Here is a 288358-nt window from a genome sequence, read left to right as displayed (position 1 = left end):
CGCGAAGCCCACACGGCCCCTCCTCTGGTCTGTCACGCTTGGCGGCTCCTCGGGAGGCTCCCGGCTCCCTCCTGCAGCCTGACGCCGGGAGCAGGAGGCGGAGGCGGCGGCGGCGGCAGCCCGGAACGCCCCGCAGCCCGGCACGACCGACCGACCGACCGACCGACCGAACGCCCCGCAGCCCGGCCGCGCCGCGGCTCTCGCCTCCGCCTGCCCCGCCGGTAAGTGATGCTCCGGGCAGCCAGGCGGCCGCGGCTGCTCCCGGGCAACTTTTCCCTTATGTATTTATTTATTAAAATTTTATGTTATTTTTTTGCGTGCTTGCGGCGGCGTCGGACTTCAACTTTTCCACGGGACGTACATGGGGGTTTGCTCGCCGGGGAGGGAGGAGAGCTCTCTTCGGGGCGGGTCGAGCGTTACAGGGTTCCCTCGCATCAAGGCGGCGAGCGGGCGCCGTCTTTGCTGGGCGGCTGCTCGCTCCAGCTCCATCCAGAGCTCGCTCGCTCTTTTGCCCAGAGGGAGCAGGTTGCATAGATCCGGGGCGGTGTGAGCGCCTAATCTCTGCTTTTGAAGCTGACTGGCATAATAAGACTGACAGAACTTTTGCACGCTAGGGCAGCAAAAGCCAGGGGTGTTGAGGTTCGTAGACTCCAGACAGATGTTTGAAGAAAACAAGCTTGCAGATGTCCTAGCGGTAAGGATGATGAGGAAAACCAAAGATGCAGGAACAGTGTCGAGATTCCAGCTCCTTAGGGAACTGAGACTAAAATGTGTTTAGGAGGGAACAAGCAGGGTTTCAGACCCTGCAGCAGCAAAAAAAACCAAAAAAAAACAACAACAACAAAAAAAAAAAAAAAAAAAAAAAAAAAACAAACAAAAAACAAAACCCCAAACCAACAACAACAAAAAAACAAACCAAACACCACTCCCCCCCCCCCCCCCCCCAAGCAAACATAAACCAAACAAACAAAAAAAAACCCACAGCAATTTAAGTTGTTTTGAAAACTATGTTGCCTTTTTTCACTGTAAGTTGCCTGCAAGGTTTGTAACTCACATTGACTATGTTGGGAGAATATTTCAGCATTCATGACCCATAAGGTGGAGGGGGGACACCCTTTCTTACAGCTTCAGGAAAGGACTTTTCCAAAACACACTAAGTTACTGCTTTCCTGGTGCTTTGGGGCTTTAGATCCCGAGATGCCTCCAGCAGTGTATGGGGAGGGAAACATGGAGAAGTCCCTGTGGGGAAAATTATAGCCCAAGTCCTGGGGTTAGGAAAAGCTATGAGATGGTGAGGTTTTTTGAGGCGACACCCATCTTATTTAAAGAGGATTGCAGGGCAGAAGAGCCTGAGGGATGCAAAGAGGCAGAGGAGCTGGTCTGGCAGTCCTGAGTGGAGACAGGACACCCCAGGGACCTGAGAGCAGGGTGACACGAGGGTAATTGAGCATGGAGGTCACTGATGAGTCTTGGGAGCCTAATCCTGCAAAGCACTGTGGGCGCTGTGAGAGTGGGGGGCAAGGGTGGGAGCTGAGTCATGCTGGCTGGGGTGGCCACAGCACATCTGTACAGAAAGGGTGGGCCGAGGAGAGAAGAGATGAGGAAGAAGCATAGAAAAATAGGCGGGGAGGAGGGAGATTGTCTCATCGAAAGATGCTGAGATCATCCAGAGGCTCCTCTGTGATTGATAGTATCCTGCTCTCCTTCCCATAAAGGGCTAGGAGGCTGATGAGTGTATCTCTGATGGGGGGGGGGGGGGGGGCGGGCAGATTGCAGAGGTTAGTACAACACAAGGGAAACCTACTCAGACAAACACAATTGGTGCTGCTGGTACTTGGGCTGCATTGCACTGCAGTGCAGGGAGCTCACAGCAACTTCTGCCTTAGGAGAGAGAGGGAGATGCTGAATTGATCTGTAGAGGTGGCACAAACTATGCCAAAAATCACTGTTTTGCAAGGGAATTGCAGATAGAATTGGAAGTAGGGCTGTAACAAGATTTTGGAAGAAACTTCCTGATGAATTTGCAATTAACTACAAAGGATTTTAGGAAAAAAAAACCCAACATCTAAACCAAATTAAGTTCTTTGATTAGAATAGCTGTAATTTGTATACTTCTGTTGGAAGTTGTTTTCTTCTGAGTTCTCTATGGGAGAAAGTCCTGTTTTACATATGTCATATGTCCTCCTGAATTATTAAAGTTTTACAATGGATCTTCATTTCATGTATTGAGGTCCCTGTGGGAATTAAATTGTTTTGTGCTATATCCATAGTTTTCCCTGTAATAAAGCATTTATTCCGCATTTTCATAGAGAACGAGGCATCATCCCATTCTTTCCTCCTCACTTAGCCACTTCCTGAGATTTTATTGAATGGTAACATGCATTAAATCCTACTGATTTGGTGCTTATTTTGTTGTGGGTTGTTTGGTGGGGTTTGTTTGGTTGGTTTGGTTTGGTTTGTGTTTTGTTTTGTTTTGTTTTTTTGGGGGGGGAATTGTTTGGTTTAGTTTTATTTTTGTTTTGTTTTGTTTTAGATCTGTTTCTATAATGTGTGACAGAGAAGCATTGCTTTTCTGTATTCCAAAGAAATGCAGAATTCACTAAAATATAGTCACAGTAAACTCCAAGTGGACTTTTATATTTGGAGGAAAGCTTTGCACAAACCAAATATTGACAAGAAGACAGTCTGTCAATTAAAATTATTGACAGATAGTGAGCTCCCAAACATTTTCAAACGATACTCAAAGAACAAACAATCATTTAATATCTATATTTCTGAAGCTGTATTCCTACTGCTTATTCAATAAAGATGACCCTGAATATCAGTGGTGCAGACTTGACATAGGCTTTCTCTGATGGCAACTTGATGTAAAATCACGTCATTGCATTCCTGAAAAATAGATTTGTATTTAGCCAAATAAGACCAATCCAAGTGTTTTCTGATTATATATTAGAGAAATCTAATTAATTTCTAGTATTAGTAAAGCAAAGGTATTAGGTTTTTTTCTCAGTTCTGAGCAACATGCAAGAAAGATGTTTGCAACAAAGGAAGATCACATGAAACATTCAGTTATGTTTGCAAAACATGGTGTTACCTCAGATGACAATGTGAAACCTATAATCAAGCTTATATGTGCCTGACTGTATAAGCTTGTATAAGTTGCTTGCACTAATGGTGAATTTAAAATTAATTTTTTTAAATGGTGTGTTCCAAAGCACAGAGAACAAATGTTTATCCACAGTGGTCCTGATTGTGCTGTTAAAATCAGTGTGAATTGTGTCGTAGATTTCAGTGGAAATCATAATGAAACCAGCTATATAATTATCTAGAAGTTTTTGTATGAAAATAGTACTAATGAAGATATTTCACTTTCTCAGTTGTATGAAAGTTGTTTCAGTGTTACAGGCAGATCTCCTGGGCTGTATGTTGCTGTGAATCTTTGCAACCCATATGCATCACAGGATGCATATCAATGCTTGTTTAAACAAAAGCTCCTCAATTAGATTAAATGTGTTTGCAGACCTGTGATAGGGAACCCACAGCTGCTGCCACCGCCTTCATATTATGTAGTGCATAACATTTTCCTACTAAAATAGAATGGAGTCCTTTTTTAAAATTATTCACAGGACTGGCTTTAGAGCTTGTCTTCTTTTAAGTGTTTATAAGAAGTAAAATGGAAAAATTAATTGAACGTATGCTCGAAATATTGACACTGGGAAGGAAAAGGTAGTTAATTTTTCTTTTAAATTATCAAACAGTTTCAGTTTTAAATAAATTAAATATATTCTCTGGTAACTATGTTACAAAACATGGTGGGCCTTTTTTTCCATTAAACATTGGTTGATAGCCTCACAGGCTTTTAATTTATCTTTGATTTTGTGCATTGCTACATGGTTCTTCTAGAGACATTCTAAACATGCAGAGTACCTATTCTCCTGTGGATGTTTATGCTGCTGGTCTGTGATATGCTAGTCAGGTTTGATATCAAAGTAACATTTTTATGTCAGTGTGCGATAAATACATGTGTATTAAATATAATCAAATTTGTTTATCATTATTATTGAAGCTGTTGTCCTCTTATTAAAAAAACAAAAACAAACAAACAAAAAAAAACCCAAACCCTCTCAGTCACTTTCCCACCCAGAGAAACTAATAAAAGTTTAAATGTTGCAGACACAACAATGAAATTGCTTAAGATATAATACAGTGTAATGCAATTAAGAAATTGTAATGTCCTTTCATTTTAAAGACTGAATTTTTGCCTCTGTCTGCATTTCTGCTGACTGGCAGCTGACAGTAAACACTTGCCATGCATCAACAAAACATCAGAAGACTTTCATGATTAGGTGGGCATCCCATCCAAATATTTGTAATTCACCTAAAGAAACCACCATATTGAAAAATATGAACAACTACCACGTAATGAAGCTGTTTTAGCACACAAGGCATATAGCTTTATATTGATCTGATTCATGAAAAATATGGTATTGTTGCAGCTTCATGTTTCCTTGCCAGCAGCAAGATTTTTTTAAGGTAAAGCAGCATTCCAGTAGCTGGCTCTCCTTCTCAGCAGGTTATTTTTGTGGTAATGGCTGTGTGGGTCTAGTTATGTGCTTTGTTCTAGGATGGTAGTCTGTGTTTTACAAGCACATCTAGATTTTTGACTGAAAATCCACATTAAAATGAATACACTTGGTAGCAGCATTAAAGCATCCTGCAAGATTTTTTCCCCTTTAATGATCATATAAGTTCTTGTACAAGGAAAAGCTACATGAAATACATAATGAAAACTAATTATTTAGAAATACAAGTAACTATGGAAAGGAGAGGTGACTCTGCTCATAGCATCTCATAAGGCCTCTGGGTCTCTAAGTGGCACCATTTTCATGTTATATAGAGCTGGAGAATAAAATTCTGTTTGAAAACTGGATTCCACCCTTCTCACCCTTCATCCCCTGCCCTGACTGTGGCAGATTTTGCTTTTATCTGGGAATCCCAGCCACTGCTGCAGCCTTACAAATGAAAAGGTCCTATAGACTGCTCCTAATGTGGAAAAGGAGAGATTCCTTGGAGCAGCACTTCCAGCTGGAAGTCACTGCTCTCTAACATGTAGCTTTTCCTTTTTTTCTCTTTTATCTGTGTAGAGTCTTGAAATCCTGCCTCTTGGACAGCTGATGGTATGTCTTACATCCTTGTTGTCTACAAAAATGGGACAAAATACATATTTATTTTTATTAAAAAGGAACACACTTGAAAATTCCATCACAAAACGTATCAAAGCACCAGACAATAAAAATAAGGTCAATAGTGTGTTTTTCCATTTCCTGATCATGTTGAAAGCTCTCTGCATCTCATTTGCAGTATCTTTCTTGTACAGATATGAAGGCACCGGATGTTATTTGGCATTTTCCTTTTTAACTCTCAAGCCAACAAAGTAAATTTCTCGGTACAGACTATGGAATATCCTATAGTGATGGCTTGTTAACACTTTTTGAGGGGATTTATGGATCTGTGAATGATTGGGATGCTTCTTCATAAGTCATAAGAGGCTGGTCCTGAAAGGAAAGACCAAGTGTTACTGTGGTCTTCTATGAGTCTAGAAAATGCATATACTTGATTTTACAGAGCAAAGTACTCCTCAGTTTTTTCTGAGCTTCATTTGAGCTGGTTTTAATCGACAAGTTAAAAGAAGATAATTCTCAATGCAGTAGGTGAAGATACCAAATGCTAACATTTCATGTGTCTTGGTCTCCTACTTTTCATATCAGCATGTAGCCATGCAGCTGAGGGTAGCTTTTGCTTTTGAACAGTATTCTTCTTGATGCCTAGACATCACCTCTTGGGGGCAGGACTCACTGCCTCTCTTCATGTGTACCTGGTACACAGACTGTCACTGACACTGGATTCATTTATCCTTTTAACAATCTTGTGGTATCCTCAGTATGCCATCTCATCACTTGCAGTATACTGTAGACATAATAGAGATGTTTAAAATAACTGGTTTCTGTTCCAGTCTTGTATACTAGTATGATGCTCTGAAGGAACCACAGGTATGCTTGAGGCTATCCTACAGTGTGGACCATGATGCAGTTAGATTGCCTCCCATTCAAAGCTAACTAGTTTAAAACTGGCACAAAGGTTTCTGCAGAACACATCTGCAATGCAAAAGAGTAACAGAATAATGTGCATTTGAAGTTACTCCTTAGAGTCATTTCATACAGTCTTCTTCTAAAAGCATGGCTAACTTTTACAGTTAGATCGGGTTGCTCAGGGCCTTGCCCAGTCAAAGTTTTAGTATCTCCAGGGATGGGGACTCCAAAGCTTCTCCGTGCAACTGTTCCCATGCTTCACTAGCCTCATTGTGAAGAATTTCTTCCTTATGACTAGGTGTGGGTAAGGAAGACAAAATTGGACATACTAATGTAGATATAGCTTCACAAGTGGAGGGGGATAATTACTGCAGATAAAACTCTTACTAATGCATCCCAGAATGTGGATATCCTTCATTACCACTGTGGTATATAGCAATCTAAGTTAAGATGTGGTCCCTTTGCCATAGTACTGGCATTGGTACAGAAGCCTTGGTTTTTCTTGTAGAAAACATTTCCCATTATCTCTGAGAAATATGTTATTGTGAATGATTTTTGAAGTGTGGTAATCCACTAAAAAATATTTTGAGACATGACTGCCTATAAACAGCACAAAGATAAGTCTCCTTCTGAGCTATGAAGAATTATGTAGAGGCTCAAGTGTCAGTTAACAAAGATGACCTCCACAGCTGGCTTCACCTCGGTTGTGAGAGGAGGGACACCACAGATTATTACAGATCTGCATACATACACATATTGACTAGTTTAGGTCCCAGTACAACCCACTGTAATTCAAATGAGGTGAATGGAATTGCATTCAATGGGAATTTGGCTCAGAGTCTGTCAATCTAGAGGTTTTGTTGGAAAAAAAGGGCTATATAAGTCATTGATCTTTTTTCTCTGATAATTATTTTCTCATTGATTTTAAATAGTCTTAACTATTTAATTTGATAAATAAATTACCATTTGACCAGAAAATGTGCATCCTTTTAAGGTTCCATATATCTAGACCTATCTAAAACTTGTATTTAAATAGAATCTACATGGTTAGCCTTGGCAGACACTATCATGATAATTAGCATAGAAAAATTCAGATGGATGTGTTTGTCAGTACCATAAACAAAAAAATCACATCTTATTTGTGGGTGCATACGTACCTTATAAAAACTTATGAAGGTTATAAAGGCATACCTTCAGCTTTAAAAATCAAAAAACTTATATTTTCAGTCTGTAAATTCTAATCCTTTTGTAGTTGTTTATTACATCTAAAAAGAATAAAGTTGAAAATGACCAAAGGAAAAATTACTTTTAAAGGCATGAAAAGCCTTTTCCCATATATTGTATGCATTGCACACTTTCATATATAGTTGCTCTCACAGATTTCCCCCACTTATCTTGTAACTTAGAAGAGTTGTGCACTTGCATAGGTCTGAAGTAAAAACAGGAGAGAGGAGAGCATGAAAAAGCAAAGTGGTAGTAATGTCAGAAAAACTGGTAGGAAAATCAGTGGTATATCTGCAATCACTCTTAAATACTTTTTAAAACAGTGTTGTTCTAGTTGATGGCAGCCCTTTAGTTCCATTTATCGTCATGGTCTCATCTTACCTCATTAGAATTTATGAAGTGTTGCTCCTATCAGTTGCATTATTTGGCTATTTACATGTTAAATTCAGAACAAATTCCTTAGCATAATGTCTATATGGAGTGAGTAGTCAGAAGAATACATGTTTTTTAGTATTCTGTTTTTTAAATGTTATTATACACAATATAAATGAGGATCATTATTTGGTTTTGTAAGTGTATATATGTGCTAACTGTGCAAAGAACATAAGCATATCAAACCAAATCACACTCTGACTTAAAAATATATACATATCCTGTAAGTGTATGATATTTAGATTTCTAAATGAGTTTAGGTCACTACATTTGCCTTTTGAGGGGATAGTACCTATGGGCAACATCAACTGTACACTTAAAGTGCATTCTTTGGTGTTCTAAACGAACAAATAGATTCCTAAGTCTAATATATTTCAGAGGATTTTCCAAGTTGGGTAGGCCAAGACTGATGCAGTAAAAATTCAGACCACTCACACACCGGGAAAGCTAGAAAAGCCTTTTATGTTAGTATTTGATAATATCTTTAGTCCATTTAGCTGGAATATTAATTCCTTTCTAGTCTTCTTGCCTTCAAATGAAGTCCTTAAATGAAAGAAAGAAACAACTTGGACATGCAGAACTGAGAATGCTTTTCCTAGAAAACGCAAAGAGGTGGTATAAGTTTAGATACCATATAGGAACATCTAGCAGTTGTCTGCTAAAATGAATTCAATTTTGTTTAGTGTTTGTTTCTTCAAATAAAACTCCACGTTCAGTTTACATCTGAACTTGGGAGAATCCAAGCACTTATTGATTGTAAAGCTCTTAAAAATTTTGCTTAGTACATGGTGCTAAGGATATGAGCCGTCTTCTACTCCATAGACACACTCCTTAAAATTCAAATATCTAAACAGAATTTTTTAGGCCATGTTTATAATCATAAATGTCATGGCCTGACTTTCAAAGACCCTGGAAATTCTGTCACTAGAAGACATATTCCAGTCGAATGCAGTAGATATCTGTATTAAAATAAAAAATAAAAAATAAAAAAAATTAATATATCAGTCCTTGTACACCTTGAACCAAACAATAGCAACCTCCCAGAAATTAAAAGATAATGCCATCAAGGTGGTTCTGTGTATTTGTTCAGAAAAACTACAAGGCAGGGGGGAAAAAAAATGCCGGCTAATTGTGAAAACACCTTTTAGCAAATGGATGTTTAGAAAATAGAGTTAAATTGGCTAAAATAAGTTCTTGTCAAATACTATTATTTATTAAGTTCTATATGGATCAGAGCAAAATTTGCTCTTACCTTAAGAACCTTAACAGCTAAAATCAAAATGAAAAAAATGTGAACATCTCATATGGTATTTGCTAGAGTATAGCTTGGCTCTCCACTCTCTGTCTGTGCCCATGTCTGTTTGTGGAGAAAGTAGCTGTCCAAGATGTGGCACTACTATGAGTAGCCTAGAAGCCTTTGTCTGGAGTGCTGCTTGTTTAGGACTAGCTTCCTTTGTATAAATAAAGACACTGGTGGAAATTCTCCTTCAGTTCACATTTCTCATTATAAACCTCATGTTAAAACAATGAGGTTTTTTTCTGTTGTGAAATAGCATTATGTTTTTTGATTATAAAACTGGAGCAACCATAATAAAGCATTAAAAAGAAAAATACTGAGAATTTCTCTGAGACATCTTTTGGCTGAAGTGACTAAGGACCGACTCAAGAGTAACCCATTCAGGGTGTTTTCCTCTATTGTATCAAAGCCAGTCTTTGGCTTATCAATCACTGTAGAAAATATTAGTGATTTGTGAAAATTCAGGAAATGTTTCTCAAATACCTGTGCAGGATTGGAATTCATAAAACCATTCAGTAATGGTTCTTTCTCATATCTGGCTCACCCTCTTGCCTAGGAAGATGATTGAATTGACTCTTGTGTGATATTTGCTCTCCCACATAGCATGACAAAATTTCTATGACTTCATAACAACTTAGAAATGCTAAGTATTATCTTCTTTCTTATTTTTTAAGATTCGGTTTCATACCAGCTACAGTTTTATGGCAGAAAACTACCAAAAGTCACAGTTCTTTTTTTTTTCTTTTTCCCCCAGTATTTACTGAATGTTTATCATTTGTGTGGTCTCGGCGCACAATATGGAAGATTGCTTGCTACGACCAGCTGTAGAAAATTATTAAGTAGAACGGCACTCTGTTGCCATTCTACTTAATAATGTAGTAGGTGGGAAAACTTACTTCCTGGCAAATCAGGTCTCTCTGAGAAGAACATATATTCACTGGAGAAATTGCTTACTAATTTCTGTATTATAGTAACAAATTAGTATGGTGACTCCCTGTTCTGTAGCCAAAAGGAAGAAAATCTATTTTCCAGTATTTGGGGAATTATTGAAAACCAACTTATTTCAATTTGTTGGTGGTGTAACAGCTCTAAAGTAAATGTTGCTCATAGAAATCACCAAAGAGTCATTTTATTGTGAGTATTTGATGAAATATTAATAACTCAAGTGTATGACCTGAAATGTAGTCATCCACTTGGTGTTTTAAGGGATGTGTGTTATCCTGGCAGGGATGAGAAGAAAACTATAAATGTTCTAGGTTTCCTTAGTAGTACCTAGTAGCCCATGTACAGTCTTTTGGAATAGAACTAGTCTCCACCTTGTGTAGAAAGATACTAATAGTCTAGCAAGTATTTGGGACACATGATGCATAAGGAGAGGTTGTGGGTTTGCTCAGCTGGAAAGAAAAGGCCAAAGGAAGATGGGGGAGATCTAGTTGCTTTCTTCCATCAAAGTGATTAGAAAGAAGATGCAGTCAAGAAAGGAAATGAATATTTGAACAAGGTAGAAAGAATAAATTCTTCTCTGTGTGGGTGGTAAAGTACTAGAGTGGGTGCACAGAAATGCTGTGCATCTCCGTCCTTAGAGATGCTCAAAACTTGCCTAGACATGGCCCTGGGTAACCTGATCTAATTTGGAGGCTAGTTTGGCCTGCAGCAGGAGGCCAGAGTAGACCTCCAGAAGTCCCTTCACGTCTTCATTATTCTAGAATTCTAGTGATATAAGGGAGTACTGGTATAAAGACCATGTACTAGTGAAAGTTTATAAATCATAGAATTCTTCCTCCCTCTCCTATGAGTCCTTCTACTCACATCAGAATAGTATCTGGTCAAGATCAGGGCCTCTCTTTATGATTGCTTACAAATCCAGATGTACAACTAGGAGTGAAGAATTTATGATCTGAGAGGGAATTTGATTGCTAACAGCAACATACTCTGTCCTGTTAAACTGTATTTTGTAAAATGTCTCTTATTTGGCTAGAAATTCTTCTACTGGTACAGACTGAGAAGCAAAATCAATATAATTACCTTGATCAAGAAATTGGTTTAGCTGATAAATGAGATTACTTGTTCTGTTGTTAAAGGGCCAAACTGTAGAACTGCTGATTCATTTGATTCTCTATTTATTTATGGAGACGCAGTAACTCAGTGTCATCTCATAACTGGCCATGATTTGACTTCCTGGATGCTTTTCTTTTCCTATGGAACTGTACTTTGGAGTACACAGAGAGGATCTGAGTAAAAGTTACTGCACTTCATAGTTAAATATTGTTATTCTAAGGCTGAAGTAATCAAGTATGTTGAATAAGTCTCCATGCATGTGATCAGAAAACACGGAGACTGTAGGGCTTTTTTTACCAATCTAAACTGCTTTGTGCTGATGCTTCCTCATGAGATACAAAGTTTACCTGCAGTATTCAAATTCACGTCTGACAGGCACACTTAATTCTTGACTTTTCTTGGAAACACATAAGGGCTTTTGCATGCTGGGCTGCTGAGTTTCTCCTGACTTGTAGGGGCACAAGAACTTTGGCTTATTTTCCTTGAGATTTCTTCATAAGCTTTATCTTAAAAATAATGCAGTCAAATGCACTATTGTGTTTTCACCAATGTTCACTTTTCCTAGCTATATGGCCAATGTTGTACACAAGAAGATTGTGAGAATTCAAAACACAGAAATGACATTCCTAAGAAACACCTAGTTGGGGTTGGTGCCCCCCACCTCCCCTGCCCCACCCCTGTCTCCCGTCGCCCCTTCTCACCCATTCCCCTCCCCTGAGGCTGGGTGATTTGCAGGAGTGCTTTCTTGTTGTTTGTGCACTTTGCTCATATCCCAGAGGACAGTAGAGGAAAAATACATTGCTGTTCTTACAAATTAATATCTATATCTATATATAATCTCATTTATTGCAATAGGGTTGTTTTTATGAATTATTTTACTCAAGGGCATAGCTTCTTGCAGAATAACACCACTTGGATGATAAAGTGGAAATCTTGTGGCAAGTAAGTGTTGACAGTGTAAATCTCTGTCAGGAGACAGCCAGGAAATAGAACTGAATTATCAATTTAAACTTTTTCAGGCAAATGTTGATGATTCTTTATTACATATGTAATGTGCTTTGGGGTTCATTTTATTTCTGGTTATTGGGTTAGAGTATATTCTTTTCCTAGTTGAGAGAATTTGTTTTATATTGTACCTCTTTTACATGAAATGAATGGTAGCCATTATGTATGTCTGTATTTTGATATCTAGGAAGAGGAGTGAGCTACAGGTTCCAATACATTGAATTCCTCCACTCATGTAACTGGGAAGACTAGTTTCTGTGAGCAGAAGTATCCTTTGATTGGAACTTTATGCCAGCAATTTTCTTTAAACTATGGTTTTTGTTCAAATACTAAATTAAATTTTATTTAATATTCTAAAACAGTAGAAGTAGTAAATCTGTGATGCATTTGGTCTTTAATATTCTAGTAATGTGTATTTTTAATTAGGAATCTATTTTAATTCAATAAAACTGATAAAGTTTATATAAATATACTGAAATAACTGAAATGGGGTTGCTACAAAGGGAACTGTTGCTGTGCTTTGTAAGATCTCTGTAAACATGTAGAGGTTTTTAAAAAGGTCAAAGTAAGTGTTAAAAATACAATTAAGAAAGCCTGTTACCTGATGGTTTAACAGCGCTGTAACAACATAGAATGCAAGAGTTATATATAGTGTATGTGCACTGTATCAGTGAAAGCTGTGGAGGAATCAGAAGAAGAGCTCATGCAGTGGACAGAAAAGATGTACCTGCTCAAATTCTTGTGAAAGTTTGGATTAAATTAGAAACTGCCTTTCCTTAACAGGAACATCCCTTGCTCTTTGGGTGCAAGCACTGAACGTTGCATCAGCTATACAATCTGTAAAACTATTTTCAGTGAAAATTCATGCACATACATTCAAGGAACTAAGCACTTAATCAATGTGATGTGTATCCTGAGGCCACCACAATGTGATGATTTTAAAAAGCTAATTGTAAGTTAGAATTGAGAATTAATTGGCTGATGAAGCAAGAATTTATTTTCTAAAATTGCTTTGCTTATTAAATTTAAGCATTTATGACATCTGATTTATTTTTTTCTTTGTTTTTTTGGTTTGTTTTTTTTTTTTTTTTTTTTTTTTAATTTTATTTTGTCTAGAAAAGGCAAATGACTTTTAGAGCTTGGCTGCTGTGTTTTCCTGGGACTTAATTTGTTGTTTATTTTGCCTACTTTGGACCTATGCCTCTACACACACGAGTCAGCTGTTTGTTCTTATACTCTTCAGACTCCGCCAGACAGGGAGTAGTCAAGAGACCTGCTTGGAGCGTAACACCAGTTTCCTTCATTAGTCAGCTGGCACTGGTGGTATAAAGATAATTTTCTGCCCTTGAACCAAAAATATTATCTGATGTAAGTCACCCAGAGCCCCCTTCAGGGTGGGTAAGGGAAGTCTTACTGCTTTTTTGAACAAGAAATGTGATAATAATATGTCAAATTTGAAGAGAAAATAATTGAAATGCTTTTAAATGTCCATTAGCAATGTGAAACGTGTAAATAGTTTGCTGCCCAAGCATGAAGGTAAATGAGAGCCTGCTGAAGGAGCCGGCCAAGTGTGAATAGTGGTCCTTCAGCAGGCTTTGTGAGCGTGTACAATTGAGGTGACAAAAAGGGGATGGTCCACCTCATCTATGGCATTAAGGGGATGTTATTGATGTGGCATTGCTTTCCTGATTTACTAACTGTAGCAATATCTCTAGTTACACAAAATCCACATGTGAACATGGTACCACTGTGCAAGTTTTTGTACTTGATTACCTGTTGAAGAGCCATGATTGTTTTTGTTCAAGGGCAGTATCAATGAAGAGTCAGGGTGCAAAATAGGGATAATGATCAATCAGGATGAAGAGAGAAATTCAAGGGAAATTACTTTAGAACACAGACAGACCAGAATGGTACCTCATTGACCTTTGTACTGTCAGAGAGCAAGAACATTGTTGTTGTAAGTCTAACAAAGGTAAAACTAAGTTGGTGAAACAATTAAGTTATTCTTATCTCTTGGGGAATATATGTTTCTTAGGAACTGAGCCAGCCTAAAGTTAGACTTCAGGAAATTACCAGATACAGATACTTTTTATTTTGTAACATGTATTCTTGACATGTTACACTTTCCTGACTGTCACACTAAGTGCTCTACATATTGCCAATATTCTATCTTTTAAAACATGGGGATAACATGAAAAATTAAACAAGGTTGCTGTGTACTCTCTCTCTCTTAATGATTTGATTTATCAAATTATATTGAACCTTGGGAGTTACAAGAAAACCATTAAATATGACTGTGTAGCTCCTACATTCTACAGTCCACACTGATACAATAAACAAATACTTCTTTTAGCAGGAACACATATAATAAGAAACAGGGATTTTTTTTCATTATTAAACAACTATTACTCATTTTTCAATCTGTAAAGAATAATTTTGACCTTTTTTTCCCCCTCTTTTTATTCCAGTTCCTTTTCATGAAAGCCCTTTTAAAGTGAATTAAGAAAGAAGAATTCATACATTCAGTGTCAGCAACTGGCAGCCATAGTATGTCATCCTCTCTCCAGAACTGTGATGTTAACAGTTTTTCTCAGTGTGCTCTAAAGCTAAGACTCAACCAACTTAAGACTTTTTACACCACCCCCTCCAGAAAATGTCTAATTGCTCCTCCTCTTATCTTTATATATGGTAGAATAGACCCTGCTTTGATAATATTTCTAACATGATATTTGAGCGGCAGCACAGGAAATCAATGGCCCAGAGTGCAGCAGCATCACAAAGATCCTGTTCTTTCAACCTTCTGTCCTTTCAAGGGTTTCTTTCAATGACATTTTCATCCTGACAGATTCACTCATAATGTAAAAAATTATTAATTGCTATAAATTCTTAGTCCCAGACAATGTTAAAAATTATGCAGATTTTTGAGCTGTTTCTTATGTGTTTTAGCATGCACTTCTAGTAAACCGCTGAAGATAATCGCTCCACAAGAGATGGTATGTGTTCATTACAAATCCCAATGGCTACAGTGTGAGCATTTTAATTAATTCTAATCCAGTCCCAAACGTTCATCCTTAATGTTCCTTGCAAATAGCCTCTTCAGACTTCAAGAATGTGTTGCTGTTTTGTGTGGCAGAACAGAAAAATGAGATCACAGACAGATCAACAGAGGCTTGATGCTAAAACTGGCAGTTCAGCAGCTGAAATGCAGTGTGTGTTCCCCATGTCTCACCAGAAAGGAGAATTCAGCCAACAGCTGTTTGTGGACTAGGCTTACCACATGTGCCAAAAGTGAGCTTTCTACTAGCCATTCTGATAACAGCTATAATCAGTAATTGCTAATGAAAAATATTGCCACATTTTCCAATCTGTGTGTTTCGCTGATAGTGGTGCTCTTCCAGACTGTAGTTTTAGTCACAACAGGCTGCCTAGTTTGGGGTATACTATTCTGTTTGTATAAAGCAGTTTTCAACCCTTTGGAGCTTAGAGTTGCCTTCGGATTTTCCAGTGGAGGTAAGGAGCCATATATAAAGAATTTCAGCCTGCTGGCAGTAGTCTCACTGTATGGTTTTAGTGAGATTTCACAATGCTAGGGTAGGTCTGCAAGTCAGGCACATACCCTCAGCCTCTGTGAGGACACTGAGTGACCCAACAGACCTTGTTCACGTTGACGAGCCTCACCCGGACCCCTCACACAAGCACCTTTTGCCTAATGCTCCAGGAGCTCTCTTTAAGCTCAGACTTCAGCCTTTGTGAGAGTTGCCAGGGAGCAGCAACCATGAGACTGCTCCAGGAGGGAAGAGAATGCAGGAGCTGAGAGGACCTCAGTGCAGGCAGGGCAGGACTTTTGCTGACAAAGCATGGTCCCCAAGCAGTGTGTACAGAGATGGTGAGAGCAACAGCTTTCTGTCAACAGTCTGGTGTTTGTTAGGCAAAGTGAGACAGTATTATGTCCATGAGACAGTACTATGTCCAAGATCAGTCACAGTAATCCAGTCTGGGACTCAGGAACAGCAGGAGACAGGTACTCTATGGTGTAGCCCAGGCAGAGTTGGGGTGCCAAGGTCTGAGCTTAAAGGGAGCTCAGGTCCATGGCAGAGGATGCAAGTACCTGAGAGAAGTCCCAGGTGTGTCTGAGCAGGATGATTAAGACCTATTAAGGCACTTGGGACTCTGACGATCAAATAAAACTCCCCAAGAGAAGAAGGAAAAACAATTTAAAAGCAGGGAACCTGCAGGAAAGCGATCAACTTCAATATTGGGTGTCAAGTGTTTTAAGAACCAGACTAAGAATTAGGGTAAGAATAAGTGAGAAGATGGAGCATCTGAGTGAATTGGAGATTTCTCAATGTCCATAAAGCACACATTAAGAAAAAAAGGTTGTTGTGTCATTCTGCTTTAAATTTAAATTAAAATAAAAATGTTTTCATATGGCAGAATTTATTTCTGAGATGTTTCCGCTCACCACACCTTGCTGCTGTGTGGAGTCAAACACTGGGAACAGAACATTTTTTGGGGTTGGCAAGTAGGTTGTTTTCTAAAGAAGCTGGAGGAAGCTTACTGAAATTGAGAAAAATGCCCACCATCTCTTCAGTCTTCATTTTGCTGAATATTCTGTGCTTTCAATGTGAGAGCACTCTTGTTTGTTTAGTTGTGCTATCCACCTCTACATATACTACCCAAGGGAAGAAAGCCAAACTGAAGTAGTGCTCAGATTGCATAATGCACTCTGAGATATGAATAAACCCCATTTTGTCAGAGGTCTGAATTGCAGAACCTGAAAAACTAGGGACCGCTGCATTTTCAGTGCAGACTGTTAATCAGTGATTTTTGTCTCTTGCTGTGCTCCCTTCTCACCTATGTTATCAAATCTACAAAATACAGGTTTATGAAGTTAGTGAACCAGATAGTCATATAAAAGATAAGCTACTAAAATATTAAATTTGTAATTTTATGGAAGCCATGCACATTCAGTCACTTGGATTTTTTTACTTTAGGGCTGAAATTTTCTTACACTTGCTGAAGTACTGCATGTGTTAAGGCACATGTGCACTGTGCAAGTTGCAATAATAGCATGATTCAAGTTAACAAACTGAACAGACTTAATTAAACATGCTGCCAGCAAATGACACAATTTTAATATGGTTAAAACCTGAGGTTATGGTTAACTTATCTTTAGGAAGTCTATGTTTTCCAGTGTGGAATAAGATTATGTAAGCAGTTTGTACATCTATAAGTCAGTGCAGCTTTAAAAAAAATGCAATTGGATTTTTTGCAGCAGCATTTATATGGGGGGAGGCTAGAGCACTCATGATTTCACTTCTTACCCAGTTAAGGCCTGGAAAACAATGAGTCAGCCTTAATTGTCAAAAAAGTAATTTCCACCTGAAACTGTTAAATTTTCCCCCAGGGAGAGAGGTAAGACTTCATTAGTGTGCAGAATCACTTTTGTAAATGCAGCAGAACTAGTGGCCTATTTGGATATCCTGTTCCATCATCTTTAATAGCTGAGGTATGTGTGATGTAGAGGGATATGTTACTGTGATCACATACTTCCAGTAAAAACAGTATATCTGGCATGGTGAAGAAAACAGTGCTAGGAAAACCCTAAAGGAACAGGATAACATAGAAAAGATTAGTGTACATCATCTGGAATACACACAGTACAGTTTTTTCAGACAAATATTTTAGAAAGTACGCTGCCCTTTAAGAATAACAGAAAATAGTTAAGGTGGATATAAAGCCAAATCACTTTGTTTGCAAGAAGGAACCTAGCAGTCTTGGTTGTACTTGTACAAAAATGTTTGAGAAGAATTCAGTTTTGCAGGGTACGTTTAAAATAAAGTAATCTGGTCATTAACCTCCCTCTTTTATATGAGATGCAAAATTGTTTTAAGACAGATCATCAAGTTCTAATTATTTCAGAATGAAAAAATGAGGTAAAACTATATAAAACTTTTAAATTTAGTTCCTACTTAAATATGCAGAAATTTTTTTTTTTTTTTGCTATTTATAAATCTATTTTGAAAGCACTGAAAATACAGTTTGCAGAGGTACCTGTTATCTGCATATTATCAGGCTGTTTTTATTACAACTCTCTATGAATGTTCTTCCTGTCATTCTTGATTATAGCTGAGTTCACATATTAATAAATTTCCATGTCACAGACTCTGAAAGTCATTGTTACCTCTTATGTGCAAGTACACTTCTTATCAACTCTGTTATTGCCTTATTCTGAGTAATGATCTGTACCTGATGTATACAGCTTTTACTCCTGTAGTTAGGCAGCTTTCTATTTTGAGTTTGGGTTTTTTTGAGCTTTATCCCAGATGCAGCAAGTTTATGGAAAAACACAAGGAAGAAATGATCTACAATTCAAAGAGCAATGTGTTGAAATTACCAAATATTAATCTTAAGACCTATTTGGATACCTGGCCATGTCAAGCTGGACAAATGACCTAACTTTTCTGTGTTTCAATTGCCACTACTTCAAAGCAGGAAAGAAAAAATTATTAAATACCCTGCCTGTGTAGTTTATCTAAGGTACTCATCTAAAAGCAAATTCTTGTGCTTTTTAACGTGTATAGTCTAAAGCAATTGTTATCTAGTTCCTGTATAACCTAATTCATTTGCAATAAGAAACCTAAAGTCTATATGCCATCTAGTTTTGCTTTTCAAAACAGAACAATAATAGCAAGAACATTCACCAAAATGACTTTCTTATGTTTCAAAATCACTGGAGAACAGACTTTTTGAACTGTAGCAAAATCATAAAAATGTTGGCATTTTTATGGCATGTGACAGGGGTTCGACAAATAGTTGATCTATACTTAATTACTGTTCAGATCTGACATATTTGCCAAATGCTTCTCCAAGATTAGATTTGTATGAAAACAGAAGACTCTTTTCCCTTTCTTAAATGGGCAGCAGTTGTTTAACCAGTTTCCCGGAGTGGATTTTGAACTTCTTCTGTTATTCTGTGAAAGATATACTTGTACACTGTCATATTCAGCACTTGACACTTAATATTAATTTACAAAAATGAGCTCTTAATTTAATACAGGGTATTTATTTGTTTGTTTGTTTGTTTGTTTGTTTATTTTAATATGTATTAGAATTATAGAATAATTTAGGTTGGGGAAAGGCCTCTGGAGGCCATAGAGTCAGGACGGTCTTAAGTAGCTCAGAGTCTTGTCCAGTTGAGTTTTGAATACCTCTAAGTCTGGGGACCTGTTGTGGTTTAGGCCTGGTTGGCAGCCAACCACAATGCAGCAACTCTCTCTCCCTTCCCCTCTGGCAATGAGAAGGGACAGAGAGCCAGGCTTGGGGTTCAAGATAGGACTGGAATGGGGAAAAATCCCCCTTTTATGATCACGAGCAAAAGGCAGACTCGTTAGAGGAAGAAAAAAAAAGAACATACATTTATTAGAGACACTAACAACACATAACAGAGTAGGACAGTGAGAAGCATTGCCACATCTTGAGAACACCTTCCCCCCACCCCTCCCTTCTTCCCGGGCTCAGCTCTGCTCCCGATATCTCTACCTCCTCCCCCAGTGGCGCAGGGGCAGGGAATGGGGGGTGCAGTCAGCGCTGACACTTTCTTAATCTTAGGTGAGGGGAGTGTCCAAAACTTGTTCCTCCTGCTCCATCGTGGTCCCCCTCTCACAGGAGACAGTCCTCCACAAACTTTCTCTGACTTGAGTTCCTCCCATGGGCCGCAGCGTTCCCCACACTGCTCCGTCATGGGTCACTAACCTCCTCCGACTGGATTCCCTCCCACGGCTGCAGCCCTTCCCGAGCTGCTCCAGCGTGGGACTCCCCCGCATGCTGCAATCCTCCCAGCACTGAATTACGGCAGTGGGGCTACCTTTTCCCATGAGACCCCGGCCTTCTTCGGGCACAGAACTTTGATTATGCCGAGCAGGAGCCACAGGCCATAAATCAATGTCTGCTCCACCGTAGATCTTCATGGGTGGCAGGGGGGGCCGCCCTGCCGTCTCCCCACAGGATACAGGGGGGTCTCTGCTCCGGCACACCTCCCCCCTCCTTTCTTCCTCCGTTCCTCCACTGACCTTGGTGTTCACGCAGCTGCAGCAACTCCTCCTCACAAGTCCAACTGCCCGTCACCACGTCCCTTCTTAAATACGTTATCGCAGAGACGCAGCCGATTAGCTCAATTTCCCAAACAGAAGTGGAGCTGGCTTGGAGCTGGGGGAGCTTCGAGAAGCTTCTCACAGGGGGCCTCCCCGATAGCCCCCTCCCCTGTCACCAAAAAACTCCACCACTCACTCAACCCAGGACATTACCCTAGAGCTCCTCTGTATAGTCATTCCAGCCTCACTGTGAAGAATTTATTCTTTAGAACTGGCTGGAATATCCATTGCTGGATCTTGCAGCTGTTTCCTCTTTTCTTTTCAATCTTTACCTCTGAAAAAAGCCTGACCCCATTGTCTTTATAATCCCTCATGAGATGATGGAAGATGGTGTTTGGATTCTTCCTTAAGCCTCCTCCTCTGCAGGCTGAGCAAACAGAGTTCTCTCTGCTTGTATGTCATGCATCCCAGGCCTCTAACCACCTCAGTGATCTTCCTCTCCAGTTTGTAACTGTCTTTTTTAGACAGTTGTGGTGGTGAGGGGGCAAAAATAGGAGATGGTAGTCTAGGTGTGGCTACACAGGGAGAGAGGAAAAATTCCCTTCAGCCAGAGGACAAGACTCCTGCTAATATAACCCATGATGTGACCCCTCCGTCATGGTGGAAAGGGCACTCAACAGGTTCGTGTTCAGCCTGTTGTTCACCTAGACTCTCAGGTCCATTTATGCAGACTCAATGCAGTGACTTAAATCTAACCTATGTAAATATTGATTCATCTTAAATTTGCGTTTTGATGTAACCAGCTGAATGAAATATAGCAATAATATGCATCTATATTAAAATATTTATGAAAGAATGCACTGTTGGTTAATTTCTTCATTGCTTTCTAGCACTAGTTGGAGAACAAACTCCAAACCATTCTGTGCCATTGTGGTGTGTTGCCCCTGTCTGGATGCCAGGTGCCCACCAAAGCTTCTCTATCATTCCTCTCCTCAGCTGAACAGGAAGGAGAAAATATAACAAAAGGCTCGTGGGTCAAGATAAGGACAGGGAGAGATCACTTAGCAAATACTGTCATGAGTGAAACAGACTCAACTCTGGAAAATTAATCTAATTTATTACCAATCAAATCAGAGTAGGGTAATGAGAAATAAAAACTGAATCTTAAAACAGCTTCTCCCCACCCCTCTCTTTATCCCAGGCTCAAATTTACTCCTGATTTTTCTCTTCCTCCTCCTTCCTGAGTGGGGCAGGGCCACAGAATCTCCCCCTCCTGCACTGACCTTGGTGTCTGCAGAGTTGTTTCCCTCACATATTCCCACTTCTCTCTTCTGGCTGCTGTTCCACAGCAGTTTTTTTACCCTTTTAAAATATGTTATCCCAGAGGCACTACCACTGTTGCTTATGGGCTCGGCTTTGGCCAGCAGTGGGTTCATCTTGGAGCTGGCTGCAATGGCTCCATTGGATGCAGGGGCAGCTTCTGGCATCTTCCCACAGAAGCCCCACCCTGTAGCCCCCTACTACAAAACCCTTGTCACATAAACCCAATATAGCCACCAATCACAAGTGTTTCTTTTTTGAATGAACTTGTGAATTCTTCCCATCCAACATGAGTTGTTACTAATGGTTTGTTAATAATGAAGAATTTAACTACATATACACACATGTATGCTTAATATATTAATATATATTAATTACATGTATATATTAATAAAGATATACATATCTATACATACCTAAGTACTTTTTTTTTTTTTTTTTGCTAGTGTCACTGATATATTTCATGTTCTCCACCGAGGTTCATTTCATTTTGCTTTACACCTGGAATGATTTATTTTTTCCCCTAGCTATTTAGGTCAAATTGATGAATATTTGTTTTCTTCTCAGATTCCCAGAGTTGAAGGAGTCCCTCACCAGAAAAGATTAGTACATCATTTTGGGGTTTACTATTTATCTAGTTTTACAAAATGTTTTGGCAGGGATGCTGGCTGAATGCCAATGAGGAAATGAGCTTTCAGTCACAGAAAGCGTTATATATAGTTTGTCACTTTTTTGCTCAGGAGAGACAATGCAAACATGTTTCACTGAAGGAGGAACAGGGTACCATGAATGCCTGGGATTCTCAGAAATAGCATCAGTCTGATGTCGGTCTGGTGAAACAGAGAAATACAACTGAAATAACAAGTTCAGCCATTGCCATGATGAAAATGTATGAAAATAAACTATTTAGAAAATGAGAACTATGGAATTCTAAAAAAGGATTTTGTTTTCCAACTTTTCATATCCTGTTAAAAACAATAAGAAGTAGCAGGTGTTAAAGATTAAAAGAAAAAAAAAGAATATGTACTTTGAGTGAATAGCAAAATTCTTGGAATACAGTATTGATCAAAAAACCAGGGTGTTAAAATATCTTTTAACATTATGTCAAGAAACCACTACTCTCTTACCAAGGCTTATTGGCTACAACAGCTGATTCCCCATGAGGAGGCCAATATAAACCAGCAGCAGAGAAGGAGGGAGTTGGCAGACCATATTAGTTCAGAACTAAGAAGAGTCTTGGGACTCTAATTCTGCAGGCGCATGGACAATATGCCCTGGCAGAAAACTGGCAGCACAGAAAGCTCATTCTTTTCTGAAAGTTTTTCCCAGTGGAACCTGAGACTGTGACCCTGTATTTTCTCCTGAAATGTGAAGAAATCTGGCCTGTTTTATCCTAGGAAAAAAAGGAAAGGAGCTTAATTCCAGCTTGTAATACAACTTGCCCTAGAAGATGCCCTTCAAGCTTCCTGTGTTTTCCCTAAGGTCCAGTGTTGCTCTGTGACACCTGTCACTCTAGTATTTGTATGGTTGCTGTTTTGTAGTACCTATGAGTCATAGATTTGTGCAGAGTAATTTCAGAAATGGCTACTTGAGTGGTTGAGGCTCATCCTGTTGCATTTGCAGGCTTTATTCCCTGGAGACTTTGTACAATGCATAATTTTATTATTTTTCTTCCAGGGCAGGGCTCCCTGGCTATTGTTCTTAGAACTTCAGTTTGGCACTTTTAAAATTTTTCTAGATATCTAGCCTCAGTTTTTCTATCTTCTCCTCCATTGTGAAGGGAATTATTTTTTGTCTTCATTTGACCTTGAGCCATCCTTGACAGCTGGTGGGCCCTTACATTCAGAAGAGATTCTTGTCCCCTTTCTGTGCAGCAGCATACATAACCATGGCAGACAGAAGAAAGAAAGTGCCGGTTGGCATGGTTTTGGTGGTGGTTTTTTTTATGATTGGCAGTGTTGATCAATGAAGAGTTGCTTTTCCAGTGCCTTGTGGCATTCTCTCACTATTGAAATGCAGGATGATTGTTTTCACTGTGATTCTTACAACTGAAAAGTACAAAACATATAAGATGCACGTACCTCAAAGAAGAAAAAGAATTTTCAAGAGAAGTATATATGAGAAGGGGGATAGTTCTCAGATTCAGTGGGAAATAAACTTTCTTTTACTGTGACAGTGTGAAAAGTGCAGAAATGTGTTTTAAAATGGTTGGTTAAAATTAAAGTTTTGAAAATAGTTAGATTTCAACTTCCTTGAGATTTAGGTAGTCATTGCAGGTAGTGTGAGTACAGTATGCAGTCTCATTAAATTTCACTGAAGAGACTTAGTTTATGTCATCCAGTCTGGCTGAAATTTCTCCCTGGTTGATTTTTGTCAATATTTATTGAACAAGCTGATGCATTTTTGTAACCACCACTTAACACAGATCCTGGAAATGCTCATTTAAGAGGTCCACAGAAAGCATGGAAGGGTGTTCAAATTGCAAATCAAAACCACAATATTGGAAGAGCATTCCAATGGTACAGCCTTGCCTTTAATGAGAATTAAGTTTTCAGTGTTTGCCATGTAAAAACAACAAGTAGCCAGGTAGTGACCAGACTGATTGAAAAAACAAGAAAAGCAATTGAAACTCCAGTATTTAAGTACAATAAGGCAAAGCAACTAATTAGCATTAGATTTTTAAAAAACCCACCAGCTTACTAGTATTTTCTTTTTCTGCGCTACTCTCTGTTATTAGTTTACTGTGTAAAAGATATCAAGAAATTTCAAAGTACATCATATTTTTTTTTTCAATCACCTTTTCCTAGAAAAGTAAGCTTTTGATTAAAAGAAATACAAAGGAAAGATGCACTCCAGTGTAGAGTCTTTATGGTTTTGCTGCTATAATTCAATTAATAGATAGGACTATTTCAGTTTTACAACTCTGCATAGCCCTACTGTTGAGTGTCAGGCACTCAGCTGAATCTGCTTCTAAGGAATTAGATGGGTTGGTAAGTATTACAAGAGAGTAGACAGCATCTTCCTTTGTCAGTAATAAAGCTACTGTGTAAGTCAAAAGAAAGTGCAAAAAGAGCTTAATAAGAGAGGGTGGACCACAGATGAATCCTCAGTTCAGACTGTGAGTTTACGTGGAACTTTGAATCAGAGCGGTTTAGAAGCCTGACTGTGTTTAATGATGTCCAGCCAAACTAGACCTATCTATGTCACTGTTTAAAGGATGGTGGTGTTCATAAAACTTATCAGCATTATGGCACCCTCCTTCAGGGTATTCCTTGAAAGATATTTAGAGCATAGACATAATGCAGGGAGGAGTAATATAGTGCAAATATAAAGTGAAGAACAGCCCACTTCCTAACTTTGCACTTATCATTTTCTACTCTGGCTCCCTTGGTTAAAGGAGAGTTAATTTTTACATTATTGAATTTTTATCACAAATGATTCAGTAGATTTCCTGATTATGACTGGACAGGGTTTTTAAATGTTTGTCTTACATATGCATTTGGTCTGATTTCATTGTACCATTAGCTTTTGGGGTTTGTACTGTTTTAAGCAGAGCTTTTGCAGATCCTGTTTCTGTACTCATACATCCAAGTGTAAGTGAGGAAGAATTAGGCCTGTGATCAGAAGCACTGTGAGAAAATAAGTAGTAGAATTATTTGTCTTTGGTGATACTTTAAGGCCCTAAGAGGCAGTTACACAATATTTTCTGTTAGTGGCTGATGCACACAGAAATAATGAACACACTTTAAGGCAAAAATATCTTGTTTTTTCTCTGATAAAATTTGTCAAATTTCAAGCAAAAACAAGTTAAAAGCAATTCCTCTGGGTTTATTCTAATTAGGTAAAATAGTTGAATAGTTTAAGATAAGATGGGTAGATAAAGCATGCGGTGCAGAGAGGGTAACAGTTATCTTTGCTGGTTTAATGAGGAAGGAAAGGAATAAATGGGAAGGGAGAAGTACCACATAACTCCCATCTCTGCTGAGCTCAGAATCTTTGATGTGTACTTCATTAATGAGTTCTCAGGTTTATCTTGTGTACACGTTTTGCGGCTACACTGAGGATGAATAGTGGAAAGTGCTGGTACAGGACAAGTAGTGGGAATGTCATCTGAACTGGGAGAGGACTGGGGACTGCCACTGTTCCCACCCTTACAGTGATTTACACAGCTTTGACAACTTCAGCCCAAGATATAAAAGTTGCAACTTTGGTGTGTGACTTTTGATATGAGAGAAAGAAAATTTGTCTAGACCATAGAAGCTTATCTGTTAACGTTACCTAAAAAGAATCCCATTCTCATCAACTTTGGTGCCAGCTCTTATTTATTATAAATAAATACCTCTATAAACAAATTTTTTTTTTTGAGGTATCTACTGTTTATCAGGACATACTGAAAAAAGTACTACCCTAGAATAATAAAAGAACAGCTGTTCTGGAACAATTTTGTTCATGAAGATTGGGGAGGAAGTTTGCAGATATCTCAGTAAACTCAAGGATGGGTTGTACCTCTGCATGTGACTCATGTCTGTGGTGACTTGTAGGATTGCATCCTTTCTGTTATTTGAACTGTTCAATGTAAAAATTGTTGGAGAATTTTAGTAAAATTTGAACACCATCGCTCTTTGTCTTGACACAGCAATGCATATTACTTTTCTATTTTTTTTACCCTTTTTTTTGGTATAACTGAGGGTACATGCAAGAAAAAATCATCTGCTGTTTGTGAATTACATAGTTCAGGTGCCTATATTTCACCTAGAAATGTAATCATTTGACACATCAGAGTAGTATAATTGGAAGTAGTTATGATCTAACAGAAGATTATACCTTCAGGTTAAGACTGACTTGAGGCAGTAGATAAACTCGGAAGAAACAAAACACTTGTATCCATGCAAAGGTCATTGATAATAAAAAGTCAAGGTAGAAAACCAGAAATCAAACCAGAATCAAAATGTTTTGTAAAACATGCATTTAAAAAGACATCAACTTAATTAATAGATGTTTTTTTAGTATTTCATTTTTCTTTGAAAAGGACTTACAGATTCAAAAGAAAAGCAGGAAACACACAATACTAGGTCCTCAAGTGTATCTGAAATGCCATAGCTTCATTTGAGTGTGACTTGAAGGACTATTCTGAAAAATTTATTATGTGAAGATATTCATATAGTTAATATCATGTGTCATTACTCTTCAGTGAGTCTTCTCATGGCTTATATTAAACAAAGATGTCTTTGTGCGAATGGGTTTTCTGATGTCTCATAGATTTACATCTTCATGGGCCCTCACTGATTTGGTATGTAACGTCCAACTTTTAAGATACAGCACAGTATGTACAGAGTGGTAACTATACTGAAATTTATGAATATAATATAATATAATGGAAAAGAATAAATACTAGACCAAACAAATAATTTGATTTCATTGTGCATGTATCTTTTAGTGTTTTGGAAAAAATGTTTGTAGGTGTTTCTTGAAATAGTATTTTTATTTTAGATGAAATCACTATTTTCTTGGGATTTTTTTTTATTTTTAATTGAAGGAATTTAATAGAAATGTGGTGTTCAGATTAGTGAAAGTGAGGATGCTTATTGGATAATATAGTTGGTACAAGCAAAAGTATGTGTCTAGTCTCTCATCTGTGCTTTTGCTGCTTTATGTTACACAGTTAGTCATTAATCCTCACTCTTTCAGGCCTTCCAGTTACTTGCCTGTGGTCAATCAGTCCAACCTAATTAAAAGGGTGGGGAGCTATCATGCATGGGTTGTAAATAGCTCCTTTTTGTCCTTACCACCCTTAAGGCAGGAATTTAGGTTCATTGAGAAAGCAAAGCTGTTTAAAAGAACAGTGTTCAAATTAGGTGTGCAGCTTGGGAACTTAGTCACAGTAAAGAGAAATTTCTGATTTCATATTCAGGACATCTTTCTGCCTGGCCAGAGAGAAATTTGACTTGGTCTGTGTGCAGGTTTTTGCTGTCAGAGTTATGCTGTTAATGAGTTCAAACAGGCGTAATTCCTTATTGACATACCTGGTCTATCATAAACAACAGTGTAAGCTCAGTTGCTTTTGCAAATTTGTGGTTTTAGAGTCTCCTGAACTCATGAGGTAGGTGTACTATAGGAGTGCAAAACGTGGTTTTACTGGTGTTGGCACTTAGACTTTATGTTCATTCAGTATTCCTAAACTCCTGTCTTCCCTCCAGAGAAATACCCTACAGTAAAATGGAATTTGACAACTATAACTCCTTAAAAGAAAACTGTACTTGCTGGGAAAAAAAAAAGAACAAACCAAACCAAACCAAAAAACCCCTCACACAGTAATCTAAGAATTAGAGGAATTTATAGGTTAGGTTAAATAGGGTGCATGCACACTCTAAAATAATCTAAAGGACTCAAAATCTAGGAACACTTTGTAATCATTAACCCTGGGAGGAGTACCTGTTAGAGGTTCATGAAGTTCTTGAAAGTATTTGTAGAAGGGTACAGCAGACCCAGTGAATATTTCTGTGCATTGCATGTTCAATAACAGCTAGTAGATAATGTAGTCAGAGGTAACGGTAAAGATCAGATACCTAATTCAATACACAAAGAATAAATTCTAAGGAGCATCTTGAAAATTGAAAAGTTGTAATTGGAGAAACTGCCTTAGCATGATAGATTCACCAGGATGACCTACTTAGAAGGATCATCATGTACCTAAAATCAGGTTACAGTTTTTGGTCATAAATATTACATCATGGCTTTTTTAGGGCTGCATTTCTCTTTCAGTAAATGCCTTAGTTTGCAGTGAATAGTGGAATAGTGCCATCACATCTGATTTCTTTGAGAAACGTTCATAGTGTATAAAATTAATCTACAGAAAGGACTAAAAATAAAGATGTTTTCCAATGCAGGTGAATTTCTCTAGTCATTATTTTAAAAGCTAGGGAAATATCTTTTAGCGTCTTAAGCTGTATTACCTGCAAGCCTGTGTAATTTTAGTCTTGTTTTTTTTTTTTTTTTTTTTTTTTTTTTTTTTTTTTTATCGGAAGTACATCATGTTCTTAGTTTATCTAATGCAGTCTGTAACTCTTCCCATCCTCAAAACAGTATCAGTCTTAAAATTGATGTCTGGCATATACTTTTGGGAACAGTGTACACAACTGAATGAGTAAAGGACAGCTTCTCAAAGCACCACTCAGGACTTATCTCATGGAGCTTGGGGAGTAGGTCACACTACTTTAGCAAGGGGAGTAGGATTTGCTTAAGAAATTTCCAGTCATTTATTCTTACTCCTGCATTACATCTCATCATCTCCTTAGTTGTACTACTGCAGCTTTTTCTAAGGTTATGCTGGAAAATAGATTGGTAAAATTATCATGGTTTAACGTAACATTTTCCCCAAACTAGAGGCAGGTGGTCTTTTCTTGGAAAGCACTGATACAGAAATTTTAGCCTGCTTTCTCCCAGAGGTGGGGCTTCTGCAATCCTGTTGCACCACCCCTTAACTTTAGACACATGAGAAATGGTGCACTTTTGTAATTCTGCTGTTCTTATGGGGTGCTGCCAAAGAAGGATCCTGCATTTCTTGCCTCCCTCTGCTTGCATGTTGCTGCCGTTTCTTTCTACTACCCCTAGTGATCGTGCAGATGTGTCATGAGCAAATGATACGCCTGAAAACTGCTCAGAAAATAAGGGAATGGTTGGTGTTCAGTCAAATAAGCAAGCTGCTCTTGGCTCATTGTGTCTGCATTTGTGATCCTGGGGCTCCATAAAGAAAGAAATGGAAAGTTATATCAGGGGAGCAGAGCAGGGGACTGGGACACAGTGCCTTTGTGCTTTTACACAGCTAGATTGGCATGAACTCATGTCTCACCAACACACTCTGGGGAGAATTAGCTGATAATATACAGTTGCTCCAGGCTGCGTCTACTGTCACTAGGTTCAAGAGAGAGAGGAATATGTCTCTTTGTGATTTAGGTATTGGAAATGTCCAAAGTGTGAAAGTGACATCACTTCCATCCACCCAGCTCCCCATGATAATTTTTTTAGGGTGGGACGACATATTGTTAAGACTCGGTGTGAATGCGTTGGCCAAGTTCAGTCAGCTTTGAGTGGCTGGTACAGATCTCAGGAATATTAACTCCCTACAATATTTGTGTAAGTGGGAGGCTGGACAGAGGACAGATATTTCATAATAACTCACTGAGAGAAAAGCTAATATTTGTAGCCTTTTATTACATAGCAGTGAATTCAAATGGACACTGCAGAAAGTCAATACGATGTATGGTGCATGAAATTGTTTTCTTTCAGAATAAAAACTGATATCCATTGAAAGACTAGAGCATAATAATTTTCATTCTGAAAACTGGTAGAGATATTAGATTTCTCTTCAGAGTATTTTCCTTGTAACCTGGGATATTTGCATCTCTGAGGAAAATTCAGGTGTGTATATTTGAAGACCTGAACTGTGGTGTCCAGTACTTAAATGAAGATTGGTATGGTACTGTATCAGTGTGAAGAAACAACTAAGAAGGAGAAAAGTATAAATTTTTTTTCTCTTCTGTTTTGCAGGTTGAATATTACAGCTTCACATATACTTGGGCTTTTTCTACTGATGTCCAACATACAACAGATACTCTGAACAGTATTCATCAGATTCCTCTGCAGCATAACGGTACTCCTTCTTTAATACAAGATGGAGGAAACATACAAAGATAGGACTTCACTAATGAAAGGGGCAAAAGATATTGCCAAAGAGGTGAAGAGGCAAGCGGTGAAAAAAGTGAATAAAGCTGTTGACAAAGCTCAGGATGGCTACACACAAAGGTCCTACAACCGATTCCAGGATGAGGAAGATGATGATGATTACTATGTCCAAGGAGGAAATTATGGCATAGAAGTTAATGATGATGAGGGATCAAGTGAAGCAACTGAAGGGCATGATGAAGATGATGAAATTTATGAAGGGGAGTATCAGGGAATCCCCAACATGGGGCAGGGCAAGGATGGCATGGTGGCCTTAGGTCAGCCTATGCATGATGAATATAAGGATCGTCATGAACTGGAAACGGAGAGGAAAGCTGATGAAGAAGAGCTAGCACAGCAGTACGAACTGATAATACAAGAATGTGGCCATGGTCGTTTTCAGTGGGCCCTCTTCTTTGTATTGGGAATGGCCCTGATGGCTGATGGGGTTGAAGTTTTTGTAGTTGGATTTGTGTTACCAAGTGCTGAAACAGATATGTGTATACCTAATTCTGGATCAGGATGGCTTGGTGAGTAAAGTCTCTGATCTGTCTTTTTGCTATTACAAGTGTTGCTTACAGTTCACCTCAGTATGTATTTGTCAACAACAATGCTTATATAAAAATGTTTTTATTGAATATAAATAATCAATCCACAAAGTACATTAACAGTTAATATGGATTTAATGAAGATCATAATTTCATTTTTTAGATAATTGTTTTCTTTTTCAGTCAGTAAGTGTAAATAAATCACTAAAGTGGAAGACTGCAGAGTAAAACTTAAGAGGAGAGGGATACATTTTTTTCTCGTAAACAAGAATACACATCCAGATGAACTAATTAAAAAAAAAAAAAAAAAGAAAGAAAACCACAGTCAGAGCACTGGAATTCTGCTGGATTTGTACAGGCGTAATAAAGAGCAGATGATACAACTGTCCAGCAACATTGTCATACTGTGTGGGGGCCTTCTCAATTACGAGGCGTAAACCAGTCTGGGAAATACAGGAAATCCAGGAAAAAATGCCGTTTAGCCTTTTCCCTCCTTTTCTCTTTTACTCCTTTATCCCAATGACTGTTCCCTAGTCATCCAAAATGTATAATGTTTATTTTGAGCTGGGGGGGAGGGCACGGAAGTCAGAGTCAGGAGGACAAATGGCTGAAGACGAGCATGGATTATTCTTTTTATGCCTACGGAGTTGAGGGAGGTGGGTTGTGTCTCGTTCCGGTGCCTCTCCCTTCCCGTGGTGCAGCAAATAGGCAGGCTGGGCCGGCCTTGTGTGACTCGATGAGAGTCGCAGCGCAGCCATCAGGTCCATGCTTGTCCTTCCTGGGCATGCCCGGGCCCAGCGGGTGAAGCAAGGCTCTCACGAGGCAGGGCTGTGGAGAAAGAGTGTGGAAATGGTTCCCTGAGGAAGAGGGGAGGTAGGACCATGGGGGCTTAGGATGTGGCAGGAGATGGCATGTATGTGTGTAGTGTAGATCAGCAGCTTGGGCCTGAAGGACCCGGCAATTACAGAAAAAGGAGGGCTTCGTATAAAATATTTAGGAACCTTTGTCTTCTAGTAGATGTACTGTTTGTTCCCTGTATATTTACAGCTCATGGTTCTGTTTCAACAGTCTCATTTTAACTTAGCTCAGTTTCCTGATTTTATGCCTCTGTTCACTGTCAATTAGAAGGACCCTGAGATACTAACTGCATCAAAATTAGATTCAGAATTTTAAATAACACTATTTGTGCTATTTAAATAATATAGAAGCTTTCTCAATAAACCGTTGAGCCCATGACTGATTGGATTCCTGGCATAGTAATACTAGCTGTTTGGCTTCATATCGGGTCTATTGGCAGTTTCAATAAAATGAACTGTAGTCACCCTCATCTGTTTGTCTAAGCCTCCCTCTGTGTCAGAGGATCATGAGTGGAAACAGGAACTGAGTTCTCAGATGACTGGGTCCTTTGAGGTATTCCTTGTTGTTTGATCATTTGTTGTTAGAAATTAACTCCTCTGCCTATTTGTACAGTGCAGTGATTAAACTTCTAATAAAAGAAATTAAATTATCTAATTTTTAATAGTTAAAGAGGCTGCATGCAAAATAATCTGTTTGGTACTGCTTGTTTACACAAATTTACAAACTTTGTGTTTGTCATTCTTGGACCTGTGAGTTTTCAGATCTCCTTACAGAAGGAATATGAGTAAACATGTCCATCTATAGCCATTTTGGAGCTCTGTGAGTAATTCAAAGAATAGAGAAAAAGAAGAAAAACCAAAATAACCCCAAAAGATATCTCTAGATAAATGTCACTGTGTCAGCACAGATAATAACACAGAATACATTTTATAAAAACAGTGTATGCCCAACTTCTTTATAATGTGATTTTGTTACCCAGTACTTGGCAGTTGAGGACATCTTTAAACTCTACTAATCATTTTTCAGAAGTCCTCTCTACTGCTGGAACAAAACTGATGGCGCTCAACCCCATTTTTAAATTACTGATAACACTGTTTTACCACATGCACCCTCCTAAAAACTTGTATGGTCAAAGTTGTCTTCATTCCCCAGGATGATATCAATATAAGAGTAGCCACCATACCTCTCTGCAATAAATTCATATGGGGTTAAGGAAAAGAACAAGGTTATGCAACATTAAGAGGGAGTTTCATGATGCTTACACAGTCATTAGCTAACTGATCCACCTAGGCAGTTCCTTCCACATACATTAAACATTAAACTGGGAAAAGGATCTTTTCATAGTTAAGACATTTTGAACACTTTTGTACTCCTGGCTTCTCTGATTGTCAAGTTATGAGTGTGGAGAACATGGCCATAATGCTCTTTCTTTGTTATACCTGCTATATAGAATTTTAATTTGGGGGCAAACACACTATATTTTCTAAAAATAGCATTTCATTTAAACAGTTGCTGTAAGCATTATAGAGTTGTCTGGAACTGGGTGTGGGAAATATTGTTCCTGTGGAAGCAGGTGGCCATGAGGATCCACAGCCACCTCTTAAGGTCTGATGCGTGACGAGAAGATGGTTGAGGATTTCCCTGTCACTAGATTTCTTATGATGTTGTCTTGAGTTATATTGGAATGACTCTGTCAATGTTTAGCTAAAATTCAATACAGAAGCTGTAAAATTCCTCAGATGCACATATATGTGTGTGTGTATGTATACATAAATGACGTTCACTGACAAAATTAAGGAACAAACTCTGGAAAGCTTAGGTGTGCAAGTAATGTATTCTCATGCCTAAAATATGGAAGTTATAATGAATATCCTCATGTCTTCTATTTGTAATAACATAACACTAGTCTCTGACCTGTGGTATTAACAAACAAATAATTCTATACTAAAAGATTAGCATACAAAAGCAGGAAAGAACAGATATAAGCAGTTTCTTTCCAAGTGTGTATTGAAGGCATTCCAACACATGGTGGTTTTATCAATAATTTCACAAAAATTATATTACTTGCCCATTGCTAATAGAAATGTATCATAGTCTGCAATTCATCAGTACACTGATCTACATATTTCTTATAACCAGTGTAGATATACAGCCTTTTCAGACAGCATAACCTTAATTCCAGTCAAACAAAATATTCATCACGGCAGCTAATGCCTAGTGAAAGCATTTTTATATGATCATAACTAGGCCCTCATAGACATGCATTTCAATTATTTTGCTGCTGTGATTTCACATCATAATTACATCCTAACTGGGGTCTTACAGACAGGCACATTTTTTTTTCATTTTTATAATTCCATAATCTGGAGGGCTTTAATATTATTAAAATACTAAAGTTATGGGACCAGGGCTAAGAGTTACAAGTTGGAAACGGTACACATACACAGTATTTCTTTTCCAGGCAATTTTCTAGACTGTTGAGAAACATGCTAATAACATGTTAATCTGTTATTGAAAAGCACTTATTAACTCAGTTGTAAAAATGGATTTCTCATACATCATGCCATGGCAGTTTACTAGGGAACATGAACTAATTAAAAGCATACGACAATATTCATAGGGCCTCCCTATTGCATTTTTATTTAGTTAGTTGCACCAGGTCAATTTCCCAAATTCCATCCCTATTGATCCTTGTATGAGCTTGAGGTCACTGTTGATTGATCACCAGCAGCATTTCAGACACCATAAAGTCATGTGTTGAAAGTGCTGATCATAATCATGAACTGATTTCTTGATGCCTTTTGAGTTAAATAATAAAATACTATGTTTTTTCATCTCCAAGCAGTTGTTTTATTAAAAATAGGGAAATTAACTTGCTTAAACTCTTCCAAGATTATATTGATGTGTCACTGAGTGTGAGAGAAAGGCCTCCCTTCCCTGCTCTATAACCTGCTTGTACTTCTCAACTCCTACATGCCTGTGGATCCATGGTGGCCTCTTGGGTTCTGGCACTGATGAGGCACGGACTGTACCTTCAGGAGGCAGGTTGTAGACTCAGGCCTAAAGACATTGTTTTAAACCTTTTCCTTCCTGCTTGCATCTTATACCTTTGGTTTTACATGCAGCTCAGAACTGGACTGATTTTAGATTAATTCTCTGGTCTCTTATTTGGGTGTACTTTTCTACATAACTTTGTTTCTATGTCTTTGCCTGCAGGTTGTTGTTAAATTTTATAAATTTTTATATCTTTTCTATAAAATTTACATTATGGACTTTTCTTTCCTCAACATCTCTGCATCTGAAATAATGAAATATACTTTTCCCTAAGCCAGGCCAGATGTATCTGTTCAGGATGCCATGCCACTGCTGACCATCTCCTCACTGTTTTTTCCATGGGACCTGTATGTGCTAACCCTCATGTGTAAAACTGTTGACAGTTGCACTGCTGTCACCATTGTTAGCAGAAGATACAGGCTGACTGCTGCTTGGCTGGCCTGTGATGCCAGTCTTCATGGCACCAATTGACATATTTTTCAGACAGTTACCTCCATCCTTCTTTTGTACTTTATCACCTCAGCACTAGAAAAAAAAAAAAATCATATAAAGGTCCCAGCATTAAGTGATTATCTTCTTTAAACCTTTTTTTTGCATTCATGTCAGCAAAACCTGATAACTGGTTAGCCACTCCTATGCTCTGACTGCCATCCTTTCCAGAGTCCAATGGTTTGGCATTTCTTCCTGATAGTCTCCCTGGTCTGTTTTGAATCCGTATATCATCTTCTGCATGAAGGTTAGACTGAATGATCTCTTGAGCATGAACAGTCTTTTTGTTCTGTGTTACTTATCATTATATGTCAGCCAAGTCCTTTATAAGGGTTCGTAGATAGTACAGTAACAAAACCAGAAATAATCTTTTTTATAATAGATATTTTTAGCTGATGAGCCATACAGACAGTTTCTTCCACCTAAAAAACTCAAGTACTGTGGTAAATCACAGGGCTGGTAATGCAGATATTGTGAATATGAATAGCAACAAACAGCTTACTTTGGAAGTCAAAAGATTTTCTAAAACCTCATGTCATTGTCAAATAATGTCTTGATGCAAGAGTTTACCCTGATATTATCAGAATTTAATGATCACATTTTGTATAATATTTGTAGGAAGAATATCAGAAGCAGTAACTAGGTCTTCTGGGTTGAAGTGTTTTTCAGTCTGGGACAACAGGCACATGCCTACCACTTCTGCATTGGTTGTCAGTTTGCACATTAGCTGGTTTAATGCAATGCTTCCTATGTTTACTCTGTCTTAAAACCTACTAAACATAACCCAGCATAATTCTAATCCAGACAGTCCTCCCTCTTACATGGGAGGAAGTGCTCTCCAGAGGCTCAGTAGTTGTGAAGTGCATATAAACTCTGCTAAGAAAACCAGATGACTACTGATTTCTTCCCCCCAGTAGTTTGAATAAGTACTGGCTTGCCAGATCTTTACTACTTAATATTCATTCTGGTTTTGTACTAATCTTTTGCAACAACTTTATATTCAGCGAATACCTTCCAAGAAAATTATTAAAGACACATACAAGTCCTTCACCTCGGACCGAATGACCCAAACTCGGAGTTACGGTCAATGGCTCAATGTCCAAGTGGAGAGCAGTGACGAGTGGCATTCCTCAGGGGTCAGTGTTGGGACTGATGCTGTTAAACATCTTTGTTGGAGACATGGATAGTGGGACTGAGTGCAACCTCAGCAAGTTTGACAATGACACCATGCTGTGTGGTGCGGTCACCACGCTGGAGGGAAGGGATGCCATCCAGACGGATGTTGACAGGCGTGAAAGGTGGGCCTTTGCAAACTTCATGAAGTTCAACAAGGCCAAATGAAAGGTCCTGGACATGGTTTGCAGCAATCCAATGACAAAATACAGGCTGGGTGAAGAGTGAATTGAGAACAGCCTGGTGGAGATGGACTTGAGAGTATTCGTGGATAAAAAAACTGAATATGAGCAAGTAATGTGCACTCACAGCCTAGAAACCAAATGTATCCTGGGCTACATCATGAGAATTGTGGCCAGCAGGTCAAGGGAGGGGATTCTCCTCCTCTACTCCACTCTCATGAGACCCTATCTGGAGTGCTGTGTCCAGCTCTGGGGCCCCCAACATAAGAAGGACATGGACTTGCTCGAGCAGGTCCAGAGGAGGGTCATGAAGATGATCAGGTGGATGGAGCCCCTCCCTTACGAGGACGGGCTGAGAGAGTTGGGATGGTTCAGCCTGGAGAAGAGAAGGCTCCAGGGAAACCTTATAGCAGCATCCCAGTACTTCAAGGGGTCCTATGGAAAAGATGAAGAAGGACTCTTTATCAGAGAGTATAGTAATAGGATGATGGGATTTGGTTTTAAACTGAGAGACGGTAGATTTAGATTAGGTATAAGGAAGAAATTCTTTACAATGAGGGGGTGAGACACTGAAACAGGTTACTCAGAGGGGTTGTGGCTGCCCCCTCCCTGAAAGAGTTCAAGGCCAGGTTGGATTGGGCGTTGAGCAACCTGGTCTAGTGGAAGTTGTCCCTGCCCGTGGCAGGGGGTTTGGAACAAGATGATCTTTAAGGTCCCTTCCACCCCAAACCATTCTATGACTCTATGAAATCACTGGTATGGGCTAGGCACTGACCTCCTAGGTAGCAAACAAATCTGCAGAAGAGCATCTAGGGCTCCTAGCAAGAAACAAGTTGAGCATGGGTCAGCAATGTCTTGTAGTAATGAAGGAAAACTGCATTCTGGACTGCATTGACAAGAGTGGCCAGTAAGTAGAGGGAAATGATTATTTTCCTTTCTCAACACAGTGAGGCCACAGGTGGGATTCTCTGTCCCCTTGTGGAGTGTCGTGGTTTGAGCCTGGTCAGCAGCTAAATGCTACGCAGCCACTCACCAACCCTACCCCCACTTGGGAATGGGGAGGGAATCAGAGGGGCAAAGGGAGACTCGCGGGTTGAAATAAAAGCAGTTTATAAGCAGTAATAGAATAATACAGTGACAGTATGAATGGGTAATGTACAATACAGTTGCTCACTACCCACCGACTGACTCCCGCCTGCTCCCGGCTAGCAATCCTGAACACAAAGGCACCACAGCAACACTCCCTGGAAGTGCGAGCGTGCCTCCCTGCCCACTCCTGCTTTTATATAGTGAGCACAACATCACATGACGTGGAATATCGGCCAATCCGGGCCCAGCACTCCAGCTGTGCTCCCCCTGCCCCCCATGTGCCCGCACATAGGCAAGGGCAAGCAGAGCTGGAGAGCCCCTGGAATCTCAGTGTGCATCATCATTCCTCTAGCTACCAAAATGAACATGAACTCTATTCCAGCCCAAACCAGGACAGGATCCACCTGAAGAGATTAATGAACTGGGGCAGTTCCAGAAAAGGGCCAGTAAGGTTGTTAGAGTGCTGGCATACATGGCATATAAGAAGAAACAAAAGGAACAGAATTGTTTAGCTTAGAGGAAAGAAGTCTAAGAGGAGATATCTCTGTACTTTTTGGTGACATAATTGAGGAGGGCTATAGAGAAGGTGGAGTCAAATTTTTCTCAGGGGAGCACAGGAAGTCAAAAGTTATAACCAGGGAATTTCTAGTATAATGAAGAAAGTTCACAGTGAGGTGATCAACCACTGGGAGACATTGCATAGAGAAGCTGTGGGATCTTTTGGAGATTTTCAAAAGTTGACTGAAGAAGGCCTAGAGCAACATGATCTATCTCTGAAGGTCACCCTGCTTTTAGCAGGAGTTCAGACTAGGTCTCTCCAAATGTCCCTCCCAACCCAAGTATTTCTGATTTCCTACACTAAAAAATAACTGTCTATGAATATACAACACTTCCAGCTTCCTATAACTGAAAGAGATATTGCAGTTGTTACACTAGACTAAACTTTTAAAGGAAAGAGTGTTCTGAACTCATGGATTGTACACAGGTTTACTGGTTTAAACACAGACTAGGGTCTAAATTTGTTTGGGCAAGGTCTTACAACTTGAGTTACTTGTTCTCCTGTTCAGCCTGTATGGATTGTCTCTGGATCTGGCAGATGTCTGGGACTATGTGACAAAATGTCAGTGAATAAAGGACTGCAGGACCTGAGTCTGAGGACGATTTTGCAAATATTCAGGCATCTACAGTAGGATTCTCCAATGTGTCTAGACACCTTGCACACATTCTTAGAGACATAGATTGATGGACAAATCTGGAATCAAATTGTTATGCTCAGGCTGTGGTTTCTCTTTTGCATGTTTGGATCGGTTTCTTTCATGTAACCTGTTGCTGAAGCAACAAATTACCCTTTTAGAGAGATTATTCTTGTTGTAGATGTTTAAACTAAAATGAGTTTAAGCAAAAGTTTATGTTGAGTTTTCTTTGATATTCAGTGTTTGTGAAACTCCTTTGTGTTCCCACATATATATCCTATAAATTCTAAAGATTCTGTATAAATTCTGTAAATTCTTTGTGTAAGCCATATACCTAGAGACATTGTGATTTGGAGGGGTGGAGGATCTTTCTTGGGATTACTAATCTTTTTTTGAGGACTATGATCTAATATATGAGCTAAAGATTTTGTCTTAGCCAATTAAGTAAACATTTTGTCACAAGATTTTTCTTTTACTAATTGTAAATAAATATACTTTTAGAGCTTGAAAAAAGGCCATGAAATCTAAATGTATTGATCTTAATTATCAATTAAGATTACTCCTGCTTGTGAATTCATTAAAACTGTTTATAACCAATCTTGTTTATGTTAGGTTATGTTATGCTTGTGGCTTAACTGAAATTCTATCTTAAGGGCCAAGTCCATAATTAAAAGACGGGGTACGTGTAATACTGAGCAGCTTATTTTATCTTTTGTATTTCTTCTTAAAAATCAGACAATTAAGATTTTATTTCAAAATGAAATCTACTTCAGGCACTATGGTTTTCTCCTATCAATTCCAATGATACTTAGACTTGACATCATGGTTCTCCGTATATTGTCATGCAGAAGACACAGTTACCCGTATATTTGACACTTCTTTACTTATTAAAAGGTCTGAATTTTAATAGATTGTCACAAAACTTTGCACAGCAGTAAGGAAAATTGCTTCTGCTGCTGTAAGTAGGCACTGTTCTATTTTATTGTTAAATATTACTATAGGTCATTAGATACAGGTGAGATACATTGAGTGTTCCTGCATAGAATACAATAGGAGAAAGTGTCTATCTTCTGGTTATATTCCAATTATTAGCAGGATACCAGATTTGTGATGACATAATAGAGTACAGATGATATAAAATAAAGGAAAATCAGGCTCTGCTACTCTATATTTTACTGTTATATGCAGCCACTAGATATGCTCCTGTAGAGTTGAAACTTCCAGGGGAAGATCCATATTTCTATTATGGAAAGCATGTAGAAGTTCTTTTTTAAAGATTATTTTAGACTTCAGAGGTAGAGGAAGATATTCAGAACTGATGTTTTAGTGTAAATTCTTGGCCATGATATAAATTTTATCAACAAGAGCACAGATGTCAAACTGTTAGGTACTTATATATGGGTCTGAGAATTACCGTATTCACAAGAAATACATCTAGGTTAAGAATACTTACTGAAACCATAGCAAACATTTGAGTGTGAGGAATCTCATTGAAATAACAGTGAGAGTCCATTGCACTTACAGTTAATAGTAGTAATAAATTTTTAGCAGTGCTAGAAAGATTTAGAAATAGAGCTAGAGTCATTGAAATGTGTGCTAAATATTCTGGAGTGAGGTGAAAACTGGTCTATAGGATTCTTATTTCTTCAGAAGGCAATGCCAGAAATACAAATTATATCATGCATGCTGTTCACCTTTGGTACAGTTCGGTTCCTTTGCAATGGCATTATTAAAATACTCCTACTGCAGTGTGTTTGTCTTCCAAACAATTATTTGAGGAAGAAAAATTAAGAGACAGATCCTTATTCATTCTAAACAGTTACATTATGTGTGCCAGTGCAGATGGTAGTTATGTTTGTTTTTCTTTTCTGAGGGGGAAAAAAGGGGCAATGGATAGAGTATGCAATGTAATTTTTGTCCGTTATGACTGGACCAAACCCATATCACATGGAATATCATGGGCTTGTCACAAGACAGGAACTAGGAGCACAGATTTGAACCATTAATGAAATTCAGTGTATTCAGTCCTCTGCATTATTGCAGGCTCCCATTAAGCCAGTATTTAAGGTGGGACACACCTGCCCTCCTTTTCTGAGGATGATGTTCCCAAACCACCTTATTGAAGCCAATAAGGAGAGAGAACAATACCACAATGTCAAATGTTTTCCCTCTTTCACAGTGTTCCTGCACGCAGTTTTGCTGAGGAATACAAGCTATTGGACACTGTTAACATACAGGTTCGCTCTTTGCTTTTAAGAGGTATATCATTTAGCCTGGGTTAAATATAATATTTCCCTGGTTCAATAGCCATTTTCAGTCATGCAGCTGTAATGTAACACACTCAATACAAGTCTACATGAAATGACTGTGTTGCAGTTTGTAGCTGAGAACCTTAGTGTTTATATGCATTTTCAACACTGCCAAACACTGCTTTAGCCAACTATTCTTTTGAGAACTATATAAATAATGTAATACTTACTTACTACTTTTTTTTTAGTTAAATTGACCTAACTGCACTTGTATACATTGGAATAATGTCAGAGATCAATCAGTATACATACAGCTAGTAAAGTAGTAGGTCACTATTTAAATACAACTTTTGTTGCCAGAATATAACATTTCTTCAAGGTTTAAGCTATGCTTTCTTCAGCTGAATGCAAAGAGTACAGTGGATATCGGGAAATTTGGTTTTATTTAAATGTTGAAGAACACAGTCTGCAATTGGGGTAATGTATGTACTTGTGAAGATTGTATGAGTAGCCAGTAAGATATTTGTACATTTAACCACTTACAGACATGCATTACAGCCATGTGCAAACATGTCTGTATTATTTATTTGCACACAAAAACACTAAATAAGTATGCATTTGTAGTCATCTTCAAATCTCCATCTTGGGGATTAATTGTGTCTGAAAGAGTTAAAAATCAATGGGCTGCTTTTTTATGCACTGCAGGTTGGTTCCTGGCTCTGCTTATCCCATTGCAGATCAGTGATTTTAACATTTATGTCACACAAATTTATAATCTTACAAAAGTGGCCAAAAGAATGAAATGCCTCCCAAAGGAAAAGCCTGAGGGCCATGGTGATTTCACACATTTAATTTGGCTGTCACCTCCACTTTTCTTCCCTCTCTTAACTGCCAAAGGATCTCTACCTGATGATACATCACTTCTTAAATGGAGGTGTCAAATGGAGATTTTTAACCAAACTTAACATTTTGAATATGATGGTGTACTCTCTTCCAAGTCCCTGTTTGGTTAATTCTGCAATGTACCTAAGTTATGATTTGCAAGCCTGCATTTATAGAAAAGTTGATCTTCATTATTTGTGTATTTGAAGCTCTAAATTTTTCATCTTTCATCAAATGTTGAGCTATGTAATAAAAGAGAGAATGTATGAGCTCCTCAACAAGAAAAAGAAATATTTTCACAAAGTGTTAATGAACTTCACTAAAACATGGAACGAACATAATTTAATGGCTCTTTGTCACAGCTGAGTAAATTTCTTTCTATTCATTTTATCCATGGATTTAATCAATCAAGGATTTTAGAACTTTTTAAACTCTGACTAGTCATTTTATCTTATATTAATGTTTCGAAGAATTAGAGGCAAATTGTGATTTGTATTGTGATTTGTATTGTGATAAGGTTTGAAATAGCTAATTATTCCAGACCTATGGCTTGTTTAAGGGAATGTCAGTGCTGAAAAGTGTGGAAAGCAAATAATTTTTTAACCTACTTTGAATGCATTTTACTGCAGATGCAATTCTTTCCTTGCAATGGGTACATCTATTCTCACTGTGCACACCTGGTTTCCTAGCTTGAAGTACCAGTTTGGTATTGTTTCAAATGTATGGAGTATCACTACTTTCAGAACTGATGTAGAACCAAAGTCATAGAATTATAAATACTTAAATGAAAAAATAACACTGAGTTACTACTCAAATAGATACATGAATATGACATATGTAAATTTTTTAAACTATTAATGCAAAAACTTGTTTAACAGCTATAGTGATAGTTAACAGTTTGTCCAGGACACTGTTATTTACTGATATTTATAATTAAGTTTATTTTTCAACAATTTGTCAGCCCTGTGCAGGATAGGAAGGCTTGATAAGAGGGGATGATATAAATGCGAGGTTTTGCAGTTTCATGTATTACAATAAACTAACAGACCACAGGAGGCCAGGAGGAATTACTTGCAGATTTATTATGTGACTCCAGCTATGGGTAACTTAGGGAAATTCAGCCCTTTTTTTTTTTTTTTTTTTTTTTTTTTTTTTTTTTTTTTTTAATTGAAGAATCTCAGATTTTAAGCCCAGGACAACTCTATTTACCACTCAAACTTCTAGATGGGCACTTCTCTGCTCTTAATGGATAAGCTTTCCACAGGATGAACATGTGATGGACAAAGCATCTTCAAAGACTCACAGAAGCCTGTCTATCAGGCAGACAGATGTTTTTATATGACTTGGGGGAGGACTGTAGAAAGTACGGAGCGTGATGTAAAGTAGGAAAATTAAGAAAATTATGTAGAGTGACATTGACTTTATACCTATAGGTTTAAAAAGGTCTACATTCTCAAGGATAGTCAAAGGTGGCCCATTTGCAAATTTCTTCATGTCATGTTAGCTGGACTGAAATTATCTGCTGTATACTGATTAGCAGTGGAGAGCCTCATATGAAGTTGAGGGAGTATGGATGAATATAACCCATGTCATACGTGACACTCTATTGTGCTGTGTATTGCTTTTGTCTGGTATTTGTCAGACCTGCTTATTTTCAGAGAGCATAAGTATTTTCCTAATGTGCTAGAATTCAGGGCAATTTTCGAGGTTGGTTCTGAAGTTGCTACTAGCAATTCTTGTTAAATGGAGATCATTAATTGATAGATACAGTTATCTAAACAATTTTCCATTTAGACATTATAACAGTGCCTCCTGGCACTATTGTAAATGTGTAATTAAAAAGCCTGTTTAGCATCATCAGCACCTGCAGGTGTATTGGCACCATACAGAGGATTATTCCCATATGTTATTATTCATTCTGACATTGGATTAGTTAATCTATTTCATTGACTTTAAATGGGAAAGCAGAAAGTAGATGTGAGACCATTAGCAACATAAATTTACTTTTTCACTCGTATTCTGTTGTGTGCCAGGCGAGGTGGACCAGGTCTCTTGTGAGGCATTTTGGGACATGTGTGAATTTCAGAACTTTATTAATTTTAGTAAGCTGTTCCTGATGAGGTTAAGCCTAATTCAGTGTCTTCATCTGAAAGCAGTGGAAAGTTTATGGGTTTAGTGGTTTTTTGGGGTTTGATTTTCTGGGGGTTTTTTGTTTGGGTTGTTGTTTTTTTTTTTTGGTATAATTTCTCTTCTCTCACCCTTTCACTTCATTGGAACAAAGGTAGTAACAGCTGCTGTATGGATGAAGCAAAATAAAACCCAGTTATTTCCTCCTATTTACAAGGAAAGAAGTACACAGTATGGGAATATTGTTACAATAAAGAGAGTTAATGGCTTGTTAAACACCGAAGAAATAGTCAACTGTTACCTTTACTATTGTACAGATATCTTCAATAGGAACAGTTCTATTAATTAGCTCTTAGCATCCTGTGCTTTGATTTGCTGAGTTGGATGCATCTGTTATTAATGTAGGTGTATATATAATTTGGGGGTTTTGTTTTAATTCAGCACTAATTAAAAACTAGTGATACTCATGGACTCTGCTTTGTTTTGAGTCAAAAGCAGGACTAGGCAAATAAGAAATTAACATTCAGGCAATAAAAATTGTAGCCAGTTTTTATATGAAATGAGATGATTAGTGTAGATGACTGTGGGCAATTTAAAGTTTTAGTGAAATATATTTTTTTTCTTTTAAATTTAATTAATCCTAGCACATATGTAGCATTTATAATCATTCCAATTCTCAGGATTGCCATGGAAGTGTGTTTTAAATTGCAAAGTCACAGTGATTCCTAGCATGACAGGGTCAATTCAGACGTGGGCACAGTGCATTGAATTTAGCATCTAAATCTCAGAGCAGAAAAATCCAGAGGAACCTCTGCAGTTGCAATGGAAGAAAACAGGAATTAGGGTTATTAGAACGGCTTAACTAGGTGTGTTTTATCTGAAGCTTGACTGTTAGGATTTTCTCACTAATGCCAGAGAGAACTGTTGGATCAAAGAAGATAGTGTGAAAATAATATGTTCAGTGATAGCACCTAGGGAATCTGTCAACAGCTTCACATCATCAACTGGGATTACCTATGTTTCTGATAAAGTCTATCCTTCATAAATTGCATATTGGTAACTACCATCTTGTAAAATATTGTTTATGTGGGAGGAAAAATATCGCATACTGGCTGGTTCTTACTGCCCTGTGTTGCTAAATTTGAATACTGAGTGATTATGTCTGTTGTGAGTATTAAGGAAGCAGTGCTTTGGTCTTTTTCTCTATAATACATTGTCGATTTAGCTAGCCAAGAAATAGCAGTATGAAATAGAAATGTGTAGCTGTTTGCTTCAATAATCACTACTAGCATTCAGTTTGTAAATTATTCTAATGAAGAAAACGGAATAACTCTGATCTATTTTTTATTCTTAGAAATCTGTTATGGAGTAAATAAAAATTATGCTAACATTTGGTAATAGATGGCACTTTTTAAAAAGACTTAGTTATTGTCATGATAATGTTCTTAAAGCAGAAGTGATAATGACAATGTACTGCAAAGGTACTGGTTTACCATATTCTCTATTTTGCTGCCTTATCAGAAAATACAGCTGTAAAGAAAATTCCCCATCCTAGCAAGTAATCTATTACCTGTCACAATCTCTGCAGTTGCTGAGCTCCTTCTATGCATTTATTAATTTATCTAATTTGGATCTGAGGAAAAACAGGAGCAGTTACTCCTGTTGTTATTGCAGTATTTCAATTAAAATAATATCTGAGTACACAGGAAACTCAGCTGTCATAACAGATCGTTATTTTATTAGTAAAAAAACTTCTATTAGCTTACCTGCTTGTGTAAATTTTAGATACATTATAACGTGAATGTCCCTAGAAGTGTAAGGAGAGTTATTAGCATACAGACTCAGAAAATATTATGATTTTCAAAATTAACAGATAATGTAAAGGTCCAGAACTTAAACACCTTATTCTGTACTTATAACCAGTTATTATTGCAGTTGTTACTGCAGTTATTACTGCACTCATAAACCTCAGTTAGTCTCATTAGCCCAATGAGAGAAAACATGGAGGCAAAATGCCAATTTTACTCCTGTTGGAATTAAATTGAGCCTTACACCAGAAACACTTCAGGTTGTAAATCTCACACCTGAGATACAGGAAATAAATCAATAGTAGACATGTTAGGCACATAAATTTAACACAAGCATGCCAGAGGAAACAAAAATTTAACTAATACCTGAATGAAATTTGTGTAAATGATTGTTGTGAGACCCTTTGACTTTCATGTGGATGGTATTTCTTATATAACACTAGAAAAGCTTTGGTCAAGCCTTTCCAGCTATGAGTTTTCATCTAGAGTTTCTCTCAGAGTAGACACACACCAGAGTAGATTCATGATTTGGAAATATATGAAAGTTGTTTTCCTGGAAAAAAACATGGATTTTTTTTTATTTCATGAAGGACAGAACTGTTCTCCCTTCTCCTTTCCTCTGAAGAGAAAAAATTTTCTTCCTGGCTCACCTTTGACCTTTGTAAGAGTACAGCTGGGTGATGAGTTTGGGTAACCATTCTGTGAGACCATTTTTCACTTCGGTCTTAACATTAAATCAAGACAAATATATTGTAGGTATTTGTTGGTCTAAAATTTAGTTGACTTAAAATTTTGTGTTTCAAATTTTGTCTTGAATTAGGTGCTTTCTTCTTTCTGAGTATGCCATAAGTCCCATTCACTTAGTTTCAGTTGTCTTCCAACTATTTTGGAGGTTCCATAGCGGGCTTCTACATCTACTTCCCTTTTTGAATTCAATTCTCTGGAAAATTTGGACTTGCTCCTTCTGAAAGAGAAAAAAAATACAGAAAATAAATTGTGTTGGTTGGTTTTATTATTTTTTTTTTAATTATTTTCCATTTAATATTTTGTACTTTTTCTATGCTCTATCTTTGTTTTGTATTTGTGAAGTTTCTCTTTGGAAGTACAGTACTTGGATACCTACCAGTTTTCCTTTGATTAAATAAAACATCAAATTATACCTGTCATACTATTACAAACCTGTATGATTTGAGTTGTTTGTGTTGCTGATGATGTTTTCCCCCCTATAATCTTGAAGATTGCAAATATGATTGCATTTAGAACTCTTAGGTTACTTGCTCTTTCATTTCCCTATCTACACTGAATATGACCTTACTTCTGCTCAGTTTTGCTTTCAGTTCCATTTTCCTGACTTTCATGGTTGAGTTCCTCTGTTGCAGTTCATGAGTATTGTCTAAGAATGGGATCATTTCATCTGACAAACAGATACAGTTCACATGATTTTTATTTATGTGAAGCTTCTGGATTGGTATCAGATTGATAATCATCATATGTTTTGTAGGTATGTTTGAAAGTGGTATAAGGAGGTGTGTGTTTTCTTTTTTCTGTTGATGGAGCAGAGGGACTATTTATTGTGTGTTTTTTATTTGATTGATTTGAGCCATGAATTGTATGCTATGTAGTTTTGGTAGCCTTTACATCAGATAATTTCCTGGAGTTGTTTTCCTATGTAAATTATAGAGAAACAGATTTTTAGAAATTAATAAACACTTTTCAAAAGTTGCTTCACATTGAAACAATATTTTTGGTTTTCTTCCCTTCATGAAAATATTAATGTTTCTGTGTGGCTCAGCATGTTTCAGAAGAGGACACGAAGTTGTCTTTTTTTTTCACTGATCTCACTGGGATTTAGTATCTTCCTTTGTCACAATGAGTGTGTATTTATATCTTTCTTTAGTTATTATTAGGTTGTCCTTTTTTACTGTCTGTGAAGGATATGCAGAATGTCTTGTGGACTAAGCAATGGTCTGTCGTGCCAAGCTTTGTCACTTTGGAATTATTACTGTTAGAGAAATAGGTATACAAGCTACTCAGTTGCAAGTCATTTTCCAAAATATAAAATATATTTTAATCTTATTTTTAGATTCCTTTTTAAAATGAAAGTACTTTTTTCAGCTGTATGAAATGCATTCCTCACTCTGACAAATGACCTGAATAACACAACAGGAAAGAAATAAAATCTGGCTAGTTTTATATTTACTTTATACTAGGTGTGTTAAAGCAGAAGACCATCATTGAGTCCCATAGTCTGATTCTCTCTGTTGCAAGGAAGTTTCACTTTACTTTCATTGCTTTATTTTATTCCAATTAAGTGTATACTTAGAGACTGATTTCTCAGAAGGATTTGACTATCATTTAGATACCAAGCTATGAATTGCAACAGACAGTAGCAAGTAATTAGATTATGACAGCACAAGGAGTAAAATACTGTTTAACTGAACTTCAGTGACAAACTGTGTATGTATTATTATCCCATTGCTTAAATTACTTATATCTAGCATTCAGATAGTGAGGGAGTTCTTGGTCAGCTGCTTTGTAAGGTTAGGCTGTTGTTAGTAACCTGAAAGATGCTGTGTGCACATCCATTTAAGAAATATCTAGCCTTCTGGTAGCCAAAGTGTGTGCATGGTGTAAACCCGTTCCAGACTCAGGTCCCCCATCTGAAGAGGAGGCAAGCATTTAGTTTGTACATTTGTACAATGGGGAAAATCATTGAAGTATGTAGAATTTCTGCTGTGGAAAGAAAATACAAGTTGTTAAAACTTGGTAAAAGAAAAATAGAAGAGAATATTAATTGTGTGAGTTTCTTTTCAGCTGCCACTTACCTCTTCTCACTGTCTTTCCACCAAATGGCAGAGTTTGAGATTGCATGTTACTTTGTGGGGAAAATTGAAGACTCATATTACAGACATCGTTAGTAGTCTTTGTATTTTAAAATAAACTTTAATTTTAAAAACTATGGTTCTAGGATCATGATGGATATCAAATCTGTGTGTGCCTTGTGCTGTATAAACTAACTTTTTTAGAGGTACAAGTGTGCTGTACCAAAAAGAAGAAAAGCAGCCAGATTTGTCATCAGTAGTAGCTGCTCAAAAAGTGAGTACCACCTCCAGAATGATGTGCTAGGTTAAAATCTATATACATATATGTACATGCATACAATTATTGTTTTGTTGATCAGTGTTCAAAGGTAATACAACAAGAGAGCAAGGTCTGAGCAACAACAGGATCTTTAATGTTACATATATAAATTTATGCAAAATGTGTAATATGTGATTTGTGAGAGGTATACAAAAACTTACAGTGTTTTCCTCATGAGATTTATGTTCTGACCAGTGGCATGACATAAGTGAGAGCTACAAAGTTTGGAAAGGAAGGGATGATGAAGAGTAAAGAGATAATTTGATGTCATTGGTTACTTGCATGTGTTAGGTAGTTGTTCAGCTATTTCAACTGTTCATAGTTAGAGTTCTTTGCCATTTGTCGCTGTTATGCCTTATTGTAACTATTGCTGCAGAGGGGAAAAGTCTTAAGGAATGTTTTGGACGTTGAGAGGAAGAGGACTTCCTTTATGGGCTGCAAGTAGGCTTATGTTCTGTATAGAGACAGAAGATACAAAAAAGAAGAAAGACAAGAAAATACACCAAAACAGGTATCATTGTCATTGCAGTAGTTTCAAGATGGAAAGGATACAGATCTTTGGTGCGGGAGAAGGATTGTAGAGGCTCTGAAAGGCAATTAGGAAAAAATTCAAAGTTACTACAATGGGAAAGAATAAGCTAATGGTGCAGCTCAGACAGCAGTTTATTTATAGCAGCTTATTAATAAGAGAATATTATTTTTAGCAGCATATTTTGAACACTCTTCAGGAGAATTACATGGCTACAAGAGAGGCCAAAGCACATTACAATGAACAAAGAACTTGTCCTTGAAAAGAAAGGTTAATGTTTTTAAACTCTCGGGACTTAGAAACTTTTTTCTTTCATTGTTCATAGTGTTTTGATATTTCTATACAAAACAAGGAAAGTAGTTTGCATAAAATATTTCAAAGTTTTCTATATAAAGAAATAAAAAACTAATTGATTGGCCTTCTAATATTAGTGTTGACTGGGACAGTACAACAACATTTAAATATGAAAGAATATAAGGAATTTAAGAGTAAAAACTAATAATATTCTTTGCCTTTTTGAAATCAGTCTTCTGGCAATATAGCTGTTGAACTATTTTTGCGAAGGTCTTTCAATTAAGATTGACAAGCAAGTGCCAGCTCTGCTGGATGGAGTTTCCAAACTGCTTGTGAGTACTGGTCTACCTGTGGTGTGGTATAGTAACCGTGCTCACAGGAGAGATCTTAAAGCAGTTGGGTGAACATGGTAAGCCACTCACCAAACTTTGTATCTTTAGGACCAGAAAATGTAAGAGCTGTGTGTGTATTCCTAGGAAAATCTCAATTATTGAAATAAAAATTTCTGATCAGAATGAAGGAGCTATGTGATCAATGTCCATTGCTAAACACCTCTAAACCCAAAAATAATATTGTAGTGTCTCTGTACTTCCTGGGCTAAGTAGAAAGAGAACAAAGATATTTTAGTTATTCTGCAAACTCTGGATTTACCTACATTCTCATCAATATCCTTTGATGAAGGACTAAGATCCCAGTAATAGCTAGAAAATGTCCATTGAGAAAAGTTGTTTTGGGAAGACATTTAAACGTTGTTTTTAAGGAGTCTGTTTTTCTTGATTAAGTAGAGATAGTTAATGTTCCAGTGATGAGTAGCAATGGATCTGCAATCCTGTCCTGAGGGACTCATGGAAAAGACAGTCCAGAAATATCCTGTTCTTATTTTATGTTGGCTAAAGAGGCAGCTGAAGAAAAGACTGATTTGCTGGTGTTGGTCACAACCAAAGGCAAAGGGCGTTGATAAATACAGCATACTCCCCTAACCAAAATAAAACTCTCTGTCTTGCTAATATACTTTTAACACAATGTGTGTTCTATCAAATATTTTAAAAGAATGTCTCATAAGAAAGCAGCAGTGGAAACTGCTTGTACAAAACGTGAGGGGTATTAGGAACATTTTGTGGTGCATGAGAACCTGCAGATGTTAGCACTTCAGCTGTTAACATCTGGAATTCCAAACATGGGAATACTGATGAGTGACTCCCACATTAATATGCAGTTAACCAAGCCCAAGAATTGAAGTGAGTTTTTTTCAGCTTTCTTTCCCTTGCAGTTACCTTCTGCAGGGCAGAAGCGATACTTTTGGAGGCCAGAATTTTACACAATAGCAATTAAAGTCCAGCAGAGTTGCTGGGGAATTTGTCTATTCTTGTGGCTGATTAGTAAGAGACACAGGACAAGGATTGCTAGTATTCCAGCTCTCTGTAGTAGATGGTAGCAACTGCTAGGTAGATCAAACCCGGTGTGGGAAGCTCAGTGAGAAAGTAGGTGGAAAAACGATTACATGTAGCAAATAAAATACAAATCTGATTGATTCTGTCCAAAGCTTGGGAACTACTTTTTTATTCTGACAGTCTGTTCAATGTGTTGTGCACCTTTGCCAAAAGTCCCACAGAAGGTTTGGCCTTGGGAAAGAAATAATGTACAATATGCTAAGATATGAATGTCAAGATGTGTTAAATATTTTAACTTATCTTTATGTGAGAAAGTACTCCATGTTGAAAATATTATTACTGTTAAAAAAAAATCACTGCAAAATAATTTTTCCCTATCTCATGTTAATGCATGTAACTAAACTGCAATGTATCCATTCAAAATTCTTTAGGGAAAAAAAAAAATCAAAAACATTCCAATACAGGACAGTGTCTTTTTAAATAAAGCGGTACACTGAAGTAGGAGGGAGAAAAAAAAAATCGAGCTGGACATCTTTGATTATCTAGATCTCAGATGGAATGTGTCTGTTTCATAATCAGCTTCCTTCAGATTTAGCACATCTTAATCCCAGTGATTAATGCCCTACAGGACTTCTTATGCTCTTGAAATATTCAGACAATTTGTTTCTGTAGAGCAAGTTATAATTTTCACAGTATTTAACATGAACGCATTTTATTACTGAGGAGATAGTGGCATTATTCCATTCCGTCTTATTTGCCTGTATTTAAATTGTTTTAGCTGAAGGCACCTTGTTTAATAATTATATTAATCTTCAGTATGTCTGGTAACAGATTACAAGGACAGAGCAGGAAATCTGTTCTCCCTAAATACATTTGCGAATTTAAGCATATAACCTCTATTCACTGAGAAAGGAGAAATTAATCTCTGTACTGTTTGTTTTGTAAATATAGATCAACTATTTTTGGCATGGTCAACTGTGGTCAGTTATGTAGCTCACAAAACAACATCTTTTTTTTTGTGTATTTCAGGTAGCATAGTGTACCTTGGGATGATGGTGGGGGCATTCTTCTGGGGAGGCTTGGCAGACAAGGTGGGAAGGAGACAATCACTCCTGATATGCATGTCTGTCAATGGATTCTTTGCCTTCCTTTCATCATTTGTCCAGGGCTATGGCTTCTTCCTCTTCTGTCGCTTGTTTTCTGGATTTGGGTAAGCGCCTCTGGTTTTGTTCATATCCACAATTCTGTGTGTTAATAAAACTTTACTGTTTGCAAAAGCACATTATTTAATGTAGAAATATAGTCTGTGTCAGGGGCGAGAGAATTAAGCAAGTTGACTACTACACCTCAAAATAACAACCTGAAGGGGAAGAATAATGATTTTAGGGGAAAAACAAACTCCAAATTGTGAGATTGAGTTCTGCTCTCACTCTGCAAGAAATTTGCTTTGTGAACTTGATCAACTTGCTTAACTTTTATGCCTCAGCTTCTCTTTGTTCTGCTTGTTCAGTCAGCAAAATAATGCCCTCCTCACAGGTGTACTGTAAAAATTCAGTAATATCTATACATTTCTAATGTCTTTGTGTGCATAATATTGTTTATAATACCACTGCAGTCAAAACTGTCAAATTTAAAATGGGGCTCTAGAGAGTGCCAAATGTTATTGCTCTCTCCAGAAGAATGGTGTTTGTGGCCCTGCTTTTGCTTTACTTTTCATTTAAATAAGTTTTTAGTTGTTGGAAAAGTTTAGGATATTGTAATGGTCCATTAAATTTATAATTTTAAACTTACTGGAGCACAGATTGAGATACATGAGTAAGTTACCATGAGATAGCTTCCACCTTCACTGCACCCTTGGAAAATCAAGAGCTCTGTTCTGCAGAGTGGTTAGTTTAGCACTTCTGGTAATTGATTTACTCAGATCAAAACTCCCAATTACAATTCCATTTCGGGCCACTATCAGTCTTTAAGATGCTGGACAGACAGGAGCTGGTGAGAGCACAGCATGCTGTGTCATAAAGCCATGCACATGAAGTCCACTGCTTGTATGGTTTCTTGGCTGTAGTTTATGTAACCACAGTGCGCTAAAACTATTGTGTGATGTTTGTGGTTTTAGAAACCCCTTGAAGTAGTCAGAAGTAAGGTAGGACTAAACACCCATACCAAAAAGAAATTGCCACAGCACTAAGTACTATCAAAGTGATTTAGGGAGGAGGATGGAAGGGCAAGGGGAGAGAGGGAGATGTGAGGACTCCTCTTGCTAGAAGAATCTCCTCTACTCTGTCACCAAGTTGTCAGATACAACTTTAACAGAGATCAAGACAAAATGCCAACTGTTCTAATATTTAAAAAAAAAAAAAAAAACTTAGAAAGACAAAATGAAAAAATCCCATCCAGCTTCTTTATATGTTTTTCATATCATAGGTCACTATCAGTTTCAGGTGTTACGTTTTATCTCTCCACAGAGAAACATTGATCGTGTTGCATGATACTTTCACTCTTCCATGATCCTGTCAAAGTTCAGAAGCTTGTTATATTCCTGCTTAGCCTGCCTAATCGATGAGGGCAGTACTTGACCCTTGTGCCACAAAGGTTTTTCTTTTGGCAGAAAGGTTTGTGACAGTGCTGGTTTTCACCCAGATTGTCTCTATTTGGGCGTATGGCAAAATACGTATTTATCATGTCTCGTGCCAAATTTCCCTGCAGTGTCTCCTCCTCACCTGTAGCCATAGCTTTTCCAGTAACGTGCAGTGCCTGTAACTTTACTCATGACAGGTGTATGTCCTGAATTGGGAAGCATGTTCTATCATGTACCCAGCTTATGATTAATGGTCTTTGAAGGACCAACCCCTTCATATCTGTATCTTACACCTCCATGTGGGTGCCTACTGTGTCCAAAGTCCTTGTACCTCCTCTTTGAGAGCTTCATGAATAGATCATAGATATTTTGCTACTAAGTTCTACATTTTAAATGCCCTCCCTCCCCCCCACCCCCCCCCAAAAACAAAAAAGCCCACAACCAACTTACTACAACAACAAAAAAAAAAAAAACAAGACAGCATGAGCTGCAAAGTCATTCCTCATAGCAATTACTGCAGAGAAATATTCATGTCTGGCTCACTTTTACAGTTTTCTTCAAAGACTGGATTTCTCTCCAGAATAACATAGTTCAGAGTTGCATTGTAAAAGCCACAAAGTTTCTAGAACTGAATCTGTTCTTTATACTCTCAAGATGAGGGAAAAGTCTTCCCTTTTCTATTCTCACTGCCTGTGATGATGCAGTATTTCCACCAGACTTCACAAGTTTGGAGCCCTTCTTTTTCATCTTCTCACTCGCTCTCAAAGAAGGCTTACTTTTCACTTAAGAGCCAATTCAAGATGGTATTTGTGTCACATCTGCCTTTCCTCTGTTTTTTGATCTCATTTGGATATCATCTTATATTGAGAGCAGCTTATGTTGAGAACAACAGACACATCATACGCCAAGCACCAAGAAAAAACAGAGAGACTAGAAAGTTTCAGCTACAGAGTCAGCAAAGTAAAAACTTTTCACTTTTAAACAGCTGGACACAAATATACCCACTGTTAGAGCATACATTTGCAGGTCTCTGTTTCTAGATACTTTGCATCAGCTGCTGTAAAAGAAGGCATACTCTTTTTGGTAACACTCACTGAAGAACTCCCAGATGTTTGCACTGGTTTTGAAACCGTATCTTCTTGCAGCATGACAGGATTTGAATTAAATTTTGAATTATATCTTGAATATTTATTGTATTCTTTACCTTAGGCTTTACGTAAATGAAAGAAGTTGTGTCAATTGAATGGGAGTAGAAACTCAATTTCTCTTTATAACCTCTTCTCATTTTAGAGGGCATGATTTTGGACAGTAGATGTTAGTTTCCCTTTCTTAGTGATAGTCACTGAATACTTATCTCTGTTACCTAGGGAGGAGACTTCATTCCAGTAATTTTGTGTGAATCAAAAAGCCAAAATATGAAATAAAAATAATTTTAAGCAAAGACCTGAACAATATTTTCTTAGAGGTAAAATAGTATTGTTACTCAGATTGGAGAAGAACTTTCTGAAGAGACAGAGATTTATCTGGACAATTTCATATAATTAAAAGTCAATAAAAAATTAAGAAATATTTTAAAAATATTAAATAATTTCAGTGTATAGAGTTTAAACTAGTCTGTTATCTTCTAGATGGTATAAAAATAGATTAAGAAGCATGAAATATAAAACCATCATCTGATAGAAGATTTTCTTTATAAAAAATACTATATAATAGATTCTTCTCAAATTCTCTGGCAGTCAAAATGTGTTTATAGAAGTAAAGTGCTGAAGGAAAAACAATCCCTTCAAATAATTTTTTGGATCTGAAAAAACCTAGAAGTAGTAAAAATTTTGCATGTAAAGAAGTGATCTGGAATACAAACCAGCATAAATATTAAGATACTGCTGAATAAAGGACATTGAGGGGTATGAAAGTCTGAAAGGTGAACTCAAGCTAGTGAAAGGAATAAAGAAATGTTAGACAGTCTGCAAAATCATTTCCTTTTACTGAAAATAATATCATAACTCTGATTCTTTCATTGATTAATCCAAAATCAAAACTCGAAAGGAAATTGAATCCAAAAGCCTGATAAAAGTCTAGAAGGGCTTTAAACATGGTTTCCTACAAAGTAAAAAGACTTAGAGAAGAAACTGTGAGCTGTATTTGTCATTAGCCATTGGAGTAATGTACAAAGATATATCATCAAAAAGCACCTTTCTAGATCTGGCTTTGAAATACTCAAAGGAAAGTTTCTCTAATACCAGAACATGACTCATAACATTGTTGTTACTTTGAATGGAACTGAAGTTGCTGCCACTGTGAAGTATTATTCTCAGCTAGAGAATATTTTCTAACCTCTATTACAAAAAACCTGTATTTATTTAATCTAAGATATTAGTTTACTATTTTTGGTACTTTTAGATAATTTTAGATGCAGTGTTTCTATGTACAACAACTCAATTGAGAATAAAGTGCTCAAAGCACTATATATTTGTATTATCCCAGCAAATGTAATATATATTGCTTTGAAATAACCAAATATGATACAATTTGGGAAAATGTCTCATGCTTATCCAGCCTAAATGTTACTTCTAAAAGTAATCAAAGTTTTCATGCAGCAAAAAACTAGCTAAAATTAATATACTGAGATGAACTACTGTTTAGAAATTCTTCAGACAACCGCATACATTTTCTCCCAGATGAAACTGATTCTTTTTCATGAGCAAAGTAAAAAATGTTAAATAAATGTCCTAATTTACCAGCCAGACAGTATGTCCAGACTGCAGAGATTTCTTTTAATTTGCCAAAATTGGCAGTTTGGCCAAACTTCTCCAAATTCACAGAAATATTAGGAAATACATCTTAGATGTGGTTAACTTGGGTGACTAAGAGCTATTAAAAAACCTTTTACCTGCCTGTTGCCCCTTGTGAATAAGCCTCTCTTGAGATGTACTATCACACAGTGTTTCTTTTCCAAAAGACTTTAGACTGTACTTCACCAAACATGGCACTCGCCTTCAGACAGCTTGCTTAAACCTTCCTCAGAAAATATCTCTAAAGCTACCTGCAGTACTCCTTCTACTTACCATTTAGATCTTTTCTGAAATTCTTCGTACTCTTACAAGAAATCAACAGTTAGCAAAAATCCAAAACTGTAGATGAAGTTTGTTGTAACTAATAGTTTTGAGGTAATTGCCTGTGCAAATTCACCCATGCTGACTTCTATCACTACTTTTGTATATTATGTGTAGTAGCAAGAAACTTAGTGTTGCATGAGTTCCCTTCTCTTAATGGCCAAGACAGGAAGGACATGCAAGCAGTTCATATGTATAACAACTGCAAAAATGCTCCATCAGAGATATGGACCATGTGGACTCAGCACAAGGTGGTTGGCCTACATAAGAAGTTGCCTTCTGGACCTTCAGCTCTAGACCAGCTGGCTGCTTTTAGAATTGTGTGTCATCATTATTTAATATCATGTGGTATTTATCTTTTACCTCTTCACACCCACTAGCTCCATTTCTTTCTCATGAAATACCTTGTGTCCTCTTGCGGTCAAAAGGTTGTAATGCTGTCACCTCAAATTCATCTCCAGCTCTCAGCTGTGTCCCATCCATGGCTATCAGTGTTTTTACACTGTGAGCTAATGAATACCTCTGCAGGCAAATGGCTTCAAAGCTGATGGCATATGCCAAAAGGGTAGATACACTTCTCAGTCAAGCCAAGGAACTAGTTGGCAAGGTCTGAAATTTCCAAATAGCTTTCATCCAGCCCTTGCATCTTCATCTGTGGGTAAATGTTGACTAATGTAAACCTGGGATAGCTGGAAGCAACGTGGTCTTTCCTAAGACTGCTGAGTGAAGAAGACAGTATTCTTATGAGGAAAGAAAGATTATACAAAAGGGAGAGAAAGAATAGAAACGGGTAAATATGTAAATAAGGGATAGAACATACATGACAGAAAAAAATCAAAAGTATAGAACCATAGAACCATTTAGGTTCGAAAGCACCTTTAAGATCAAGTCTGTCACGGTTTAGGCCCAGCCAACAACTAAGCACCACGCAACCACCCACTCACTCCTAGTCTGCCCTGGTGGGATGGGAAGTAGAATCAAAAGAAAAAGGTAAAAGCTTGTGGGTTTTACGAAGTGAGTGATATAGAATGCAATTGCTCACTACCCAGAACTTGATGCCCAGTCCATTCCTGAACCATGATACTTCTTCCTGCCTTGGCCAGCTCCTCCAGTTTATATACTGCGCATGACGTCATATGGTATCAAATAACCCCTTGGCTATTTCCAGTCAGCTGTACTAGCTGTATCCTCTCCCAGCCGCTTGTGAAAATTAACCCTACCCCAGCCAAAACGTAGATAGAGTCCAACCGTTAGTCTACCACCGTCAAGTCCACCACTAAACCATGTCTGTAAGTGTCACATGTACATGTCTTTTAAATACCTCCAGAGATGGAGACTCAATCACGTTCCTGGGAAGCCTGTTCCAATGCTTGACAACCCCTTTGGTGAAGAAATTTTTCCTAATATCCAACCTAAACCTCACCTGGCATGACTTGAGGCTGTTTGCTCTCATTCTATCACTTGCTACTTGAGAGAAGAGACAGACACCTACCTCACTACAGCCTCCTTTCAGATAGTTGTCAAGAGTGGTAAGTTCTCCCCTCGGCCTCCTTTTCTCCAGGCTAAACAACCCCGATTTCCTCAGCCACTTCTCATAAGACCTGTGCTCTAGACCCTTCACCAGCTTTGTTGCTCTACTCTGGACACGGTCCAGTACCTCAATGTCCTTTTTGCAGTGAGGGCCCCAAAACTGAACACAGTATTTGAGTGGGACCTCACCAGTGCTGAGTACAGGGGGATGATCACTGCCATAGTCCTGCTGGCCACACGATTTATGACACAAACCAGGATGCTGTTGGCCTTCTTGGTCACCTGGACACACTGCTGGTTCACATTCATCCATCTGTTGACCAACACCCCCAGGTCCTTTTCCACCAGGCATCTTTCCAGCCACTCTTCCCCAAGCCTGTAGTGTTGCATGGGGTTGTTGTGACCCAAGTGCAGGACCCAGAACTCAGCCTTGTTGGACACCATAAAATTAGCCTTGGCCCATCAATCCAGCCTGTCCAGATCTCTCTATAGATCCTTCCTACCCTCCAGCAAATTAACAGTCCCTCCAAATTTGGTGTCTGCAAACTTACTGAGGGTGCACTCGATCCCCTCATCCAAATCATCGGTAAAGATATTAAAATAGAACTAGGCCAGATACTGAGCCCTGGGAAACACCACTTGAGACCAGCCACCAACTGGATTTAACTCCATTCACCACAACTCTTTAGGCCCAGTCATCCAGTCAGTATTTTACAGTGAAGCATACACACATCCAAGCCATGAGCAGCCACTTTCCCCAGGAGAGTGCTGTGGGAAGCAGTGTTACAGAGTTTGCTAAAGTCTGAGTAGACCACATCAACAGCTTTTCCCTCATCCACTAAGCAGGTCATCTTGTCATAGAAGGAGATAGGGTTAGTCAAGCAGGACCTGCCTTTCATAAACCATTTTGACTGAGCCCAAACACTTGGTTGTCCTGCATGTGCCACATGATGGCACTCAGGAGGATCTGCTCCATAACATTCCCCACTACCTAGGTCAGTCTGATAAGCCTGTAGTTTCTCAGATCCTCCTTCTGGCCCTTCTTTAGATGGGTGTCACATTTGCCATCCTCCAGTCAACTGAGACCTACCTGGCTAGCCAGGACTGCTGATAAATGATGGAAAGTGACTTGGTGAGCACTTCTGCCAATTCCCTCGGTACCCTTGGGTGTATCCCATCTGGCCCCATAGACCTGTGTGTGTCTAAGTAGTCTAGTAGGTTGCTAACCATTTTGTCTTGGATTATGGGGCTTCATTCTGCTCCCATTCCTGTCTTCCAGATCAGGGGTCTGGGTGCTCTGAGAACAACTGCTCTTACTATTAAAGATTGAGGCAAAGAAGGCATTGAGTACCTCACAGCCTTTTCCTCATCCTTTGTCACTATGTTTGGCCCTATATTCATTAAAGAATGGAGATATTTCTTAGCCTTCCTTTGTTGTTAATCTATTTATAGAAAAATTTTTTATTGACTTTTACAGCAGTAGCCAGATCAAGTTCTAGTTGGGCTGTGGCTCTTCTAACCTCATGGCATCTTTGTCACCCTCCTGAGTCGCTTGCCCCTTCTTCCTAAAGTTATAAACTCTTTTTTTTCTTAAGTTCAGCTCTCTGTTCATCCTGGCTTGTCTTCTTCCCCACTGGCTTGTCTTTTGGCACATGGGGACAGCCTGCTCCTGTGCCTTTAAGACTTCCTTCTTGAACAATGACCAGCCTTCCTGGGCTACTTTGCCCTTTAGGACTGACTCCCAAGGGACTGTCAACCAGGCTCCTAAACAGGCCAAAGTCTGTCATCCAGAAATCCAAGGTAGCAGTTCTGCTGTGCCCCCTCCTGATTTCTCCAAGAATCAAAAACCCTATCATTTCATGATCTCTGTTCCCAAGATGGCCTTCAACTGTCACATCACCTACAAGTCCTTCTTTGTTCACAAACAATGGGTCCAGCAGAGTGCCTTCTCTAGTTGGCTCCCTCAACAGCTGTGTCAGGAATTTATCTTTCACACACTCCAGAAACCTCCTGGGCTGTTTCCTCTCTGTTGTAGACACCTGGTAAGTTGAAGTCCCCCACGAGAAAAAGGGGTAGTGGTTGTGAGACTTCTCCTAGCTGCTTATAGAATATTTCATCTGCCTCTTCATCCTGGTTGAGTGGTCCATAACAGACTTTCATCGTGTTATCTGCCTTTCCAGTAAAAACTTGAAAAGAACAATGAAAAAGAAGAAGAAGAGGATGAAGAAGAGGAAGAGGAAGAGGAAGAGGAAGAAGAAGAAGAAGAAGAAGAAGAAGAAGAAGAAGAAGAAGAAGAAGAAGAAGAAGAAGAAGAAGAAGAAGAAGAAGAAGAAGAAGGAGAAGGAGAAGGAGAAGGAGAAGGAGAAGGAGAAGGAGAAGGAGAAGGAGAAGGAGAAGGAGAAGGAGAAGGAGAAGGAGAAGGAGAAGGAGAAGGAGAAGGAGAAGGAGAAGAAGAAGAAGAAGAAGAAGAAGAAGAAGAAGAAGAAGAAGAAGAAGAAGAAGAAGAAGAAGAAGAAGAAGAAGAAGAAGAAGAAGAAGAAGAAGAAGAAGAAGAAGAAGAAGAAGAAGAAGAAGAAGAAGAAGAAGAAGAAGAAGAAGAAGAAGAAGAAGAAGAAGAAGAAGAAGAAGAAGAAGAAGAAGAAGAAGAAGAAGAAGAAGAAGAAGAAGAAGAAGAAGAAGTAGTAAAAGAAGAAGAAGGAGGAGGAGGAGGAGGAAGAAGGAGAAGGAGAAAGAAGAAAAATCTTCAAAAGGAAGTGTTCATAAACATGATTTTGTGATTATCAATACTGGAAGATCTGAAAGTAATTTTCTGACATATCTAGCTGAGCAAGTACTGAAGGCAAATTCTTTGCAGTTATAAGCTTGAATTTGATGTTAAATTTTACTTGTTATTAATAGCATACAGACAACTTCTCTAGTATGTGTAGTCCAAAGAAACACTTGTATTTAAACACGGGTAGAATGATCAGCAAAGCTTAGTCTATAGTATGCTGCAGTTTTGTAGGAATTTATCCGGCAGTTCTTGGGGACAACTGGTCAATTTGACTGCTCTCTCTTAGATACTTTGCCAGTCCAATGGCAATTCTGAAAGGAAAACAAGAAAACAACAGAGCTGCTTTTTAATAAGACTTGTAGGTGCAGTTGGACAGAAGGACAAAGAGTGGTGGGCTGTTTCCGTATCTCAGGAGTGTAACGCTGAATCTGTGTTTCGAGCTCTATCACTTTTTAACAAATTTCAAGTAACAAGGTCACAACTTACAAATGCCATCTCAGACAAACACTGTCATTATTTTTAGTTTGAATGTTGTCCAAGTTTGAAAGAGAAGACGAGATATTTCAGCTGAATGCCATCCTGCTTTGTGCACTTAGTATTCTGTAAGGGTCGGGTTTTTTTCCTAATTATCTCTCTTCCTTGTATACTTCTGCATTTCAAGTCCCTTTGGCTAGTGAATCTGCAAATAAACAAAGACTTCTATCCAAAGCCAGAGATTCCTGAATACCTCACGGGAGTGTTGTCATCCCAGCTGTCACACTGTTGCCAAAATCTGTTGTGACAAATCACAGATCTGAAGGTAGATTAAAAGACATTTATGATATTTCTTTGTGACAAAGAAAATGCAAATGTACCTTAGCTTATTGTTTGTTTCACAGAATCCTACTTTCCTAGGGTGCATCACTTAAATCTCATTTTGGTTTCCTCCTCACCATAATTTCACAGAACAAACATGAACAGAGGGTGTACAACAGACATAACCTCACAAAAGCATAACTTTCATTTTGGGTGATTTTCTGGGGCCAGAAAATGAACATTATTTTGCTGAAAAGTGGTATTAGATCAATTGCTTATTTCTGTATTGTCATTTCCCCTTGAATAACTATTGTTGTTTTTTAATCTATTTTTTTTTAAATAGCATCAAAATATTGAATAAGGAGCCACCCTTCCCTGTGAATAAATAGAAGAAACAGTACAACTATTTTTTTTTAAATAATAGAACTGAGAAAATAAATCATACAACCCAAAACACATGCCATATGCATGCTGAATAGAAGTTGAACTACGTAGGAAATGTTTTTCACTAGAGACTAAATGCAGCTGCAGTGGAGGACTTTGTGTGTATGAGTCTGTATATGAGTGAAAGCAGACAGAAAGAAGTAGCCAAAACCTAAAAATGTACCTAGAAAGATATTAAGAACATAATCCTGAAAAAAACAGAGTAAGCAGTAAGAGTAAAATAAGAATCTGGGGGCAGAATGTGTACATTGTCCATAAAAAAGATGTCATCAAATAACATGTTCAGTCGTTAATTTTTTCTCCAAACAGATGTAACTCATAAGGCTCCAAAATTGGCTCCTCTTTTTCATCAGAGGTTAACAATATGCTGAATAATTGGTATTTCATTCCAATTGAATGACATGTTTCTGAGAAAAATGCCAAAAAATCATACATTCTGCTCTTGCCCTGCCTACATCTGATGAGATTTATTACAAAAGATGAAAAATAAGTGAAAAAAATAATGACTGACATTTGTCATTCTTTTGACTGACATTTATGCAATTCTCTCCACATATGGAACAATTTGTGAAGTAAAAATATCTCCTGGTGTTTAAGTGTTGTCCTTGCATATATTCCTACATATTTGTTTAAGAAGACAAGGATGAAGGAATGCCTCCTGTTGTTTTAGGTGCAGAGATTGATCCTTACAGAGTGAGAGTTTATTTTATGGTCTTGAGCTAAACTCAACAAAGTTTTGCCTCCTGCTGGTATTAAACTGTGCCTCATTATAGAATCTGTTATTCTGGAGAAAATTATTACTCATGACCACCAATCCAGAAGTTTTTAATATTTTTTAAAAAAATGTTCAGACTCTACACAATTTTCCAGTGGAGGTATAAAACCCCTGTATAGTTAATTTGTACATACAATATATTTGCACCCCGTAGACAGTCCTTGTGACTCTTCAGAAAATAATGCATTAATTCCCCTCCATGATCCGTGGATAACAAGTTTATGTCCACTGCTTTGGCTATGACAACTGGAGAAATAACATACATGAATAACAGATAAGATGTAAAAACTTAATTTTGCTTGAATCGTTTGTATTTAAGAATGTTAAAATCCTTCCCATCTTTTAGAATAAACATTCTTCTCAAGTCAGCATGGTTTCCACAAGCTTTTCATTTGCACATGCAGACCTGTGAAGAGAAGAATGTAGTTTCATTTATCAAATTATTTTCTACAAATTATGATGAGCCATATAATTTATAAACACAATAAGAGCAAACAGCTCACTGTATCAAACCAATTAATTACCAGAAGCAGACTTAATAGTGTATCCTGTCAGAAAACAGTGTTTACATTTCCATTAAAACAAAAGAGTTATTCTTCCTACTTTAAAATCAGTGGCAACTCTGCTTTTGATTTTATTTGGAATTCCCTCTTGTGCATGCCACCATCCTCACAATGTTGTTGGTGGGATACCAAAGAGGCACTCTGTTTTCAAACTTGTAATACAAAATATGACGATCAAATTCTGTTCCTTCCATGTAAATATAAAAGGACTCAATGGAAGCCACTGAATTCTTAAGGGCTTACATGAGTGTTAGTGAAGATGGGATCTAGCCTAGGATATTTTCGACTATAGAAAGTGCATTCTTCCTTGCAGCTCTTGGATGATATTGGGGGGGGGGGGGGGCGGGGCGCGGGGAGGAGGGTGTATGTGTTTAATATGAATATTTGATTAACTAATTCACAATGTGCAATAGCTGCTATATGAACATTTGTTTAACTAATTCACAATGTGCAATAGCTGCTGAAGTATGTGAAAAATTCTCATGAGAGAATGATGGACGAAGTCAGAGTTATTGTGATCTTCTCTTGCCTAAGTCTTTGAGAAGCAGTTTATGCTTCTCCTAGCAATGTTCAGTATATCAGATACCACAGATAACATATTAGCTTTATAACAGCACATGGCTGTGGTACCAAGCACACATTAAAACTTCTGCAAGTCAGACGGAAATATCTTTGGTCCTTACAAACGTTTTCTAGGTCCATGCACGTTTTAAAGAATTTCCCTATTGTTGTTTGGTGTGATAACAGCTGCAGCTCTTCCTGCTCTCCCTTTCTGCTGTCAATTGTTCTGCATTTGGGAGCAAGTTTTAGGGAGTGGAGGCATGCCTCCTGCCACCCTGAGATTGCCCAGCATAAGAGCAAAAGAACAGTCTACTGCAGCAGAATGCTTCTCTTCCATCTACCTCCACTCTCCTACAATTCAGCTGTCAGTTAACTTCTCTAAGATTTTCATAATGGTTTTTTAGTCATTGTAATAGCTCTGTGACATAGGAAGAGCTTTTTACATATCGGTATCCTAAAAGCTCCTAGCAGTATCACTCCGCACTTAACATGAGGTCAGAAAGAAGATTTTAACCAGCCGAGGAGTAAGTTTTCCATTCACATATTTAAGGTGCAAAGAAGTACACAACACACTTTACTACACAGCTGCTATGAATCAGAGACCTACAACTCTAAATAGCAGCTGTTGTCTGTATGATGAAAATACATCCTTTATTTCCCCTTTAGACAGTAGACAAGTTATTTTCACTGTTTAATCAGTATGAATATAGTATCTGGACTTTCAAGCTTTCTTTAGCCTGTTGGTGTACTCACTGCAAATGTCAATCACATCAGATGAAACAGAAAAACTGTATTTTTTTCAAATCTGATTTTTTTTCCCTTTATTTGCATATCCTAAACAAACATTTTGGTTTGATGGCTCCAAAATTCCTCTTATATGTCCAGAAGGTCTATTTGTTCGAAAAGTTACCCTATTAAATTTTCAGTAGAGACAATGCTTCTTCTGTAGCCTTGGAGGACCTTTAGCACACAGCATATGTGTCAACCCACCTAGATCAGTTTTAAATGCTAAAGCAGCATCAAACTCCCATCCTCCATGGTACAGATGGTTCATGCTGACAAGTAGGAGATGTCTTTTTTGATGCTTATTGTCAGGATCTCTGTACATTTTATGACATTAAGATAGAGTACGTTCTTTCCACTTGAAGCATCCACCCATTTCCTAAACCATCATCCCACAAATATTTGTATAACCTACAGATGCATGACTTATTCCACCAATTGGAAACCCTCCACAAGCCCCACTTGATAGGAATTCCAGCCTAGGAGACTTAAGGGAGATTTCAATAAGGTTATATGTTGAGTCTTAAATTTCATAAACGTAATAACTGCATTTGCCTGAAATGAACCTTTTACAGAGAATGTTCTCAAGCACTTTGCAATATGACTTATTATTAATTGTACTATATAGCACAGACAGTTCCAGGCGATATTTACTACCATAGTAACTGCATTATAAAACAAAGATAAGACTCTGTACTTCATGAAAAAACATATGAAATGAAGAAAATTATAAATTTAGGAGAACAGGTTGGGTAATAGAACAGAAAAAATACCGAATATGTGTTTACTTACCACTCTGTATGCTTTTATTAATGAGCAGAAGCAATCAGAGAAAAATGCACTGGCTTACCAAAAATTATTCTCTTTAGGTAGGGTGTTATTGCGTGAATGACACTGTCCTACATACCATAAGCAATCTACTAATTTACATCATCTTGCAAGTGGGCACCTGTAACTCCTCATCAGCACTTTCCAGTGTTTAAGTAGGAAAGAAGACCTTTGTTTCTAGCTCTGCTAGTGAATTTTCAACACCAGAAAAATAATTCCAATTAGATCCACGAGTACTGTATTTGGGCAATATTGTGGGAGCACAATTCAAAGCTGTGCCTGAGCGCTGGAGGGTAAGAAATCACAGCTGTAATCCTCTTATAGTTTGGGAACTGGAGAGCTCTGAGTTCATAGCACCACTGAGGAAACAGTGCTTCCCTACCACAGCAAAATGAGCTGTGGTCAAACCCTTGGCCTTGCCCCTTTCATCATGCCTCACCCGTGGCTTCCAGGGACCTCCAGGACCTTCCAGGGACCTCCAGGTCCTTCCAGGAACCTCCACGAAACTCTGGGAACCTCTGGGACCTACTAGTAATCTCGAAGGACAATGCCTTCTATTGCTTGGGACAGGGCAGTTCACTAGTGGAGACTTTTAGTGTTTTCACCCATGAGAAGAAATGAGATACAGCCCTTGTTAGCTGTATATCTGACAAGAATTCATGAAGGTATAAACCTTTGCAGAACTGTCAGATTATAAGAGCTAACAGGCTCAACTATGGGAAATATTCATTTTAAAGCTAAGAGCTGACCACCAGTGCTTCATGAAGAGCTGTCTAGAAGGAATTGACAAAACAGCAGATTCCTAAAGAAGTATAACAACTCAATTCAGTATTTCATCACTGTACCTGAAGACATAAACTGTATTACTATGGCACTGAATAATCTTAGGAGTGAAATACAAATTCTGCTTTCATGTTTTCCTTTTTAATATTTGTTTTAATTTGATCCAGCTTCCTTCTTTTTGTTCTCAGTTTGGTAGCTCCCAGAAGACTTCATAAATACGCATTTACATTTAAAATTCAGTTAAAATTTCAAACGATGCAAGATACTACTTTAAAGTATGTAATCTGGTATGTGACAATATCTCTTCAAGCTTCACAGGTATTTTATTCAGCAGGAAAAATAAAATACACGAGGACTTGTCTTTTTGTGGAACATTTGACAGCTTGCATTGGTAGTGAAGAGGTAAAGACATTAAAAACTATCAGGAAGCTGATATTGAAAATGGTACATAATGTCAGTTTCTCTACATGTTATAAATCCAAGTTTAACTCTTTCTTTTGTCCGACTAACCTGCAGACAGTGTTTATTTTTACTGTGTGAAAAACTGAATACTGTATAAGTGCATCAACTTTTCATAAAAACTTTAGTAAAAAACCATCATGGGCTTATCAAATCACATACTGCAACTGAATAGAACATCTTTTCAAATATGCCTGAAATTAAACATATTAGTAACATAGCTGGCATTTAGTCAGTTCTTGATTACCTAAAGCATGGGAGGTAAGACTTAGAGGAGTACCTATTATTCTTTGGGAAAATTACTAATATTTTCGCTTAAAAGTAATATATTTTGATACTTGTCAGTAGACTGCTAAGATTCCAGGATTTCTGTAGTGGTGAAAGTCAATGCTCTGTGCTGGTTTCTGTTCCAGTGGCTGGCACATTGACAATCCTCTTGAAATACTGAATGTAACGAATTGTACACAGAGTTTTCAAGGAAATATTTGACAAAAATTGTGTCCAAACTGGTGAAAATTTCCTCAAGAGTTCCCTGATACATGGGACAACTTCAGAAAAAACTCACTTGCCAGAAAAGATGTTTGTAGTTTGTGTTTTCAATGACTGCAGCTATGCGCTTGTTCAAACTTCAATTAGCTGTTACTTTCTTCCTTAATCCATGATCTATATCTCCTTTTAGGATTGGTGGAGCTGTGCCAACAGTCTTCTCTTATTTTTCGGAAGTGCTTGCTCGTGAGAAACGAGGTGAACACCTGAGTTGGCTTTGTATGTTTTGGATGATTGGCGGCATCTATGCTTCTGCAATGGCTTGGGCAATAATTCCTCATTATGGTAAGAAAAACATCTCCTTGTGATTCGTGGCTCTTCTAATATGAAAATAAACCTTTTGAAATATAGCTTAAAAAGGGGACTTCATGTCTGTTCTCAAGACACTGACCCCACTGTTAAGAAAAATACTTATTCATTTTAGTGTAAATAATGAGAATAGGTTGACATCCTAAATAACAAACAATATTAAAAGCTGTGAAAATTAGCTAATATCCATATTTAGTCAGATTCTTTAAATTACTGAAAATCTGGACATGTGAAAATATAATTGCTTGTTGAATCTGGAGAAAGTAGGTGATGTGAAGAATTGCATAAGAGAAAATAAATTTTAAATTCCTGGATGTCAAATTTGTGCTCATTTTGTTTGTTTGATACAGAGATAAAATGTCAGTTATACATTCTTGGGAAAGAAGAGCAAGGACTATCTTAATGTTTGCAGTGCTAGTTCTGAATATAAAGCTGTGCTGAACGTTTCATTCTTAGTAGATCATTTTAGTAGTGTAGAAATAGAGACATTGAACAGAGTGCACTTAAATTCTGTAGGGGTGAACAAGGGCAAATAAAACAGAAAGCTTGCAGTGGCTGAAGTTATATACACATGGAATATAGGCCACTTTGTGAAAGAGCTCTTTACTTCCCTGAAATGGTTAAACATTATGTGGATGAACAGATTCAGTTCTTAGCCTCTTGGGCTTGCCTTTCAGAGGAGTTAAGTGCTCACGGGTCTCCAGGGTTGCTGACTGCTCAGGGGTTCTTAAAAATCAGCCTCTGCAAGCACTTCTCCCTGGCACTCCCCAAGACAAGTAAAGCAGTATTGTGAGTTATTTGGCATCCAAAGCTGCTTTCTTCAGCCAAGCGATGAGGTTTATCACAGTTGGACTGTGTAAGAGAGGACAATCTCATAAGGTTTGCTCAAAGTGATTGAAACATTTAGCAAGTGGTAATGTCCAGAAATAAATTATAATCATGCAGACTAATCAAATATCTGGACTGATGCATTAAAATTAATTTTATAGTCCAGTACACATAACCTGAATCTGTCTTCAACCTTGCCTTTTGGCTTTGAATTTCTGGAATCAAGGAGAGAAATTTTTGCTTACAAAGCACAATCTGAATAATTTATTTTTTTTTTTTCCAATGAGTAAATTACTCTGGATGCCAAGTGCTTTTTGCTTTCCTGTGGATTTTTATTGTCTTTATTTTTCAGTGGAAAATGCTAATATTATGACAGACTGCTTTACACAGACTGGTTTTCATAGGTTGTCTAATTTCATTGTAGATTTTATAAATAACTCAATAAACTTTACTGAGGTGGTTTTAAAACATCATATGGCAGTATATTTCAATGAAAAATAATGCACTTCCTCATACCAAAGCAGTGGCACCAGAGTAAAAAATTTTCTTCTTTCTTTAACAGTGGGAGGATATCAGCAAAAAAACGCCATGCTGCACTGATTTTTTTTGGTGTGTGTTCTCCTGCAAAAATATTTATTAAATCATCTAAGACAAAAGGATATAAAAAACAATTTTAAAAAAACAATGTTAACCATACAAATCACTTTCCTTACAGTATATTAAGAGAAGCTGTAAAAGCTAAAAAGAGGGCAAAAATCAAGCTACAAACAACAGAAACAATTCTTTCTCACAAGAAAATAAGTGGACACATCATTTTGGCAAAATGAAACAGAATTTATTTATAGATCTTGATGAGACCCTAAACTTGTCTTTTTTTTAAAATCAAACTTTTCCCCTACATTGTGAAGTTTAAAACCTGTGTCTTTATTCTTAGTACAAATGTGGAATTGCCCCGGCTCAGGGCGAGGGCTCAGGGTGAGGGACAAACTCCTTCATTGTCATGATACTGTGCCAAGTTCTCAGGCATTGCCAAGGGCTCCCAGGGCAAACCCTGCTCTGGCACTCAGCAGAGTATATGGTCACACATTGCTGTACCTTCCTGGAAAAACTCCAAGTCAGGTGAATACCAGCATAGATCTCCACAGCATTTATATCACGTGCATCCATGAGGAGGCTTTTGTAGTGGTATTTTCTCTTTTACAATTCCTACATGGTTTCCATGGAATTATTTTTCCAGAATCAAGCAAAGATACAGATTTTTCTCCAAGTTACTTCCAGTCCTTCTCATCATTCACATCTCCACTGACCAGAAAGCAAAACATAATTATAAACAAAGCAGCCCAAGCACTTACAAGCCTTGTTTATACAGTGCATAGGATTTCTGAGCTCTCTGTTTCACACATGAGGAGTAAACAGGATTGATTTTTCTCAGCTGAACTCAGAAGTTACTCAAAGTCAGTGAATGAAGTTGCATTTGTTGAAAAGCAATAAACTACCATTGAGCATAGTGAAATTATTCTTAAACGAATAGAAAAATAACAGGTCAACAGAGTAAAATAATTTCATAGATTATTTTCCCTCTCTCTTTTACAAATGTATTCATTTCATTTGCACTGCCTCTTATATAAGCCACTTTAAAAAGTCCTAGATTCACAACTAATATACATTATCTAGTCCAAGGCAGTCAGTGAAGCTATCTGTACAAGTTTACCAGCTGAACATTTAGCATCTTTCTGTGAGAAAACAAAGATTACATTCTCTACATGTAGCAGTTTATCTCTGTTTCTGCTGAGCACCACAAGAGTGTCTGAAACCTGAGTAATACTCTGAAATACAAAATAAAGAGAAGCTAACAGTCATCTTGACATCAGCATGTTATTAAGAGGGGAATCAGCTCAATGTAATGCTGCAATGACCACATACAGAAAGACTAGTGTCATCCAGAAGACAAGCTTCCTTGTCTCAGGGCTTCTTGAATTCTATAGCTGTTGGCTTTGGTTTAAAATTTGAAAATGCATGTAGACGTGTTCAGTGTCTCCTAAAAGCTATTAGAATAAACATCTGTAGATAAATGCTTCTAATTGCTGACAATTAAGAAAGACCCAGATTACGCTGCTACAAAGACATTGCTTTATATATTACTTTTAGCAGGCTGCATAGGAAGGATAATTGCCATTTTATAAATAATTTTGCAAACTCAACTTTAAACTTAAAATCATGTTTCAAGTTAGGTTATTCAAGGACTGTCAAATGCATCAAATGTGTATTACAATATTCTTGAAAATGTTCATTTTTCAAATTATGAAGAGTGAGAAATTACATTTCAGTTTAAAATCCAAATAGTGATATATTACCATTTTGCTACACCAAGTTTATGTGTTAGTCTGAGGATAAGAATCAAAAAGAATTATATAAGTTGTTCTAGGCATTTTACCTCTTTAATTAAAACAACAGAAGAAAGTTATAAAATTATCAGTTCTACCAAAATAATAAATATTGCCTGCCATACACATGTATTATTTTTAAAATAAGTCTTCATTTCTGTTGTACCATATCTCCAAACTAAAAGTCAGAGGAAGCTGGATAAAGATTTCAATGTATTTAACCTATCAATTTTGGTATTTCATGTAGTTTTATATTTTATATATATGATGTATATAAGTCTTTTCTGGTTTCATAAGCTATATAAAAACCTCCCAAAACTTGAAACGTTCCCGAGAGTATTTTGCTTAATGAAAAACAAATATTGACCTCATTGATTTATAAATGTTATTCCTGAACAAGAAGGGGAATATGTGGCCAAAAAGAAATTAGATTGCAAAGCAGAGAGCAGGATGGGGCAGATTCCAGGCTGCTACAGCATAAGCTGCACTTGAAATATGAAGCTTTCCTCACACTGTAACCCTCCACTTCTGGTATTTACCAGAGTAGAGAGGAGATAACAGTGTCAAATGACTTTACTGAACAATTAGAATTTTACTGGAGAGCCATTTTTTTTTTCTGATTTTTTTTTTTTAAGAGAATAACTTTTTTACAGTAACACAGAAGTTAAAAATGCAGACATAGAAGTGTCCAAACAATGGACTCACGCTTGACTGGCAAAACACTGTATTTAAAAGATTAATGGTAACTTCTCTTTTTAGAATGTTTAATTGTGTCTCTTATTGGAAGTTTTGTATTCTTTTCCTAGTTTGTAAAATATATGTTCCTACTTTCCTCTGAAGGTCTTTGCCTTTTAGTTTTCTTCTGCCAATATTCTTATATGAGTTTAAATGGCAGAAACTGGGATTTAGTTTACGTAGGAAAGAAGTTAAGTTTTAAACACAGATGTAACAAAGTACTAATACAAACTACAAAATGCAGTTACAGAATCTCCATCACTGGAGGGCTCTAAGGGCACATCAAACCACAGCCTGTTCTCAATACCTCAATAAGACCATGTTAATTTCACCAAACCTACTACTGGAAACCTGTTTCCCATTCTTAATTCTATTTTCCGTAAGTAGATAAGTTTTTTCAGAGACACAGAAGCCCATAAATTAATTCTATTTCTAACTGTAATTGTGATTAGAATGGAATAATCTGCTTTACTTTTGAGTAAGCAACTTGCAGAGTGGCCTGAAAAACAATTCTCAGTTTGTGGCAGAAGATCGTTGAGGTGAAGCAGATAAATTCACCTGAGGAAGTAAACTTTACTGGCAGTCAAAAAGATGTTTTTATCACATTTTTTAGGTGGCCCAAGAGTAGTTTCTGTAGTATTTTCTATTGTCATGTTTGCTTTGCTCTTGTATCATCCAGTTGGAGATAAAAACAGTAAAAGTACCTTCAAAACAGCAATAAAATCCCATTTTGTATGAAACCACTATGAACTATTTCACAGTAAAAAAGATGAGGTAAGCAGAGTTGCATGCAGCAACTATGTAGATGAGGAGATTAAGATCGACTGGCTCTCTGTTCAACAAAGAGCATGTACTGAACCAGGTGGTGTTAATGGAGGAGTTAGTCTCTCAGCCTGCAGCAGACTAAACTGAGAACATGATAGACTAAGACTGTTCAGTGGCAGTGAAGTCAGAAAAAAGTTTTAAGTCCCTTATTCTATGTTTCTTTGTTAGTGCCATGAATTTCTCAGTGCCACAGTGCAGCAGCAGTATTGGGCTAAAAAATCCTATGTCATTGATATGAATTATCAGTGGGGTTATAGGGTGTGGTTAGTACTTGATTAGCAATAAAAGCAGAAGAATCTTAGAAGTCATCCATGTTCCAGCAGTTCTGGTGAGCAGAACTGGATCCTTCTGAGTGGTCGGAGTTGCAAGCGTGGAGAAACAGAGATTTCTAGCCTGCTGGTCTCTGCCTATTATGAGGAGACAAGAGTTTATTGCATTAGCAAAGTGGAGTCAAAAGGTTGTACACTTCTGTGGTGATAATCATTCCAAGATAAATTCTGTGAAGCAATTGTTTCCCAGTACATAAATTTTACATGACATATGTTTTAGACAATATAAAGAAAAAGTGGAATTTTTTCTTCTTGTTAACATTTTTTCTTATAGAAATTAAAAGGTTAATGAATGGATTTTCTACTAAGGTGAAGGATTAGAAGCCAAATTTTTTGCTAGCAGCTTGTATATGCTGCAACTTTTTTTTAACAGTGACCCGTGAACGTGTGTATCTTAAGGTCTAGGTCAGGATTGTACCTGGATGAGCATATAAAATTCTTTACTATTTTGAAAATTTAGGATTTTTGCCTTAATTATGCGATTTTCCTTAACCTCCTTATTCCTTCTCAGTAAAAAAAACCCCACTATTAATTACTTTGTTGAGATTTTACAGATTAATATTTGTGAAGTGTCTTTGGACACAATTTGTCTCCTCAAATCTATAAGCTTCAAAGTGTCAGAGTTGATGGTAGTGCTGTAAATAGGTGACTATTACTTTTACAGATAATTCTGCATTTCAAATATTTCTTGTAGCACTTCTGACTTCTGAAATGTATGTTAGAGTTGGGTCTGAGCCTCAGAGGAACAGCTTGATTTCACTCACAGCTATTTCATCAGCTACTTTCAGAATTTCCTCAGGAGTGAGATGACCAGTAGCTTATAAATTTATTAGAGATCATGGTTTCAACTTAGGGAAAAACTCACCAAGATCCTTTTTCCACTTTTCCTTTGCTCTAATTCCCAGAGGAGAGTCTGACTATCTCTGATGCAGTATACTCATGCAATCAAAATACCAGGATGTGCTTACATGATTTATAATAAAAAGAGCCACACTTGACTGATTTCATATTGCTGCATCACTGCAGCGACTGTGTTCAAAACAACCAGGGAAAGAAATTATACTCAGTAGTCATATCTACAGAGATGATTTACTTTAGTTCCTTATACGTCAACACCTTAATGTGAGTTGGAAATAGGAAAAACAATTATGTTATGGCTATTTGGTTACCTTGTTTGAAGTTGGAACATGCTGAAATAGGATGCTACCAATGACTTAGACATGCAAGACGTGCATCAGTGATGTCTTCTTCAATGTTTCAGAAGGTAAATAAAAGTATGATTAGCTGCAAAGGGAAAAGGAATAAACTGCTTACTGATGATAAGACAAAAAGTAAAGAGCTGAAATTTCTGTAAAGTGGAGGTAGTATAGATAATGTAAAAGACTTCATAATGGTGTGTTAGTTAAGCATCTGAATAAAACTGCTTTGGAAGTAATGAAATCTGTCACTGTAAGTCTTTGAGAACATATTTTAAGAACAATGTAGGGGCCATAATTGATTCTGATTGGGAGCATGTGGATGCACTGGATGCCCTTTCAAGATCCCATCCACCCTTGTTCTCAGGGAACTATTAACTACTCATCAATTCTACTTCATTTGAAATAATCCTATGAAATTAGATTATACTATATGTGTACACTTTTAAGAAGTCTTCATCTTTAGGAACAACAAGAATGACAGAGCACAGAAGAGTTTAGAGCAGCTTATGCAAATCCATCTAGGAAAGCAAAACAAATCACTTGGTTTATCAGTTTGCTACTTTCTGTGCCCTAATGCAGGGTTTGATATGGTCATTTAAATGTTTATATTTGCAGCCTTTAGAAGCTTAAGTAGCTTTTAGTACATCTACTTAATGAGCACTAAAGATGCTCATTAATGAGCTTCCAATATAACCTTCTCTTGGGCTCTTTAGGTTGACTGCGAAAGAGAAAAATTGTTTATTGAGAGGTTCAGTAAAAAACTAGCAAATTGTTTTGTGAACAGAGAAGTTATGTGGCCCAGTTTCCTAGGAGTTTTTGTCAATGTCCCCATGATTCTGGCTAACCCTTCTCACTCATCTCTTCCCCTTTATCCTTTACATGGCACCATGGCAGTACTTTCTCCTTGCTTTTTCCAGATTCCTTTCTGCTATACTCTCTACAGTTGTCCTTTCTTGTCCTCAGAACTGTGCAATAAGAAACACAGCTTCCCACGTCCTCACCATGCTCCCTGCTGTGTTACAGCCCTCCTCCAGTCTAGATGCTGTCAGGGAGGAAGCAACACATTTTGGCTTGGGTTGGACCCACACCAGAGCCAATGGATGGTGTGGCCACGGCGTGGTCCCAGCCCCCAGGCTGGCTGCAGCATCCCTGAGGGACCACTGACTTCTGCCTTTTCCCCTGTCCTCTAATGGGTTGTCTCCCCTCTGCTTGGGCAGTGCATTTCACAACATTTTGGGGAATGTGATTATCTCTGAGACTATTTCTTCCTGTCAGATTTGATTGAGGCAGGTTAATGGCTTTAAACAATGCTGGCAGAGGAGCTAACAGACAAGTGAACAGACTGTTGCCATGAACATCACAGTCTAATGCCATAAACATAATTTTCCACAGAAACCATAGTAATAGACAATCATTCCTATGGCAATAAAGCAATGGCAACTCCTCAGTCTTAGTTTTAATTAAAACTCAGTTTCACACAATGAATTGGTCTTGAGTATGAATTAAGGAAAATTACATCCAAGATAATGGAGCTGCCTTAGTTGTCTGGTCAGTGGCCATCAGAAAAGTCCGCAGTGTAAGGCATAACCACTGCTTTTCACTTCCAGAAATAAGTAAGATGCTAACCTGATGAGATTTCTTTTTTGTCTAAATTTTTAATGTTAAAAAGACAAAAATGCTTTTCATTTTGTGATTGGTCTATAATAGATGAAAAATTAAGGTGATTTGTACAGATGGGCAAAAGAATAGGTCACTGGCCTTACTCTATAATTATTCAGATACATAAATGTATTAATTTTGTCTGAAACAATGTACAACAGTACAAATTTGCTGACCATACTTCCATATTGTTTGTATAGGTGTTGTGGTTTAGGCCTGGTTGGCAGCCAACCACAATGCAGCAGCTCTCTCTCCCTTCCCCTCCGGCAATGAGAAGGGACAGAGAGCCAGGCTTGGGGTTCAAGATAGGACTGGGATGGGGGAAAATCCCCCTTTTATGATCACGAGCAAAAGGCAGACTCGTTAGGGGAAGAAAAAAAAGAACATACATTTATTACAGACACTAACAACAACACTTAACAGAGTAGGACAGTGAGAAACATTGCCACATCTTGAGAACACCTTCCCCCCACCCCTCCCTTCTTCCCGGGCTCAGCTCTGCTCCCGATATCTCTCCCTCCTCCCCCAGTGGCGCAGGGGCAGGGAATGGGGGGTGCAGTCAGCGCTGCCACTTCCTTCATCTTCGGTGAGGGGAGTGTCCAAAACTTGTTCCTCCTGCTCCATCGTGGTCCCCCTCTCACAGGAGACAGTCCTCCACAAACTTTCCCTGACTTGAATTCCTCCCATGGGCCGCAGAGTTCTCCACACTGCTCCGTCATGGGTCACTAACTTCCTCCGACTGGATTCCCTCCCACGGCTGCAGCCCTTCCCGAGCTGCTCCGGCGTGGGACTCCCCCACATGCTGCAATCCTCCCAGCACTGAATTACAGCAGCGGGGCTACCTTTTCCCATGAGACCCCGGCCTTCTTCGGGCACAGAACTTTGATTATGCCGAGCAGGAGCCACAGGCCATAAATCAATGTCTGCTCCACCGTAGATCTTCATGGGTGGCAGGGGGGGCCGCCCTGCCGTCTCACCACAGGATACAGGGGGGTCTCTGCTCCGGCACACCTCCCCCCTCCTTTCTTCCTCCGTTCCTCCACTGACCTTGGTGTTCATGCAGCTGCAGCAACTCCTCCTCACAAGTCCAACTGCCCGTCACCACGTCCCTTCTTAAATACGTTATCGCAGAGGCGCAGCTGATTGGCTCAATTTCCCAAACAGAAGTGGAGCTGACGTGGAGGTGGAGGAGCTTCGAGAAGCTTCTCACAGGGGGCCGCCCCGATAGCCCCCTCCCCTGTCACCAAAAAACTCCACCACTCACTCAGCCCAGGACAATAGGAGTTAGTGATTATTCTTTTAGTAACAGTTTCTTTTCACTTCAATAGTATGCTCTGTCTGTGGATTGGATATACAACTGGAATATCATTTTTCACTTTGCAGTGCAGCTACCTTTAAAATAAAATGAACATAATGAATTGAAGAATAGCATTAGATTTATTTTTCAGAAAGTTTATTTACACTTTTCCTCAAAGAAGAATATTAAGAGTTACTTTTGAAAATCATGCCTACTTTAGAGAAAGCAGTTCCATCAAGTTATATTCAATTATCTATATGGATCTGGGTATCTGAATACAGTATCTGATTATATTTTTTCTGCTTATATTTGTAGGGGAGGGACCTGTACAAATATATGGAAAAGAACCTGATGTACCTTCCCTATAGTGTTTGTGTGCTTAATATTCCCAACATGGCTGATTTTTACACTTTCCAAAGACGTCAGCAGAAAACAGTATAAAATGAGCAAAGAGAAACAGCAAGATTTGTTAGTGAGGGCTCTGGGCTGAGGTTTCAAATCCTGGTCTCCTCAGTTTTGATGCTAGCTGAGGTGGGAAGATGCAACTTTCTACTGCTCTCTGTTTCTTTTTTGCTGTTTGAGTCTGTATTATCTTGTTTCTTTTCTAGTACAGGGACTATTTGGGAGGGGGCATTGAAAGTTTTGCCCCCCCTTTTATTTGTTTCCTGAAGGTAGCATTGCCACATAATAAAAAAGTGAGGAATCTAAAGAGAACAAGGTAAGGTTTTTTAATTGTTTTATTTTCCCACAGGAATCTTACTCTTTTCAATCTTACATAAGCATCTGATTCCTTCATTATACCTGGATATTCTAGACTCTGTAAGGAAGTCATGAAGCTTTATAAAAGGAAAAATGTACTATAATGCTCTGCTTATTTAATATATTATATTTTCTTTGTTCCCTTTGATAATTACATTTCATACTCTATGACTGCCTCTCCATAGGCAAAATCCACCTCTTTCCCTGCCACCCCTTGGGTAGCTGTGACAGTTCATAACTGAGGATCGTTAATACTTTGTTTGTGAGTGTAAACAATATTTGTGTTGGAAGTATTTGACCACAGTTTAAATTCAAGACTTCTGACCCATTGTTCAAGGTATGTACAGAAAAGCTCCGTGTATTCAACTGGCCATGTTTGTTTAACTGACTGCTGTTAGATTAGAAGATAATTCTTAGAATGCACATCTACTCTAATTACTAGATCACATAAAATGCCTGCTTAGTTTATCTGTCTCTCTCTTAGTGATAGGATATTGCTTCTTTCTGTTTGAAGTAAATAAAAAGATAATAAAAGGTAAAATAAATATCAAAAAGGGAAATGATACTTAAGTCACAGCACTGAAATGCTCATTAAAAAAAGATTTTTCTTGCAGCAACTTTCTAACAAAAAAAATATAACAAAGTAAAAATTTTGAAAGAGTTTATTGAATTGCATAGGTGTTCTGTTGTTACACTGCAGCAGCATGTGAAAGATAAAACACATATCACTGGTAAAAGACATATCCTCTCTGTATTCTCCAGAAAATGTTAGAGCATTTCCATTATTGTTTTGCATGTAAGTTAGCGAGATAAGAAGGTCTCATTTTCTTTTCATAAACTGCAGTGGTTTATTCTGCCTTTTTCTGATTCTCTTTTTTTGATTAATTGCTCCTCTTTTCATCTTCACCGTGAGCCCATCATTTAATTATTCTTAGCCCAGATGCACATAAATCACTGAAAGTCTGGATCAGGACAGGATCACTTACATTTTCAATTAGCTTCCACTTTTAACAGCTGCTGTTAATAGTGTCTACAACAACTTGTCATGTCAAATATAACGCAGTTTATGATCTCAGAGCTATGGGTAGGCCATGGAGGGCACCACACAAAAATATGTAGCTATCATTGTATTTGTGTTTTTCTTATTTGCAGCACAACAATATAATCAGATTTTTTTGCAGACAAGTGTTTTCTTTCAGACTTGGTTCATAATGACAACTGAACAGGGCATTTGACAATTTTACATTGTCTACTTGTAAAAGTGGATTTTGTCTACTGTTGATGATTTACTCTTATTGTACTCTTTAGCGCTGTCCAAACAGATGTTTTGAACTTTGTACTCAAACTATTTCTCAGTTCTTAATTATGTGCAGTAAAGTAATGTAGTGGAAACCAGTAAGTACATGTAGGAGACCAGAGGTAGAAATCTTTACAGGAAATCAAAAGTAAGGTCATGCAAACAAAATTTGAAGCATGTTATAATGACATTTAATTGCACAGTCTCAATGTCAACACAGACCATGATATTTTTAAGCTCTGACAGCAGCGTCATTTAACATCTGCTGTCCCCTACATTTTTTGACATTAGTTGCATCTGCTTGATCCGTCATCTCTGGAAAGCATGACATGGCCTTTTCTTCATAGACTAACAAGCCAGTAAGTTATGATGTTGACAAAGTGGTGGCCAGCAGATTTTACCTCTGTGTTTTGCAGATAGTGAAGTACCTTCACTGAACAGCTGCACAGAGCCAAGCAAGGACTTTGCAGAACTTCATGGGTACATAAATATCTGGGGCCACTGACTCAGTCAGCCAAATAGGCAGATCAATTATGTGCCACAGTGCTTGTAATGAGATTTTTGATGGTATCAGTTAAACATTAACCCTCAGTGGCCTGTTCCATGTTAGGTTTTTTTATTCAAACATCATCCTTCCAGTTCTTCAGTCTCTGTTCCACTTCAGACTATAATGTAAACTCAGTGTAATTATTGAATAAATCTTGCTCATATTGGAAAAACTACTGCTGTGTTTTTCAATAGCAGGGATTTCATAAAATGCTTCTCGGCTATATGGACATAAAAAGAATTAAGACAAATAAATCATTCATCCATAGGCCTTACTTAGCCAAATAGGACTCTACACATCCATTGGAAAAATGTCTAGTGGTCATCAAATTCAGGAAGGTCACTGACCAGCACTACTTTTTATTTTTTTCTGACTCCATAGTATAACAAGGGCATTGGGAAGACTGCAAATGTATGTATAAAAGCACTTACATGTATGTATATCCAAGCACTTACAGCAAGCATTGGTTTCCACAGGACTGAGGAGGGTGCCATGAGTCTCTATATCTCTACTAACAAGTAGATGTAGATCGATATCAGATCTTTAACTGAAAGGAGAAAAATTTCCAGATCCAATTTAGATGCAGAAATGTGACAAAAGCAGCCATTTAAAAGGAAATTAAACATTTGAGCTTTTGATTACAAGTCACAGCTCTTTTCATGGTTTGCATCTGAACCCTGGACAGTATTTGACCAGTGTCCATCTACATTAATTCCTATTAGTCCTGGGCAGCTTTTTCTGAATAAGGATCATGAGTGCACATAGAGGAAGTGCAGAACATTCTAGCCTTATATATGCATACTTACTTGATAATTTCAAATTCAACATGGTGTTTCTCATTTTAAATTTCAGATATGCACAATTAGTATAAGTTTCAAAAGAGGTTTTGCACTGATTTGTATTTTAAAAGTATGAGGTAGAGAAGAATAAAGCTATTTTGAAGATGCACAAGTAGAATGTTTCAGAAGCACTGATTTAAGATCTGAGCAGATAACTACTGGTTTGACCTGGAAAATTTACAAAATCTATGCTCATTATCTGGGCACTATAAAGAGTCAGGATATACCCCCTTCCCAAGGAGTATAATGATATTTGCATTCAAAATGAAGCCACGTAGAAGTTATTCAGGCTTCATTCTGGGTAATAGGTGTCTGAAGTCTGGCAAAATGACTCAGGATGGAGATGAAACTCTTAATGGTGACTGAAGTCAAGACATTGCAATTCTGTGTTGAAGTGCTTTGACATTTGTTAGTCTTCCAGACCTAGAGGATAGTTGCATTGTGTTTGTATTCAGAATTGTTAAGGTGCAAAATTGGATCCTGCATGGTGGTTGCCAGGTGGAGACATTTACATCAGCATGACATCTTAGTAAAATGCATTTCTATTATTTTTCCCTAGTTTGAGAATGGAGAATTCTAAGTAGTCAAAATTAAAAAAACAGAAGTAGAGGACTGCAGGGTTGTCTCTACTCCTCAGCAGTGGCATCCTTTGTTCCTTTCCTGTAAGTGAGATGCTTTGCTCTTAGCACTTATTTTCATGCATATTCATGGGTGCAACAAACAGTTTAAATCAGGAGATCAATGTAGAAAAGGCTCACAAAGCTCTGTGTGATGATCCCACATCAGCTGAGCATCTCTCCAGGGCCAACCAGGTATGGCAGAACAACTCTTATTCTTAGGAATGAGGTGCAGGTATATCAAGAAACCAGGTAGAGGGTTTTGTACAAATTTGGTGTTTAATCTTGCCCTCTCCCCTTATGGGGTGGTGGCTCTGCCTTTCATGTCAATGTCTTTCTTTATGGATTTGGAGAGTACAGTCTACTTCCAAACTGTATATTTTGAATCTGTTTTTTTCTTATTTTCATGCCTCTTCAGTGTTACTGAGATCTTCCAGCACTGAGTTAAGACTTAACCTGTGTAAGTATTACTGCTTCTGTTTTATAGATAGGGTTGCAGCATATAAATACACCAAAAAGCATAATAAAACACTGCAGACTGCCAATAGCTCATCATGTAATTGGATGATGTTAGGGAGAGTGGTGGCTTGGAGACTAACTAAAGTGAATAAACAAACATATACCTCTGTGTTAGATAGATAAGTGAAGAGGGAGAGTAATCTTCATCTCCTGTCAGCTGGTTTGCTGTCAGCTGACTCTTACAGCTGCTGTTCAAACACAAAAGTTTCCTGCAAAGAACACTTACCCAGGATCTTTTTTCTTCTTCTCTTTTTAACATGCTTTTTGTATATATGGGTAATCACTAAAATGTGTTTCAGTGCTGCTTTACATGAGTAAAAGCTAATTTGTCCAGCTCTGTGAAGTGCACAGCAATCCTCTCATTGTCATACATTTCTGTCATATAATAAGTGAAGACAAGGCAAAATCAATTCTGAAAATGTGATAAGCTACCTCTTGTGAAAGCTCTTCTACTCCTTCGCCACTATTTGTTGTAACTATTGCATCTTTGGAATAGACCACTGAAGAGAATAATATGGGGCAAATATGTAGAAAGTATATGATGGTCAATTCATTTCTCCCTGGTTCTGTATAACTTCTCTTATGCCCTGTAAGACTTCATAAAATGTGAGCTGCTGATGAATGATTTTGCCTTATTCATGTCTTTGTTTTATTTAGTTTGCCCAGCATCCTTCACAGTAAAGAAAATTGAAGCACAAGAATAGCTTGCTTTGTTGAAGTCAAGATACAGACATGCCTTTCCCTTTAGGCTCAGTACAGACAACAGTCCACTTCGAGTCCCTGCATGTCTTCATGTTTATCTAGGTAGGAAGGCAAGTAAGACCCTGATTTCCTAATCATAAGTAGACCAGTACTTAAACATCCCTTGCCACCTCTAGCATCTGCCACGATAAGACAGATGACGTGACCAGCCTGTTGGATACCTGTAATTCTCCTATTAAGAGCTGCTGCTTTAATTGTCTTATATGATTACATCTGTTCTTCTGCCATTTTAAAGGTTAACTGTTTGCCTGTATTGGCTACGGAGTCACAGCATCTTGATATGGCCATACTTTAGGGCCAAATGAAAGTCAGATTTCAGACAGACCATTGCAATCCATGCACACAATGACTTACAAACTTCCCTTGTATTATTTTTTCCCCAGGGATTGATAGGTATTCCGATATGAAACTATTTTTTAATGTTTTTTTCTGTCAGGCCTGTCACAGATACATTAGCATTTCCATAACAAGGAAACAAACCTAACAGCTCTGTTTTCTGCGCAGACTATGTGTAAGTTTAAGTGAAAGGCTGACATATTACTAAACCTTGAATTTTGGGCACGTATCATACCATATAATTTTCTGAAGTATGAACATATACAAACTTCCTCCTCAGTGAAAAGTGAAACTGGAAAACACTACAGCAGGTATTAGAAACATTTAAAAAGTGAATTATTGATGTCACTGTTCGGAGGTACTACAGGTGGAGAACTCGTCCAGACTACAGTGCAGTGCACTGGATAGAGGAGTGGTGTCTGATGGTATTAGAGAACAAATTATTTTCTATGCAAGGTCAGCCCTGCTTGCAGCTGTCCTGGGGTTTCTCTGAATGGCAGTTAATGTTGCCAGAGTGATCAGAGACCTGATAATCTCTGGTCTTCAGGCGAAGATCAATGCCAGCAGAGGGAAGTGATGAGTGTCAGTGGTTGACAACCTCCTCCTCTGTGGGAGATGAAATATGTCTTTAGAAAATGCCTTGTTCCTTTTAATCACAGTTTTAAGTGTCAGCAGACCAAGTCTGAGTTTAATGTATTTGTAAAATATATCTATTTAACACTATTACTTTCTTCTTTCATTGAACAGTTGATGCTCATGGCTCCCAGGGACTAATAGCATCATCTAGAGAACCAGGCACATGCAGATGAGAATTTTCTACATCCACTTTTGTTAAAGTGCCTCCATCATGACCTGCCACACTTCAGCTATTTTATTTGCAGATTCCTTCTGCAGGCAATACCAGCAGCTAACCTGCTGAGCCAGTGGGTTTGTAGAGTATCTAACTATCTATATAGGCTAAAAATATCACTGCCTTTCCTATGTGATATGAATAATCTAATCAAAGGGAAGACAAGCAATCTACTTTGTATTACTGGAATTTCACATCAATACAATTACAGAATAATTCTGCAAATATTGTTTCTGCATTCATTAGAAACCATGTATTTCACTTGGTATTGTAAAAATGTCTAAATAAGCTTCCTTAGCTATACAACTTACCTGAACTCCTGAACTATTTCTTTTTGTTTGGTTGTTTTTGGTTTGGGTTGGGTTGGGTTGGGTTTTGGTTTTGGTTTTTGTTTTTTTTTTTCAGTGTTTTACCACTATTCTAGTCAGTACCACTAAAATATATGGGCTCAAATCCTAGATGTCACTCACAGTTAAACTTGATAATGCCAGGACAGAAGAAATATAAGTGCAGCAATAATGTGTTTCAGTGCTGCCAGCTGCAAAGTATTTCTAGTCCTCCTTGTAATTCTGATATATCTTAGATTTTGGAAATACTCAACAAAACAACATTTAATAGTAGAAGTCTTTCTGCAGAAATTTTTATTTTATTTGCATTACGTGTGGTAATAGTGCCACCATGTGGCAATTTGGAACAATTACACATCTTAGGTACTGGAATTTAAAATACTAAAAATTGAGGTTAGAAAGCTGAGTTCTGACCAAAGATTGTGTGGTAAAACAGAAATAAGAAAAACTATAAAATCATATAAAAAAATTCTGTAGAAGAATCTATCGGCTCTATGAATTTCTAGAAATACGTTGGCTATCTCCTTCACCTCTAATTTTAGGGATACTCTTGCATTTACTCCCTCCTTTGATCTACAAAAAGACATAATTTTATGCAAACCTGGATTTTGACAATTTCTGACACTTCCATGAATTCCTCTGATTCCTACTGAATAAGAAAAACTGTTCTCAAGAATGGTCATTCTTCAACTAACCATGCCATAAAATCCCTGTATTCAGTTAGGGTTTCTTTCCCCACATTAGTCTCTTAGAAAGGTGTTCCACAACTTTATTCCTCTGATATTTAGGAACCTTCCCCTTGCCAGACAGTATTTATACAGAGCCTGTGGGCACACATATTTTTCATTGCCCACCCTGCACTTTAGCATAACACTTAATGATTTATAGAGAGTTATGCTCAGCCCTTTCAGCCCTCATTTTGGAAAGTCAAGCAAATCATCACCACTAGTCTGCTCTCTAGTAACCTAGACACTGTAAGAGATGGTCCTTGTCCTTGAAGATATCCACTGTTTATCAGGTAATATACACTTGCAAAATTCAGCATAATATGGACAGGTTTACCTCTGTGTTTATTCAGAAAGTCTATGACAAATGATCTTCTCTCTCATTAGGAACAAGAACTTGTTTATAATATTATTTTCATTTATTAATATTATGGAGCAGATGAAATGCTGTGTTGGGAGGGAAGATTTTGTTGACATTGAATTAAACAGATAAATTGGTGATTAGATATAAATTAGCATCTTTTACATTTTGGTTTTGCTCTGCTGTGTGCTGCTGTGTTTCTTTAATCAGTAACTTCTATATCTGTGATTCACTTGGCCTTTCCCAGCAGTCAGTAAAGTGGGAGGGTGGTATTTAACAGAAAGGTTGCTGCAGCAGCTTCAGATTCAGTCACTGCAGATTTTACGTTGCTCTACAGCACATCGTTCCCAAGGTGCATTTGGGCCAAGTGTTTTGCGATTCAGGAAACATTGGGACTTGCCACCATTTTCAAGATTAATGACTCTCAAATACAGCACATCCAGGGAGCAAGGGTGAAGTTTAGCTCTAGGCTGCTGTGCAGTGCCCTGAATGCGGCCATGTAGAGCTGCTTTGTCTTTGCTACTGTGTCATAAATCAGGGAAGAGAGAAGCAAATTGAGTTACAGCCAAGAACACACTTCCATTTGGTTTCAAGACTTACATACAATAGGAATGAAAGCCACTTTGTGAGCTATATTCAGAGCTACTTTAATGGCTCCATTTTCCAGATTAGCTCATGACCTAGGAAAATTGGGTATGTTAAACATAAGAATAAATCTAAGCTCACTCTGTATTCAAAATACGTGTTTGTTTTGCTGATCTGGTGCTGGTGCTGGAATAGACAGAAGAGCAGCCTCAAGAAAGCTGTGTTGCAGCTGGCTTTTTCCCTACCAATTGCTTCTTATAATCCTGACATTCATTATTATCATTAATTCAGCAGATATATTAAATCACAAGATAAATTGCAGCACCTAATATAATACATGGAGGAAAAGATGGAATAAGAGCAAAAAACCCCATAAAGAACATTTCACTTGACATGCCCCTCAGATATTTTGAGGAGTAAAATAGATGTTTTGTAGGTTGTCAGGATGACAGCAAGATGAACGGTGCACTCATTGCTTTTAATTAGGTGTAGTATGGTTCACTTACCTTAATAAATGACACCTTAAAATAAATTATCACCAGCATTTTCCAGGACTGTCTAAAGAGCACAAGATGTTGCTGTTGTTTTAAAACAGGTATTAAAAGCCAGGCTGATTTTATTTACCGCAGAAGTGCCCTTTGTGCAGCTCAATCTCATAAAACATAAACCAGAGCAGTGAAAGACAGATTGCCTAAATATACCAGTGGCTTTGTATATTTCTGGGACAGTCTCTAATGACAACAAGAGCCAGTACCTTGACTGTGCCGTCCTGAAAGATGAAAACCCCCATCCTGTGCTGCCTTCCCTGTGGCACTAGCAGTTGCATGGCTGCTCCAAGAGATAGATCAGCTCACTGGACTGACTGAAAATTAACTTTACCAAAATAAAATAATTTTGTGAGTTCTGTATCAGGTGATTTTGTACTCGTTTAAAATACATAGTGAAGAATATGATTCTGATTATTACAATAGAATGTGTACATAATATCCAAAACACAGGTATGGTTTCTAATTGCTTCATTAACTCACTGTAAGCCTTTACTTCTTTATTTCCTTCCATTCCTACTTTAGATGTAAAGTATGCCCATATTATTTAAGATTTGAAATTCTATAGGATCAAAATTTGACATTTTCCACAAATCAATAAAAAGTAAATTTTGATACACTTTTACATCCTTTTCTGTTTATATTTTTTCATCTTAAATTTTCATTCCAAGTTCTATTTTGGAACAAAAGTTAACATTCAGTTTTAGACAGCCTCTTTTTGTTGGTGGGAACTTTGGAGGGGAAAGGTGTGTTTATCTGTAACCTCACTTAAAAAAAAGTAATATGGCATTCCAGGATCATTGCCAACACTGTCATTGATTTTACCTCTGTCTTCCTGGGGTAGAGATGACAGAACTAAATGAGGCTGTAGAGCAAGCTGATATAATTTCAGAAACACAGGAAGTTTGTAAGAGACAGAAAAACAGGTTTCCAAGTCTGCAGGTCAAAATATTTCACCGAGACGTTGATAAAGAGCAAAAATAAATCATGGGTTGACTGTAATTTTCATACAGTAACATGTAAGTATTTTAATATGAGAATGAGATTTTTTTTCCAAGGATGTATTTATGATCCACAGCATGAGATCTTTAAATTCAAAAATACACTATACGTTTTACATATAAATACTTCCTTTCAAGAACTATTTAATAGTCCATTTGGTACCATGTTGCACCAGTTGTTTACCAGCATCCAGACAGATTTAATTAACCATATCTTTTGTCTAGAAAAATCAGTTAGCAAATAAATATATCAGATTATTCCGGTGCCAGCTCCTTCATTAGCTAGGATTCCATTTTCTTCCAGTAACATCTTCTGTCCTGTATCGTTATTCTTATCTTCCACTCATCTTCTAATAAGTTATCCTCAAAAACCTTACTTGAAAATTTCTGCTGTATTAAAGCCAGACTAAAAGACCAGGTAGTTACTCAAATAATGGTTTTCTCTTTCTTAAGAGAAATTATTAGGTTTGCTACAATTTAAGCATTTCAATAGTCCAGTCGCAATGCACCAAGCCATCAGATATTTTATTAAATAGCTGAACTACCAGCCTTGCAGTTTCACAGGCAGGTTTTCCAGTATTTCCTTTTGTGTTCTCAGGATACTTTAACTATGGTTCATACAAAATGTTATTAGTCATCACTCAGATGTATCCCAAGATCAATTTTTCAGATGAGGAGAGCTGTTTTCCTGTTGTTCTTTCTTTGTAATCTCTTTTTAAAATCATAAATTCTCTCTTTACATCAGTGTTAAGGTTGCTCATCCTAGACAGAAGTTTAAATACTGCTTTTTCCTGTACATCTAGTTATGGGGCAGGGGTCATGAGTGTCAGTTTACTTTTAGCAGAATTTAAGGGGTGATGTAGTGCTCTGGAACAATATGGAAACAGAAGTTAGGTGTTGTAAATGCTTTATATGTTGCAGTGTATTACATTAGGAGATTTATTAAGAGTATTGAAATTAATTCTTTGTAGAAACAGTTAATAAGGAACACTGTAAAATTCCATAAAATACACAAACTGAATGTAAATATTTTTTTTTTTATTCTCCCTTCTTCCAGTACTCGTAGGAAACTATTCCTTTATATATGTATTACTATGTATGTTGATGGTGTCCCTGTATGGTTCATGTAACTACCTTCATGCAGATTTTACTAAGAGACTTGAAAGAGTCTTCTTCATGCCTGAGTAAGGAAGTTTCCAACCCTGAATATTATGGCCATTTTTCATCATGGCTAGTCACATGCTGAAATTCATAGTATAAGATTATTTGTGAAATCATCAATATTTGTGGAAATAGAAGAGATCAATTAGGCATCGTTTAAATACAGCTACAGTTTTGCATTTCCAAGAAGCTGAACACTTTATTCATTATTTCTCTGCATTTTGTGAATTTCTGTGTTCACAGGATGGAGTTTCAGCATGGGCTCCGCCTACCAGTTCCACAGCTGGCGAGTATTTGTGATTGTCTGCGCACTGCCCTGTGTCTCTTCCGTGGTAGCCCTCACCTTCATGCCAGAAAGCCCAAGGTTCTTGCTGGAGGTATATTTCCAAATGGTTTTTAGATTCCAGTCAAAATTATTTTTGTGTTTACAACATGACCTGTATACAACAGGCATTAAGATTGGTCAGTGACTATAGTGAATATCTTAATCTGTACGTATGTTTTGTTTAAATGTTTTGATCAAACATTCAGATTGGGAAACATGATGAAGCCTGGATGATACTCAAGCAAATTCATGACACAAACATGCGAGCTCGTGGTCAGCCTGAGAAAGTCTTCACAGTGAGTATTGCTTTTAAAGCTAATCGCTCAGCACATCAGCAAGCTTGCTGACTGGCAAGGTCTGGAGGGCTTAAGCAATCAATATTAATATCCTGCATGACAAAGCCAATCATTTGCACTCCAAATACCTAAATAGAAAAACTGAATTCCTACTGAAATTGTTATACATACAACAGATGTTAAGATATAAGCCTTTGGCCAGCATATTCTTGAATGTATGAACCCACAGTGTGATAATTTTCTCTGGTATACCAAGATACTTAAAAGACTATATCTGTATTTTAGTTACTAAGTTTACTTCACCCTTAATAGTAACAGTAGGCACATGGAAGAACAAATTCATCATCTGTTGTGTCTTTAAAGCTTTTGAAATTATTTTTTTCATTTTTATCAACTAAAATAATAATTTTTTAAAGTTCATTTTCATTTCTGTGAAATAATAATTTCAGACATTTAATTTTTTTGAAATATCTTGGAAACTCAACTGCATCTCATTGACTTGAAGATCTAATGATAAGGCCATACTCAAAGTATTGATGTGTTGTTTCTATTTGGAGGAGAAACTTGCAATTCAGATGTGGGACTTTTTTTATGACATCTTCCCTATTTATGAAGAATCTACACAACAATTTTGTCTTCCTGGAAACAGTAGGACCAAACATCAGAAGTCATTTTCTTGCTCTGAAATCCAGTCTGACTTTCCAGCTTGTGCTGTGCCATGGGAGTTCTGGCACTCTGCTCCCTCTCAGAGCCGTGTGTGGGATGTTTTTCTTCTTCCAGAGGCTTTCTTCTTACTTTAATGCACATATAACTCAATTAAAAAATCCTCTTAAAGGTTCTGCATTTGCAGGCAGTCTTGAGGAATGACCATCTGACTGTATAACTTTATTCCATTGAGACTTGCAGTTTATTGCCTTGGATGTAGTTTCCATTGCCTCCATTTAATTTTTTCCACAAAGCAGCTCAAAACCTCCTATATTTAGCCTGAAAGAAGGCTGGTTACCACATCTACCATGTTAAATCCACATTTCTTGATACACCAGTGACCTACCCCTAATCCCATCTAACCTAATATTTTATTTTCTGATTTCATTTACGAGTAAAGGGATTTGCCTAACGCCATGCAGCTAGAGTGTGATTTCACAGTTGGCTCTTGCTGATCTGAGCTGCTTTCAAAGAGAGTATGCTCGTCCCCAGTCATTCTTTGTTTTTCTTCTACCAGCGTTGATATTCATTGACTGATTGCACAGTCAGCCATAGCACAGACCCTGTCTCCCTACAGAGTTGGTTTAGGCGCAAGGAAGAAGACAGAAACGTGCTGGGACAAAAGGTGGGAGGAATGATTAGCCATAGTCTCACATCTGTTTGACGTAATTATAATCACATCCTAAAGCAGCCATGGAGAAGAAAATAAAGCACATATTTGTTTCCAGTTCTTGTGATCTAACAAGTCTTTCTCTCTACGGTTCTTAGAACGTGACACTGAACCATGTTGAACTCAGCACTTTATTTATAGCTATTTTTGTTAGTTAGCCACAAATAAGGTATTAAGAATGACAAACCACCACTTTCCTGGGATTTTCACCAGTTTCTACCATAAACATTAGGAAAACTCAATTCCAGATATCAAGGAGTTGAAGGATTAGAAATACTGTACTGTATGTTAAGGCTACACATGTACAGAAGTCCCTATTTTTATCTTGTGTTAATATTATTAGAAAATGCATCATTGTCTCCTCATTGGACAATATCAGCACTTCATCTTATAAAACCCAAAAAACAAAGAACTTATGCATAATTTGTTTGGGACGTACTTTTAGTATCTCTCTCTTTTTTTTTTTTTTTTTTTTTTTTTTTTTTTAATATAAGTTAGTCCTGGATATCAGGACATTCTCTCTCAGTAATTTATTCACATTGCTCTCCTAAACCCCATTGCTTTATCTAGTACCATTCTATGACTTATGCATTACTATTTACCTCCACTTCACATTACTATTTACATCAGATACACTGTGATATTATGTTTTCTAAATCCACAGCTGATGTAACTTTTTCTCCATTACTGCTATGATTTTAGTGTTCTTTCCTTTTATATGTTTTCTTAATTATATTGATGTCATCTTTTCCTATAAGCTTTTTTCAAAAGTCATCTTTACTGTTGTTATTCATATTATTGAGGATTTTTTCTTCAAACCTTTAGAACAGAGAAGGTATCAACTGATGAATGGTCAGTTTTAGAGTCAAAAACTCTAAAATGGATGTGTTCTAGTTACTGACTGTGGAGGCAGTGGCTCTTACTACTTTTGAAAGTCTCTCCTGAAAGCAGTGACACTAACAGAGATGGTAGTAAGTTGATAGTGTCTTCTATTATGGGACCACCCAAGTTAAAATTTTGTGTACAAGCTTAATTACTTTCCTGGATCCTTACAATATACATTCATTAGATCTATTTATTTAAATGTTCAAGGAAAAAAAAATATATATTGTAACCTTAAAACCAAAATTCTCTCTACACTTTCGTTACTTGTCATGTATTAATTTTTTTTTTTCTGTAAACACTTTTCTTTGCAGCCTGTCTTGATTTTGTAAAATTTAAAACATTGCATATTTCTATCCATTGGTTTTAAACAGAAGTTCCATTTTCATTAAAGTAGGTATTCTTCACTGTTTCTTCTTTCATTCTTCATATACTGACAGCTGAATTTGCATGGTCCAGATGGACAATTGTCCTGATTCAATAGGACTTTTCTTATGTTAAAGAAGCATCAAGGCCAGGGGCTTTTTGTCTGCAGTCACATAGAACAGTCCTAGGATATATACGTTTCTCCCAGCCTCCAGAGTTCCAAACAAGTCAGGTGGCCAGGATGGTGAAAAGGCTGCCCCTGAGCCTACAAGGGTGGAATTGGTTTATACAGCATGATTCATAAGGCATGCCCTTTCTGCCCGGAGATGTGGCATGTGAGGATGTCTGTATGTACAAGGTCTTAAATAATCTTGGAGAATTCAGCTAAGTCTTTTGTATAACATGTTTCATAAAAGCAGTTTAATAAAAGCTTGACATCAGTGCAATGATGCAGGCAGGATTATTGCTGTTAGAAGAGGCATGACAAGAGGTGTGCAGGTTTTTGCTACAGTCATGGTTTGATAAGACAGTGACTGCAGTATTTCACAAACGAGGGTAGTTATAGCTAAAACTGCTTCATGGGCTTTTGTTTGTTCTTGTTCACAGGATGAGGCTGCTAGTGCATCTTAAACAGTGTACATCTGTAGAAGCAGTGGGCTGAAAACCAGAGCTTTATTATCAATACTGGTATTCCCTGATGTCCAATAATCCACTATGATATATCTGTGGGTGGTAGTGTCCTCATTCTGTTAAGAAGAAACACAAGCTATTGCTACCTTCAGAAACTGCAGCCAAACATTGAACACACAGTCTCTTGCTCTCTTCCTCCTTATATGTCAGTCCCTTTCCTCATTTTATTTATTTTCCTTCCATTCTCTATTTGTCTTCTTTTAAAATAAACTTTGGATGAATGTAATGCCTTTTGTGATATCATTGTGAACATGGGACCAGAGCATAAACCAAGACCAAGACCATACAATGGTATAAGTTTTTCAGGTCCTGTTTCTGGAAAGACCATGTAACACAGTCTTCTTCTGCTACACAGGAGAGTGCAAGTGAAAATTAGCATTGCAGGCAACATCACATTCTCTGTCACTGTTAATTCTGTATTTTTCTCTGATGTCTGTTTATCACATTTCACTTCAGATGAAGTATATAATTGCTCATAACAGCAATAACATGCATGATTCCAGATCATTTCACCTAACTTTTTCTCTCTTCATTAAAAAGGATAGTTAAAGTCAGCATCTAAAAGACAAAGAGAATTCCCTCTCTAACACTACAGGATATAAGAACAAAAGGAAAAAATATTATTCAATTATTAATTTTTGACACTCTAAATACTTCTGTTGTCATTACTGTATCTTTAATCAATAAACTTGCAACAGTGTTGTGATAAGTCAAAAACCACTTGATGGGAAACTCTGGACATGGTTAACTGAGGATTTAAATAATATTTTATCCTTTGTGGCATTAGAGGTATGTACAACAACATTCTAGCAGAACCTGGCAGTAAGAGTTTGTTTCAGTCGGAGCAAATGGATTTTCTACATGCTTTGAAAGGAGAGCTTTTCCAATACAGTTACACCCATAATGAACTTTGACAGTATAGTGTGCTAGTATTCCTTCATATTTCTTAGGCATTTCTACTGTAGACACAGGTTTAATATCTGCTCATTTTTAGTTTATGGGATTTTTTAAAACCTTTCAATATGCCTTGACAGACAGTTAATAATTCATGAAAATGCAAATATTTGCTGCTCTGTTTTTATTTCTAGGTTAACAGAATCAAAACTCCGAAGCAGATAGACGAGCTTATAGAAATAGAAAGCGATACAGGCACTTGGTACAGGAGGTGTTTTGTTAGAATTCGCACAGAGCTATACAGTGTAAGTAACAACAACTCTGTTCATTCCATAATTACCTTACTTCTTTTTAATTAGCCTTCAGAAACGGGATGGATTGATTGAGCTCATGATGGTGATAGCTGCAATGCTACATTTTCCATTCAACTGGGAAACTGAGGAACCATTATAAGGTTCTGGTTTCCTGACCCAAAGAGGCGCAGGTGAATCACAGAGGTTGGTGCCAACTTCTGAGGAGGAAAATTTTGCACTGGTCTTCACACGTGTGATGGCTAATAGTTACATAGCCATATTCCCAAGCTCAATAATATAATATGTACTGGGAATGTGTATCAATATATACCTATGGAGAGAGGTGACACATGATGAGATAAAAAATTATCAGCAGGAACTTGAGGTGGCTGCATTACTTAGAAATGATAAAGTGGTGAATAAACTGTGTAAATGAATGTCAATAAAACCTTTATAAGGCATCATATCTGCTCATATTTTTAGGCATGTCAAATATTTTACCAGAAAACTACATTAGAGCTATTTCAGAGAGTTTAGAACAAGCTTACTGGGACTGTGCTCTGTATCCCTTTTTAATTTTTTTTGTAAAACAAAAATTATGGAGTATCTTTGAACATTGTAATGAGAATTGAGAACAGTCTCATGAATTTAAAAAAAAAAAAAAAAAAAAGACAAAAATAACTTTCTACAGCTGTTAAATGGCTAGCATCTTAAAGCCATCCAGAGATAAAATAAAGCGTTGTAAACCAAGGTTTGTCACAAAAATGTTTTGCTTGGAAAAATGACATTTTCCCTATTTAAAAAAAAAAAAAAAATCCAGACAGTATCTACTTGCCTAGTTACTTGTCCAAAAATGAAGTAGTTGAAGATTAAAATATTATGATTTGGCCTTTTTACTAACCCAGATTTGAAGGAGTTGCATCTCGGTTGTCTCACATACTTGTTATCTCACTGGACTACCCCCTGGGACAGAGCACCTTCTTTGTTGCATGATATGTGCTGAAACCTCCTGGGAGAGACTGTCTCTTCTCTTCAAAAGGAGGAGATCATTTTGAGATGAATGAGAGACAGAGGAGAACACCATTTTCAGTCAGCTCTGTTGCAGTGTCTCTGACCTGAAGGTAGTCCCAGCTTTTCTTCATATAGTTAAAGTACTAATTTCTGGTTGTGGTAGGTTATGACAGATCAAACTCTCAGTGTGTCCCTGTTGAATTGTGGAATATAGTTTGTCTAAACTTAAAGCAGTGTAATACTGTGAAGTGAGAAGGCATTTCTGAGAGATGTCTGGTTTATTTGAGATAGTGAAATAAAGCTGCCCATAGATTATGTAAATTTGAGGTGATCCAAGCAAGGGTGAATTAACAGACACAGTCCACACTGGTGTATAAAAACTGAGCCAACAATGTACGCTTGCAGCTGAGAAAGCCAATTGTATCCTGGGCTGCATCAAAAGAAGGATGGCCAGCAGGTCAAGGGAGGTGATTTTGCCCCTTTACTCTATGCTGGTGACACCCCACCTGGAGGACTGTGTCCAGCTCTGGGGTCCCCAGTACAAGACAGACATGGACCTCTTGGAGGCGGGCCAATGGAGGGCCACAAAAATGATCAGAGGGCTAGAACACCTCCTTTATGAGGACAGGCTGAGACAGGGGGTTGTTCAGCCTGGAGAAGAGAAGGCTCTGGGGAGACCTTATAGCATCCTTCCAGTGCTTAAAGGGGGCTGAGAAGAAACACGTGGACAGACTTTTTAATAGGGTCTGCAGGGATAGAACAAGGGGTAATGGTTTTAAACTAAAAGAGGGTAGATTCAGACTAGATAGAAGGAAAAAAATATTATGATGAGGGTAGTGAAACATTTGAACAGTTTGTCCAGAGAGATGGTAGATGACACATCCCTGGAAACATTCAAGGCCAGGTTGGACAGGGCTTTAAGAAAACTGTTTTAGTGGAAGATGTCCCTGCTCGTCACAAGGGAATTGGACTAGATGATGTTTAAAAGTCTTTTCCAATCCAAACCATTCAATTAGTTTTCCATGAAAAGGAGCTGGAGAGTCACAGAACATATTAAATCTGGCTATAGCTGGAGGCTGGTATCCCTGTATGAGAAGTACAGCTATGACCAGTACCAAAGAGCTGATCTGCTCTCTCTGATGCCCTGAGGAAGCAACCAAATCAGAATCAAAAATATTCCATCATTTAAGAAAATTGTTCAAAGTACAATTTAAAATACATGTATTTCCTAATGATTTACAGATTTGGTTGACATTTATGAGATGCTTCAACTACCCAGTGAAGGATAACACAATCAAACTTACAGCTGTATGGTTCACCCTGTCTTTTGGGTAAGAGTATTTGAGATCTTAAATTGTTGATAGATGTGACAGGCAGAAGTGTCACCTGCATGTGTCTTTCTGTCACTGTGATTATTGTTTTTATTCGGGAAAGTTTTATTCCATATCTTCCTACAAAATGCTGTATTTATTGGTTAGTCTATTCTTGATTGCATGCCTGACTCATCAAGAATATCTGCTTCAGAAAACTGGCATCTTCTTGTGTCAACGTCTTTCAATATTTTTATTTTATGGAGGATTTTATTATGATGGAGCAACTGCTCCATCACGTAAGCACCCATGGGACATTTTGGAACAAGTGAGACTGACGACTGAGTTTTTTCTATTTTTCACAGCTACTACGGCTTATCTGTCTGGTTTCCTGATGTCATTAAACATCTGCAGTCAGACGAGTACGCGTCCCGAGTGAAACATTTCCGCAATGAGGAGGTTTCACATTTTGTCTTCAACTTCACACTGGAAAATCAGATTCACAGTAATGGAGAATACATCAATGACAGGTTTAGAGATTTCCTAATATCCTGACTTGGCTGGAATAAAAAAATGCATGCTTCAAAGCATGTCATAATAATCTAATATTTTTCTCCATTAGATAATGATACATGGGCTTGTTGCTTTTTAATGGGAATTTATTGCTGTTCTTGTTTTCTTATGACTTGTGGAGCATGGGGATAAGCGGACCTGTACATGCCCTAGCAGTTCCTATGTGAGGATCTCCTGTGTAAACCTGGCTTCCTTGTTATCCTCAAAAACAGGCTGAAAAGCCTAAATTAACGATACTTCCTTTCACAGTGGGATTCAAAGGTTTTCAGACCCAACACATGCGGCATATTGTCGGGGTCTGGGGAAGAATGTACTTTCATCTCTGTTTCTGGTTCTTTTCTTATATTGATGAAAGACGCTTCTGTGAAAACACTGAACATTGAGAGGTTAGGATCTTATCACAGAAAAATAAAAGCTAAACATTACTGTAAATCAATAAAAAGTATGAACAGCGCTGAAAAGGGAGACAACACATTGGCAATGCCTTTGGTGTTTTTTAACTGAATCCAAACATATTAAGGCTCTATCCGGACTTTACAGATAACTAGATAACTTAGGGGAAAATTAAACACAGCTGGTTTAGATATCTGGTTTCTCTTAAGAAATATACAAAACAACCATGTGAATGGTCTCCTGGAAGTTGTGATGCTAAGTAATTATTATTTCCATAGGAAAATATATATCTAAGTGAATAAAATTAATGATTTTAGTACTATGGTGTTTTCAAAATTATTTTTATGAGAACTCGAGTTTTGACACAGTTAAAGGATTGTGCATTGTAGACAAAAATAGTGGTTATCTAATTTTTCAGCTAGCTATAGCTTCCCAGTTCCACTCCTGACCAGGAGGTAAATGCTTTCCTAAAACCAAAGAACCATGTACTGTCAATAGCTGACAGCACTCTGTCAGCCAGGGTTTTACCAATTTGAACTGAAAATTCTTGTAAAACATTAAATCTAACAACAACCTACTCTAAAAAACTAAGTGATTCTTTTAAATGTGCAAATTTAATAGGCCTCTGACAGTGAGATTTGCAAAACATTTTCAACAGAAGTATGAATTAATTTTGTATTCTTCCTCCACAAATGTTTCAATACTCCATAAACCCTCAAACTCAATATTTACTTCATGTTCTTTCTTAACTAGAAGATCCATCAATACTTGACTTTTTACTTCACTGCATTTCTGTTGGGTTTTAATTCAAATCATCATACCACCAATTTTAATGTAGACACAACATATTTCCTGTCCAAAGGTAAAAAGTACATCAGAAAAATGTAGGACACGTAGTCTGTCATTTTTGTTCCAACTGACTAATCTAATTGCTAAATTTTCTTCGATCTCCTCTGGAATTAGGCTACATTTTAAAATGAAAAGTGCTATATGAAAAATGATAATGAGATGACATGGAATGCCAGCCTGATGTTAATCAGATTCTGTCACAAATGAGAAATGATATAGTAACTAAAACTAATGGGCTGAAAACACCATTCTTCTGACCAATACTCAAAGAGAATTCATTAGCTAGTAAGTCTTTCCCTGTGATAAAGACAATTAGCTTTTGCTCTCCTTTCTCATAAAGATGTGATTCCAACAACGTTATTGGCAAGAGATTTTAATTCCTACTATTAGTCTTGTAATAAAAAACATACTTAGCTAGTCACACCAGGTTTAATTAAAGCAGAGGCAGGTCTGCGTTTGGAAGGCTCTGCCATTTTAACAGTTCTTATTGCCATATAACAATTAAAGCACTGATTTTCGAACATTACCACTTTGAGTGAGGTCTGCCAGCAAAACCGACCTTTTTTAGTTGTAGCTTTTTCCATACCTCCATGTAAAATAAAAGACATCATAAAAATAATGATGTATTTCTACATCTGTCTTTTCTTTTGCTAGCATAATGATGTAATTTGGTAGAATTATACTAAAATAGGCTTACAGCATTGTTTTAGTCTAGTAACATTGAGGTAAAATGTTACTGCTAGTAACTTAAAAGTCATTGGCTTTTTCTGTGAATGTCTTGATTGTCAGAAATTATCAAAGACCTAGGAGTCAAATGGAAGTTGATAGGAACGAGGATGTTCAGAAATAAGAAAAGTTACTGACAATTTGTTTATACCTGTTTTATGTACACAGTAATTGCAATTGCATTCACAGACACAAGAATAACAAACACATACTTCCAGTTAGATATCTAGTTGTATAACTAGCAATGTAATTGTTGTGTTCATGTCAAACCATATCACAAAACAATCTTTTAACACTTGGACCAGTATGTTTTGCGTTTGAATCTGACATGGTGCCCAGTGTGTTCATCTGGAGAAATAAAGATTCTTTAAAAAGTCTTTCTTTCCAGTTTGTTGATATTAGCAGGTACTTGTTTGTTCCAAGCCACTAAGTTTCTGGAGCATGATCTCCCAATTTCCAACTGTAATGTCAAATTACAAGTAATAGTGTTTTTACAAAGCTATTTGTATTTTACAAGGCACTTTTACAATGTCATGACATTGTTTTTGGTTGGTGATTAAGGACAAGTAATAACAGAAATATTATCAAAGAAATTGTATTACCAGTCATGGCTATAGCTATGTGAATCTATTAATTTAAAAACATCTTATTAATGATTTTTCTGAATGATAGTATTCTAGAATCAGCTAATCATTAATGTCTGGAGACATCCAGAATGCCTTTAAGGATTCATTGTTATCAGGGTTGAGATTTCTTAGACGTGTAGCTGCATCAGCTTGACTTGTTGCTCTTTCTAAGGTATGAAGGGAGACTGACAGAAATTATTTATATTGGGCAGGTTTATTATGATGAAGTTTAAATCAGTAACCTTTGAAGATTCACTTTTTAAGAACTGTGTGTTTGAAGACATTACTTCTCTGAACACATACTTCAGGAACTGTACCTTTGTGAATACCACCTTCTACAACACAGGTATTATGAGGAAAAGCCCTGATCACCCCTTGTTCAGCTGCGTGTTTAGAATTTCTGTATTTCTAATAAAGCAAGAATTTCTCTTGTAGGGAATAAAAATCTATAAAAAGCAACAGGCCAGCATAATGTTATAAGAGAAAAGTTAAAGGATTACACCCACACTAGAGATACCACAGACCTAATATTGACTCAGATAATAAATATCTCTTTGATTTTAATCATCTCTAAAGAGATTCAGACTCTAGAGGAGAAAATCTATTTACTGCTTTACTGGCAGCTTTAACTGGTGTATTTTTATTTAGTCTAAATAGGACTGGTGAAATATTTTGTTCATTGCGCTTGCTGTGGCATGGGAATCTGAGTTAAGGATTCAAACTACCTAATCTATAATCATTCCCACTCTCCTAAGTATTGTACCAAAAATAGGATTGTGTATTTTCATATGTTTAAACAGAGGACTCTTTTTCTTTTTTTTTTTTTTTTTTTTTTCAGTTTAGTAAAACATAACTGAAAGTAAAACATGGCCAACTAAGCTTGTTGGAAAGGGGGCACTGCTTACCCCTTTCCCATAACTCCAGCAATCAAAATAGTAATAGAATTAGGTTTCAGAGAAAGCAATGACCAGCTCTCTTTGCATGGAAGGAAGGTATTCTTGATTCTGGGTTATAAAGCTGAAAGGAGGAACAGAAATAAAGTAGTATAGGGAAAGATCTCTGAAATGGTATTGGAAGAAGAATGGCCTGAGTGGTTGCAAGCAGTAACTCATACGTGTTTGAGCTGAAGACCACAAGACCTTCTCAGAACTTAAACTTAGTTTAATTTGAATTCTGTAGGAATGGTTCACTTTAAAGGGACTCAAACCAAACTGAGCACGATCAGCAGCCTTATCTGAAAGGCTGTCTGGTGTGGAACTAAAAGGTCTGACACCAAACAAGACCAAGTGATAGAAACTTGCAGATACCCAGTGTTTTTATTGCAAGACCAGCTGGTGTTGAAAGGCTTTAACAAAATACAGTCCAAGCAGAGCTGAAATGCAGTGATATATATAACGTGCCTGATTCCAGGCCATAGTTGCTCTTTTTCATGAGCCTTGAATATTTTTCTATTAAGATAAAAAGGTATCAAAATTAATAGCAATAACTAGTCCCATTTTATGAAGCAGTGAAAACTCCAAGTTGTCATTAAATTTGCCTAAACTTGAAATGTTTTTAATCAAAAGCTGCACATGGAGTCGGCTGTTAGCTGAAATGTTTCTTTTTCTTCTTTCCACAGATCTTGAGCAATATAAATTTGTTGACAGCGAATTGATAAATTGCACATTTTTCCACATCAGGACAGGATGCCAGATTTCTTTTGATGATGACTACAGTGCCTACTGGATTTACTTTGTTAATTTCCTGGGAACTTTGGCAGTGTTACCAGGGAATATTGTGTCCGCTCTCCTGATGGATAGAATTGGACGGTTAACGATGTTAGGTAGGGGCTTCACTTTAAAACAGGGAACACCACCAAAACCTAAAGGTCTCCTGAAAAAATAACATGCTCTCTTTTTAAAGAATTTGGTTCAGAAAGATGCAAAACATTCCTTCTGCAGATACATTGTTTATGCAGCATCGTAAGTTTCGTTTGAAAAGCCACCAATTTAGAAATTCTAGGAACAAAGTGTTCTATAACCTGTTTTGCTATGCTAGATTATCAGCCATTGCTTTTCCACACTGATATTACAAGACCATTATTTAGGCATTTGGGATGAGGTTTTGGAGAGTGCTGACCATCAGCTTTGCTCCAGCTGAAAGGAAAGAAAGATGTGAGCAGGTGACCCTCATCTAGTGGAGTAGCTCCTCGAAAAGGTCAGCAGTCTTTTGACTGTTATCTGTTTTGCAAAGTAACACAGTTGAAAGATTTCTCTTGTGGATTATGTGCAATGGCAAATCTGTTTTCAATTTACTTAAATAACAATGTGGTAGTTCATTTTGTTCATTTACTAGGAGAATGTCTCTATAAATTCAATTCCCACTCTGTTTTTATTGCTACAATATATGAATGAGTTTCATGTAATTGAAGAAGATGATGACCAAGGAAGAATGGGGGGAAGTTTTCCCCAGGCAGCTTGCTTTGGTAGTTCAGTTGGAGTTCCAGCTTAATATTTTATGATGACATAACTTCATATTTGAAGAGTTACGTTTTTTTTTCCTATGAGCCGCTTTCAATGCTTGTCTTCCTGACTGGTCTTAGCAGAGGAAGTCTCTTTAGTTTTTAACTCAAATACATGGGTCAGTTGTTTATGTACACTGTTTGTATAGAAACATTAGACAAGACAAACAAAAATCATTCTTAAAATACATCTCTATATCATGTTCATTTCAACTGTCTTATACCTAGGTGGTTCCATGGTTCTCTCTGGCATCAGTTGTTTTTTCCTGTGGTTTGGGACCAGTGAATCCATGATGATAGGTATGCTGTGCCTCTACAACGGTCTCACCATCTCAGCGTGGAACTCTCTAGATGTCATTACTGTGGAGCTGTATCCTACAGACAGAAGGTATGTGATGATACAGCTCCCCTAACCTGACTGACACTATCTATATGTACCAGCAGAAGTGGTAAATAGAAATAGTTAGGTATGAGTTTTACAAAGGTAGTAATGTTCTGAGTGGGCTGAATGAATAGTTTGTTTTATGAACAGCAAGGGGAAAAAAGATTTTTTGAGTTGTTTGATTTGTATTTCATATCAAATATCACCTAATCAGGAAAATGCCACAAATTTAGTTTCATATGAAAAAAAAAAAAAAAAGGTCTAACTGCTACTGTCATTTAAAGCAAAGTTAATGATTAGTATTTCTGAAAACAGTGATGGGGTATTTCTAGGTTTCTCCTGGTGCAACTGGCTATGAGGGCAATAGATGGTCCAAAACAGCAATATAGCTACATTTTTCAGTTGGCTATGAAATGGTGGGGATGATAATAAAAATCACTATCTGAAGTTGAACAGCATCTTCTGGAAGAGATTGTGGGCTTGAACCATGCTGAGCTGTTAATCAGTCTGCTACGAATTTGTATGAAGATTCACTAGGAGTATACATACTCAGCACTAAGTGGATACGAAAATGTCTTTGGCACTGCTCCTGACTCTTCCGGGTTCTTTCAGAAAAGCTCAGGATAATCTTCATGTCCTGCAAGCATTGATGCTAGATGACATGAGTTGTATGTTGAGTGTAAAAATGTAAAAGCTGCATTTTCTTGAATGCACTGTGATATTCCTCCCCAGGGACACTGTGTCCTTTCTCCTGTCACAGTGTCATTCATTATGTCATTCACTAGAAGTTTCAAATGTGGTGAAAAATATTTGCAGTTTATAAATGCATGATGCCTTCCAGGGAAATCTCTTTTTGGACAGAGGGCCAACTGGCTTTAGTATTTTCCATCAGGAGAGAAGAACCATACACTGGCTTCTCTGTTTTCTTTTCACTGGCATTTTAAAAATATATGCTTTTCCACACAAGAAATTGATGTCCACTGTTGTGGTTGTATCGAATAACTGTACTAGGCTACTTAGGAATCCAAACCATTAAGCTCTATGTCCTGGGTTGAGTGAGTGGTGGAGTTTTTTGGTGCCAGGGGAGGGGGCTATCGGGGCGGCCCCCTGTGAGAAGCTTCTCGAAGCTCCCCCAGCTCCAAGTCAGCTCCACTTCTGTTTGGGAAATTGAGCCAATCGGCTGCTCCTCTGCGATAACGTATTTAAGAAGGGACGTGGTGACGGGCAGTTGGACTTGTGAGGAGGAGTTGCTGCAGCTGCATGAACACCAAGGTCAGTGGAGGAACGGAGGAAGAAAGGAGGGGTGAAGTGTGCCGGAGCAGAGACCCCCCTGTATCCTGTGGTGAGACGGCAGGGCGGCCCCCCCCTGCCACCCATGAAGATCTACGGTGGAGCAGACATTGATTTACAGCCTGTTGTTCCTGCTCGGATGATCAAGGTTCTGTGCCCGAAGAAGGCCGGGGTCTCATGGGAAAAGGTAGCCCCGCTGCTGTAATTCAGTGCTGGGAGGATTGCAGCATGTGGGGGAGTCCCACGCCGGAGCAGCTCGGGAAGGGCTGCAGCCGTGGGAGAGAATCCAGTCGGAGGAAGTTAGTGACCCATGACGGAGCAGTGTGGGGAATGCTGCGGCCCATGGGAGGAATTCAAGTCAGGGAAAGTTTGTGGAGGACTGTCTCCTGTGAGAGGGGGACCACGATGGAGCATGGGGTAACAAGTTTTGGACACTCCCCTCACCGAAGATGAAGGAAGTGGCAGCACTGACTGCACCCCCCATTCCCTGCCCCTGCGCCACTGGGGGAGGAGGTAGAGATATCGAGAGCAGAGCTGAGCCCGGGAAGAAGGGAGGGGTGGGGGGAAGGTGTTCTCAAGATGTGGCAATGCTTCTCACTGTCCTACTCTGTTATGTGTTGTTAGTGTCTGTAATAAATGTATGTTCTTTTTTTCTTCCCCTAACGAGTCTGCCTTTTGCTCATGATCATAAAAGGGGGATTTTCCCCCATCCCAGTCCTATCTTGAACCCCAAGCCTGGCTCTCTGTCCCTTCTCATTGCCGGAGGGGAAGGGAGAGAGAGGTGCTGCATTGTGGTTGGCTGTCAATCAGGCCTAAACCACGACACTCTAATATTAAATGCTAGTATTTTTATTGCACCTCAGTTTCCTGAGGTGCAATAATCTTCTGGCAAGAATTATTCCATCATCCAAACCCTATGATATAATTCTAATAAATCTCCTTTAGAAATAGCTATCTTTTTGGTATTCCTGAATGTAGCAGCCACAAATATTTTCTTAAAATGAAGTAAATAAAAATAACTGAAAAGCCGTTAATGGAATGGAATGGGAATTAAATGGAAACAAAAAATATTATCAGCACTAGGAACGATGAAAAGAATGTAACTGATATCTATTCTAGGGCATCTGTATCTGTAGCTAATAGTTGTTTTTAATTGTTTCTGTTAGCTTTGGGATTGTAGCAAATTATTCCATATTTTTCTTTTTTAAAAACTTATGTGTGCAGTAATAGCTGTCTGGAATTCCACCTCAGAAGTTTACTAGCAGTTGAGTTTTTGGAGTTTTTTGCAACAACCTGGATAGAAAACTTGTCACTTTGTATTATCTATATAAAAAAGAGTCATAGGCCAAATCTACCTGTGCCAGGAGAGACATTGCTGATATATACTGTAGATGAGACTTTTTTCTAAAAGTTCAGAAAGTGATGGAACCATCACTGCCAGATTTTGTCAGCTGGATTATAAGGAAATGACTAATTCTAGAAGTCACTTCCAAGACATGTTTGTTTAGACTGGGACAAAACTGCCTCATGTTTCATAGAACTATTTGAAAAGTAATACCTGCAGGGGCTCAAATAAGCTTCTTCCCAGAATTGTCTCTCTGATATTGTTTATCCAGACCAGCTACAGTTTAACAGCCACCTTTGCCCACCTCTATTGGTCCTGTCTTTCCTTCGACTCTTCTGATCTCCATAGCCTGACACAACTTGCCACAGTTTGCTTTGAACTTCCAGTTTCTGCAAGTACCTGTAGAGATAAACAGCCTTTCCAGGCATATATGGTACATGAAGCTGCCTGATCAGTTTTTGCATATGAGGTACTTCATACTTAAGACGATGCCCTCTTTCACTACAAAGGTGCATCCAGAGTGAATCTGGTCCTAAAACTGACTTCAAATCTCCCCTCAAAAGGCAATCTAGGCCGAAATTTGCCTCTATTGGCTAGGTACAACTTTGCCTAACTGTCACTATTGTGTTATTCCGATCTATACTTTTTTCTTACTTCCTATCAATGAAATGACCACAAACCAGCAGCAAAATGCAGCTGGAGGTTGGACTGAAAGCAAAGTGTGTGGAAAGAAGCCAGTTCATGCTACCATACACAAGAGACTAGACTGTGCAGCCTCTCCTTTACCTCCTGCACAACTCTTCTTGGAGACCAGCCAGTTGCCAAACCACTGGGGCCTTGCCAGTGTTGTGCAGCATAATAGAAAAGGTGTTTCATAAATCGTGCTCCAGGTTATTTGGGGATCATACTGGCTTTTTGCCAGGTAGGGGTGTGGTAAGCAATTTGGAAATGTGCAGTGTATATGATGCACGGCACACATTTCAGTTTCCTCTTCATCAGCTGCCCTCAGGGCAGAGTTAAGGTTGCTTCAAAGTCTTAACAGATTTGGATTCTGTACGCATTCACACTCATCTACATATTTATATTTTCATTTACTAATGCCTGGGTTTGAGATCATTAAGTAGTGTGTCCTATATTCTTGATGAATACTTTCAAATCTGATGCCATTTTAGCATGGCTTTTGTCTGTATGGTCTTTATAAAATCTCAGCTGATTTGCACAACTGCTAGAATAAGAGATGTTAGAAGCTATATAGATTTCAAATGGTTCTCAGGTAGATTACAAAGTTGTGTGAAAAGGTGAAGATATGTTACTCATGCTAGTCATAGATAGGTTTCTATCTTTCAGATTACACACGTGATGGTAATGAATAATCATTTTATAATTTTTTTTTTTACTTTAATTTTAAATACACAACTTTTAAAGGACGCTCATGATGATTAGCTCTAAACTAGCTGATTTCTAATAAGCAAATAAATTAACCCAGCTCCACATTGTAAAGAACTTGTATTGACACATCTTTTGCCTTATCTTTTCACTTGTCTTTTGCCTTATCTTCTTAAAGGCCTGTGCCATTCTGGACTAGTCAGCAGGTTCTGAAAAGCCTTTGGTCAGTCACGACCCTCTTGAAGGCCAAACCAAACTATTCCATAGCCTTTGAAGCTCTGCTCTGAAAGGCAGTCATTATATGTCATGTGAATATTTTTGGGCACTCCTAAAGTGCTTTCGTACTTTTTCATAAACTTCCTATATTTTCCAAACAGTCCTTTGAAAGAAGGTGGTGTAGATATTGAGGGGAAAAAAAAAAGAAAAATATTGTTAAAATTGACTTCAGTGTTGTCCATCAGGAGAGGAAAACTATATACCAGCATGTGTGGCACAAACAATCCCTGTCACTGAGCATTTTAAAAGAGAGAATGGGCTGAAAATGTAACTTTCACTGCAGCTGTAAGTGCTCAGCACTTCAGCAACACAAACCTGAAGGTGCTAAGGTGACCACCCATGTGAAATGTGAAATGCATACTTAATGACCACTTAGTTAGCTTTAACTGACTTGTTCACATTATATATGAATTTTGTGGCAGGAGTAGGAATTCTATCCTTTCTTCTGACAGCACTCAACTACTTTAACCATTACACTGCTTTCTTAATTTACATTCCCCATCCATATTCACAGTGTACCTTCCAACTTCTGCAGCAGATGAGGGAAACCAAGTTTTCTTCACTACATTTATGTTTTACCCTCAAGATCTCTTTGTTCTGTGCACTGGCAGACTGAGGTGAAAAAAAAAATATTGTGGGATGAGGTAATTATGGCCTGTGTTGTAATGTGTGTGCCCAAGGGGCTTGCAATAACATTGCACAGTTTCCTAGCTCTGCATGTAATATATATATGAATGGAAGACAGTTAAAATTCTCTGAAGAATTAACATTTTGGAGACTTTTATGACTTTAAAATGCAATTGTTACTTTCACATAAGTAAGAAATATGTTCTTGTGAATTAACTTGGGAAGCCACCGACTTTATAAACTGAGACTCTTGTCAAGGAGTGGATTCAACAGATAACCCAAACCTAAACAGAAAGTGGAATAGAAATAGGTCATCTCCTGCAGAGTAAATCAAGGTCAGATTGCATCAGATAACCAACAATTCATCAGTTTTAGTACAGCTGCCAGACCTCTGGGTTTGAATCATCGCCAGGAATATTTAGAATTCAAGGTGTGATATGGAATGAAGTCATCCTGTTTTACCCTTTTTTAATACCTCTGAAGTAAGTGCATAAAGGTGTGGTCATAATTAAGAAATAAGTTGCCTATCTTCAGTTCTTTATCTTTTTCTCTTCTTCCTGAGCCCTCAGAATCTATCCCCACAGTAATAAACATTATTCACAGTGTATCTTAAATCCAAGTTTGTATTGTTGTGGCTGTCAGAAGATAAATTTTCTATTCTTTTGAGTCATAACACCAGTCACTGACTTACAGTAGAGTTCCTGACAGCTATTTTCTACTGCCATCCTGTGGATGTGGTTCAACTGCATTTTGCTGAAATGTCATGTTAATGTTTTTAAGGCATAGCATACTGAGCCTCTGCAATGCCTTGGTCAGTAGTCCAAGGCAGGAAGGCAAATGTCACAGCTTTGTTTGCACACCGAGTGCTATAATTGGCCAGGCCATGATATGCATCTTTGTACTCATTTTTTAAAACATCTTAAAATGTCTGGACATCAGAAAATTGTCCACAGCACATTCAGAAACTCTGTTTTCATAAACTTTGCATGTCATCAACACCCACAAAAGTGATATTCAGAGTTTTTTGTAACTTGCTGGATACAGTCAGCACTAGGTCTGTCAAGAAAGTTATCAAATATCTGTGTTACACATTCAGTAGCACATCACTGCAGGACAATGAAGTTTTCAGGTACTCTGACTATCAGCAATGGAAAAGTGGGCCTGAAGTAATTTTTGTGGAAATATAAGCACCTGATCTAAGAAGGAGCATATGTGGCAACCAGGAAACAAGATCTTTTAATCTAAAGTCTTGGATAATCCCTCTATTTTTAACTCTTTGGACTTTTGCCATTTTTATGTGGGGCTTGGGTGAAAGGAAGTTAAGTGCTTTTCTTTGTCACAGCTTTCCCAGGAATAGAAGTAAATTACATTGGGGGAAAATTCCTTTTCCTTAACATTCAGCTTTCTCTCAGACCTGAGAATTTTATAAGACTTCTGCATTTTTCTCCTAACAATACTAAAATCTGTAATTTGTTTATATATATATATTTTTTTTTTTTTTTTTTTTTTTAAGTCAATCCCTAATTGATTCACCAGCATTACCTTACTGATGTGACTGAAAGATTTAATGTCATTCTCTAGCTGGACAAGGGATTCTTGTTACCAAAATCCCTTGACAAGTAATAAGGATTGTTCATGGGATCACAAAGACATTTTTGTGCCCGTGCTTCATCCAGTAAATGATGAACATAAGGGAAATTGGTATATATAGTAATGGACTTTGACTTTGGATTTTTTCACTTAATTCGTTCATTACATTGAGATGACACACCACATATCTTTGATCATTTGCAGACTTTTCATACACTCTAACATCTTCCTGAAACACTGTAGCACAGACTGTACTAGTGCTGCAAGTCTAGGTTATGCTCATATATGTATGTGAATTACCGCATTTTTATTGCCTGGTTATTTTTACTCCCCTGGATTCAGTAGAATTAATTATAAAGGCATAAATTAGTACAGATTTTAGCTGATTTGAATTACAAACGCTGTTCTAAGAACGACGTTTAAAAACAAAGAAGTCTGAATTTTTTATTCCTAGAACTCAACAGTTTGCTTAATGACTTTATTCTGACTATTAGTACACAACAAATTCACATTCAAACACAATATTAAAATTGAAGGATTTGAAGGCAGAACATTGAACGGTGACAGTTCTTTTCAGGTACCGGTCACTACAACATATTACTTAAACCTGTAAAAATTTTACTGTTCCTGCCAATGATGTGCATATTTTAGGCAAACGGACATGCCTGAAAAATGCTTAAAGATTAAAAGATTGAAAAAATAGGCTTATTTTGTCTTATTCTTCTTTGTTTATAATTTGATAACATTAATGAGATGAGACTAATAATGTCCCCTTGCAATTGGAAAAACTGAATAAGTTCATTTCAAGAAGCAGAACTGGTTTTTCAGTGACAACAAATTACCTTCATTTTGCTCAGATATAAGAGATACTGTATTATAAAATTACTTTGAACCTTATTAAGGTAATCTTGAGTATGTAACCTATAATAGATCTAAAGCACAATGGGAGCCCTGAATGTGCTATCTGTAGAGTCCAGCACATGAAAATAAATGGCCCAAATTGCTCAGAAAATTATATTCAGACTCCTGTTATAGCTAGTTGATATGAGCAAATAGCATCTGTGAAACATCTTACCTTTATAAGGCAGTATAAACCAACACAATATAAAACATCCCCATATGTTTTGTGCTATTGCCTTTCCAAAGACTTCCTGCTTCTATCTATTCAAATTTGCTTTAGCTAAATCTGTGTATTCTTTGGGGACTTCTGCTATCTCTCTGAATATATTTAGGCTGTGGATGACTAAGTGTCTATTTTCCCTATGTGAACGCTGGTTTTCTCCTGTTACTGTTATTTGAGGGCAAATTTGGTTTTACATTAGCACTGGCAGCTGAAGAAATAATATTTACATGTGCAGACACTGATCACAAGCAGTCACCGCCATAACTTTAGAAATACTTTCTGTGCGTATATAAAGCTGAAATTAGAGCAGTTCTGACTCTTTTCTCTCCTTTCCTCAACTTGTTCGGAATAGCTGTAACCTGTTATCCTACCACATAAACTCTGCTTTCCAGGTTGGCTGTGTTGTCTTTAACTTCTTGCTACCTCTTTGCAATAAAGTCTATTTTACCACATGCTGCTTCTTCTTCTTCTTCATACTTCTTCATGCTTCTCCTTCCTACTTGCACTCTTGTTGACCCTAGAAGATGTGTCAATCTTGAACTCCTTCCCTCTCAGGAGCCTCTGCCTATTTTGGGTCAGCTTCCTCCAGATATTCTGGGGTTTATCTGCCCTTATAGTACAGATGTTTCTGTGGTAGAGATTTGATCTTCTTCCCGTAGCCTTTGAAATATTACCCCATTAGGGTGACTCTTTGCTGCTTCCTTCAGTGCCTCTCCCACTCCTCCTTTGGACCAGTTCCTCCAGAAGTCATCCTTAAAATGGTCAAGTTTTAACTTGCTTATTCCGCCTCTGAGGAAGGCATTTACAAGGAGCTGATGCAAATGTTTTTCTATCAGAAATCTTCACAAGCAACACCTCCAAAGTTTCCTCATTTACTGCTCTCAGCAGTGAGCTCTCTGGCAGCCCTCACTAGTCTGCACCATCAGAAAACAGAGCATGTCTCTTTCAAGATGGTTATCTCCAGGATGTGCATGTTTATATTTTCTTGGCACTAAGTATTATGTAAAAGTACTGCAGATTTAATCAAAATTATTAAAAACAAGCAAATAAAGGCTTTAAAGTAAAGGCATTGAGGAGGCATATCTGAGGCTCTTTTGCTTACTTTTTTTTTTTTTTTTTAGTTTTTCTGGGTAGTTTCTTCTCTGCCATCAGAAGGACCTGTCTCTCCTTCCTTAGATATCACTGATACTTATTGTCATGAAATATCTGGATGGGTGTAATGTTTTACACAAAGAAGAATTATGATTACTTCAGACAAAATAATAATGACTTTGCTAAATCTTGGGTATTTTAGAGAGACAAAACTACTGCTGTTGATTGAAAAACACATACCACCAAACTAATAATAAGTATATTATGATTATAATCACCCAGCAAAAGAGACTAACTTGTCTCTTTTCCTGGGATTAGAAAAGGCATATAATACACAGAGCAGGTGCTGGACCAGTAAGTATCAGCTCTTCTGATTTTACTTCTATAGTGTTTTAAGCAAGAGGGTTGACTTTAGTCTGCAGCTACAGACAAATGAATACTATGAATACCAAGCACCATTTCTTCAAATAAACATATTTCTGAATCTTGATCAGATTCTGGAGATGACTCTGTGAGTTAAATAGAGTTGTTCTTCTTAGACCAAAGTAGAGCAATTTAGAAATACACCAGAAGCTTCTAGACCTACCTTCATCATTCTTTTGGTGTGGATTCCTCAGATATGCCAGGAGTGGTATAATTCTGAAGTACAGCATATCAGATACAGTCAGGGCATGGACAGTGCTGAAAACCCCTATATCCTGGTCAACTATACTAGACAGAAGATTTTACCTCTCCGCCCATACAAGACTTGGATGTAGGACACCAAAGGGCCTGACTGATGAACACTATTGACTGATGAACACTATTGAGATCCAGATTTTCAGATTTGCAGAAGAGATGAATGAGTGACACTCTGGGCTGTGGCCATGTCTATTAGTTACCTGAGACAGAGGATGTCTTCTCCCTTGTTACCATGGTTTGATGTTTTCAGAATCAAAAAATAGTCTGTGGAGCACGCTGAGAGTTTATATCTGTGCTCCCATTTGGGATCAAGTTTACTTCAGGTTGATTCTCTGGGCTGCTCTATAAGAGCTCCAGTAGAAGTTTCTCAAACCTACTTCCTAGGAATTCAGGTTACATCTGAACAGAGGACTTGTCCTTTCCCTCACATGTACCTTAATGCAATAATTAGGGCTCTTTTTAGTCACTCACCATTAGCATTTCTGCTAATCCCTGCTGTTTAGACTGGGGGCTTTTTCCTTCTAATGACAGTGCTCATTATTAACAAGAAAGAAATATTTTGTTCCGAAAAGGAGAACATCTATCCTTCTGATTCTGATTATTTTATTCCAGCAAACAGAGTGTGAGGTCCTCATAGACCTTCTCTCTTTCACTTCTAAGAGATTTGAGAAATGTTAGGCATTCTACTATCATAGAGATATTTTTGTTATGACACTATTGGTAGGACAAGCTTATTCCTGCAGCTATGAATCATAATGTTATGTCAAAATATAATTAAAATTATGGCAGTTTGCATAATACATCTCTATTTTATATATATATATATATATATATATTGTTGTGGTTTGAGCCTGGTCGGCAGTCAACCACCCCACAGCCACTCACTCACCCTCCCTCCCAACCTGGGAATGGGGGAGGGAATTGGAGGGGTAAAGGGAGACTTGCAGGTTGAGATAGAAACAGTTTAATAATGGTAGTAAAATGAAAACAATGACAGCAATAGAAAATATAAACGGGCAATGCACAGTGCGATTGCTCACCACCCGCTGACCAATACCCAGCCCATTCCTGGATAGCGATCCCAAAATATCAAGATCCTCCAATCGCAACCCTGGAAGCGAGCGAGAGAGAGCCCCTTCCCAACCACCCCTCCTTTATATAGTGAGCGTGACGTTACATGATATGGAATATTTCATTGGCCAGTTTGGGTCTGGTGCTCTGGTCATGCTCCCTCCCTGCTTCTTGTGCACTTGCACACGGGCAGGACATGGGGAGTTGGAGAGACCTTGAAATCTCAGTAGCAGCTGAAAACATCAGTGTTCTATCAGCATTCTTCTCATACCAAAACCAGTGCTGAATCTAAAACAGCACTATTCTAGTTACCAAAAATCTATTCCAGCCCAAGGCATGGGCTACCAAACATCTAAAATATTTAATTCAGACTACCAGGATCACACCACTGCAATGCAAGAGTGCCTCAGTTGTCTGTGTTATACTTTCTGTTGGCAATATATTTGCTTTCCCTCTTCTGTAAAGTTTCTCAGATATCTCCTCTGCACCAAGCAGGTTTTTTTATGACTTATTGTCTTTACCTCTAAGTGACAAACATTCATTACTACTGTAGGTCTCATTAGCCTTTTGAAAAAGCACTGATTGAACATGTATTCCACATGTAATAAATTCATTTCTGTTCAGTGCTCCAAGATGATCATTCTTTTATTCGGATGACCTGTTTCCCAAATCACCAATCACACCTCCTGCTTCCCAATTCAGGATTTTAAGCGTTACTGAATTTCCATTTTCAAGTCCTTTGACCTACTGCAGAGTTGCAAACTTACCTATTCATTCATTTCACATTTTGTCCCTGAGGCAGCAGAATGAATTTGCCTCAATAAAATTCTGTTGCAGCTGAGCTTTGATTTTGTATTATAAAGACAAGCACTGAATCCTTGTTGGCATAAATTCCATTTAAGATATCAGAGCTATAGTGATTTATTCCCACTGATGATTTGTCTCAAAGGCATTATTCTTTCACCTATTTTTTAACTTTCTTGTGTTTTCTCTTCTAGGGCAACAGGCTTTGGCTTTTTGAATGCACTATGCAAAGCAGCAGCTGTACTTGGAAACTTAATATTTGGTTCTCTTGTTGGTATCACCAAAGCAATCCCTATTCTACTTGCTTCTACTGTTCTAGTATGTGGAGGTCTGGTAGGACTTCGGCTTCCTGACACAAGAACCCAGGTGTTGATGTAACTGGAAAAAGCCATTTACTATTTATTTCTTCCTTTGTACAAATGTCAACTCTCCTGACTGGTGGTGCAAAGGCTTCAGATTCTCAACTCTTAGTAGAGTGCTCAGATGTCAGAAATCAAACTCAAAAGATAATTTGGAGTGGCAGAGATTTAGAAACCTCTGTATGAAAGTTTGAAATTCCACTTTTGTTTGCTTGCATACATTGCTATTCAAACCACTTAACTTCAAACTGCAAAGCTACCTCTTAAAACACTTTCGGTGACATGCCCAGGAAGGTAAAAACCGTACTGATAATTAGATATTTAAAATGCAAGCAGTCATATTATATAAAAAATATGTGCTAAATTTGGCCATGACATTGTGAGCTTCTGTAACAGTATAGGCATACAAGTCTTAGTCTTACTTGGCAGTATCGGTTCAGAGAATATTAATGTATCAGTGCATGTAGCATTAATTAAGAAAATCCACAGATCACTTCGGAACTGAGAACACAGTTCTGCAGCTGTACTTAGATAGCAAAAACTTGTGGCAATGCCTCTTTCTTGGGAAACCTTTTTAGGCAGATTCAGTCTAAAGTGAAGATTACCAACTGCATCTCATATTTGCTGAGGAGAAGGCAACAGCTACTTCAGGGAGATGAAAAGACCATATAGGTAAGCGGCAAATAGAATAATATAATAAACAGTTTCATAATTTGCTGCTGATCCTCCAGAAAAATTTTGTTTTCTTCTCACTTGTGGCATCTGGAATATTTTTACCATTTTAAAAAAGTGAATTTGTCTTAATCCAGGAATGAATCAAAGCAAATATTTATGTTGTTGTAAGTATGAATAATGGAAGAATCAGATCACTGAACTATATGAAAAGTAAGATGCTTTCAGAAGCTTGTTTGGTATTTACACTTCTAATACATTTTTCTGTATCAGTGAATGGTTCTAAAAATATATGACCATAGAATGCACCTAGTAAATTGAGTCAGGTCATAACTTCAATATAGAGTATAATGTAATTAAAACATCTCAAAAGATTTTTTTTATATATATATAATAACAAGAAGAAAACAAATCTAGAAAATACCTTCATTTTTTTCAGAGTTTATACACTTCTTTATATAACCATTTTCTCAGCTGATATTTAATAGTTCTAGAAATATCTCACCATTTAACACTTTCCAATATCTCTCTGAAAGTCCATTAAGAAGGAAGCTATCACAAGGTGGCAGGGAGAGGTAATGCTTTTATTAGACTAAGTGCAAGGATGGAGAGTAAATGATAGTAAATATATTTCTTCTAAGCGATATGCTGTGGACTGTTCTGAATTACAGTAAAGAGTTCCTCACCAGTCCTACTGCTATGCAAAATGCTATGGGATCTCTTTAAAATATTAGCATTCAAAATTTAATACAAATAAATTTATAAAATTAACAGATCCTATGATGACAGAAACTGTCATTGATTTCAGTGGAGCTAAAACAACTTATATCAGCTGATGAACTGTCTGCAGTTTCAAGTTTCGAAGAACAAATTTATTATAAAACATAAAGAAATATTTATCAGGTTTTTAAAATTATTTCTGACAACATTTATTAGGTGGTTGAATCATTGCCAAAGAAATCAGGCTCTCAGAAGAGGTCATTGTGTAGTAAGATAGATTTTTTTTTCATTAGTTTTGGGTAGTAATATCTATCACTGTATTCTGTGTCAGTCATCATCTTAGTGGTATTGAAAGTGTCAGTAGAAGTCCCCATAAGAAGATCATTAATTACATTTAAAGCTTACTGTAATAATTTACTGATTCTAGAAGTTACATTTTTTGCTTACTAATAAATGCTTGTGCTACACATTGTAGCACCAAAATGTTAGCCCAAGATGTGGTTTTCTGCTATTAAGAAATTAAGAAAGTAGCTGAGTTAAAAAAGCATGAGTATGGAAAACTTGTGGGCATTTTTTTGATGTTGATAATTTAAATATAATATAGTAAGAAACAAAGTTTAGGAAGTGTGTTTATTTTGCAGTATAAACATTTAAGATATTATAAATGAAATATTTTATATTTAAATTTGATTTAAACATGTCTTTTAAATTTCTAACCTATGTTAAAAAGAAAGAAAAAAAAAAAGGAGGAAGAATTCTTTTTCACCAAGTTCCAGGTGAAGAACAAAATGCTGGTTTTAGTTTTGCATCTGTTACTTTTGTTCACTAGTCATAGTCTTAGTATTATGCCAAGGCTGTTTTCTCCAATGAGAATTATATTTGAGCCCTATTGCTCTGTGTCATTCATTAGTAGCATGTGCCCTCCTCCTTGTACTTACTGCACAATTTATTTTGAAATCTGAAGCCTCTGTACATATTTGGAGTGAACATCAACAGCAATGGTAAAATATTACATTGTCTTGTTATGCACTATGCACTGTCTGCTTGAAGTAGTATATTCTGTCCATCTCTGTATGTAATTTTGAAAAGCATCCAGATCCATCACTTCATGCCACCTGACCAGTGTGGAGAAATTGGGCCACAGAAAAATAAGGTTCAACTTTTGAGAGCTACAGTTCAAGGCTAACGCATTAAAATCTCATTACATGTAAAATTACGTTGATTTCAATGATGGTTCTTATCATAAATCCTGAATATGTCATAGGTATGTAACTAAGTCTGGATGAAGTGGAATATAGCAACAACAGGAATTAGTAAAGAACAAAATTCACAACTACATCGACCTTACATGGTCCAGAATTAGAGTGTTCTGAGGTAGGTAAAGGAAAAAAGAATAGTGGGTAGAAAAGGGGAGAAAAAGTAAATGGAAGAGATGAACAAATTAAAAAAATCCATGAACATTTCCAACATATTAAACAGTACTTAAAGCTAGAATTTCCCTAGCTGGTGAGCCAGTTGGCTCAACAGATTTGAACTAGTGCACAAGCCAGCGTCAAGCTGTTTGAATAACCTATTGTTTGGGCTTGAGCACAGTAAAGATTTATTTCACAAAGACAAAAGAAGTTAATGCAATTTCAAGTTACAAATTCTTGGTTAGATAGGTACAGTCCACAGGCTGGAACAGAAATACTTAATCTATGGAGATCTGGACACAAATAATACATTATAAACAAAAGTCATTTGGCTGGTCTTTAGCGAATTTGTCTTTTTTTGCAGCTTCCGGAGCAATCTTAGGTAATAAATAATGGACAGTAGGAATTACGCTTCCTTTCTATGTCTATTCACTTATATTTCTCACAAAGAATATCCTAGTGACCTGGTTAGAACCCTGATACACACAGAGAACCAAACTTGGTAACATTTGTGTATCAGAGCTATCAAACATATATAATCAAAACTGCTTATTTGTCTGTTTTGGTCACTGAATTGACTAACCACTAATTGGAAACTTCTTTCAGTCTAAATTGAAGTAGGATATAAGGTCTAGGGCACTTCTCCTGCAAAGCTGAAAGACTCATCCCAACCACAGCAATGACAAAAAGTACAGTGGCCCCTAAAGACCAAGGAAGACCGACAGTATTTAGAATGGTATTAACCATGACAGTCAACTACTTTCAAATTTTAAAAATGTCCACAAGAGAGACCACATGTTTTCATTTTTGGCAAAGAAATTTTATTTTAATTAGTTTTACACATTAAAGGTTTTCTGATAGTAGAGCTTGACTTAGCAAACTCTTATTTCTTGAAAGCATCTTATTCACTGTGTTTGTACATTTTAACCAGGTTGGCTATATTCATGCTAGCACCTTGTTGGTTGGAAGCATGTACTATAACATTTGGTATGCGTTGCGTTGATTGCTGATTACGGACTCCTAGCAATGGAATCAGGACTAGGTGTTCATTTTTTCTGGAGTGCTGAAAGGAATTTCAAATGAATTATATGTTGGAAAGCCTTCCTCCCCTATGCAAGTGCCCTTCCAGAGGTGTGTACTACAAAACTTCCACACAGGTGAAAAAGTGTTAGCCCTCCTTCCTCATGGCTCTTCTGGTCTACTCTTTGTTCATTATCTTAGAAAAGTGGCTCAAAGTAAGACTGGTAACTCAAGCTCTGCTCTTTTTCTCTTCATGTCCTTCCATTCATTCCATCCCACATTGCTTTTTTCACTACAGGACCAGTCTTAAATAAAGTCAAAACTTGCTGCTCATGGTCTCCCTTGCTTCTGGCTTCATAGTAACATTCCATAAGAAGGTTTGCCACATGTCTTTTTCAATTTGGCCATCATTTTTTAAACCAAGATGGAAAGTGAGCTCAGAAGTCCTTCAGACAATTTTACCCATTTGAGGCAGCCAGACTCCACATTTCCCTGTGTATCCAGAAGGCTGAACTAATACAAGGAGGGGTCTCCTCTCAGAATGGCCCTTGCTGGACTACTTTTGTTGTAGGTGCAGATATGGGTGAATCTTGTCTGTGTGCCCAGCTCAGCTCCATTTGTAAGAAATTCTGTTCTTGTTTTCTTTTTCTGCTACTATAGTGTGGTATCTTTGTGTAACTGCTCCTGAGGCACAACTGCTGATTGGAATTCTTAGCAATATAATCTAGTCCTTGGCCCCTCTATGGAAAGCCTCTGTGTGCTGGGCTTTAGCTCTCTTCTCTGTGAGTTTTAAAATGATCTTCATCAGTCAGAGAAAGATGTTTACATCGAGTCACACCTCTTTACCTAAACAAGATGATATCATGCTAATACAACTTACAAGCCATGTTTCCTGTTTAATAACCTGGAAATGCAATTGAAATTTCAATCACAATGTTAAAAAATGAATCCTTGCACTCAGGGGGTCAAATACACAAAAAGTGAAAACAGAAATGCTTCACTTCCTCTGGAGTCTTGAAAGAAAACACATGTTCAGTTATATTCCAGAAGAAAGCATGTGGGAGAGACTGCTTTTCCTCTGTATTTCCTGTCTTCTTGTTCATTAAACTTACTGTTAAATATTAGGTATTTGCCTGAATTAGTACTTTCCAATGCTATTAGTTCAGGAAACACAACATGAAAAGACAGACTTTTGCCTGTGGTTTGAAGGAAAAACAGGGGTCAGACAGTGATGTGGAATTAGCAGAGACATGTTAGCCAGAAAATCTGGAACTCAGTTCAGAACCTGAATTAGAGAGCACTAATTTATAATGCTATTTGCAGATCTCCCTCACTTTCACTTACCCTCACTCAATCTACAACCAGTCTATATGCTGAAATCAGCTTCATTTGCTTTCTTTTAACATTAGTTATTTCAAACAAGTGATGCAAAGTATTTTTGGATCCATTATTGTTATCGGCATCCTTTATTTTTTTTACAATGGTGAATACCCTACTTCTTCCTGCAAAGGAACGTTCCTTCAATATTTACTCCTACTCTAGATGTGTAAGAGTAATATATAGAACTTCATCCACATTCAGGTCCTTTCTTTGATGCAGTGGCTTAGCATTTCAAAAACAAGAAAAAGACAAAATGGGCCTGATTTATTCACTTTTATTATTTGATAATAGGTCGAATTATCTCCAAAGATGATGACCTGCAATATGTAACCATGTTTCATAGCCCTTGGAGTACATTCTGTCCAACTAAAAATTAATAAACCAGTAACTTTTGGCAGTGTCCTCCCATGACATACACAGAAGATACACTTACTAGGATCAAAATACTTAGGAAAAAAATGGGGGAAAATACAGGTGTAATTGGTTTCTGGGGTAAACAATCTTCCCTGATTGACAAAGGTCTAGAAGATATTGCTTGCTTCTGACCAGTACACAGTCCAATAACCAAAGATTGGAGATTACTTAACAATGAAGGTATTGTATGAGTATGACCTGACACAAAAGTATTGTCCTTTCCACTCAGGGTATTCATGAATATACATTTTAATGACACATACCTGAGAAGATTTGTAGAGATCTTTCCCCTACTCTGTCCATCAACACTTCTGAGCTGTAGCCAGACACATCCATCTGCAAGTGAAAGAGAGAAATTGCTGGCAGTCTGGCTTTCATCACTCTCTCCACAGCTAACCACCTAAGATCATTATGCTTGGATCCTAAGGATCTGATTTTTTGCTCATCTTCCTACTTTCTAATTTTGGACATCTACCACCTGCCACTCAGTTTTCACCAGTAGTCCTGACCAAGCAAGTTGAAGTTACTTGCTGCTAATGGACAGTGCTCATAACTCATCACAAGCACAGTACTCGAGTCCAATGTCCTATGTGTTCTTCCAGTTTCATCCATTGTTTAGAGCTAGAGTTGTCACCTAATATTTACCTCTGATAATACTGCATGTTTTCTAAGCTATAAGACATGTCTTCTATCCTCTTACTGTCTGCCTTGGAAATACATGTTTGTCTCCCACTGGCCATATGGTAAATGTAATTTTTGAATCCCATGTAAACCTGACTTACCCAGTTAAAAGGTGATCTTTCAAAAGAAGGGGTTCAGGAAATACTAATGAATTGGAATCAAATTAAATACAAACTATGAAGAGGAAGATTTCGAGGCCTAGGGTTCTATTACCTTTATTTTTGTCATCTGTTTTCCTTAAATCCTAGCCTGCATCTATATAATACTGTCTATTGTAAAGAAGAGGTATTACACAGTTAGAGGTGAATACACATACAGACACACGTGTGGGTGAGTATACACACACTCCCCTCCCTATAACACAGGTGGATGTAACACTTACAAACTATATTCTCATATCAGTCTTGATGACACTAAGTATTATTTTCTGCATTGTGCATTATGCTTTGAACACAAATAACACCCTGTTCCGCTCCTTAGGCAGAACCCTTTACTTATTCATGTGCAAAATTGTTGGGATGCTAAGATTCATCATCTTAGCTGGCCATTAGCTTCCAATTATTGGAAGGGAACTTCTGAAATGATCTGAGAAATGAGCTCTGACTTGGACGTAGCCTTCCCCCCAACCTCGCCACCATAGTGTGCCAAACAGCAAACCAGCACATTGTGCAAAGGCACTGGTCATGTTCCAGTGACTAGGAGACCAGCACTCCCAGACACATAAAATTCTAAAATCTATTAATTTTGTCTTATTCAGCCAGAATTCCTTCAAATTATTCCATGTGGATCTTAACATGTTCACTTCTGTGTAATGTGTGAGAAAATGTCTGTGTCTTCCTGTATTGTATGTTTTTTATTGTTTCTGCATACATAGATGCTGTATGTTCTAGTAATGTGGTTAAACAATTGTTTGCTGCTGTTCTTATCAGCAATCTTTGACCAGCCTGAAACAGAACCATTGCCAGGGTGTCTTTCAATTAATGATTAACACCCACAAAGATCTTCTACAGTAATTACTGCTGTATAAAGTAATTGCAGCTATAATTTGAGCAAATCTAGGGTGAAAATAACAGCATATGCACACAGAAGAGTGAGGCTGAGAGAGCTCTTTCAAAAGCTCTGGCAACTGCTACATTTCTCCTTCCCTCTTCACAGGATATTCACTCTTTGCAGTGTGTTTTCTCTTGTGGGGGACATGCACACATGCTGAAGAACTAAGAAAACAGCAGAAGAAAGAGAGTATTCTTTCCACAGGACCTAACAGTGTATATTTGCTATAGGAAAGCCAACTCTCTACTAAGATTAAAACAAACTAAACAAACAAACTCAAGCAGCTTGCAATTCTTTTTTCTTTTGTTTGTTTTTTTTTTTTTTTTCATGTGTTCTATGACTTGATAAACTGCATATCAGTCTATACCAAACCTTTGGGAGGAAACTATGAAAGGGTAACAATGCCCGCATCATAGTACTTTTGGAAAGCAGTGGGTTTTTCCAAAAGGAAGATGTACTCACTGAGTGGGACTATGGCATATAGTTTCTAACTGTTATCATGGATAGACAGTTTTAAGTAGAAAATTGCCATTCAGATTCAAAGTAGTAGTAGATAATAGTACCTTCTATTTGGAAACTTGTAAACATAGGTTAAAACCAATAGTTTAGAAGGAAAAGGAGAATGGTAAAATTTGGAGAGCGGCTTACAAAACACAACCTCCCCACAACTCTGACAAGCCTTACAGCTCTTTCCTGTTTCTTCGTGCCACAAATCCATTCTGATACACTGACTGATTTCATTAGTGCTTCACTAGTGAAGGTTTTTACTGACATTTGCAACAAAAATGAGAGCAAGCATGAAATGAGCACTGTAGAAAAGATAGCTCATTTATAAAGAGTTTTAAAAAAATGCACCAGGTTGCTACCGACTGCATTTATTGTCTTCCTGGTGGTTTAGGATCCTACAAGGTGTTACATGAAACTGGTATTGTGTGTGTAAACTGATCCCTGCTTAAATCAGTGAAGGAATTTACAGGATCAGGATCTTAGCTTTCTCTTTCAAAACTATTAAATACATTATTGTCTATACTGTCATGCTGGAATTGTTGTGAGAGCAATGTATTATTTTAGCCCTTATTTTTAACATGAATAATTTTAGCCTGTTTTTTTTCCCTATGAACGTAATGTTTCCCAAACAGTAAAAGGATTTTTAATAGCATCCCATGCTGCAAGCCTAATAAATCAACTGACAGCTTATTTTAACCATTTTCTATAGAGTATTGTATTAAAAATCACAATTAAAACATTCCAAAAAAATGCTACATTACCCTCAGCTGCATAACATCATGACAACTAAATTGTATCTCATACTTGGCTTCAAATATATGCAATAATGTACTATACATAATCAGATTTTTTTTTTAAGTGGGCAGTCTCCTTTACAGTGTAATGACATGCAGAAGCCAGGCATCAAGGACAAGGTACTGAAAGTAGAACTCTTTGACTTCATTGTAATTTATTGTCATTGTCAGATTACTGATTTTCTTAAAAACTTGTTAGCATTTTCTAAGGCTGAGCAAGAGAAGGAAAACATGTATTCTTTCCTAGTTTCTCGTGAGATGTACTCTGTTCCCAGTTTCTCCTACTAAACTTCCACTCAAATTGCCAATTGCTCTGAGCCAACTGGGAGTACAATATTTCAAACTGTCTTTAGAGTACAAAAGTGCAGGTGTGTTAGCGTGCATATGTTGTCAAGGAAATCATAACCATTTCTGACAGTCTCCATTTCTTAATGCAAGGAAACATGTACATATTGTATATACAGTAATGAGCTACTTTGAAGTCAAATTCCCATTTATACATGTTTACTTACAGATCCGCTAATCTCCAACAAGATCTTGGCAATGGTCCTGACCCTTCTGTTTCTTTCTTTCTTTGTTTTCCTTACTGCTGTGTGTGATCTCCTGTAAAGCAGGTTGCAGTCATCACTATTGTATATACGTGTTTGCATGTGTGTGCCTTGATAAATTCTCTCTTTTGGAGTTCTGAATTTTTCATTTTAAGTCCAGCTGGCACAATTGTGAACTCATCTTTCCAGTATGCTCCTCTGTATCAGATTGCCAACTTCCAAAATGTTTGACCAAGTGTTTTGATTAAGTACCCTGAGGAAAGCTGTCTGTATACTTGTGAAAGGGCATGCTCTGTGTAGGATGACTGTGTACAGTATAAATATATAAAGCGTGGAAGTGTTTATAAATTTATCTGCCAAATATTTATCATCCATGTAACAAATGCGAAGTTATTTAGTGTACAACAGATTAATACAGGGGCATTTTTTTGCTCCACTATATTCAAATAAAGATTTGTTCTCTGCAATGAATATATATCAGGTGTGATGATAGCCAGAACATCATTTTTCACTACCCACAAAATACTGAAAACAGATGTTTTACCTTAATTAGTTCTTTTACAAAGGCTCTCTATCTACCTCATCTTTAGTGCCTGTAACAGAGGTTGAACATGTATTAAAAGAAAGCATGGAACAAGTTAATAAAGTTAAAGCAATGTAAATGACCGTAAAAAAAGACAGAATAAAAGTTGCTATGGTTGCAAGAGACAAAGTTCTTTAGTCAACCATCTGGGATTCATATTTTTATGGTACATAATTGCACAAAATAGACATCTGGCCTTTCACTGCATAACTGCACTGCAGGGGTATGTTATCACCAAAAGGGTCTAACTCTATGTGAAAAGCACACTGCTGCAAGGTATGATGATCCATGCATCCAAAAGGCCAATGGAAATTTATACAATAAACTATGGTTCCATAAGAACTTGGTATTCACCAAAAAAAACCCCAACCAAACCCTAAAAACTGAAGCAGCATTGCAACATTAATTCCTCATTGCGTTTGTACACTAAAGGCCTCCGAAAAGCTTCAACAGATCAAATGTGGTAACTTTAAAATAACAAAAAACTGCTGAGTTATTTATATTCTGCCATATCCATGACTGGATCAGAAATACATTTCCAAATATAGGTTATTCCAAACAGATGATGGACTAAACAAAACACATGAGCCTCTTCAGCTGTGTCACTAGTAGGGAAAACTTCAGCTACATGTGGATTGAAGCATTTTTCAGATCATGCAAGAGCACTGTCTGCAGAACACTACAACCAAGGACATGTACGATTTTGTGACTGTCCTTTGTCAACTGGAGTATTTTGTGGTACTGCACAGAAGAAGCTTTCTGCATTTATTAAGTACAACCAACAGAGGTACTATTCTGTATTTTAGGTCTCCTTACATGTAAATCCTCATCTAGCTGTATTTGAAGGGGATTAGTAGCATAATTTCACTGTGGTCACCCTCTAGTGGAGATTAAACTTTTATGCATGTGTCTCCTACTCTCCTGGGATTTTGTCCAGAAGATAAGATAGCAATCCAAAAGGGAGTGTAGGAGAAGATTTGCACACATTCTTCATAGCTAACTTTCAGAAACTTCACCTAATGTCTAGAAGATATCTAGTAGCAGGGAATCTTGAAGTGGAGCACATCATCCTGCAAACAGGACACTTCATTTTGTAGGACTACATTTCTCTGTAGAATTTTGCAAGCATATGCATATATGTGACACGGTTATGCTAGCAAAAATGTGATGCTGAATTCAGAGCACCATGTATGTGTGTGTGTCTGTATGTTACATGAGACAAGACAAGTACGTAGGGACTGTGAATGCAAATGTAAGCAGAGGAGACATTTTGTGGTATCTGGCACTGCGTTTACCTAAGACCAAATGTTAAAATAGATCATGTGCATCCTCCATATGCTTTGGTTTCCACTAGGATGTGAACTAGGCTATGATTATTATTTAATCCGTTGCAACTGTAAAGTTACGCATGTAATATATTAGGCTGATGTAAGATCAGTATCTAACCTGAGCTGCTTCCCATCCTGTTTAGTCATATCTGGAACTTTTTTAGCACTTTATATTGACAGCAGAGAAAAGAAACATTGGCTTAAAGTTCCTTATAGACTTTCCTAAAAATATTAAGCTGAGCTGAAAATCAGACCACTCCATATGTTTTCTGGTGCCACCATATGTAAACTTTCATTGTATACATGTGAATCCACTCTTTCTGCAGTTATATGTCACATCTGACTCTCAGTGGACCTAACTAGAGCAGACTAAAGTTGTATGTGCAAAACAGCCTGGGAAGACACCAGAAGCCATTTTACAGAGAGACTTTCAGGGAGAGAAGGATAGAGCTTGAGGTAAGGACTTGACCACATCAGTTGCTGTATTAGTGAAACACAAAGGTCTGCCAGCTGTGATCCGGGTACCACTATTAACTGCACTAGGGTACACTGTCATCTTCAAAGTGCTGTATGACTTTTGTTCAGGAAGCCAAATGCTGTCCTTATGTTTAGACCTAGAGGCAGAAGCTGCAGATGTTGCCATCAGTGGTAATGTATGAACAAAATACATCTGGAAATGCCTACACTAATGTTTCCAGCTTTGAAAATGAGAAGACAAAGCACTGTCAGCCTTATCAATCCTTGAGTAACTTCTGCCATCCTTCAGAAAAGTCACACTGTGGCAATTCTAGTCACAGGACATGAAATTGTCAAAGTATTCCTCAAACACACTGTCCAATGATGAAAAAAAGTAGGTACGTAAGAATTGTTAGCTACAAGAATGAAGTGTGAAATGCCTGCTGTAACCACTTAAAACGTTGGTTGAATATCCAGAGAGTTTGGCTGAATTCTGATCGGATACAGCCTGGGCTACAGATCTAATCTCATTTGTCCCACAGGCAAATGGCACTTTAACTAAAAAAGTTTCATGATAATGCACAGGGTTGTATTATTGCAGAACAACTCTGCATTTTTTTTTCACTGTTACAGACACGGTTTTGTCATTGATTACAATAGCTCTGAATTGTGCATTTTACAACGCGTTGTATCATAACATATTTAATTGTGTTTTGTGACCATACAGACTGCAAACCACTTAGCCCCGGGACTCTCTGGGTGTTCCTGTCTTTAAATAAAAGCACCTTTCTCTCTGCAGTCACACTGGACTTTACAGAGACTAGGAATCAGAAATCAGATAAAACTAAGAGTAATCCACCTTCTCCAGTGTCCTGGAAGTGAAGTCATTACAGGAGTCTTATATTTACTACATCATTTACCTTTGAGCAGCTGTCCTTGCACACACTCCCCCAAGGACTCCCTTGCAAACTCCAGATTCTGCCTATAAACAGCATTGCAGTGTTCGTGGTAGAGCTAGACTATCCGAAAGACAATCCTCCTGGTACATAGGATTACATATCAGTTAGGATTTTTTCCCAGGATTATTTCTCACCCAGCAGGTATAGTTCCTTGATGAACTGCTGTCTATGAATATGTTCCCCCCGCCCTCCCATTCTGTCCATAAAGAGTTACATAAATTATTGTTTTGTTACTGTCCAGTAAAATAACATGGAAAATAAGCTCAGGATCCTTGAGAACAATTACTCAGCAGCCCAATTCTCAGTACGCAGGAGGAGTTCTACTTTGTCCTCTCAGTTGTTAGCTAAAATCAGAGTTTTTGAAATTTGAATGAAATGGTGAATCTGTTCAGAAAAAAAAAAAAAAAAAAAGAAGGTCACTATCTATTAGTAAAGATGTTGGAGTAGGCCCAAGGAACTGTAAGATATTGCTATACTTTTGAGTTACAGCAGTATCAGTATTACACTGTTAGTGTGAACTCCAAGCAGTCTTTGCAGTCTTTGGCAGGGCTGTCATAATGTGTTTTGCGAGCTAAAATATATTTCAAGTATGTAATTGTTGAAGACCTCAATACATGAACATATGGAGCCCAATTACCAGGGAAAAACTCCAGACTTGGCCTGGCAAAAGCATACCAGAACTATTGACTGATCAAAAACTGAAAGCAAAAAAGGTGTTGAAGAAGTCATCTGTAATTAAATGTTATTTTTAATTGTTATTGTTACATGAATGATGAAACCAAGTAAAAATATCTGTTCACAATGACACAGGACCCTCCCTATGTGGAAACATTAACTCTGGCCATGTCAAGGGAGCTATTTTATTGCCAGTACACTGGTTATAGAAAATAAAGAGCCACGTTGAAACAGTGCAATTGCCAATCTAACCTACAGGTGGAGTAGGAAAATGGACTCATGAAGAGGATCAGGAAAGACCTTATTAATATAAAGCTCACACAGAGTTTCAGTTATCATTGCCCAGCAGCAGGTTGAGATCCTTCCCTTGGTAAACCCAGGTACCATGAGCCTTGTGCGATGGGTGAGCAAAGCGTCCTGAACCAGAGACTGGCTCACCTGTGCCATGTGTTTTGGTGGGACAAGTCTCGAGCAGAGGGCAGCTCCAAGGCCTCTCTGCAAGCAGTTCTGCTGTAACCCAATGAACCAGCATCAGAATCCCAGCTCTCTCCAGCCTGCACAGGCTTCTGGTTTGTTTTTGCCTGGAATTCCATATCCTGATTTTAAGGCTACAGCCACAACTGATTTGGGATCTGGTTATCTGAAGAATACCCTTTTTCTCTTAGAAAAACAACAATGCAGCTTCCAGGAGTGTAATTCAAACTGAAGCCATTTTGATTTAAATAAGAGGAGGCTGCTGACACTGCGTTCCCTGTGAAGGGTCCTGGATGCTGGGATTAGCTCTCCTTGCTGAGCCTCCCAGAGCCTGAATTTGTCAGTCTTTTAGACACGTTCTTCATTTTTTCACACTAATGTGAATAATGAGGAGCTTTTCAAAAGGCTGGAGCCATGCCAGTGGAAAAGTAGTGGAAATAAGACGACCAGAATCAGTCTAGTGGAAATCCATGGGAGTTCAGCCTGTGCTTTATCTGTGGGGCAACTGTTGGCAGGCAAGAAATAGTTGTAGGGTTTCCTTAGCTGTCACTTGGTACACTGTAAATGCAAAGCTCCAAGTGCTCTGCCTCAAGAGTAATAAATAAATAATACATTAATGAGTGAATAATGCATAGACTTTTAGCGGAGTGGAAACAGTGCTAAGAACATGCAATCACAAAGAAGCACACAGATGCTGTATTACAAAACCAAAAAAACCCCCACTGCAAAACCCCAAAAAATCCCCTCCCCAAAAGAAACACTGCCACAAGCAGACCAATTATAGGTTATGAATAACATGTGAGGAAACAATAAAGATTTTACTTTTGCTACATCCATACTGATAAAAAATTCTTTTATTGCTGAATCTGTGAGCTGCAGTCAGGCACAGATGTTCCCTGATTTCAAACAGTTCTGAATTAATTTTTATGCTCATTCATTATGTCTAGACAAGGAGGGTCACTCTTCTCCAAAGTACTCTGTTAAATGAATAAATATTTATTTCAACAGGCAAATGGAAAAAGCTCTTTCCTGGCAGAGTTCTTGCAGAAAGATTTCCACCTCTGTCTTGCTAAACTCTTGCCACTTTTGCAGGAACTGGGGCATTTGTCCAAGACATTTTGAACAAATACTTTTCTTTTTATAAACCTGTTCAAGCAGAGAAACTGGTTTCTTAGGTACCTTGGCAGGCAGGATTTAACTAAGTCTTACCAGGATGGGAAAAGTGGAGGGACCCATGATCTGATAGAAAAGGACATATAAAAGTACACCTTAGAAATGTGTCTTAGGTAAGGCTAGGATGTATAACATGAGGCAATTAGAGGTAGACATAGCAAGCTATGGTATAACCTGATATTCCCACCCCACCATTGCTTCTCACTTTTAGCACAAGACACATCACTCCCCTCTCTTTTATACTTAAGCAGTTCTTTGGGAGCTGAGCTGGCTTCTGGAAAACAAAACAAAACAAAACAAAACAAAACCCACAACAACAACAAAAACAAACAAACAAGCAAAAACCCCAAAACAAAACCCCACAACTTTTGGTCGGGTAAAAGGGACATAGTGTCAGCTCAGTCCTATGACTGAGATACTGATGTCACCCGACAGACAGCTCCACAAGCACAGCAGCATCAGTGTGAGTGGTGCTTCTATGGTTTGCAAGGTGCACTTTGGGACCGGGGGAGAGTCACCTCAGAGTCACAGTATTGCTGTTCCCAGGGGGTCAGTGGTTTATTTCAAAATCTTTGAAATCATGGCACTAACTTGGAAATCATGAGATTTTACTGACAGAAGTGTTAGAGCATATATGGCTTTTGATATTTTCAGGACTGCATTTGCAGGTTTTCCCTCAAAACACAAGGTCTAAAAAGATTCTTTTCCTCAGAACAACTTAAGCACCTTATTACTCTGACAGCTGCAGCTTTAAGGCAAACAACATGAGATCTGCAAGTGGTAGAAAGATGACAGATTTCTGACGCTGAAGTAATTTCTCTAATCATGTTCTTTTTCAGATGTCAGTTCTATACAAAAATACTTCTTTGCACACATTTTAATACACATCTTCTTGTTTCATTCTTAAAAAGTTTGGCTCAAAGTTACCTGCATGTTTGTTTCCCTCCATCCCACAAACTATTTATTTTGTTTTTAAAAAACATGTTTTCAATTTCAAGATAAATAACAACATAATTATTATCTTTTTATTTAGGTTGATGTCCAACAGAGCTCAGGTATATTTCCAACTACCTTGGTTCACCCTAGCAGCCATTATAAAATCTGAGGAACTTGTTCCTCTAGACACTGAGTTTCGGTATTTAGTGTTGCCTCCGACTGTATGCCAGGACCGTTCAGAATTTACAATCACTTCCTCAATGGGAAGGACTGTTGTTGCTGAGAGACAAAAGCACTTCAGCACTTCTGTTCCAAGTCTCCATTTTACCCACCCATTCAGCCTGCCATGGTATCTTGTATTTGTGAAATCTCGCATTTATTTAGGATGCTTTAACTGACACAGATTTGGTCTAGCTTGAGCTTTTTATACTCCTTTTAACTCGGGTTTCTGCTATGACCACAGGCCCTTACACATTGGAAGGGAAGAGCTGAGAGGAGAATTGAGGAAGGGGAGCGCTGGCCTGTGCAGTTGCCTCTCTCCTCTGGGCACACAAGGCAGAGGGAGCAGAGGCGAGTGGTGTTCCTTGCTTGCTTTTCCCGAGCAGGGCAGCTATAGCCTCCCCACTGACATTAGCTGTGTGCTTTCAGAGATCTCTGTGGCCAGTTATGTGATGACTTATTTGTTTACTTACCTCACAACAATAAATAATGCATAACACAAATACCATGCTGAGGGGGAGGCTGTAACCCAGCCCAGTTCCCAGTGCTGATCCGAGCAGCTGACCCCCTTCCCTGTGGAGGCGGTCGTTTGCGAGACCCATGGCAGACTGCAGAGGCAGCCGCACTAGGGGGGGCACTTCCCAATTTTACGTGTCCTAACATTGTCTTGAAGACCTCTTGACCTTTGGGTTGGATTCATAAACGCAGAGTCATGTCCTTTTCACTGCAACGTACGTAAAACTGCTAATCTGGGTTCACCTGATGTTCCCACTGAAATCCTCATCAGCATACAGGGGGACCAGCTCTGCCACCGCAGCCCCCATGAGTCACCATCTCTTTGGCCATTTCTGATGTCCAGCAGGGCTGAAGGGACCCTCCCACCATGTGGAGGCACCCAGGGTCCATCCCATCAGTCAGGGAAAAATCTGCTGGCTGCATGGGGAGCATAAAGGATAGCTGGACGTTTTTGGTTACAACTCACTGCTATTGGGTCTGCCCAAGAATCAGTGTGGCAAGTCCAACTTGAGCTTGTCAGCATTTAATTTGCTGCATGAAGGAAACAATCAAAAAGGTCCTTGTGGTAACTGGGAGCCTGCCTGGAGCTAATCTCCTCCTGTATTGTGCTGCACAGATTCAAGCTGACCCACCCAAGGATCAACTCCCTGCTCCTGATTACCAGGGTGATCTCTCCAGCCCAGGCTTTCTCTCCTGCAAAAATAAAAAGGATATGGTCTTTTTCTGCAACACATAATAGAAGCAAACAAACAAATAGACAAACCAAAACCAACAAACAAACAAACAACTCAAACTCTTTTAAATTCGTAAATGCAGTTTTCCCTTCCGTAGGACAAATGCAACCAGCCAAAGCATGCAATCTGCGAATAAAATAAAGGTATTGTCACAGAAAAAGTAACATTAAAGCTGCAGTTTCCAACAAAAAGCCTAGTGTCCCTAATTACCTGCATGTACTTGCGTCACTGCTACATAAGCCACCCAAGAATTTCAAATATCAATATCCTTCACCATATAAAATCCTTTTGTGCACAACAGGACTGTCAGGAAACATGAGGTATCAGAGGTCTCTGCATTTTTTTTTGATCCAAGTGCAGGCAATGAGGTGTAGGAAGGCTACATTTTCATTGCTCCCTCCTGTCAGTTTTCTGTCATCTTATTTCCCTGTTAGATCTGGAGCAGTCCATAGCTGCCTCTGAAAATAAAGTCAGCGTATTTAAATACAGACCATTCACCCTGAGCTTGCTCCCACATTCTCTCCCTATGGCGGCACGTTGCTTTGCTCACGGGCAGGTGCGGAGGCTGGAGCTGGACTGTTAGCAAGAATGCAGTGGGAAACACGTTATCCACTGCATGATGTCCTTGATAATACAGTGAGGACATTGATCTTAACCACCATTAAAGGATCCAGAACGCGAACAGGAAACGTTCACATTCAAACATTTACTCTAGATAACTGACTACACTGATTTCTTAAGTGCGTGATTCTTAGTAACTACAAAAGTCGAGTGCTTGGGTTCTTAAAAGAGAACACGGTCCATAACCTTAGGTCTGATGTAGGCTGACTAAAAGTCTGTGGTTGATTTTACACCATTTACTGCAATCAGATTCCCATAAGACAGCGGGAGAACATAGTCTGCTGCCTTTCTTGCAGAGAGACTTTCTGGCCAGCCGAGCAGGCGCTGAGTGCAGCTGCAATGGTGTTTTGGGAGGAGAAGAAGGAGGAAGGAGAGGAGGGAGGTGCAGAGGGGCTGGTCCCCACTGGACATGAAGCACCTGACAGCTTTGAGGGGCAAGCTACAACCCCTCTGCCCAGTTCCTGGCAGAGGGGTCTGTTTAAATCTTCATGCCATGAACAGCTGATGGAGTTTGCCTTTCAAGTTGGAAAACCAGGGATTAACAAATTTAATGGAACAGGTCGTGAACAGACCTACATGGATGCTGCTTGTTACTCCAATACTCTTTTACCTGTCTCATCTCCTGCTCAGACCATTTGGTTCCTGTTGTGCCTGTTGTTCTACAAGCATTTTAGAGGTTAATGCTGCCAAAAAAATGTTTTTACTTTTCCCTGCCCGGGCCTTTCATTTCCCCCCACAGGCTGCCTCCCACTCTGCGCTCGCATTCAAGAGGTGACTGGGTGATAGTGATGGAGGACCTGCTGGCCTAAGAAATAATCCCACCAAAAGAAAAACATTAGTTTTTCATCTGGGTCAATTAGCTTAGTTCCCACGCAGTGACAAAAATGCTGGTGCTAGCCCATGGGCTAGCAAGGGGAGCCATGGGACAGAGAATGGAGAGGATATGTTGCAGGTACAGAGGCTGAGAGACAAGGGTGAACATTTTCTCGGCAGCAATGTCAGTGTACACGCATGTGACATCATGGCTGCACACACCCTTGTCTTTTCAGCCACAGCAAGTGAGTGAGCAACGAGACACACCAGAGACTGGCACCGTCTCACAGAGACCTTCAAGGGCTTTGCCACATGGTTCCTCCAGGAGAAAGACCCCTCTGCCACTGTGTCACATCACATCTATGCACCCTGCAGACCAGGCTGGGATCTTTTCAGAAGAGAAACATTGTAATTTAAAATGTGATGCAGCTCAGTCAAAAATAAACTTCAGGGGGACAAGGCCACTTGACTTTAGTCAGAGAAAATATTTTAAAGAAAACTTTGAAGTGTCTGATTTTAACTAAAGAATAAAAGAAATGGAGAGAGAAAGTGGTCTTCAACATTTTATTGACTTAGGCTAAGTATAATAGTATAAAAGGCAGTGAAAATGGTCATTGAAAGCAAATATATTTTCAACCAACTCGAATGCACTTTAAACTGTGGAAGCCAATTTCTTCATTTCCATGTTGGGTTTGGTCACCCACTTTCTTTCTTTTATAAGAGGAGAAGCCAGTAAGTGGGTGATTGTCTAAAATTCTAGAAAGCATTCAGAAAGCCAAGTGAGGACTGTGGTTCTACCAGCGCCTGCATCACACACTTCTACAGTAAACCATCATCCCTAGGCTCTAAGGATGAAGGAAAAAGAAACGAAGAAAATCAAAATAACCACAAGAAAAGTAACAGTGTTTCCTGCTGGGTGTCATTTTTCTCCCATAACCTTTCAGTCCTTTCCTCCTGAATAATCCATGTTTTAATTACTACCAGGAGCGTTTTTCTCCCCCACAGCATATTTTCAACCTGTGAGCCATACCCAGCACAGCCAGGAACAGGGAATGAGCAAAACAAAGGCCTTGCAAACAACCTACAGACATCCTCAAACCTGAGGAAAAACACAGAGGAGACTCTATAGGTCCAGCACTGGTTTATTTCGAAACAGAAATGATTGAAATCTTCCAGGCAATCTGCAAACGCCCATCAAGAGTCAGCTGGCACCTGGCTATGCATGAAACCACAGGCATGCTCAGGTGCATCGTGTCCCACGGGCTCTGTGAGGCAGGTTGTGGCTGTGCACAGACACTGTTTCCTGCTCCGTCTCCCAACAAATTTCATGACTGGGGTTTGGACATTGTTGGGAAGATACAGTTCTGCCCTATAATAAAACTCCATTTGAGAAACCCCTGCCCATCTCCAGGTGTATTTCAAATGTCACCTGGTAGCCTGTGGCCACGAAAAAATGGTCCCTTGACCATGGATTTGTTGCTCTGCTGTCTGAAATCAAGCCCTCTCTGGGGATACCAGGAGCACCCTGAAGGGAAGCCATGAAGGCAGGCACATGCCTACTCCCTCTCAAAACCCCTCAGAAAGGGGCACCAACATGGTGCAGGCCCATGTAGGCACACCCCACTCCAGAGGTGCCCTGTGGATTGCAACAATGGTTTTCTGGCCAGGCAAAAACACTGCTTGTGGAGGATGAGAGTTTTTCAAAAGGGTAAAATTGCAGGAGAGGGTCCTGGGCTTGGTTTCTCACCCCTCTTCACCACCCATTCTGTCAAAATAGCAGAGGAGAGCCTTCTGGCTTTTCACATTGTGGGACTGGGGTTTTTAAATTGTTTTAGCTTCGTTTTTCTTTTTAAATTGCCCTTTTTCTTTCTTTTTTTTTTTTTTTTTTTAATGAGGTTTTGGGTGTTTTTGTTTGTTTGTTTATTTATTTGTTTGTTTTCTTTTCCTTCTCTTTGCTTTTTGGCTTTGGATCATTTTGGTTTGGGGGGGGGGGGAATTGCCTTTTCCCCCCCCTTTTTTTTTTTTTTTTTCTTTTTGCTCTTTGATTTTACTTTTCTTTGCTTTTTGGGTTGGGGATTTCCCCACACACACACCCCCCCCCCCCCGCTATTTGATCTGGGGGTGTTCTTTTTCTTTTTTTTTTTTTTTTTTGCTTGTTTGTTTCCGATTCCTTTTCCCTGTCTTTTTTCTCCCTTCCTTTCCACCGCCCCCCAGCCCCGCGCCCGCGCCTCGCCCGCCACACGCGCGCGCCCCGCGGCCCCCGCGCGGAGCCGCCCCGGGTGGCCCCGTCCCCGCGCGGGGCGGTGGCGGCGGCGGGCGGCAGCAAATCAGCGGGGCCCAGGCCGCACATAAGAAGGGCGGGCGGCAGCCGGCGCCGTCCCTCCCGGCGGCGGCAGGATGCACCATGAGGAGCTGGCGCCCCTGCAGCGGCCCCGCTACGGCTGTGAGTGGGGTCGGGGGGGAGCGGGGCGCGCCTCGGGCGGATTTTTTTGGTTCCCCTTCCCTCGCCGGCTTTCTCCGTTTAAACTTGCAAGCGGGGTTTGAGGGAAAGTCAAACCCGCCCAGCGGACTCTGTTGCAGCGCTCTGTCTTGTGTTAAATTAGCTCGCAGCGAGCTCCGGCCGGGTTTTGAACAGGTTTTCACGAGGCTGGGTTTTGTTCTTGAAACTTTCTGAACGGATTCTAGCCGTAATTCCGCGTTGCAGCTTGGGAAGTTTAGGTTTAGAGCTGGAGCTTTGGGTTTTAACGTTGTAACGCGGTGTTAGAGGTAACGCTTTGGGTTGGAATTTTATAACTTGAGTTGTGGCTATAGCTTCGGGTGGTAACTTTGTAACCTTTGGATTATGACTCCGGAATTTCGGATTACAAAATTAGCACCTGGCTTTCTATTTTCATAACTTTGTTTTAGAACTTTGTAACTTTAAGTGATCGCTGGGGCGAAGCGAGAAGTAGTGCGAGAACCAAGCATCTCTGATTTTCAGAGGAGGTGTATTTACTTTCCAAACCCGTATTTAAGAAAGCCCCTGAAGCACCTTCCCTCCCCCAGCTGCGCGGCTTTCTCAGCACTGCTGTGCCGTGCCGGGATCCTGCACTGGGCTGTGCTTTCTCCTGGCTCCTGCGGGCAGAGCAGTGCAAGCCCTTGGCTTTTCCATCCCTGTAAGAAATGCCTCTGATATTTCAGGCATTGCAAAATGTGAACGTGCAAATTATTCCCAAAGGTTACAACCCTGGCGTCCTGTGGTCTGATGAGCAGCTTCCCAGGTCTTAGTATAGCAGCTTTATTTAAAATCGATTCTGAAACCTCTTTTTTTTTGAAAGAAACACAGAACACCTTTGACAATGTTAGGGGTCACCTCACTTCCACCCGGGGTGGATACGAAAGGTGGTGCTTGGCAGCAAGACCTTCAGGTTGGAGGATGCTGTGCCCTCCTGAGCATTTTCCTCAGTTGATGACTGCCCATTGGGGCAGTTCATGGAATCCGCCTGTCGGTCTAATTTTTCATTTGCACTCCCTAGTAGGTGGATGAGAGACTTTTGAAGGTGTGTTCACAGTTGTCAGTGCTGATAACACTTTTTTGGAGTGGTTACTAGAGACATAGGCAGAGTGTCCATGCAAGCATGTTAGTAAAGGTGAATATTTTGCTTGTGAAGCGAATCTCTCTGTCATCTCAGCTTGCTGTGCCGTTGCCCACATAGTAGGGCAGTGTCCAGACAGTGTGCCACATGGTGCTCCCACCACAGGTTGCTGTTTTGTCCACTTGCCTGACATGCAGGAACTCGTCAAATGTAGGTGGTGTCCCATCAGGCCTCTAGCATCAGAGGCTTTCATATGCAGATCTAATCTGGCTGGTGTCAAAACACATGAGTCCAGACATGTGGCACTTGCTAGTCTGCCATAAAGTCCAATAAGGTCAAAGATGAGGCTTTGACTTAAAGGGCTTGTCCTTTCTGTGTTGGTTCCTACCTAGGTGTTGAGGATGATTTACCTTATTGCCAGAGCTACTCAGAGTGTGTTAAGAACCTCAGGCCTTATTTATTGTGGGAAAAGAATGACCATGTTAAGGATGCTGAATATAGTTTTGAAGATATACTTTTGAAGATATGGTCTGTCCTCTTCATATTTGTGCTTTGATACGATAGTTCAGAAGTTTTTGTTATGGTGACTAGAGAGAAGTTGATGTTTTGAGTTGTAGCCACTCTTCTGATGTTTGGCCTTCATTCCCAGGGACAGGAGTGGATGAGAACACCTTTCTTGGCTTTTCTGATGCCACCTCCCCTCTGAATGATGCTGCCTGCTTGCTCAGGCTCCAGTGGCTATTCTGTCCTTCCCTGAATGACAGGTTGTGACTGAGCTTCCATACTACATCCTCTTCTTTTTTTTTTTTAAAAAAAGGATTTTTTTTTGCTTTGGGAACCTTGCAGATAACATTCCTTTCAAGGGACTGGGTGAAGGCTCCTCAAATATGCCAGGCTGATACCTATATTAAAAAAAAAAAAAAAAAATTACACCAAAGTACTTGGTTTTATTTTGTGTATGGATTTCTCTACAACAAAAAACAAACCAATCAACCAAATAAACAAACAAAAAAAATCCATAACCATGTCTATAGTGGGTGAGTGTTTGGTCTTTTAGCTTGTGTCTAGAACACCAGATATGCTTTATCTACGATGTATTTGCCTGCCATTTTGGGATGAGGAGAGAAGCAGCATCTTAAAAAGCCAAAAAAGAGAAGGCTCCCTAACTAGAAAACTTACACTAACATTGTCTTAATCTTTTATGAAGCCCGTTGTAGGTTCTCCATATAACTAAAATTGCACTTTGGATCACTGGCAAACAGTTCTCTGTTGAACGCCACCTCTCCGCTTCATTTCCTAGAAGAGTTAATAAATTGTCCAAGTTAGGCTATCAAATTGCTAAGACTACTTGCTTCGGTGACCTAGTACTGTTTTAAACGTTTAACTTAACCTGGACTTTTGACTTTGGCTTCTGGTTCCTGGCAGAGTTTGTGTGTTGCTCTGAGGAAGGTTAGCATTTTACTATGATTATTCTCTGCTAGGAAATATATAAAGCAGTGCATGGTTATCAGTAGCTTTTCATTTTGATAACCAGAGAGGAAGACATATGCAAACCTTGGCAACATTTTGTAGTCTGATGGATACCACTGGGGAAAAATGTGTCCCTGGACATACAACCTGGTAGCACAAAGTGAGTAGCTGGGAAGACATGTCCCTAACTTAACTTGTAATGCAAAGCTAGTTTTTTTGCTGATGTAGTAACTTAAAGATATGCATCTAGAAAAAATTCTTAAAGCTGATCATTTTCATCTTTAAAGTCAGGAAATAGCTGAATGAAACCAAACAAGAGGAACCCTTTCTGGGTGTGTACTAGTTGAGGATGAACATGGTTCATGGGAGAAACAAGGTCTCAGAACAAAGCCTTTGAGCCTTCTTTAAGCCTGTTAGGGCCAAAGGCTTGTGGCTTTCTGGACCACTTATTGAAATGTGCCTCCAACTCTGCATGCTGTTGATAGCTTAAAAAAGATGAGGAAGAGATTTCTGTTGGTGCTCCATTGAGTCTTTCAAATACTCGTGTCCAGCACCATCTCAAGTGAGATCATATAAGTACAAGGAAGCTGCTTATACAGCAGAAACCATGTTAACAGGCACACTACAACTGAATTTACATAGCTAGTTTCCAGTCTGGTTACAGCTGTTGCCTGGTTTATTTCTCAATTCCAGCACAATCGGATGCAGTGGTTCACAGAACTGCAGAGAATTGGGACTTGCATTACAACTTGCTACATGAGCCATTTTTACAACAAACATGCTTGGTGCTGCTGATTATGAAGAGAAACGGTATAAGCCTTGGATGTGTCTCACTGATTAAATATGAAGCTTTGAACACAGGAAGAAAGTAATGTAGGCAGAAGTGTATCTTTGAGAATGTCTTTTTTTCTAACACAGTCAAGTCCTGTATAGCTAGTTCTCCCTGAAACCTGTTATCAGAAACAAATACTTAAGTTTTAAAGAAATGTCTGAATAGCTTCACTGCACCTCCAGGAATGTAATAAAACTACAGTAAGTGAGGCCATGAGCGTCTGGATTTGCAGAGGATTTCAGGCATTTCCACACTCAGAGAAGCTGAATTAACATATGTCCCAGGTCCCTGTATACTGAGTAGGAGAGAAACTGGATGTTTCAGTGTCATCAAACACATCTAATGGAGAAAAGCAACTAAAGAGGTCTTCACCTCTCCTGCTGAAGCTGGAAAGCCAGCTTCACTGTGCATAGATAGGTAAACACGGGGGAAACTTGACTTTGGTAACCAGCGATGAGGGCGTTGTTTGTACTTATGGCACTGGCTCCCAGGACTGCTTCTGTTTGGCACTAGGAGTTAGATGAGACAAATAAAACAGCACAAAGCTTTGTGAGGGAGAACTGCCCTGCTTGTGGAGACAGGCAGAGCAAACCTAATACGAAACATAGCCTACGCCTCTTTATGAAACTTCACCTATCTTCTTTCTTCCGCAGGATGTGAAAGCTTTCAAACTGGTGGCTTTTTGAAAAGTATTTAACTTCAGAAACTATAAATTTGTCTGCATGTCTATTAAGCATGGGGAAACAAATGGCTGTTTTTCAATTTAAGAGAGGAAAAATATTTTAGTAAAAGTTCCATATGATTCTTCTAAGTGAAAACAGATGGGTTTTTTAAACCTATTTAAAAAAAAAAAAAAAGCTTAACTGTATCCTATGCATATATATTCTTTTGGGTGTATACGTTCTTGTAGTACTTGTGGCTTATGAACACTTTTTTTTCTTCTTTTTTTATTGATGGGCGTAATTTGGCAACCAAATACACTGTTTATCTCTTCTACTCTTTTGTAGGTTGCTAATAATTAAACTGCTGAATGAGAACTTGAAAAGTTTAACTGCTTTGTTTAACCAAGTACACATAATTCATTTGGTAGGAGTGGTTCTCTGTGTGTTTTTTGTACAAAGCAGACTCATCTCCCCTGATGTCTCTTGGTAAAGAAAGGAGAGAGCTATGTTACAGCATGCTTAAAGCTACTTGAACACTGTTGAAACAAGACATTTTAATATTGTGCTGGAAACAGGATTTATAGCATATGCGAGTGTGCTAGATCAAGTCCAATACTTGAGGCAGGGAATAGGAAGTATGCAGATTTGCAGATAGTCTCTTCTGTTAAGTGCTGTTTCTGTTACCTGGTTGTTCTAGAGCAAGATTTGCTTGATACTGTTGTTGGGTCAAGCTAACTATGATTTACTAGGAATAATATTACATGTGAGGTGGAAAAAAAAAAAATATCTGGCAGTGATAGGCAGGACCAGTGGGTCATATTTCAGTGGGATGATAAGCAAATGTGCTCTCCTGTGCTCCGCTCCTTGCAGGAAATGATTAACCTGCTGTGTTTCTTCACTTGTTCAGGCTGTTTCACTGTTTTTTTGGAACGGGTATCCTTGAACTACCACATGTTGTGGAATGAAAGCACAGGTGCTGGACAGGGGAGAAGCAGTGCCCACCCTGGCCTGAGGAGCACAGGCAGGGAGGGCAGGGGCCGGGTCCCCCCACCTTGGAGAGAAGGCAAGCAGGGAGGAGCGCCTGCCATGGGCACCTCATCTGCTGATCCGTATTGAGATGAGCTGGCACAGCTCATCCAGGGGTCAGCACTTCCTGGACCTCAGTGCTTGTGGTCACCTTCAGAAAACAGCTATGTCCTCTTCAGACTGGTGCCAGCTGTGCTTTGGAGAGGGTTGTCTGCAGGTTGCGTACTCCCTTATCTTCACAACTGGGGCGGCTGGGGGAAGGAAGGGGGCTGCTGAGCATCTGGCGCAGGGGCAGATTTGTGCTGGTGATCAACACCTTGACCTGGCACTGTTCCCGCTTGTGTTTTGCCAGCTGCTGTGTCACCAGACAAGGGTACCCTGCTCCATGGTGGTGATGTGCTGGTGGCACATACAGTGCCTGCAGGGTCCTCTGTGGTGGTCAGGAGCCTTGGTAGGATGTCAGGGTGGGCCATGTGGCAGGAGAAGGAGGATATGGGGCCATGGTCCTCTCATGGAGGTCTTTGGAGTGAAGAAAAGGGGTGCTTTGGTTTGGAGATCAACTTCCCTGCTACACGTCAAGGGAGATACTGAATCAGATGGTATTCATACAAACTCTGCATGGTTCCTAAATACCTTTTGAAATGTGTAAGCAAATAAACAGCCATTAAGAACCTGTGCTGGTGGCCAATTTCAGTGTTAAATTGCTGTTTTGTTCAAATGAATATACATTAGCAAGAAACACTTACCTGGAGGAATTATGTCAGTTTTTTGTTATCACTTATTGTCCAAATTAAGAGGTTGGCTAGGTATAAATTCCTCATAAATCAGATTCAAGGAGCACCTTAGAGCTCTGACTCACAGCTGCTGGCAAACCACTGCCAGCCCCCAAGGACCTGTGGCGTCAAGATGTGGTGTCTGCCCTGCCTGCCAGCCAGGCTCCAAAGCTGGCAGAAACTACTGTCCTCATCCCAGATGCTTCTCTTGGCTTGGGTGTACCAGGCTAAGCAGTCTGTGGCTTTAGCTGAAGTGGGTGATGAAGGACGTGGTCTCTGCCAGTCCTCCCCTGTGGACTCTGACCCACTTCTTTCAAAGCGCAATAAAAGTTCTTGTGGCATCTAGCAAGGTATTTAAACTGATTCTTACCAGACTCCAAAGTCTGAAGGGAAATACGTAGTCATCCATCCTCTACTGGCTGCTCCTCCTGAAAATTGAGTAACCTCCTGCATTTGTGCTTGATTTGTAAAGCTGCTCAGTACACTGGTGATATTTGCATGATCAGAGCCTCACAGTTTCTAGGAGCACAGAACAGATTAATCCAGGGGCAGCTGAAATGGGAAATGCCCAAACTCTGTCCAGCAATGTGCTTCATTAAGGCAGCCACTCTTTCACAGGGCTGTAATGTCAAACTATCTCCAGTAAATATTTTACTTGTGTTTTTAAAGAGATGTTTCAAAGGTGTGTGGGAGAATCATAGATAAGTACAGGGGATATCTATGTCTAATAGTCTAGCTGAAGTGATTAGAAACAAGGTAAAAAGTTGAAAACTAAACAAGGACACAGGTTTGCTTTGCCAAAAACATGATCCTGTATCTAGGGTCATCTTTCATGAGAGAAGTAGCTGTTTTTAACTGGTGTTAATGACATTGTGATCCCATCTCCTGACTTGCTGCAGACTGTCACAACTGGTGAGGTTTCAAGGGCCTGAAATTGCTGAGGTGCCTTCAGCTCCTGTCAGGCTGCTGTGGTCTTCACCTCTTGTCAATGATCATACGATGGCAAGGAGACCTAATCTGTCAGGAAGCTAATCTCTCTGCAGAGCTGATTTGCACTGCTGGATTTGCAGCCACTTCAGGCCTCTGCAGGGGCTGGCTGCAGATCTCAGTTGTGCCTGACAGCCCAAGGCAGAGGGGAACTTTCTGGCCAGGTGGGACTGTGACAGCCAGAATGTAAATGTGTTCAAATTGCTCTGGAACTGCACCCTGAAGCTGTGGTTTCATGTGTGCTTGCAGTCAGCTTCGTTGGTGGAAGAAGCAACCTCAGCTCCTTCTACGAGATTACTTTGGGCTAGATTGAAGTCCTCAGTCTGGCTCACAGCATGAACCCACAAGCAGGTCTGCCAACATGAGGTAGTAGCTGGAGCAGGGATGAGCACAAGCAGTGGGGGAGCAGCAGGTTGAGTTGATTTAAGTTGTGTTACTGCTGCAAATAGAGATCTGGAAAGTATGTGTGCAGCGGGGCAGCACAAAGTGCAGGCAGCCCACAACTGTGGACTGGGGGACACAGGAAGGAGCAGCACGAATCGCCGTGGTCTCCACTTGGGTGACTCTGCTGTGGTGCCGCTGCTACCCTGGTGCCCTGCCTGCCAAGGGCTGGGGCTGATCTCAGCTCTCCTGCTGCCCAGGGAGTTTTCAGTTACAGAAATGTTTTTGAGGGAATTTTGTCTGTAGTGCTGTAGTTTCATAAATCTGTAAGTGTCAGTAAAGGCATGGCAGTGTCTGCCAGGCAATGTTGCAGTGGTAAGGAAATAGCAAGAAGCTGTTTAAAAACTAGACTACTTCAAGAAATAAAAATAAATGTTTTTTCTACATAAAGTATGATTCAAAATGCTTTTCCAACACTCTTCCACTAGTAAAATTACTCTTGACTTGCAGGGCCTCGAGACGCGAGGGATGAGATGTGACTTGTTGTATGTGCAGCTTATTTCTGGGATTTCTAGTTTTCTGAGCCCAACTGATTTACCCAATCAATAGCTGGCTGGCCCCTGTTCAGTGGTAAACAAGTCTTAAATTCCATATGTTCTCAATACAGCACAGCAGAATAAATTATGTATTGAAATATCAGCATGGATATGTGGTAGTGTAACTGAAAAAGAACACAAAGGAGTCCTGGGGAGACCAGGGATTATGTTTAGATGAATATGGGACAGAATTTTTACCAAGGAAAAATGATCAGCTGTTTTTACAAAACCAGGCACACTGTAAACATGATTTCACTACATCTGAGCTCAGAAGTTGTTTTGAACACTGCTTTTCAGATCACAGCAGAGCACAGATCTCTTCACTGTGATTTAGTGGAGGCTGGGAGATGAGCCAGCCTTGGTTTGGCATTTCAAGTTGCGTGGCAGCTGATTACTGAAGGTGGGTAGACAGCTTACCTGCAAGGATTGGATGTGACTGCCTGCTGCTTTGAATTTATATCACCTCTGACTATGGTAATAATGTTTAACAAATGGGTTAGGATGCTTCTGAAAATACACAGCTTTTATCACATGTAAAGTAAACTCCTTGCTTGTGCTCTGACTATCTTCGTACAGATCACGAGAAGTAAGTTCACATGGTTTTGCTGACAATTTCACTGATGTGAGTTATTTTAGAACAAAATGAATCAAATTTCTTAGTACTGTGGGTAGTAACAGGCAAAACAAGGGCTGGTATTTCCTATAACACTGAACCATGGCAATAGCACTCAGCAGTTTCCCCTTTTTTTTGCCACACTTAAACAAAATAAAGTAGCTCCATAAATGTTTACAGAGACTTCTGATAAAAGTAGAGGTGGATTTTTGTAACACTCATCTGTATCCTTTTCTCTAAAACTATGGCAGGAGGGTTCTGGCTGGTAGGCTGCTTCTGTGCAGGCTGCAGGTGCTGCCCATTGATAGGCCTATCTGGGCTCCCCAAAAGGATGAAGAAGTGAGCAGCTGAGACTTTTAGGCTCCTAAAGCAGTAGCAGAATTGGTCTCCACTAGCTTCTTGGGCACATTTAAGATGCAAATTTTCATCTGATCACCTTATTTCAATATAATTTCCTGAAGTTATAAAGTATATATTTTCTTGGAAGTGGACCATTTGTGTGAAAACTGTTACCAATTAGATTGAAATATTTTACTTATACTCACTCTTGATAGCCTTTAGTGTGTAGGCCAGGAGAAGCAGAAATACTGCTGCTAAACAAGGCTTGCTGTGACACTTGGTCTCTACAGAAGTAGTTACCATAAAGAATAGGAATGGCAAACTCACCTGGGCAAAATACTGCTGATGGAATAGCTATTTTTTCAGACTGAATTTCTTCCTGCAGCAGTTGTAAATCCTTTATTATAAGGAGGCTGAATGTAAAGTGCAATCTGGAAACCAAGGCAAAGCTTGAAGGAAGAACCATGGCAAGTCCTAACAAAAGTCTTGATTTTTGAAGCAGTGCTTCAACAAATGAAACATACTGCCACTACACAAAAAATTATAAGCCAGTGCTCATCCCTTAAGCATGTGAATTTCCTTGTTGGGTAGAGACTTCAAAACTTGCAAACACATAGCTTATCTTGATGCTAAGTTTATGCAAGTTGCTTGTACTATGGTTGCCATAACAGTGAAAGCTAGTTATGCTTCCTTTATTTTAATGGTCTTGGTATTGGTATTTCAAGCAGAATGCTTGTTTTGAGGACTCTGTACAATGTTTCTGATATGCCTCTGGTATTTTATTCATGACTGATATTTAGTGTGATCACTGCAGTTCTTTCATTATTGGAAATGCGTTCAAGGTGGCAAGAAGGCTGTCCTGTGATCAGTACTTGCTGCATTAATCCAAACTACTTTTTGGAGTGGGCTATGGAATAGACACACACAAGTAACTTGAAGAATTAAGTTATCCAATATGAGATTGGCAGAGTTTTGTGTCAGTTTAGAGGAAATATGAAATTAGGAGAACTAATACTGTTAGAATACTTGTGAGTGTATGATTTGGGTGAAAACTTATCTTGTGAGTGCAGCTGTCAGTGACTTGTTCTGGAAATGGAAGTACTCAGTGTATTGATAAGTTAGGAGGAACATCTGGCTCATTTCTTATCGGATGATTTTGCAGTGATATGCACAATGGTAGATGTGTCACTGTCACTCAGAGCAGTTTTTAGCCTCAATATTTAGGTACTGGATGTACTGAGTGAAAGGGCGGGGTTTTGTCTGCTCTTTTCAAACCTTGTTCAAAGGTGATTACAGACTTAAATCTTTTGTCCTTTTGTTGTCTCCTATGGTTCTAACTCCTGATGATGAAGGAAAAATTAATTCTTATTACTGGGTGTGTATGTAAATGAGAAATAAGGGCAAGAGTTGTCCAGAAGCAGTGTGGACAATTGCCCTGCAAGCAATGTCCACCTGACTGTGCGGTGTGCTCCCAAAGTGACATAGCAGGGGGGGCTGAGAGGAGGTTATCTGGTTATCCTAAAGCCGGCAGTGCCAGCTCCAGTTACTCTGCAAGCACTTGCTTGCCTACTGTGGAGTGGAGGGAGCCAAGTAGGCTTCACGTGACTACTGAGGTCATTGCTGACATGGGACTGTCTTGGAACTGGTGACCTGCATGGATACACCAAGTTTGCCTTCTTCCTGCAAGAGTGTATCATCTCACCCATAAAACAGGAACAAAGAAGGTGCATCTCCATCCTCTGTGGTTTTCTGCACCTGTGTGGACCAGCACAGTCATCAAGACCAAGAGGTTTTGGGGTGAGATCCTAGCTTGTGAGCCTGATGCTGCACCTGATGTGGTTCCTGCTTGTGCTGGGCCGTCTTAGCTGTAGAAACAGCTGCTGAGTGCACAGTGGTTTGGGGAGTTGTTTCATAAGCAGTTCAGCTGCCTTACAGGGGAGCCAGAAATGTTGGAGGGAGGGTAGGAACCACCATGGCTCATTTCAACTTCTGTCTCTGGGTGCCCAGAGGTCCTGCTCATCACCTAAACTTATTATACCCATATGTTGTTCTGCATCACACAGCATTTCTTGATGTTCTTTTGAATTTTAAGACATTTTTTTGTACTAAAATTGTTCAAATTTATTCTATGGGTCTGTAGATATAAACTAAATTTTCAGATGTGTTATCTGTAATACTTAAGTTTTTTCTTCCACACTAAGACTAAAAAAAGCCATTGTGCCTGTAAATCAAAGAATTTACATCACAAACTTCAAAGCTATTGTGACTGTAATAATTATTTAGGAATGAAAAGCAAATCAATCAGAGGAAAATGTGTTCTCCAAGTTTAAGGTTGCAAACCTCATGGCATGCATACTTTTCTTTTATTCACGTCCTTGTATTTGTATCTCGAAGGAAAAATGTATTGCAAAATTTCAGGTGTTTTCTGGAGCTCCCCCCTGAGTATGGAGAGAGTGAAGCAGATTATTTGTTCAGACCTTGGTAGAAGGGCTCTGCAACAGACTGGCTGGGGAAGGAGCAGGAGATGAATCGTCAAAGGAAGAATTAAGACCACATGTCAGGCCTGAGGGTTTCTACACTGCAGTCTTTCTCATGGTGATTTCAAATTTTTACTCAGTGCTTAAGTGATGGTCTTGCTTATGGCTTTTCCTAGACAGGTGTTTCAGTCCTCCTGAGTGTTATGGTTCAGACCCTGAGACTATTGTAGCTCTTATCTGAGTTACTCAGTGACACTCAGACACAGCTTTCTCCTCAGGTTCTCTTTGTCTTTCACTCCAGCATTCCTACTTGTCACCCTCATCTGTTCTTTAAGTTACACCTTACCACATTTCTTCCAGCTAGTTATTGTACTGTGAGTTTGCTGGTAAGTGGCTTTTTGATGTCAGCCTCCCAGTAATCTGAATATTTAATGCATTTGGCAACCGTTCCCTACCAAACAGAATGTCGTACTGGGCTTTTTTCAGGAGGTGTAAGGGGCTTTTCCCTTACTCTGTCTTTCATTCCCCTTGTCCCTGCTTTTTATGCCTTCTTCCTTTCTCATAGCCAAGAGCTGGCCCTCCCTTACCAGCCTCCAGATAGTAGGGGTTTACTACAAGTGTATCTATAATTCACTGTTCTGGTCTCCAGACTGTAAGGCAGATGAGCTTTTTTTTACACTTTCAAGTTTGAAAAAGAAATGGGGCAAGGTTCCAATTTAGCCAAAAATCCTGTGCAGCATTTGCAGGTCATTATCTTAATTGGTTATTGTTTAAATGGCCATCAGTCTTTTTAATTTCTACCAAAGAATAATGACAGGGACTGAAAACCTTAGTGTTATGCTCTTCCTTGTGGACTTCAACTAGTTTGCCTTTTGAAGCATCAGTAGCTCTTGTCAAACATGTTTAACTTCTTCAGTCCCTAGGATCCCCCTTTGCCACAGTAAGCCTTGTACTTTATTCTGGTCCTGCATGTTGGCTAAGATGTCTCAAAACAACTTAATTAGGGTGATCTTAGCTGCTGTTTGCACAGCAGTGTCTAAACTGGCAGCAGTAGGAGTTCGATAGAGCTATGAGTCAACATCAAGGTGTGAGAACAGATGAGGGGTGGACAAACCTGAATTTGGGTTTCCTGCTGCCATTGTGGTGAATTCAGTCTGCGCCCTGCCCTTCCTCCCCAATGGTTTCCAGCCCCTCTTTCCTGTTCTTCCACTCCACTTCTGCAGTGGTTTTCTTCACTGTACTTGGTTCACAAAACATTTATGGGTGGGGTTATGGCCACAGGCAGCAGTGGTAGTGTGACTATAAGTAATGAAAGTTATCTTTGGGGTTCAGCAGGAGGCTGCAGGCACATCTCCTTTTGCTGTTAACTTGGGTCTCTGCTGCCAGCTCCTTATGGAGGGATGAATGCCTTTCAGATGAGCTTTTCTCCATTTTGGGGCAGTATTTGAAGCATTTTACTCTCAAAGTCACTCTTCCTTTTATGTAGCTGTGTCTATACGTTTGATTTATTGATATACCTGCAATTATTTTCAGAGAAAAATTAAATATAAATTTCCTAATAATATAAATAAATTTGATGGCATTGGTAGACCAGAGAACATTTTTCTTCTGACTAAACCCAATTACAGGGTTGATACTGACATGTGCTGAGGATGTTAAAATTTTTCTGACTTTCATAGGTGAGTAGTGTATTTTACTAGCCTGGCAATATTAAACTGCCCTTTTTATTATTTCATTTACATTCTGCTTGTGTAAAGTTGAACTGAGGTCATAGTAGGTAAAATGTAAGGAAATGAGATCCATCTGGTAAAATTTTGGCTCTTTTATTGAGGCTTGTTAATGTATACTGCTAATAAAAAGCAAACCGGTCAAAGTAATTCCAATGAAATGAACAGAGCAAATGGTAAATGTGTAAAATACAAGGAATTCAAATCGCAAGTTCTTTCTTAAAGCAGTGAATGTATAAAGCTGATGGAGAAACACTTTACTATTTGTTTCCTCATGAATAAACCTCTGGATAAGGAAAGCCTGTTGGAAATTCCTGGTGGAATGTGCAATATTATTTTGAAAGCTTCGTGCCTTCAGTGATGTGCTGATCTGACCAACCAGCCTTTTCAAAAAATAGCTTTTTGTTAAAGCCTGCATGAAAAATGTCATTCTTGCTGTAAGTGTGTGGAAACTAAGCAAACCTTCCAACCAGACTGACTACTTACCAATGTAGCCTTTTTCAAGCTGTCTTCAAGCTTGGCTGTGTTAATGGTTTTTGGACTAGGCAAGTGGAGATAGGGTGGCCTGTAAGGGAAGGAAATAACTGGTGAAAGGAATAATTGGTGTTCACTGCCTCTTCAGGATCCAGTAGTCTGAGTACTTCCTTAAGCTTGTAATTTTTCAGGAACATAAACTGTGGGTTTATTAACAAAGAGTTTTAACATCAGCTGGGTAGTTCATAGAAATGGGTTAGAGTTTTAAGGATGTTCTTTGAGCACCTGAATCTTGGGGAAACCTGCTGTGCCCTTAGGTGCACATTTTGCTAGCTGGTCAAAGATAAACAGTTGCAATTTTATTAAAGAGTTATGTGAAGTATTGCTACAGACAATAAGACTGGCAGTTAAATGTAGGTGGAAGTTGTTGGGCAATAGGCTGATAAATTGCATTTCATGTTTGTAATTGTAGATGGCAACACTTGAAACTAACTGAAACTGGAGTTAGATTTTCATATACTTCCTTTGACTCCATTATTCTTATCTCCTTGTTCTTCCAAACAGACAGAACAATTATACTGAATTTAAGATGAAATGAACTGTTATTTTTCTGCACAAGGTTAAAGAACCCCTCTAGAAAGGAGATGGCCATGCTCTGGTGTCATTACACCATGTGATAATGTTAGAACTACTTAATGTCTTTTAAAGTATTGTTTCTACTAAAGTTTCACTTCATGGTACTATAGAAAGCTTAAGGTTTAAAAGTAAAGAATGCGTATACCTATAAGCAGGAAAATGAATGTCAAACATTCTGGCAGTACATGTGGCTACTTGCTGAATGCTAAATCTATCATGTGTCTGTTAAATGAGACTTTTTTCTAAACTTTGTGGGAATTCAAGTATATTGAGAGATGTCTAAGGAGTCTTGCAGCCTTGTGCCAACATTGACACTTGAAAGACTGAAATCAAACAGTTTTGACACTTGGCAGGAGCATGGGCTGTGGTTGCCGTTGCATCACTGTCTCCTTGGTATAATAGTCCTAAAGGCCATGCATTGTAATAGTGCTCAGTCTCTGCAAATGGATGTGGTTGGACATGTGGTAGCAGATAGGTAAGGCTGAAATAAGACCCTTTTCAGAGAAATGGTGCAGAGGAGGACTCCGGAAAGTGAATGCACAGGAATGAGGTTCTATGAGAAAGCTCAAGGGAAAGAGTGGTTTAGCAAACACTTTCAATTTTAAATCAGGATGTTTGTTTACTAGATTTCTGTTGTCAACACTCCCATGCTAATGGTGTGTGTTTGTTTTTGTTATTTGTGCAGTGTCTGGCGGTGAGATCTGGTCCAGAACAGTGACCCTGTAGTTCCTGTGTGACATATAATTTTTGAGAGTGGGTAATGTCTGCATGCTGGCCAGAAGATACGTGTTTCTGTACAAAAATCTAAGCCTGCATCCTTTGGACTATTTAATAACTAGATTAGGAGAGATACAACTATTTTTAAGGGAGGAGAAGAATAGTTCAATCGGAAAGATTTGAAAAATGCCATATAGAATAGCCTCATAATATAATGAAGTGTATTAGTCTACTCTCTCAAGTGAATCTGCCTTGCAAATTCACAGCTGTGGTAGATTTTTGAGTGCTTGCAGTGTCTGCCTGTGTCCACAGCCCTTTCTTGGAGCAAATGCTTAGGGAATGGACTGAATTCCATTAACTAGAGTCATAGAAAGACTCGGGCCATCTGGTTTTATTGTTGTGGGACATACACTAGCTTCTTGTGACTGTGCTCTTTGACAGAGGAAGTCTATAGAAAGCTGTTTTGATAAGACCTTAAAGTTTTCATCTGAAGATACATGTCTTCCACCATAACAGCCCAGTAGATACTAAATACCTCAATAACAGAACACCTGTAATAGGTGTTTGGTTCTGTGAAGCCATTTTTTTAATAGCTTATTGAATGATCTCTGTTCACATAGTTAAAGTTGGCATATTTCCTTCTGTGTATATAATAAATTGTTGCATTATATACCTGTGAGTTGATACTGGGAGTGGAGGCTCAGGAAGGAACTCCTCCTGTTTCTGTAGTTTTGAGCAGTGTTTTTTCTCCTATCTGTACATGTAATCCTGTCCATGTATTTTCTAGCTGCCTGGCAGTGCCGTAAGCTCCTGCCCCACTGCCATGAGGGCAGCTCAGATAGCAGCAAGCCTGGCTCAGTGTTGCCAGCTCAGGTCTGCTCTGGTTACTGGGTTTGGCTAGTGTTGCATTGGTGAAGTAGGAGCACCTGAATCGCCAACCTAGGAGTCACCACAAAACTGAACTGCCCTAGGCAGACACTCCTGGGGTGCTGGGTACCTGAAAGTACAAGTTTTACTAGGAATAAAAAGATGACACTGAATTTATTGACCTCTTTCACACTAGGACCAAATACTTAGATGCTCTCATATAACCTAAGGTTTTTAGTCACTTTGACCATCTAAAATGCAGCTAGCTTTTTTTGAAACTACAGCACTGAAGTGTGATGGCAAATGCTTCACTTTGGCAGCTTGTCCTCAAGGTACAGGCAGACACAAATGGGCTGCTGCCTAGAGCTTGTTGTACCAGACTCAGCTTTCACTGGGCTATGGCTAGTAAAGTGTCAGTCAGGAGTTCTTGTGCAAGAGGGGCCCAGCTTTTGTTTTTGTATTTTCAACTGTCATAGCATGGCTCAGTTAAATGCTTTTCAGTGTGCTAATACTGGGGATGCAGGGATGGGCTTGGGTGGACAAGGTGGGAAGGTGTGAGGGGGAGATATGCAGAATTTTCAGAATTTCTCACCAGTGGACCACAGCACTGCTTTGCCTTGTCTCCTGCATGGCCAGGACAACACACAGCTGGGACTGCCAAATGTGGTTTAGCTAATGCTTAATTCAAATACTATGAAAATCTTTTATTCCAGCATTTAACAGTATTTGCTCATGTATCTCTTCTCCTTTGATCCTGACTTTGCAAATTCTTTTCTGTCACAATAAGAGGATTTTGTTCTCTCCATGCTCTCTTATGTCATATGTATTGAGCTTCCCTGTTGTGACGCCAAAAGAGCCTCCCTCCTCCTTGCTCACATCTTGCTTTCTGTGGGAAAAAGTACCTGGTGGCAGGAAACTGAGGGAGACTGGTGCTGGGAAATAAAAGCCTCTGTTCCTTTCTTCGCCTTCCTCAGTATAAGAAGTCTTTTGGTATGTATGTGGAAAATGCCTTATTAAAGGATCTGCTTGCTAGAAGCAGCCACGTGCTGTTCTTGAACTATTACAGGTAGTCATATGTCTGAGTGCAAATGAATAACTAGGAAGCCTTAAATTCTGCTGTAGGTTTTGCAGAGTTTTTTTCCAGCCTAGGTTTAAGATAAAAAACCCTGTCTGTTGTAGAATTGTTATCTCTAAATAACTTAGAATTATGCCTTGTGTTGCATAGATTTGCATTCAGAAATTAAAACAAACATTACTTTTCCCTGTATGCTCTTTGGCTACGTATTATAGGAGTTTCAAGTTTAGCTTCTTTTAAAAATACAATCCCTGGGATCATTTGAAAACTGTTGCAAATTAGACCTGTAAAACACCTCTTATTTAATGTCATCTCAAGTATAAACATTAATGGGAGAGATCCGGTAAACTCAGTATTGATGTGGATTATCTCTGTGACCCTGGGACCTCCAAAATCCTTGTCGTGGCTGCGATAAGAAGGTTAACACTGAACTTGGGCAATATTTACACACCAAGTACTTGTTCTTAAAATTCTTGTGTAAACTGAGCATATCTTATATGAACCTGAAGTTTTGAGTCTTTCCAGACGCTGTTAGTAAGGTCATGGCTCCAATGGCTCTTGTGTACGTGGGTTGATTACTAGTTTCAGTAATTATATTGCAGCTTCAGAAATGGTGGCCCTATTTCTAAAAACTTACTCAAATCCAGAATATTGAAATACTTTTATGGTGTCTGCTGATGCTGAGTCAGACTCGGTAAATGCTGCCTGGGCCGTGTTGACTGTAGATGCACAGAGTGCCTTGGGTTGCGCTTGCAGCCCTGTGGTCAGCAGTTGACAGAGCTCCAAGTATTTGCCAACAACTGCAGTTACTGTCTTGGATCAGGGCACATCAGGAAGTTTTTGGAATCCATAACCAATACGCAAACATCCACTAGTCGTAGCTACTGCCTTGTCTGTTCTTCTGTTTCTGCCACGATGGTGGTACATGGGACAAATATTTCAAAGATGAGAGTGGAGCCAAGTTGTATCTAAGTGTAATATGTCAGCTGATGAAAGGTGATTAATTCTCTCACTTCATCAACACTCCCTGGTAAACAGACTTATTTTTGTGAGAAAAATGTGGAATGAGAATATGTAGGAAGTTGCTAGTAAAATGTGACTTTATTTCCATTGAGTCAGTTATGGGGAGAATTTATTCAGATGATTGTCGCATCATACTGAGTGCCAGAATAAGTCTGTTCTTGTATTTGTTCAAAATCAGGTGTGGTAATTTAGGTTTTAATACTACTCACTTCTCCATGCAGTGTTTCATATACACTCTTAGTGTTTCTACATGAAGTAATATCTATAATGAGGGAACTTGGTGTCTTTACACACATGCTCTGTAATTATTGATTGTTGGCTAACAGGGTAGCAACAGAAATTGACAGCTTTTAGGCTAGATACACTGGCATTTTTATTAGTTCTTGTCAGTAGTCCAGACATACTCTTAACAGTCCCTCTTTGAGGGAATATTTGATATTTCTCCTCTTAATTCCAAGTCAAAACCACAAAACTGATGAATTGAATTATGTTATTTTTAGATGGCTTTTTTTCCTGTATGCCTTCTATGTATTGTGCATGTGCCTTGTCCCATGGTATTTGGATCTTTTCAGCTGAAAGATATTTTGTGTCTGCCTGGATCCTGCTTGGCCTTATCAGTGAGCTGGAGGTCTTCAGGTGAAGCCCAGCCCTGCTCACTAGGCCCTATAACTTCCTTTATTGCAGTATTCTTTTCCTTTGAGCTGAACACTATCAAGAAGTTACTGATACAGCAGAACTGTGTTCATTCTTTCATCAATATTCCTAGCCTTCTTACTAATACTTGCCCTGTGAGATAGAAAGACTGAGCTTTCCATCTTCAAACCAAGTTCATTTGTGTGTTGAACTTGGTGTGGCTAGATTGATGGATGCACTCATAGGGTGTTTGTCTGAAGTTGTGGAAAGCTATGTTCAGGGCTCCTGTCAAAGACTGAAGCCTTTGCCAAAATACATTATTGTAGACTAGACTTTAAGGACCCAAGTCTTCAAAGTAGTTTTCTCTGCAGCTTAGTCCTGGGGTCACCTTTATCCTCCAGGTTGTCATTGCTGTTTCTAAGTGTCTGTAACTGCTTATTTGATGTGATAGTGGCTTCAAAGCAACAGTGCTACGTGCTGGAGGGGGAAGGTGTGTAATTAGTCTCATCAGAAGCTGGTGTTGCAAGACACTCCTCCCAACAGAAGCACTGTAGGTGTTGGCACTCCCTGTGCTCTGCCTTTTTGGTGCTCAGATATTCAGTCCAGAAACAGACACTTTGGCCCTGGCAGGAAAGAAACGTGATTTCCTACCTGTGAACTGCTTATGCAGTATCTTTTCTAGAGAGGATCTGGGTTTTCCACTTTTCAGTGTCTACAAATTACTTGTTCTCACCTCTTGGTGTATTTATCTCCCTTTATTGGAGGTTTTCCTAAGCAGAACAACTATTATAATCCCATTATATCTGTCAGTACCTTCATCTACCCTCTGATCAATCTTTGCAAATAATTTTAATGAGGGATTTGAGGCTGGCTGGGGCTACTCGATCTGGGATGTCCTTGTTGAGGATGGGAGGGACCTGTGGATATGTAGATCCAGGACTAGATTGTAAAGCATTGGTGTTCAGGCCAATTCCTAGACTGATACTTATCAAATGGGTTGTATGTTTCTCTGACTCCTACTTTCAGACAAGCTGCCTTTTTTGCTGCTTTGCTTGCAACTGGCGAGTTGTGTTTGGAGGGCAGGAGTAAATGATTGCTTAATGAGTTAAGATAAGCAGGGCATGGGAGCTGTGTCACTGGGGACGAAGGTTCAGTCTGGTATTGGCTGTCACATCCTGACTGACAGGACCATAACCTACCAGGATGGTCAGCTGGGCTCCTCTGATGGCACTTGTCTTCATCTGTGGGGCCCTCCTAGCTGAGGGAGAGCGGTGATGTTTGAAAAGTGGCCCTAGAGCTATGTCACAAGTAATAAAGTGATATATTAAGTTTCAGTGTGGTAACTCATCAATATTTCTTTCTAGGTCTGGCAAGCCAGGACCCCTCTGCAGCAGAGAAACTGTGTCAGGTAGTGGGGGCAGCCTGTCCTGGGTGAGCTGATGGTGATATGTAGGCAACAGCAGCAGTAGAGCAGCCTCCATGGCCAGTTTGCCAGGCTCTGTTTTACCACCTGCATCTCATGCTTGCCTCCAAAATAATGTTTTGGTTCACAGCAAGTGATGACCTGATTACTGTATCTGAGAGCTCATTTTAGAGTGAGTCATGCTTATTCAAGCCACCAGACTTAAAAGGGACTTGGAGCAAGACGCATTTGTTTTATCAGTGTATGAAATTTCTGGGTAATTAGGAAGAGCCACCTTAAAAGCAAAGGAAGATGAGAGATATCAATGCTTGTGGTGATTAAAACTGAACTTACAAAGCTTAAAGCAGCTATATTTGTTAACAAATGTGTGGTAACATCAGCCCAAAATGTGGGTGAGTAGTGTAATTTTTTTTGTGTCCTCAATAAATGCATGTGGGATAATTTCTGTGTTGGTTTGGGGTTTTTTCTGAGGTATAGGCTTCAACGTGTGCATATAATTGTAAAGCCCAGTTTCTTGCTTTACTGTAGTGCCCTTTACTCAAGTTGCTTGTATCAGCTACCAGAAGATGCTTACTCACTTCATGAGGCAGCTGCATCAGGAAGCTTATGAAAACTTGCTCATGGCATGTGCAATCTGTGTGACAGTCAAACTAACAAAGCATCAGACAGTGTGTTTGAGGAGGAGATGGGCCCATGCTTTTTCACCGAGGATGTGCCTTGATGTTTTCAGCTAACTGGCTCGTGGGCTGCTGCAGAAAGTGGCTGGCCCAGCCCTGCATTTCCGTTCCCTCCATTGTGCCCGCACCAGCTTGCCTGCAGGTGCACAGCAGCTCAGAACAGGGACTTGATCTTCATAGAAGCGTGTGTCTTTGTAGCTGTCGCTCTTCAGCAAGGGCTGCCCCTTGTTCTCGATCACTGATGTAGGCACAGGATTGCCACCTCTGACAGGAGAAGTGATGGCAGTACATGAGTGAGAATCATGAGGGAGAGCAGGACCAGCTCTTCTGGCGGCCACTAGCACAAATAAGGTGTCATTTTGGTAAGTGGCTTATGGTGAAGGCTGTTTCCAAAAGCATCACGTGCCATGATTGGAATTCAGCCAGAAGTCACCATTACTGCATGGTCCTTCAGATTCATTGCTAGAAACATTTGGAAGACTTACTGTTTTGCAACCAGGCCCTCTGTACCCTACAAAGAGAGGGAGACCAGTCATGGGGTAGTAGCTGCTAATAATCACGATCGTGTGCAGTTGCTGTACACAGAGCCATCCTTAATAGGCTGGAAGAGTGCTTTTATGGGAGGTGATGTGGTTGCAGCAGTAAGTAGGGGTATGAATACCACAGCTTATTGATTTCATTACAGCCCTCATCACTCCCGTCAGCGGGAGGCAGTTCTGTCTGTTGCAGTCTCATGGGTTCTTGAAGCTGCATCTGGTTCCCAAGATGCATGTGAGATGTTTGCAGTGTGTTGTTGTCTTCGATCTCTACTGCCAAGGCTCTGCTTAACATGGGGCTACATCCACTGCTTCCTCTGAGCTTCTGCATGAGGGTCTTCAAACCCCTCTGAGGATGCCTAAGCTGAAACTCTGGTGGCTCCCAGCCTTATCCCCAGGATGTTTGAGTGCTCCATCCCTCACTCAATCCAGGTGATGGAGAAAGAGCAACACACACTTGCTTTTGAACAAGTGAAACTTGAGGAATTCACCATATGGAGAACAGCATCTTGTTGGTGATCTAATTATCTTTGTACACCATTCTATAAAAGGCCTCTTTTGAGGAGGAGGGATGACTATTCTAATTTCTCTTCCCCCAGTACTTTGCCTGGGTTGTCAGGGGTGATTCTTAGAGCAATTTTACCAAAGTGTGTAACTTGATACGGGTTTCTGTTTGCAGCTATTGTGGATGATGAAAGGCTTTCAGCTGAGGAAATGGATGAGAGGAGGCGTCAGAACATTGCTTATGAGTATCTGTGCCACTTAGAAGAAGCAAAAAGGTAAGTAAATGAAAGCACACTTATACCTGGCCTTTAAGTACAGAGTTCAGGCCTGTTGTGTTTTTGAGCATTGCAATTTTTAATTCAACTTCTTGAATTACTTGGATTAAATTAATGTTGGAATATTATAGCATTCGGTATTAGAAACTAATGCCCAATGTTAAAAGTTTAATTCAAATAAGGATTTAGAAATGATTAAGACAATCTCCTCAGTTATTGTAATGACCAGCTTCAATGAAAGTAGGGACTGGGTACTAATACCTAAGGCCATGGTTTTGCAAGAAGCTGAGTCAGAGGTTTATGTGACTAACGGGAAAGTCTTGTTCCTGGCTCTGTGGTTGTGTTCCCTTTTGGATGCCAGCACTTGTGGAGTGACTCAGATTGTTAATATGGCAGAAAATCACCTGGTCTCTTACTGGGTTAACAATCCATATCACCTCAGTGTTTCGGTGATAAGTGCAGGCAGAACTGTAAGATAAACTGGACTCCGTCCTTCTCCTAGTTCCTCAGACCTACTGGTCAGGAATACTTATCTCTTGAAGTGACAACCTGTGATGAAGCACTGATCTGCAAGTGCACAGGGTTTTTATCACCTTTGTGCAAAAGTACTGTGCTATGCTATGTATACTTCATTCTCGAAACAAATATTCAACAATATTTTCTTAATTACTGAGCAAGGAAGCATGGTGCACCCTTGTGCTTTTAGAGTAGTTTGAAGTGCTGCTATTATCTTATGTAAAAGCATATTTTACATTCAGTCTGTTTAGAATTTTTCAAACATGCCTGTTGTACTCAATTTATTGCCCTGGGCACCACTGGTAAGTGTCTTGCATCTGCTCTGCACTTGATGATGGTGCTTTTAGTCCTAAACTTTAGTTGGATGATTTTTCTAGGAATCTCTGTGGAGAAAATGAAATTTGAACTCTGATTAGTAGTGCAAGCTGGGAAATCTCAGTGCCTTGACAAACCATAGGATCTTTAGAATGGAGTAATCCAGAGTGCTTCAGTCAGGAATCAACTGGAAAACAGTGCCCTGGGCTTTGTTTCCACACCATTCCCCTTACCATCACTGCATAGTACAAATGGTTACCTATTTAGCAGTCTTGGGCAGCTGGCTGGCATGATTTTGTCCTAAGGGCGTTGTTATAAAAATCAGCCATTCTTACTTCCTATTCACTATGTTGTCCCATCTGCTGTATCAAACATCGCCTCCTTTGCTCTTTCTTCCTCTTTCCACTGCAGGATTGTTCCCCATCCACATATTTATGATGGCAAGTGTCTTGTGCTGCCAGAGGGGACTGTCCTGCTCTGCACACCCCTGTTGCCTCCATTGTGCAGTTGCAAGAGATTGCCCGCGGTCAGCTGAGCTCGCTGTGCTGGCAGGAAATTCATAGCTCTTGCTGAGTTAGCTTTCTAGTGAGCTGACTGGTCTGATCAAGGGGTCAGAGGAGGACCAGTGCTGGCAAGAGGAAAGCGATGGGGTGAAGAGAGGAGGGAACATGTCTCTATCTCAGTCATTGAGACCTAGATCAACTCCACCATCTCAGGAAACTTCAGTGAGCAAGGCTTTGATTTTTTAGTTAAGGTTTCTCCTTGGTTTGTTGCAACTTGCCTATCTGCTGGCCTCTGGTGAAATAAGAATAACAATTAGTCTTCAAATCCAGACTTTTTTATTACTATTATTATTTATTTATGTTCCTGGCTTCTTTTCATCCTCCCTCCTTCCCAGGACCACTGTTACCTTGAACCTAGTTCTCTAGTTCATTTGAAACTTCTCCCTTTATTTCACAAGAAAATGTAAAGTTATTTTCACAATTAATGACTTAAATTAACCTCTGTTATGAGTAACCCCCTCTTCTCCCCCATATTTATTTTCATACGGGTTCAAGCCATTAGTAGTTTTCTAGAAGAAACACTCCTTTAGTTCTGCCAGTCTGTGATGGGACTTTGCAGCCAGAGCAGTAACTCCCAGGGCTGTTATACCTGGAAGAATTTCTAGATCTCACTTTGGAAAATTGTATTTATTGGTAATGTTTACAACCAATGCTTGCTACTGCATGAAGTAGAGATGAGTGCTGTGGTTTAAGGAGCCTTGTGCTTCTCCTGCCAAGGAGCTGGTTGTGATGGGTGGAGCTGATGTGGCAGCCTGATGGTGCTGGAAGCCCTTCTGTGCCTCAGCACGCTGGCCCCAGTGCTTGTTAGGGAGGAGACGGTGGTGATGGTGGAGGTGATGAAGGCTCTGGAGGTGCTCTCAGGTGGACAGAGCTGCTATGAGGGAAAAAAAGGTGAGGGAAATTTCTCCCTTCACAGAGAACTGTTGGAATAGTTCCTTTGCACCATGAGACTTTGCCCAAGACTGACTCTTGCTAATATGAGAACAACCTGGCAATGAACATGTATAAAATAACGTGCAGAAACAAACAGAAATGCTTATGTCTCATGGCTGCGTTGTCCCTAGCTCTGTTTCCTCAGGCGGTGAGTTGTGCCATCTTGGGGGATCTGGGCTGGCAGCAGGGACTGATTGGGGTGGCAAAGGTGCATGGCTGCATTTCCCCAGCCCCAACCTGGTGAAACAGCAGCATGAGCAAATGTATCTCTTCTCACTACACAGCTAATGCCCTCTCTTTGTACTTGATTAGGGATGTAACAGGGTGACATGCAGCCTCTGTTCAGTACTTGCACGGTTATAGCATTTTCTTTGTCACGGCAGAACCTGAACAAAACTGGGGAGTCTGGAAAGTGACATAGCAGCCCTGGAGAGAGCAACAAGGTCGTAATTCAAGCTGTGACAAAACAAGACCAGCGCAGGCTTGGGAGACTTGGGTGTAGGGCACAGGCTACTTTGGCAGCACATGGTGGATCCTGCCCTTCAGCAGTGCTGGGGGTGCAGTTTTGCAGGAGGCACCCACTGATGCTGCTGCTGAATGGAGGGGACCCAGCTGGGCACTTTTGCTCCTGCTCCCCAGTCCTGGAGCAGCCCCCATGGGATGCACAGGGTCCTCTCCCTGGATGTGTGCTTGTGGCAGTGGGGCTGGGCTGGCGGAGGCAGGACGGTGCCTTTGACACCAGTTGCAGAAGTCAGTTGTGAAACTGCTGGGAGCTGTGACTGCTGTGTGCTTACACCTAGCAGTGCCTTTCTGGGCAAAACCCAGAGGTGGGAACTGTCTCTGTAATGTGTTCTGTTCCTGTTCACAGTTGCAAGCTTTTTTGCTTCTATAAAACCTGAATGCACGGAGAGAACTTTTTAGTATTCAGGACACTATGGATAACAATGGCAATAGACTGAAATGGGTAAAGCAGGGTGAGTTTTTCCATTCAATTGCTAGCTGCTGAAATGACAGCAAATACTATTTCATCTAATCAGCAGTGTGCAAACACTAAGTGTTTTGGCCCATACTGAAGAGTAATAAATACTAAAATAAACAATAAATAGCAAAAGATCAGGGCAGAGCATGGCTGGGACAGTACTATGTCAGGAGTTATGTTTTTTTTTTCCTCACCATATTTGTAATCAAAACATTATTTTATAGCAGCTCTGTATTTTGAAATGCCTAAGTTAATTAAATGGGTGAAGAATGTGTATTTTCAGCTGCTTTTCAGACCACTGTTTGCACACTTACTTCCTGTAGTTCAGCTTTAATAAAAATTTTCCAAGTTTAACATGAAGGAACCCTGTCACTGTTAGCTGATGCTTTTGCAAATGCCTTCTGTGCTAGGCGCAGTATCTTTAATGTATATACAGCATAGGAAATTGTTTTTTAAACAAAATGAGCAGGCTTGTAATATCTGCAGGGGTCAGTAATGTTTGAATAGTGTTATCTTTGATATTGGAGAAAAAAACATTTTGTATTTTGTCTTATAAGGTTGCTGACCCCTTTCTCTCCAGAACTACACATCTGATGAATCAAGATTTTGGTTGCCATGTGTCATTTATTACTTTTGTCTTTAAGGAAAGTTTATGGCATATTTAAAAAGAAAAAAAAAAAGTAGATAAAAATGGGTAGTATCCAGTATCCTTGAACTCCTGAGAAGAATAAAATCAAGAATAACCAATTATGAGTAGGAATTTTCTCACTTAAAGCAATGTAGCTATGTACACCTCTAACAGAAGCTCTCCAGACATTACAGCAAAACATTTCCAGTATTGTTTGGGAAATTCTTCTGTTAACAAAGGCTCAAGATGGGCATGAGCAGCTGTGTCACAAGCCCTAATATCTTATTGGATTAGGTTAATTTTAATAGGTAAAATTTACCACAATATCCTCCTTTCCAAAGGTTATCTTTGTAATACCCAGAACATCAGATTCTGCCTTGAGTTTGGCTTTTGCTGTTTCTTGTCTCTTTGCAGATGTGCAATTACTGCGTGGTACATGATAATAAAGATTTGAGGGATTTTAAACCATGATTGAAGCTTTGGAATATAATGCAAATCAAGTTTACAGTAAATCTGTTGTGGCTGGCTAGGGTTATAATCATTTGTAATTAAGCAGACACTATTTCTCTTGGCTTCTTGGAAATGATACCTTCTTATGCTAAGCTTGAATCTGAATCATGGGATAACTCATTTTATTAACCTTGACTCTCTGCATGAAATAAAATATACTTTGTTTCACAAAGTATATACTGCACTTTCGTAACCAGAATGGTCAATTTGTCTTATTTCTTTTTACTTTTCTTACTCAGCCATTCAATACGACAGGAACTTGTCTGAAACACTGAAGTTTTAGGTTCACTGTTAGGACAATGAAGGCACAGTGAAGGAAAACTATCCAGGAAATTTATTTTGAGAAGTCATTTTTTATTTTTTAAAATGTAAATCCTCATTTTTCAATTTATTTACAATAGAAAATCAAATCATCCCTTTCAAATTCCAAACCCTGCATCCTTCATTGTATTGGTTTTCATTAAATTGGTTTGCAATGGCTAGTTGCAGTATTGGTCACTGAAGAAATGGCAGTTGGAAGCTGCTGTGTAAAAATGTACATGCAGTTTAATGTACTTAAAAGGTTAAACTCTGAAGTGTTTAATTGGCTTCAGTTAAAGCTAACAGTTTTGCAGTACCATAGAACTACTGAAAGCTCAAGTTGTTCCAGTTGTAGGACTCTGGGACCACGGAGGGTTGTTCTGGAGCCCAACCCATTCCTGGTGAGATACAGGAGTCCAGGCTTGCTATTACAAGTGAATTCAGCCAGGTTTCACACTGCTGTTTCACCATGAGCAAAGCTGTGGCAACTGTGCAGACCTGGCAGCTCATGAGTGAGTTAATGTTACTCAAATGCTCTATTTTAAGTCCACTTCTTTCAGACTACAGGAAATCTTTAAAGCTTCGTGCTTAGAGGTAAATGCATAAAATTGTAATACAGCCGTACTAGCTGACTATATCCAGAAAATGTCAAGATACTTCTTAGTAACTTGTTTGGTATAGGTTTGTTAAAAAAAATATATATCTTCTGGGATCTACTGACACATTGTAGGTTATGAATTTTGGCTCATCTCCTCACTCTATATTAAACCTAATAAAGCACCAGTGAACATGTCTGGCAGCAGCTCTGTAGAGGCCAAATGTTTGAAATTAGGGTGGTTCATGTGGTGAAATTCTTGGAAGAATCTTACTTAGTTAGGATATGCCCATCCCTGAAATAGCTGAGTCCACACAGAAGAATTGATCAGCAAGTATATTTGCTGTTTCATGTCTTGATCCTCAAGAGTACTTACCTAGCAGACGGACTGCCAGCTATTGAGTTGAACAGTTTTTTGTTCCAGATAGTTATACAATTGTGCAGATATACCAGAGTTTTCATATGCAGGTGTCAGCAATATCAATCAAGCCAATAATTGCTTGGATAAGTGATATTTGCATATGAAAAGTCTTAATAGTAAGATCTAAAGCAGAGAGAAACCTTTGTGCTAGTTTCTGTACAGGATGCATTGACCTGCTCACTGGGATGTTGAGGTAATTTGTGCACATGTTATGGGTCATTGCTCAGTGTGTATAGTTGCAGAATAATGCTGCTGAGTAATGATGGATGTGACCTTTGTTTTTTGGAGACTAAACCATATGGCACTTATCCCATAGCATACACTGAAACTAACAGTACGGTCACTTCAGAGCTGGTTCTCTTTCCCAGAGTTTTCCACCTTTCTTTAAGGCACAACTCTCTTGGAAAAGGAATTGTGATACTATGTGTTTTTTTTTTTTTTTTTTTAGTACAAGTGCGACAAATTTGAAGCTAATTCATGCTCTGATATATAGCATTCAAAAAGCTTTGTTATGTGGTCATGTGTCTATTTGCTTTGGACTGGAGGAGGAAATTACCAGGGCTGATGGAATCTGCTTTTTAACAGCTCCCTTTCAGGAGTGTACTTTTCACATGCTGAGATCCTCCTTTCCCAACTGCCATGTCCTGGAGAGCTGTTGATCTTTGGAAGAAGTGTTTATTCAGGCTCTTGCAAAAAGTGCTGTAGGGAGATGTGAATGGCTCTTCATAGATCAGAAGAGGTGAGGCAGCAACTTTACATGGCCGGCTTTATTGCACCACTTTGCATAGATTGCTGCTGGTGAGGAGTCCAGAGGTATGTGCTGGTTGGATCTCACTGTATTGGAAATAAAGAAATTGCATGTTCACAAGAAATGTGCTTCTAGAGCAGGAGGTTTTTGCTATAGCCTTGTGGATGCTAGAAACCCAGGTTCCTGCAACTAGCTTAGGATCTCCAGTCACAAAGTGGTAGCTAAAACTGGTCCAGTAACTGTTCAGATTTGCAAAAAAAAACCATGTGGCACCATACCTCTAGTTCTGGATTGGAAAAACAACCCAGGGAGCAGAGAAGTCAGGGCTCATTGAATGTGTTGGTGTAACCTCGTACTTGGCTTTTGCCTTCTAGCTACTACAGACAAGCACTTCATAGGATAAGGCAGCTGCTGAGCAGTGTAAGCCTGGGTTCCCCTAAAAATCACTTTTGTTGCAAATATTTCAACAATTCACTGACTGGACAAGGAGCACTGAGAGTTTGTACCTCTCAGGTGTGCATTAATGCTCGGAAGTGGTTTGGCTGTTGATGTTGCTCACTATAGACCATGTGAATCTTGTGTTAGTAGATACAGCTATTGCAAAAACCACAGTGTCCCCCACCATGAGATGAGTGGCAGCCCTCTGTGAGGGACTTGGTTGCTGACAGTTAGGACTCGAGAAGATGCCTTTTAAAACAACACATGGTCAGACTTATAACCAAGCTGATCAAGTGTGGTTTTGTGCATGCAGTGTGTAGTGCTTTTGATTGCTGTTGGTCTCAGTGCTTTAAGAAAGATGGCTTTCTACTCACCTGGATTTAAATTCAATGATCTAAGAGGTGGGGTATAGTAGTGTCCCAGAGTTACTAAGAGCATGTATGCACCCTGCAGGATCTCAGATATTTGTAAGACCACATCTTCTTGATGTTCTAGAAACACTGTCATTTGAAGTTGATAGTGTGATAGCCTCCCATAATTGCTTCTGTTATCCTTTGTTGACAGCCGTAGAGACAGGCATGTGCAGGCCTCTTTGTGGGGCAAAGTAAAACCCTCAAATTCTCTCCACCTCACTTGAGGTAGAGAGGGCCATGGAAATGGCTCTCAGTATTCCACTGTTTGCTTGTTTTCCAGATGCTCATGTTTCGGTCATCTCTTCATTCCCAGATTTAACACTGACAGGGGAAAGGTGTTTTTTAAGCCAAGTAATTGTTTGGAAAATTTAAGTGATGCATCTTTTTTCAACAGAGTTCAGGAGCTGACGTGCATTCTTGAATTAGTACAACTTAAACTAATTCAGTCGCATGTGCAAAGGAATGTTTTCTTTAAAACTCAAAAAATATTCTTTGCCAAGACTTTTATTTAGCACTCTCAAATCACGTGAGGTGGTCAGAGGACCTCTTAGATACCAGTGCATGTATAGATGAGTAAATCCATGGAATTATCAGTTTTTCTTTTGTAAAAAGAGAAATAGTAGCTCAAAATATCCTTGCTGTAATTGCCTCACACTGTATGCATTCAGAATTAACTTTGTGTTAGCTGCAAAATAGAAGTGAGATAGTGGTTCTCTGTTTCTGCAGTGGCAGCAGGGCGTAGTCTTGACCACTTGAATGTATTCCACTGTTTCTACTGCATGCTAGCATCATTCTTGACAACTGAGGCCTGAGATTGGTTTCAGAATTAGAGACTGAGAGCTGTGAATGGGTTTTGAGTCTGGGGGAAGGGCTGTGAATGAATGGAGCTGCTCTCGAGCTTGAAGCGCTAGGGAGGATTTCACATGGCTTCCAGTGACTATAAATGCAAGGCAGGTACTGGCTTGGAAGCAGAGACCTCCACTAGATGTAAGTGTAACAGCTTAAAGGGGAAAGAATCTCACAGGCTGGGGTTTATTTTTTCAATTCGAGTTGAACAGAGAAGTGTTAACAAGTGGGTTGTTACTGTGACATTGAGTATGGATTTACTCTGGCAGGATGATGGTTAACTGCATGTGTAGTTTTCCGGCTACCCAGAGGATAAACAGCTAGCCTGCGCTGGGATGACAGGTCATAGATTTGCAATTGTAAAGATGTGCTATAAGTGTCTTTGGTGCAGAGGTAGTTTACTTGCTTTGTGAGGCAGCAGAAATGAGAGCCAGGATTGTAATCCTGACTCTTATTGCTCCCACCTGGGTTGTTAAAGATTTTGGATTATTGGTGGTACATTCACCCAACAAGGGAAGTGATAAAGCTAGTCTGACAACTCGAGATGTTCTGCCACCTATAGCACATTAACTATTTCTGAAGCTTGGATACTATCAAAGTGAATGGGAGCATTAAAATATCTGGGGTGGTAAGTAAGAGTGTAAAAGAAACTCTTATGTATGAAATTGCCTTAACTCATACTTTTCATTACCCTTATCATTCTGCTCCCTAATATTTTGCCTATTGTAGGGCCAAAGGCAGAATTTGTGCATGAAGGTAATAAAAGCTACAGTGACTCTTGCAGCCAAGCACCCCTCACTGCACAGAAATTTTCCTGCTATGATACAGTTACACTCAAGGCACTGGTGTGTTTGTTTCCCAATGGAGGGAATAGGGAGAAGCAGTGGGAGTAAGGAGAGAAAGGGACATGATTCACTGGAGTTTTACAGGAAGTACCCTAGACTGGAAGCTTAAAAGTGGGAGGAATTTGTAGAGAGCCATTGAATGCAGGGTATGGGCCCTGGCTGCTGCTCCTGGGCTGCAAGGCTGTGTGTGTGGATGGAGGATGCTGCTGCATGCCAGCCACCCTTGCCCACAAGGCACCCTGTCCCTGGTGTTACTGAAAGTATCAGAGCATGAAATGCATCGTAAGCCACACTCTGTGTCAGGAGTGTCTTTAAAGCTTGGCTGTCAAACAGGCTGCTCTAAGGTGGGTAGATAGCATGATTTACATCAAATATCTACCTACGTGTTGTGCCACACCTCTTTTTCTCTGTTAAAGAAACATAGGAATGAAATAATGCAGCATCAGTGGACATTTAAAGTGGGAACATCTTCATTTCCTGACAGTTTTCAAGCTTCAGATTGCATCACCTCCCTTGCTGTGGTCCAGGCAAAGCACACTACACTTTACCCCAGCATGTCTGCGTTTACGTGATGTACAGACTTGGTCATGTGGGATTTGCTTTGCAGCATGCTTGGGGGAGTGCCAGCCCTTGGTCTCAGCTGCACTCTCTTTGCTGGAACAGAGTTCAGTGGGATTCGTGACTGAAGTCAGGTTTTAGGGCTTCCCGTTTTTCTGATGCACATCTACAGAATAAGGAAGCGTCAACCTGTTACACCCAGTAACTCTTCTTGAAGCACACTTTCTTCAACTGCTTTCAGAAACAGAAATCAAAGCTCTTTATGTTGAACATGAGCTGTTAATAAAGGGGGGGAAAAGTGGATTTTCTGCTTTATAAATTATTGGCAGCACTGAAAGAGCTACCTGTTTGCAGGTTCGGGGATTTTTAATAGCATGCTTTTACAGTTTTTTCATATCTCATGTTTATATCACCTTCCCCTTGTTTTCTTCCCTGAGAGTGTTGAACTAACCCTGTGATTAGCATAATACTTAATACTGGGATGACGACTATCTTTTTGGGGGGAGAGCTTATACTTTAATTGAAGTCTTGGTAAATGCAAGAATAAAATATTGAATGATATCAACGTATTTCTATGTTCAGTTTATAAAGCTGATGGATACTCTTAATATTCTTGCTGTTTTCTGTCCCCACAGAGAGACCTTCATCTGTCTCTGCTACATAAATTTTCTCCACTTCCTCAGGTCAACGTGGTATCACATATTGTATTTCTTGCTGAGAAGTAACAGGAGAAAATATACTTTAAAACAGGAATTTATTCCAGAAGGTGTTATTTACTTGTGGGTTTATGCACCCTTATTACATTAAGGAGAAACTAGGAGTACAGCAAGTCTTCTCAATATTCTTCTAGCATTTTGTGTTCCTTTTAAAAAGCTGTTTATTGTCAGAGGAAACTGTAAGAAAGAAAGATGGTGTCTACTTGAGTTTTCAATGCCTGAAACTGGCAGGGACTAACCCATTTGCTGTGGTGGTTACTGGCTGAGATTGCAATGGTATTTTCAATGCCATTAGTAATTATTTTGCTTCTTAAGAAAACATGCTAAATAGCATTTTCAAACCTTTGTAAAAATGTCTAACAAAAGATTGAACTTGTACATTGCAGTGCACAAAAAAAACTAGGAAAGCAGGGGTAACTGGAGGATTTAACAAGATTGACCTTTAATAACCTGAGATGCCAAGGAAGAGGCAGTAGACTATGGGTGCTGAACTGAGACCTCCTCTGAAATCTGTAAAGGGCTCCTGACATACTGAGCATTCACTGGGATCAGCAAAGGAGTTATTTGTATTTGCTCTACTTTTTGAAAGTGAGGCCAAAATCTGTATGTTGACAAAAGATTGCATCTGATGCAGTTTTTGTTTGGATTTTGTTTAGTGAAGAAAGAATTGGATCTGTCCATTTCTAAAGACTTTTCCTTTCTTGTGGTTTGGCATTAGATTTCAAAATACAGGGTTGAACTCTGCTCCTGTTTCAGAGGCTTCCTAAAAACATTGATACCTACATTGTAGTGCAAAATTTTTATCAGTCTCTTAGTTTCCAGCAAGTTCAAAAATGCAACATGCATGCAGTGCTTCTGACTTATACTGATGTCAAGATCCATGTGTTGCAAAAGAAATCACTTCCCAGGGCAGAGTTCACAGGGGTCTCTGGTTATTCTATGTTGTGAACTGGGTGACACTGGAGGAATCGTATCTTCTGTGAAGACCCTGCATAGCTGGTGCGTTAACAGGATTAGATTAATAATTAATGCTGAATGTATTGTGTGGCCTTTCATGTAATCCAGGATGTGAGTAAAGTGACGGTTACTAAAAGCTGTCTCTGCCTGTACGTACCAAAGGCTTACGGTTCATCATCAGCAAAAAAGAATAAGAATTTTGTAGAATGTTTTGTTTTTATCTGAGTCTTTAACCTTCATTTTCTTACAGGAATGACAGAGAGTAAGGCTGAGAGAAATTGTGAGGACCATTTGGGAGTTTTCAAGGATGAGCAAATTCCTTCTGTCACCTTTCTCTCCCCCCCCTTTGCCCTGCAATTGATGAAGATAAAACTGGTATGAAAATGGGTTTCTGCCTTTCCAGAAGGCTTTAAGAACACTACACCAAAATAACCCTTTTTTTTTTTTTTTTTTTTAAGCAAGAGAGTGACAGAATAAGATGAAACAAACAATTTTTGTAAACTAAATGCTATGACAGCTTCCTGTCCTTTTAGCAGGCATGAAAACCAGTCCAGTCTCTTGAAAAGAATATTGATCTGTTGGGTGATGTGTGTGCTAAGAAGGTACCTAGGAATGACTTCCTCTTCCTGGCTTCAGGTCTCCCACTTCTCAGTTTCATTTAAGAGATGGGTGGACAAGGTTCCTGACCTTTCTTCACTGGTCACTTTCTTTTTTTTAGCCATTTGTTTAGCTGGGATGTGCAGCAGTAAGACAGAGCAGGCATCTTGCAAGGGTTGCATGGGTTTGCTTGAGGATCTGTAACAGAGCAGTGGAAGCAGAAGCTGCAGCTGGGATTTTCCTCATGCTGCTACAGAAGAGGAATGCCTGCTCTTTTCAAGACTGGCTGAGCAAGGATTTGGGGAAAGGATGTGCAAATTTCTTAGCTGAACTGAGTGTCCAAATATTTAACATAAGGTATTTAGATTTGAGTGCTGCTATTAAAATGTGTCTAGTGTAAAATGTCTATCACCTTGAAGTGAATCATTTCACATGGCTGCCTACTAGTAAAACTTCTGTCTGGGGAGCGTTAGAGCATGCAAGTGAAACAAGAAAACATCTTTGTTTAGAAGCACAGCTTTGATAATGTCTGATAAAGCACTTTCTAAAATAACAGTTGTTAGAGGTTTTGCACAATACTGCTTTCATCCAATTCTGACATTTGAACATTGAAATACTATTGAGTCAGTGTTGCAGAATGTTTTCATGATGACCATATTACTCAGAGGAGTCTGATCAAGGAGCCAAAAAACTGAATAACCCCAGGCATTTTTTTCTCCTGCTGTATCATCTATTGGAAAGTTTCTCTCAAGGCACGCATTCAGAAATTGTGATGAAGTACCCTGACATAGTATGTCCTAGAAAGTGGCTTAATAAGTTTAAAGTGCAGTTCTGACTCGAATAGAGGTCATGTTTTAAAGGTCAAAAGCGCTTGAGCCTGGTGATAAAAATGAACTTTTTGATGTAATTAGCTTCTGTTAGCTACACCAGCTTACGGTGCTACAAGTGAACTATACTAGGTTTTCTGAGAGGTAAGACTTCTAACTATAATCCATTAATTGAAGTAAACCTATCAAGACAGATTAAAGATTTGATCTGCAGAAGTATTTTTTTAACAGCTGCAAATAATAGGTGAAATAGTTTGAGTCCCATGGTGGATTTTCAAAGTTGGAGACTGGAAGAAGTGTTTTGAATTATAAACTTGGCATACCTGCATGGGAGGCAAAGATGGACTCCTGCCACTTTCCTGAGCAAAATTGTGAGAAACTAACTCTGTAGGTACTTTGTAGTGAACCCAACCTGTTCTTCTTCTTGTCCTGGAAAAGCACTGAGGTACGTGAGAAGGATCTTATAGCTTTGTTCTGTTTGACTTGGTGTATTCAGAGGGTTTGACAGTTTTCCATTATGTGAATGATAAAGAAACATGCACACAAGTCACAAAGGAGCCCATTTCTAAAACTTAAAAAAATGCAGTCTCTTAGGCTTAACTGTTTACATGTTCATCTCTGTGCCTCCCCTGTTAAAGTCAACAGCAGCTCTGTTGTTCTGGTGTGGAAGAACGACAGCTGGCACATCTTTGCCCTGATCGTGTGTTGGAGGGTCTACAATATTTTTAATACAGACCCGATGTTAGCTGCTGAAATATTTTGCAGTCTCTTTTTCTACCACTTCTTTCCTTCTGTTCTCGTTAGTTCTCACATTAGAAGTGTTTTGCCAACGTGATATTAAAACTGAAGATGTAAATCTGCACATCAAGAGGGCAAAATATTCAGACTTTGACATAGTTGCTGCATTGATTAAATCTGCTTTTTTTTATAGGTAGTCTCATTGATTGAGGTCTGCCTTTGTCATGCTTTTTCAGAGTACTCGAGAAAACACTGTATTCCAGATACTGTCTGGCAGTGATGTGTTCAACACTGAACTTAAAGTGACCTATTTAAATAGATTATGGATGAATACAGTGAATATCCTGTCTCATTATCTATAAAAGACATTGCACAGTAAGTATGGCACTGCTGTAATGCACATGGCTTTCTGCTAGGCAAACTTTTGAACACAGTGCAGTGCAGATGGTTTACTGCTGTCATTGTGTGTGTCAAAGCATGAGATGTGGAGAAGGAAATAGAAGTACTTAGACTGGATGTACATAGGTAAAAGAAACAAGTGAAAGATACTCAGATGTCCCCTCTGATATTGCAACCAAATGGTTTTGTCAACAGTGAAGGAAGAAAGATGAAGAGCTGTTCTGAGTGTAAGGCTTTATCAGATGCTTCTGTCCCAGCAGTTGGGTCTGAGGGCTGGGGACAGTCAGGGGTCACAGCTCCCCAGCCACTGCTGATAAAGCCTGTTTCTGAGTTTGAATAAAGTTTGTGTGTCTGTTCATCTGCTTTAGCTTCAGAGTATGTCCTGGGAAAATCAGCAGGCAAAGTTACGAACGGTCTTTTTGGCAGAAATTAGACCAGGATGATGTCAGACAAACTGAAGTGCAAACTTAAAGGAGAGGAAACAGATGAAGAGCAGAGGCAAACGTGGGCTAGAGGAGTGTAGAGGTAGGAGTGGCCCACACAGGGAGCAGAGGAGCAGCTCCAGGAAACTCTGCAAGCCTCTCCCAAGAGCCTATCCCTACAGGATCACAGTCAAGCAGTCCCAGGAGCTGGAAAAGCAGTGAAAAGGGTATGGTGGCCTGAGGATGGCTTTTTGGATGAGGCCAGAAGCTTCCTCAGAGGATGAAAATAGATTCTTTGTTCCCTGACTTAAAAAGACAAATGGGAAGTGAATAGACAGGAGTGTTGTTGAGGAGTGGTTAGAAAGGATTTGTGTTTTAGTGTGGTGAGATTTGTCATCTTTCTCCACCTGGTCTGGCTGGAGCTGACATGGAAGGGATGGATAAAGACTTAGAGGGTAACATGATGTGCAGGGAGGTGGTAGCCTGAAGGACCATCAGGTGAAGAAGGCTTGTCTCACAGTGGGCTTCTGGTGGCTGCCAGCGTATAGTTTTACTGGAATCCTCTCTGTTCACCAGTTGGGGTGGAAATATTTTATGTAATGATATGAAGAGTTATACTAATTTTGATTTTTTTTGAATTCTTTGACTTAAGTTCTGAACTGGTAGAATTCAAACATTGCTCCTCCCTTAAGTGGTAATGAGTGCTCACTTCTGTAGGGTTAAGAGCTTTGTTCTGCTCCATCCAAATGTTGAGTTATAAACTTTGTCTACTCATGCTGTAAACAATGATTTGCATCTAATAATGAATTGCTAAAGCACACTTGCTCTTTTAAAGTAGTTTAGATGTGATTTAACTATCAGCACATTTATGCTAGCTACATGGTTTTTAGGGAGTAATAGCTATGTACTTGTTAGGGGATTTAGCTACAGAGAGGGGAATGAGGTCTGCCTATCCTTGGCAGTGGGTGTCTAGTTTGCATTTCTTGGGGTGCATAAGACCTGGTAGTCACTGATCTCTAGATCAAACAGTTTCTATAACCAAGATAGCTGACAATCAAATGGCAATTTGCTATAGAAATTTTAACAGTTAAAAACAGTGTTAATATACTTAATGTAAATCTGCCTTTGGGCAGTGTTTTTTGTTTTGAAGAATTATGTTATAGTCAAGGGGTTGAATAGCCAATAACACTTAAATTGAACAAAATATGACATTTACCAAAATAGCTCTTGAAAGATGGAGACTTGTGCTGTTTATAGAATCACAGTTGAAAAAATAATCAAACCAATGAAATAGTCTGGGAATGGGGAGAGATGACAAAACCTGAGGAGTCATCAAAACTTGGGATGAGGATCATTCTTGGGATGAATGGAGTCTGCTTGGTCAGTATTTTGTACTGTCCTGGTAAAATCTGTGACCTGTGAATTGTCTAAAGAAAATGCAGCCAAACAAAATCTCATGTGATGCATTCCCTGGGTCAGCTGTTCAGGATCACTCATTGCCTCCTGCTTAACTTTGAATCTGCTTCTGACTTGCTATTTTTTCATCTCTGAGAAGTGAATGTGAAACTCATGTTCTAACTCTTGTCCTGTGGTTTATTCTTTTCCTCTTATTTTGACTTTGCATTACTGCAGATGTATCTTGTGCAAACTCAAGCAATGCTTCCTGTGTAAAACATAGGATTATACTAGTTACTCTGATTACACCAGTTATTCTTAACACTGAGAAGCAGAAATATAAACTGTGCAAGAATATTGACCATTTCTTTATGCTGTTTCTATTTTTCTACGTCTTCATTTCTCAAGGGATCCTAAAATCCAAGAGCTTAGTTTCTCACTTGCCATTTACTGACATGTTTTACCCTCATGTTAACACAGCATTGCCTGCTGTATCCCTACTTCAAAGGCTTTCCCTTGTTGCTGTCCTTTCTATCTGCCTCAAATTGGTGTGTCTGATCTAAAGAAAACTGAAAATCCTTGGTTGTTCAGGTAGGCTAACCAATATTTAATAAGCTGCTTGCCAGCCAGTGGCAAGCAGGAAAACTGAAGTGTGCTCAGGGAAGCATCTTTTTAAGAAGCTCACCTCAACATTGGGAAGGAAGGTCACTGTGGAGGTTAGATCCTGTATTTATCAACAGGTCTTGTTCCCAATCCTAGATGAAGTCTAGCTAGTGTTTTTCCATTTTTTTGGGAGGGGGAAAAATACGAACCAAAAAAAAAGAACAAAAAAAAAAAAACAAAAACAAAAAAAAAACACAAAAAAAAACCAAACCAAAAACACAACAAAACAAACAAACAAAAAAAACAGCCAGAACCCCAAACCTCCTGAAGCTTTCTAACTCTTCCGCTTCTTTATTTTTGGTTTAAGAAAGAGTAGATTTTCTTCTGGCTCGCTTCCTATTATTCTCTTGTAACCAAACCCAGTTCTTCCCACTATTATATCTTCCTCAGCCTTTGCTTTTGGGATGATTAAGAGACTTGCTGCCTGTTTATAACTGAAAATTACTCTCACACCCTTTGCTGGTGTTACCCACTTTGTCTCAAACAGGTATGGGCTTTTTTTATCATGAACATCAGGAGCAAAAGCATACAGAATCAGTACCATGTCCCCAGATTTGTGAAGACAATAAATGATTACTAAAGCACTGTGGCAGTCTGTTTGCACGCTCAGAAACTTGGTGATACTTTTAAGTTATGTTGCCTTCAAGTTTTAAGCTTTTTGCTGTAATGAGAAACAGTAACTATATATTTTAATGAGATCTTAAATTCTAGGAAAGTTCATTCCCCCAGGTCAAACTTCTTGTTTGCAAGGGATGGAGGCTTGCCAATATGCTGTGCTTGAAAGGAATCATTGTGCAATATTTGTCCTTTTAAGCCATCCTACTCCATAACTGCATGCTATCAACTCAAGAATGCTGCTTTTTACATGAGAACAAGCATAATGACACAGAAAACAGATCTGCATCTGTGATTCTCACTTGATGTTCAGACTGGGGTGTAATAGGTACAAAATTTGTCCAAATAGGTAATCCAGACATTTGGTTTATTTATTAATAAGCATTTGTCTACACCTTGGTGTAATCTGTTTGCATGAGGTTTCTTTTTCATGTAAATCACGCCTGCTGCAGTCTAAGCTTCCCTTGTCTGTATAGCTTTCCTCTTTTATGAACCCTAGCAGCTGTGATGCAACCTGGGAGAGGTTCTTTCCTCCCAGCTTCAGCCAGTGTCCTGGGGAAGCAAGTGGCTGCCATGGCACGGCTGTGGCTCCTGTGTCATGCTCCTTGCTGGCTGACACTATCCCTGGAACAAGAGATGACATTTGGCTTCAGTACAGTTGTTTGTTATTTTGTGTGGGACACACTATTGCTGTGGTGGTAACAATATATTCTAGCAAGGGAAATCATTGTTAAAATTAAGGTGTAAGCCATATCTAGTCCTCCTTACAATAGAAATATATATTAGGTTCACTTCTGTTTGTGCAGTTGCTGTTTCTCTCATTCCTGCTGCAGGCAGCCTTGTTGAGGAAGAGTAAGAGATCTGTTACTATTACCTGGAATTTATTTTTAGCTAGGAAGCCATCCTGAAATGGAAATCCAGAGTCAAATTACATCTGCTCTTTGCTCTTTCTCCAATGTTCCTTTGTATCTATCCTGTGGATTATTAATCCCTGTGACACCTTTTGGTTCAACTGTGAAGAGCAGAAGGGATTACCGATTTTTCCAATCGCTATGCTTGAAGGTAGAAACAGCAGACACTTTTGATTCAGATAATGCTCTCCTCTGATCCTCAAAAAGTGATTTGATGGTAGTCAGATGTTAGTCATTGTTAATCTTCATCCCACAAAATCCAGGCATTAAAACAATGCTTGCCTTTTATCCTTGAATTTGGAAACTATTGCAATGCACTTGGTATTTCCTATTTGATGTAGGAATGGTCAGTGGCACAATACAGTCAGTGTGCTGGGTGGTGAAGAAAAATAGTGCTGGCTGTGGCTCTCATTGCATCGAGAAATTAAATTAACATGCAATATTTCTAGGTTGTGGTCCCATCTAATTCTCCCAATGAGTGCACATATGCTTCGGTCCACAGACCTGTCACTGACTTGCTGATAAAACATTGTCACAATTAGGTAAGAAGTTTGGAAATAAATCCCAGTATTCATGGCCTAACTAACCTTACTCATATGTGTTATCTCAAATAGTGGAAGGAGATGTTTGGCTTTCCTTTTACTGGGGATCTCTCTGGTACAGTGGAGATCAGTACTAGAAATGACAGTAGTGAGTCAAATTGGTTATAATATGTGGAAAAACAATAATGAAGCCCTGTGAAAATAGCTTTCTGCTGGATGCCAAGGTTGTTCCCTAGGTACTAATCACTTATTTGACATTATTCCTGCTTCTGTCAGGGTACCTGCAGAGATTTGGAGGAATCTCAGTGGTTGTAGTAGCTTGTTGTGGTTAAGAACGGATTAGGCATAGTTGCTTTAGTTTGGTCCAGTAACTACACTTGGTTAGCACTGCCAAGCTCTTTACTGTCCAAGATTCATTTCCTCTGATGAAATGGATATATTAGAGAAGACTTTTGTGCAGTCATTATTGAACAGATGAAAATGTATCATAAAGGGGTTGTGTCAGGGCTTTGAAAGGAAGCAAAAAAGCCCACCCTTATTCTCCTTTTCAATCTTAAATGTTTCTAAAGCATCAGCTTTAGGTTCTTAAGAAAATAATTCTTGTTTTAAAATGATTCCCATCCAGGATGCAATTAAATACCACTTAGTTTCCCCAAAAAGGTTTAGATATAGGTTAAGCATAAAAAGAGCAATATATCCAGTGTGTTCAGTGACAATGCCGAGCTATTTTACTGGAAAGCAGCCTTTACAGGTCTATGCTTGTCACTTGAAAGCGTAATGACAGGGACACACAGCCTTTCTGTACCTTTTCTTACTGCTAAAGGTGAATGGTTTACACAGCTGTATCGTCAAACTTGCCATGTCCAGATGGTTAACTTCAGATGATGTGAATGTGTTGCCACTTCTTTGTTAATAATCCAGATATGGCCCATAAATCCCAGGCTAAGAACTCAGGCCAGAATGTAAATTTACCTTGAGCTGCACAACTTAGCTATCTCTGGCCATTTGTGACTTGAAAGCAAAGTAAAGCATTTTCATAAGATTACCAGTACCACTGTCTTCGGACTCATGGCAATGCCTAGGTTTGTAAAGGAGATGCTAATAGAAAGCAAACATAGAATAAATATTCATACCAGGTAAAACAGCTCACTTGTGAATATATTTCCTAATGAAACATACTGACATCTTCAGGCATGTAAATTTTCTTTATGTTGGGCTAATGACCTACAATTTAGTGACAGCCTTTGTTTTTCAGAGCTCAGTTTTCACCTGTTTCACTAGCCAAAAAAAAAGAGCATCAGCTCAACTCTAATTAGTCTAGTCCCTCTTGGTCATTCTTACATTCCATGTAAATACATAGAAAAATGTCTAGAGACATCTATAAAAAAAAAAAAGTATTCATTGAATTTCAGCTTGACATGGCTCTAAGTGCTGCGTTTCAATGCCTTTGGAATCAAACAAATAACTTTGAGCCTTCAGTCCTTGGGAATACTGCTTTTCTGCACCATCTGCACACACCTGTGCATTCTTGCAGTGCAACTGCTGGAATAAATGACTGTGCTGTATAACAGCTGTTCGAATAGTGTCCAATACTGTTTGTGTGCAAAGAAGCCTGAATTGTTGTACTTTAATTTTAGTTCTAATGGTACTCAGAACTGAAGCTAATTACAAACCTGCTGCATTTCTTCAAGCTCTGGTTATGCCCGTATTCACAAGTTGTCAGTGGGTCTTATGAGTCAATCCTCCAAAGTAGGTAGTTAAAAAAAACAACCAAACAACCAAACACAAAACCACCAAAAAAAAAAAAAAAAAAAAAAAACAAAAAAACAAACAACAACAAAAAAGATCTGTTAAGGTCTCAGAAATTGAGACTCAAAGGTTTTTGAGACTAATTACTAAACATATTTGCAGATGCGTGTGGAATGTGCTGGGGATCAAAGACTAGAACTATGGGATCTGTTGTCCAGTCTGTGCAACTGTCATTCCAATTTATATTATCTAGTGTGTTTCTGATATTCAGGCAGTTTTTCATAATTAAGTTGGACAGTAACACAAACATACTGTCCTGGTAGGGGCTGGCCTAGAGTTCCCGTTGGTCTGGCAGCGGGAGGAGCTGCAGCCCCCTGAGACCCCAGGGGCTCCCCAGGTCCCAGTGCCCTCACCTGTGTGCGGGGGCGGGGGGAGCACAGCTGGAGGGCTGGGCCCCGATTGGCCGATAGTCCATGTCATGTGACCTTGTGCTCACTATATAAAGGCAGGAGAGGGTCAGGAGGGGCTGCCACTTCTGGGAGTGTGGCTGCTGTGAATTTGTGTTGGGGATTGCCAGCTGGGAGCAGGTGAGTGTCCGTTGGCAGGTGGTGAGCAGCTGTATTGTACATTACCCGCTGATACTGCTGTCAGCGTATTGTTCTGTCACTGTTATTAAACTCTTTTTATCTCAACCCACAAGTCTCCCTTTGCCTCTCCAATTCCCTCCCTGTTCCCAAGTGGGGGGAGGGTGGGTGAGTGACTGTGTGGTGTTTAGCTGCTGAGTAAGCTCAAATGATGACACATACCCTCTTCAGAAGGCAACCTCTTAGATACAGGACTGGAACTGTCTTAAATTATTTGCTTTGAGTCTTCTGATGGTGTCCCTTCCTTGTCCTGGTGGCAGGAAGAAACAGCATTACATTGGACTTGCTCTGTAAAGTGTGCAATTAACTTTCACTGTTGGATACCAAGAACACAATACAATACAAGCCCTTCTCTAAGAGTGGTTTAAAAGGAATATGAAATTGCTTGTGTAAGTAGATAAGAACCTGGTCCTAAAAGCAACAATTTCATATGTAGTTAGACAAAAAGTGCTTTTGTAGTTATTTAGAGAAGATTTAGAAAAGCAAGCAACAGATCTGGCTAGTCCAGTGGTTTAATTTGTGTACTGGCCTTTGAGTGGAAGGATAAGCAGTACATACAAAACTGTGCAACATTTTATTCTGCTTGACAAAACCAAAATGGTACTGCTGACTAGCTTTTCTAGATGTCCAGATTTTCATCCAGAAATAGAGTGGTTTCCTTATGTGGTTTTAACTTGCATGTAGGTATCATAGAAATGATTTTTAGACTTGACTCAGCCAGGTAGCCATTGGTTACTGTTCTTTTTCCAGCCAGCAAGAAACCTATGGGGAAAGTAGGTTTTGATTAAAGACCTGATCTGCCTAGCAAGATCAGGAATGGTTGCTGCAACCAGATTCAGGGAGCACAGGAATTAGACAAAGCCTTTCCTCCACTCTTTGGAAAGCCATGCTCTCCTCTAATAATCTACCACCTTCACAGGTTCAGAGAAGATCTGATTTTCCACCTTTTTGAGAAGTTAAGGTCTGTCTGACTGCTTTTAGCTCACCATGCAATTTTAGTGTTGGGGTATAGCCACAAACAGTGGTCTTCTATTTTAGAAAAGCAGATAGAAAATAAACCCTGAATTTGTCTGTCTTGAAGCATTTTGTTTTTAATAATTTGATATAAAATACAGAAACTAGTAGGGTTTCCTGGCATTAAAATGATTATAGTTCAGAAATCCTCGTTTACGTTTTTGTTAAAAGGAAAACTACTTTGATAAGCCTATTTCACTCCAGCATGAAAACATGCCATCATGGCTTGATGGAGTAACTTTTTCTAACATTCAAAAACAGAGCTTTAAATGCATTTATTTGTAGAATAGATTAGCTCAGGGAGCCTTCCTTGAGACTGTCTTTTAAAAGAAATATACTGCTAATATAGCATTCCACAAGTAGCAAAAACGAAGTGTGAGGGTTTTTTTTGTAGTTGAACACGATTGAAAAAATCAAAACATGATGAAGGCCTCTGATTTCAGCAACTAAATGTGAAATGGTATTAGTAGCCAGTGTGGGACATAGGGCTGCTGGTCCTCATGCAACCTGGCAGCTTTGCAGTTCTGCACAGTGGTGCTGCGGTTGATGTGACAGTTTAGTACACATGAGTTCTCTTGTGTGGGGGTCTAAAGACAAAAATAATGAAACCCCTCCACTAATCTTCTGCTGTCAGAAGCATAGCTACAGCAGAGGATAGAGATTTGAGGCAGTCTGAATGATGTCTCAGACTGGTGTGGACTGTCTCAAGGTAAGGTGTAGATGGGACAGGGCAAAGCTGACAGCACCAGCTTTGCTTTGCCCCTTGTGCTGAGGACTTTTTGGTCGATGGAAGAGGTGTGCTACATGTGTCTGAATACTGATCTAGCACTGTCTGAGAGAAATTAGTGTGCTCTGTGACTGGAGCCCAGAATATTTCAGGATGGTGTGCTCTCTGCTTGAGTCAAAAGAATAGAGTGTAGCTTTGGCCTCTTTCTGACTAGAGGTCAGAAGGATGAAGTAGCAGATGACTTAAAAGAAAGTAGAGTACACTATATGATACTGTAACGTGGAGGTGGCTTTTTCTAATGGCAGTTGTGTTGGTTTGTTAACATCAAGAAGAGCAGAACGACATGCAAAGTACATGTTGGATATAAATCATCAAAAGTGTGGTTAATTTTAAACTGTAATCATTATTTCAGTGGAAACTATGCTAGGGCACATGGAAAATAAGGAGGTGATTGATGACAGCCAGCGTGGCTTCAAGTGCAAATTGTGTCTGACAAATTTGATGGCCTTTGGTGGGCAGGGATACAGTGGTGGTGGATAAAGAAAGTATGACTGATGTCATCTACCTGGACTCATGCAAATCTTTTGATACTATCCTGCACAACATCCTTGTCTCTAAATTGGAGAGACATGGACTTGATGGATGGATGAGTGGTGTTCCTCAGTGGTTGGTGTTGGGGCCACTGTTTAACATCTTTGGAGACATAGACAGTGGTATAAGTGCTCCCCCAGAGACTTCACCAATGACACCAAGCTGTGTGGTGCAGTTGACATGCTGGAGGGAAGGGATGCCATTCAGAGGGATCTTGGCAGGCCGGAGAGGTGGGCCTGTGCAAACCTCAAAGTTCAACAAGGCCAAGTACAAGGTCCTGCACATGGGTGGGGCAATCCCATGCACAAATCAGGCTGGGTTATGAGTGGATTGAGAGCAGCCCTGTGGAGAAGGACTTGTGGGTACTGCTGGATGGAAAACTGAATATGAGTCAGCAATGTGCGCTCACAGCCCAAAAAGCTAACCGTGTCCTGGGCTGCATCAAGAGAAGTGTGGCCAGCAGATTTAAGGGGGGGATTCTCCCCATCTGCTCTGCTGTCATGAGACCCCACCTGGAGTACTGTGTTCAGCTGTAGACCCTCCAGCATAAGAAGGACATGGACCTGCTCAAGTGGGCCCAGAGGAGGCCATGAAGATGATCGAGGGGCTGGAGCACCTCCCTTATGAGGACAAGCTGAAAGAGTTGGGCTTGCTTAGCCTAGAGAAGAGAAGTTTCCAGGGAGACCTTATAGCAGCCTTCCAGTACTTCAAGGGGACCTGCAGGAAAGATGGGGAGGAACTCTTTGTCAGGGAGTGTAGTGATAGGATGAGGAGTAATGGTTTTAAACCAAAAGGGGGTAGATTCAGATTATATATAAGGAAGAAATTCTTTCCTGTGAGGGTGGTGAGGCACTGGCACAGGATGCCCAGAGAGGTTGTGGCTGCCCCCTCCCTGGAAGGGTTCAAGGCCAGGTTGGATGGGGCTTTGAGCAGCCTGGTCTAGTGGAAGGTGTCCATGCATGTGTCAGGAGGCTTGGAACTAGGTGATCTTTAAGGTCCCTTCCAATCCAAACCATTCTGTGATTCTGTGAGATGATTCAATGACCGGAAGTAGAAACTTCTGGAAAAAGTCTGGGGTTCTTTGTGTCACATGAAGGAGATGTACACATGTAGCAAATTCAGTTACAGCATTTCTGGTGTGTTCAGGTATCCCCATTATTTGGGAGGGGAGAAATGGCGGTTTGAGTCTGAAGTGTGGAGACATCAGTACAGCAAAACTATCTCTTTCTTGTATGAATCACTGCCTTAAATAAGCAGTGCTCATTCTTTCTTGGAGTAGCCATCTCTTAACTTTCCAAACTTAAGCAATAAATAAAACCATCATTTGCATAGCTTAGTATTTGTAGTCACTGATTCAGCATGCACTTAACCTTCCTGGTTAATACTTTAAATGACACTCTGCAGCTTTGTAAGACCAGGTGCTTCTTATACCTCAAAAAGTGTTAGTATCAGATCTTACATAAGCTACAAATAAAAGCAAAAAGGAAAATAATGTATGTTAATGTGCACCATCTTTTTACGTATGGACAATGTTTCTAGTGTCTGTCAGCTGTGGAGAGGCATTTTAATCTTCTGTCCCTATTGTACCCTGATTCCCAAACTGTGTCAGACTTTGAAACAAAGATTGGCTTTACAAACAAGATCCAATTAGTGACTAAAGAGGAAACATTCTTCTCAGGGTGGATAAGTGTCTGGATTCAGTGAAGAACTGGAAACACTTCTGTGATAATTAGCATTATTCCTCAAGACAGTCTGTAATGAGAAATTGTTTCCATAGTCTTTTGGCTCTCTTTCCATCTATTTCTCTGATTAATTGAAGGGTTGGACAGGGTTGAGTAGAGAAGCTTTGTTATAGTTCTGTAGCCCTGCCTTGTGCACAGGGTTAGTGAAACTTCTGCTTACAGCTGTGGAAACTCTCAGCTGGCAAATGCAGGTAAATAACCCGCAGCACAATGTGTGTTCACATACCTGCAATGCACTGACCATTAATAAACCAATACATACAAGCATGTGATTACATAGCTTCAGTTTTTGGGACCGTACAATTGTATCTGCTTGTTTGCTTCACTAAGATGTTCCTTTTCTCTTAAGTCAATAGTGAGATTTTTAGCTGCTCTTCAGTACTTAGATGTGACTGAACTTGTGTGGACCCCATGTTCCACTAGAACAATAGAAACCTTTGAATTGATCATTCTTCCCTAGTGTGGCTCTCCCCTCGTTTTGGAAAGTGACTCAGAGGCTAGGCCTGCCATAGTTGCCAGAAAATTATGTAATTTGGATAATGTAATATCACACGTACAAACCAAAGGCTATTTGGAAATTGGACTGACAAGAACGAAAAGGAAATAGTTGCGTATCAGATGCATATCTCAATTTTTAAATCAGTATAATTGTATGTGCATTTGTTAAATACAGAGGTGGTGCAAAAGGTATAAAGAAAAACCGTGGTGTTCCTTGAACCATGTTTTCAGATGACCACAGAGTGGGTAATTGTGTTCTCCTGATATCTGCATTGTGCCAGCAGTAGTTCACGCAGCCAAGCTGTGTCAGATGAGGGAACTGATCTGGTCAAGCACTAACATTTGTATATTGTGGTGTTGCAGTAGTTCTCAGCAGAATTAGTTCCATGGTCCCACTCTTCCCACAGCCCCTGGGGTACTGGTGTGGCCAAAAAGTAGAGGGGAAAATGTAGGCAAGAATAAGCAGTGGAGAATGGGAAGGAAAGGGAAGGGGACAGGGAAGCATGCTAACTTGTCCAGTGGCCATCTATCTGTACCTTTAAAGGAACCCTGAAATGATGACCTTAGCCTCACTAGAGTGGCTTGACATAATTTCAGATGTAAATGTCTGATGTGTTGACATGAGATGTTTCTTTGTGTCACCTTCCCCACCCTACCACACAGTCCAAAAAGCCGATGTTTGCTGATGGCCCTTCTGCTGTTGGTGGGGCCTGGGGAAGGGCTGTTTTAGGAATTAACTTGCCATCCCCATGGCTCCTTTGCTGCAGCAGCTCTGGGTGGTCTAGCCCTGACACACAGTGGAAGGTGCTCCTGGCCAGCACCTGGCATGGGTGGGTGAAATGCTATGAAACTGCATCAAGAAAGAGTGGGGCAAAAGTCTTTTCCCTTGTAAAATGGCAAAGGCAAAAGATGCCCACAGGTAAGACTTGGTGGGAAAATAAACAGTCTTGAAAGCTCTGCTTTTTCCTTCCCCTTTTGTTACTTTTCTGTCACTGGCACACATATCAACTTGAAATCTGCTGCTTTGGGAATGTAGGTGAAATTTCATTTGCTACTAGGCATTACGCTTCCAGATATCTGACCCTGACCTGGAAATATAGTATACAGTATATCCCCAAGATAAATGATCTGAGCAGCGTGTTTCTTATTACTTCATCTCTGTCTCCGTGTTCTGTATTAAAAACTAAACAGTGAATAGAAACTGTCATGTAAACTGACCCACCTGTAAGTACAGCACTAAGCAAGATAAGTCTACATGTTCAGCCTGTGCACTTCATTTCCCTGTGTGATCTAGTGCTGGCTCTGCCTCTTAGAGTAGCGTGCTTTGCTGCTCCTGCTGCTCCTGCTGCTCCTGATCACTGCAATCAGAATACAAACAGATGTTCCTGGTAAGACCGTTAAATGTAGCATTGAACTCAAATTCATCATAATTTAAAACTCTTTCTGAAAGAGGTCTTTGCCCTTTGACTGTCCTAACCCAGATCACATCTTGGACCTGTAACTTAGAAGAAGTTAGAAGGGGTCATTATTTGACTGTCTTCCACTTCTGGAGTAGGTTTTCCTGTTTATGCACTGATGTGACAAGTAAGATCAGAAAAGATTGCTCTTCTACCAGTCTATAACTAAAGAGCATTGAACATCAGATATTGTTCATCCAGATGCAGATAATTGTTCATCAGAGGTCAGAAATGTGTTGCTCAAGAGATGTGTGCAGTGCATAGTTTTAAATAGGTGTAAAAAGCCCAATAAATCCATAAATCAAATGTGTCAAGCATTAGGAGAGCAAAGTACTGAACCGCTTGATACAATTTCTGCAAAACTAAAATGGGTTGCAATGCATTCCTCTTAGTCATTTATTTCAAGCCCTAACCCTGACTTGAATCCACATTACTTCAATATTTCTAGATGATTTTGAGTGTCAGTAAATATTCTGCTTTCCCTTGACATGTATAGCCTCCTCTCTGACAACTGGCAATGCAAACCCACATGTGTTGAACAGAGCTGCAATGATTCCAACACTTAGACTAGAGCTTCACTGTGACAAGATTTGTGAATCCTAAACTGGGTAACTGCAAGCATGTTGGGCAGCCTTATGCATGTGCTTGTAAGCATACATACTAATAATGGAGGTTACTACAATAATACAAATATACTTCTAGTCTTGGTAAAAATGCAATAGATTGAGTCAAAAATTCTGTAGAAATAAAAAACCAAAACAAACAAAAAACCCCAACCCAACAACGTTTCTAGCTTTTTGAGAAGATGGAAGATGAAGGCAGTAGCAATTGCTGAAAACTAAGAAAACAAAGAAGCATTAAGATTTGTAGTGCAGATATTTTGTCACAAGATTAAGTCACTTTGACAGAGGTCCAAGGAGAGACTGGAAAACATGTTCTTAAACCAAAGAACTAAAATTCTTTACAGGTTAGTTCTTTTTTTCCTTATATACAGCACTGCTATTTCATCTAAATAACATAAATGGACACAATACAAAGGCAACTTTTGAGTTCTGGCCACTGTTGAATGGTAGTAATTGGCAATATAAAGACAGTATTTCAGTTGTGCTCACCATCATTTACTAATAAAACTTCTCAAAGTAAAGGCAGATGTGTGGTTATCGCTACATAGCAATTACTCCAATGTATGGTACTGCCCCTTAAGTAAGCAAATATATTCATATTAATTTAAAAAAAGAGTGCATGCAAAGTTTGTTTGATTAGGAGGCCCATAAAAATGTTGCAAAAATTTGAATATAAGAAGGTCTAGCCATAAGACCCAACATGAGAGAGAGTGGGGGTTGATCATCTGCTAGTAAGTACTGTCAGTAGTAGAATATGTATCTACTGAAATCAGTTTAAAAATTTAATGCATTGAAACGAAACTGAAAACTTTCTGAAAAATCTAGGTTTAATTTCTCTCCAAATCTAGATTTTCCTTGAGTTTTTCTTGCTCCACACGGTTGGTGTTTCTGTGCCCAGTTGTAAATACTTCCACCTGAGATGTGGTGTGTTTGTGCAGCACTGCAATGGCAGGACAGTGTTGGGTTTTTCTTCAGAGCAAGTCAGAATGGGCCAGAGAGGTAGTGTTTATGTAAAATAAGATGTGTGAAAGGAGTGTGCTGTCATTCAAGAATAACATATATATTTATTAATGTAGAATTAAGTTAATCAGGATTTTACTAACAAGCTGTTCATATCTTAAGACTGTATCTTCCGCCAGAGTGGTATTGAAAATAATAGCTTATTTTTCATTTGACATCTTTGTAAAAGAATCAATTGGCAAAGCAACACACACACCCCCCACACCCCCCCTTATTTCTGAAAGATAAATGTTTATGCTCTTTCCCTGGCCAGCCATACTGGACAGAAAGCATTTTTGTACATGTATTTAGAAAAGAATAATATCTACATCTTTGAGCAAGGGGAATATCTTTGAGTGAGGACATTATGCTGTGTATATGCTGGACACATTCTACTATCTTTCAGTAGAGCTAAGAGAATTAAAGCCTATGTACTTGCAGCAATCTGATGGACAAAAGAATTAGTCTGGGATTTCTCTCAATGCCAGGTTCACTGTTACTGTGCATAAACATAATTTACACTTGTTGAATAACAAGCTATTAGAGTACTAGTGGAAAAACAGTTGCTGTTAAATACTTTGGTTTCCAGTAGTGAGTTCACCAAACTTGATGCTCAGATAGCTGTGCACATATCATTCAGCCTACTTATTTCCCATCCCCGTTTGACTCATTAGGTTGGATGTATGTTTTGGTTTACTTCCATACATTTCCCCAGCCCCCCACCTTAAACTGTTACCTTAATTTGTTTGCAGACTGTCTGCTCCACACAGTAGTACCCAGCAGAGGTATAGTATGAGTGGTATATGTTGGCCAGGTGTTGAGTCACTGGGTGGACAACACATGGGGTTTGCTCAGCTCTTGAATGCCTAGCTACTTGTGTTGCTTGACTGACGTGCCTCAGTTACTTTTCTTGTATGTTGGCATCAAAATTCCTCAAAAGTCTCTATATGTATATCTATAAGCACCCTTCTTACCTAGATACTGTTTTTTTAGGTTACCTTAAAGAATTTGGTAGTGCTGTTTTTGATTATTGTCTGTGTATGTTTATTAGTTCCCTTCACAAGAAGCCTACTTCTGACAGATTCATCACAGCTAAAATGTGGTTTTGATTATTTTTTTTTTTAATGAAGCACTTACTGTGCTACTGCACAGTTTCAGTAGGACTTAGTCTATGTGTAGTGTTGGAGTGGGGAGGGTACAAGCCAGGACACATGCAGGTATCTTCTGAACACAGTTTTTGAAGTATAAGGAACTGGACATTTGACACTAGGATAAACCCACACCCAGAAGGCTGTAGGTTTATCCTAGTATCCTCTGACAGCAAATATGGTGAAAGTAAACCTACAGTCCTCTAACAGCAAGTATGGTGAAAGTAAGTAACTTAAAATTAAGTTTGGATTCTGTTGCAAAGGTTTGATTTGTTTGAGAACTTGATGCCATGGAAGGTGGTGTCACTTTGTCTTTGGGTGAGATATGACTTGTCAACCAGATGGAGATGTGCTTTTTCACTTTGGACAAACTTCCTTTACTGTAGTGTGAGTGATGAAAACATGCCATTGATCTAGGCAACTTAGAAATGGCAGTCTCCAGAAATGTCTCTTGCTTGTAAGCTAGTACTAGATGCAGCTGAAGAAGTGGATATTAGAAGTGACTGACTCTGTTATGAGGGAGCAAGAATGGCAAGAGGACTATGCTCATTCCCTTTCTTCCATTTGAAGTAGAGGAAAATGGTTGGGAGAGTCTCTGGGTGTTTTTGTAGTCTAGTGAGAAAAAATGACCTGCATCTCTGCACAGGAGAAATCTGCATCTGTGGACATGGGACTTCAGCTGGGCTTTTCATTTTGTTGCAAGAACATTTGCACTCCTGAAGTGCAGTCTTGGAGTGTAAAGTTCATGTTCAAAATTAAGAGCAACTGAACTCTTAAGTTTCTTTGAATATACATATTAACTTTCCTGAGGAGGAAGAGAAGAGTATGGAGACATTTTGATTATGTTGCATCTTCATATGGAAAACTGAAGCAAAATATGCTGTTTAAGGATTTGGCTGGGTATCAAAGGAAGTGTGCAGAAGTTCTGCAAGACATACTTTTAAAATCTTAGATGAAGGCAAATGCCTAAGGATGTAGGCTTGCTGTGTCAGTCGCTGTATATTCCTTAGTTTCAAGTTGTATCTGTTACTGTAATTGTGCACATATTCCAACGCTCTGTTTTGGTCTCTTCCCTCTTTTTTTTTGGCAAGAATTTCTTGAGCCAGTCTAGATTCAATATTTCAGCAAAATCTACTGTGGCCACAAGCAACTCCCTTCCTTTGGTCAAGTACCTCTTCCAGCGCTTGTGTCCGGACTTCTGATAATACAAGTTGAGTTGGTCTTTCTGTATGGGTCTTGTGCATTCCTTACAGTTGGTCAAATCTTCCTTTTGCTGGGGTACTGCTGTATCTTGTTCTTGACCTGGGTTAAGGGACACCACCCCTCCACACCCTCTTTCAAAAGTCTGTCAACAATGCTTACTGGGCTTTCTCTTTCCCACTGTAAATCTTGCTATCCTGGCATATATCCTGCTGGTCCCCCTTATCTGGCTGCTGCTGTTGTCACTACTTCCTGCCCATTTCTCTTGTTGACAGGAACTATGTGGCACAGTGACAGTTGTACTCCTCTTCCTCTCCCCCATGGTAGTTGCTTTCCCAAAACTGGTGGATGACTAGTGTCTCCACGTTCTCCATCACCACCTTACCTGCCACTGCACAGGGTGGTTAGTTGGTTATTTGTGTTGGGTTTTTAATACTTTCAGCAAAGCTTTCAGTATGCTGCAGGAAAGATCATGAAAGCTAGTAGTACCACTGTGGCTCTCTTTTACAGGAAGACTTGTCCTTGCCCGTGATGGTCAGACTTTGCAAGCTGCAACTACTGGTGGCTCAAAATAGAGGAGCCCTTCTAAAACCATATGAAAACTTGCCCTACAAATGATAGGGGGAAGTGGGAAGCTAGTTTTAGGGTTGTATGGCTTCTGACTGTAACTGCAGCAGTATCTTCTGAGCCTCCGTGACCAGTGCTGTGTGGGTGTTGTACTTGCTTGGGATAAAGTGCAGAGAAATGGGAAGAGAAAAAGGAAGAGCAAATTCAGTCAAAATAGCAACCTAAGTCGCTTGTATCTCAGTAGGGCTGAGAGTTAACAAGCTGTGATGGTTTACTGATTAACTTGATTGAAGTGTCTAGGTCTCTAATAGGATTGGCAGCTAGGTAAACTGACTTAAAATATTTCTTGATTCAAGTTCATAGTTGTAAGGAATTTTTTTATGCTATGTTAAATTGTTGGCTGACTGTGTATCGGAGATCCTGAGTTAGCTGTTTAAGAAAATAGAGTGCTCCTGTAAAACATTTTAATGTTTGTTCTCTCTTGTCCTATTAATTTCCACTACAGTTAACATGGTTGTACTAAGTATCTTTGGACGAGTTTCAGCATAATAGTAATGTGCCATCTTTTTAATGTGAAATTGCATGGCAGCCCCTTTTGCGTTTTTAAGATGGAGTGATCTTTTTGTGGCAACAGTAAAGTGAGATTTACCAGCCTAAAAATTAGTTTCCTAATGAAAAGGGACTGATCAGAATGCTTGGGTGACTGTCTTGTGTTTCACTTTGGTGATTTCAAAATAAAAATGACTGGTGCTACTTCCGTCTTTTAATATGGAGGCTTTTACATTAATTCCTGTGCATAGAAGCACTCGGAGATCTTGGAAGAGTTGGAACAGAAGTATTTCCAAATAGGGCACTATATTGGTTGAAGGAGTTTGCACCAGCGCTGTTTCCATTGAGCTTCTCAGTTTTTGTTTTTAAGAGAAACAACTTCCATAGAAATCAATGAGCAAACCGTTCTCTAGGGGTTGTGCACTTAAAGGTTTGCTAGAGGGTTAGAGCAAGCTGAAATCTCTTTGGAAACGCAATTGTTGCAGCACATAAGCTCCACAACTAGTTTGAAATAGTCTCTAAAACTTGTCAAGTTTTTCCTTCTAATCTTAAATCTCTTCCACTTTTATTTCCCCTTCTTACGTGAACAAGGAAACAAAGGAGCACTTTGTTTTACATTTGCCATTTTGCATAAATCACTGAGCTTTCCCATAAGTAGTCTTAAACATCCAAAAGTGGGTTTAATAAGACTTTCTGTGCATATGGCACCTTGTGTTTAAATGGGGTGACCAGTAATGGCTATAGCACTCTGGCTGGGATTGTGCAGCTGCTGTGTGGAACCCTGTTAGCTTGGATTACCACAGGCAGGGAGTCATCTGCCTCTGGTTTTCTGCTGGTGGTTGACAGGTAGACACTGAATATCCAGAGACCTTCACAACTTGCCCTGAGCGGCAGCCATTATGAGAGTGGTGTTACAGGGTAGCAGAGCCTGGGTCAGCCGTGGACATGCAGTGGTTGTGTTACAGGGCAAGCTAGCCAGAGCACATGGGCTGGCTGGGGAGAATTTATTGAAAACCACTTTTTCTTTGGCGGCATAGACAAAAATATTCTTATGCACTTGTCTTGTGGCAGTGGGGTTCTTGGTTGGTGTTAGATGCCATAAGCCAGACTTGTTATACCATTGATCTCTTTGTTGCCTTTGAATCAAATGGTGTACCAGGAGTTCACTTTTGCCAGTGCCTAATATCTTGTCTGGTGACTGGCAGGTTCTTAACTGAGCAAGTTTTTCTTGAACTTTTCTTACTGTCTTGAGTAACCTGAATACTGGGATGCAGATGGTAGAATTTTATCGCTTAGTGATTACTCAGATTGAAGATATTTCACTGTTTGATCTTGGAGACAGGATTGTCTTCTGTGTATAGATGCTGGGAATGGTGATCTCAAAATCCTTATACTGAAAGGCTCTCACCAGACACTGGGTATTTGTTGCATGAAATACTATTAATTACACAGTTAAATTTCTACCATATTGATTTAAATCAGTTTTTCATTCCTAGCCTAGTCTTTGAACTACATCTTTGCTTTCACTCTGTCTTATTGCTACCTAAGTGCATTAATATAAGTTGTTCCAAGGAAAGATTTTAGTTTTGCAGCTAAACCAGCTTGTTCTAACACTTAGCTTCTCAGGTCCATTTCCTTAAAGAAATGGTTTTATTTCTGACTTTTAAAATACTGTCTAGAGAGATGTTTGAGATGCTCATGATTATTTTATGCTGCTTTTATCCATATATCCTTAATAAAAATTCCAACTTGCACTGACAAAATTCTAGCCAGGTCTTCACCAAGAGCTTGTAAGCACATATCACATGGAAACTTTGGATATCATCCTTAGTGTAAATCAGTGTTAACTGGCTGCCTCAGCTCTATAGAAAACACTATGTAGTTTTGAAACTGGGGTAATGATATGGTCGTGGAGGATTCAAAGCTTTGTTCAGCAATTCTTAGTTTATGTTCTGATGATAAAGGTCAGGTTGCAGAGCATTTATGATTTTTTTTGCTGCTTTCTGCTATAGAAAGGCTGCTTATCTTCACCTCTATAAAACAATAACATTAATTTCTTGGGTTTTCATTTCTTTGTGACTTATTAAATGCTGTTATACAGCTGCCTACATTTTTCTCATCTACTGCAGGCCTGATCTATATGCATACACTTCTCAAAAGTTTATAGATTGTTACTGAGTATCTAGGGGAGTACTGTCTTTCCAGCCCCTGAAAGTGAAAATGGAGAACATTGCTTGCATAACCATGGGAAGAAAACAGAAAAATATAACTGTAGGTGCTGCACATGAAGTTTTACCTAAATGCCTTGGTTTTAACTTTGTTCCTCTGTCCTGTGGGGTGGTATTTTCAACATGGGACAAAGTCTAAACTTTGTAAACATAGTCTTGCTGTTTTGCAGTGTTTACATAACACTAACTGCTTTCAACAACAGTATAGCCTTTCACAGGCTGGCTCTTTCAGTCTTTTGACTCCTTTAGCATCTTATTCTCTCATCTGTATCTTTTAATTCTTACCTGGCTGCTATCCTGCACCTTTCTTTAAGAGTACCAGCTACCTGTCTAGTGGATGTACTTCTTGGGTCCTTTTTGTGGCGGCTTTACCTGTATGCTTGCTGATAGTTGCTTTCACAAAAGTAATCTTTGTCAGATTTTAGAAAGTAAAATATAAATAGCCTGATCTGATCCAGTGGACTTGAACTGGTCAAGGGGTCAGAACAGTATACTGCAACCTGTCATTCTTGAGTTTGGTGTCTTGATCTTCCATAAGTCTTTTGCGTGGTGTTGACACACTCTTTGGTCTGCACATCCTTTGGAGGTTTCTGCTGACCCAGCTGCATCAGTTGCCAAGTAAATGCTCAGGTCTGCAGGTAGAGCTGTGTCCTTCTGTTGCTGGTCTTGAATCAGGGACATGGCTTTAACACCTGCACAATGTACAAGCTTTTATGCTGATTTAAGGTTAGGAGGGCTATTGCTTGATGAAAGTGTGAAGGTTATCTTAAGGACCCATTATTGGTTATTTTACTGTAACAGTTTTGTGACTTGCCAAGGGCCCATATCTTCCGACACTCTTCTGCTTCAGTGGGTTACTTGCACGAAAGATTCTGCCAGGCCAGAACCCTTTGAATTGGTAAATCTGAAATACAACATGCTTGGTCTTTTGGGGGTGCCTTAAACTGTATTACCACACTTCAGCTGTACAGAAGGCATAATAGAGCAAAGAAAACTGCAGTACAATGTAGTAAGACAATATAATGGGCAAGTCTAAGCTATGGCCTAGGAGTCTGCAAACACAGCATTTTTCTAAAGCAACAATCATGTGTTTGGGGGAATAATATGTCTTGCAACATTTCCACACCAATAAATGTTGTACTGTACTGATGTACAGACTGACAAAATACTAAGTTTAGATAAATTCATGTGCCAACTTTAGCTTCCCTCCTTTTCAGATTAAAGCATCATTTGATTTGTAGGATTGGAGGGAGATCCTTTGTGCTTGCATTTGAGACTTGCTAAGGAGCTCCTATCTGAACTACTTAAAATTTCATTAGTGGTTTGAGTCTGTCATCTGTCTGAAATTATGCTTTCCAGTGGCCACTGAGCCACCACTGCCAGACTAACACAGGAAAGACTTGTGTTTCAGCGTTTGTGGTTTCTGCTGCCTGTTGGAGAGAGGGCTGTTAAAACAGGTTGAACCCCTGCAGCTGAGTGATGCAAGTCAAACTGAGTTGTGTTAACTTACTCATACAGAGTTTGCAACGTTTTTAGGAGAGGACTGATATGTTTCATCCTTTCTTCCCTTTTCACCCAAATGAAAAACCGATTCCTCCTGTAAAAAGAAATACTTCAGACCACACCTTCCCCAGATACTTTCCCCCCCTGAGGCATTTTAACACTGACAATACTTCCACCCCATTTGCACAGGTAACCTGTTGGGTACTGTTCTTTCTGCAGAGAAGAATTAAGTGAGGTTTCTTAGGTAGAAATACTTGTAGTGCAGCCTCCACCAGCATGGCAAGCCCCATTCCTGGCACCACTTTCTCTCCTGCCTCTTCAGCGTTTGTCCCCAGCCTCTGGCAGCTTGGAGCCAGGCCAAGAGCAGGGTGATAAAAGGAGGCATCCCTGTGACCATCAGCCTGGGGTTTGTTAGCATTGGCCCCTGCTCAGCACGTTATCTCGCAGAGCAGTCTTGTTTGTGGTTTGCGTTTGTGGTTGATACTCGGTGCTAAATCTTAATGTCTCTGCAAACAGAGAAAGACCGCAAAACACAGCCTTTCTGATTGCAAAGGCTGGGGGCTGTCATGAAATGCAGGCTCGTGTGCTGCTGTTCCCTGTTGAGGTGTTGCTGGAGAGTCTCTAACTATTTTTTTTTCCTCACCACCACCGTAGAAGTGCTGAGTAAACAGGACTCGGCTGCTGCTGGGTGCCCAGCAGCCTGAGACGGCTGCGGGGCCGTGCCCGGGCTCCAGAGCAGGTTTCCTGAGCAGCACCCCTTGCCTTGTGCTCTAATCACTGATTAACCCACATACGGGATGGCTGGAATAAAACCGATTAAAACAACAAACAGTATCTGTGCTGCCATCTTGTGAACCAGAATTTTATAACACCTTTAAGGCTATTTTGTAAATATGGCAGTGTTGCCATGGCAGCAGAAATCTGGTGTGGAAATATGTTGCTGAAATGATTTATTGCTGGTTTAGTGCACTGTGCAGGGCAGGCAAGTCATCACTGCTGCTCACTTTTGCTCATTCAAATCGAATATGAAGTGTACCAGGAGGGCTTTGATCAGGGAAATTAATGTTGCACCAAACTTTATGCACAATTTTGCACAATTCAACAGGTTTGCACAATTCAACAAAATGCAGTAAGGTGCAGTGAGATCCTTATTTTAATACTTATGCCCAAAGAATCCATACATGAATGTTACATAATTTTCAGTGCAGCTCTTACAGTATGCTCCCTGGTGAAACCATAATCACAAAAATAAGTTGAGATGCTGCTAAGTCTAACACTGTCTGGAGACCCAGAGGTATGCAACTTTGAATTTGGACTGGCTTATGGAAAGGTAAAAAATTAGAGCACTACAAATTATTACAAAATATATTGCAAAAGGATTTGATGCTTATTTCACATGCTGAAGTTCTGAGATCTTGTGTAGCCAAGTGATTCATGGTGTCCTCCACGATGCCATCTTCATGTTACTTCTTGCATGCGACATAAGTGGTAACTGGAATGACCTGTATTATGCCTTCCTTCCCTGCACTGCTCTGGTGACCCACAATCACAAAATGTTGACTTCTTTCAGACAAAATATGTTTTTAGGGTGGATAAAACTTGAGATTCAGTAGAGACTGTCAATGGAGTATAAATCTAGAGCTCCAAATGTAGAAGACGATGTTTCCAGGGTGTCTGGCTCCAGGAGTAAGTTAGCAGCAGCGGGCTATAGTTCTTACTTGAGCCAAGGCTCACAACTGTAAGGAAGATTTTGGGGCTGAATGCACTGGAATGTGAGGGGAAAAAAAAGGTCCAAAGAATGTAGTTTTCTCAGATGCCTTCTCAGTCACTGCTCTCCACAGCCTCCAAGGGGAACATCCAAGTTTGTGCAGTTCTTTTATACAAGTTACACTTTTTGCTGTGATGGTATCAAAATTATCAGTATCTATTTTGCCAGAATGACTGGAAGATTAGTATGCATTTGCTCTGGAAATAGCCTGTGGCTTTTTGTGAAACAATTTATTTTTAAGGTTTCTGATTTAAGAGATGTATCATGAGAAAGCTTGCAGTCTAATGAGAACAAATTCCAAAGTTAACACAGTCTTTCCTTATAAACAAATTAATGCCACCACCACCACTTCTGCTCAGCCAAGCAACACACTGAGCTTGCTTCTGCTGCTCTCACCCACTTTTTTAAAGCAATATTTAAATATTTTAAAAATATTGAAAGCAATATTTTAAAGCAATAAAAATATTTTAAAGCAATATTTTTTAAAGCAATATTTAAAGCAATAAAGCAAATTATGGGACTGTTAGTGGGAAAACATATCTCTTCTGCATTTAAAAAAAAAAAAGGTAAATGAAGAGTTAAGAGCAGAGATTTCTTAACAAATCTTTAGATTGAGAAACTAGAGACATAATAATGTGGAACTCTAAATGGTGAGTTCTCATGCTTCAGACTACTGTATATTTCTAAGTACTTTCAAATAAAAGTTCTGACTTAAGTATATAATCCCATTGCTTCACAGACAATTAGTTAGAATCTAACGTTTTGCTTTGGGACTGACTGTTGTTACTCTTATTTTCTAGCAACAAGATTTTTTCACCCTTTGTTTGGAATGTGATGGCTGTATTGTAATCTCTAGGTCAACAGTCTGTTTCACTTCCCCACAGTATGCGTGTGCAGAACCAGACTGAAAGGCTGTGGTTATGACCTAGGGAGGTAATAAATGAGTAGTAACTTATCTTCAACTTCTATTCACTATACCTTTTTCATACCAGCACCCAGTGTTCTAAGATTTGGCTCTGGAGTCCTGTCTTTGCTTACCCAAGGGTCTGCTTCCCAGGAGGTAAAAGCCTGGTGCCTTTGGATCCACATCTTGCAGCATAAATCTGAAAGGGTAGGGCGATGCAAATATAAATTTTGCTGCAATATCCACTGTGTGCCACATGTGATGGCTTTTGGGTGTGTTATACGATGTATTCTCTCTTCTCTGCTGAACTCTGGCTCCAGCATTTCCAGTCCCTCATCCAGCTGTGCATGCTTTGACCACACAGACTGTCAGTGACAAATTCATAACTGGTTAAGTTCATAGTGCAGCACGCTGGTGTTTCCAGTTCCTTTGACCCTTGACTTAAATGAGATTCAGATTTGGGGTTTTTTTGCTTTTAAAGTACAAGCTTGAGCTCATTATACTGCTGCTGTTTTGCATGGTTAAATGTGGAAACTGGAATCTCTTGGTGAGCAGTGTGCTGTTTACTGGTTGCGGGTCTGACACAGAAGTCATCATTGTTATCTTGCCAGAAATTCACTGCTGAACTGCTCTGCCTTGGATTGCCAAGAGTCAAAACAGAATTGACAAAGCAAAAGGAAACCGTACCTCAGTACTTTTTCCTGGCAGGTTTTCCAGTACTATGTATTGGAATTAAAGTTTTGGAGATTTATTTTCATTGATCAGGTCTGGGTTTGGGTTTTTGTGTGAGGTAAATCCCTTGTTTCTGTGCTGGCAAGTACTGCAGTATGATGAAAATAAAAGCAGGCTGTATTTATGCATACTGGTGTATGATCCCAAGTATCTCTCTTCAGGAAACCATCTATTTACACGTTTGAACCCAATGATAAGACTAAAACTGGCGTGGGTAGTTCTTCAGAACTGTTCTATTGATAGCTCATTTTTGATGGTGCTACCCAGGACTTCAGGGATGTTGCATCTTTTGGTCTGCTTCCTGAGATTGCCTTTTGTCCCTCCACCCTGGAGTGGGGTTTGGGTTAGCTGTAATGAGTGATCAAGTCAATCATCATGTTCACCACTGGAAGTTTTTCATGGCATACATCTGCCAGTAAGTTAAGCTTGTTAAAAACACAATATTAGTTATGGGATTGCATTGTAGAAAAATAAATGGCAGAAATGCACATGCACACTTGATAGCTCTAATAGTCTTATTCCACAGGCTTCATACTGAAGAAAAACATACTATCTAACATTGAGTTATAAGCCCTTCCTCTTGTATAACCATGGTATAAACTAGTTTTCATGGGGAACAGTTTCTGTAACAGACTTAAATCTGATGCTGATGCTGCAGTACTGCTTGCTCAGGAAAACAGTGGATAAACCAAAAACAATGCTGTTTTTTTAGCTCTGAAGAAAAATAAACTGCCCCAAAGGTACCTATAAATCCTAATTTTCAGGTGGATATTCTCTATTTCACTTAAACAGAAGTAGAAACAGTTCTGGGACTTTTTTCAGTCCAGTCTATTCCTGCTGCTGGCACCATGTCATATAATAACTTTCATAAACTCACTGAAGTGTGTCTTAAAAAGCAGAACCTCACAGCCTTAAAGTAATGCTTCTTTCTGTTTGAAACCACAACTCCTTTTTAACTGAATTAGTGTAAAGGGAACAAAACTAGTGTAACTGCAAGCATTGGGGAGACAAGTGCTATAGATGTCTCAATAAATATGAGGAGAGAGAGTAACAGAGTTGGGCAGCTGTTTGTATAACTAAAACTTACAAGATTGTTTGTATATTTGCAGGATTTCATGCGAATCCTGAGGTTTTTCCTTCCTCTGATTAAACATGTGCAAAAAGGAGTAAGTCATTTCACAGATTTTGTTGTAGTGAAGTTCTGCAGCTTCCAGACATTGGTAAAACCTGTCTTATATGTAATACAGATGTAGCTATATTCTCAATCTTGGAGACTGATTTCAAAAGCTTTAAGTTACAGTTGCCCTACTGCAGACCAGTGAGTTTTTCTAGAATGGGTATCACTCACAGATTTTTAGCTATAAATTGAAAGAAACTGTTTGCATCTTTCAGACCTACTCCATTTACTTCTCTACTTGTTTCCTTCTTTCCAATGAATTACTAACATTCTCCTAAAAAGGACACTTGTTTGCTTGTATGTTTATCTGAACTTGTTGGATTGACAACTGTACTCTTCATTACCCTTTTTAATTTTTTTTTTTTTTAATTTCCCCCTGGTTTCTTGGTTTCTTTGCTTCCTCATACCATTTCCTGTTTGTTCCTCCGTGTGTTGCATTATGGCCCTAGACAGGGTAGCCTCCCTATCTGGAACAGGATGGTTCCAGATTAATCTTATAAGGCTCATCACCACACTGGAAACAAATGCGAAAGAGTTTTGCTGTTGTTGAATAACAGAGATTTGAAAAGCTTTCACCTTGGATCAGTATGTCATTTAGATCTTGGAATTACTCAATTTTATATGGACTTTTTTATAAAACCAGACCCAAACCGCTCAAATGCATTCCTTCCTCTGCCTCCCCAAACCAGCAGCAGATTATGAATAGTAAACACTTTGTCACAAGATCATGAATTTGGAGGGATATAAATTATAACTTAGGCCTGCTTTGAACCTGCTGTTCTCTCCTAGTGTCATACTCAGGCAGCTGTTAGTGCTTCCTTCTTAACACTAAGCAATGCCTTGTTAATGGACTATAAAGTATATGGACTAACAGCTATAAGACTCTTAAATGTAATACCTGGGCCAGTGGAGCTTTTTCTGATGGTGAACCTCAGTTGTCTGGTGAAGGAAAGCCCATGGAAGGACTGCTTGTGTTGGAAGAGCAAATATCAGGGCTTTTAGATGGCGGGTCCTATACCAGCAGGTTCGGGGCCAGGGAAAAATTGCCTCTATGCAGAAAACTTTTGTACCAGAATGGAGAAAAACAGGTGGGGCGGGGGGGGGGGGGGGGCATATATAGCTCTTAAGACAATTCCAATGTAATCTTTTTTTGGTGCTCTGGACTGAAGATGTCAGAAAAATGTTTTCGTAAGAAAACTGAGAATTAAAATCTTAAAGGATCTAGTGCAAGGTACCGAATGCTGCTCTGGGGCCATAGAGTTCATCTCACTGGAGATGGGCCACTGAGCAACAGGGTCAGCTTCAGCTCATGGTGGATACCTTCTGTGGCTCAGCTAGCTGCTCCTGCTATCTGTACAACTCTGGTTTTAGAAGACATGTTTTAGGAGATAAAGTCTATAGAAAGACCTAACTGGCTCAGGTGAAACCCACATTTGCTGGGAGTACACATGCTTTGTCTTTTCTTCTTTGTCCTCTGTTTTGGAGAAAACAAATGTTGTGACATTTTGCCTTAGTGTGTTTATCTATTTAGGCTATAAATTGTCATTAATAACTTTTGGGATCCCTGGCACAGACCTGTAACACATGAACATGCAATGCAGGATGAAGCAGGGAAACTTGTCAGCAATACGATTTTCCTCACCAAATAAGCTTTTATACTGCAAACTAGTTTTCCTAATGGCACACACTCTGTGCAGTTTTGTGTGATATTGTCCCAGATTTATGGCTGGTGGTTTCCTGAAGAGCTATTTGGGTAGTCTGTGCTTCAGTGAAATAACTTTCATATGTTCTGTAACAAATCCAGAAGTAATGGAGTAGGTCATTTGTCTTGAGTTTTAATGTGAAATAAAATTATGCAGTGAGCTTTTGTTCTTCTCTGTGGTGGGGGGAAATACTGGCTCATTTTCAGCTTGGATCCCAGCTTTCTACTTTCTGAAGTCACCCCTGTGGAGGTGATGTTAGATGTGTAATGCTGTCTCACACAACATACAGAAAGGCTGTTATGGCCTTAGTGACAGTAAGCAAAGAGAACTAATGGCTTCAGCTTTGTTCTGTCCATTTGTAATGGTATTAATGTCCTGCAAAGAACAGCAGAGATTGCCTAAGAAAAAATTATACTGGGACAGAACTAACCAGAGTTTATAGCTTTTCAAATGTGATTTGGATGCTAGAAATAAGAATAATATCACAGGGCCAGAACACCTAGGCCACCAATGTAAGGAACTTCTGGCCCAGTTATTAGGACACTAACCTTTTTCAGGAGTGCTTTGGTAGTAGTTTCTCTTGACTACTCAATATAACCGTACTGGATACTACAGTTTAATGTCTGTTACTGGCCTTTTGAACTGGTTATGTATTCAATAATAGTTTTCTATCTAGTACCATGTTTATCACATCTGAGTCTCAAAAACATAACTAGTTTATCACCTTGAAGGATTTAGTCACTGTTTGATGAGAAGTCATCCCACCTGATGGGTGGCAGAAATGTTCTGGCCAACTCACTGCCAGGCAGGCCTCAAGTATATTAAGTACCTTGGGCTGTTTCAACAAAAAGTTTCACTCCTTCCTCCAGCACTGACACCATGTGTTTCACAGTGAGTGTGGAGAGCTGCCGCGTGTTGCGGGAGGAGGATGAGCTACAGGATTGATCTGTAATGAGATGAGTATTGCTGCAAGCATAGTTTGCAGAGCATGTTGACTGCAGGAGCGAGTCTGTCCCAGCACATTGCTGGCCTTGACATTCTTGAGTTTCAGCCCTGGCAAAGCTACCAGAGTTTTTAAAATGCAAACATCTGTAATACACAGCACTCCATGTTTTCTTCTGGTTTCAACTTAGATTACTGTCTGTTTAAAAGCCTAGTGATGTTCAAAAGGTCTGAGTTAGAAATTGTATACTTAGGGGATGCATACTTGAAAGTATGTTGTTTGGTTATTGATGGGTCACAACCATACAATGCAGATATGATTCTCTAGTCATTTTGATCTGCCATGTGAATGAATATGAGAATTTTCTCCTTAGATTATGCCCTTTTCTCTTATGATTACATTGTGGTACCGGTATTAAAAGTATGATGATTGTGGGTGAAAGATGTCACTTCTATTAAAATCACAAGTAACAATGTTTCTCAAATGATGTCTCTGTAGGTGGATGGAGGTCTGCTTAGAAGAAGAGCTGCCCCCAACTACAGAGCTGGAAGAAGGCTTAAGAAATGGTGTTTACCTTGCCAAGCTTGCAAAATTCTTTGCCCCTAATGTGGTGTCAGACAAAAAGATCTATGATGTGGAGCAGGCACGCTATAAGGTAATAACTTTTTCAGTTCCTTCACCGACAAGATAAAAAAAATGCAATGTCTGTCTTCCAGGTCTTAAAGATACCCAAGCATGGTTGGTTAACTTTCTACATCTTTCATAAGACTTTGGGGACTAGATGGAAGACACACAGCACTAAGAAGCCAGCATGATCATTTAGAAATGTTTTAACCTTAGAAAAACTGTGTTACTGTCATTAGTGTTTTTAAAGCTGAGAAAATTACAGTTCTGGTTCCAGGGAAAACATGAACCTTACAACTTATACAATTATTTCTTACCAGGAATAGGAGCCAAAAACAATTCAGTAATTAAACTTGATAACTATTCCAAATTTTCCTCATCTTATATGGGAATACATTTACTTAATTGCATCTGTGTGTTTATTTTATCAGATTTAACACTGAGAAGCTAAAAAACAAGCTACCAATAATTAAGCTTAGCTTGCCATTTGTTAACTCCCAAATCTCCAATAATATAGAAAGATATACATGCATGTGCAGTAGTCCCACCATGGAATGCATTATCTCAACATATAGAGGGGGCAGAAAAAAATTGAAATGGACATTATTAAGGCGTTATCACTGGTGGCTGTTTGAGATTTGAGAAATTAAACTGTTCTAGGTCCTATATGGTTAACAGAACCGTTGTTAAGAATCCTGGTTACATTTAAATGCTTCTCTTAAAAAAATCTCTGAAGTTTGCATTCAGGCTTCTTTTCCCCCTTTGCCATGACTCTTTAAAAAAAAAAAAAAAAAATCCAAACCAAAAAACTTTCCCACTTTGCTTTTTTAACTGTTTGTGTAGGCTGTACGGTGGGTTGGGTATTCATGTAGATCTGAAGGGTTACAAAGAGGTCCTTATCTGTTCTCCTTCACAGTAGTGCTGAGCAGTGTTACAACTTCTGTATTTTGGATGTAGTGGTTCCTGGTATTTGACAGCCAGCCTTTACTCCTAAAGACTACCGAAAGGCTGTACAAATGGCCACCTCTGTCACAATTCTGGTTTATTGGTCACCTCGGTCACAAATCTGGTTTATGTTACATAAAAGAGTGAGCTGGACAGCACTGATACACTGTTGATAGGTTAGCATGCTTCATTAGCAGGATTGCAGCTGTGACACTTTGTTCTCCAGGCTCAAACAAGGGAAAATTTCCTGAGCAAAACTTCAGGATATAAAAATAGGAAGCAACAGGGAGATCAATCATTAAATAATATGTTTCATTTGATCTTTATCATCTTTTTCCTCTGTTTCCAACAGAGATCTGGCCTTCACTTTCGGCACACTGACAACACTGTGCAGTGGTTAAGAGCAATGGAGTCCATTGGTCTGCCTAAGGTAAAACCTTTAAATTTTAGCAAAGAAATTGGCTCAAAGCACTGACTCACTGATATCCCCTTTCATGTGCTTGAGGATAAATGGTTGCTTATAGTAAGTCTACAGCAAAGGACTAATTTGGGAAACAAATCCAAAGAGAAGGTGATGCTGGAAGCAGTAGGAGTGTCAGTTAAGTTCTACTGCTGCTGGTGTGCGTGGGCTGAGGCTGCTGTGGATGAGTGCTGTGGGTGGAAAAGCTCAGGGTGCTTCTCCCATGGGAAGACAAATGGGGATACTGTCAGTGTTTTAGCGATATCTTGTTAATACAGTCTTTGTGGGGGCCTGAAAGGAATGTGGTTTAAAACAGAAAATTTAAATATTTACTTCCTTTAGGTTACTACCCCTCATCGTGTCTCTTGCTGCTTCTTCCTCTTAATGTACATCCCAGTTTCTCTGTCCCTACCCTGTTTCCAGACTGTTTTTGCATGCTTCAGTGCATTTGTGTGGCTATGCTGCTGCTCCTCTTCCGTCAGCTGCTTTCTTGGGTCACCTCTCATATTTATCTTCCTCCTTGTGGGTCTTAACTTGTTATCTTCCCCCTCAGCTGCTGTTTCTGGGAACCAGTGAGTCTTTTTGAGATGAAAGTCCCTTAAGAAAGGGCTGTATGGAAATGGCTACTCTGCTTGTTTGGACATTTCAGCACCTGCATGCAACCTGGGGCAAGTATTCCTTTGCCCAGGCTGCCCCGAAGCTTCCTTGGTTGCCTGGGTGGGGAAAGCCCCAGCACTGCCTCGAGTGGTGTGGTCAGGCACAATGAGCACTCAGGAGACTGTCCAAAGGGCTGCAGGAGCTAGTGGCTAGTCGCTCTGAGCAAATGTGCTGCAGGTGCCCATAAGCAGAAAAGGACACCCATGATTGTCATCAGAAATGCCACAGAGAAGGGAAGGGTCCTGCCCTTCCCAGGTCGGGCCTTTTTTTTTTGCCTAACTTGAGTCCTTCATTCAGCTGGCTGATTTCCACCCTCCTATCCCTCTGAAAGATTTTGCCTCTGTTGTGGAGGATGGTCACAAGTCTCCCTCCTGAAGCTGTTTTAAGCAAATGTTGAAGGCAGCACTGTGTTCCTGACTTAGTCTTGTCCTATTAACTGTGTGACAGCGCAACCCTAAGTGCCAGCCTGGGCTGGAAGCATGCTGCCAACTCGCACAGTTAGCTAAGTCTTTTATTTTTGTAGAGAAGCAGAGTTAGTGACTGGGACAACAGCCAGGAACAAATTAGTGATAGAATGAGAATTGGAACTTATGATGTGACTTTTTGGCTAAATTGCTTAATATTCTTCTCTCTGAATATCTTTCGCTAAACGATATATTCACAAAGTTAGGGGTACTGGCAATTGGAATTCTGCTTTTTTAAACCATATTTGTGTCATGGTTTGAGCCTGGTCAGCAGCCAAGCACCACACAGCCACTCTCTCCCTTCTCTTCCAGCAATGAGAAGGGACAGAGAGCCAGGCTTGGGGTTTGAGACAGGACTGGGATGGGGAAAAAAATCACCCTTCATGGTCATAAACAAAAGGCAGACTCGTTAGGGGAAGAAAAAAAGAACATACATTTATTACAGACACTAACAACACGTAACAGAGTAGAACAGTGAGAAACATTGCCACATCCTGAGAACACCTTCCCCCCACCCCTCCCTTCTTCCCAGGCTCAGCTCTGCTCCCGATATCTCTACCTCCTCCCCCAGTGGCGCAGGGGCAGGGAATGGGGGGTGCAGTCAGTGCTGCCACTTTCTCCATCTTCAGTGGGAGGAGCTTCTGGAACTTCTTCCCCCCTCTTGATCATGGTCCCCCTCTCACAGGAGATAGTCCTCCACAAACTTTCTCTGACATGAGTCCCTCCCACGGGCTGCAGCGTTTCCCACACTGCTCCATCGTGGGTCACCAATTTTCTTCAACTGGATTCCCTCCCATGGGCTGCAGCCCTTCCCGAGCTGCTCCGGCGTGGGACACCCCCACATGCTGCAATCCTCCCAGCACTGAACTGCAACAGCAGGGCCACCTTTTCCCACAAGACCCCACTCTTCTTTGGGCACAGCACCTTGATCATCCAGGTGAAAAACACAGGCCATAAATCAGTGTTTGCTCCACCGTAGACCTCCATGGGTGGCAGGGGGGGCCGCCCTGCCGTCTTACCACAGGATACAGGGGGGTCTCTACTCCAGCACACCTCCCCCCTCCTTTCTTCCTCCGTTCCTCCACTGACCTTGGTGTTCACACAGCTGCAGCAACTCCTCCTCACAAGTCCTACTGCTCATCACCACATCCCTTCTTAAATATGTTATCGGAGAGGTGCAGCTGATTGGCTCAGTTTTCGAGCAGAGGTGGAGCTGACTTGGAGCTGGAGGAGCTTTGAGAAGCTTCTCACAGGGAGCTGCCCTTATAGCCCCCTCCCCTACTACCAAAAAACCCCAACACTCACTCAAACCCAGGACAATTTGATAGGTTTGATTTGCAATGAGACTTTGCAAATTGTAACTCCGTCCCAGGTTTTGGGTGTCTGTAGGAGGACAAGACCTAGTGGCTGAGTTTGTGCCGAAGGACTTTTTCTAAAAATCTTGCTGACATGTTGTCTACTTACCTCCCTTTTTTCCTCTCTTAAGTAGCTTTTATACTTTCTTAAATTCTTCCTTATGAAAACTACTGATAAAATTTAAATAACATCAGAGGAGACTTCAGTCATAACTGTATAGAAGTAACAGCTGAAATTCTACAAGTTTAAGGTGTGGTTCTGCAGAGAGCTCATTTTAGCTACTCTTCTGCTCAGTAATATTTCTCCTCCTTTAACTGTGTGTTCTTTGTTTTCTAGATCTTTTATCCAGAGACTACAGATGTCTACGACAGGAAAAACATCCCTAGGATGATATATTGCATTCATGCTCTAAGGTAATTGTTGTTGGGAGTAAAAGTTAAAGTAACTGCCAGATCTAGGAGTGTAAGTCTTCAAAAGGCTTTAGGGTAACCAGTATATCAAAATCTGTCAGAATTTACAAGTTAATTTAAAGTTAGAGACAAAAGTCCAACTTTGTTAGGACTGTTGGCCAAATTATTTTCAAAATAGAAATGAAGGGCTGTTGAATTTCACACAGATGTCCCTCTCTCAGTGAGTATACCACCTCACAAAGTGCACATATAATTTCAAAACACATACTGCAACAGAAATGAAATAAGTGAACAAAAACTTACCAAAATATTAGTATAACCATAGGGCAGACTTGCTGATCAGAGTGAAAATTATGATAAACTGACATCTTTCTGTCCCAAAAGAGAAGTAAATAATTACTGTATTTTGAGGTCATTTATGTAAAAATTAATGTTTTGCAAAGTTCTGAGCAACTTGATTTTGAATACAAAGTCAGGAAAGCTTTGACCACACCACTGATGGTAGACCTTACATGTTTTTATGTCCTGCCTTAAGGATTTTCTTGACGTTTAGCACTAAAAGCAGCAAACAGCTGCCTCGTGTTGTCCCTGGTGTGAGGGGCAGTGGTGGTGGCAGACAGCTCCTCCTTCTTGCGCCTCTCCTAGCTCATTTCCTCTATATGGATACCTTTTCCTTTCATTACTTTCTTGCAACTAGGCTTGCAGAGAGCATAATTAACTTACACCCCAAATTCTCTTCTACATTCCTAATGATGTTCAAAGGCACATCTGTTGCTCCAGGGCTGTAAGTCAGAAACTATTCAATACATGCTGTAATTGGTATTTTTTTTAAGGTCTAATCCTTGAAATGGAGTGCCCACTCTTGCACTCTATGTGCACTGACTGCCAATAAGCAGAGCATACCACCAAAGTTCATATTTCTTTCAAATGCTAGGTGTTTGAAGTTGACAGCCCTGGTATTATTTTTGTCATCTTTGACAAGTGTTGTCACTTGAAATTATTATGCCTTGTATAATACTAGCTGGACAGGACTGTTTGAGGGTAGTTCTCACTTAAAACTAGGTGGCATGGTCTGTTCTGTCAGCGGGTGTCTTGTGTAAGCTAGAAGTGATTTCCTGACATGGGTGCATGGGACTTGGGTGTTAACCAGTTCAGGCTGACACAGTGGGCTGCATGCCTCTCCAGCCAGGTTATGGGCCAGCTCAGATGTTTTCCAGGAAGTGGAAGAACACAACAATGTTTTCCAATATTTGCTTCTTCATGTATGGAGGAGGACTTTATCAACTGTGGATTTGAATGCTACATGAACAATAAGCCCATCAGTGAGATAACTTCTTAAGACCTGCCTAATTGTTACAACAGCAATAAATCTTTTAATTTTGAACTGAATTTTGCAATGAGTTGACCTTTGGTAGAAGTTTTCCTTTCTCCATCTTGACATGCCCCAATATTTATGCCAGTATCAGAATTAGACTGTGTTGTTTCAGCTTTCACTTCCAAGTTTGTCTTGTTTAAATTATTTTTCCTTGTTGCACATCAACACAAAGCTGCTATTCTATACTTACAAGGCATTATTTTAGGAATGCATTTTATATCAGAACTGTCATGCCACATTGAAGGGGAATAGGCCTGCAATGCTTTTGTTTATGATGTTTTCCCATGGAAGTGTAGAGCCTTGTGCCTGGATCCTGTGCAGGATGTAAGAAGTAATTGTTGAGCTTCATTTCTTTGCATGCCTTTTCCCAAAATGCATGTTGTAAGACCTTCACTGGAGTCTTTCAAATCAAAATCCAGTGTCATTATTGAATGGCACATAGCTTACATGGAAAGCAGTCTGGGAAACAATGGAATTAAGGACAGGGCACTTGCTTGGCCAGCAGCATTCCCAGTTGGATTGGTGTCAGGAACACAGAGCTGCAGGAATCCAGTTCTGTTCCCCTTCTACTGTTGTAACTACTGATCTGCTTGCATCTGTGACCCTGGCTCCACATCATGCACCCCACCAGCTCTACTCTGGGTTTGTCAGAGCATCCTCTCTAGGGAATCATTATAAGGCTCATCAGCTCTGGAAAAGTCTATGTCCCTGTTGTTCTCAGGGTGCAGCACCACAGCGTTTAGAAACAGCAGTTGCAAGCAGGCTCTTCACCTTTGCAGCTGTAACATATGTACGTGACCACCATATGAAGAATCACCATTGGGTTTAAATGTTAAATTCTAATGCATCTTGGAGCACAAGCTCAAAGTTCAAAGGCTTAGGATTTGGGAAAATTGAGCACTTCCTCAGAGAGGTAAGGGGTTGACCTACTTCCCATAATTTATTAGTTGCTACCAAGTCATTACTCTGAAGCAACATGGGTTTTGAGCTTTCCAACAAGACTCTGTAAAGTTAAGACAGGTAGGATTTTTTCTTGTTCTCATTCTTGGAAATCCTGAAGCTGTCTTTAGTTGAGATCTTTTCTACATTAATTCATTTATGCACAAACTGTGTGCATAATTTAAGTGTTTTAAATTGATAAGATTATTTTTAATTACCCCTTTAAGAAGCATGAAATACCCTTAACTGCAGGCAATAGGAGCAAAAAGCTCCGTCTATCCAAATGGTCTATCTGATATCTGAAATGTTAATTTCACAGGACACTGGTTATTTGGGAGTTTGCTGATCTTTGAACTTCTAGAAGGCCTGAAGATGGACACTAATTCTAAGCAAGATGACTTAGATATATTTTTAGCATATGTCCTGGTTCAAGTTTAAAATGAAGACCATTGCACTTACAGACTGTGGAACAACTTGCACTGTCAAATACAGCACTGGTCTAGTGGTTTAGCAAACAATTTCTAGACTCTTACTGAATATAATTACCCCCTTGCTTTTCTCCTATTGAACATCAATACTTAAAGCCTGACCTGAAAAATACAAAGGCATAGGTCTCATCTCTTGTACTATTTTTCTTGTGAAAGCCGATTTGGATTTGTTCCTGGATTAAATGAGGTTAAGAACTACTTCATTTAAATTAAGATGCTAACAGTGATTCTTGTTCATAAATAACAGTGCTTATGAGATTTGATTTTTTTGCCTGAAAAATTTAGTTTTCAGATGATCTTTGCAAGCAGATCACTGCTACCTCTGGGACAAGCTATCCCTCTGAAGCTGGACAGCTTTAAAACATAGTTTTCCTAAGAAGCAGTAGAATAACAAGCCCATGACTTAAAGCACAGTTTTCAGATCTGTTTTTTTACCACATGTTATTTATGAGCTAAAACAAGACCCAGGAACCTTTGCCTGATATGAACTACATTTCTGCATGGGTAATGCAATAGGAACTTTACCTGGGAACTGCCCTTTCTCCTTTGTTTCTCCTTTGCTCCTGATACTTCGTATTTAGTTTTCTTAACTCTAAGATCCCCTGCTTTTGATTTATGTGGATTCCCCGAGGTTCAAGTTACACTATAAAAGCATTAAGCAAGCTGTTTCAAGTGAAATTATACCTTAATACAGAGTAGAAGTGTCTTTATGTTCCCTGCAAGACTCGAAGCACATTTTCAACACCACCTGGTGGTTAATAAATTTATCCAAACAAAGGAGCATAGGAAGTAATGAACATGGTTCAGTATACCTCCTAGAAGTGCTGAACTGCAAAAACATGAGTCTCTAATGTTCATACCACTTTTTCATCCTCTGTCTCTTTACTGTGGTGACCCCCAAAAAGCTGGTGTAGCCCTGTGATGTCGCTACTCTCCATAATGGTATGATACTCAGTGCTTCAGCTAGGACTATGTGTGTCCCTGTCTCAAACTTAGAGTAAATCTCTTTAAAGGCCCACAAGGAAAGACTGGCAGGCAGATCAGGGTAATGGATGAACCTGGTTCATAACTACAGTGATGTGGGTGTTTTCCTGCTATAACTAACTTTCATTTAAAACTGCTTTGAAAGATGAGAATGGCAGCAACAATGATTTTGAGAGGCTGCAGCAGTCAGTATCTTCCTATGTGAGACATGCTGTTGTGTCCACCCAGGTTGTGACTGGGCAGAGACATATCTGTGGTAGAATGGAAGGTGAAAAGCTGATTCTGTGTGCTTTGAAATAAAAGTGACAACTACAGATACTTGCTTTGAAGTCTCATTCTGTAATTTGCTAAAAGCAAAAAAACCTCAACAACAACAACAAAAAAAAAAGAAAAAAAAAAATGCTCCTCTATAAACAAAAACCCCAAGCCACAATGCACATTTGCAATGTATGAGATTGGGGTGAAGTAATTTTAAAAAGAGGTGCAAAATAATCCTTTTGGAGGAATGTCTTTTATTTATGTCTTGTTTATGTCTTGTTTTAAAAATCTGCCTTTCTGATCACTGCAAAAACTCACTTGTTTATTGAATTTCACTGATAAATTAGAAACACCAGTCTTTTCCAGATGTATACATGCCTTGTGTTTGGAAGATATTGAGAAAGTATTCATTTACTTAGCTGTTTCTTCAGATAGCACCCCAGAGTTCTAGGGATAATGAGTATAGATGTATTTGATGTTATATTGAAACAAAAATATTAGTTCCTGTATAACACTTTAAATTGAGCTCTTTTCATTTTACAAAAGCTAAATAGCTAATGACACAAATATATTTGAGATGGGCTTGAATGGACTTACAGGTCCTTGTTCCTCTACACTTAAGAAGGGTGTCAGTGATTTATGTGTCTTCAGCTATTACTTACAGGGATGTAATGATGCAAGTCAAAATAGTACAGAGATCCAAAGCTATAGGCTGTACTAAAGTACATTCACATCTTATTTTTTTTTCCCGTCCCCAATACTATCTTTTGAATTTCTTTAACTGTCTTCCACTAAGATTTTCTACTTGTTAACACATTCCCTGTGATCTGAGATATGCTGACAGTGCCTCTTAGAGATGATCCTTTGAAACGTCAAGTCAAAGACTTTTCTTTCTGTAAGACTTAAAAATATAACATTAAGAAAACTGTAGGGTTAATTTATTTTGTATCTGTCCATGAAAGCCAGGGGTTAAAGGACAAGCTTCATAAAAGCACTTTTGTACAGAAAGGGAACATTTCAACCATGTGCAGGACTTTAAATTCTGATTTTCTTATTTGCAGTTTATATCTGTTCAAACTAGGATTAGCGCCACAGATCCAGGACCTACTGGGAAAAGTAGACTTCACAGGTAATAAACTGCTTATCTAATCATATGTTAGATGGTTTCTTCACGCAGTAAATCTGCTAGCATTGTACATATTTTCTATTATGGTTTTTCTACTCCTCCGAGGTTGTTCTGAACACATCCTAATTAAATAGGTGGGGAGGCTGCTACTTTTAATGAATGTCAGTCTCTGAAGGACAGAAGGGAATGAATTTGCATGGAATATTTGTCATATCATAGATTTCTTTGAAATGGGGAGGAGAAACTGCTAAAAAGCTCTAGCCACAAGTGCTTTCAAAAATATAGCCTGTGTATTTGTAGGTAATAGTGATTCATAATAAAATTTTTATGCTTTTGTTCTGATGATAATTCTTTTTTCATGTGAACAGAGGAAGAAATCAGCAATATGAGAAAAGAGCTAGAGAAGTATGGTATACAGATGCCATCTTTTAGTAAAATTGGTGGCATTCTGGCCAGTGAATTATCAGTGGATGAAGCTGCATGTAAGTGTGTCTCTTGTTCTGTTTTCTACTGCATAATTTAACAAAAAAGCTAACAAAATTTTCTGTTTAATTCACTTAATTTGCCACCTCTTAATACACAACAAGAAAAGCAAGCAAGTTTTCACTATCACACTGCATTGTTGTTACAAGACTTCTTGCAATTTTTCAGTCTGCGTTTTTAGCATCTCCATTGAACCATAGGAAGTGCTACCCAAAACAAAGATTCCTTACAAACTTCTGTATAGGTTTAATATTTTGATAGCTAGTTCTCTAAAATGATGAATTGAGTTCTGTCTGCCTCTACACTGTAGGGGGTACAGTGGAGACAGCTATGGGAATGCCTTGATTTGCTGTGCCTCCTTCCTGTGTTGAGCTATGAGGACAAGGCACTGCTCCAGGTAAACAACTCTCACGTATGGTGGAGCATACATAGAAGAACCACTTGCCTCCACGAGCAGCTTTCAGTCTGTTTGACCACTGGCATATGACCCACAGCATGATAGAATCCAGCTGGAAGGCACATCCTGATGGTCCATCCAAAATAATCTTTTCCTTTCTGGGGGGACTGATGCATAGTTATGGTCCTTTTGAGTCTGTCTTGAACAGTCTTTATTCAAAGCCAAAATTAAGTGGGTTTTTTGTTTTGTGTTGGTTTGGGTTTGTTTGGGGTTTTTTTGCTGCCCAAACCTATCAATCTGTAAATCTGTTTTTTCTCCATTTCAGTTTTTTTGTGGCATTAAGTGATATATTTAAAAATAACAAAAAAAAAAATCAAACCCAAAAACCAACAAAACAAAACTGCTTGAATTTAAATGATATGAGATGAAGTGTGTCCACTTAAACCCACACTTGAGGTCTATGTATTTTGTTCAAAATCTGGCCTTTTTCAGAGGGGCAAACTGACGAACAGAAGGGCTGGCTTGAGTATGTTCAACGGCATGGTAGGTCATTGGTACAAACCAGTGACAGTACCACAGACTGTACACAACAAAGTGGGGGGAATAAGTGTTGCATTATAATTAAGTTCCATTACAACTTTGTTAAACCTTGCAAAGTACTGTAATTGAAACAAGCTGACTCAGGATGTTACTTGGTGTGCAGAAATTTCCAGAACTTAATTTAAAACATACTTCCTCATGTTGATTTGTGTTGTCCAGGTTGTGTATTTTGGAGCCTGCTATAGCTTAATATGTGCATGCTTTTACAAAGCCAGTTTTCAAAATACCACATTTGAAAGTGGGGGTAGTTTGTCTCCTTTTTTAGCAAATTTTCAGAGATTTAGTGACTACCAAGCACTTTTCCAGGGAGCTTCCTTCCTTCCCTGAAGATGAAAGGGCTGCAACTTCCTTCTCTGAAAGCTTATTATAGTATGAGTAGGGTTTCCTTTAGCTTCTGAAATGTTTTCAGTCTTCCATAGAAAAGCAGGGTTTCCTGATGCTGGTTCTGTCCCTTTGGGCAACGAGTGTGCTGTAGATAACATGCCCTGCCCCAGAACAGGAAACATCTGCTATGGGAACCCTCACGCACTAGTGAGGTCAGACATGGAGATCCTGATAGAGGAAAGAGTCTCTACCACCATGCTCCCAAAATGGAGTAAGCAAAAGGAGATACGAAGTGAAACAACTGATGACTCTTACTGTGCTGTCATCAATAGTAGAAATCAGCAGGCAAAGAATAAGCTTAAGTGCTCTCAAAGCAAGCTTATTCTACAAGTAACCCTCTCTGTTATTCCATGCTTCATGACTACTCATTCAAATTCAATCAGGCTTCTCACAGTTTTCTTTTGGTAGATGGGCTCACAACATCCACCAATACCTGTTCACATCTATTCTAACCTTGAACCTATCTTTTGACTACTTTTTGCTAGCTTCATTTAGGTCAATGAGACTTCTTACACAACTGTGGAAGAGATTACATCTTTCCTATGTGTTTTGTTATATGAGAATGCCAGGGGTGATACGTGTGTCTAAGAGCAGCAATCTTTGCTTAGCTCCTTGAAAGCTGATCTGGATGTTCATAGAATCATAGAATATCTCATGTTGGAAGGGACCCATAAGGATTGTTGAGTCCTTGCTCTTTGCGAGACTACCTAAAACAACAATATGACTAAGAGCATTGTCCAGATGCTCCTTGAACTCTGACAGGCTTGGTGCCATGACCACTTCCCTGGGGAGCCTGTCCCAGTGACGGACCACCTTCTCAGTAAAGAAACTTTTCCTAATGTCTAATTGTCCTGTTTGTAAAGTTCAATGTTATCCTGGTTTCAGCTAAGATAGAGATTTTTTTCTTAGTAGTTAGAATGGTCCTGTATTTTGGATTCAGTCTGGGATTTGACATGAGGTGAATATTGATAATACACTAATATTTATAGCTGTTGCTAAGAAATCAAGGACTTTCCGAGTTCCATGTCCTATTAGCGTGCACAAGATGATGAGTGGGAACATAGCTAGAACAACAGACCCAAACTGGCCATATTCCATATCATACAACATCATGCTCAGTATATAGATGAGAGTTGGTTGTGAAACTTGCTCTTTTGATTCCAGGACTTGCTCTTTTGATTTCAGCATCTTCTCTTCTCTGGGGTAGCTAGCCAGGTACAGGCTGGGCATCAGTCAGCAAGTGGCAAATGATCTCATTGTGCATTACCCATTTGTATTTTCTATTGTTGTTATTAATATTATTATTGTTTTTGTTATATTCCAATTATTGAACTATTTTTATCTCAACCTATGAGTTTCTTGCCTTTACCGGTCCAATTCTCTCCCCCATCCCCTGGGTGGGGGAGGGATAGTCATTGGCTGCATTGTGTTTAGCTGCTAGCTGAGTTTAAAACACGAGAGTCCTTTCTGGTGCCCAAAGAGGAACACGAGGATTGAGGTAACAGATCTGACCAGATCACGTTACAACGAATTTGTTGTGACAGTTCATTATGTTGTATTTGTTCAGTAGTTGCTGGTCATAATGTTGGTTTATTGGCTCTAAGAGTTGTGATGTTCATTCTTAGAGTTGTGTTATATATCACTTCACCTGCCATATATAGTCACTATGCTACTGCTTATCACCCATGGGAGGTGGATTAAGATTTTTGCTTTGATGTACTATGTGTCACTGATTTATGGCATGATAAAGCTATTGGTCCTGGGACTAGTCCAGTATCTGTACTCAGCACTGTCGTCACCTCTGTGCTTCGGGAACCATCTAGTGGGAAGTGTTAACAACTACATGCTTCACCTTTTCTCCTTGGAGAGCCAATCCAGGGGTGAGACACCTCCCTTCACTTTCCCCTTCTCCTCCAGGCTAATAACAATAGTGTCTGAGAATTTCAAAAATTTTGAATATCCTTGAAATGCTGAAGCTAACATGGTTTTATTGCTAGGAGCCAGTGTGTCCCTCAATGTGGTTCAGGTTTTGTTCAGGGTTAAGCAGCTATTTAGGAGTATCACCCTGAGATCTACCCCAAAGCTGGAGAGCCAAGTGGCACAGCCAGTGGGACAGCATGGGCAAATGCCTAGAATGGTGAGCACCTCCAGTGTTTTGGAACTTCACCCCTGAACAAGTGCAGAATCCCAAAAAATAGTAGAATATTTGGACAAATTATGCTGTTATACTGGCAATTGCAGAGAGACACAGATCACTGCAATGTGCTGAGGGCTGGCCCAGACCTGCTGAGCCCTGTTCAACACTATTCAGTACCCTCAAGGGGAAGAGAAGGTCTCTGGATCTGACAATCAAGTAGCAGGCTCTGTAGCCACCCCAGCCCCCATGACAGGAGCAGCAGTTGAACCAAAGGACCAACCTGTACCAGTATTAGTTGTCCCCATACAGAAGAAGAAATTGACACGAAGGTTATGATATTTCTAAATGGATGAAGACAATCCTCCTAGGGAGGAGGAGACAAGACAGTAGGCAACTCCACTCAATCTCTGTCCCCAAGTGAGCTGCGAGGTTATACAAAAAGTTTTCAGCCATCATCAAGGCAAGGACATTGTCACTTGGCTGCCCAAATGCTGGGAAAATGGGGCGAGTAGCTTGGTTTCAGAAGGAAAAGAAGCCAGGCAGATGGACTCCCTAGCTAAAGAATGGGCCATTGATAAAGCAATTGGGAAAGGGGCATAAACCCACAGCCTCTCGAGGCAGCTCTTGTCAGATGTGAGGGAAAAGCATACCTCCAATTAAGAGATTCTATGTAATCCAGGTACATGGGTCAATACAGAAAGAGGTATCCAGTACCTGAGGAACTGTGCAGAAGCTGATGTACTGCAACCCAATGAACATGCAGTTACCTGAAGACCCAGATGCTGTCCAGTGTGGATGACTCATGGGGCAGAAGGTTATATGGAGAGCACCGTCATCATATGCCAGGTCACTGGCGGTAGTAGATTTATGAGGAGACAATGAGACTCCAACTGTGAATGAAGTGACTTACCCGACTTTCGCAATTCAGGAAGAGTATCCATACCTTTACCCATCCAATTCCCTCTTCCATCCTTTGGGTGGGTTTAAACCATGATAAATGTCAAAGAACCAGTGTGTGTGTCTGCTTCTCCACCACCATGCCAGCTGCTTATGTTTCTCATCTGATGTGCTGGACTGAGCTAGAGTGAAATCATGTTAGAACAACTTACTAGCATGAATGTAATGTTAAGCAATGGATTATCAATCAACAGCTAGACAAGTTGTTCCAGTAGCTGCCCTTTCTGAGAATGTAGAGATTCACTTCATGCTTCATTTGTCCATGTTGTTTCCAATGGTCTGTTTTTCTTTTCTATCCTGAATTTGTACACACCTTTGTTTTTCTGAAAGCTCAAATTTTCTAACTGTTGACAAACATCTTTCCTTTCATATGCTGAAAGAAACTGAAGGCTCTAAACTCAGATATGTAGACCTTCAGTTAAACTTAATCTGGAAGTGCTTTTTACTGAATGCTTTTCTTCAGTTTAGCAAAAGCATGCGATGCCATGTAGCAAGTAAATACTGATAGAATAAGGAAAGATAGCATTCATGTTTTCCCTTGCACATCTCATTGATTGCATGAAAGTAAATCCTAGACAAGCTGCTATAGTGATAAATGGGGAGATGCTCTGTTCCTCCTCTGGGGTAATATCCAGATAAGCGTTTATCAGGAATTACATTTTATATATTAATGTCTGTGAAATCTTCACTATGAATATGCCACCAGACAGTTTTTGTGGTCTCTTTGTAGCACGAAGGTCCACATAAACAGTAGCTCTTTTAGAAGTCCTTCAACTAGAGTGATCTCAGAGCCAAATGTGGGCAGGGAACACATGGGAAAGGTGTGTTAGTCATTAGTCTACATCTAATTCAACTGCAAGTAGTTTTGATTTTGTACATTCATGTAAATTTCCTGTGTGGAAAACCAGGATCATTTCTGACTCAAAATCTTGGAGTCAAGCAATTGTTTAGTTTTCTTGTTTTCTCAAATAAAAGGTTTAACAGCTGGTCAGTGGCTCTAGTGAGTCCTGTGGTACTTTTTCCCCATTTCCTGTGCAGTAACATTTTGGGGATGCTGCAAAGCCCTTTGGGTGTTCTTTCTCCCTGTTTGAAGTTTGCTGTCCTGTGGCTTTGCAGGTGACAGAAGTAGGGACTATTACATCACTGTCTCTCTGGTTCTCCAGCTGCTCATGGAGATCCCCAGCTAGAAAAGGAGCCAGTTCATCCCAGGCAAGCTTAGTTGTCATGTGAAGGGATGTCTTAACTATGATTTTCTGGAGGACAAGTTTCATGGAGTTTGAATTTTCTTATTCTGTGTAGAATCTTTCAGATATAATTAGTTTAGACAATATTTTCATATGTCTTGTACCTTTATGGATATGAAAGCAGCTTCAAGAGAAACTGCCCAAAATGCTTTCAATTCCTTCATGTAATTGCCTTCTAAATGACATAGGACTTAAACAATAAAATGTAACTCATGTTTTATTATCTGTCCATAAAATAGTAAATCCTGCTTGGGAGAAGGGTAAACATAGTACAGACAGCAATGTGCCACCTTTGAGCAAACATAGAGTGATTTTGTTGTTGCAGTCTAGGGGAAACATTAGGAGTGGGGTGTTTGAAGGGGAAAATGTATATTGTTGAACATATATTAAACACTCACTTCAAATAAATCAGAAGAAGCTGTGATAATTTTGAATGTGTTTTGCTTTCTGAAATTTAGGATTGTGCTTTTAATTTTAGTGCATGCAGCAGTAATAGCAATTAATGAAGCTATTGAGAAAGGAATAGCTGAGCAAACCATTACAACTCTGAGGAACCCAAATGCAATGTTGCTAAATGTGGATGAGGAACTTTCACAGGACTATCAGAATGAACTCTTTGAAGCTAAAAGGAGAAAAGAATCAAATGCAAGACTTAAGGTAATGGTATTTTATCAGCAGTCCTAGTATATATTTTCTTTCATGTTGCTTCTTATGGTGCAGTATTACTGTTTTAAAAATTAACTTTAATTTTAAAAATGAGTGTAATTAAGGAAAAAAAAAAAACAAACAAGAATTTTAAGCTAATAAGATAAATAATAGTAATGCAACAATCTGACAGCCACTTTTATAAGAATGATTGCTATGAATATGACATAGCTTCACTTTGACCAAAAGATAGAATACCAAAAGACTTAAACCAAAGACTCATTTTCCTCTATCAACTGCTCTAGAAAAAGCACATTTTCTGTTCAAAAAAGTTGCAAAAATAATACCTTTTTGCAGAATAAAGTATAAACTTTGTCACAGATCTTTAATGTGAAATTGTTTCCTTTGTTTTTTACTTGATAGTGACTTCTGTAGTTGAAAAATTATACACTAGATTTACATGGCTTTTTTACAGAAAACAGGAAATGCTTTAAATATTGCTCAGTCAGTTACCATGGGGTGCTAATTTCTTTAGTTCATGTGATCAGCAAATCCTATTACAAACACATCCAGCAAATATGTCAGCTGATGCAGTTTTAATAACTCCTGTTAATAGCTTTTCTCTATGAAAAGTTTTTGTATGTACTAGCAACAATTTTGTTTTCTTAGAATGGCACAATCTCTGAAGAAGAGAGAGATGTCTACGAGGAGCTGCTAACACAAGCTGAGATTCAAGGCAACATCAATAAGATAAACAGTAAGCCATTCTGGCTCCTTATGGAAGTGTGCGCATAACATGTGATCTCCCAGATTCCAGATGAACACAACTTGAATCCACACAAACAAACAAAATATTTCTGTGGAAACTTAAAATATGTAGAAGAATGTCTGTCTACAACAGTGTGGTTTTTTCTTGCTGCTCCTTCTCTACTAATCTTTGGGGGGGCTAAAGTCTGTGTCTGTGGTTTTTGCTGTAAGAATTCTGCAGTTCAGAATGGAATCATTTATTGCCTGCTCTGTTTCCTTATGTTTGAGTCCTTTTTGTGTGCAGAATCCTGTAAATTTTGACCCCCCTCTTCTATATAGAACTGAGATTTATGTATAAGCTTCTAGTTAGCTGTGGTCAGAGACCTCCCTTCATAGGATTGGTCTTGAAATAGTTAATCCTCTGCTGGATAAAGATTGCCACCCTAGATGGATTTTACAAAAAGTGAGATGCTGGTAGCAATGGACTTCCCTTACCTTCCCCCTACCCCCTCCTCGCCCCCCTGAGAAGAGTATTTGCTGTTTGTAAGCATTGTTTTCATTTCAGTTCACATAGCTTTAGTCCAAGTGAATGAGGCTATTGACCGGCAAGATGAAGTGGCACTGATGGCAGGTTTGAACCGTCCTGCTCTGAGCCTAGTTGAAGTTCTGCCGCAAAATTCCTCATGGTACCTATTGCAATTGTGTGATTCTAAAGAACAGAAAATGCAGGTAATTGAATGAAACAGGTACTACGCATCAGTTTGCACTTTTTAAGCTGATTTTAATCAAGGGAGAAATTGCCTTTACTCTGCCTTCAGCATCACTTACGAAACAGTTTTATAAAGATTTTAGAATAATTGATATACTAATTGACACCGAAGTAGTTGCATTTGCTTTAAAGAGCATAATGCCATGATAAGTAGCTACTAAGATGTAAGAAGAAAATCTGAGATATAGCATGTAGCCCCTAATATTATGTTTACTTTGAAAATTAGTTATAACTTGAGAACAGCAAACTGTAAGATTGAATCATTGACAGCAAATTAAATAGTGATTTGAGTTTTAAGGAGAAAATCCATCATTTGAGTAAGTTGAAAATCACAGGGAAATATTAATGTTGTGCTTACTGTGACATTGTATTTGATGCACAGGGGACAGTGCAGTCAAATCCTAATGTCCCATTACAGGGTTTTATCCCTTATTTCCCATCAAACTTGAAAGCATAATGAAATCTTTTTTTCTGATCTATTAGATAGCAGGGGTTCCAAATATGCTCGACAAAAGTGAAATACAGAAAGAAGTTAGTGTTGCCAATGCGGGAGCTGAGGCTCACAAGCTTAGTGAGTAACTGTTTTAATCCTCATTTTTAACCACCACTGTTTAATTATGTTAAGCTAATTAATTGAATCCACCACTTCTTGCATATAAACAAGGTTTCACAAACTGAAACCATACACATTGCCTTTTATTTTTGTAACTGTTTTTCTCAGTGTCACAACTGCCAAGTCACCAATCTGTGCTGCATTGGATATACTCTTATCTGAGGTAGCTAATGTTTTTTTCTTTGAATAACTTGAGCTCACCAGTAAACATGTTGGTTAAAACTGAAGACAATGCATGGTTTGATGACTTGAACAGATACTTACCACTGCAGTATTAATCCTCACTCGGGAGTGATGACCATCCTTATAGAATTAAAATAGAATGATCACATGGAATAATAATTTGAAATCACATTGCAGAGGAAAATTATTCTCACTTTGAGGCATATATTTAACTAGCCTATTCTTAACCTCGTAACAGTGTCACAAGACACAAGTTATAGTTTGTAAAAAAATATAGTTAAGGGGGATCTAAATTTGCAGTGTGTGTGTATTGCTGCTTTTGACTGAAAACTTCTTTGTTAGGAAGTTCAGCTTTGGTTGCACTGCTGTCATTTCATGCTACATCTGGGCATGGCTTAGTGGCTGTTTTGTCTCTGGTACTATTTCCAATGCTTTGAATCCAGGCTGCTTGCTTTTGTAATGTGACTTAAAGGCTGTACTGTGACATCAGATTAAGCCAGAAGATATGTTTGACTTGCTACCTCAAATGTTAACCTATTTTAGATTTGTTAGATATGGTGAGCAGTACTTCCCCTAAAGGAGTTGCGCCTTGGTAGAGGAAATGAGGGGGAAAAATGTGATGTATGAAAAGCAGTAACAGTTATCTGGAGAGCAACTTATTTCTTATGTTTGGTTAGAAAGGAAAAAAAATAGTGGGTTTTGTTATTGGAATGTGAACAATTTAAAGTGTGTTTTGCAAGTTGCATGCTCTGTTCCTGAATTAGAAATCAGTAGCTTAGTTACTGACTACAGAGCTAGTCTAGTTCATTTGTGGACTCTGACTCTCTTCCTCAATGCTCTTTTCTCTAAAAAAGCATGTACGCTGTAGCTTTGAGAGCCTTTCCTTTTTCTAACCTCAGGAATAGCCAATAGAGAGAACCTTCAAGAACAACATGGCCCCATATGACCATGCTTCAGAGCAGTTGAAATGCAAAGTGAGGGGTTTGTTTAGGTGGGCCTGGTTACTTAAAAAGGTTTTCAAAGTCTTTGTGTTGTATGGTAAGATCTAGAGTGTTGCTCCATACATGAACTGTGGACAGTGTCTGCTGTACAAGCAGTCTTGTACAGACTTGAGCAGTCCGTGATGACTAAAAACATTCCCTGGATATGTATACAGAAAAGCCATAAGATAAGGTGGAGGAGACAGGGGTTATTTTGCTGATGGAAATGGCATTTACATAATTGTCAATCTTTACTCTGCCATATACGCTCTAACCCTCAAGGTTGTTTGTGCAAGACTAGAGCGGTCCCTTGTACAAGGTGTTCCTGGGTGAGTCCTGCCTGGATTTCTTCAGAGTTGGCTCCTCTAGGTGTGCAATTATGATGGCTGTGACTAAGCTAAGGGGTGTTGTAATGTTTCTGCAGCTGCCCATCTGGGAAGTGTTTTTCAGCATGCTTCTGCCAGTGTTCAAACCTCTGCTGAATTTGATTCAGTAAAAAGCAAAACAGGTGAGCTTTTCAGATACCAAAAAAGGCTACACTCGTATTCCTCTAAGGTGGCCTGTTTAACTTGAAATTTGAGCAGTAGAGAAGGGGATAATTTCTATATGACAATGCTTGTGAGGACTGATCATCCACACTGTTAGACAAATGAACAGGTGATGGCAGGTAGACAAAGTATTGGAAGCCATAGCATACGGGTTTTCAACAGTTTATCTACTGAAAGTCCCAGCCTCCCAAAATATTTGCCTGATTTCTACTAGGCCTGCTGAAATGGGCAATAGAAATGGTGTTGGTGTTGCAGGACAGGCTTGTTCTAATTAGCCAAGCTAGGTCCTGCCGAAAGGAGGAGACGAGTGAGGAAACACAGTGCAGAAGGAAAGAAGCATTCGAGGTGAAGCAAGACTGGAGTGCTGGAGCTGGCATACCCAGCAGTACCTGTTGCAAGCACACCCTGGATGGATGTTAGGTCTTTCTCTGTGCTAGGATGGGGTCAGCTCCTTGTTTTGGGTTAAAGGTACAATAAGCAGTCTCTCAAATCTGAAAGTCCAGAAACTTTCAATTCTTCCAGTCAATTATTTGTTGCACACATTTGAATACACACTGGTTTTGCAACATTCAGCAGTTGTCTTGAATAATTTCACACAAATATGGGTTTTCTCTAATGACAGCAAATTATATTATTTGGAATAACCTAATTATCACATTCATGGCATAAAGAACAAGCAGCATGTGAAATTTAATAGACTTTTCTTTCCCTGCTGTTCTCCAGAACTTATAGCAGTTGACAATATCAATACTGCAATTCGTAACTGTGATCCTAGTAAAACACTGGTTGCACTGATGAAACCGGAGGCTCAGCTGCCTGTTGTGCACTCATTTGCTGCTGCTGTCTATCAGACTGAGCTGTTCAACCTCCAACAACAGAATGCTGTGGTAAGAGTGAAAAGTTTATGACCTGCTCGCTGATGATACGTAGTCAAACCATGAAAGAGCACAAACATAACATGTTGTTGTGTAAAATCAAACTTAATTCTCTTGCCATGGGGTTATATGTTGCATGAAGGGTTTTGGTTGAATAGGTAATACTGAATCACAGAATTTGTTTCTTGATACACTTTACTCTGGCTGAGCTCTTGTCATATGTTTTGTTGCAATACATTTTTTTCTTAATTGTTGCATGCTCTGATTGAGGACTAACTCTGTTTTATATATTAGGTAGAAAAATTATCCCCTACTATGAGGGTAAAGCCAGAATAGATAGGATTGTGGGACAAAAGAAGGAAAAGATGAAGGGATGTGTAACAAACCCAGTAAGATCTACCAGCAGTGTTGTCTTGATCTGATGTGCCTGTGACTAGGGAATTTGCTAGGCTTTTTAAATCAAGTTCATCTCCTTGATGGTATCTAGACTGTGTAACTTACATGCGTTACACTGCTTATTTAGCTTCCTGACTGTGGTACATTATTGTTCTACAGAACTACCTGGCACATGATGAACTGTCTATTGCAGTAGAAATGTTGTCAGCTGTTGTGTTGCTAAACCAGGCTTTGGAAAATAAGGACATCTTAAAGATAAAGAATCATCTCAAAAATCCATGCATTGGCTTCAGTAATCTGGAAGAGGAAAACTTTCAACGGTAAAGGTTCATTTTGTCTTGTCTGGATGAGACTTGGCAACTTCTGCAAAAGGATAAGTAGGCATTTTACTAGGTGAGCTGTCCTGTGTTGTGGCTATGAGGTTGAAAGAGCTGCAAGATAAACATCTGTGTTATAAGTTAATAAGGGATAACGTGACAATTGCTGAACTAGTTGTGTATCTGTAAGTATAAGCAATTGCACAACCTCAGATGTTTGAGGGCAGAGGATGTGTGAGGTGCAGGGAAAATAGCCCTGAAAAGCAAACATTAAAATCTGACAAGAATCCTTGCAGACACTGAAACATAAACCAACTGTAGCTGGAAACTGTTAATCAGTAACTTCTTTATAATACTGAAAGAAGATCTTTGGAATGAGGTAGTGTTTAATGCTATAAGGTCCAGGAGGCCCCTTAAACCATGACTGACCCCTTTTTTGCTTGAGAATTGCAAAGATCTGAAAAAATGTAGCACAGTCTTGTGTCCTAAAAAGCTGAGTACCCTGCTCTGGCACATGTACATGTTCAACATTAAATTATAGCCTTCACTCAGCTGCTAGCTGCTTGCACTGCCACGTACCTGACTGGTCACAGCCACGTGTTGCTACCTCTTTGCTCTTTTACATAACTGAAAAACATCAGCCAACACTATGACTTCTGTGAGACTTGGACCCTGAGCTTGTCAATGAGAGCATGGGGGCACAGGCTGGTTCTAGCCTCTCAATCACAGGTGGTGGAATCTTCCATGTGCTGCTGGAAGACATTACCAGGCAAAGGGTCAGCGGTGGCTGAAGATTTTCACCAGGCTGCCAGGGGACACGAATCTGAGAGCAGCCCTTCCTAGGATTCTCAAAGCTGGAAGGAGGGCAGTCAGGATAGCAGTAAGAGACCAGTGTTTTGGCTAGAGAGAGCAGAATGCAATGAGGTGGAGCAAAATTTATCTGCCACTTGGCCTCTGCTAATGTGAGGTGGTGCTTATTGGCAAGAGAAGCAATGTTATAAATATACAGAAATGGCCCCAAAGTGTCCAAGTGCAGCATTTTTGGCTGGTGTTACTGTGACCTTACCTTTAGATTAAGCTACAAGTCAATACAAATGAAATACTAGGAATTAGTTGAGCAATGGAATAAAATAAAATTTTATTATAGCATTATGTAAATTTCTGCTGCCAACCATATGTTCAATATTGCAGGAAGCTTTCATTGCACAATACCAGAAGGAATACAGTACAGCTAGAAAAAGTTCATTGGGGGACGTGGTGCTCGATGGCTTTCTACCAGAAGAGATTAACTTAGCAATGTGTTTCATAGAAGAGAGAATTCAGGGGAAATATAACATAGGTCTGCAAAAGTGTACGTGTTGTGAGAAAGGTTAATAAGTTATTAAATTCTCTTAACTTCAAGTTTTTTTATGAGAATTAGAGTGAGAAAATATTGGACACTATCAAATATCAAGTTTATAATTTACATAAGGAACTGCCATCTCACAAAACACTTAAATATTGGGACTAATTCCTCAAGAATATGTAAGATTAATTTATATACTTTAATTTGAAATGGAGCACAGCACTGTTTTTGCAACTATTAAAGTGATACATAGCCTCCAGCTCGAGAAGCCCTTAAACGTGGTCTACTGAGGGCTAGAAGGGCAAATCAAAGCAGGAAATTATCGTTGTCACCTGTATTTTTTCTGGAAACTATTCAGTTCTTAAGCTTTGCTGGAAATACAAGACAAGTATTTGGTCTGACATATTGTAGCAGTTGTATGCTTGCTTCAAGAATATGAAAATTATTTATCTTATGTACACATGAGTTTACTGGGAAGGTTTCCAGCTCATCTTGATCTGTGATCATTCTAAGAGAAGATACAGGCTACAGAGCTTGTGCTTGGACAACCTTGAGCTGTGGGGAGAGAAGCATCATTTTTTATTCCCTTCCTCTGTCCATGGCCCATCATCCTCCACATGGAAGGAGCATGGAAATAGCAGGAGGTGCTGCTACCTGGTGCTAGGGCATAAATTCTGATCTTTGACTTAGTGTAGCAAGAAGCCGACCGTAGTTTCTCCTAAATTTATCTGTAACACCATACAGTGATGTGTATGTCTAGTGCATGTATTACTGTCATCCCAGGTTGCCAAGAAAAGTTCTCTGAATTAGTGTACAGTGCCATATTTTCAGATCCTGAAATGCATATGTAGAACTAGAAAGGCAGCTTGTGCGTCTGTATAATTTATGGGAAGACATAAGCTTGTCTGAAATTCATTAACTGAACAAATACTAGGCACTACATGATGGATGATACATCTGACTAATTCTTTATGGCAGTTTATATATTGTATATGAAATACACTTATGTATTTTATATCTTCTTATAGTTATGCTGATACACTATTGTCTATTAAGTCAGAGGCTTCATCCCAAGGCCAAGATTATTTAAGCTGGAATGATATCCAGAACTGCATTGATATGGTTAATATGCAAATTCAAGAAGAAAATGAAAGTAAGTAATAGTAATTCTTCCTCTACCTTGCCCACAGAGATGATAGTCTGGTCCTTGGTATGTGAATTTTAGTGCTCAGTGGCCTTGTGCACTTTTGAAGAAAGAAGAGCGTTAAATAATTTTGAATGCCCATTGGTCTTTAAATGTCCCTGCAGTATTCCTGGTTATGTTTTGGCAGGCTGGAAGATATCATAGGGTGACTGACTTCTGCAGTGTTATAAATGCCATGGTTCTGCCCACTTATCAGTATTTTACAGTATTCGTACAGGATGGTCTCACTTTGGGAGTTTTGCAGAAATTGTAAGCAAAGAGAGTAGTGGGGGATAGGGGAAGAAATTACAGGTAGTATCTTGTGCAAAAGAGCTTTTTTTTAATGATTTCCAAGCCCTTGTTTTTCACAAGGGAGTTGGTGAGAAATTATGCGGTGCAATTCTGTCCTGCTTTCCTTTTATGTAACTTGATTTCCTACCTGAGAGTTGCTTCCTATGCCCATCTTTTTTTTTAATATAAATGGATTTAGAGTTTATTTTTGAGACTGAATGTAACTGTTGACCTGAAATGGACAGTGTTATATTAAGTGTGATGACTGGTCATTTGGTCTTCAAAAATGCTAAAGGGACAAGTTTCTCCACTGGATATAGATGTACGATTTTTTAAATATTTTTAATGAAAATTTGAGGATATAAAGTTATGCCCAATTTGCTGGAGCAAGAGAAGGATAGGGCAGCTTTCAGACTGCAGTCTGGAGTATAGTTTGAGAGCTTTCATAGGTCTAGGGTGTTTCCAGGATGGCACTGACATATTGTGCATGTGCCCTTCCCACACTGACATTGGTGTCATTTGTGCGACTGTTTCATACTGGCAAGAGAAGCTTCATATTATACAAATACTAAAACTGACTGGATTGTTGCTTCCTAAATCTAGTCAAGTGGTTGCCACAGACCCTCACAGCTTACTTGCAACGTGTACCCTCTGGCAGGGTGGGATGCTGAGCAGTTCATTTAACTGACATCATTTTTTTTTTTTTTTTGTCTGAGTCTCTGCAATCATTAGGAGTTGAAACAGGCCTTAAGAAGGCTTTGCATTAGGAGAGTTGGTCTTTAGTACTCTAAAATAGTTGCACTTGGTTTCGGTGACACTAATCTCTACCCTCAGTTGGTTATTTGGCATAGAAAGGGGAGGAAGAAGAGTGGTCTCTGTTTCCATGAGCAAGCCCGCATGTCTTTGGTAGCACCCCAAAAAATTGCTCATCACCAAAGCCTTGTGAAGACTTGGATCTTTGACCACAGTAACTAGGCTGTGGTGAGTCTGGGAGAGACTTAGTGAGAGACAATCTGATGCTGGCAGGGAGTTGGGGGGAAGCCATTGACTGGTGCCCTTCTGGAGTGGCTTGAGAAAGTACCCTGAGCAGGGCATTTCAGCACTGTTTGGGAGTAGGAGGTAATTGATTTTAAGATGTTGAGACTAGTCTGAAGAAAAGGAGTTAGGAGTTTTATTAAATACACTGGGCCATGTTACTTGCTGACTGAAGTCCTGAGTACCACTGGTCTGAAAAATCAAGTATTTTCTCATAAGGTCAACTTTATCAGATTGGATATTTGAGGTGAAATTTAAAGAAATTAGGTTAAATTACTATGTAATGCTGTAGCTGGGAGGTCAGTACATATGTATTCATTTAAATCAGGTTTTCAAGTAATCTGGTCTGAAATCAACTGAAAATAAGTCTTTCAGCACTGTAAGCAAATATGTGAACGTATTTAGATATGACACTCAATCTTTACTTAATCTTCATGTAGACACTCCTGCCCTGAAAGTAGGGAAGACTATTTTGCTTTTTTCAGCAAGGATACATTTGACTTTTTTATGAAGAGGTATATTCAGATGGATCAATACTGGGGCAGAAGTGAAAACCGTACAACTTAATAGTTTCATGCAAATATTTGAGCAAAAATAAATCAGCTGCTGTTGCTGCCTCTGCTTCTTGTTACTTGATTTTTCTCTTCTTCATGTTACTGCTTTGTTTGTACCTGTTATCGGATAAGTTGCATCTTTCTTTGATAACTACGTCTTTAATAATTTTTCCATTCCATAGGAATCATTGCAATTGGCAACATTAATGAAGCAATTGACCAAGGAAATCCTGAGAAAACTCTAGAGACCCTACTGTTGCCCACAGCCAAGCTGCAAGATGTGAGACCAGTAAATGCAAGGCATTATCAGGATGTTCTGCACCACGCCAAAGCACAGAAATGCAAGGTTAGAGTTTTGACTATTAATGTTTGTCAGAACTGAAATGCCAAATATTTTTACTTATACGCATGTCCCTGTCCTGTTCTCCCAATGTTTGGATTAGCTGTGTCAGTGGAGTTGTATATAAGCCAGTGACAACAAACTGGCACTAAGTAATTTTCTGCTGCAAATTATTCTGACTGGCAAAAGAGATAATTCTCAATGGATTAACACTAAGACATATGCTGCATATGTGTCACTACTGATTTGACATAATCTTGCTTATTTTTAATTCTGCTAGGTTGAGGCAGCTATTACAGAACGTGGGCAGCAGCGTCCCTGATGTAATTATGAATTCATGCAAGGATCTAGTTACTAGACTGTGTCAGGCAGATATTTTGAGTATGGATGAGAATTGAGATATTTATCAGAAAGGAGTCATAGTCATGCTGAAGGAGTCATGATGTTCCTTAACAAACCTCTGAGAAGTACTTTGAGGAGTCTCAGTTGCTTAAATCTGGTGTTTTATAATTGGGGAGTTTTGTACATATTTCTATTCTGTCTTTATCACGTAACAACAAGCTGGCTATCTTGTATGTGCCTTCAGTTTAAACCTATCTCAGCAGGATATTGCTATCTGCTTCCCCAAAAGCAGTGCCCTGGTTAGTATCACAGCTCAGGGAAGCATAAACAAAGATCAGCCTAGCAGCCTGTAGGATGTGACTGAACACAAGATTAGCTAAAGCTACTAGCACAGCACTTAATGTCTGGTGTCTGGAAAAGAGACTTCAAATTCACATAATGAATTCCTAAAGTAATATGGTCAGCTAGAAAAAGTCCCTGAACTTAGGCTTGTAGAAATATCTTCCAGCTATCTTGCCACCTCACCTGTGAGACCTGCTGTGAAACAGTGTGTTTCTGCAGTCTGCTGTCAGAGCTTTCAAAAGACATTTGCACATCTAGATTTCTTGCTTGGTTTCCCAAGTAAGGGCTGGTTTCACTGCGCCCTGGATCCTGAAAATCCTCCTTCCCCACCAAGTGTGCTGGGAGGGTTTAGTGCAGGCTGACTTCATTAGCTGTCCTGGAAAGGCCAGGGTTGGTATTTGCATGCAAAGGGGGTCTGTGCAGGTGGTGGCTGCACTGTGCTGGCCCGGGGACAGGCCAGACCCTTTGTGCATGTGTAGTGAGCCAGGATGTCCCTGAGGCAGAGATCTACAGCCCACCGGGTCCTACAGGTGTGCATGCAGCAGCCCTGCCCTGGCTCACTCCTGCCGGCTGCTGCTGTGCTCCCCGGGTGCAAACCTGGTGCCTACCCCTGTCACTGTGTGAATGTGCTGATAGGAAACAAATGGGCATCTTCAAGTTTTGGAACAAAAATTGTGCAATTACTCTTGAAGTCTTCTCATTCAAAAATTTGTGATGTCCCTAGAGACTTTCACTTAGGTTTCTCTCCTGAGGTATTTTGGTTTTGCAGTCCTTTGACAACTACTTAAAACACGAAGGCATTGCTCCTGTTTAGGAGGAGAGCAAGACACTGTACTATATGTGCTCCCAACAAAATGCTCAGATGCGTTAATCTGACTTCCTATGCTAGACAGTCACATGGACATCACCATTCTTTAGGTAAAGATATGATTTAGATTGAACTATCCTTAAAAAAAAAAAAAAATCTAAACAGAATTGAAAAGAAAGTGTGATGCATGAAGTCTGTCTATTCCCCACTTTCTCTGAGCCCTGTTTATAAAGCAGATCTGCATTTAATTGTATTTAGCATGTTTTGAGAGTGAGCTGTGGTAAAAGGAAGTGTTTGATTTACAAGGATCAGATAGGTCTCCCTGTGAACTTCCTGTGTTCACCAGCATCTGGAAAAACAGATGGATCGAACATACTCGCTTGTCCTAACCAGCCTGCTGTCATGTCCCTGTAGCTGTGGTGGCTTTGGGGAAGTACAGTCTGCACCCAAATCTCTCAGTACCTGTTACTGGTCTTAATCTCAGATCACACCTTCTTGTTTCTTGCTTGAAACTGAAAATTCAAACCTGGAATTTATTTATTCCTATAATCTTAAACCACAACTTCTAACAGTTTTCAAGCCCATTTCAAACAAAGTGCGTTTATGTCCCAGTGAAGAGAAACCCTGTGTTTAAGGAGTGTATTATGGATAACTAAAAAATTAAACAGATGTGCTAAACTCTGAAATGGTTCCTGTGTTATTTTACTTTGATAGACACACAGGTTTTACAGTTAGGTTCATGGTTTTTATATTTACAGTAGTTTTATAACATCTGGATTATTTTAAAGTTTTCTTTAAAATCTGTTCTTGTGCATGTTGAGGGAATGGCATTATTAAAACTAACTTAAATTAGGAACCAGAGGAAATTGAAGGGGTGAAGACTTACCAGGCTGCAAATCCCTTAAAGACATTTTCCAGTGCAAATGATTTTATTTAAGCAAAGTTTTTTACAATACTATTATCAAACTTATGTAAAACTTTTTTTCTCATCACTGTCTTATGTGCTGCAGTTACAAATACAAACACCAACTACTGAGCTCATTTTGTAGGAATTTATACTCAGAATATATGTTGCTTTTGAGTTTCTGTAAATGTAAAAGCTGACCCTTTGTTTTATTAACATGGACAATCAATCATAACCAGCTTCAGTATTTGTAACACTGTAGGTATTTCCTGTGAGGATGTGGAAATAGACACTACTACAAAACAGCTTCCCTGTTTTGCTTACCAAGCAAGAATAATACATGCCCGGATTCACACTGATAAGGGTTAGCCTCCAGCAATCCTCCTGTGCTAGAGGAGTTCAGGTGCTGACGAAGTGGAAGAACAAGTCTTCAGTGCAAAGCTGGTTAAGCAGCCTCACAGGAGAAGCTGCCCTGGAAGTGTCAGGCTCTGCATCTATTGCTGTAGATTTACTGCTCCTTGAACCTACTGGGACTCTGGCTCTTTATTTCTAACATTCATGGCAGTATTTGCTCTTGGCTATGTGACAAGGAGCTTCTGCAAAGCTCAACAGATCCTGAGCATGTAGAAAGTGCTTTTACTTGATCCTATGTCCACTGGGCCAAAAACTTGTTTTCACATCACTGTTCCTGCAGTGATTGTGAGCTGAGAGCTAATTTGAAGCATTTGGAAATAATGAATGGGCATAAAAGTGCTGTTTGGATATTGATTACTTTTCTGGTGTTCAGAGGCTGTAGTGACTGATATTCTGGTTTCTTCTCCATGGCCATAAAAGTGACCTTCTCAGAAGGAAATGGAGGTGAGGAGCCACATCCCTGAATCTAGGTACACCAGAGGTTGCAATGCACGTGATAAAATTAGAGCTGGGGAAGTGTATTTCTGAAGATATTCCTTCTGTGGTGTATGGAAGGAAGTAAATTTTACTGAGATTGTTTTTATCACTTTTTAATTTAAGTTTGTTTGCACCTGAGGTTTGTCACTGCCTGGGTTAATACTATACAAAATCATAGTTCCAATAATATAAATATAAAACTAAATTCATTTTTCCCTGGATATTTTAACCATTGTTAGATAGATATTGGATTGACTTCTAAGTTTCGACATCAGAAAATAAAGGAAAGGATCAAGACAACTGTTTAAGCTGCTAAGGCATAAAGCAATGAGATAAAAAGAATATAACCCATCTGTATTGTAATAGTAATAGTTGATGTGATGGATAATGAGGATAATATTGCTTGGCACAAAGCAAATAGCAAAGATGGTAAGGATCAAAAGACTGACTTTAACGTACCAGAACCATTCATGAGTCTTGAGTGTTCGTATAATTGAGATATAACAGAAAACAATAGTTGCAAGAGGTATTAAAAACCCAAAGATAGCTAAAGAAACATAGTAGTAGAACTGGAAGGAAGATATTGTTTCACAGGCATTGTGCACATCATGACAGGTATAAATGTCCAGTTGTTTCACATAATAGCTTTGCCGCATTATGCAGAGTGGGAGCATGTACAAGAACACGATGGTCCACACAGTAGCACAGACTGCGATGGCATAGGCACGTTTCGGTAGACTCTTGTAGGTGAAGGGGTGAACTATGGCCACGTAGCGGCTGACGCTGATGCATGTGAGCAGCAGAATGGAGCAGTACATGTTGCCATAAAACACCGCAGTGGTAGTTCGACACATCATTTCCCCAAATACCCAGTTGTTCCCGTTGATGTGGTACGCTATTTTGAAGGGCAACATGATACAGAAGAGCAGATCTGAAACAGCCAAGTTTGTGTAGAGAATGGCAGTGCACACAGACCGGATCCTGAAGAGCAGCATCCACAAAATAACAGCATTAGACGGTATACCCAGCAAAACAGCACTGAGGTAGACAGTGGGTATTAGCTTGGTGCTCAGAGAACTGGTCAGGTACTTCAATGTGGTATTGTTCACTTCTGTTAAAGTGGAGTCATTGGACTTTTTTGAAGAACATTTGTGTTCTCTGATATGGATGGTAGTTGTCTCCCCTTCTATGGCATAAGGGGGAATATAATCGTAGTCTCTTGCTGAAATTCCACGGAAAGTCTTGATAAGAGACACGGTTTTAATTGCAGAGCCATTCAATGAAAATTCTGAAGCTTAAAAAAAATAATTAAAATTGTTAAAAAAGGCAGACTACTGGATTAGCATATAATTCACCTTCAGGTATGGAGAAATGTAAACATCTCCATGTGAAAAGCAGTATGTGTTTAAAAGATTTGATGTCATTCTCCTTTGTTTTGGGTGTTCATATAAAATGTACTCAAGGACAATCTTTGTCATCTTACACCCAACCTTGAAAATTTAGCATGAATTTAATGTTAGCCTGACCTTTCTGCACTTTGCATGTTTTCAGTAATCTTTGGCAAAAAAAATATCAGACGTGTAATGTTTATCACCTGTAGAGAGTTCTTCCCAGTAGTAGCAGTGCTGGTAATTCATCATATAAGCAGCAGTATTGGCCTAGGCTTCATCAGAATTTCCAGAGCAATAGTGCTACTATCCTTATCACTTCATGGATGAAATGCATGACTGCAGAAGATGCAAAAAGCACTGTCTTTCCTAACAGAGGCTGAAAATTTCAAATTAGAAAATTGAAATCTTAAGTTTTTGGTCTCACATATCAAATTAATGTTATTCTTCAGCTTCTGACTAAAGCAAATCAGATCTTTTCAGCTTCTTATAAGTGAGGGAGGACAGTTAGTCTTGAGAACTAAAACCAAACACTTGGGTTGATATTAGATCAGATTTTTTGACAAATGAATAAAACTTTTGATGCAGTAGAAAATTTTTCAGTACATAAATATTGTCAGCATGTGGACAAAGCCAATGATGCCACTTTTATTAATGTCTGTTCCTCAATCTTTAACAGAGAGCTTTGTAGAGACATTGAGACTTCCAGATGAAGCATAAATGTATTCAAAATACTTTCTAAAACCATGTGTTGCAAAATAGATTTTGCAGAATAAACAGCTATGTAATTAATTTTGTCATTTGAAAATTTTCTTTAAAGTGTTTAATGCAAAAAGACAGTGCAAAGCTTAGAACATGCATTCTGAAACTGGAGTTCAGATGTGAAATGAAATTTGGATGAAAACCTGTGGGTTTTTCTTTTACTCTTCTATATTGGAATAAAATTTGGAGAACAGTTTTTTCAATGCTCAATGGCATATTTATAGTAGAATGTTTTGAAATTATAATAAGTAGACTTCATCTCTTTTAGTAATTTTCTGGGTAGACGCTCTTTAAAATACATATGTGCATGCATGAGCATATATATATTGTATAGATATATATAAAATAGCTTTTAAAAATAAGCTAGGTTTGAAAACAGCTTTAATTCTAGTGAGAAAAAAAATGGGCTTATTATTTGATCATTTCCTCTGTTTATTTTTGTCACAATAGTTATCTGAGCATTTCCTTCTAATAGCACCATCTGTGAAGTCGTAATCCTGTTGAACATTTTAAAGCAGGAAGAACAAGACTCTACAGGTTTAAGATTATCATAGCACTACAGAAATAATAGAGAGAGGATGCATCTTCAGTAAGCGCAAAAAGAGCCTTTAAATAAAATCCCTTCTAGACTGGAGGGAGAGGGAGGTAAGGTGTCACTAAAATGGAAGAAAAAAGATCTACTTTAAGTGAGACATCCTAGAGTGTAGTTTTCCGTAATGACATATGTACAAGCTATTTAAGCTGGCAAAGCACCAACATTGTAAAAAAGCCCATGTTACTGACTAAAATATGGAATAGATACAGAAAGGAGGACTCACCTGTTGTGAAAAGACTGAAGGTAAGAGAGATCAATCCAGTGAAAAACAGTATCTTCATTGTAGTACGTGAATTCCAGCTAGCCAAACAACAATGCTGCTCTAGTTCATCTCAAGAGGCATTGTGTGGGGGATTTTTTCTCCCCCGGTAAGGAACTAAAGAATGATTGATCTGTCCTCCAGAAGCATCCTGTAGGCATGAGGTTTACGGTAAGGAGCTAGTTTGTTCTTTGTCTACTACAGCAAGAGGGTGTGACGTATCCAAATATGCACACATGACTCAGTTTCAGCCTCTGCCCAACACAGAGATAAAATTGCTTTACAGCAGCAATTTAACTCCTAATTTACCACGAGCCTGAAGCCTATGTGGAGGTTTCTACTGGAATTTGTACATACAGGTATTTTGGGTAAAAAGATGTTTTCTGGAAATATCAAAAGGCATGTTCAGTAAGTCCTCAAAGGTCTCCTCCACAGACCGAAATGCCATGTTGCTTAACTCTGTACCCTTCTCAAGGAAGAAACCAGGCTTGGAGAAGAGTGTGGTGATCTTGGTTTAGCAAATGTAGAGGTGAAAGCAAACCTCACATACAAATATGCCTTCAGAAAACTGTGCTCTGCATTTCCTCCTACTTCCCTACCCACTGTTAGCTGTCTCTGCTCCTTCGATCTGTCTGCTGGCTTCGATCAGACAGTTCCCACCCCTCCACAGCTTGCAGCCTCTAAAACCTTTCCCCTGTTTTAATCTGCTGTTTTGTTGATCCCTTCCTTTTTCTCTGCTTAGCGCTTTTTTTTTATTATTATTGAATGCCAAATAACAATGGCTTGCTTCAGCAGACAAAATTAGCCAAAGTCTTGATCTGGCTTCCAAGCTAGTGGCGAGGCTCGGCATAAGCTGTACTTGGCTCCAGAGCAGTATTTGTGTCTGTTCTTGTATTTAGTGTATAAAAGCTGGACACCAGATAAGGAATGCTTTTCAGTTTCTCAATCCGTTTCTCAAAATTGTCAGCTGTAGTTTGGGAATTTGATATACACTCTCTCAAATGTTAACTCTAACTTCATTTTTAGTAAAACTTGTGGTGTGTGTCTACTGTCATGCAATTGCCTGACACTACTTGATTTTATTTAGGTATTCTATCTTGTTTACATACATGATGCAAACTGAAGAGCCTGTCTTTAGGGTTTTTCACTCCATTTTCTCTTTGTAATTTGTGCGGATAACAGATGTATTGGATTTTTGGCCTGGAGTTGGGCATAAAACCAAGGATGTTCATTGTGAAGCTGGCTCATTGTCCACATTGCTTTAGTTTAAGAGATTATGTTGGGGTTTTTTCCCTGAAATATTTGTGTGTGTATATTCTTAGATCTTTATCAGATCAGTACATTCCAGTTTCTTTCATCGTTATGGCACTCCTATTTACTCTTCAGAATGAATTTTGTTCCCTCCCCTACTGGATTAGATTTTAAATGTCACTTTTGCTCCAAAACCCTGTTTTCTCAGCTGAAGTGTTGGCTCACCTGTGAACTTGGGTAGCCAGAGCAGGGATGGTTAATGGGCATGCTGAGCACACATTCCTGCACCTTCCATTTTAGCTTGTGTTACATGCAATACACTGTTAGCCTGTAGGAAGAGTGAACCTGCTCTACTGATTAATTCCTGAAACGTTTGCCACCCGAGCTAAGTCATCATTACTAAACCTGAGTTGTCCTTCTATGTCAGTTTTCGCTGTTATTTTCTAATGTAATGTGTACGGACGTATGCATGCTGATCCTTTCCAAATAAGGGATTCTGAAAGAAAGGTAACTTCCTGAAATCTTCTGCTTTGTGCTCTTTATGCTACTATCACAGTACTGCTTGATAATATGTGATTTTATTTGACATTCAGATTACTTTGCCTACGTATCATGGAAATGTAAATGTTTCTAATTTCACTCAAAATTTTTATTGATTTTTAGCAGGATGGTGTCTTCTATACAAGAAAGCTTCCAGAACTTTGTGTTTGAGCAGTTTATTCAAGTTCATAAATAGAATATGAACAGGTTTTATTGCTGATTTTAAGCAGTCAAATTCTTTTCAGTGTCCAAGGGCTTCACAAAACAGTAATTGTACATTGGAGATCTATCAGTTTGTTCAGACAACTTGTGTTGTTGTTCAGTTTTTTCAAGGCTTTTCTCCATCCTTTTTCCAGGAATCCCAGGATGAATCAGCGCTTCTGTGGCTGGATGAAATACAAAAAGGAATCAGTGATGCCAATAACAATATAAAAGAAGCAGCAATCTGTAAGCATTAACCTGCAACTGCATTGCTTTTGTTTTTCTTAGTCTTGAAAAACTGAAATTGATAATTTATTTTTTCCACCTCAGGGAAGTGTGGCAGCCCTTTAAATACATCAAAAGAAATTAATGCATGTCCTTTTTCATGCTGAAATCAGGGTGACTTAGATCTCCAGGGGTGGTGTTTTATCTAAAGTGGTAATTCTTAAGGCTTGGCTAATTATTTAGGGGATTTGGTTATATAGGTTGACATCATGACCAAGATTCCTAGTGTCTGTGTATCTTCACATAGCTGGTGAAACAGAAGGTTATGTGAATGAGAAGGGATATACTGTCCGGGATCTTATTTTTTTTATATACTGTCCAGGATCTTATTTTGTTTATATAAGACTAAAATATTGATGGGTGTTGTAAGAGCAAATTATTATATGTTTACAACTTTGTTTATTCCTATTTCATTTATTAAGTGCTAGCAAACAAAAAATAGGAACATAATAACTTAAAAGTGCTATAAAAAGACCACTCAGGCTTTTTAAAGAAGTGCATGCTCTTCCAATCCGTAAAGAGGAGGAAATCTGTAGGAAAAATGCCGACGCTTATCCTGTCAGAGCATTGTGTAGTGGATGCACTCAATACCTTTTGTTAAAGTTTGAACTGAATATAATAATTTTAGAAAAATATTCATCATATGTAATGACCTTTGGCAAGTAAGGTACAAGTAAGTGTAGCTGGGTGTAGGCAGCACACTGGAGAGCATGGTGGCGTCCCTACCTGTCCCTGCCTGGGGCCAGCACAGGCCAGTTGAGGTTGCTGGTTTGGCATTGGGTATTGATTCACCTTCTGCTTGACTTGGCTCTGGGTGAGTCAGTGTCACCTTCTTTTGCACCCTGAGAGCTTGTGAATACAACTGCTGAAGTCTGTGCATTCCTGCAGCGCTGCATTCAGCCTTCGTTAGTGCAGTGCGACAGCCTGTTTACTTACAGGCAGGCTATGTCAGTAGCTAGTGCTTGGGAAGTTGTGGGTGGAGTTAAACACACAGTTAGCTATTACAAAATATTCTATCCCTGTTACAGAAACATTGCATTCAGCATTACTGTTAATTTAGAATTTATTTACTCAATGAATACATTCTTAATATAACCGGTCAGGTACGCTAAAGACACTTGAGGTGTTTTCAAAGGTGACGTATCTGTAGTGAAAAGCACCTGGCTTGTATTTTCTGAGACAGGGTTAGATGAAAACACATTGTCCCAACCCGAGCTTTTGCGCTCAGGAGTGTTGATATCTTTCGTGTTCAAAAACTTCTTCCCATAAATACCTCCCAGAGGCATGAGGAAACATCTGAGCACAGAAGGGAATTAAATGTATAGCTTATAAACAGATGTAAGTTAAAGCTAAAGAACAACTAAAAACATTCTAATTTGTGTCCACTGGTATAAAAGCATTAAGAATGTCTCATAAATGACCTGTAGAAATTAACACAGCATACCATACAATGTTGCTAATTATAGGCCACTGCTCCATCTACTAGCTAGTTGCTGTAGTAAAATCTTTTCGTATAATCTCTGTTTGTAATAAATGCACAGCTTCCCACAATCAAGTATGATCAGTAGAACTGTTTTAACAAGTCATTTGTGGAAATTAATATTTATCTCCTGTAGTCTGCACTCTGGAGTTGAAAGGGCAGCAGTGTCAGCACAGCACATTCTTCAGAAGAGCTCTAAGGTTTTGCAGCTAAAAACTGAGACTTAACATTTCCCCATGGCACAGAACCTGATACTTCCTATAACAAACATCCTGTCTCAGGAAGTTAGCATGTTGTGTTCCCATAGTTTAAACTTAAAGCTCAGCTTGATCACAACTTGGAAATGAACTTTTATTTTGATCTATCTCAGAAGTGCTGTTTTTGAAAAGCAAACAACTACCTACATCCCACTCCAAAAATATTTTAAGGTAGTCAAATACTTATTTTTTAGTCAGAACAACATGTATTCTTGAGATTGCAGCAGTGATGACAATAAAATAAGAGAAAGGTACTGACAACTGTACTTAAACAGTCTTGATCCTTTCCAAACTAATTTTTAAGCCTTATATAAATATTAAATACCACAGTATTAAATTTTTAAAACACTTTTGCAAACTGTCTTCCCTGTCAGCAAAGGACTCTGTATCTTGTATCTTCATTTAGGAAGACATGCAAATGCGCTTCCTAATTCTTTATGGTGTTTGATGTGCAGTTCGCTTCATTTGTTGAATCAGTTCAACCATTGTACTCCTTATCTAAGTGGAGGACAAAATGAGATTGGACAAATATAAGCTGTGCAGCCTTTGGGAATAGACATCAATGCTGACATTAGTCCTGCACAGGAAGAGTTCATCTGTCAAAGCAGGACCTGTCATGAGAGAGTCCATGTTATAGGAAAAAGCTGATCTTTGGCCCTGTTAAGCGTTCAGGCTTATCACACCAGACAGCTGCATCTTTCTATGTCATAGCTGTTTGAAGAGAGGATGGGTGTGGAAAAGAGCCCTTCACAGTGCTGATCTGGTACAGGCATCCCAACTGATGCAAGAGCAGGCAGGAGACCACAGTTTTCCTGCAGCTGGGGATGGCTAAGCTCTGTTTAGCTTATAATTTTACAGGGTTCACATGTCCCTTCTTTAGATCAACAGCTGCAGTATTAATTGCTAGCACTTCAATGGAAAGGAATAATTTCTGTTGAATTGGGCTTTTTTTCCCTACTAAACATTTTTCTTACATTTACCTTCAAAAGTAAAAGCATAATTTAATGATGAGAAAAAGCCAGCCAGCAGGGGACCTACAGAAACAACTCTTAGCTAGGTTGTGTGCTCTTTTGTCTTTATAACAACAGCTTCCAGCACCTGTAACTATAGGATGAAAAGGAGGAAGAAAAAATTCAAATACTGGTGACCAGAGTTGACAAGTCACAAGGGACTGTGTATGAGTACGGCTGAGCCACCTGGGCCAGCAGCAGCAAGCTGGTAATGTGTGGCTTCCCAGTTTTTCCTGCTTCTTTGCTGCTGAGGCCGGATGCCTGGGCATCACAATACCACAGCTGGTACAGAGTCATCTCCAGTCTTGTGGGGAGTACATGCGTGCTTGGCAGGGGTCTGTTTCAAAGTACAGAAAAAAAGCAGAATGCTATCTGGTAAAAATCCAGACGGTGGTGATGTGGTGGTGCACATTTATTTTGTTTTTCAGCTGGCTGACAATGCATTTGGAGATTGATCTGTTACTGTCTAGCCAAAGCTACTCACTCCACCTTAGTCAAACTAACCACAAAGAAATACTGTTTCTCTTGCTGAAATGCTCTCCTGCTAGCTCAGTCTCATGCAGAGCCTCCTGTATGTAGGGCCCTGATACTGAGCACCTTTTGGGTCAGCTCTGTGTAGGCAGAGCACTGAGTGTGTGGAGGGACCTTTTTTGTATTAATCGGGATACACACAAGATTAAGTGTTTGGTGTTGCAGTGTGAAGCACAGCTGTGGGATGCAAAGGTAGCCAGGTTCACTTAAGCCAGTATATAATGTATATGTCCTAGCTATATGTCTATTGACTTGTTCTTCTGTGCAAGGATCTTGAATTTAGATGTGAAGAACACCATTAAAGACCAGAGCAGCATTTTCCAAAGCAGCATATACCTCCAGTGTAAAAGGTATTTTGAAGGGACGTGTGCTGCTACTTGCTGTTAGGTGTCATGGTATCAACTCTTTTGGTGATAGTGGGACCTGCATGAAGCGAAGGATGCTTAGAAAGTCTGAATCAGAGTATGGGTAATGCCATGTATCCTCAAAGTTTGAACGTGCTTCACAGCATCACTTCTCAGGACACTTTTATGTGACCTGGAAAAAAAAGCTGCCATCTCTGGCAAACTCAAGGGTATGAATTTGATGCATCAGCTTTAAACAAGCTCTCAGGGCTGAGGACAAGAAAGGATCACTTCAGGATCCTGCCTAAGATGCTGCTAGTGTTACAAGACTTTGCTCAATGCAATCAGTTTTTATTCCCATTTTGTACAGTGAAAGTGAATGTTAAGGTTCACAGCTTGTAACATAATGACTTCATGCACCTCTAGAAGGCTCCCAAGTCGTCAGCAGATGATGGGCTGTCTGCTAGGCCAGGCTGTGTGGGGGGTGGTGCCTGCCATCCTCAATGCCTGCTCTGGTGTGTCACTTGATGGAGGAGCATCTATGCCCTCAGACTGCTCTCAGTTGTGCTGTGGCTGCATCCCAGCCTGGGCAGAGTGCATGCGTTCTAGCTAACAAGCCTGCTGTTCTTTGAAATACTTGTCCTTACAAGCATGAAGGAGGCTGCAAAGGGGTGAAGCACTGAATTGCTGTGTGTGTCATAATGTCTGTGTGTGTCAGCCTTCAAAGTCCTTTATCAAAGTCGCTGGAGGCTAGAGTTGTGGGTACACAGAGTATAAAACACTTAATTTTCTGTGTTATTACTTTATCCTAGTGGCTGTTGGAACATCAATGATTAACAAGAGCTTGGAGAACGGTGATTCACAGCCAGTCCTGATGATATTGCAGTCCAAGTTTGGATTGCGAGTCATTCCTGAGTGTGCTGAAACCTACTTCAGGAACCTATCTGAAGCTAAGAACCTGAAAACCAGACAAGGTAAAAACCTTCCTGTATAGGATGGTTCCATGTGTCCATGTCACCAGGGCAACTACAAACCTAGCACCAAAGGCATACCTAAAATCACTGTAAACTGAGGAAGCCAGTTGCTCGTTTTTAAATCTTTCGAGAAAATATTGTACTTGTCCAATTGCTTTTTGTAGTTCAGCTTTTTGCTGAACTGTTGCATACATCATCCAGACCACAGTACCTGCTGAGAAATGAGTCTAGCTACTTCTGGAATCTAGCTAAGAGTTTCCAGAGTCTCAAACTAGCTTCTTGGTAAATTTAGGGCAACTTCTCTGTGTGTGTCAATAGACTAGTCCATCCTCTCAGAAAACCATATCACTCTAGTTTTTTTTTTTCCTGCTGGCAGATGCAGAGAAGTGTTAGGCTGTACACTTCAGCCTTACGTGTTGCTAACAAAGATCAAGCCAGGCTCTTCCAGAGTGTCTGTGGCCCATTTATGGTCCCTGTGCATTGGCCAAACTTAAGGTATCAGCAAAAACTGGGGCAAGAGTCTGCCTATAGCAAGATGATGGTATGTTTTGTCATGTTAGAGTTCCAAGCTGGTCGTAGCTAATGCAGCCAAGATTAGCTAAGAATTTAAAAAAAAAAAAAAAAAAAAAAGTTACCATCAACGTAGTACACTTCCTTACAGTAGATGGGCATGCTTCGTCCTGCAACATGGGTTTTGAGAGGGCATTTTGCACAAATGACCTTATCGGCTTTATCCTGGGGCCTTTTGTCCATGAGGAAATGAGGCTTTTCCTGTCTGTTAAGATACAGACTTGTTTACCAAAACACTAAACAAGACAATGATGTGGATATAGGAAACGTCCTGTGTGAGCTAAGTGTCAATAAGACCAATTTTTGTACAGAAGACAAGAACAACATTTTCTTTAATAAACAGAGTCTCAGTTCCACTTATGTGAGTGATGTCAGAAGATGTAGCACACAGTTTCAGGAGCACTAAGTTGACACATTGGGGTTTGGAGAATCTGACAGTGGATCTGTACAAACCTCATAGTTATTTTGTCCTAGAAGAATGACCCTGATCCACTTAATAGGGAATTTTGAAAACATCATTACTACAAGCTGGCCCAAGATATATTGAGACTTTGCATGTAAAATGGCTTCACAGTAAATGTAGAAATGAGAAATGGGTGTGGAGAGCTGTAATTTATCAGTTTAACAGGACACAAATGTGTACTAATTGTGTGTATTGGTTTTAGATTCTAATGAAAGTCCATGGATTAAACTTGTGATGAAAACCAGGTATAATTATTATTACAATGTGGAAACTGAGGAAGGTACCTGTGTTGTCCCTGAAGGAGTTGTACCAAAAACTTCATGGCTAACTGGTGAAGAAATCCAGGTAGGTGGTTGAAACCTTTGGTTTTATTGTAAATGCAGCATAAACATTTGAGAGAGACAGCAAGATATGGCGATATCAAGGGAAGAAGCTATGTTAGGTAAGACTGAATATCGCTTTAGTTCATTATCTGTTTCTGACAATATCAGTGTTTTAAGCCTAAGCAGACAGTAATAGCATAGTCTCCTGCCTGACATCTGACAATGATTCAGGGACTTCCTAACTGGAAGCTACAGCATTCCTTTTAATGGACACCAGCGGACACTGATGGAGGAAAGTCTGATTATTTTCATATCCTTTTATATCTTTTAGTCTTCGCATTGTTATATGACAAGGAATTTCATTATGTATTTGGGGGCAGGTAGAAGCACTGTTTTACATTTAAATCTAAACTGTCAACATTCTTGTATCTCCAAGTTCAACAGGACAAGTGTGATACTTAAACTCCCTTACTGTAGAGTTTTTGTGTTAGCATGAAATATAATTTAGAACAAAGTAGCAATATTGGAGTATGTTTCTCTTGAGAGCTTCCTGATTCAGTTAGTATTTCTAAACAACTGACTTCTACAAAAATTTTTAAGTATTAGGAAAGCCAAATTCTCCCAAAGTTTAAAAAAAACCCCCTCTCTTAAAATAGCATATCCAGTTGAATAATTGAGGCTTGAAAGGACTTCAGTTACCCTTCATATAAAATTAAGTGGTAACAAAGTACCTCTTCTTCATACTGATTAAAATCTAGGGATAAATCAGAGGAGTCTGGGCATGATGAATGTGAGCTCTACAGATGGAGAGAATACAGACCAAATTCCAGGATGGCGTTGGCTTGAAGTTTTTTGCTTTTAAATTCCCTTTTTCCATGATCTCTTAACAGAGCGTTGTTGGGCAAGTTACAGCAGATTACAATCGAGAGCAGCTGTGGCTTGCTAATGAAAATCTGATTGTTCAGCTGCAAGCCCGAGCAAGGGGATTCTTAGGCAGAAAAAGTTATCAAGAGAGAAAAGCATACCTTCAAAACCAGGAACCATCTGCCATCAAAATACAGGTATTGTTCTAGAACAGGAAGGTAACATGGCTTGAGCAACTTTCTGCATGTGACAAATGTGGCTGATTACTACCACTGATAAAATTCTCAAATAGGTCTGTCTCACCGTTTTCATTAGCAGTAGTTCAAGCTTCTATATCACCAAATATGTTCTTGTCCTTATTGAAGTAATTGTGCTTTTAAATAGCAGATATCCAGTTTTAAAAGAAAGGATCATATCCATCTGCAGTCTAAGTTACTTCAGTGGAAGAAGCTCAGAAATACATAGCCCTGGCTTTATTCTGAGGTGCTTAGGTTTTGCATGGTACACCTAACTATGCACAGTACAAGATCAGAAGGTATTTGCTGAGTATCAAGACAAAAATTCCTTGGCAAAACATGACTTAAGAAATACATTCCTTTCTAGACTATCCCCACCTGGAAGTGGTTTGCCTCTGCTCCATGAAGTCATAGCTGGGTAGGGAGTGGCAGCTGCCCTGGCATTCCCAGGCTCTGGCAGTATTTCTTGGATGTCTTCAGTTTGCCGAACTCTAACAGGAGTATAAAGGAAATTTTCTGTTGAGGGTGTGAATGCTGACAAATGCATGCACACTGCTTTTAAATAGTGAAATAGCCATCTCCTGTTAGAAGCAATTTATTCCAGTCTTGAAAAACAATCCATCAACACACATACACATAAAACAGAAAAATGTACAACTGATTTTTTTAATCTATATTAGTTTAATTTAACAGTTCATGGTGATAAATATCTTTATCACTAGCAGCCATCACTGGGATTGCTTTTCTGTTTTCTGGCATAGTGTTTGAGCCCAGTAAAGGACCATTCTGTTCTTTAAGGAATTTGGGGTTTGTGAACAGTTTCAAAAGTATGGAACAATGTAGGTAAATAAAGTTGTTCTCTGATTATTTTCTATGGACATTAAAATATAAATGACATGTGAAAAGACAAGTAGAGGACAAGGCTGGTGTGACTGGCTGGATAGAGATGAAAGGCAAAATATGGTAAAGACAGTGTTCCTATCATTGGGTTCCTTGCCAAGAGTTTGCTTCTGAGCTAGCAAAGGGAGAGCCAAGTGAGGAAATTGGGAGGTTGTTATCTGTGATACAAGATGGTCCTGAGTGACTCTGGAAGGACAGAGACTTGGGAAAGATGTTAGGCTAAGAACACTGTGTGTCTAGTTAGGTAGGGAAGAGTGTTTAGATGCAATAGGCAAGAGCTGGCAGAGTCTTCCCTGTTTGGGATGAAGCCAGTGACTAGGATCCTAAAAGCTGTGGGTGTACCAGTGATAATAGTAAGGATAGCTTCAGGGAAGGGAAGGAAATTACATTGGACAACAAACTATTTGCACCAAGATTGGCCAAAATTAACACAAAATGTATCACAGCATCTTAAAAATAGAGACAAATTTACTTACAGTTTAATTGTCTTTTTATTCCACTGGCAGTTTTTTTCTACAAGATAAATACTGTTAATGATTTTAATGTATATATGTAGATTTTAATTAATATTAGTTTCTTATTAATAATAGTGGTCTCCTGCCTTTTATAAATAGGCTTTCTGGAAAGGATTCAAACAAAGGAAAAGCTATGTTGACAGATTAAAGGTGCTTCAAAGCAATGTTGCTGCAATTGTTAAGGTAAGATCTCCACTGTGTTTTGGGGCCTGAGTATGCTTTATCCCTTGTCCTGGTCCTCCACCCTGTGGGAATCAAAGAGTAGGAACACAAACTGCAGAAACCTGTAGTCCAGAACTTTGCATTGTATTGAAAATTTTTTGACAGCTTAACTAAATTGCTCCTTGAAAGCTCTGTGTTTGACTTCTATCAGGCTTTGTTGAACTTGAATGGCTCATAATAGAGATTTCCCTAAGTTTCCCTCTCCATAATACTAAATTAGAAAATATTTGAGTTTACGATGTGTTATAATTTTAATAAAAGCTGTCAAATCTATCTGTCTGAAAAACGTTCACTTTTCTGAGATGCTAATGGGATGCTATGTCATGAGTAGATCATAGATCGTAGATGTGATGTTGATCTTCTGTCTCTGAAGGAGACTGGTTTACAACTGAGAGCTGAGACTTGAAGGTAGGAATTACTTCCAAAGATAATGCTACACATGGGTAGTAGACCCTTGAACTCAACGTGCTATTTCAGTAGAAGTCCATTAATCTGGTCACTGGGCTATAGGAGCCCAGTGGTGCAGTCATATACAGCACCAAGCGTAAGAGGACAGCATGCCTGCAGAAGAGGAGCACACACAGACATGCACAAATCAATTTGTGCAATGTCTGCTAAGTTTCCAGTTAATTTTACTTAATTTTCAGATTCAGTCATGGGTCAAAATGTGGCTAGCAAAGAGATCTTATAGGAAACGGCTGCAATACTTCAAGGATCATGTAAGTCCTTTTCCTCTATTTTGAACATGAAGCACTGAAATAAGGTAATGTGACTGCATGGGCAGTTTGGGGAATCTCGGGAAAGAGGGTGCAGGTTACGCAGTGTGTTTCTAAGCAGAAATGTGTCATAACTAGATTCTTTTGCCTAATCCAGAATGATGAAATTGTGAAGATACAAGCATTTCTCAGAGCAAACAAAGCCAGAGAGGACTACAGAACACTAAGTAAGTGGTAACAGTTGAATGTTGTATATTTGGGGAGAAGCATGTTACTGTGTTCAGTCTTTTTTTTTTTTTTTTTTTTAAGTTTCACACAAGATTTCTGCCTCCTGTTCCCCTTCAAAAGCAAAAGGTGCAAGTGTTTGTAAACCAATTGTTTTACAGCTGAAACTATTTTGGATAGCTGTACTTAGACAGTATGACAAGAATATTGTTCTAACTGGCATAAACTTCTCTCTGCAGTTCCAAAATTTTCTGCGCAGTGATCAGTTTTCTGAGGGTTTTAGGGGTGTTCAGTATTATGTCAACTAACAAGCCTGTTTACTTCAACTATAGTTGGTGCTGAAAATCCACCTTTGACAGTCCTGCGCAAATTTGCCTACCTCTTGGACCAAAGTGACTTAGACTTTCAAGAAGAACTAGAAGTAACAAGGTTAAGGGAAGAAGTGGTTACAAAAATTCGATCCAATCAACAGCTGGAGAAGGACTTGAACTTAATGGATATAAAGATTGGATTGCTGGTGAAAAACAGAATCACTCTTCAGGTCAGCAGGCTCTGTTCAGGCTTCCTTGGTAGCATGCACTGGGCAATTTCCTGTGTTGGAGGAGCTCAGGATTACACAATCACAACATGGTTGAGGCTGGAGGGGGGACCTCTGGGAGGGTATCTGGTCAAGGCCCTCCCTGCTCAAACAGGGTCACGCAGAGCAGGTTGCCCAGGACCATGCCCAGACAGTTTTTGAATATCTCCAAGGGTGGAGACTCCACAGCCTCTCTGAGCAGCCTGTGCCAGTGCTTGGTCACCCTCAGTTGAAATATACCTGGTAAATTAAGCACTTTTTTTTTTTTAATATCTTAAGTGATCTTGTTGAAATACCTTGTGGTAGAAGTTGTTCTGTTGTCCTGAGTGGTATATCAGTTTCCTACTGAATGTTGTTCTTTGTTATGCTACTTGTGGACAATAGTAATTGCTTGGCAGATTTTAAGAATCTTTTCTGTGGTAGAATGGAGTAGATTTCTGATCATATTTGCGAGCTTGTTCATTGTAAACTAAATGATGAATGAGTCTGTGCATGAGATCAAATTTCCCAGATGGTCATTCTTGGCAAGCCGTACAGTTGACAAAATAAAGATGTTCGAAAGACTGGTTAGTGAATAGAGCAGCAAAATATACAAAGTTACTAATAAATGTGATATTCCTCCAACGGCCTTTAACATTGTTGGGAAAATGGTAATTTTTCCAATTTGCCTTTTTTTTTGTGTATATATAATCCAGACTTTTGATCATCTGTCTGCAGGATGTGGTGTTGCACAGTAAGAAACTTAACAAAAAGAGCAAAAGTCAGCTGGAAGAGATGGTTATGGTTGACAAACAGGGTATCAAAGGTTTGAGTAAAGAGAGAAGAAAAAAACTGGAGGCTTATCAACATTTATTCTACCTTCTACAGGTAAATCAATGTAAACATTAACATGCCAGCAAATTGCTGAATAAAAATTAGAAATATATTGCTTGTGTTGTTTTAGTGATTGTAGTAGTGCTTATGGAAAGTTTTCCAAAGTAATGTGCAGACAGCAGTAAATACTACTATCAACTTCTAGTATTTTCTGTGATTGAGAAAATCCTTGCTGTCTTTAAACTGTGCAAAAAAATATACCTGTTTGTTTGTGGTTTTTTTTTTCCAATAATAAATTCAGTCCATACTGAAGCCAAAGAGAAATGTTTTCCTCCATGTATTTTTTAGTCTTTGTAAGTTACTGTCACTATTACTGTGCATTATATATGGTGGAAGTTGTCTGCTGTACAGCTGACAGCCTATAACGCATCTGTTCTTGTGCTCTTTTTATCTCATCTCACTGATGTTTTTTAGAAGAATTTTAGATCTTCCTAGAGCAGATTCCCTCTAATACTTAAGTGGACATCTAGTATGCAATGTCTTCTTGGTAGATAGCCATTGTTACTTGGTAAATTGTCATTGTCATCGGATACATAAACCTGATGCACAGAGGTACAGTTCGGAGACTACAGTTAAAATCCTTACTGTTCCTGCTCACAGATATCTAATTGTGCATTATTCAGTGTTTCTTATGCGTTAGGATTCAGGGGAAAAAAAAAAAAAAGTAAAGCCATGGTGGAAAAGTGACATATATGGGAATCGACATAAATACTTTTGGTGTTTATGGAAATGCAGAGATAGCTTCCCCCCAAGTTGGAGGTAGTTGGTCCTGCACAATAGTATTTAAGTCATTTGTTTGTTTCGTAGACTAATCCCATGTATCTGGCGAAGCTGATTTTCCAGATGCCACAAAACAAATCAACAAAGTTTATGGATACGGTCATCTTCACTCTATACAACTATGCTTCCAACCAGCGAGAAGAATATCTGCTTCTCAAGCTCTTCAAAACTGCTCTAGAAGAGGAGATAAAGTATGTGCACTCAGAAGAAGACTGATTAATTTGTGTTACAGACAGTTCAATGAATACTTCATATCTAAAAAATTTTTATGGTTAACCTTTAAACTGCTGTAAAATTGTATACATATTTTTATTACTAGATAAACTTATTTTCAGGGTAATTTATTCATTAATTCAGGCTATTTCCACTTCAGAAAAAAAAAAAAAATCTTTCTCTGTTGGACAATATTTTTGTACAAAAAAACACTTGAAAAAAATCAGACACTCAGGTTTCTTTTGTACTTGAGTATATAAGGGTGGAGAAAGCCTTTTCTTTCCCTATATAAATGTATGTTCTGTAAGTGGAGAATGGTGGCTTATCCTGAAACAATAAAATCTTATTTTATGCCTTTAACAGGTGTTTGCTGAATGGGTATCTGGGTGTGAATTAGGTTTATATTAGCTGCCGCTAACTATGCTATGTTCCGGGGACATTATTATAACAACTATCGAGTTCGGGTAGTAGTTTCTATAATCTTGTTTTATATGAAAGCCTAAGAAATAAACTGTATAAACATGTTTGAACATAGAAATTGGATAATTTTAAAGGTGTGGGTTTTGAAAACATGGATAAGTGCATATGTAAGTCAGAACTGAGAACTCTTCTGTTCTTTACACAGCTCTAAGGTAGACCAGATACAGGATATTGTTACTGGAAACCCCACCGTCATCAAGATGGTAGTCAGCTTCAATCGAGGTGCTCGTGGACAAAACACTCTACGCCAGCTCCTGGCACCGGTGGTAAAGGAGATCATGGAAGACAAGTCCCTCATAATCAACACTAGTCCTGTGGATGTGTACAAGTCATGGGTAAATCAGCTAGAAATGCAGACTGGTGAGGCCAGGTGAGTGAGCAAGCTGGACATATCGTACCATTTAAATAGTTGAGTGATCCTTCAGTCCTGTTCTCACTTTCCTTGTCAGACAAATTGCACTTGTGCCTTCTCATCTCTTCCCCATCTTCCTGCAGCACAATGAGAGTTTTTGGGGACAGGTGCTTGAAAAACAGGTACTCTGACCTGTTCTTAACAGTAAAGAGACCACTTTCCTGATCATGAAGTTCAAAAGTCAATTACTTAGTTTACTACGCTTATAAAGATTGTCATGGAAGAATTTATAGCCTTTTTCCCATGTTTTATAACAGCCTGTTAGTAGTGTCCCAGACTTTTGAGGAGCTATGCTGGGACTGAGATGTGGAGATGCATGTCTTTAAATTAGGATTTCCCTGTTGTAATTAAGGGAAGGTAAATGATGGCATGTGCACCCCCACCTAAACACACAGCCCCCGTCCAAATAAATGGAGTTAATGTTTCTTGAGGCTTTTGTTACTTAGCCAACTTCAGGTATACTTTTCTGATTTTTTTTTTTCCTGTTCACTAATGGCCCTTATGAAGAAAAAAAATAAATGTATTTTATTCTCAAATACATTTAGCCTAGTTCAATAACTTTTGTTTTGCAGCAAATTGCCATATGATGTAACCACAGAACAAGCATTAACACACACAGAGGTGGTCAGTAGACTGGAATCATCGATTCAGAGTTTGAGAGCAGTAACTGACAAGGTTCTCGCATCCATATTCTCTTCTCTCAATATGATGCCGTAAGTGCTCAGTTAAGACTCTCCAAGCTGCAGTTCATGTGCACAATGAAGCTTCACTTGAAATACAGTGGTGGGGATCCTTGCAAGTTACACGGCTTGTGATACTTGCCTCTCAAATTACTTCTCCAGTAGAGGGAGTGGTTTCTCCACTTTATCAACCTCCTGAATATCTCGCTGTACTTGAAACTATTTGTATTTTCCATTACCATCTTATTTTGTGTTTTAAGGGGCTGAGGAAAAAGGCAGTAATTTGGATTACTAGAATGATTGTTTTATGTTTTATTTAAGTCTTTCTAAAATTTCTCCTTTTTATCTCTTCTACATGTAGTTATGGTATGAGATATATAGCCAAGGTTCTGAAGAGCTCACTCCATGAGAAGTTCCCAGATGCAACAGAAGATGAACTATTAAAGGTATATTTCTGAGGGCAAATTGCCAACAGCTTATTCTTTTAATGCCAAAGGGTTTTGTCATTAACACTTGGCATTCTAAGGAACCGAGAACATCAGCATTTACTGAAGATATTTGGCATTTGGATTGCAAAGAGGTGGTGGTAGGGGAGGAGAAGGGAATTCTGTTGCCACAAACTAGCTATCTTAATCTGGGTGCTCAGCAATTCTCATGGAAGACAGTGTTCAACCTCATTTGGATAGAGTTAACTGTTCTTAGAAAGTTGGAGGTTTTCATTCTACTCCACCCTCCCGCCCCGAAGTTGTTAACATATTCAAACATAATGACTTTTTTTAAATTGTGTTAATGTTGTAATTTAAATACAGTGAGGAAATGTTCTAAAAATTAATTGCAAGTAGATCATTGCATTATACTTAAGATGCTTGTAAAAGTTGTAGGAATTACATTTGTACAGGCTGAAAAGTAAAGTGTGAGTGATAGGCATGGTACCAGCATACTGGCCATTCTAACCTACCACAGCCATGGTGCATCTTCAGAGGGCTTAGGGGAATTGCTCCATAAGCCTTCCAGCCAGCTGAGATACTGACAACTCTCTCGAATTAGAACTATTTTTACTAAAATAAAGATGCTTTCATTAGTGTTTAATGAAATAGTTCTAAAATTTCAAGGTATTCATTTCAATAAATCTTCCCTATTATTCTTCAAAAAGATACCATTCAGTAGTTTGGATTTTTGTTGGGGGTTTTTTGTGTTTTTTATATATATACATATATATATATATATATGCTGGTGACTAGAGGATGTCAAACTCAACTGAAAAATTAATTCTGTTTTTGTGTGTTTTAACAATGCATTGAAGTCCTTGCAAGTAACATTTATGGAGCACTTCTGTCCATCAGTCCAGTTATGCAGATTAAAGCGTTGCTCAATTTACAGGAAAAAAAAAAAGGTAACAAATGGAGTATAAGGCACCCAATTGAAAGCCTTTAAATGAGTAAATTTGAAGTTCTGCAGGTGACTACACATAAGCTAAGGCAAAGTTGAGAAAGAGAAGTCCTACCTGTTTCTGAGATCAGGAATGGTTTGAAGGTACCATCTGCAAAATACAAGTTACTCTAATATCATTATAGAAGTTGCAGTTTGGCAAATCTGTTCTCTAGTCTTTTGGGGCTGCATGGAGTCCTCATGAGAAACAGTGAGTCCCTTGTCAATGAATGCATTTAATGCTGGCAGATATCTGTAGCACTCGAGACAATGAGCCTCTGTGGCTGAACCTTGCAAAATTTGGAAGAAACAAGAGTTATATTTGTCTTTGTCTTTGTGTTAAACTCAGTGCCTTGCATTAGCTGATCTAAAGCCAGCACCAAACTGAAATGTGGTTGTAAATGTCCATAACTGATGTTCACTGAGGTGTTGTGAGAGGCACATCTTAAAAGATCACAGGCTCTTTCAGTTGGCCACATAGGTAACACATATGTCTTAGAGGTGGTTCTAGCACCAGTTCCTGTCATCTAATTCAGAAGTACAAATGATTGATCATGTTTTGTAAAATGTAATTACTGCATGCAAGGGGAAAAATCTCTTAAACTTTTCTTTTAGATTGTTGGAAATCTCCTGTACTATCGCTACATGAACCCTGCCATCGTTGCTCCTGATGGTTTTGATATAATTGATATGACAGCTGGGGGCCAGATACACCCTGACCAGAGGAGGAACCTGGGCTGTGTGGCAAAAGTCCTTCAGCACGCTGCTTCTAACAAACTCTTTGAAGGAGAGAGTGAACATCTATCATCTATGAACACTTACCTCTCACTGACGTACCAGAAGTTCAGGTATGCAGAGCTCTTAAAAATACTTACACAGTAAGATCTCTCCTCTAGGATGAGCAAGGCAGGTGGACTTCTCATTTATAGGAATTCCCTGCTTAGAGTTAAAAATGTTGAGTGATTAGCCGCAGAGAAATTCTCACTGCTGAGGAAGTTGAAGCAGGAGTAACACATTGTATTTCTGCTTGGGCATTACTCTGAGAACCAATCATGTCTGCTGTCTTGGTTGCAGTAAGGCTTCCTTACTACAAACACAGATTGTGAGCAGTGTGGGGTGATTCATTATCCAGCAGAAATAATGTTTTCTTTGGTCAGGAGGACAGCTGAATGTTTTGTCTAAAGAAAAAAGTTATTGCTCAAGAAAAGGTTGCAGTTTGGTTTTACTCTTTCATTTTTGCTAAGATATTCCCTGCAGATTTTATTCTTTCATCTTTCATTGTCACAGGAAATTGCATGTTTTGCTACACTCTGGGACACTAGTTCTTTGGGATTACTGCCCATCTTTTGGGGTGATTGCTATTATTTTGAAGTGCTGTTGAGTCTTGTGACAACTCACTTTCAGAACGTCTATCTTTAGTATCTGCCCTTTAAGAAAACAAATGCACTGTTCATATAATGGGTTTCATTGAGAGATCCTCCATGAATACAAAGATACTTAAACTTAGTCATTCTGTTTATTGAAGTATTTAAGGGCATGACATAAACATGAAACAACTGGGTAGAAAGTGTTATAACAAGAATAACAGATGTTAATGAAAGAGAGAGCCTACTCCTAGCTGGCCCTTTGGTAACTACAAAAATAAGAATCTCTCTCCTAATTAAGCTAACTTTATATAAAAATTAGTCTCTGAGTGACTGAGCTCTGTATTTTAACTGAAGCCTCCTTAGACATCAACAGTGACTCCTCTCATCTGCCCATTCCCCTTGTACTCACCAAGCAACTGCAATATTAGCTATGTTAAAAACTACCAACCTAGATCTTTTACTGTGCATTTATGAATTTGTGCAGGAATTTGTCCAAACCCTTCTTAAAACTTTGAGATAATCTGTCCACGACTCCCTCCTGTAGCAACATTCAGAAATTTGCTACCTGTTGGTTAAAACAGTTCTTCCTTTCATTTATTTGAAATTAATATTTTCCTGGTAGTTTTCATTGCATACCCCCTTGCACCAGTAATGTGGGATTTGATTAATTAATTTTGCACCCATTTCATGCAACACCACTGTGATTATGTACAACTTGATTATATCCCTCAGCTTTTCAAACTGAGGAATCCCAGCCCTTCCTCCCCCTACCAATACCAACTTTAAATGTCCTCTGAGTCTGAAATGTTCATCCTCCCCAACAGTTCAGGGCTGGCCCAGTGAGGGCAGGACAGCTCCTGCAACCACCTAAAACCCTGTTTCTCCCAGCTGCTTCAATTCAGGTCCTCTCACTTTGGAAAACAAAGTGGTCCTCTGACAGGAGGATCTTGCTCTTTCTTAGTTGTCTGTGCACATCCCTGAAGCTATCGGCAGCTTGGAGAGACACCCGCTGCCACCTTAGAATCAGGTCTCAGCTCTCCATGTATGTGCCAATCATGTCCAAGTAACACTTTGACATTCCATTGTTTCCTCTCAAGATTCTTTCATTTAAAAACAATAGCACATTTTCTGTCAGTTCGAGCAGCTTAGTTTCTGAGTAACAATGATTTAAATGTTTGTAGGACACATGGTAATTCTATACAGCTATTTCAAATAATTTCTTCTCATCACACTTCATACTATGAAGTGCCTTCATAAAATTGAAGGGTCTTTCTGTGAAAATCCTTTCACAACTTCTAGATTATCAAATAGACTTCTATAAGTGTTTAAAATTTACCAAGCTTTGTAACTCCTTGTTAAATAAGGAGAAAAAAAATTTACCTTTAAAACAATCTTCCAGCTGTCCAGGAAGGATAGAATGCATTGTCATTTGTATTGATGTTTTAAATGCATTACCTTCAAAAGATTACTTCAAACACCAAGTGTAGATTGCAGATTATAAGAGAATTACATATGTCAAAGACTTGATTGTGGGGGTTTTTTATACAGGCTAGCTGAAGTGAGTTTATAGGGAACAGTTATTGAAGTCTTTCTCATTTTCTTTTAGGAATTTTTTTCAAGCTGCATGTGATGTTCCTGAACCAGAGGAGAAATTCAATATCGATGAATACTCTGATATGGTGACCCTTAGCAAACCTGTCATATATATCTCCATTGAAGAAATTATCAATACCCATTCAGTAAGTCAACAGACTATAGTGTATAGATTATTAAATACTTGAAACAGTCTCTAGGGAGGCTTAATGTTTGTTCTTCCTTTTGAAACATTTTCTTCAGTTCATCTCTGACATGATCTAGAATTGAGTATTTTTCCTAGAAGACTGCTTCCATATAAAATCATCATGTTGAATAACAATTAGAATATAACATTTTCTAGTGGGATGGAGGAATATTTTGTTTTTTCTAATATGTTGTGACATTTCTAACCTATTTATATTTACAAATACTTTGCTGTATTGACTAAGAAAGTGACACCAATTTGAAGAAGATCCTTTGACTCTGGGAATAGAGGAAAATTCAGTGTATTTCATGACTGGCATTCTGTCATATGTTTTGTTGGAAGCAGATGCAAGTGTCTGACTTAGGACTGATGATGTGGCATCGTGCCAGCTCTTTATCATGGCTAAAGAACAGATTAACTGCAGTCTGCAGTATGATTCATTAGGGTGTAAGTTCAGTGTCACCATATGGTCCCCCTAAAACTGTGATATTATTATCTGTTTCCTGGCTTGCAAACTGTCCCTTGCCCCCTCCCCCCCACCCCAAAATAAAAGTCCCCAAAAAACCCAACACCCCCCAGGCCCCACAAAGAAATTCTCATAAATATTGTCAGACACTATGGAAATGGTAGAGTATACAACTCCTAGTACACCTCATTACCAGACAGCTTTGTTCAGGTGAAAACTAGCAGCCTAGTCTGCTAAAAACATATTTGATGGATTGCCTTTGTGCCTATTCTTTCTTTTAATTTTTTAAGGCATAGACCTATGCTTGCACATTTATGATCCAGTGGTTACATTTAAACTCTAGTCTTGGTCAAATATTCCTTTTAGTAGGTCTGTTGCATGTCTAATATATTATTTGAGCCTAATGTGACAAAGTATTACTGTGCAATTTTAGATTAGCCAATAAAATACTCTATAAAATGTGAAATAATCTAATGAAAGTAAATTGCTAAACAAAGGATGTCAAGGAGATAGTCTTTTTTTGCTAACATGACTAGACACACTTAACTGCTTAGAGGAAGCAAGCAATTAGGACTGAAGACCATACATTTTCTGCATGTGGTATATTTACCAGGTGAATCCTCCAATCCTCCTTGTCATGTGCCACCTCTTCCACTAAAGTTCCTCTGAGATCCTGAACCTTCATCTGAATTGTTTTCTCGCACTGCACCTTCCTTGCAAGTGTAAATTAAACTTTCTGTTCTGGTCATAAAGCTTCAAAAATACATTAGTTTGAATAACCAGAGATGCATAAACATTTTGTCTATTGTCAAGTGCAACTCACCTTCAGAAAAACTTCTTAAATCTGCCCTCTGTCATCATCTCCCATGGCACTTGTCTAACCTTAATTTTCATTGCATACTTCTGTAGGATGTGGCTGGAATATGAGGGATCTGTTGCATTCATCACCTTTGTTTTTTGGTGCTTCCCCATGTATTTCTTGCCTTTGACCCAAGGAACTTGTCCTGTGAACATACTTTTCATTCTGTGGCAGTTCTCACAATATCATAGTCACCATTACATACGGTGTGGGGTAGCTGCTGCATGTAAGAGAGAAAATTTTTTTAACCAAGTTTATAATTATGGGCTTATAATTTTCATTTCTGTTTTGTAAGAATGTTAGAAATGCCTTTCTTTTATGGATGAAGGATTTTTTGTTGTCAGTAAGTTTCTAGTAACCAGTAACTTTTGACTGACTATAACTTGGAGTGGTTAGAATAGTTAATTCTGGAGGTTTTGCCTACTGTGCATGCTTTGCTGTTGCTAAATTTCAACGAAGCTTGATGACACTGACTTCCCATCAGTCCTCTGGGTAAGGAATATTGCCTCTGTGGGGAATGGACTGTTGAATCTAGTGCTTGCTAATGCTGCTAGCTTTATCTGCCTCAGCGTGAAGTTACTTTTCTCAAAGGTAGAGAGAGCCTGTTTTCAATAAAATGTTAACTGCCCTGTTCATGCTCATTAACTTGGCTTACAAGTATTTTTGTGGCTCAAAGCTTTGAGAATGTGCCCAGATGCAATAGGAATTGTTGTGAATATGTTCACAAATCTACTGCAACTTCTAAGGCTGTCAGAAATTGTGCATCAGGAACTACATAGCTGGTTTCTCACTTAAAAAATATAGTAATTTCTGAAAGTTATCGCTGATGCTACTGTAAGCTACTGGAATGCATATACAGAAAACAGATAATCTTTCTATGGACTACCAACCCTGTTTTCATTTCTTCATGTTCTAAGTTCAGGATGCAGCACTGAAATGCTCTGCTTGGGATTATCACCCTTTACTCTGATTTCTTAGTCTTAAAGGCAAGTCTTAAACTTCTGCTCAGTTGTGATGTTCAGCACTCCAGAGATGATTGCTGGAGGAGCACAGCAAGAGCAATTCTAAATGCACAGTTCAGAACTGAGCATGCTTCCCCACCTTGGGTCCTCCATAATCCTGATCACACTAGGTCTGTGGTTTTCAGCATTTAATCTCCATATCTATTTACAAGTATAAAGACACTGAGAATGTTGGGGTGGTTTTTTTGGATTATGGCTTCATTTACATTTGTTTATAGCTACTATTAGAGCACCAGGACGCCATTGCCACTGAACCGAATGACCTGCTGAATGAATTGCTGGAAGGGCTGGGACCTGTTCCTGATGTAGAGTCTTTCCTTGGTATGCTGTTCTTTGTCTTTATGGTTAACTTCACTCTAGGGGCAGAATTAAATTGGAGCTTGATTCAAACACTCTCATCTCTCTCACAGTGACAGCTTTTTCATTTGCTATAGAATTATTTTCTGAACATTTTTTGTGACATTGCTCCTTATAGTTGAATGTTCTTCTAACTGCAGTATTCATTCTAAAGATCAATGATGTGATTCAAAACCCAAACATTAATAATGTTTCCAGCAGAATGATCCAGTTGTTCTCAAATGGCAGATAGAAAACTAATTATTTTTAATAACCTGATCTTAAGATTTTTTAGCATTGGCTAGAAAATTACAAAAAAATACACTGAGAATTCTTCAAACAGCCATTTTTTATTTTGACACTTATGAAATGTGTTTTTAAAAATGAATGTTTTTTAAAACTATGCAAATTTATTAGAAAGTGATAAGGAATAAATGTGACCAATATTTAATTTGCCTTAATTGTAGTTACATGTGAACTGTTTAGAAAGTAGCTAGGATGTCATGGATAATACCATTTTCCAAGTGAATAGCCTGTTAACACAGCTGCTACTCTTTCATTTTTCACTATCACTGCACGTTAGGTCAAAGGAAGTTAAAATGTTTGTACTCTTTGAGAAGATGATGTGTGAGTCTCTTGCACATCAGCAGTTTGAAAAGCAAGAATTGGTGGTGTTTCCAAATATTCTAACTGGTCTTATAAGTAGTTAGCTTATGGTTTTGATTGTTTGATGTCCAAAAAATGACTGCTTCTAAATGGTAGGAATTGGTGGGATATTTAATAAACTTAATATTTCTGATGATTTACAGTGGTTTATCTGGGCTCTTGCTCACTTAACACATGGAATCATGGGAAAGTTGGCAAACTTGAAGTAAAAGATATTTCCTTACAGGGGATGGAGCTGTTGATCCCAATGACCCCAACAGGGAAAGCACGCTGAATCAACTTGCAAAAACAGAGATCTCACTGTCTCTAACAAGCAAATATGAGTTACGAGAAGGTGAAGATCAGGATCTCAAAAGCCTAATGATTAAGTAAGTTTTGTTCAAAAAGCCTATATTCTGGGGATGCTTTTTGTCTGTGTTTTCTTTGGGTTTGTTTTTGTTTGTTGTTTTTTTTTTTTTTTAAGTAAGTTGCTTCTACCCTGCTGCCCTGCCCACGTGCATTGTTGAGGTGCTGAGTGCACTCAGTTTTCAAAAGCCCATTAGTGTTCAATCCTACTCAAAGTTTTGCAAAAGTCAGAGAAACTGTCAATTCTTCAAGAAAGCTTACAGAAAGATACACCTACTGCCACTTGTGTTTTAGAGCATGACTAGATCATTATCTAACCTAGTAAGTTCTTTTCCATGAAGTTGTAAAAGCATTATGCTTTAAAACACCATAACCTTGGGAAAGCAAAGATAAAAAGCTGTCTAACCTTAAGGGACTGACACTATCACACTGTACTCTGCTCCCCCTTAAAAGAAAACACTTCCCTGATGTACTGCCGTCAGGAGTTTGGACAGGATACAACTGTCACTTCAGCAGGAATAGTGCATGCTTTTATCCAGAGAAAGAAAACTATGTTTATTCTATTTGGTGACCAAATTAAGAAATGGCCACTGGGATACCCCGGGATGTAGGCTACTTTACAGTCAAAAATATTTTTATAAAAACACTTAATACCAAATTATTATCTTTTGAAGTAATATCAAGCTGTCCAGAATAAGGATTAGTTTATTTAATATCCTGGTGCTTCCTGAACAAGAGGGAGAATGGGATGCTGTTCTCCTCTGTTACTATGCTCTATTACAATCCTACATTGTGTGGAAATATGTTGAAAAGATAGCATGAGAATTAATGAAAGAATTTAACTTCTCTATTGTGTAAATGCTTTAAAGAAATATCACTTTGAGGAAATTCAGTAAATAATCTGGCAGAAGAATAATTAGTAAATTGCGTTAAACTGCAGTAATATCAAAAGTTAAAATACTTATCGCTACCTTTTATACAAAAGATGTGTAAATACAGATGCTTAGCCTTCCTACCTTAGCTACAGAGAAATGTTTTACTGCAACTGTGGAATGTTAGGCATGTGGCTAAAATTCAAGTCACAGCTGATTCACTGAATATTCATTGTTTTTCTTCAAGTGACATGCTTCTTCCATAGAAATAGCGATATATTTTCTTTTTAAATGGCTCTGTAAAAGCTTCTGTGAAGAACCCTAAAATATGCTGGTACCCTTGTCTAGAGGACTCTACGTTAGGTGACCAGTCTTGTGGTTTGAGAGTGCAGTCACCACATGCCAAGAGGCGGGGGAGGGGGAAGTCATCCAGCCCCAAGTTGGGTGTTTCTGGAAACCAGAGCCAAGCAGGCTCAGTATGTGGGGAGAGGAAGCTGAAGGGAGAGAAGGTGGAAATAAGCCTCGTGTCTTAGTGGCCACATCAGCACCTGTTTCTAAGGCAGTGCATAAAACGATAACGCTGCCCCACGTATGTTATGTCCCACTGTGGTGGTGGCCACCAAAGACTGACTAATGTTTTATCAGACAGAGAAGCCAGCAATCTGTTGATGTAGACTGAGTGAACCAACTTTAGGCAACCTTTCTGGGTTTTGGTTTGGTTTGTTTTTTCTGTCAAACTGAGGGGTTTCCAAGGGAGTTTGTAAAGGAAAAATACATTTAACAGCAGTCCTTCAGAAACTGTTGAATGTACTAGAACCACCCAGTGCAATTAACAGCAGCTCTGGATCAGCAAATTAGTTTCCAAGAGGTTTATCAGGTTGCCTTCTAAGCTGGAAGGAGCGGTGCTTCAGGTCTGCCTGTGCTGTCAGTCATTCCTATCTTGCTGTCCCTTCCATGAAAGCTTGGATCATACCCAAATACTCAATAGTTTTGGCTAATGTTGCCTGTATATGAGTAAATCTTTTGTTCTATTTAATTGAATTTTTATGAGAACTTCTAATCCTGAAAACACCAACAAAATCCCCAACTTTAACTAGGCAAACTATCATCTTAAACCAAGCCATGAGCTTTTATCACAGGACATTTGATCATATTTAGACATTTTCATGGGAAACCTAAGATGCATCTTCAAGTTCCTGTACATGTTTAAGAATAATTAGTTACATCTAATTCATAAGTGTGTCCTCTAAATTAGCAGAATTCGGTAGGAGGATGTTCTTGGAAGTATTATGGATGAAAAGACAGCAGGAATTAGATAAATTCTTACCAAAAAAAGAACTGGCTTACATATCAGGGTGTAGCAGCTTCCCTTTTTTAGCAAGGAAATGCTCCTTGACTGTTTTCAGTAGAGAAGTATCTGCCCTTAAGTAGTGTGCACAAATGCACTGCTGTGGATGAAAAATTTCTTCAGAAGTTTAGCAATTTTGAGTGCATTTCTACTTTGTTCTTTAAGTTTGACTCTTAATGACACCATGCATACCTTAGGCTTTGCAAAGATTACATTCTTGTCTGTTTTGTCATGATCATACAAAAATCCACATGTGAATTGTTGCTTGAATTTTTGTTATGTTAACAGTAACTGTTTCACTGTGCTAGCTGGTTTACTGTTTTCTAAAACAAAAGGGGAAAAAATATGCATGCATTTCTCTAATCAGACCTGTGTAGGAGTCAGATGTTCAACATTATTAATGGAAGTTCCAACATTATTAATGGAAGCTCCAGAACATAAAAAGCTACGAAATATAAACATTACCAAGTATCCATTATAAAGGGGGAACTTGCTGCTTTTACTGTTGAAGAAATGAAATGCACAAGTGATCCAGTGACAACTGTTTCGTAATATAAATATATCCTTTTTTAAAGGACCAAAAGACTTATTGTGGATGTGATACGAACACAGCCAGGGGATACACTCTTAGAAATATTAGAAACACCAGCCACTGCCCAACAGGTAAGTGCTATACTGTGCCTCGATAGGGAAGAAAGTATATATTTTAAGATAGCTATTTGAAAGCCTTAGGAGATCTCTGACAGCTTTCTCCACTGCTTTGTAACAATGAAATATTTGTTGCTGGTTTTAGACTCTTCATAACGTGAGACTTTTCTTTTTACTGTATAATTGGTAACAGATTCAGAGGAAATGAAAAATTAAGTCTTTCTGTCAGCTAGCACAACTAAAATAGAATAATATATTTTCTTTACATTTTTTGTAAACCAGGTCTTTTCTTTCTGATGTTATAATACAATCAAATAGCCTGAAGTGAATCCTTCAACTGGATTGGGTTTTTTTCTCATGAACTCCAGTATCTTAACTCAAGTTCCCTGACACTCAGTTTATTTTCTTAAGCAATACAAGCAAACATCTGCCTGGGGAACTATGGCTATTCTTGGTATGGGAATCGAGTGGGAAGAATTCCTAGTTGCAGACTTCCCTGTAAATACTGACACACAAAGCTGCATCTCAATAATGCACACATTTTAGCTTACTTCAGTGTGTGCATATGCAGAGAACACCTGTGAAATCTGGGCAGTCTTCCCACAACTAAGTGAAGTTATTGAGTTGTTTGGCTGACTTTAGGCATGTTTTGATTAGCTGAAATGCCTGTCTAGGTGTTGTGATCAGTTACTTAACGTATATAAGATGACACAGTAAATGGAGCACTTCTAGACCATATGGTAAGAGGATATAAACAAAGCCTGCACCTAGATTTTTCCTCTGAGAATTCAATGTACTTGAATGTTGTTATGATCTGGTAAATAACTGTTCTGGATTATTTTTTTTTTTTTTTTTTTTTACCCAGGAATCTGAGCACTTGAAAGTTGTAGAAAAACGTGCCATCTTAGATTCCAAAACTCCAGAGAAAATGAAACACAGTCAATCCATTTTTGAAGATGGGCAGCTACCAATAGAACAAAAGAAAAGGAAAATTCAGAGAAATCTCCGCACATTGGAACAAGCAGGACTAGTGTCTTCAGCAACTAAGTACCAAGAAATTATAAATGAGATTGCTAAGGTAAATGGAACATGCTTCCCTGTAGATTGATGGGTTTTAGTCATCTCACCTATTAGAGACATACAGTATATGTTTTCCAGAAAATGCTGCGATAAATCACTGAAGTACCCACATAAGAAACAAATCATCTTTGTCTGCTGGCAAAATAAATGAAAAACAGTATTCTCATGCATAACTACCTGAACTGAATAACATACAACTTCATTATCCAGATTTGGTATTGATGTTTTAACTTCTCCAGTACAATGTGTTTCAATAGCTTTTTATATTTTAAAAGGAATCAGAATTTCCCATCAGTGTTTCAATTAATAATTAATGTAGTCCTGGTAAGGTTTAATAAGACTTTAAAAAAAATCCCGAACATTCTCTGATTGGTATTGACACTGATCTGCACTGGCAGGCCAAGACACAGGGAGAATACTGGGCCAATGTGGTGCCCATCCTGGGACTGATAAAGCACCAGGCCTGTTGTGTACAAATTGACATATCCTGTTCAAAGTCCACACCCAGTACTGGCTGTAAGACTCTTAGTGTATTGGATTGTCATGAATTACTCATGAGTAATATTGGATTGTCTTTAATTACTCATGAGTAAAATACTCATAGCTCACATGAGTGATTTACATACTGTAAATATGTATTTTTTTAAGTTGCAAATACATGTGAATATATAAATGAATAAATTACTCATGTGAGCGAAGTCTCTAATATCATTAATTATGTCATGTTGCACCTACTCTGAAGTGTCAGTTTAAAGCCCTACTTGGGTCAGGTCTCTGCATATGCTTCTACTTGAGACAGAAACATTCCACAAATGTAGAATGTACCCTATTCTTATTTATTTCTTACCCATAAGACCAGATGTTTTGTTTTGAGCTATTAAGGCAATCTGAAGACTGGGTTGAGCTATAGGACTGGAATTTGCTTTTATTTTACTTTTCATTACCTCAACTCAGCCATCAAACCAAGCTCTAGCTTAGCAGTAGCTAGCTCTTAGTAGAATCTCAAGCTCTCTTTTCTTAGGCCTCTCACCAGAAACTATCTGTGAGAAAGCTTCCATTTATGGCATAAAGATAACATCTTCCTTATGACTTCTGTGTCTGTCATGCCCTGGAGACCATAGCAGAGTTCAAGATACCACCACTTTTATACATGAGTAACAGTGTTATTGTTGTCTTCTGCAGAGTCATGTAAAATGTAGTACTCACTGCTGGTACCATGTTTGTGACAATTCATGCTTTCTCCCAGTAATTAAGCCAGGTTGTGTAATTACAGATTTGAATGGTAGTAAGCTGAGACTTTTTAAAATATCAAATTAATAAATCAATTACATTAACAAATTTATTTAGGATATCCGGAATCAAAGAAGATACAGACATCATCGAAAAGCTGAATTGGTGAAACTCCAGCAGACTTTGAATGCACTTAACTCCAAGACAGCATTTTATGAAGAACAAATTAATTATTACAACACTTACATAAAAACTTGTTTAGACAACTTAACAAGAAAGTGAGTTGAGTCTTCTTTTCTTTTAATATTTCAGGGTGTTTTATCAGGAGGGAGAGCAGATATTAATCTGTAGTTGAAAGTTTTAATTCCAGCAGATTGAAAATGCACAGATTAAAAAGTCCATGGGAGTTGTCACTGAGACCTGAGTCAAAACCTGGAAAGTAAAGTCTTGTACTTATTTAAAGCTGCCTTACAGAAAGAGGTCTGAGATTTATGTGTTTTCAGTACATTTAATTGGTGCTACCTTGCAGATCCATTAGCATGCTTTGAAGTCATGCATCTTTGGGAAGTAATTACTGATTTTCTTCCTTCATTAAAGGGATTGGGTCTTGTCTTTAGAATGGAGAAGGGGGAAATAAATGTCTAAAGAATTTCATGTTTCGGGTATGATGCAGCTACTTGACAGCAAGCCCTGCTGTCAAAGCCACTGAAGTATCAAAATGAAAACATTTTACTGACATGAACAGGAGCTTTCCCAGTGCATACCTCATTGATCCAGAAATTGACTCTAATGGCTAATCTTATTTAACACCTATGTCACTGTATGGTTACAAATCACTATTTTAAAACTATGATTGTGGACTCTTGGATCAGAGCTGCATTTCACAGAGTTTAAACAAGGTGCTAAAAAACTTTGATTCAAAATCTTTGCCGAAATGTTTAGACTATTCACTGTGTGTTAAAAATCCCGCCAATTCTTAGATTTGTTTTGAATGTTAATTTTGTTCATTAATAGTAGTTCAAGAGTCAGAGTGAAGGAAAGCTAAATACGGCTATAGGAGTAGCTGAAATATAAAAGACCTGGTAGATAAATAAAAAGCCATTTTTCTTGCTCTCTTCCCAGAAATTCACGGAGGTCAATTAAACTAGATGGAAAAGAGGAGGTGAAGGGAAGCAAAAAACTGAAGCAGACCTCATTAAAGTACACTGCTGCAAGACTGCATGAAAAAGGTGTCATCCTAGACATTGAAGATCTTCAAACCAGCCAGTAAGTGTGGTATAAAACAATTCAGAGCATTTTCTAATCAACAGCTGCTTAAGGGGCCTGGCTTTTGTTAAATTAAATCTTCACAATTTCCTGCACCACACCTAAAATGACCTCAGATTTTTACATTCAGAAGAATGATAAGGCCAACTTGTCACACTTTTTTCCCTTGTACCTTGCTATATGTTTACCTTGGGAAAATATTTGAACAAGCCTATTTTGGCATTAGCTTAGAAACAGTACAAGCAGCACTCACTGCTAATGGCTCACTTGTTCTGAGTTGTAGCAGTTATTTTCTTCCATTTACTGACCAATCACTTTCATATAACTGAGTAAACACCTTGTTTTCCATACTTCCTCACTATGGCAAGGTGAATGGATGTGGTGGTTTAACATTAATTTTGTATCTGGCCATTTTGAGGTTAGTGTAGTGAAAATCTTGTATCTTCTGCACACTTTTATCCATCTGCACAGCATACATAACCAATTACTCTCTTTTTTGTTTTGAGGTTTAAGAATGTCATGTTTGATATCACACCTGGAGAAGAAGTGGGCGACTTTGAAATCAAAGCAAAATTTTTGGGGGTTGAGATGGAAAAAGTGCAGCTCCATTTCCAGGTAGAGTTTGAATTTTGTTACTTTGCTATATGGTCACAGTTGCATTTTCTCTAAAGAGAAACTATTTCAGATCCTTTTTTTATTTGTATTCACGAACTATTCAATCAGCACAGAGCAGCAGATCATGTGAGTAATAACTCACATAATGTAACTTCTGTAGGATGCTGGGCACGGACTTGGGTTAATGTTTATATTAAGACAACTGCATGAAACCAAATGCCACATTAGTTCAGTAACAAGCAGCAAATACCAAGAGAAAATGAAAATACACAGAAAACAGTGTTTCTTCTGGCTTGCTATTACTGACAGTCTACAATTTGAGATCTAGAGGACATGTAATATTTTCTACAGCTGTCCAAAAGCTGCTTGTAATTGTTCAAATTGTGAAGGACCTGGAATTTGAGGTGGTTATCACATGATGAAAATGATCCCATCTTGTTACTGTAAGGTATGGATTCAAACAGAGACTAATTATTTTATTTCTGATTACAGGATTTGCTTCAGATGCAGTATGAAGGTGTGGCTGTAATGAAAATGTTCGATAAAGCTAAAGTGAACGTGAATTTGCTCATATTCTTGTTGAATAAGAAGTTCTATGGGAAATAAATGTCTTCAGATGTCATAGACTGCATCCATCAGTGGGAAGTCTATTCAGTATTTTATTTGCTTTTAAACATTTGTTTGAAGTTTGTCATTCAACTCTTCATAGTTTAAAAAACAAACAAAAACTAAAACACCAAATGTTCAGAGGAATATACACAGTGCCTTTTCAGCATTGATAATGAAGCAGAAAAACAGAAAATATATTAATTTAAACAATTCCAGATTTCATTAGTGTTGGTACTTTCAAATCAAAATATTTAGGATACTCAGTTATTGTGGTTGTATGGATTCTAAGGTAGGCAGAAATTGAGTTTAGTTGAAAATATAAACTTCTTCCTATGAAAACATTTTAAAATTACCTCAGATATGTAATACAATTCTTATTAGATTTTAAATATTTACCAAAAGAAATCCTAATTTGTTTCAAAGTGAAAGTTTGGGCAAATATTTAGTTACATACTGAGCCTACTTTCTGGCAGTTGTCATCTGTAAAGCAAACTTTTTGTGCAATTCAAAAATTTTTATAGGCAATTACGAAGTGACAATAATGTCTTATTGTACAAAAATATATTTTGTGATTCATTCCTACTAAATGCACTACTGCCTCGTGTAGAACGACATTTTCTACTTTCACAGCCTTTGGAGTGGTATTGGGGAAATCTGCATAGTGAGCAGTTGTTCATTTTAAAGTATTTGAATAAGTAAATTGTGCCTGTCTTTTTGTAAGAAATGCAATAAAATCAGTATTTAGATTTGGTTGTGTTTTGTTTTTTGTTTTGTTTTGGGTTTTTTTGTCTTGGTTTTGTTTAATATTCTTTGGAGATTGTTCTATGGAAAATAAACATTACCTAATTAAACTGGCTTGGCTCCCAAATTTCATTTAAAAGAATCATTAAAGCAGCAATATAGATGGTAGTGAAAGAACTTTTCAGTGCTTTTATAAAATTGTATTTAATTAAGCTTGATTGTCCTCAGAGTACACTTCGGGAAGGTTGCTCAGCAGTGAGGACTTCATGGCCTTTATGCCACCAAATGTGATGATAATTTTGCTGATGAACTACCAATTATATCTACAGAGCAAAAGTGTGTACAGTAGGTAATGTGATAAATACATAAACCAAGGGGAAATATTTCCTTCTGTCACTTTCCTCATGGCAAAAATTCTAGAAGATGGACAGTGAGACATTCTGGAATGCATTGTAAAAGCAAATATTAAACAAGTATCAATTCTGAAGGTGGAATAAAACGGTGTAAAGTCAGTGGCAGATATATAAACTATGAGTTTAGTTGGTATGCTGACCTGTGATGATATACTAGCTGAAAAAATGATTACACTTACTAGAGAAATTTATTTATGCACAGCATTAAGTTTGAACACTTGACTACTTTAGAACAGCTAATATCCATAATTAAAAGATAAACAGATCCTCTGTATTTCCATTCTCCTTCTAGCTAGTTATGTATGAGCCATTTCAACATGACATAAATGCTGTAGTATTAATACCATGGTTCACTTACAACAGGTGGATGGGAAGGTGAAAGAAGCACTTTTACTTCTAAACAAGAAAAGTGAATTGTATTTGAATATGAATTAAACTCTCAATCTTTTGTTTGCCTTTTTATTTGTAACAGATTTTACTAATCCCTACACATTTTCCACAAATTCTACCTGAGCAGGTAACTTTCACAGGTGGGATACTGATCCTAAGACCAGACCTTTGAGGTAATGTGTCAAAAGCCTGGAGTTCTGCAGGTGAGACAGACTAAAACCCCACAGCTTTTGTGGGAGTAAGTCACTCTTGGATATGCTGTTTTGTGTAATGCACTTGACACATATAGTGACCGCTTAGTTCTAATGTGAACAGCATGTCCCTCAGTTATTTTCGGTTTAGGAAGGCTTATTTGCTGTCTAGGTAATAACACGTATGAAGGGTACAGTCTGTGTGCTAGCACTCACCTTTTCCAAACATTTCTTAGTCTTCCTGTTCTTCTAGTGCACATCAAAGAGTAATTTCCATTTAATTTCTTTAAACTCATCTAGAAGCATTTTTCTTAATTAACTAGTTCAGTTTAAGGCCTTGTCACTGAACAAACAAGGGACCCTGCTAAACAGGATTGACCACAGTGATTCTCACCTAAATATAAGATCAACAGTAGTACCAGGTACCATGCAAATGAGCAAAGTAATTCTGTGTCCACCCACTGCCTTCTTATGCTGATGACAGCTACTAAACACAACAAAGAAGAAAGGCTTTTTAGAGGCTCCTCTAAGCTGCAATTTAGGGTCTTCAAAGTTAGATAGGACTTGATGAAACCAGTTTCATTCATGAAACAGTCTTGTGTAAAGACTTGCAGTGCTGGTGCCAAACCTGAATAAAAAGACAGTGCAGCTGAATAGAGGCTATGCATCACTTTTCACCATAGGAGAAAACATAACTTCCCAGGAAAGACTTGCCTATCTCTCAAATTTGTCTTCCTTAACTGGTGGTCACAAAAAGAAGTTATAATAACCAATTGGGTTAGGCTGTTAGAGCCCCACAGTTTGCATTTTTTTACTGTATGTATTTAAAGTTGACTGAGAGTGCTTGGCAGATAACTTAGTTTATTTTTGAACTTATCCATTCTGCTGGGGCTCTGAAGCTCCAAAACTATCCACAAAATTGCAGGACATCATCATCCTTGGCTAAGCAGACAGAAACAACATCATAAGCAATAGGTTTGTTTTGTTTCACTTTGTTTATCTGCAAACCTGCTTCTTTGGCTGTCTCTTAAGAAAATAAAGGAGCAACACAACATACTGCCCTCTAACAGAAAATTCAGAGTGACAGCTACATCTGATTCCAAAAAGTTCATAACTAGATAAACAACCCTCTTCCTGGAGGACTGATTTTGCCGTGGAGATATGCTTCTAACCTTATGCGCTTTGAGCAGTAACTACCCATCCCAGGCATGCACCACAGTAATCTATGTATTAGAAAGATTGCTCTTTCCCCAAACTGTAATAATGCAGCAATCATACTAGATAGTTGTAGGTTTTTTTGGTAGACCTAGTGTGTTTAACAGGAATGAAGTTTTTTCTGTAACATGCTTCTGCCAAAAAAATAAAAAAACACCCCAACCAAAAACAGAACAAAACAAAAACACACAAAAAAAAAAAGCTCTGAAAAAGGTGCAAGAAGTAGAATTATAACATGGTAACTGATAGCTTTAGAAGTCATCAACTCTCCACCTCCATTATACCAGTTTATCTAAAGTAGCAAGTTGACTTGCGTAACTACAGGATACAAAAACTGAATTAAACTTTGTTCCCCTATGCAGACAGAAAACTTAACAAACATGGGGGCTTTTTTTATTCACTATGTTTCTTGTAATTTAATTTACAAAGATGGAAGGACATAGCCCCAGTTCTGTCCCTTATATCCGCAACTAAGTTACTCCTTGCAGATACAGTCTGAGTTCCCCCCTTGTATCTTTCACTAACTGTAGGCTGGTTCATCCCTGAAGCACTGGGCCACTGGTTAAGGCTTCCTGAAACTTAAGAAATGCAAATACTGGCAATGTATGCTTTAGGGAGGTCCATTGTAACATTTTCAAATACACATTAAAAAAAAAAAAAAAAACAAAAAAAAAAAAAAAAAACACAAACACAACAAAAAAACCCCACACAAACCCTGATATTTAGTTCACTTCTGGTTTGGGTTTCGAGTTTTAAGTGTTACTTTTTGCTATGTTTATAGAGTTGTGAGACCACATGAATGCCGACAAATAGCCTCAATTTCTCTTCCCAATCAGATGAAAAGAAATTCCCTCTGATTAAGGTGTTTTCTAAACAGATTAAGAATAGTTCATGATTAAGGTGTTTTATGTGGGTTTCCTAGTGTGTTTGGGGTGACAGAGCTGTAGAAAGGCTGGCCAGCCGTAAAACTTGTGCCCCACACAAATTTCAGCCAGCCTTAACAGTGGTGTAATGTAGCAAGTAGTAGGTTTGTGGGAAGAACACGGCAGAGATGCAGAACGTACTGGGAACCAGTACTTGTCATCAGGAGTGTTTATTTTCCATGGTTTTCACTCTCAATTAAGAGCAAAGGTCAGTGCTTCGGCCGTAATAAAGGCGCTTTATACACAGGAACAAGTTCAAAACGGAGCTTCCCTCCCCACCCAAACTTTGTCTGTATTGCTGGAAACAGAAGGATATACAGTTGAGGATGGGATAGCACACCCTAGCAAACCAAAGCGTGTCCACTTGTAAAGCTTTTGACTGTTATAGCCCTGAGAAATCCAAAGCACTCAAACGACCAGTGCAGTAAGTATATTCAAATAAAAGAGCCTAAATAATAGCTGCAAAGTTACCAAATTATGGTCCTCTCTAGCTTTTGTATAGGTTTCAGTTCAACTAGCTCTTGATTCGTGAGCAGCTCTGAAAGACAGAACAAGCTTTGCTGCCCAAGGCACCTGCTGCTGGAGTTCAGGAGTGGCACCACTTCCCCGGGGTCTTGCAAGAAAAGACACGAGGGCTGCAAAGCTGGGTAATTAATTACTTCTAGGGTGTCCGGTGTTCGCAGAGCAGTCAGTTTACTAAACCCATGCAGTACAAGCAAGCTTTGATGTTGTCTCCTTTACACAGTGCAGATGTACGTATGAAGGAACTCTTCTGCATTAGCACGCTCTTTCAGCTATGAGGAACGCAGATACTTCAGCTGGCCTTGTAACTGCGCTCCTGTGGGCCATTAGCAATGTGGATTGCACCAACGAAGTCTGGCAAATTTAGCTCCGCATAACGCCCTGAGAATAACCCTTTGCCCTGGCACCTCCTGCCTTCTCGCCCTGCCCGAGCCCACGACCCCTCCGCCCCCTTCTCGGCCGGGTGACCGCGCTTTCCGCCGCCGTTCCCGCGGCGCGGTGCCTGCTGGCTGGCCGGTCGCGCTGCGCGGGGGGCAGGCTCTCCCCCCTCCCTTCCTTTCCCCTCCCCTCCCGGTGCCGCCGAGGCCCGTCTCTCCTCCCCTCCCCGGCGGCGGGCTCAGCAGGAAGGCACCCCGCCTCCCCTGCCGCCGGAGGAAGCCTCGGCGGCCCCGGGGCGGCTCTGCCCCAGCCTCCCGGCGGCTGCCCGCTGCCGCGCCTCGGCTGCACTCGCCTCCCCTTGCGCTGGAAGGACGGACGGACGGACGGAGGGAGCTCCCCGTCCCCCGGCGCGGCGGCCATGGGGCCGCGGGCGCTGCCCGCGCTGCTCTGCGCCCTGGCCGTCCTCGGCTGCCCGCCGCCCGCCGCCGCCGCCCGCCTCGGTGAGTCGCCGCCCCCCTGCCCTGCCCTGCCCTGCCCTGCCCTGCCCTGCCCTGCCCTGCCCGCCGCGGGGGGGGCGGCTGGGGGGGTGCCGGGGCACCGCGGGGGAGGGACACCCCCCCCCCTCCCGCCCTGCCGGGACCGAGCGCTCCCGTCCCCGGCGCGGTGCCCCGGCAGCCGGGCCGGAGCCGCGGGAAACCGAGACGAGGCGGGTCAGCCTCCCCCCTTGGGACAGGCGCTGCGGGTCGGGGGTTCTTCGGCGCCCTGAAACGCAGGTCTAGGTTTGTTCCCAGAAGCAGAGGCGAGAGGGCGGGCTGAAACGCAGTGTTAGCCCGGGTAAAGCAGCGTCGGGTATTTTTTGAGAACTACTTTTGAACAAGGGAGACGTCACAGATCTGAATACCTAGATTTGAGAAAGACGCAGTGGCACCGGTGAGGTTGCTGATGGTGAAGAACGGTAAACACTTGTCCCATGGCTAAGGAGGCAGCCGGGCAATAGCAGGTTACGATGGAAAGAAGCAACCAGGTTGGCAGGACGTGCTGGCAGACTGCCTTAAAAAACTGGCATTGCCGTTCGTTAACAACTTCCGAAAGTAGAGGGCCAGCTGAATTTGTAGGTAGCTCAAAGTTTGGAGGATCTGTCAAGGCAAAATAGTTCAGAATATCCACCCCAGGTAGATGACCTTCATGGTTATTCAATTAGAAACAGCACTAATAGCAACATAACCGGTGAGACCATGCATCCACCTAGCTCAGAACTTCTCTGACAATGCAGATGCTGAGGAAAGGAAGGTAAGAGAAGACATGCATGCATGTAACCTCCCAGTTTCTGGTAGAGGTACAACAGTACAAAAGGCAAGATTATGCATTTAGGGATTAACAACGTGGCGTTTGTTTTTTGGTTTTGGTTTGTTTGTTTCTGTAAAACTGAGTTTAACATTTCTTTCAATCACATAGTGATCACAGTGCTGCTGTACAAATAACAGCCCCACGAAATGGCTGATGGGAAGATTCAGTTCAAGCTCTACATACAGAAAAAGCTGTTTAGAGGAAAAACTAAGGGGAAATTTCAGAGCATGGAATACTTTGACTACTAAAATGAAGGCTGAAAGGGGGCAGAACTAGTGCTTGTAATTATGCTGGGAGGAATGTATCAGAGAGGGCAAATAATTTTGGCTAAACAACTTTTTGGCACAAGGACAAGTTGGAATGAAGAGATCACAATCATGTTTGTACTGGAAGTCTAAGGAAAAAGTCCTTATTTTTTTTAAAAAAAAAGGGCACTGGGATGGGGTTGTAAAGGACAAGCTATACATGTTACTGCTAGAAAAAAGATTGCACTGTTGAGTGCTATTCTTCCAGTTTATGGAAACATTCAAACTCGTTTTCCTGCCCTTTACAATTATAATCTCCATTACAGAGCATGCCAAATTGTACTATTTATTTGCTGCTTCCTTAGGAAATAATGTTTGAAATAGTTACTGTATTACATCACTAGGAAAAGAAAAAGTCAAAAGAAATTACTTCATGCACAGTAAAACTAATAAAGCCTGTCTACCTGAACATGTCTTCTACTCTCCTTGTACTCTCTCCCACTGTAATAATATAATTTCCCCACTGTCCTAGGTAACATTCCCTGTTTCTACCATAATGTACTTCATTCCCATCACCCATGCACTGCTGTATCCCCAAATCTGCTCTGCCCTTGCACCTGTGGCTTCTCCCCTGCTTTTCCCTTGATCCTTCAGTATCCACGGATACCTCGTTACTGACCTGCGATGGTCCTGCGGGCAGGTGAAAAAGCAGTAGTTTGGCAGTGGGTTGGTGCTAGGGACTTGCAGATTAGCCGATCATGAGCTACCGAGGTGGCTGGCTGAGGTCTGAACCTGTCCAGACTTTTCCGTGTTGGGACATTGATATCCAGGTAGATAGATGTTATCGTTGTTTGAAGCCAGCATCTGTGGTGAAAGAGATTGAGAAAGGAAAGTAAAAAGGAGCAGACACCTGGTTGCAAGAAAAGAATACATTAGAAAAGTGTGTTCAAACTGTTACTACATCAGTCATGTAATACAGTAACAAGTTCTATATAAACAGAGATGTGGGCTGAAGAAGATTTTTTTTTTTTTAAAGACAATATGGTGTTTATTTTTACTAACACAAATAATTGCCATCTGTCCCACAAGATTGTGTCTTACCTTGTTTATAAACGTGTCTGGCATGCACTTCACATTCTGCCTGTGAGTACCTAATGTATGGGCCACTGAGTAATTTAGATTCTAGATGCTTATCGCTGTGGATTATACAAAGGGGAGATAAGAGAAACTGACTTTTTGTTAACTGCCAGCGGTATGGGTGCAGCTGTCATCAGTGATGCCCAAAAACTCTTGTCCAGCAGCACACAGGGAAAATATTTAATTGATTTGAGTAGGAACTTATTCTTTAGTTTTCCACCTCAAAAAAATACCCCTTGGGACATGAACATTGCCAATTTGTAACATCATGTCCATATTGATGCGTCTACAGAAATTTTTTTGGGGAGCTCAGGAGTGCTTTGTAAGATTGGTTGAAGGCATTATGAGTTTTTGCTCTCTACTTTTTTTCACAGAACAGTACATGCAGTAGCCCCTTGCATACTAAAGTAGACATAAAAGGAAATTGTAAAATAGCTCTGTGTAAAAAAAACAAACAAACAAAAAAAAAAAAAAAAAAAAAAAAACCCAAAACAAACAAACAAACAAAACAAACAAACAAAAAAAAAAAACAACCCAGTGTCTTTCAGGGAAAGCAGACTATGCATGTGCTGATGGTGAGATCAACAATATGTAGTACTTGATGGAAAACAGCACAATATAGATTGTTAAAATGAAACAAGCCCAAACCTACTGAAAATTCACCATCATTTCTCTGTATCATTGATGGAGAATCAGTGCAAAGACCACAGGCAGTAAAAGAAAACTTTAGGCAATTTGAGTGTCGTACTGATTCTACGTAATTTTTGCCTTCCAGAGTCCTCATTGGAAGCAAAGACTCTACGTGTACTGTTCAGTGTCCTGACTGCACATCACAATGATAAAACCTCAATGCTTTGTCCTGCTCTTTCTTTGTTCTTAATTTCTTAGTCCTGTTCTTTCATACCTATTTATATTTTACAGGTACTGCAGATTCCAGTATAGCTGTAGCTATGTAAGAGTAGTTTTAAAATCTTTTCTGTCGAGCTACTGTATTGGCTGTCCTGTACTATCCCAGCTTACAGGTAATGCCTGTTTCCCATTACTGACCTTTATGTTTATTGTCAAGGCTCATTAAGATCTTCTGAACCTTTGATCATTTCGTCCTCTTCCCTTCTGTGTATAAATCTCTTATCATTTTTTTTTTCAAGAAAACACTGACACAAACGGAATACAGAATGTCAGGGCAATAACTATCTTCCTTTCTGTTTCAGAAAGCAGGAAGTACACTATTGTTTTTTCTAATAATACACAGATGATGCGTCATACAAACATACAAGCAGCTTTTTAAAGGAAAAGAACTGATATGTGGCTCTCAATCTTTTAAATTAAGTTAAACTGAATTTCATCAAGAAAGTTTAAATTCCAACTCTCTATATTATCAAAATAGCAAATGGAAAAAAAAAAAATAGCAAGTTTGAGGTCTCACTGCATTTTTCCATAGAGCTGGCTTTCAATTAGTAGCTCATGTCATCTAAGTTCAAGGTGGAGACATGGACTGCGCACAGGACATAGCATGGAGGTGTTGTTAACAGCATAAAGGTTGAGTTCAACTGTGAACTTAGGTAGTCTTTGCTCATACAAAAAACACTTAGTTTTCACCAAGTGACAATATTATTCCTGAGAAATTTAACTAAACTAAAATTATTTATGAGGCTTTTTTGTCCTGAATTATTGTAATAGGATTCTACTTTTAAAAAAATTTGATAATGGAGTAATGCAGACTCTAAATCCTTTCATCTAAGAAATTTGTAAATAATTTAGCTCCAAGAATTCAGAGTATAATTAAAATTATTAGCAATGTTCAAGTAACTAAAAGCAATAATTAAGACAAAGGTCAGCAGTCAGTAACAGGTAAATGGCCCGATCATAAATTTTTGCCTTTAGCATATTTTCATAATATTCTAAGTTAGGTGTCACTAATGAGAAATGGGTCAGGTCACCACCGAGGGTTTCCACATTACGTGACTTAACCTCAAGGTGAGTGGTTCTGGCCGGTTTGCTCCATAGACCTCAAAAAGTGAGGCACTGCAGCACTGCTAGCTCAGGTGAAGCAGTGCAGACAGAGCCCTTAGAAGTTCAGGGATACTGGGATGAGAAAAGAGTTTGCTGGAAGCACCTCAGTTAGCACATCATGCAGAGGTTATCTTGTCAATAGAGTTCCTGACTCTCATCAAGTTCATTTGTATTTGTGTCTCCCAAAAACACGCCTTCCTCACATGAAATCATGTCACCTCTTCTTTTGGTTCTCCACACTGTTGTTCAGCAGTGGAGAAACCAAGAAGGACAAAGGACATGTAGACCTTGAGGGACTAGGACCATCATTGTCTTCTGTTTCAGAAATGTTCTGGTTTAGAGATGTCAGTGGAAAAAAAATATATATTCACAGCATTCAGACACTTGAATTCATAAAACTTGTATGTACTGGAGATACTAGAGGCACTGTTCTAGATTTTTTCGTCACTTTTACTGATGTCTTTACCATGGAGACAAGACTCTGGGCATAAGGATTTTTTTTTTTTTCACTCAAGTGTAATTACAATCCTCCCCAAGAAGATGAATACCAGTGGTGTCAGCTATGACATACTTCCATTGCAGTGATCATTAACTACTGGAAATCACCTATTTGATGTCAGCCACAGGCTGAAGTTAGAGATGTTAAATATAACTTGTGTAGCACCTGAACTGCTGAACTAGGAGCTGACCCCCTGAGCCATCCAACTGCTGGGACTAAACTTTCAAAGTAAGGTTAAAGATTAAGGATTTATAGTTTTGCCTTTTGCTAGTGTTTTCTTTCAGACAGCAGAATAGACCCTTGTATAAATTGGTTTAGTGCCCTTCTGTACAAACATCTCACATACTTCTGTGCATTCGTGTTTAAGTAAAAGCACTAAATTTTTCCCATCGCAGTCTATGCAACAAGCTCCTAGGCTGAAATTCTCATCCAGCATCCTTTTTTTTCTGGCCTGCAGAGGTTGCAATCTAGTCATTTTGCATATGAAAACCGTTATGTGAAACACTTCCCCTCTTTTGTCCCCTCTGCCCCCAGAATGCTGCTGTGACACAGCATGATACGTACAGCACAGCATCTTTAACAAATCCCCGAATTTCCCTACCACTCCTCTCATCCTGCCCATCCCCACCCCCCCCCCCCCCTTAATTTCATCAAAATTCAAGCTGGGCAGGGCCTTTCTTACAGAGCCTGGGCACAAAGTGAGGTAATGGCATGCTTAAAGCTCCAGCCACTCTTCTCTTTGCCATCTGCTTCCTTCAGATGTTTTTGTTCTCATCTGCATTAAAAAAAAAAAAAAAAATCATTACTGTAGAACAAATAATTGCTTCTAATGAGTTGCATCTTAGATGGGTGAATCATGCCCGTGTACGTTCAGCTCACTGATTTAAGCTAACACACCATCATTTTAACTTTAATTGTCTAGGATTCAACAAAGGATCAGTTGCACAGCTAAATAGATGAACGATTACTTAAGTAGTAACTCTCTCACTTCTGTCTGCCCATAATATGTTTAAATTATCCTACACTTAACTAGATAAAGCCAAAGCTGAAAACGACATCCTTCCAAAATAAGTCTCCATACAAAAAACATTTCTGAAATAATGTCTAAGTGTGTGTAGTGGTGGTTCTTTTTTTTGGGGGGGGGGGGTTGGGTTTGTTTTTTTGTTTGTTTGGGGTTTGGAGTGTTTTTTTTTTACATAAATAAACGCTTATCACATATCCAACACTTTGTAACGCTAAATTCCTAACTCATTACAGCCACATACAAAAAGCAGACATACACTGTCCTGACACTTCTCCTCTCAGTCACAGACACCAAACCATGCTTGCAGAAGACCCTGCTGGAGAGGGAACACTACTGGCAGGTTTCAGAAGTGCCCCAAGGGCGCACATGCTGTCCTCAGTGGTGCACGCTGTGGGGTACCATTGTAGAACTAGGGAAGTGTTTCAGTGTCATCTGCGGCTACCTGTCTGATACAAGCAAAAGGTTGATCCAAGTCTGCCCTGAAAACTGCATGCAGACTTCTGCCATCTCTCTTGATGGGGGCTGTAAGGTTGAGTAAGATGTCTCCAGAGCACACAGAAATATTTCAGTAACTTCATGTTTTAATTGCACTTTAATGATCTGTTATTTTGGTGATGAGACTTCTAAAGGGAATTTTGTGAATGAACACTAGTATTTATCCCAGCACCTCACTTCTTACAAACTGTATGAAGAGTCTAGCAAGGACAGATCAAGTGTGGCAAATTTACTGTTTTATTTATGTTAAAGTAGCCCAAAGAGAACATAGATGAGATTGGGTCCTTAAGCACAGATGGAGTACCTACCATATAAAGCTTCCAAGCTAAGAGCTAGGAGACAAAGAAGGACATTTTACCCAACCTTGTAACAGGAGCTAAAATAAAAAGGGATGTACAAACATCTGTGGGCAGTCTGCACTTTGAACCAGGAATTAACATTATTTTGTGTTTCTAGTATGATTTTAGCTTTCCTTTTTCCTGTTTTCACTTCCCTATAGCATGTAAATATTTGCATATTAATCTTAATACTTTCTTATTTTTCAGCCTCCCCATACAATGGCAGCACACCACAGATCAGAAGTTTTGTACTCTCTTTTGTAAGTCACCAAGATGACCTTATACCTGCTGAAGGTGATACTGAAAATGACTTGGACGCTGCATCAGGAGCCACCAATGAGACTGGATCCTTCCTACGTGAACAACGAACAGTGTCCGTGCAAACAGCACAGTTCCTCACCAGTCCATGGCTGACGCGTTTTGTTCCTTCAGTTTACACTTTAGTGCTTGTGCTGAGTCTCCCCCTGAATATTACAGCAATACTCGTGTTTCTGAAAAAAATGAAAATTGAAAAGCCAGCCGTAATATACATGCTGAATTTGGCTCTTGCAGACGTCCTGTTTGTAAGCGTGCTTCCTTTTAAGATTGCTTATCACTTTTCTGGAAACGACTGGATTTTTGGACCTCAAATGTGCCGTTTCATCACTGCTGCCTTCTACTGTAATATGTACTGTTCAATAATGCTTATGACAAGCATAAGCTTCGATCGCTTCTTAGCAGTGGTGTATCCCATGCAGTCTCTTGGATGGCGTACATTAACACGTGCCTCGCTGATTTGTTTCGTCATATGGCTTGTAGCAATATCTGGGGTTATACCTTTTTTAATCAGAGAGCAAACGATGGAAATACCCAAGTTAAATATAACTACTTGCCACGATGTGTTAAGAGAATATGAACTTCATGGCTATTATCTCCACTTCTTCTCCATCTTCTCTTCTGTGTTTTTTGTAGTCCCATTTGTAATTTCCACTGTCTGTTACGTGTGTATCATTCGATGTCTTAGTTCTTCGACCATTGTTGCAAAACAAAATAAGAAGACACGTGCTTTGTTTTTGTGTGTGGCTGTTTTTTCTGTTTTTGTTATTTGTTTTGGACCAACAAATGTCCTCCTACTAATTCATTATATCAGTTTTTCTTATGATAACAGCTTGGAGTATCTCTACTTTGCCTATCTACTATGTGTTTGTATCAGCAGTGTTAGCTGTTGCATTGACCCATTTATTTACTACTACGCTTCTTCTCAGTATCAGAGACAACTTTTCAGCCTCTTCAACTGTAAAAAGACTTTTGATCCAAACAGTAGTAACAGCAGTGGCCAGTCAATGTCTACCACTAGTAGAAGGGCTACATGCTCTACTAATGTGAATAACAGTGTCTACAGGAAATTAACTAGCAATGCACTGAGATAACATGTCTTACATATGCTTAATTTTTAGACAATTTCAGACAAAACAAACAACCAACCTGTATTATATCCAAGAAATGCAAAACCTTAAACCAAGTTGTTGTACAATGCCTGGTTCTATGGATTCATTATAGTAATGCACAATTCAAATTATAACTCTGTAAATGTATAAATACATATATATATAGTATATGTAAATAGGTTAATGTAGAGGGGGAAAGTAACTTCTTCATAATAGTTGTTGAGTGGTTTTCAAATAAAGTCACTTTTTCCAGACAAATCCTTTTCACTGTTAGTTCAGTTTATTGCAGTGTTTTAGGAAATCCCATTTTAGGATTTTGAACTGTATCAGGTGGAATTCTTACTTACGGAGCCACTCCATCTATCAAGTACTTCCTGAAGAAAAATACTTCCTGGACTTTTTGTTTCACACCCCCAACCCCCAACCTAGCCCCCCACTCCCCCCTGTTTGGCATTATTTCTGGAATTATATGTAAAGTTAATGTTCTTAACATTATTTTGCATCTTGGGCACTGTAACTGTCTATTTTCCATTTTTACATATTCTGCTTCAAAACAGCCTGTGTGGTTTTAGGAATGTGAGCAACTGAAAAACAGCTATTGATTCATGCAATGTGTCAGGGGAGATAAGCCCCAGCAGCTAAAACTAGCTTTTCTTTTGTTGTTCCTACCATACACTAGGCACCTTGGTTAGAAATGTGGTATTTTTCACAATTAATTTTACAAGAATTTGTGAAATTTTATTTCACAATAATTCAATGTTGAATGTCTCTCCAGAAAATATACTGAATTAAAAAAAACTGTATTAATCATCTTAACATGTGCTATCATGCACATGTTTAGGATTTTGAAATATTCTTTATCCCAGAGAAGTCTGGGTATTTTTTATAAATTTTACATTGTGTCCACATCTACTAAAATTGCTGTGGTGTAGAGACCAATGGCTAACTTCATTCTGTGTAGCATTCTTTTACTACAAAGGGGCATTAAAGCCAAATACCAGGAATTCAGTTTTAGAAACTAACGTGTAGGTAATAGATCTGTATAAGAAAAATGGAAATCAAATTAAGTAGGAATTTGGTTAATGTAGGATTTGCCATAGTAATCTGTCAAGAGGTACAGCAAGGGATAAAAGCTGTGTTTAGTCCAGCACAAGTAAAAGAAACCTAATACTTCTGCAGAGTGTGACAGTGAGAAACCTCTTTATAACCACAATCTCTTGTTGGTTTGTGTCTGTTCTTTAACAGACGTAACTAAGTACTGCATTACCGCTTTCCCTCTCGATTTTAGTTTTCAAGTGTTTGCCACTTTCAAAGTACATGAGTGGTAAAAATATATGTATATGTAGTTTGTGAAGCTAAAATCCCACAAATGTTTATGAGACATATTCACCTACATTCTAATTTTGTTTAATATCATATTAGGGGTGGTTTTGGTTTTCAGCAAACTCCAAAAGTATCTTAAAACTATGAACTTCCACTTCTTGCTGGTAGAAAAAATTACCTCTGTGCTTCCTGTAGTTACAGGCTTGGGAACAGTTTTTTAGATCTATTACATTTGTTTCAATGTTGTGATCTTTTGTTGCATGATAGTGGTTTATTTTTAGGTAGCCAATAGAAACCATCTAGTTTGGTTTGTAAAGGACACTTACATGCTAGGTAGGAAGGGAATCATTTTGCTCTGTGGTTGGGTAGTTTCACTTGTAAACTCTGTGTGCTTGAGAACATTTGAAAATGAGCGACTTCTTCCAACCTTATAGGGTAAAAAAATGAGACTGGTGAATGCAACTGTTTATCCTCATGGCTAAGAGCATCAACAAAGATCTTGAATGACCAAAAAAGATTTCATGCATGTTTATAAACCAGTATCTCTGCTCTGCCATGCACAGTGTTCATCTGGGTTTGTTGATGCTTCTAGCTTGCAGGAAAATAAACAAGCAAACAAACAACAATAATAAATAAACAAACAACCAACAACAACAAACAAAACAAAACCAAACAACAGGAAAGGCAGTTACAGCGCAGAACCCTTAAATAAAAAGGACTCACAAACCAAAGTAGAACTCTCAGTAACTAGTTAAAGTGCTGAAGTTGCATTTGGAAAGTATTTTCATGTTGTCTAAGCATGTTTGAAAACACAACACTTCACAGGCTTGAGGAGTGGGCCCATGCGAACCTCATAAAGTTGAACAAGGCCAAGTGCAAGGTCCTGCACTTGTGTCAGGGCAACCCATGGTATCCATACAGGCTGGGGGATGAAGGGATTGAGAGCAGCCCTGTGGAGGAGGACTTGGGAGTACTGGTGGATGAGAAGCTGGAAATGAGCCAGCAATGTGTGCTCAAAGCCCAGAAAGCCAACTGTGTCCTGGGCTGCACCAAGAGACGTGTGGCCAGCCGGTCAAGGGGGGTGATTCCACTCCTCTACTCTGCACTGGTGAGATCCCACCTGCAGTGCCGTGTCCAGGTCTGGAGTCCTCAGCACAAGAAAGACATGGACCTGTTGGGGTGGGGCCAGAGAAGGGCCACAAAAGTGATCAGGGGGCAGGACCACCTCTCCTGTGAGGAAAGACTGAGACAGTTGGGGTTGTTTAGCTTGGGGAAGAGAAGGCTCTGGGAAGACCTTATTGCAGCCTTTCAATACTTAACTTGTGTAAGAAAGAGACAGGGAGGGATTTTTTACCAGCTCCTGCAGTGACAGGACAAGGGGTAATGATTTTGAACTGAAAGAGGGTAGGTTGAGATCAGATATAAGGAAGAAATTGTTCAAGATGAGTGTGGTGAGGCACTGGAATAGGTTGCCCAGGGAGGCTGTGAATGCCTCATCCCCAGAAGTATTCAAGGCCAGGTTGGATGGGGCTTTGATCTAGTGGAAGGTGTCCCTGCCCACAGCAGGGACGTTAGACTAGATGATCTTCAGAGGTCCCTTCCAACCCAAAACATTCAATCATACATGCATAGGCATCCTACTCATGATGATGCTGATGTGTGGAAGATGAAAAACATGTTGACTGCTGAGGAATTGGTGGTGTGAGACTTTGCAGTAGTCCTGGGATCAAAAAACACCTCATTAAAAACTTAACGACTTGGCTCAAACCTTTGGGATGCCAGCTGCAAAGGACTCTTATCTTCATTCTATGTTTACATGGGAACAGGGCACTACTGGGGGAAAGAAGGGGCCTCTCCTTCTTCAGAAAGCATATAGTCATACTATTTGCTTCAATAAACGATTCAGCTTAGATCCAAGCTCGGGTCCATGTCTTCATATGCTGCAAACGGTGCCCAACATGGGGCACGACTAGGAGGGTACCAACCCCCACTCTGGCAACATCGCCCGACTGAACCAGAGGGAAGAGGTCTCACACGCACGCCATCGCCTCCCTGCAGGACAGAAAGTGAGCAGTCAGGAACAAACAGAATGTGCAATTCACTTACAAAGAAACAGCAAATGAACTTAGATGTTCTACAGTGCTTGTTAAAAGAACAGTGCCGAAATATATCAACTTTGGAGCTAGTCACACTCCTAGATTGGGTCCTAAAAAACGTGCCTGGGTTTCCAGTTCAAGGCACATTTGATAAAACTGTATGGACTAATATAGGTAGAAGACTGTGGGAGGCAGCTACTGACTCTGACAAGAAGGCTCTGCCGCACTTAAGAACCTGGTGGCAAGTGTCAGATTCATTAGAGCAACTGAGAAAGAAGGCTAAAGCAGACGCTTCGCTTTGAACTTCAACCTCTCTGCTGTGTCTTGGAGCTATGACAACAGCCCCTGAACGAGAGGACCCTTTCAATCCTGGCCCCATAGACCCCGAGCAGGAGCCGGATTTCTCCCCCTCAATAAGAATGAGAGTGAACGGGTTTGCAAATGTCGCAAGACGGAAACGGAACAATCGCGCCCCAGGATCCTAGATAACTGCCGTCGGGAAGCCCTCTCACGGGGGGACTTAGACATGTTGGACGCTTTCCCTGTTATATATCGGCCCAACCACCCGCCTCGATGGGATGCATTGCCCTATGAAGCAGTTAAAGAATTGAGGAAGTCAGCCAAGGAGTACAGGCTGCAATCGGCTTTCACTATCAATTTATTACAAGCCATAGCTGATGGGTACATGATGACTCCTCGTGATTGGAAATCGTTGCTGTGCGTGATAATGACCCCTATGCAATTCACAGTCTTTATGACGTAGTATGGAGATTTGGCCACTGCTAAAACCATGGATAATTTAGCGAATATGCAGGGTATAGGCATGGAAGAATTAATGAGGTAAGGAGTCTGGGCTACTCCACAAGCTCAGGTATTAATCGACAGAGTGGGACTTGATCAGATGAAGGACATAGTACCAAGGGCAGTTTGGCAAGTGCCTGCTCCTAAATCATCTGAGTCCTTATTTGCGACTATTCGGCAAGGCTCCCAGGAATCTTTTATTTGAGCTTTTTAGACCGGTTGAAGAATGCCCTTGAATGGCAGATAGAAAATGAGTCAGCAACTAAGAAACAGAAACTGCATGCTGAGACTTTACAAAGAATATAGCAGCAACAGCAATTTAAGGTCGCTCCGGTAGAGTTAGTACAGTTACTTGTTTGGATAAGGGATCATTGTCCATGGTTTCTGGAGACTGGTTCTTATAACTTAGCCTTATGGCAAAAGGTGGGCGAGGAAATTCAGACTAAACAGCTTTTGCAGCTGGAGACCCCGGAAGGAATCTTAATAACATGGCGAGTTGTCTATACCACCTTAAAAACGTTAATGCCTGAAAAAAAAGTTTTGCAAGGGCCTTCTGATAAAAATGCTGCCATGGAATCGAAAGAACCTGAGAGAACTGAAAATGTGAAGGTCAGAAAGGAATCTCAGTCATTCAAATTAATATACTCCTATTCTACTCATGAAAATGCAGGGCTGTCTGCTGAGTTGACAAAAGATGAAAATTAAAGGATGGATGATCCTTTTGATACAGGGCAAATTGATCTAGATCAGGAGGCAGACTTGTATCCACCGTTAACACCAGTAAAAGTGTTAGTAGCCTCTGTCCCAATTGCAGATGAAATTTTACATCGACAACAGCAACTGAAATGCTATCTCGTGTAATTACTCCTGGGCGACATCGTTGTCTACAATTAACTGGAAATGATCCTCACTATATTCATTTACCTATAACTAAGGATGATTTTGCAACCTTGGATAGAGAGTGTCTTACTTTTCAGATTGCAATGTCCGATTTTCTGAATACTGTCAAATACCACTTGCCTAAACACAGATCGTGACAGTCTCTACAGTTTTTACCTTTACAGCCTCATTGTCTTTTAGCATCCTCACCTATCCCTGCAGCTCGAATGGTTTTTATCAACGGCTCTGGAAACACTGGAAAAGCAGCAGTTGCATGGTTTGATTCTACAGAACATAAGTGTTTACATGACATAACTTCTGTTACAGGATCAACACGAATTGTAGAACTAACGGCAGCAATTTGAGCATTTCAATTATTTAATGCTGAACCTGTAAATATTGTAGTTGATTCGGCATATTTAACAGGCATTCCTCATTCGCCTACAGGACAAGCGATTGTGGAGCGCACACATCACCCCTTAAAAACTATGCTTGAAAAATGAAAAAGGGGGAATCTCCTCTCTCCACAAGAGAAACTAGATAAAGTTACATATGTGCTCAAGTTTTTAAATCATTCTGGAATTAAGAATTACAAAACAGCAACTTAAAGACAATTTCAGTTTGCTCAGACTCCTGAGATATATCTGAAAGTTTTTTATAAATATCTAGCGTAAGGCAAATGGGACAGGCTTGTACAACTTTTAACATGGGGACAAGGTTATTCTTGCATTTCTCTTCCTTCAGGTCCAAATTGGTTTCCTGCTAGGAATGTCAAACCTGCTCAGACGACATTCAAAGACATAGAAGAAGATGTATCTCTGGACACATGAAGGATTGAGAACGAGAAAACAGTGGTGGATGTTGTATATATGTGCAATATTAACATGGAATTTGCAGGTTGATGCAAATGTGTACTGAGCGCACATTCTGGATCCTCCAATGTTCAGATTGTTAACCTGGTGGGATGCTTCTCCACCAATTAGTAATAATGATACTCAATGGTCCAGAGGGGTATGGCTTCCTCCTCCTTCAGATAATTATACTGAAATGTTTTAAATGAATGAAACAACCATGGTAACAGATTTTCCACCTATATGTCTCACTAATGCCAATCATTCAGAATTTTGTGTAAGGATACAACCACAACAACATCTAATAGCGATAAAAAGTGAGACTCATGAATTTTACAATTGTTACAATTCCTGGTCTATCATTACACAATATTACGCATATAAATGGCTCAGAGTCCCTGCACCCTCCTAGTGTTCACCATTCTTTAGTATGGCATAATGGAGGATCTGCAGGGCCTATTCTTCAATGTCATTTTTACACTAATTCAGCACTGTCTCCTGCACATACTAACCTTTGGCATATTGGCTTACCTTTTTTTAAACAAAAGTTATATCAAGTGTCTCTATATAATAGTCATACTAATGCTCACTTAACTTTACTAAGAGAAGATTCTGTTACCATGTGCACTACTCACCCTTACTCGATTGTAATCACACCTACTATTCACATTACTTCATGTAATCACTCCTTCTGTGTGATTTTGCACTCTCCTAAGTTTAAGGCATGCACAGCACATACCAATGCGATAAACAGTACATATATCTTTGCTTTACTGTAGCATCCAGAATTATGGTTACCTGTTAATTTAACACGAAACTGGGAAAGTGGGAATGGCTTAGCCCGATTTGCTAGAATACTGCAAGATTCACGTTACTTGTCATGATGTTTCAATTCCTCTGGTCAGCTCTTCAGAGTTCAAAAGGTAGAAGCTCGAGTATGGCTGCTGGTTATAAATGGAATGGTCATAAATGTAAAAGGAGGAGATGTGGAAGATGAAAAACATGTTGACTGAGGAATTGGCGGTGTGAAACTTTGCAGTACAAAACAAGAGCAGAAAAACAAAGGACAACTGAGGGTTGAAGCAAACAACACAGATTAGCACCTGTGAAAGGGAACCGATTGAGCTAGTCCTGGGATCAAAAACCACCTCATTAAAAACTTAACGACTTGGCTCAAACTTTTGGTATGCCAGCTGCAAAGGACTCTTCTCTTCATATATATTTACGTGGGAACAGGGCACTACTGGGGGAAAGAAGGGGCCTCCCCTTCTTCGGAAAGCATATAGTCACACTGTTTGCTTCAATAAACGATTCAGTTTAGATCCAAGCTCGGGTCGTGTCTTCATACGCTGCACTGATGCTCTGCAAGTGCTTTTAGCAAGCTTCTTGATAGCCTGCAGACGCATATTTCTGCTACATTTGGAGAGATGGTTAAGAAGTCAATTGCCACACAGCACAAAACTTGCTGAAACATACAGCAAATATTACCTTCTCATAGCAAATGAAGCATTAGCTTCTTTTAAACTCCTTCTTTTAAACTCCCATAGCTAGTGTCACACCTCTGTTTTCTGTTTGTATTTTGTTGAGACTTCAGACTGATCGGATTGCAAAAATAACCAAAATGCTACATGACTGGAGGAGTCTCATGCCAAGGCAATGGCAGCTCAGCTCTTACTGAATTTGGCATTTTTGTGCAACTGGTTAGTTGTAATGTGCTACAGTTCTCAGTGTCTGCTTCTGATGCTGTATTTGATGGCAAGAAGGGCAGGATCTGCTCAAGGAGCAGCAGTTTATGGAGCCAACTTCAGGCACAAAAAGCATTTGCAAAACAGGTTATAACTGCTGAGCATGGTCATGCAGCAAACCACAATGTGGTAGCTTTTTGAGGAAATTGGCCCAGAGAAGTACTGCAATTTAGACTGACGTGCTTAAGCTAACAGGAAAAGCTAACCATCTCTTCATGCTTGATGTACCCTTGCACTGCTAGCTGGGAAACAAAATGAACAGCTTGTTTCATCAGGAAGGTGAAGGGGTGAAAATCTGACCAAAAGAAATGAAACCCATCGATGTTACATGCTGTTTCACCCATACCTTCTTCTCATCCTTTTTTTTTTTTTCATCATGTTGGTGTTAAGCTGCATCATTTTCTGTATGAAGCAAGCTAACAAACTTGTGCTAAATAACATCTGGAGGTGAGGAGATGTCAGGCACTAAACATGCATAAGAAAGCTTGCTAATGTTCCAGATATACCAGCTTCATGTTGTGGCAATATTGGCAGGGGCAAGATTTGTAATCAGTGTGGTTTCTGTTGGCAAAACACCCCATATAGCTGCAAAACACCTCATATAGCTGCTGTCATTGGTATAACTAATTTCACAGGGGAAGGTTTGCTTAATTTAGCATGGCAAGGATTATGCAGGGATTGGTGCATTCCCACTAGAAATATTTTATCAGTTAATGCCTACATGCATCTGCCTTAAAACCTGCTCCCTGCAGCCTGACTGCAGACTAAGTACGGTCTGCTGGCTGTTAGCTTTTTTTCCCTATTTAGTTGAATCCTAGCCAGAAATGTGAGCATGGCAGCAAAGTGTGTTCACGATGTTTTGCATAAGGCAACCTGGATTGGGCCACTGGAGCTCTCTCTACTTGAGATAGGATCCAGAAATGGAAAGAGAATATGGGCCAGCTAGTAGATCACCAGCTATGGCTTTGCACCAGTGCTCTCAAAGAGCTGAGGAGAGAAAAGGGCCTGGTGTGCTGGGTGCAATAATTAAGTAAATTCCTGTGTAAGGCCTTCTTTTATTGACCATTTTCTTATTTTTTGATCCAATCACAGTTTGATCTTGCAGGATGATGAGCAAATTAAAAATGAATGAGACTTCTCACACATTTAAAATCAATGATCCACAGAGGTGCTTTTTCATGGTGTTTTGCATCTTCTAATTACTATAGAAATGGTTTAGCAATAGCTAGTACAGCTGGAGAAAACGAATAAATAACATGCTATTATCCAAGTCAACACTAGAGAGCGTTAGAATTACTCGGTATGGCTGCTGTAATTTGGCTTGTTGGGGAGGAGACCACTGGGACCCAGATCTGAGTCATGTGGAACTGCAAAATATTGATTAGCCCTCGAAACATGTGGATATGGAAAGGTGAAAAAGTATTGGAATTGTGTTGGAAGAATGGGTGACTTTATTTTAAGCAGAACCTATAAAAAGATTTGGCAAAATTTTGGGGACTAATCTTATCTTTGTGCTCCCAGCCTCATAATAGTGATGCCTGTAGCACCACAAACAAGCCTCAAAAGCAAGGCCCGACATTTAAAGCATGGCTCTAAGCTCAAATGCATTTAACATAGCAACATAACCCCATCAAGATCAGAGTTGATAAAATCAATCTACAATGAAAATTTGGCTTCGTGTTCCCTCACTAAAATAAAAATGAATGATTTTGAGTCAAATTCATCTTCATTCCATTAGCAAGCTTGGGAAAGTCACTGTCTTCGCCTTTGTTTGATCAGTTTTGGTTTTTATGTTAGGAATTTGGGGTCTCTGGGTTTTTTTTTGTGCCACACTACTATGTACTTGAGGCAGCAATCCTTGGGAAGTTCTCCAATATGTTTTTTCAGCCTCATGGATAGGGCAGCGTGCGCCCAGGCAGCGGTGAAGGCAGTGCCACAGGGCCTGGGCACGGTGTTCTCCCAGATCATCCTCCCATGGGGCTCCCAGCCTGCTCACACTGGTGTGTCATGTTTCTCCCCTCAACTCAGCTAGAGATGGCAGGCAGGACACTGCTGCTTCCTTCAGAAGCTTGAACACAGAAAAAAAAATAAAAATAACTGAATAGACTTTCAGAGCCAGACTATCTGTAAATATATTTATCACTATTGGTTCCTTATAGTGTTCTTTTTTCTTTTTTTCAGATCTATGTTTAAATAATTCAACTTTTTTGCTTATAAACAGGAAAGATCCATCAGCAACTGGGAAGCAGGTTAGGATCCCAAGACCAAACCTTTCAAACCTCCGTTTCAGCCAGACACCAAAGTCCATCTACTCAGTTTATACTTCAGCAGGTGTGGAGCCTCCCTTGGACCCTGTGTACCTGCTGGAAGGGGATACAGTGGTACAGAATCAGTGGTACCAGTGACAGGAAAGGATGCTGCTGAACACATGCTGTGGGAGTCTGCTTCCCTTCCCACAGAACAGCACTTCATCGGAAACAGGTATCCAGCTCCTCAGCGTGTGTTTTGTCACTGCCACCTCCTACTAGAATGTCCTGTT

General features: G+C 39.1%; 4 protein-coding genes across 8 annotated transcripts in view; 3 read left to right on the top strand and 1 right to left on the bottom strand.

Annotated features, from left to right (window-relative positions):
• The window catches only part of SV2C (synaptic vesicle glycoprotein 2C), a 123721-nt gene extending 83 nt beyond the window's left edge, over positions 1 to 123638 (top strand). Inside the window, exons 1-13 of the mRNA XM_033009118.2 lie at positions 1 to 221; positions 30066 to 30769; positions 52276 to 52456; positions 67911 to 68062; positions 88837 to 88970; positions 89125 to 89214; positions 93616 to 93726; positions 95968 to 96056; positions 96401 to 96565; positions 99415 to 99548; positions 100821 to 101024; positions 101931 to 102090; positions 113564 to 123638. The exon at positions 1 to 221 is cut by the window's left edge and continues 83 nt beyond it. Coding sequence (XP_032865009.1) covers positions 30190 to 30769; positions 52276 to 52456; positions 67911 to 68062; positions 88837 to 88970; positions 89125 to 89214; positions 93616 to 93726; positions 95968 to 96056; positions 96401 to 96565; positions 99415 to 99548; positions 100821 to 101024; positions 101931 to 102090; positions 113564 to 113747 — 2184 coding nt within the window. The 5' untranslated portion in view covers positions 1 to 221; positions 30066 to 30189 and the 3' untranslated portion in view covers positions 113748 to 123638. The remainder of the gene's footprint in view (positions 222 to 30065; positions 30770 to 52275; positions 52457 to 67910; positions 68063 to 88836; positions 88971 to 89124; positions 89215 to 93615; positions 93727 to 95967; positions 96057 to 96400; positions 96566 to 99414; positions 99549 to 100820; positions 101025 to 101930; positions 102091 to 113563) is intronic.
• Positions 123639 to 134769: 11131 nt separating this feature from the next.
• Positions 134770 to 265572, top strand: IQGAP2 (IQ motif containing GTPase activating protein 2). Of its 4 annotated transcripts, XM_033009102.2 has the most exons (38): positions 134770 to 134856; positions 156612 to 156711; positions 200066 to 200222; positions 201489 to 201566; positions 204410 to 204486; positions 209589 to 209656; positions 210022 to 210135; positions 216334 to 216512; positions 217170 to 217257; positions 217813 to 217976; positions 218500 to 218587; positions 221064 to 221227; positions 221771 to 221931; positions 224302 to 224426; positions 226519 to 226682; positions 235115 to 235205; positions 239679 to 239840; positions 241076 to 241218; positions 242087 to 242257; positions 243811 to 243894; positions 244581 to 244652; positions 244807 to 244876; positions 245207 to 245415; positions 246169 to 246318; positions 247132 to 247295; positions 247943 to 248167; positions 248782 to 248922; positions 249251 to 249335; positions 250933 to 251165; positions 253291 to 253423; positions 256030 to 256132; positions 257040 to 257181; positions 259954 to 260041; positions 260892 to 261104; positions 262454 to 262614; positions 263459 to 263602; positions 264109 to 264217; positions 264710 to 265572. In XM_033009102.2, exons 1-38 carry the CDS (start codon positions 134811 to 134813, stop codon positions 264821 to 264823), a joined length of 4980 nt encoding a protein of 1659 aa, XP_032864993.1. In that variant the 5' UTR covers positions 134770 to 134810; the 3' UTR covers positions 264824 to 265572. The 4 variants fall into 4 exon arrangements, with proteins under 4 accessions (XP_032864993.1, XP_032864994.1, XP_032864996.1 ...); XM_033009103.2 differs by lacking the exons at positions 217813 to 217976; positions 218500 to 218587; XM_033009105.2 differs by lacking the exons at positions 217813 to 217976; positions 218500 to 218587; positions 221064 to 221227; positions 221771 to 221931; positions 224302 to 224426 and having other exon boundaries at positions 217170 to 217236.
• On the bottom strand, positions 229103 to 233155 carry F2RL2 (coagulation factor II thrombin receptor like 2). 2 transcript variants are annotated; one of them, XM_033009106.2, is made up of 2 exons: positions 232932 to 233155; positions 229103 to 231251 (listed from the first exon to the last, which is right to left on the bottom strand). In XM_033009106.2, exons 1-2 carry the CDS (start codon positions 232987 to 232989, stop codon positions 230170 to 230172), a joined length of 1140 nt encoding a protein of 379 aa, XP_032864997.1. In that variant the 5' UTR covers positions 232990 to 233155; the 3' UTR covers positions 229103 to 230169. The 2 variants fall into 2 exon arrangements, with proteins under 2 accessions (XP_032864997.1, XP_009970266.1); XM_009971964.3 differs by having other exon boundaries at positions 229105 to 231257.
• A 4212-nt stretch (positions 265573 to 269784) lies between the features above and the next one.
• Positions 269785 to 278382, top strand: F2R (coagulation factor II thrombin receptor). Its single transcript, XM_042804909.1, has 2 exons — positions 269785 to 270099; positions 276905 to 278382. The coding sequence occupies exons 1-2, from the start codon at positions 270018 to 270020 to the stop codon at positions 278104 to 278106; spliced, it is 1284 nt and encodes a 427-aa protein (XP_042660843.1). The 5' UTR covers positions 269785 to 270017; the 3' UTR covers positions 278107 to 278382.
• The last annotated feature ends 9976 nt before the right edge of the window (positions 278383 to 288358 follow it).

The sequence above is a fragment of the Tyto alba genome, unplaced genomic scaffold (assembly GCF_018691265.1).
Source record: "Tyto alba isolate M040663 unplaced genomic scaffold, T.alba_DEE_v4.0 Super-Scaffold_42, whole genome shotgun sequence".
Classification (NCBI taxonomy): Eukaryota; Metazoa; Chordata; class Aves; order Strigiformes; family Tytonidae; genus Tyto; species Tyto alba.
The sequence above is the reverse complement of the archived record's forward strand: the minus strand, read 5'-3'. Positions and strand labels throughout refer to the sequence as shown.

What these genes read in the sequence shown, in the direction of transcription:
- F2R (XM_042804909.1), top strand. Translation starts at nt 270,018, where the DNA reads ATGGGGCCGCGGGCGCTGCCCGCGCTGCTCTGCGCCCTGGCCGTCCTC. An exon ending in CGCCGCCGCCGCCCGCCTCG is followed by an intron (nt 270,100 to 276,904) that starts GTGAGTCGCCGC and finishes CTTATTTTTCAG; the next exon opens with CCTCCCCATACAATGGCAGC.
- IQGAP2 (XM_033009102.2), top strand. Translation starts at nt 134,811, where the DNA reads ATGCACCATGAGGAGCTGGCGCCCCTGCAGCGGCCCCGCTACGGCT. An exon ending in CAGAAGATGAACTATTAAAG is followed by an intron (nt 249,336 to 250,932) that starts GTATATTTCTGA and finishes CTTTTCTTTTAG; the next exon opens with ATTGTTGGAAATCTCCTGTA. An exon ending in AAGTGCAGCTCCATTTCCAG is followed by an intron (nt 264,218 to 264,709) that starts GTAGAGTTTGAA and finishes TTCTGATTACAG; the next exon opens with GATTTGCTTCAGATGCAGTA.
- F2RL2 (XM_009971964.3), bottom strand. Translation starts at nt 232,989, where the DNA reads ATGAAGATACTGTTTTTCACTGGATTGATCTCTCTTACCTTCAGTCTT. An exon ending in CTTCAGTCTTTTCACAACAG is followed by an intron (nt 231,258 to 232,931) that starts GTGAGTCCTCCT and finishes ATTTTTTTTAAG; the next exon opens with CTTCAGAATTTTCATTGAAT.